This window comes from Bombyx mori, chromosome 28 (genome assembly GCF_030269925.1).
Source record: "Bombyx mori chromosome 28, ASM3026992v2".
NCBI lineage: Eukaryota > Metazoa > Arthropoda > Insecta > Lepidoptera > Bombycidae > Bombyx > Bombyx mori.
In genome coordinates, this window is record NC_085134.1 from 6,971,814 (window position 1) to 7,237,238 (window position 265,425).

The 265,425-nt window shown below is 39.1% G+C and overlaps 2 protein-coding genes and 1 long non-coding RNA gene across 3 annotated transcripts; 2 read left to right on the forward strand and 1 right to left on the reverse strand.

Moving 5' to 3' along the window:
• Positions 1 to 45,814: 45,814 nt before the first annotated feature.
• LOC101740043 (cell adhesion molecule Dscam2) lies at positions 45,815 to 242,924 on the forward strand. Its single transcript, XM_021353633.3, has 37 exons — positions 45,815 to 45,944; positions 74,691 to 74,750; positions 88,762 to 88,825; positions 100,295 to 100,326; positions 128,809 to 128,854; positions 140,707 to 140,732; positions 165,934 to 165,970; positions 203,436 to 203,485; positions 212,116 to 212,201; positions 212,860 to 212,951; positions 214,945 to 215,096; positions 215,637 to 215,727; positions 216,269 to 216,653; positions 217,331 to 217,466; positions 217,739 to 217,858; positions 218,936 to 219,112; positions 220,031 to 220,175; positions 220,741 to 220,889; positions 222,226 to 222,394; positions 223,330 to 223,469; positions 225,174 to 225,323; positions 226,151 to 226,235; positions 227,651 to 227,733; positions 228,285 to 228,419; positions 229,409 to 229,561; positions 230,122 to 230,251; positions 231,359 to 231,519; positions 231,951 to 232,130; positions 232,555 to 232,752; positions 232,825 to 233,025; positions 233,099 to 233,259; positions 233,951 to 234,122; positions 234,956 to 235,073; positions 235,389 to 235,564; positions 236,191 to 236,298; positions 237,806 to 237,883; positions 240,323 to 242,924. Exons 2-37 carry the CDS (start codon positions 74,699 to 74,701, stop codon positions 240,349 to 240,351), a joined length of 4,467 nt encoding a protein of 1,488 aa, XP_021209308.1. The 5' UTR covers positions 45,815 to 45,944; positions 74,691 to 74,698; the 3' UTR covers positions 240,352 to 242,924.
• LOC134201582 (uncharacterized) lies at positions 104,134 to 107,874 on the forward strand. The gene is made up of 2 exons (XR_009976929.1): positions 104,134 to 104,428; positions 107,522 to 107,874. It is a non-coding gene; the product is annotated as an uncharacterized LOC134201582 (long non-coding RNA).
• Positions 242,925 to 258,352: 15,428 nt separating the features above from the next.
• On the reverse strand, positions 258,353 to 262,434 carry LOC101740313 (CLIP domain-containing serine protease HP8-like). The gene is made up of 4 exons (XM_012697732.4): positions 262,246 to 262,434; positions 260,424 to 260,598; positions 259,232 to 259,407; positions 258,353 to 258,922 (listed from the first exon to the last, which is right to left on the reverse strand). The coding sequence occupies exons 1-4, from the start codon at positions 262,310 to 262,312 to the stop codon at positions 258,540 to 258,542; spliced, it is 801 nt and encodes a 266-aa protein (XP_012553186.1). The 5' UTR covers positions 262,313 to 262,434; the 3' UTR covers positions 258,353 to 258,539.
• Positions 262,435 to 265,425: the final 2,991 nt, after the last annotated feature.

A 265,425-nucleotide genomic window follows, 5' to 3' on the forward strand; every position in this document is an offset into this window, starting at 1 on the left:
GACAATTCGGCACAGTTTCTTGAATATCGTTATTTCGCGTTTAGGTCTGCGTGTAATTAGGCAAACAATGGTCTACGCTTCATATTCAATTAATGTATTTTCAATTTAATTTTTAATCAATGTAGATAGACAAACAAATCTGCCTGCTAACGTACAAGGTTTATCTGTAAGTTGTCATCATACCAAGTCCAGTTGACATGATGAAAACAAATAAATCCTCCTCTCAATACAGGACCGTTTCAAAAGCGTCACCAAGGTATTACCATATCCGAGTATTCATTCATCTTGTTCCTTTCATATTGCGCGCTTAATCTGCATGTCGTTACGAGCCGTGTCTCGGCTCATCCATAATTCACATAATGAGAGCCGGTGGCATAGACCAAATAACTTATTCAACTGAGGTTACGCTTCGGCGTCGAGGATCTCCGAACGACAATTGACTTTTAATTAAGTGTTCTTTAAATCTCGGGAATCCGGACTGATTTAGTTGCGAGTTGGAGGGGCTCTTGTGGTTATTTTGTGAAAATTATTTGGTAGTGAGGCTCTTTGCAATGATAAGTACGGGCTGACAGACCTCATCTTCTTTATGTCCTCACTCAAGTAGAAATCGGCTGAATATGTAACGATATCGTAGTTTGGTTTGACCTAAATATTTTTCAATGGTAAGAGATCTAGTGGACGAATTCTCATGCGCTGGACTGATCAGGTGAAAGACCTTACTGAAACCTCACTTAACGAGTGCGTGCGCCAAGCCTCAGTTCGTAAACTATGGAAAACATATGTCAAGGCTTTAATAAACAAGAATTCCACATGACCACGACTGCTCTGCCAAGAGCAACCGACTATGATGATGATAGATTTTTCATCAAGCGTCCGGCTAACTTCAACCATTGCATGAATAGCATTAGATTCACGTTCTATGGGAGAAGCGTGACGATATTTGACTTTGTGTACCCGCCATTCTGCAAACGAACCGCTTAAAACGAACACATATTTCTCTACTAATGTTGCAGAGTCGAGGTGGGTAAATATATGGTACCAGACTCCTGCTGAATTTGAATGATCTGGGCTGAAATATTCATTGTGTGTTATAATATTACGAATATCATGTATTAAAAATGAAATCCACAAAATATCTTATACCTTTAAACGCCTTCGGCTGGTCGTAGGACCGTCGAGGCGATTCGCCCGGTTCTTGTGAACTGGGTGAATCGTGACAGAGGACGCCTCACTTTCCGGCTCACGCAGGTGCTCACTGGGCATGGTTGCTTCGGTGAGTTCCTGCACCGGATCGGAGCCGAGCCGACGGCAGAGTGCCACCATTGTGGTTGCGACTTGGACACGGCGGAGCACACGCTTGTCGCCTGCCCCGCATGGGAGGGGTGGCGCCGTGTCCTCGTCGCAAAAATAGGAAACGACTTGTCGTTGCCGAGTGTTGTGGTATTGATGCTCGGTGACGACGAGTCGTGGAAGGCGATGCTCGACTTCTGCGAGTGCACCATCTCGCAGAAGGAGACGGCGGGGCGCGTGAGAGACGCACAGGCCCGCCGCCGTCGAGCGGGGCCAGGGAGGCGGATATCGCCCAAGCCCTCGGTCCCCTCACATGTCACATGAGTTTTGTCTCATGCGAGGTTTGGACGTTGGTTGTTGAGAGATAGGAGGTTTTAGTCGGTTCGACTCTGACATGCCCCGCCCTCCATCCCCAGTGAAGGGCGGAAGTCCGGCGATTTCCTCCTGACAGAAAAAAAAAAAAATTAAAAAAAAAAACTCGGAAACGGCTCCAACGACAGGGGATTTCGGGGGCGATAAATCGATCTAGCTACGATTTTTTTCCAGAAAATGTTGTTTTATTCATGTTTTCAATAATCAACTCTTCCTGACATCTATTGGCCAATAATAATATTAGTTTTCCTAATTGAGGGCAACTAACCGCTTTAAAGACAACAAGACGGCGTTATCAAAAAAAACGAGCAAAGCTCGGTCATCATCTAGTTTATATTTAACTGATCACCTGATATTGCGCCGGATAAATGGCAGTATTCAATATATCTGTCATCGTCTGGTAATCTAAATGTCCTGAACTCAGTGTATGGAAACCCTTGAACCAGCACACTCGTGCAGCAAAACAATCCTTCCCGTTCTTTCGGCTTCTCCTGTCTTCCGGTTTGAAGCGTAGACCAATAACATTAAAATTCCTAAACAAATAATCGATCTGACAAATAGAATAAGATAAATCAGAGAGTTTGAAAAACGACTCGGATGCATACATTATTAAGAGGAGCTCTGCTAAATCAAAACACATTATTAAGCAAATTTACGATTTCCTGCGCATTCGCTGAATTCGCCTTTATTACGATTTCTTAGAAACCATAATTGTCTACGACTGAAACCAAGGATGGATTCGGTTTGTATTGTAGGGCTGTATTTCATTTACAAGCATTCGAAAACAGCGAATCAAATATTAGTTCTTAAGTCGTTAGGTTAAAGTTCGAAATACATTGCGATCGATGTTCTACGAGTTGAAAATTGCTTTGAAATTGTGGACTCGACCGAAATTTGTCAAGTTTGCTCGAAATGTTTGTATTTCATATTGCTAGTCCTTAATGGGGCGAACGCTTGGATTAGGGGCCCGGCGAAATTACTCAATCCTTTATTTAAATTAACTTGGAATATTTTACTTTCAATAGATTTGTTTGCAGTGTTATATAGGCAATTTTGAAAACTAAATTAATCAGTCTGTTAGTACTACACGCTACTATCATCATTAAAAGTTGTTTATTTTTTATTGTATAACTAGCTGATCCGGCAGACATCGTAGTGCCTCAATCGAGAAATAAAAGGCCTAAACTTTTGTATACAATAAACTTAAAACAAACAAAAGGAATCCGTCCGACGGGGGACACATCAAAGGAAAAACAAAATTGTTATTTTTATTTATTTCCGAGCATTTTCATATTTATTTACCTTTTAAACCTTCTCTGGACTTCCACAAATAATTCAATATCACAATTAGCCAAATCGGTCTAGCCGTTCTCGAGTTTTAGCGAGACTAACGAACAGCAATTAATTTTTATATATTATATAGATATAGATAGATAGATAGATTTAGATTTGCCTTCCTTTATATGTTACTATTATTTTCATATTGAGATCAATGAGTCCAGCATAGGACGACCCCGTCTCATCATTTATGTATTAACTCAATTGAAATCTTAGAAATAGCGTCATAAGGTTCAGAGTGTACTGGTATTTTTTAAATTAAGCATTTACGTTTGAACAGATTCATTCATTCGTTAACTAATCGCAACGATGAGGTGTATTAGCAATTTTTCTTTGTTGGTTTGACAATCCCATTATCTTCTGAATACGTACAAGTAAAACATATGGTACACAAGAGGTAACTAGTGAAAGGAAATTTTAAGAACTAAATTTACTAAAGCCTTGTGAGATACAAGGACAGTGATGAGCACATTTAAAGCCGAAGTACTATAAAATCAAATGTACTAATTAATTTTATTATCATTCTATTAACTTCTTCTATAACTGTTTGAAAATGAAGATCAGATTAGAATATATGAGTTGTTATGGAAACGCACAGACTAAATTTTGAAATGTCCTTTTTAAATGGCTATCTGGTGCAGTCAGACTTTTATTTATTTATTTTATTTTAATCTTATTGACATTTAAATTTAGTAGTTTATACTTATGACATACTAAATTGAAAGATTACTGTATAGGTTAGATATTTCTCATTTACTTGAAAGTCTTAATGAATGAGAGAAAATTATGATGGATAAGGAGCACAATATTTTGTACAATGACGTCAACATTCAAAAAATGTGAAATAATTGTAAATGGAGCAATTGCGGTGTGTGAAAAGGAGAGACCGGCTTTCTGAGTCCCATCAATTCGTTAACTGACTTCAATTATCTTATTAATATATGTGTCGGAGAAGCCACAACTATTAACACCATCGTCAGACATCGTAGGGGCGAATAGGGTGATCGAGCTAAGAGAAATATTGAGTACACCAATCACGTTTGTTGTCTTAAAACAATTTAGAAATCTTCTCTTGACGTTAGCAAACGAAAACGAATGACAGTTCTTAGGACGGAAGCACCGCTCTTCAAGAAGGCTGGTTGGTAAGTGTGATGACGTCTACGCGCCTCAATCGGCTAGGGTCTGTCGTAGCACGAAGTTGCCGAGTTCCTACGATACCGCAATCGTGCTGCCATTTCTCGGGAATCGTGCTGCGTTTCGTTTAGCTACTAAACTAATGACCGTCACCGACATATGTATAAGTATAAATATGTAGTTTAAGTGTGACTAATACTAAATTTTATTGTACTAGCGAAGCTTAGAGAGAGAGAGAGAGAGAAAAAACACTTTATTGCACACCAACACAATTTACATTCAAAAAAACAGTCAAAAAGCACATATGTACAATAGGCGGTCTTATCGCTAAAAGCGATCTCTTCCAGACAATCGTTTAATTTACAGAAATTCTGTAAAATATAAAAATATTTCAGGTATGTTGCGGTGTACCATAGACAATACATTATTATAGAAAATATATACATGATAATATAATAAACAGATATATACCGTTTACATATAATATATAGCAATATACATACTTACATACAATATATACTAATATACTTAAACACACATAATAAATCAACAGTATGGAAATGATAAATTGGAAATGGAAATGATAAAGCTTAATACTTTGTTAATGGTGGTAGGACCTCTTGGGAGTCCGCACGGGTGGGTACCACCACCACGCCTATTTCCGCCGTGAAGCAGTAATGCGTTTCGGTTCGAAGGGTGGGGTAGCCGTTGTAACTATACTGAGATCTTAGAACTTATATCTCGAGGTGGGTGGCGCATTTACGTTGCAGATGTCTATGGGCTCCAGTAACCACTTAACACCAGGTGGGCTGTGAGCTCGTCCACCCATATAAGCAACAAAAAAAAAAGTGAATTCAAAGCATTATATTTCCAAATTCAATTACTTTATTTGAAATTGATCGGAACCCGTGGCGAATCGTGATAAAATAGTTTTTGAACATGGCAATATAGAATTAAATTTAGGGTTCCAAATTATGACCCCGATGGGAATAAATTAATTTGCTAACAAGTTTTACGACAACAACTGGGTAGTGCTGCGATATTTAAACGCGTCCTAAAGTAATTAGCATTGTTTATGAGTTTCAATCAATGCGTATGTATTGTATTATTACTGTATTATTACTCGGGTATTACTGTCCTTGTTGTCTTTCTTTTGTTTTTAATTTATTATCATTATTAATAGTATTGTTAAATCTCTATTGATATATTAATGTAATGCATGCTGTGATTGTCTCTAATTAGAGTTGCAGTTATCAATTGCTCTATACATGTCAATGTTATTTTATGTCTTACTGTAAACCCTGTCGATAATCCTTAAATAAATAAATAAATAAATCCTTTTATCTTTATTGATTTCTTATTTACTTGATATCGAGGACTTTAAAAAGCTGTATATCGTAAATATGATACGTCACGTAGGTTCGTAAGTAACTTAAAGCTTCTCTCTAGTTTTGTTTGCTGTGCTATGGTTGCCAGATATATTTGTATCTCAGGTTTCGAGACGATTATTGGAAACATGAGTGATAATAACATATTGTTTTCTGGTAAATTTGACTGAAATTTTTGCGCACGACTCTTTTTTTTTTATTGCCTAGATATGTAGACGAAGCTCACAGCCCGCCTAGTGTTAAGTGGTTACTGGAACCCATAGACATCTACAACGTAAATGCACCACACGCCTTAAACTTTTAGTGTTAAAGGTTTAGTTTTGCGTAGATTAAAATATTAGATAGTATTTTAAAATAATCAGATATTATTGGGAGGCTTTAATAAAATAAAGAAATCCAAGGAAATGCGAATCGAACTAATATAGGGTTTTTTCTTCTTTTATTTCTATTTTACGTATGCGTGCTTCGGTCGTCTTTCGCACAGTTCAAAGTTTTTTGATGTTTTTTTAAATTACATACGCCTTTATACCACAAATTCATTCAATTATTCTAATTCATATATTTACTAATCACAAATCACTTCAATTGCTCATCATTGCTTTAAGGTTTTGGAATCACCTAAAAAAAACTATACTAATCTCTCACTTATTGTATTTATTTCATTTACTTCACATTTTGCATCCATATCCTTTCCGTTGTGTTCACAAAATGACATTTCCAAAAACTGTGACAGGGCGACAATGAGACCTAGGTCTAAAAACCAGATTTTCTCTAAATCTACATGGAATTCTGTATAATTCCACCTAGATTTATCAAAACGATATATTTCTCTATGTAATTTCTTATACCTGAGAGTTCTATGAGAAATAATATGAGGTACTCAAATTTAACATCTAATTTCCGATAAAAAAAAATTAAAACGCTTGCTTGCTGGCTTGCTTCTATATTTTATATTGTCCTTAAAACGTTTCGATTTGACGGGTGGGGTAGCCGTTGTAACTATACTGAGACCTTAGAACTTATATCTCGAGGTGGGTGGCGCATTTACGTTGTAGATGTCTATGGGCTCCAGTAACCACTTAGCACTAGGTGGGCTGTGAGCTCGTCCACCCATATAAGCAATAAAAAAAAAATTGCTGGATGTATGTAGTATTATAAAGTTTTTATACAAACAAACATACCTAACAAAAACATGATACAAGTGGCACATGTTCCAATACATTTTTTTACATTCATTATTTTTAAAATGTTCGAATCATAAGCACACAGTCTGTAGTGTTTTGTAGGTACCACCACCCGCCTATTCCCGCCGTGAAGCAGTAATGCGTTTCGGTTCGAAGGGTGGGGTAGCCGTTGTAACTATATTGAAACCTTAGAACTTATATCTCGAGGTGGGTGGCGCATTTACGTTGTAGATGTCTATGGGCTCCAGTAAACACTTAACACTAGGTGGTCTGTGAGCTCGTCCATCTATCTAAGCAATAAAAAAAAAATGTGGTAACAAAAAAAATATCTCAATTTAGACAGGAGCTGTACTGTGCAACCTAGCGCCCTTATTATGTCATTTGGATTCCATACCTCCGACGGTGATAACGAAAGCAATAAAATTGGCTTTGAAACGTCAAACGATATGGTAATTCGAGCACCGGGTCTTTTACATTCGATGCACGTCGACGATATTTCACGGCTAGATCTGCCCGAGTTCAGATAAAACGCTAGGTTTGATGTAGAGACGGAATGATTTTATATTTTACTGGTTATATTTTACTATTACTGGTGGTAGGACCTCTTGTGAGTCCGCGCGGGTAGGTACCACCACCCCGCCTATTTCTGCCGTGAAGCAGTAATGCGTTTCGGTTTGAAGGGTGGGGCAGCCGTTGTAACTATAGTGAGACCTTAGAACTCATATCTCATGGTGGGTGGGGTGGAGGAATTTGTGTTGTAGATGTCTATGGACTCCGGTAACCACTTACTACCAGGTAGGCTGTGAGCTCCTCAACCGACGTATGCAATAAATAAAAAAATGTTTTGGCTTGATGCGCGCCCATTGCTTAAGACGCTCTCACTGACTCTCATCTTGGGAACGCCTGTGCAGAATCTAAAGTGAAAATCGGACATAAAATTATGACATTTGAATATTTTGGATGAAAAGTATATACTTTTGGGCCAAAGGATTTAATTAGCAATAGCAGGTGTAATTTTTCGATCGATCTGTCCAAGATCAGAATTTCCTTCAGATCCAATTCACCAGTTAAACAATTTAAGTTATCAACCCATCAATTATGTTTGAGATTATATTTTGATTGCTGCTCGTATTTATACTTCTATTGAGCAATCAAAAGGGGCTAATTTACATAACTAACTAACTTAAATAAGAATAAGGAATGCTTGGAGCATAAAATATCAATAAACTTTACCATCAATGTAGTTGACATTATTTACCCTTTCTCATGATTTTGAAAAAAAATATCGAGGCTTTTCAACAACTTACTTTATAGTCAGATGACTCACAAGATACCTTTTTCTATTTTTATAGATCACTCTAAAAATTATTAGTACTAATAATAAATGTGTTTTAGTTTGCCATAAAGTATACTCTCTGCCTCCTTTTTTTTCTCTCTCTCTCTCTCTCTCTTTCTTTCACCTTCTTTCTTTATCTCTCTCTCTCTCTCTCTCTCTCTCTATATGTTGAGTTAGTCTGTGATTGAATATTGATCAATTAATTATTTTTAACCACATTTTTTCAGTCACTATAGGCGTCTCTATTTCTGACTCTCTCCCTAAATATTTGGCAGTTTCAAAACTGTTCCTATCATAGACATGGCCAGCTACTTACCTATTACTATTCCACTGGAACTCCGCTGGAAATACAACTTTTTACATAATGCTCTCAAACGAACTCACGTAATTCTAAAATTGTATTCAAACTCGCAAATCATCTTAAAGCGCATATTATAGTGTCGTCTTAAGAAAATATTATTATGTAGGTCGGGAATTTATTAAATATTTATTTTTGTTTATCCTGAAATTCTATGTGAAAACTAAAGCCATCTCCATGCAAGCGAACCTTTGAAAGCACCTGAACGTCGGCAGATTGCGCCTCCCACTTACACAGAGCGTTCCTGTTATGAGCCGCACCAATGCTTTTTCAGTTAAGTCTCTACAAACCAAACTCAACCCTATATGCTTCGAATTAAGTGTTAATACGCTGGAAAATGTATTTTTGCGGTCTTACGCATCTCCCGTGATGTGTTCGCTGGACGATATTGAACTTTATTACTTTCACGATAAGGGTTTTCGATGTAGTTTTCTAAGCACGTTTGAGGGCCAGCATTGTAATGTAGATATTATTGAAAATATCATTTTATAGGTTAACAATGGGTTTACTCGGAATAGTTTATTTTCGTTCGTACGGATTATGAAAGCGTACGTTTTGTTGAACGTGATATTGAAAATTGTTATGAAATTCCGGCGGATGAATACCGTTGAGTTTGATTACTGGTAGTAGGACCTCTTGTGAGTCCGCGCGGGTAGGTACCACCACCCTGCCTATTTCTGCCGTGAAGCAGTAATGCGTTTCGGTTTGAAGGGTGGGGAGCTGTTGTAACTATACTTGAGACCTTAGAAACTTATATCTCAAGGTGAGTGGCGCGTTTACGTTGTAGATGTCTATGGGCTCCAGTAACCACTTAAAAACAGGTGGGATATGACCTCGTCCATCTAAGCAATAAAAAACAAATAAAAGTTTTGTTCGTTTTTGAAATAATAATTTCCGAAAGTATTAAGAGAGTCCTTACTGGTAGGTGCATTCTTGTGATTCTTGATTCCTTTTTAAGAGCCTTAAAAAAAAAGAGGAAATTGTTTTGGGTGTTGTTAACCTGAGCATTTTTTTCTAGATTAACCGCAGTGACCGGTAGTTTGAGACTTATTCTTAAAAACGCTTATTTAATCGTGTACCTTGATGATAATTGTATATTATTTTGTTGAATTAAATACAGCTTTTAATTAAAAATTTGCCTTAAGTTCACTAGCGGTTTAATACAATTTGCTTCCGATCCGGTGGTAGATTCTGAGAAGCACGGCTCTTGCTAGGGTTCGTGTTAGCATCGTCGTCAGCTTTGAGCCCCGTGAGCTCACCTACAAACGTTAGGGCGAAGCTGAAATAGCCTCTCAAGGCTATCAGCATAGGTAGGAAAAAAAATACAATTTGTTTTCAATACACCAGTGTATGCATGTCGGACATGAAAATTTAAAATTTAAAAAAACACACAAAACAGAATGCGGATAGTCGGTACCTACATTATTAATAGGCGCTCGGTACAAAGCTAGCTTTGACGTATAGCTCAAACAGAGCTTCATATTCTAGTGCATTTCAAACAGACAAGATCTGCGGAGTGAAATGAATTTTTTATTTAACTTGTAAATAAGCTTAGTGCTGTAAAAGTTTGAGCTTAGTGCACAATGCTTATTTTTTTTCTTTCTGGTAACCAAAAAGAGAAAAAAAAACGTGTGGCGCTCGGGAACTGCCGCGGTAAAGCTATTGCATAGCATTTTTATCAACTTATGCAATTATAATAAGACAATGATAATTTAATATTAAAACAATAATAAAACAAGACCACGCTATATTAAACATTAGTTGTTGTTATATTAAACATCAGTTGTGTTAGTGGGTGGGTAATTGTGTGTTGAAACGAAAATACTGTGTTTTTGTGGAAATTGTGTAAAATAGGAAAAAATTACGGCACCATTATTTATATGATTTATTCTAACAACTGATTGTACCTACCAGCTGGACAAGTGTTATCCTTACAATTAATTACTTCTACACACTTCACTGCTCTGTTACTATGAATCCACTTGAATCTTCACTGGCTGAGATGTCAGAGCTGTTTAGTGCACGTATGGCGAAGTTCGAAGCCCAGCTCAACAAGTCTCCAGAACTATCAACCACATCATCAAGTTTGGCATTGGAATTTTCGTCATTTCGGGCATTCATTACTGAGGCACTTAATAACTTGCAACAGCAGGTGGAGATGCTCGCGCGCATGCAGGATAATACAGAGACTCGCAGCCGTAGAAAAATGTTGATCATTCACGGAGTAGCTGAGACTAAGGGTGAGCAAATTGAACAGGTATTGTCTAATTTCATAGGCAGTCATCTTGCTTTGGCCGAGTTCTCCTCAGCTGATATTAGAAGATGTCACCGTATGAATAAATTGTCAACATCCGAAGGCTCTCGTCCCATACTGATAAAATTCCAAACGTATAAAATGCGCAGTCAAGTTTGGTTTTCTAAAACAAAACTAAAGGGTACCGGCTTTACTATTTCGGAGTTTCTGACGAAAGCGCGGCACGACATTTTCATGGCTGCACGGAGTAGATTCGGCATGAAGAAGGTCTGGACCAAGGATGGCTGTGTCTACATTTTGGGAGCGGATGGCATCAAACATCGCGTCGTTACACATCGAGATCTTAATCATCTTCAAAAGAACACATCGGAGGCAGTCCCTGAGGTTGATGCTCATAAGCGTGCTGTTACAAAACCGGCTGTGGTAAAGGCAAAGCGCGCTGCTGCTAGAAAGTGATAGTGATAATCTTGCTTTTTGTTTGTTTCCTTTCTTGTGTATAACAGGATTAACAGGTGACAAAGTGAAATTAACTTTCCTTATAGACTTTTTAATTATTATTTTTTATGATTTTTTTACATTTTATCGTTAATTTTGTTTATAATTTATAATATTAATAATGTAGTATTAATTTCAAACTACCTGTTTTTTAGCTTATAAGTACCTAGCCTTTTGTCGGTAGGTACATTTAATTTTAAATTTAAATATTTGAGTGACAGTGACAGTGCATGATATTGACAATTTTTTAACTGTCAACTTTCAAGTGGCAAAAGGATCTTCGTCTATACAGCTAAATTACACGTATTAAGTTTAAAGCGAAGCTTAATAAAGAAAACGTCGAGATGAATTTAACTATACTGTAATCTTTTCACTGCTACTCATGCTTCTGATTTGTATTTCTTTAATTTTAGTTTCTTTTATTTATTTATTTTGTTTTCTTTTTTTCTTTTTCTTTTGCTTTGTATTTACTATTTAATGTTTTCATTTTCTAATAAGATTATACTACCTAATTGCTACGTATATTTTATATAGGTATTCTATTTTGCTACTTTGATTTTCTTTTATTTTGTTATTTTGTTTGTCTTTTGGCTTGTTTTGTCTCTATTATAGTTAAATTAATTTTCATAGACACTTTCCCAGTTGGTGGGTATTATTAATTTGTATATATATTCATAACCGTATTGATATTTTGATATTGTGTATAATATATAAATATATATACTTTCTCTACTTATATGCTCAACTCAACAGATACAAGTGAATCTGAAACTTTTTATTCAGCAAACAGCGACAACAGCGATATTAGTGTGCCTTCTTTAGCAGAAACATTGTCTTCACGGTTCTCTGGTGTTCCTAGGAATTTTAATGTCGTTCATATCAATGCCCAGAGTATTCCGGCTCATTTCCCTGACATGCTGGCAAGTTTTGATTCTAAGAATATCCATGCTATACTTGTGTCAGAATCTTGGCTTAAGCCATGTCTTCCGTCTACATCTTATACCATTCCTGGTTTTCAACTTTTTAGGAACGACCGTATTACTGGTGGCGGTGGTGGCGTTGCCATTTATATCCGTTCATATTTTAATTGTACAGTTGTTAATGTATCGGCACAGCCTACACCGCCATGTGCGGGCGAGCACTTATTTCTTGAAATAGAACTTCAACACACGAAGATGCTACTTGGTGTTTATTATTGTCCTTCGTCAAGTATAGATTTTTTTACTTCTTTTGAAACTTTACTAGAAAACATAATGCCTTCATATACTCATACCATTATCATGGGTGACTTTAACACATGCCTCCTTAAAAATAATTCTCGCAGTACTTTATTTCACTCGATGATCGAATCGGTAAATTTAACTATTCTACCGTTGAACTCGACACATCATTTTCCAAACTGTGCTCCTTCACTTCTTGATCTTATTTTCGTTACTTCTCTTGATTACGTGGCTGACCATGGACAATGTTCAGCTGACGCTTTCTCATATCATGATCTCATTTTCGTCTCATACAAAGTACGACCTCCTAAGGCTAAGTCAAAAATTCTTCTGCTGCGCAGTTTTAACGGTATGGATATTGAAAGTCTTCGAGAAGATGCAGGCAGCATTGACTGGACTGCTTTGACGTGTTCTACCTCAATCAATGAGAAAGTTGATCAGTTCAATGCAAAATTAACTGGTCTATATGACAAGCACGCACCATGTCGACCAGTAAGAATAAAACATTTGCCAGCGCCGTGGCTTACTAATGAAATTAAAAGTATCTTAATCAAGAAGGCGGCTGCTAAATTAAAATATAAGAAAAACCTACCCTCGAAAATGGCACAAATTATCACCGCATCCGTAATCACTGCAACAGGGTGTGTAGGGATGCACAACGCCAACATATCCATAGTGCTGTCGAAAATGGAGATCCAGCTAAAGTCTGGAAATTTCTTAGATCACTGGGGATTGGAAAATCACAACATAACACTCATTTATCTCATTCGAGTATTGATTTATTAAATCAACATTTCTGTGCGTCGTCCGATTTTGATGGGACAACTAAATCAAAAACATTAAATCATATTTCATCTCTTCCAGTCCCAAATTGCTCTCCATTTGTTTTTAATCACCTAACGGCTTGTGATGTTAAGCGGAGCATATTATCTATAACTTCCAATGCAGTTGGAAGTGACTGTGTCGCCCGTAATATGTTCCTTCCTATCCTGGACCAAATCCTTCCCGTTATCTGTCATATCCTCAATCACTCATTATCTAGCGGCATCTTTCCAAAGGCTTGGAAAGAAGCACAAATTACACCACTGCCAAAAAAGTCGAATCCTATATCCTTTTCAGAATACCGTCCAATTTCCATTTTACCGTTCCTTTCAAAGGTTTTAGAACGCTTGATTCACAACCAGCTCAATGAGTTTCTTACAAGGAATCAGCTTTTAAACCCTTACCAATCCGGCTTTCGTCCTGGTCATAGCACAGTCACAGCCCTGGTGAATATTACGGATGCCATCAGACTTGGCATGGAGAGTGGGAAACTGACGGTGTTGGCATTGCTGGATTTCAGTAATGCATTTGGCACCGTTGATTTCGACATACTTCTAGCCATCCTTAGCTCCATTAACATATCTCCGACCGTGGTTGATTGGTTTCGAAGTTACCTGTCTGGTCGCCGACAGCGTATTCACTGTGAGAATGCCTATTCTTCATGGTGTGAAACGCACGTAGGTGTACCGCAGGGTGGCGTTTTATCCCCTTTACTTTTTTCAATTTTTATAAATTCTATTTCTATACAACTTACTTCTTCCTACCACCTGTATGCAGATGATCTACAGATCTATACACAAACTTCTTTGTCAGAACTGACCAACGCGATGAAGACGCTGAATAATGACTTATCAATATTATCCCGTTGGAGTAATTCGCATGGATTGAGGGTGAACCCGTCGAAGACACAGGTCATTGTTGTCGGCAGTTCAAGATTGTGCTCGAAAGTGAAATGGTCGCAGCTTCCGGCTATTTTATTTGATGGCGTACCAATTCCTATCAGCGATACTGTGAAAAATTTAGGAATCTTAATTGATAAAAACCTTTCATGGAACGCTCAGATAAAAGAGGTTAGCCGGAAGGTGTTTGCAACAGCTGGATCTTTGAGACGGTTACGAAATTTTCTTCCAACTGCCACTAAAACTGCGCTTGCACAATCTCTCCTTCTTCCAATTCTTGACTACGCCGATGCCAGCTATACTGATTTAACTGAAACACAACTTGATAAACTTGAGCGGCTACAAAATTTCTGCATAAGATTCATATTTGGTTTACGGAAATATGATCATGTATCTGAATTTCGCACTAAACTCAAGTGGTTACCAATTCGCCTTCGCCGCAATACTCATGTCCTTTCATTACTATACTGTACTCTCTTTAATCCCCATGCCCCCATATATCTCAAAGAACGTTTCGAGTTCCTACGTGATACGCATAATTTTTCCCTGAGATCATCGGATAGCCTGAGACTGAAAATGCCGGCGCATTCATCATCATTCTTTGACCATTCATTCACCGTCCAGGCGGTTCGATTGTGGAATGCTCTGCCGGATGCAGTGAGAAGTGCTCAAACTTTAAACTGTTTTAAAAGAATGGTAAAGGAACACTACTTATCTTCTTAGTGCTGTTTGTTTGCATCATCATTTATTATTTCCATACTGTTGATGTATTATGTGTATGTAAGTATATTAGTATGTATTGTATGTAAGTATGTATATTGGTATATAATAATAAGTATATATTTCATATTATATGTAAACGGTATATATTTTGTTTATTGTATGTATATATTTTCTATAATGTATTATCTATAGTACACCGCAACATACCTGCCATATTTTTTTATATTTTCCAGAATTTCTATAAATTATACGGTTGTCTGGAAGAGATCGCTTTTAGCGATAAGACCGCCTATTGTACAAATTTATCTGTTTTTTGATTGTTTTTGAATGTAAATTGTGTTTTGGTGTGCAATAAAGTGTATTCTCTCTCTCTCTCTCTAAACATTAATAAAAGCAAAACCTTAGCTGTCTCCTTCACACTCATAATCTAGACCGCGCGAGAGAGAGATGGGCAGACTTTTCGTGATGGGCATACAGTGTGACGTCACGCCACGCGCTTATTCACAAACACTACACAAGCGCAACGTGTGAATGTGTTGAACGCGAGCTACATGGTAGGCGGAGTGAGGGGCGTTAGGTTTTTTTCGTTACGGAATTTCATGATTCGGTCGCCGCGCTCAAGGCCCGCGATAAAAGCTATGCAATAGCTTAAAATCTCTCGATCCATTGTTGTTCATCATCCATCCATTAGCTCATAAACATTAAGATTTCGTCACTCACTTAGAGACATAAGATCGAAATTTCGATTGTACTGTTTTACAACTCTCCAAACTGGAATGCTTGATAGATTCGTGGTAAAATTAACCAGAAACCATTATCACTAGCACCAGATACTAACCATTATGAGTTTACAGGACGCTTTTCTAGTGGAAGTTACACTATTGTTACAAAATGATTGGGAGAGTCAACAACTCCTCACAGTACTATTGATATTTTCATCTCGAGCTTTCGGTAGCTACTAAAACCGAATGTCTTGTAAGCTTACATGCCCATCTATTGCACTAAGAACACTATGAGAAACAGAATTGTATACATTGACAGAACTGTACACATAACATCAATACATTCAGGGGCTATTTTTAAAGCCAGTATTCAAGAATAGGTTCAGTAAGAACTGAAGATTATGAGAGAAGGTACGAATTTGATGAATATCATGAATTCTGGTCTGGATACAAGCCTTTTTAGTTCATATCCACAGGCCTCGACTCTTGATTATATTTGCAGACGATTTAGGATGCTGAGTTCGCACTTTTTTTTTATTGCTTAGATGGGTGCACGAGCTCACAACCCACCTGGTGTTAAGTGGTTACTGGAGCCCATAGGCATCTACAACGTAAATGCGCCACCACCTTGAGATATAAGTTCTAAATTCTCAGTATAGTTACAACGGCTGCCCCACCCTTCAAACCGAAACGCATTACTGCTTCACGGCAGAAGTAGGCGGGGTGATGGTACCTACCCGCGCGGACTCAAGCGCAGTAAAAGCATATCTCTGCATAGGCCCGCGTCAACAACGAAAAGCTTGGACCACGTAAAAGAGTCAAGTATTCTTTTGTTTTGCATTCTGGTATTGGATTAATGTGAAACATGCCTTACAGAGCTACCCTGGCACATTAATTGGCTGGATCGCATCTAGAATTCATTGAAGCAAGCGTGTTTGTTCCACCGGGATGGACGCACCGGCATGTTGGCGGGGCTCGTGATTACAAAAAGAATAATCTAGTGAACACCACGAGTTCGTTTACATTTTTCAGAATGATTAATTTGACTTGGGGCCAATTGAGTCACTCTAGAAGTAATAAATAGCTTTGACCTTGAACATTAGGGGTGTCAGGTTGAATGTAGATAATTATATCTCTTCGAATTGAAAATTATAAATTTGAATTAGTTACAATGTATTTTAGATAATTATGGCGTCTTAGGAGTCTACACGGGTAGGTACTACCAGCTCGTGGGTGGGCCCTAAAATCCTTGGGCCTGCGGTCTGCTCGCAACTCCATGCAGATCGTTGAGTCTCACATACCCCGCGCGCCCCTTATGCGCGGGGACCTCGTAGGAGGTTCGGCCCGAGAAAAAAAAAGGTACTACCTTCACCTAATTCTGCCGCAAAGTTCAGGCTCAGATTAGAAAGATGTGGCAGCTGGTGTACTATAGAACTAAGACTTAGAGCTCATGTCTCAAGATGTGATGAATGATGTCTCAAGATCTATCAAAAGCCTCACTCTCTCGTTCTCTTCATCAGGGTCGTCTTTTGCAAATAATGATTCAAGTGAGTGTCTGTGTGCGTTTTTTTTACTTTTTTAATTTGTCCTATTGAAGAAATGATTGTGGTGGTATATACCTATAAATTATTGATTAAGTACATAGCCTATTTAATGAAACGTGAATGATGGATATAGAAATCGTGATGCTAATACCACCACCACCCATTTTAAGACCCAAGGTCTTAATTACAAGATACAAATTTCAACTATATTGTAAGACTTGGGTATCGTCCTTCAGACCAGAAAGGATGTCGCCTTCACGGCAGGATGCGGACCATTTTATAATACTTTTCCCAAATTTTATTTTGATTCATCTCTCGAACTTTGAACTATGCATTATACATCTATTGTTATTAATATTTTTTAATGCTTAAATTGGTGGACACGTACACGGCCCACCTAGTGTTAAGTGGTTACCGGCACGTATAGACATTAACAACATAAATGCGGCCATATGCTTTGATATATAAGTTCTAAGGTCTCCGTTTGTACATTACAACGGCTGTCCCACCCTTCGAACCGAAACGCGTTCTTGCTTCATGGCAGAAATTGGCAGGATAGTGATACCTACCCGTCACGACTCACAAGACGCTCTACCGCCAGTAAAAATTTTGTTGTAACCTCATTTTAGCCAACAAAAAAGAAACACTTTATTACTGGTGGTAGGACCTCTTGTGAGTCCGCGCGGGTAGGTACCACCGCCTTGCCTATTTCTGCCGTGAAGCAGTAATGCGTTTCGGTTTGAAGTGAGGAGCAGCCGTTGTAACTATACTTGAGACCTTAGAACTTATATCTCAAGGTGGGTGGCGCATTTACGTTGTAGATGTCTATGGGCTCCAGTAACCACTTAACACCAGGTGGGTTGTGAGCTCGTCCACCCATCTAAGCAATAAAAAAAAACCCTAAAAACTGAATGTTTTGGAAAGCTCATAAAGTATTAACCTTGCCATCAATTTGTTTCATTTTAATTCGTTTTGAGTTAAATTTTAAAGCCAATGCCATTTGGAACGCGGCCAAAGTCCGAAACGCGAGAAACAACGTTTTAATGGAAAAACATGGTGGGCTTGCAGAAATACCGAATGCTCACCTGGATAATTCGTTTAAAATTAATCTGATTTAAGTGCTGGGATGCAAAGAAGATAAAAACTCGACGTTTAAATAAGTATAACTAATAAGCACTAAGGGATCTCGGGTTTGAGGGTCTTTTATTAAAATCAAGTACAATGATAAGTTGAAAACTACGGAAATTCTGAGTCTATATATTAATAGATAAAGACAAAACAGTAAAACACAATTTTCTCCATTTTAAGTTAATTTTCTTTTCTTTTTCGTTTATTTAATTTTCATTTCGTTACGTTAATCGAACAAAGTGCCTTATTTTCATTAAAAAAAAACACTTAACGGTTTATTTTCAAAATTTAAAAGAAAGACTAAAAAGAATTTTCTCTAATAACACGAAACTAAATCTCAAATCAAAATTTCGTCAGACTATTAAACGGAAAAAATAAGAATTGATTATCAGAGGAGATGAATATACTGTAGTATTGCTCATATTTAAATAAAGTTATTCGGTGTAGAAATGAGATTTTAATTCATTGCTTTATAAAACAATGTAGAAAGAGTTCTAAACATTTCTACAAAGGCTTAAAAAAATGCGGCATCGTACCCAGAAGGATTAACAAAAACTTGCTATGTTGGCGAATTGAATCCAGTATTCAGTCTCATATAAAAGAGACTGTTGTGGATCGCAAAACTGGGTCACACTGTATCTGTGCTGCAGTGGCGTTCATTATGAAGTGGATAACAATTTTTCTATCCATTTTTTAATCTGACGTATTGGACCCTTAAAATACATTTCAAAATTTAATTCTCTTTGTTATTTCATTGTAAGCACTAGCTAAAATACCATTAAAAACGGAAGTTACGTGGGAATACAAGTCCACTGTGACTGGCGTTTATTAAAGTACTAAATATCTTTGTCATATCTCAAATCCAGCACTAATCGGACTGCCTTTTCTGGACAGGTAGATAATATCTGTACAAACCTTTTCAATGCAAAGGATGTACTTAACGTGATCTGTGAAGCTTAGCATCTGCATGAACATTTGCAACATACGGAGGTTAGAGTTTTTGTTATGATTCCTAGCTTTTTGCAACACAGGCTATTTTAGTTTCCCGGTAATCTAACCGTATCATTTGAGTAAAACCATTAAGTTCTGTTAATGCCTCTGTGAATGTTGTCAGCTTCATCAGCCAACAATAAGAAGATATGGTACGTACACTATTATTAATATAACTTTAATATTTAAGCGCTAACAGTAGGTATCGACGCATATATAGGTAGTTATTTATTATATTCAGGTTATTTAAAGACACCGACTTTTTGTTTTCCTTCCGTATTATATCTTCGCCGGTGTTTATGAAAGAATGTAAATGCTTTATTGCAAATCCATCTATCTCCTATTTAGATTAGCTATATAAAGTTATTTTGTAATAGATCTTGAGACATAAAACGGCTAGGAGACATTTACTAAAGGCAAAAGGCATTTCATTTGACTCAGTATTCAATTATGAAAAAAATATTGGCTTCTGGCACAAATAACAAACTACCCTGTTATTTTGGAAGATTTATTTTGTCTTTCACTGTACGTCATGTATGTTGACCATCCGTTTGGCGCCCGGCCGTGCAGTTTCCAATTAGTGGGCTCGCTTTGTATCCTGGCTGCATGATTGTCACCTTATTTCAAAATTCATGGTTCGACCTAACTCCAAATTCGTGCTTGTTGCTCTCTAGATTTTCAGAATAACTTCGTCAATATTAGTTTTGTAATCTATACTAATATAGAAATCTACAGTGGTTTTTTTTATTTTTTTTATTGCTTAGATGGGTGGACGAGCTCACAGCCCACCTGGTGTTAAGTGGTTACTGGAGCCCATACGCATCTACAACGTAAACGCGCCACCCAACTTGAGATATAAGTTCTAAGGTCTCAGTATAGTTACAACGGCTACCCCACCCTTCAAACCGAAACGCATTACTGCTTCACGGCAGAAATAGGCAGGGCGGTGGTACCTATCCGTGCGGACTCACAATAGGTCCTACCACCAGTGATTACGCAAATTATAATTTTGCGGGTTTGATTTTTATTACACGATGTTATTCCTTCACCGTGGAAGTCAATTGTGAACATTTGTTAAGTACGTATTTCATTCGAAAAATTGGTACCCGCCTGCGGGATTCGAACACCGGTGCATCGCTACATACGAATGCACCGGACGTCCTATCCTTTAGGCCACGACGACTTCAAAATTTCAATTTCAATTCACGAATTTAACTCGTCTGTGACATATACAATTTAAATTATTTCCTTTCTGATATACTGATTTCTGATATAATACTACAAAATCCGTCCACATAATATTTAAGGCTTCGTCAAACAGAACGCGTACTTAGCGCGCGTCAGAGCGCTAAACTAACGCCGCGCTATGACGCCGAGATGTGTTGTAATACTATGGTAACCTACCGTCAAACAGAGCGCCAGCGCTATAGCGTAGCATAGCGCTCTGACGCGCGCTAATTACGCGTTCTGTTTGACGAAGCCTTTACGCTTAGGAAAGGAAGCTGCGCATCGGTAGTCCGTTATGACTACTGAACCATGCGTCCGATTGACTTGAAACTTGGTATCCATGTAGAAAATACATGTACTTATTGGATAGGCTAATACTAATATGAGTGTTGGACTCCCTGACAATAATGACAATAAATAATAATTTTATTTTTAAACTAGCGACCCGCCCTCGCTTCGCTTCGGAAACATTAAAACACACATGAAACCAAAAAAATTAAAAAACGTAGCCTATGTTCATCAGGGACAATGTCGGCTTCTAATGGAAAAAGAATTTTTCAAATCGGTCCAGTAGTTTCGGAGCCTATTCGAAACAAACAAACAAACAAATCTTTCCTCTTTATAATATTAGTATAGATTAAATGCCTAGTGAAGCGGGCGGGTACGGCTAGTTTTCTTATACTATTTAAATCTTTCGAAAACTTGAGTAATGTTTTTCGGAAGTAGGTAAAGAGTAATCGGTAATTGCATCAATGAATCTGATTTCGTAAAATTATTTATTTTACCTATAGTTTAATACATATAAACAAGATGCCGCATATATAAAGGCTCAGCAATTCATGGAATTAAATACAGAGTTGGATGTTACGTGACAGAAATGATTTTGAAAACCAACTTTGAATCAACGCAGTAATTGTAGGTGGCAAATATGAATTATGACGTAATAGCGTGTGGTTTCCCAAACAGCACACAGTACAAGACACAAACCATAAAAACCTCTCTCTAGATACACAGAAACACACGGGAATTAAAAAAGTGCCAAGATACCAGAACTATTAAGAATCTAGACGGTCCGCTTCTGTATATAGACAAAAAGAAGTCACTTGCATTTGGAAGACATAATATAGAAATGAATTCTCCTTACCCACTTTGAATTCATAAAACATTAATTTAAAAAGGCATTGAATTCATATATCAAGATCTATTCTTTATTTAAAGTTCACTGTACAGAAAACATAATATTTGAACAATGAAAACATAATAATATTAAGATGCAGAAGTGTCTACTACAGTGTCAAGTAGAGCATTGAAATTTTGAGAAGAGTAAAAAACAGTTTTGGAAAGATGAAATGAGATAAGAATCATCTACTTATGTTCGAGCGTATGATCCTAAGACAGATATTCGTCGCTGTGCAGGAAAATTCAGCCAAAAAGAACAAAATAGGTATTCAATTAAAATTTACAGGAATTTAGTGTCGTAAAACACGATCAGATAAACGTCTAGCAAACTATGTTTCTCTAATTTCTGGGAGCTTCGCGGGGATTGGAAGCGTGAACCGGCGGTCAGTGGAAATTCATTCCGCAGTGCACGCTCGACCGCACCAACGAGATAACATGCTGTTACAGACGGATGCCGCATTTGATTTGAGCCAGTGACTAGCAAGGAAACAGTTTTAATTCAGTATTTATTGTTAGTTTTACTAACTGAGCCCTTTCTATTGTCGGAACATGGATATGTTTATGGGCGTGTATTATTTTTTGTACGTTATTACAAAGTTAAGTCGTACACTGTGTGCGTTACTAATAAAAATCTTACGTTACGGACTTTTTTCCCGGTTAGGGTACCCCTCCGCATCGTCTCATAAGGAAATTCGTTCCAAAAAAGGCAAACACCATGGATCAGAGCTCATTTCAGAACTGGATAGTATTGTAAATGGTTTAAAAAAAATTCGAAAATCTTAAAACTCACTGTAAGTAAGCGCAGTTGTTCCAGTTTGTTTGCATGATGATCTCTACTCTCGAAGTCAGTAGTACAATGATAAAACGGACATGACGAATCATCTAAAATTTTTAGTCAGAGAACCTTTTAAAGAAGGAAAACACAAAGAAAACTAAATTATCTTCGCTGGACAAAATGTTGAAAAACATAAAAAAATATTAAGATTAACAATTCGAACGGATCTATTCTTAATGAAGTGAAATGGATATAGCTTCTCTTCCTGTATAAACATTGTGATATGGACAGTCATAAATAAAATATATCTCCCAAGTCTAAACGCAGCACGGACAGATGGGGGTCGTATCGTGGAACATCGGTCGACCCGCACGGCTAACGATATCCAGACGAAATCACGCCAAATCGATGTGTACGATCACTTAAATACTGTAAAACGTATGGTGCTTATACTCTAAATACTATGTGTGATCTATTGGCTGCTGATGCAATTTTTACTGATGGTAGGACCTCTTGTGAGTCCGCACGGGTAGGTGTCCCTGTCTAATTCTACCTTCTGGTCCTTCACGCGTGTGCAAATCTTGAAGTCAATCGGACGTCTTGACATAAAAACCCAAATTACATACCAAGCTAATAAGATCGTGTCAAAAAAATTAATTATATCTGAGACTGTTTATTTTAATTATTGACAACACAGGCTGCTTTACAATTTCAGAGACGAGCTTGAAGCCTCGAGAAGACAAAACGTCTAGTAGTTTCGCGAAATATTCTTTGACTTTTATCATAGATAGAGAATGATAGCAGGTATATTGTAACACAGAGTTCTGTTAAGGCTTTCGCGTTATTGGCTCTAGTGCAAAATTAATACAAGGTGAGGCGTGCCATTATCGGCAGCAAATCTATCTAAATTAATAAAATTCCTGTTTGGCCATTTCATTTTTAAGCCATTAATACGATTTTAATGCTGTTGTTTTTGGCACTACAGGAACAGTTTTGTTACGTGCCATCAAAGTCGGGTTCTCAGTATTAAAAAAAAAACGATGATCTGATTATGCTTCACTTTTTTTTTTATTGCTTAGATGGGACGATCTTATAGCTAACCTGGCGTTAAGTGGTTACTGGAGCCTGGCCGGTTATAATAAGTAATAAGTCACTTTAAATAACTTTAAAACTTAGTTTATAATATTTAATTTTTTTTTGTTCTACAATAAGTACTTTTCGTACCATATCCATTAAAAAAGTAGCTAACATCAAAAGTAAATCTCTAATTGAAACACTTGGAACAAAGCGGTCGCACTTTAGCCGAGACTTAGGCACCGGCAGTTCCAAATATGTCTGAAATAGCATTTCACTATAAGAACACGAGAAATAAGCGTAAGATTTCCTAATTTGTTTTTCTTGTTTTCCAATACTCCACAGAGGTCATATAAAGAAAAATAATTTGACGAAATTCCTTATCGTTCTAAAGGCAAATGGTTTTGAGATCGAAAAGCCACACATTCAAGTCCCAATTTGTAGTACAAATGAAGGCACGGTAATGGCTAGAGGCGACGGTCGAGCGCAGCTGCCGCTAATTTGCATGTATATAGGATTGCACTATTCAGACAGAAGGTCTTGTAATTTCACGGGTGTCTGGCGAAAAATTGAAATGGATGTTCTATTTTAGAGAGCGTGGTAATTGAGTCAGATGTTTATAGAAAAATTGCGGACAAAAGAAATTTGGAGCAGCAAAGCTTATATAATCTATACATATAAATAAAATTGGAGTGTCTGTTTGTAATATTGAAATAACCGCTTTTTATTACATGCATATGAATATATATACGGTATATACACAAAAATAACATTTTTTTACAATTTTTGTCTGTCAGTCTGTTTGTTCCGGCTAATCTCTGGAACGGCTGGACCGATTCTGAAGAGACTTTCCCTGATAGGTAGCTGATGATTTAAGGAATAACTTAGGCTACTTTTTTAGACTAGCTTCGCCTCGCTGCTTCACCCGCGTTACGACAATAACCGCGGGTTACATCGCGGGATTCATCAATAATAAAATTTAATGTTTTTATTGCTTAGATGGGTGGACGAGCTCACAGCCTACCTGGTGCTAAGTGGTTAGTGGAGCCCATAGACATTTACAACGTAAATGCGCCACCCACCTTGAGATATAAGTTCTAAGGTCTCAGTATAGTTACAACGGCTGCCCCACCTTTCGAACCGAAATGCATTACTGCTTCACGGCAGAAATGGGCGGGGTGGTGGTACCTTACCGTGCGGACTCGCATGAGATCCTCCTAACACCAGTAAGGTTAGATTAAATTAGATTTCTTAAAGATTTTTAATCAATAGAGACGGCAACACCTATGTATCTAATATTTGAGAATCTAAATAAATGTCTCAATCGTGATGTGCGTAATATAGTTTGTTCGTGGTGAACGCAATAAGGAACATCGCATATGAATTGCACTCCATATTATATGCATCATTTGCAACACGCCAGCGTCAGTTTGAATAAAAAAAAATATTGCTTAGATAGGTGGCCTAGCTCACGGCCTATCTATTGTTAAATGGTTACCAGGGCACATATATATCTACAAAGTAAATGCCACCACCCACCTTTAGTCTCAGTTTTTACAGTACAAAGGCAAACTTCAAACCGAAACGCATTACTGCTTCACGGCAGAAATAAACAGAGTGCACCCGTGTGGACTCACAAAACGTCTTACCACCAATATACACTTTCTAAAATTCCAATTTATTAAAACTGTTTCAAAATTTTGAAACTATTGTTCTTTTGGCTTCAGGAAAACGATGCGAATAGCTTTTAGTCGGTTTAACACATAATTTTCTTAATTGTAAGGATTGTGTATAAAGATTTATGTATACATTATTTGATTGTAAGGTAATTTAATTGTATCAAAATTTATGTAGATATTACTTATGAGTAAAATTATAAATAATATTATAAAATTATAAAAGTAAGTATATGTGTGTATGTATATATATTGTTTTGTATCTTGTAATATGTATATATTATTATATTTAATGTTTACTGTATGCACTAGGTTTTGAGTTGAGTTGTAAAAACGTTTTTATTTTTTAATAGCCTAAATAAATGTACGAAGGTTAACTCATTGACACCTTGACATATTGGCTCCAAAGCACATTGAGAAAATTTCAATATCGCTCTAAATACGCATTATTTCTTTGAGACAAAAATATACAAGATGGTGGGACTTATCTGAACAGGCTCCCCACATACCTTGCTTTCAATTTATCATCTCGTTTATTTAACCACATTCGGGCAATGAGAATCAAAATATTATGCCGAATTTACTTTTACTGGTGGTAGGACCTCTTGTGAGTCCGCACGGGTAGGGACCACCACCCTGCCCATTTCTGCCGTGAAGCAGTAATGCGTTTCGGTTTTAAGGGTGAGGCAGCCGTTGTAACTATACGTGAGACCTTAGAACTTATATCTCAAGGTGGGTGGTGCATTTACGTTGTGGATGTCTATGGGCTCCAGTAATCACTTAACACCAGGTGGGCTGTGAGCTCGTCCACCCATCTAAGCAATAAAAAAAGGTAATCATGTTTTAGCACCCATTTCCAGATTGCCATCCTTCACACATTGGCACAATTTCGTAGGACTTAATAGCTAAGAAGCATTTAAAGAATCGAATAGATTTGACGAAAGCATAATTTAAATTAAATTAATTTTCCTCAAAAGTGAAGTCTTGAATGCAAGCGAGGCATGAAAAGCACCCATTGCAGCGAATCAAGCCTCCACAGCTGTCAGCTCAGATAACGCATTGATTGTCATATCAAAATGTGCTTAATCAAATCTCTAATATTACACGGTACTATTCTGTGATGATGTTATTCAATTTAGCTAATACTAGCTTTAGCCTGGGACTCTGTCCACGTGGAATAGTTACTTTGGCATAACGCTAAATTTGACCTTCACTTCATTTACGTAAAAAGTGAAAATATTGTTGAATTACAGAATGTTAAGGATCTATTTAAACCCCTATTTTGAAACATTCTTTATTGGTGCTCCACTTGTATTGATCTTAGAGTAATGTTATATAGCCTATAGCCTTCTTCAATAAATGGGCTATCTAACACTGAAAGAATTTTTCAAATCGAACTAATAGTTCTTGAGATTAGCACATTCAAACAAACAAACTCTTCAGCTTTATAATATTAGTATAGATTTTAATTGCTTGCTGTTTAGATGGGCAAAGATAATCTCGTATTAAGTTGCCCTCTAGAAATAAGGTCAAAGACACAATTTTATTTTAGAACGGTTTGCCTTAAGGGCAGCATAAAAAGGATAAGAGGTACCAAGTCCGGATTGTTGAGGGTATAACTATTTTATAGAACTACGTTATGGATGATAACAACTGTGTGTCAATTTGCGCTTTTGAGAAAAACCTAAAATCTATATATCTATATATATAAAAATGAATTGCTGTTCGTTAGTCTCGCTAAAACTCGAGAACGGCTGGACCGATTTGGCTAATTTTGATCTCGATTTATTTATGGAAGTCCAGAGAAGGTTTAAAAGGTAAATATGAATATGAAAATGCTCGGAATTAAATAAAAATAACAATTTTGTTTTTTCCTTTGATGTGTCCCCCGTCGGACGGATTCCTTTTGTTTGTATTAAGTTTATTTTATACAAAAGTTTAGGTCTTTTATTTATTGATTGAGGCACTGTCTGATTGAGGCACTGAGGCGAAGTCTGCGGGGTCAGCTAGTAGTGAATATTTTTATAACGGCACGTAAGAGTAGTCAAAATGCTATGCCATTAGCAAATCCAGTCATTAAACTAATCAATTTGAGGCAGAACAAATAAACAGATTTGCGTAATCGAAAATAAAAGCGTCTCCAATTAAAAGTGTTCCTTCTGAGGCAAATAACAGAAACAATTACACTTTGGTTAAATGCGACAAGTTTATCTTGGCGAAGGTCCAATATGGCGATAGCAGAGCTGGATTAAGACTAATACGGCTGACGGTATAATCATTTGGCGTTGTGGGTTGAGTCTAAAACAGGTACTTTAAGCTCAGTAACAGCTTCTAAGTATGTAGTCGTAACATTTACTTAGCCATAGAAGGAACTAATGGTATCTGGTCTTATTATAATTTAAAACCACTTAATTTATATTGAAGTCGTCGTGGCCTAAAGGATAAGACGTCCGGTGCATTCGTATCTGGCGATGCAACGGTGTTCGGATCCCGCAGGCGGGTACCAATTTTTCTAATGAAACACGTACTTAGCAAATGTTAGCGATTGACTTCCACTGTGAAGGAATAACATCGTGTAATAAAAATCAAACCCACAAAATTATAATTTGCGTAATTACTGGTGGTAGAACGTCTTTCTGAGTTCATAGGGGTAGGTACCATCACCCTGCCTATTTCTGCCGTGAAGCAGTAATGCGTTTCGGTGTGAAGAGTGGGGTAGCCGTTGTACTATAAAAACTGAGATCTTAAAATTCATATTTCAAAGTAGGTGGCGGCATTTACGTTGTAGATGTCTATGGGCTCCGGTAACCACTTAACATTAAGTGGGGCGTGACCTCATCCATCCATCAAAGCAATTAAAAAATACTGATTTTATAAAGATGTAGTAAACTTTTTCTACACTTTTTACCTAGTATTTTTACTGCAGTCCTATATTTTGGTTCCATTTAATATTTATTTTTATTGTTTTCTTGAATGACTATTGATGATGTAAAGTTTTGAATAGATTTTTAACCGATTTTTATCTCAGAGATGTTTTGGTTTAAGCATATCAAATCAGCATTGCAAATGTTTATTGTAAGACAATTCGGCGAAAAAATAAACAAATTCATAGTCATATTATACGCGATTTGTTGATTTTAAATTTAATAATCTTGCAATCCATAGGTCTAGAGTTAGTACTATTTTATTACGATAATAAATTCAAAGTTCGATCCTGTGCAACCGAGATCTCAAGTGTTGTACACACTGGGCGACCAGTATTGAAGTATTTGGCAAATGTTGGTCTGAATCTTCAATCAATGCTCACAAAATTGTAGCCAACATTGAATAAATCGTTAGAGCCTTTTCGAGTCAAAGCATGATTTTTATATTGACATTAAAACCTCTTAACTCCAAATGATAAATAGATCACGTATAAAACAAGTTCAAATCAATCGTACGAACCTGATGTGAACAAATGTACTTCAATAATCGGGGCCTAATGGATAAGACGGCCCGTGGACTCGTATCGTGCGCTCCGAATGTGCCGATGTTCGAATCCACAATAAGAAGTAAAGTCATCTTCTTTTTCTCCACCTTATCCCACTATGTGGGGTCGGCACAGCTAATTTTTCTCTTCCATTCTCTTCTATCAGCCGTCATCTCAACACTCGCTCCTCTCCCTCTCATATCGTCATTCACACACTCCATCCATGTCTTTTTTGGTCGACCTCTTCCCCCTTTATCTTGCACTACCATTTCCATACATCTCCCAGTCACATGCATCTTCTCTCTACGCATCATATTATGTCCATACCACGCTAACCGAAGGCATAACATTGTATAATAAAAATCAAAACCGCGAAACGTTAACTTTCGCAATTACTGGTGGTAGGACGTCTTGTGAGTCCGCGCGGGTAGGTGCCACTACCCTACCTATTTCTGCCGTGAAGCAGTAATGCGTTACGGTTTGCGGGATGGCGCAGCGGTGGTATTGTAAAAAATGAGACCTATGTCCATACCACGCTAGACGTCCACTCTTTAATTTGTTGATTACCGGGGCTACTTTCACACTTCCTCTGATATACTTATTCTTTATCTTGTCCATTCTTGTCTTCATTCTAAGGAGTAATGTCGTGTAATAAAAATCAAATATACAAAAATTATACTAGAATTCGTGTAATGAATGGTAACGTAACCATCGCCCAGCCTGTTTCGTGATTAGTCGTGATATCCATTACCTGTGGTAGATACTTAACACCTAGTAGACCATAGAATCATTAACGTATCTTATACCATATTAAGCCATAAAAGAATAACTCACAATTGTAATAAGAAAGACCTATCTCCTAGGGCATTAACATGAATTATTACGTACCAGTAAGCCGAAAAACTTCTACATTACAACCCTAAAAAGCTCGATTAAAATTCTAATGGAAACGGAATTCTAAAGCTTTCATGTAAAACGTAGTCACATGTTATGTACGGAGCTTTGAAAAAAACTGAACGCAATGAGAATTGCAAATTCTTTAGCCTTTATTCGTCGGCTATCTTTTTCCGAAGCAATCTGCGAAGCTATTCCGCCTGATGTCCTTGTGATAAAAGCTTTGGTTTGTTAAAAAGCTTGATTCTATTTATCGATTTATTTGAATTGGTAACATCAGAAGTAAATGAAATAAATAAATAAATGTTTAAACAACTTTAGAATGAAGAGAGGCTTTTTCGCAGATATAGGCTACCCAATCGGGTGAGTTCACCTAAAATATTCGCCCAACATCTTGCCTATCTCTGTCGCAGAATAGGCATTGGCTTACCACCGCAGAAATTCTGTACCGTTAGGGGGTAATTTTGATCCGACGGTAGCTACCATTATTATGACCGTTTCTGCTTCTTCTTTTCTTCTAATCAAGACTTTAGTGTCATGTGACGTTGTGTGCCTTGGAAGCCACGCATTGCCACCGAGCATTTAATTTTGGCCATATATACATACATTGCTCTCGCTCTGCGAAACACCGTGCCACATGGCGTCGCATCGCGAGAGTATCGGTATCGCAGGATCCGACTGATGCATCACCATGACCACTCTGTCAAGAGTATACGAATAGGAAGACATACATTAAACATAAATTGAAAAATCAACTAATACAGTTAAGACTACGTCCTCAAAGTGACCCTTTACTTTAACTGCCCAAAACTACTAAATGCTAATATCAAACTCTCGCTAAATGAATACGAATATAACTCACGAAAAAATTTCGACGATTGACCATTAAAAAGCAAATCTGAAACGCAAATACATAATCCAAATTAAAGGGTGCGGTTAAATAAAAAAATAAAAAATAAAAAATAAAACATAAACAAAACGCTTCATCAAAAGAACCCTTTTCTCGATAATTTGTTGGCATTTTATCTCCCCCTTTGAAGTTTCAAACGGGCGCTTAAAAAATAACAGTTAAAACAGTATTATTCGCTTATTTGGAATCGAAGCTGATGTTTGTGATCTAAATACGTTATTTCTTTTTTTGTGTTTCACTGTGTCATTCGCCAGATCGTTTGTTATTTATAGCTACACGTCTATGGACCTTTTTCAAGCGGCTTATGCCACCAAACAGCCTTGGCATCCGTCATATCGCCTTTTCGCATTAAAAGTGTAGTACAATTTCCAAAAATATTCGAAATTGAGTTAGTATGCAAAATCATTTGGTATCACCAGTATTTTTCTCATGAATACTGTCAAAAGAGCGTAGTTTACTAGGTACTATTAACAAAATGAATACATAATGATCTTACTTTAAAAAACAGATAATGTAACTGGTAAAAACTAAAAAAATAATGTTGCAAAGATTATTAATATTAAAAGTATCATATATTAAACCTTTAAAACACTCTCCTGTAAAATTTAGTAAGTTCTGAGATTATACAATTTTAATGCGAGAAGACGATATGTGAATAAAAATTCGTCATATATGAATATTAAAAATTCAAAACGTGAATTCCATCACCCTGTATGAAACGCGAAGTGTAAATCTTGACTATTTTGTATAAAGACTTTCTATTTAATTTTTTATTCCCCTACCTAATCGTTAATAGCCTAAGAGGCTATTCCAGCTTCACGCGAACCGGTAAGTGAGCTTACGGGCTCAACCTGAGAGAATTGCTAACACTACTGGTGGTAGCACCTCTTGTGAGACCGCACGGATAGGTACTACCACCCTATTTCTGCCGTGAAGCAATAATGCGTTTCGGTTTGAAGCGTAGGGCAGCCTTCGTAACTATACTGAGACCTTAGAACTTATATCTCAAGGTGGGTGGTACATTTGGGTACCGGTAATCAATGGCGCAAAACGCTAGAGAGAAACCATATTCCCTTACGTTAGCATTCTACAATGCTAACGGACTCGCGCGACAACGCGATCAAATTTACGAATTCCTCCGCGACAATCTTGTAGATATTCTGCTAGTGCAGGAGACCTGCCTGAAGCCCTCGCGTCGTGACCCGAAAGTCGCGAATTACGTCATGGTTAGGAATGACAGACTCACCGCCTCCAAAGGCGGGACTGCCATTTACTATAGGCGGGCCCTGCACGTTGTCCCTCTCGATACCCCCTCGCTCTCACATATCGAGGCGTCAGTGTGCCGTATCTCGCTGACGGGACACCAGCCGATCGTCATCGCATCCGTTTATCTCCCCCCGGACAAGCCCCTTCTGAGCAGTGACATCGAGTCACTGTTCGGCATGGGAGACTCCGTCATCCTGGCAGGCGATTTAAATTGCCACCACACTAGGTGGAACTGCCACAGTTCAAACATAAACGGTAGGCGTCTCGACGCGTTTATAGACGACCTTACCTTTGAAGTAGTCGGTCCCCCAACTCCAACATGTTATCCGTATAACATCGCGCTCCGTCCGAGCACTATAGACCTGGCACTGCTGAGGAACGTAACTCTGCGCTTGCGCTCCATCGAAGCAATGTCAGAGCTCGACTCAGACCACCGACCTGTCGTTATGCAGCTCGGTCGCCCCCACAACCCAGTCACAGCTACGAGGACCATGGTGGACTGGAAGAAGCTGGGCAAATGCTTAGCCGATGCCGCTCCACCAATCCTCCCCTGCGGCCCGGATTCAACTCCATCCCCCGAGGACACAGTCGAATCCATAAACATCATCACGGATCACATTTCTTCCGCGATCATAAGATCCTCAAAAGAAGTCGATGTGGAGGATAGCTTCCACCGCATCAGACTGTCCCCCGAACTTAGGAACCTCCTAAGAGTTAGAAACGCGGCAATCCGGGCCTACGATCAACTTCCCACGCACTCAAACCGGATTCGGATGCGTCGTCTACAGCGGGATGTAAAATCTCGCCTAAGCGACGCCCGAAATGAGAATTGGGATAGTTACTTAGAAGGACTCGCGCCCTCTCATCAAGCATACTGGCGACTAGCAAGGACTCTCAAGTCCGAAACTACCGCTACTATGCCTCCTCTCGTACGCCCTTCAGGCCAACCACCGGCTTTCGATGACGATGACAAGGCAGAGTTGCTGGCCGATGCACTGCAAGAGCAGTGCACCACCAGCACTCAATACGCGGACCCCGAACACACCGAGGCAGTCGACGGGGAGGTCGAGCGCAGAGCTTCCCTGCCACCCTCGGACGCGTTACCCCCCATTACCTCTGACGAAGTTAGAGAAGTAATAGACAACCTTCAACCTAAGAAGGCACCCGGCTCCGACGGCATCCGCAACCGCGCGTTAAAACTCTTACCAGTCCAACTGATAACAATGTTGGCTACCATCTTAAATGCCGCAATGACGCACTGCATCTTTCCGGCGGTATGGAAAGAAGCAGACGTTATCGGTATACACAAGCCGGGCAAACCGAATAATGAAACCGCTAGTTACCGACCGATTAGTCTCCTCCCAGCGATAGGCAAAATTTACGAACGGCTCCTTCGGAAACGCCTCTGGGACTTCGTTACCGCGAATAAAATTCTAATAGACGAGCAGTTTGGATTCCGCGCCAAACACTCGTGCGTACAACAAGTGCACCGCCTCACGGAGCACATCTTAATAGGGCTAAATAGGCGTAAACAAATCCCGACCGGCGCCCTCTTCTTCGATGTAGCGAAGGCGTTCGACAAAGTCTGGCACAACGGTTTGATCTACAAACTGTACAACATGGGAGTGCCAGACAGACTCGTGCTCATCATACGAGACTTCTTGTCGAACCGTTCGTTTCGATATCGAGTAGAGGGAACTCGTTCTCGTCCCCGTCATCTGACTGCCGGAGTCCCGCAAGGCTCCGCACTCTCCCCGTTACTATTTAGTTTGTATATCAACGATATACCCCGGTCTCCGGAGACCCATCTAGCGCTCTTCGCCGATGACACGGCTATCTACTACTCGTGTAGGAAGATGTCGTTGCTTCATCGGCGACTCCAGACCGCAGTAACCACCATGGGACAGTGGTTCCGGAAGTGGCGAATAGACATTAACCCCACGAAAAGCACAGCGGTGCTATTCAAAAGGGGTCGCCCTCCGAATACCACTTCGAGCACCCCACTCCCCAATAGGCGCGTAAACACCTCCGCCGTTAGCCCCATCACTCTCTTTGGCCAGCCCATACCGTGGGTCTCGAAGGTCAAATACCTAGGCGTCACCCTCGACAGAGGGATGACATTCCGTACCCACGTAAAAACGGTACGCGATCGCGCCGCGTTTATACTAGGACGACTCTACCCAATGCTTTGTAGACGAAGCAAACTGTCCCTCCGTAATAAGGTAACCCTCTACAAAATTTGCATACGCCCCGTCATGACGTATGCAAGCGTAGTGTTCGCTCACGCGGCCCGCACCAACTTGAAACCCCTTCAGGTTATACAATCCCGATTCTGCAGGATAGCCGTCGGAGCACCATGGTTCCAGAGGAACGTGGACCTCCACGATGACCTGGAGCTCGACCCCGTCAGTAAGTATCTACAGTCGGCATCGCTGCGCCACTTTGAGAAGGCGGCACGACATGAGAACCCTCTTGTCGTGGCCGCCGGAAACTACATACCCGATCCTGTAGACCGTTTGGTAAACCGTCGACGTCGCCCAAAGCACGTCATCACGGATCCTCCTGATCCATTAACGGTGCTTTTAGGCAATACAAGCACCGGTCACCGTCCTCGCCGAACCCGTCGCTTGCGACGAAGGGCTCGACGAGCGAATTAACCCACAGAGACAGCCCACTGAGTTTCTCGCCGGATCTTCTCAGTGGGTCGCGCTTCCGATCCGGTGGTAGATTCTGCGAAGCACTGCTCTTGCTAGGGCGGTGTTAGCAATTCTCCGGTTTGAGCCCCGCGAGCTCACCTACACAAGCTAGGGTACGCTGAAGTAGCCTCTCAAGGCTATCAGCATAGGTAGGAAAAAAAAAAAAAAACATTTGGGTTGTAGATGTCTATGGGCTCCAGTAATCATTTAACACCTGGTGGGCTGTCAGCTCGTCCATCCATCTAAGCCATTAAAAAAAAACTAGCCCTAACAAGAGCAGTGTTACGCTGAATCTACTATCGGATCGGAATCGCGACCCACTGAGAAAATCCGGCGAGAAACTCAGTGTGTCAACTTAGTATAGTTATATATCACATGCCTGGTTCTCAGTAGAAATGGCCCAGATGGTAGCTAGTACCCTTCCATGTGAGTCAGTACCCTACCAATAGTAATGAAGTAAGGTGTTGCGGTTTCAATCTCAAATATTTAACATTTGGTGGAAATTCTTCGTGAAAAATTACTTGGTGCATGTTTATGAGGAAAATGGAAGACTTAAATCTTAAATCTTAAAGCAGTCGCATCATTCGATACGAGAACCATGTATAGTCACGGACACTTCGATTTCTATCCAAATGGCTTTCCGCTCGTCAGTTAAATACTGAAAGCCATTTGCTTTGAGATCCGCTGAGGTTTCAGATGTATCCTTGTAACAGCGAAGGCCAATGAGCTCCGCATATGTGAAATCGAGAATGGATCTAGACTCTTTAATTCTTCTGCCTTCAAGTCTAATTCCGGTCACGTAAGACGATTGATAATCACGAATGTGAGTTAATCTAAATGTTTTATGTGAGGTGCGAAAACTCGAGAGTACAAAGCCACGTACGGATTTTACGGGGCGGTGGAAGAAACGACGAAAAATAAAAATCTTAAGTGCTTTTCTCGCTAATCCGGGACCGGAGGACGATCGGTAATAAGCCTTTGTTCTGTACAGGCTGAGTTGAACGATGTCTAACATTTTAATCATTGGTTAACTGGTTGGATAGACGCTAGTTAAAATTCTTTAAAAACTTTTAAATTCTTCTTTTTTTTTATTGCTTATATGGGTGGACGAGCTCACAACCTATCTGGTGTTAAGTGGTTACTGAAGCCTATAGACATCTACAACGTAAATGCGCCATTATCCTTCTTCAAACGAGGCTTGTGGAGAGTATTAAGTGGTAGGCAGTGGCTTGGCTCTACCCCTGGTATTGCTGAAGTCCATTGGCGACGGTAACCACTCACCATTTGGTGGGCCATATGCACGTCTGCCTACAAGGGCAATAAAAAAATAAAAAACCCACCTTGAGATATAAGTTCTAAGGTCTCAGTATAGTTACAACTGCCCCACCCTTCAACCTGAAACGCATTATTGGTAGACGGCAGAAATAGGCAGGGCAATGGTACCTACCCACGCGGACTCACAAGAGGTCCTACTACCAGTAATTACGCAAATTATATATATGCATAATATTAATATATTCTGTGTTACTGAGCACTGGTTTAGAAATTATGAATTATTGTTTAATTTTAATGATCACCAGTTGTCAAGTTCCTTCTGCAGAGAGAACGCTATTCGCGGTGGCTCACTGATTCTCGTTAGTAAATGTTTGAAATGTAAGGAACGAAAGGATGTAGTGGCCCTCTCTGTTGAGAGAATTATTGAAATTTCCTGTGTTGAGCTTGAGCACCTCATTGTTGTCTGCGTCTACAGACCTCCTGATGCGTTATATGATTCTTTTGAAAATATTTTGGAAAATGTATTGCTGAAGCTTTCTGTTTCTAATAAACAAATTTTTGTATGTGGTGATTTTAATATTAATCTTTTAGAAAACACAAATACCACTATTAGATTCAGAACACTGTTAAAGTCATATAACCTCCCAAACTTATTTTTAGAGCCTACTAGGACAACGACCACATCGGCAACATGTTTAGATAACATATTTACAAATGTAACACCGATTAACAAAAAAATTATTAATCAGTTAACATCAGATCATAGTGGACAATTTGTGTCTTTTGAATCTAATATCAATTCTATAGATAAAAATACTCTTGTGATTGTTCCTATTAATAAAAAACGAATTGAGAAGTTTAGAAATAATATTAAGCAAGAACATTCAGAAATTATTTATAACCATAACCCAAATTTGTCATACCAAAATATGTTTGAGAGAATTAATTTGGTCTTTGCTGATGTATTTATTCCTAAAACTGTAACATTAAAAAACAAAACAGTGTTCAGCGAGTGGGCCACCACCGGAGTGTACAAAAGTAGAAAAAAGTTATATGATCTGTACTCTGAAAAAGCCTATAATAATGATGAAACATTTCATCAATATGTCAGGAACTATTCAAAAGTATTTAGAAAAGTTTGTTTAGCGGCAAAATCTTTACATTTAAGTGATTTAATAAAAAATGCCCCTGACAAGATAAAGATGACTTGGAACATCATTGGTAGAGAAAGTGGAAAAGTCAGAAATAGCCACCAAGAATTCTCATTAAAAATAGATGATAAATTGGTAACTAGTCATAAAGATGTGGCTAATGCTTTTGAAAAGTTTTTCTCTGACATTCCAGTTTCAACTACCACTTCTCTAAATTCATCCCCCACAGCAGCTGAAATATTATTGCATAAACATGTCAACAAATGTAATGAAATTTTTAAATTTAAGGAAATTAATTCAAGCAATATAATAAAAAGTTTTAATAGCCTTAATGTAAAAAATACAGCTGACTTGTGGGGAATATCAGTAAAGGTTTTGAAGTCTGTAATAGACATTATTGCTCCTCATCTTGCTAGTATTTTTAATGATTGTATTAGGTGTGGTGTATTTCCTGACTTAATGAAACATAGTAAAGTGATTCCTCTTTTTAAATCTGGTAGTACTGATGACCCCTCTAACTATAGACCTATTTCAGTACTCCCTACGTTGAGTAAAATCTTTGAAAAAATAATTTTGACACAACTTTTAGAACATTTTAATTCAAATAACCTGCTTCATAATAAACAATTCGGGTTTACCAGGGGTCGCTCTACAACTGATCAAAAATATTTTTAAATCTTGGGAGGAATCACATGATTGTCTTGGAATTATCTGTGACTTATCCAAAGCATTTGACTGTGTTGAACATGAAACATTGGTGAGGAAACTACATCACTATGGTATTAGGGATGGTGCATTGGAACTTATTACTTCCTACTTATCAGGACGGATACAAACAGTAGATGTGAAAGGTAATAGATCTTCAGGTACCTTGTTGAAAATGGGTGTACCTCAGGGTTCCATTTTGGGTCCTTTTTTATTTCTAATATATATAAACGATTTACCTAGTTTTATTGAGTCCCGACACGAGGTCGTATTATTCGCAGATGATACATCTTTATTATTTAAAATTAAACGACAATTACAAGTCTATGACGAAGTGAATGATGCGATTTCGTGTGTGGTTCATTGGTTCCGTATCAATAACCTATTATTGAATAGTAAGAAAACTAAATGTATTAAAATATTTACTTTAAAATGTATTAAACCATCTTTAAATGTGAGACAAGTGGATAGTGATGTAATTGTTTCTGAGGAATCATTGGAGCTTGTTGAGTCAACCGTATTTCTTGGTATAACAGTGGACTCCAAACTGCAATGGGGACCTCATATTCATAAATTGGCGAGTAAGCTCAGCTCTGCAGCATACGCAGTAAAAAAAATTAGAATGTTAACAAACGCGGACACGGCTCGTTTAGTTTACTTTAGTTACTTCCACAGTGTCATGTCCTATGGCATTTTGCTATGGGGCAATGCGGCCGATGTAGAAACGATATTTATTCTGCAGAAAAGAGCTATACGCGCTATTTATAACATGCACTCAAGGGAATCCCTGAGGGAGAAATTTAAAGAAATTAAAGTTCTCACTATGCCATCCCAGTACATTTTTGAAAATTTGATGTATGTTCGTAATCATATTGAGGAGTTTCCTAAAAAGTCGGACATACATAATAGAAATACTAGGAACAAACACAAGCTTGTTGTGCCGATGAGTAGGTTACATAAGATACGAAATTCATTCGGGTGTTTGTCTGTGCGCCTGTACAACAAAATCCCACAAGATGTTCAGAACCTACATATACATAGGTTTAAGAAAACTGTTAAAGAACATCTGTGCAATAAAGCTTACTATAAAGTCAATGATTATCTAGAAGATTGCACAAAGTGGGAATGAGTTGCTCGCTCCGGGCATTTCAATATTGTAGTAATTGTTACGTTATAATACTCATTGTAAAAAACTCATATTTAAAAAAAAAAAGTAATATTAAAAAATTAATAAATAATAATTTCTTATTAAAAAAAAAAAAAAAAACGTGCCCGCTGACTTTCTTGCCAATTCTTCTCAGGACGGAGGCTAGTTCTTGTGAATTGGCGGTAGTTCTTTTGACGTTCAACAAGTATGTACTTTCATTTATGTTGAATAAATTTTTTTTGATTTGATTTGATTTGATTTGATATAATTTTGTAGGTTTGATTTTATTACACGATGTTATTCCTTCACCGTGTAAGTCAATCGAGAACATTCGTTAAGTACGTATTTCATTACAAAAATTGGTACCCGCCTACGGGTATAGAAAACCGGACCGGACGTCTTATCCTTTAGGCCGCGACGACTTTAACCACGGCTTCTCGGTTAATCGTTCGTTAGGAACACAAGACAACCCGCCCCTTGCGATAAAACTTTATGATCCGTATTGTCCAACCAATGAAAGGAAAAATAATGCGGTATTATGTAGCTGGGGGAGGTTTTTGTGAGCAACTCGAACATCGTTTCCCGCGCGATTTCATCTCGATTATGTTTCGATTCTTGATATTGTACTGCAATTTATATTTACGTGATTGACAATCTATTTGTGTTCTGTCCGCGCGTAATGGGTTTCCTTAGCAGATGCTTTCTTTAAATTCAATTGCTTGTACCACTGCTTTTCGGGTTAAAGATATTCTTTATTCTCAAAAGAATTACATAAATTCACTTAAATGAGAACATTAAAATAGTTATAATTAATTCAGATCGTGCAGTACATGACAATAATTTACAGTAACAACATGCGATGCTATGACAATTATTTAACAAAAACTATAAAGATTATTTTCTTAAAATGTATAAACAGGGTAGATTACCACAGTAGCGAGGTAAGTACAACCATCTTGGGTACTAGTAAACTTTTGGTTCTAGTGAATACGGATTTTTTTTATTGCTTTGATGGGTGGACGAGGTCACAGCCCACCTGGTGTTAAGTGGTTACTGGAGCTCATAGACATCTATGACGTAAATGCGCCACCCACCTTGAGATATAAGTTCTAAGGTCTCAGTATAGTTACAACGACTGTCCCACTCTTCAAACCGAAACGCATTACTGCTTCACGGCAGAAATAGGCAGGTTATTTTGCAGGTATGTTATTTTTGTGAACTTTTTATATTTTATAAAGCTCTAGCGATGGAAGCTTCCTCTATCATACCGTTTGGATATGGTGTAACCACAAGAGCTAGTTTTGTTTTGAAATTAGCTTTTAATTGCCATCAAAGGAAGATTTTGTCACCATCGCACCCATGGTCGTCAACAATATCAGATAAAGGCAAGCTGCCATGATGCTCTGGCTTACATCTTATACGTCTTCAAATAAACTAAAGGATATAGAAAATAAAACATATGTAATTAGAAAATTGGGAGTAGAGCAAAATAAAATTATCAATTTCGGAACGAAAAAAATTCTTAATTTACTAAATTAGAAACTATTATAAATGATCTTATTTTTATGCCACCACATATTCCTTTCAAAAACTTCGACTGTTTTGTGGAACGAAGTTCCTTATGAGACGATGCGGAGGGGTACCCTAACCGGGAAAAAACGTCCGTAACGTAAGATTTTTATTAATAATGCACACAGTGTACGACTTAACTTTGTAATAACGTACAAAAAATAACATATTTTTATTATATATGCTTTTTTATTATATGTTTTTTATTATATATGCTCAGAGGAATTGTTCGAGATGATACCGACATCTCGTTTTTACCATCGCACCGCCCGCCACCTGAGTAGAGTTCATCAATAAAAAAATCATAATAAAAAATGTATACCGGAATAACTATTTTCTTTATACCTCGAATAGAACTTAAAATTAATATTTTTATAATAAGGAGCTTCGTTCCTATACGGTGTCCCATGACACCACAAATCATTTTTTTTTTAATATCAAGTATTTGATTTCACAACGCACTGTGAAGTATGTCGAGTTTTGAAATCGAGTGAACGTGGTTGAATCCGTGGACCGGCTAGATCGAATGTTGGACATATCTGTTCGCAAGCATCCCTCAAGTAGAATAGCTATCTATCTACAATGAAATAACTTGGTTGTGTCTCAGTTGGTGATCTTATGCGTTTAGGAAACATTATTGAAACAAACTTAAACACTCGTGTCGAGAGAGTTCAATCACCCGTATCGAGCGTTGAAACTATTTAAAATCACAACACATTTGATTTTTTAACTCGATGAGTAATAAAAAATAAACACGTAAATTTTATTAATATTAATTTGAAGTCGTCGTGACCTAAAGGATAAGACGTCCGGCGCATTCGCGTTGAGCGATGCACCGGTGTTCGAATCCCGCAGGCGGGTACCGATTTTTCTAATGAAATACGTACTCAACAAATGCTCACGATTGACGTCCACGGTGAAGGAATAGCATCGTGTAATAAAAATCAAACTCGCAAAATTATAATTTGCGTAATTACTAGTGATAGGACCTCTTGTGAGTTCGCGCGGGTAGGTACCACCAACCTGCCTATTTCTGCCGTGAAGCAGTAATGCGTTTCGGTTTGACCCCGCCCGGGTAGCCGTTGTAATTATACTGAGACGTCAGAACTGATATCTCATGGTGGGTGGCGCATTTACGTCGTAGATGTCTATGGGCTCCAGTAACCACTTAACACCAGGTGGGCTGTGAGCTCGTCCACCTATTTAAGCTATAAAAATAATAATATAGTGGGTAGATCGATAAAAGCTGATCTAGTGGTGATAAACGTGAAAGAAAATGATGGGATTGTCTAAGATCATTCTATTTACCTTCCTACGGAATACGCAACACGAAACACAGTAAGCACCAATGTTTCTGCATAGATCCAGAGGTTCCTTTACCAATTGATTTCCGTGCCGCAACGGGACGCGACCGAATTCCGAGCCGCGTCGGGTCGCCGATAGCATTGTTTCGTAGCGGTCTCGGGATTGGTTCTCAAATTACCGGGTACCCCCGTCCGCAAACTTTCCGACCGCACCACGAATCTACAATTGTTTCTATGGTTATTCGTAAAGTATATCCGTAAAGGCCTGCATAATTTAAGATCGATAGGAAAATTGTTTTTCTTAGAAAATGCGAGTATGTAGAAGAGTTGTCGTAAATGACGCCTTTTTTTTTAATATCACAAGCTCACAAGAGCGGACTCACAACAGGTCCTACCACCAGTAATAAAGTCCATGGACTCCGGTGACAACTTAACACCAGGTGGTCAATTGTGGGTTTTTCTATTTATAAATCCCTCGACATACCCATTTATATTATCAGTATAGAGATGAAACGCGTTCAAGAACACCTATTAGGTAAGTAATTATTTGGCAAATGATGGAACCTGCCCAATAAAAGCTGAGCTTTAATCGCTACACGTAATATTAGACCAGGTGTCTTAGCCATTAGGATACGAACGCTTCACGAGATTATTCTGGAAAATTCCAAGCAAGCACCGTCAAGTTAGTCTAAAAAATCGATGGTGTGAACATAAATATAGGATCCTCTATTCGATTCGGACCAATAAAACAGTTTATTGCTTCACACAAACTTGATTTTAATTGCGTCTTTATTAGAAAATGAAGGATACACTTTTTTAAGGGATTTCATGACCTGGTAACTAAGACCTTTAGGTCAAGTCTTATTTTAATTTTAATGAAAACTACACTATCATTCACTTCATTTTAATATTAAATTGTTTTTATACTGTTTTTAATATATTTATATATCGGTTTATAAGTGTTTATGTCTTTTAATAACTCTGCAAGTGGGGGCGAGCTGGATGAAGAATCAGACTTAATTTTAACCTCACTGAGTTCATTATCCAATGATTAGTATTGGAGTCAAGGAAGAAGTTTTGACAGTCAAAAATAAGATGCTCCTTGGTGACTTCTTTGGATCCACAGTGCGTATGGCCAAGTCTAGCAAGGTGCGACGGTGCAGTAGTATGGCCTGAAGTATACTCACGTATTTCGTTTTCCGAGTTATATTACGACTGTCTATCGTTGCGACTGGTAACCTTCATTCGTCCTCTCGCTTAAAATAAAACCATGTGTCAAACATTCATTCGCCGTCTCTCTTACCTTCTAACACGACATCTCCTATCTCTCTCACTCAATCATGCTGCATATCTCGTGGTCATTTTTGGTAGGCAGCGGCTTGTCTCTGGCATTGTTGAAGTCCACGGGCGACGGTAACTACTCACCATCTGGTGGGCCGTATTCTCGTCTGCCTGCAAGGGCATAATAAAATCTATACATTTCGTTCCTAAATAAATGATATACAATTTCTCTGATTCCACAATTACATCCCAGTATTGTGGTCGCATCTAACCAAGGCCAATCGTGGTGAATCATAAATGTATTTTAAAACTAGCTGACCCGGCAGACTTCGTAGTGCCTCAATCGATAAATAAAACACTTAAACTTTTGCATAAAATAAACTTAAAACAAACAAAAGGAATCCGTCCGACTGGGGACACATCAAAGGGAAAACAAAATTGTTATTTTTATTTAATTCCGAGCATTTTCATATTTATCTACCTTTTAAACCTTCTCTGGACTTCCACAAATAATTCAAGACCAAAATTAACCGAATCGATCCAGCCGTTCTCGAGTTTTAGCGAGACTAAAGAACGGCAATTCATTTTTATATATATAGATAGATACCATTACAAAAGTTATCAAAATTGAAGAATCCTCCAAAAAAGCTCTCCCTTAAAACTCATAAACGTTTACCGCATTTCGTAAACGGAAGCTTTCCTACGAGTATTTTAGACGTAAAAGCAGAATCAAGCCATAGCAAAAAAAAACTCATTACGTAGGTACATCCAAACATTTTTCTGCGAAGCCATTTGCATATTCCTGTCTTTGAAATATATGGGAGGGTATTTTTTTTTCTGTTCCATGTTCTCGGAGCATATGACTAAATCATTTGAAGCTGATCAAAGAGTGATGTACATAATTATTTTGGTGGAACACACAAAATTAGTTAGACTATAGAATATAGAGCGTGGTGTTAAAATGAGTTCTTTGACTGCAGGAAAACTGGAACTAGGACTGTGTGGGCATTAGAAGGAATGAAAGGGTTCAAGGCCCACCTGGTGTAACGTTATCGCGTGGCGATATAGGTCAAAGCCTTTTTTTATTGTTTTGGTAGGTGAACGAGCTCATGGCCCACCTGATGTACTGGAGCCCATAGACATCTACAACGTAAATGCGGCCACCTACTGTGATATTATAGAAGTTCTACGGTTTTACAGTACAACGGCTGTCGCATCCTTCGAATCGAAACGTATTACTGCTTCACGGCAGAGATGGGCCGTGTGGACTCACAAGACGTCTGGCCACCAGTCATTACTCAATTTATTTATTTATTATAATATGATGCTATTCCTTCACCGTCGAAGTCAATCGTGAACATTAGTTAAGTACCTATTTCATTAGAAAAATTGGTACCCGCCTGCGGGATTCGAACACCGTTGCATCGCTAGATACGAATGCACCGGACGTTTTATATTTTAAACCGCGACGACTTTAAATCCTCCAATTCCATTGTATAATATATGTTACCTGGCTTCTAAGCCGATATTTCGCGGTCAATATAAGCCGGATTAGACCATTACGTCAAACCCTGTGTTTTGTTTTCTCGTTAATCTGTTCCATCATGAGTTCTTTCTTTTTTTAAATTCTATTTTCGTAACGGACCTGTACTAAAATTTCCCGCTGTGTTTTGGGTGCCACAAACACAAATGACCCCAAATACGTAATCTTTTATAAAAATACTAACTAGAACCTTCCCATTCCATCGAGTTAAGGCTACTGCTACACCAATCGTGCTTATAAGAAGTTCGAAATTAGTAAATCAAGATCTGAACAAAAAAAAAAAAAAACATAATGCAAAAACTTTGATGGGACGATTGTTTAGCTGCGAAGATGCCCCTTGTGCTTTTCTATGACATAACTTTAAGGATATAAGCTGAGCTAATTAAATGCGAAGATAATAGACTAGTTGCGTTTAGTGTATCATTCATATACTTACATAAGTGTAGAATCCGGTGTGTCATTAAATGGTATCTATACTATAATATTATAAAGAGGAAAGATTTGTTTGTTTGTTTGTTTCGAATAGGCTCCGAAACTACTGGACCGATTTGAAAAATTCTTTTTCTATTAGAAGCCGACATTGTCCCTGATGAACATAGGCTACTTTTTTTAATTTTTTTTTTAATTTTTATTTTTTGGTTTCATGTGTGTTTTAATGTTTCCGAAGCGAAGCGAGTAGGGTCGCTAGTAAATGTAATAAAATTTGAAACTACATCACTAGAAAATAATAAAACATAAACCAAAAAGGCATAGCTAAGAATGAATTCAACATGAACCAACAAAGCTGGAATTATTTTGCCTGTTTGTTTGTTCGAGCACATCTCTAGAAGTATTTAACAGAATCTCATCTTTTTTTTTACAAACAGACTGGGATGTTAATTAGATGCAGGCTTTGTTTCATGAAGATCGGACGCTGCAGAACAAGCTTTAGGAATTTAATTTCATACTATTAGACGCTAGGAGTTGGAGAGTAATTCTGTATGTATTTTAGCCCAAACCACTGGACTGATCCTGACGTAATTCCCTATGGAAATAGTTCGAACCTTGGTAATGAAAACACGCTACCCGGTAAAACCACGGCACACAACTTGTCTCTAACAAAATAACAAAACAGAAGTACACATTTACGAGAGAGAGTCTCTCAAAAAATTCACCCCTGAAAAAAAAACATCCTTCGAACCTTATACATTATTTTCGTGTACGCTTTCCTTAAGTTGCGGTGTCAACTACCAACATTAAAATTCTAAACGTTTTCTTAGAGGCGTACCAACATCGTGCGCGAAAATTACAGCGTTCACATATTTGAACGCACATGAGATGCTCTCAAAGAACATGTATAGTTACTAAGAATTTAGTTGAAATTCAACTTTATTGTTTTAGAATTAAGAACGGGTAAGGGTTTTGGGGGCAGCATTTACCGCCAACTTTCAGTATGCCAAGAATGATTTGCTTTCAGTGCGTATCGCGACGCGGTGACGTGTACCCGTGTCGCTGAGCTTCGAAGTTTGGGCGCGCGGAAAAAATATCGTATTGTGAAAAGTTATTCTGTGATTGATAAATATTTTCTTGGAGAACAAAAAAAAACAATGGTGTGAAGGAAATACAAGTATGTATTTATAGTGTTATTCTAATTAGATAAATATTTGATTTAAGATTTTTAAGTTATAAGAAGTCAAAGAGAAGTAGTCCCTTTTTTCTTCGTCACGTCTGTGGTCATCGTTCTAGTAGGAAAGTAGGAACACATTCTGGCCATCAATTTCGGTATACCACACTCCCCACAACATTGTAGAGTCCTTGAGATGGTTCTTCGTCTTTAAGCTGGTCTGGTCCATTGTGGTGATGATCGCCCACGTGCATTTATGCCTTTTGTATTTCCAAAAACGATTAAGCTCTCCAAGCTTTCGTCCCCCTTATCATTACATGGCCAAAGTAACTCAGCGCTGTTCGCAGATTGTGGGGTATCGCAAGTAAATTTTGAGTTCCACTAGTACCGACTGGTTTGCGTTCTTAGCGATCCATGGTCTAGTCCAATTAATGACTGGCAATAGTAAAATGCTTATAGTGAGCTGTATCCTGGCATTGCTGGTGATGGTGGTAGTAAAAACTTACCATCGGGTCGGAAATTTGATTATAACGATTTTACAAATGACGGATAAGTTGAAATCTAAAACCAATTTCGAAATTATAATAATCTTACGAATTCCTCGATCATATCAAAGTTCAAGTACCTACGTTCCATTATATCGTATTAGCTTGGCTTAAAACGAAGTTTTTAATTAAGTTTGAAATTACCCGTCTCCAACTTCGAGTTGCTACTAAAGCCGGCTCGTGAGAACAATATTTGCACAATCTTCTTTAATAAATTGAAAACGAGATGGAAATATCGCTGTCTCGTATTGGGATGTTCTTTTATGAGTTACTAATGAATTAAAAGAATTTCTTTTAAACTCGTGACCCGCCCTCGCTTCGCTTCGGAAACATTAAATTTTATAATTGATAGCCGAGTCCCGCAATGTATCCCACGGTTATTGTCGTACCGCTTGTGACGCCGCGAGGCAAAGCTAGTCTAAAAAAAGCTAGCTTAAGTTACTCCTTATATCATCAGCTACCTATCAGTGAAAGTTTCGTCAAAATCGGTCCAGCCGTTCCAGAGATTAGCTGGAACAAACAGATAGACAGACAGACAAAAATTGTAAAAAATGTTATTTTGGTGTATGTGCCGTATGCATGTAGTAAAAAGCGGCTATTTCAATATTAGAAACAGACACATCAATTTTATTTATACGTACAGATTATATAACAGTGAATCTTTCACGAGATTTTAAGTGCAAGGTCGGTCCAGTAACACGTTTTGCGTGTCTCAACAACCAGACTGCTATTTTTACATTATAGTATTATGAACTAAACCAGGAATTATCTTAGAAATTGTCTCATACACCGTTGTTTAAACAGGCCATAAAAAGCCAGCATGGCAGTACCCACCCGTGCGGGCTTCCAATATGGCCTACCATTGTGTATATTGTAGACCAGTTTCCCCCCACCGTGTCGCCCATGTAGACATCATTTTAATGGCGTAAGAGGACACTCCACAACTGCAGTGGGATGCATTGTATTCTTTCCCAGTACTTAAGCTATATCTTTGTGTTATATTATAACTTTAAATACTGTGGCAATAGCTATCATTGAACACAAGAAATTTGACAGAAGCCTGAATCTCGCTTACGATATTTTCAAGATAAGGTTGCATATATAGAAGAACAACAACATTTGGACCGTCCATGTCGGTATATGGAGCAATATCACCCGCTCTATGGATGATCTTCCCTTTGTCGTTAAGCCCGCCAAAACACTATTACCTCCGTCTTCATTATCTATATATTAATACGTGAAGCAAAAAACTTTGTACCCCTTTTTACGAAAATTTTCCGGACGGAGGAGTATGAAATTTCCTACACTTATAGAGAAGAAGTGCAGAATGCTACTTTTTTTTTTAATTATGCATAAAACACACATTGAATCAATAAAAAATGCATTACACACATTACCAGTTTCGGTAGGCAGCGGCTTGGCTCTGCCCCTGGCATTGCTGAAGTCCATGGGCGACGGTAACCACTCACCATCAGGTGGACCGTATTCTCGTCTGCCTACAAGGGCAATAAAAAAAAAGAATACCATGTATTTGATACAACACATACATAAAAATATACTCTTTGTTTATTGTCAATTATTGCAAACTTAGGATCTTAGTTCGTAAGCTTATAGTATTGAGATATGTTTGAACACCTACGTTTGATTCCTATCAGAACTGACCTTATTCGTAAGCTGGCTTTAAATTCCATAATTTTTGGAATCCTTATGTTCGTCTTCTCTTTTATCTGACATTTTAATACTGTTTTGCATCAAGAGCACAACAAAGGGAATGCTAAAATCGCTTAATGAATTTCAAACGAATTCCTTTGCTTTACCACGTCAGGGATTGCTTGAGCTCTCAAGATATTTCGTTCGCCGATAAAATTATTTGAGCGGAAGTGGTTTTATTTTTTATATGAATTTGGCTTCTGAAAATAATTTAAGGAGAGTTCATAATTAAAAAAAGATGTGTGGTGCCGTGAGACACTGGATAGGAACGAAGTTCCTTATTCTAAAAATATATTAACTTTAAGTTCTATTCGAGGTATAAAAAAAATTAAACTGGAGGTTTCGCAACAACCCACGGTCATTCGGTAACGTGCGAACTTATTGTGATACCCTTCTTCATTCACGGTTGTTTGCGTAAGAGTTAGTGTATTGCGCAAACGAACGCTCTGAGATCGTGGTCAATGAATGATAAAAAAATATGTTATTTTTTGTACGTTATTACAAAGTTAAGTCGCACATCTTATGTTACGGACGTTTTTTCCCGGTTAGAGTATCCCTCCGCATCGTCCCATAAGGAACTTTGTTCCAAAAACGGTTATTAAATTTGATAAAGCCATGATTTTCAAGTTCACGAATTCACTTGAGTAGAGCCATTTCTAGTTACTAAAGTTCGAATATTGCCAAAAAAAATTGAAACACCCTGCCTTATTTAAAGCCGTTATGACTTTATCTGCATTATTTATTGACAGATAAAAAACGCCTTAAGCATTAAGTCTACAAATGAAGAGTTAAAACAAAATTATGTTTTTACCAATGTTTATTACATCGTAATTCCAGGCGCCAATAGATAACACAAGGTAAAATATGTCGCAACTGTATCAGGACAGTAGTACACAGGATTGTATTACTTACGAATTTGGGTTCACAGCACACCCCTCTCCTCCCCTACCCTACCTCATTTCTCTAGATTAGTGATGAAATTAACTTTCCTACGTCTGTAAGCTCTAGTAACCGATATGAGCTTATCAGCCCAACCAATACCTTAAGAATTGGATTTCTAAATCTACGTTGACCCAAAACAACCATAACAATATCATATACCTAAATACACAACAAAAGGAAAACTTAACTACACTTTTCTTAATCATCGGCAGCGTCTCTAAGGATTTCACCAATTAAACATTATTTTTCCCTTAATTTCTGGCCAGAGTATTCCCCGGAAACCTCGACATCTGGGCTATGTCAGATCGTTAATTAGCTAGATAAAGGAGCACGTACATCTACCGCCGGTTTCGGATTAAAGCCTGTAAAATCTCCAATTCAAATGGCTCGACGGAATTCGAATGAATCTGTGTGCCTACCACGAAGCGTGTGCTTTGAAAGCTCAAATAATTTAAATTTCGAAAGTGTCACGTCTGATGTAGTTTATTTAATTATCTATACTAATATTACTTAGTCTGGCCATAAATATTGTTATGTTACAATTAAAAATAAACAAAATATTACATTTGACTTTGAAATCTGTCATTTTTATATGATTGCTCATTGAGTTTTCTCATTTTGGCACCAATACATTGTACAATATTTTGCGATTTTAAAATGGAGTGGGGTGATAAAGAGAACCGAATCGGTGTGATTGCATTACACAAAGTAGGTATGGAGGCAAATGCAATTCTTAAAACTCTCCATACGCTTGGTAGTAGTAAAACGTTTGTGTACCGGGCTATTAATAGGTGCAATGAGATCTCCTCTGTTTGTGACAGAAAAAGATCTGGCCGTCCACGTAGTGTTCATACGAAAAAGATGGTCAAAGCAGTAAGGGAAAGAATTCGAAAAAATCCTGTCCGAAAGCAAAAGATTTTATCTCGGGAGATGAAGATAGTACCTAGAACCATGTCGCGTATTTTAAAAGATGACTTAGGACTTGCAGCCTATAAGAGACGTACTGGTCATTTCTTAACTGATAATTTAAAAGAGAATAGAGTAGTAAAATCAAAACAACTACTGAAGCGGTACGCAAAGGGAGGTCATAGAAAATTTTTGTTTACGAATGAGAACATTTTTACAATTGAGCAACATTTTAACAAACAAAATGACCGTATTTATGCTCAAAGCCCTAAGGAAGCTTCCCAATTAGTCGAGAGAGTTCAACGTGGGCACTATCCGACTTCAGTGATGGTTTGGTGGGGTATTAACTATGAAAGAGCGACTGAGCCATACTTTTGTGAAAAAGGTATCAACACATCGGCACAAGTGTATCAAGATACCATTCTTGAGAAGGTAGTGAAGCCCCTTAACAACACCATGTTCAATAATCAAGAATGGTCCTTTCAACAAGACTCGGCGCCAGGTCATAAAGCTCGGTCTACGCAGTCTTGGTTGGAAACGAACGTTTCGGACTTAATCAGAGCTGAAGACTGACCGTCGTCTAGTCCCGATCTTAATCCGCTGGATTATGATTTATGGTCAGTTTTAGAGAGCACGGCTTGCTCTAAACGCCATGAAAATTTGGAGTCCCTAAAACAATCCGTACGATTGGCAGTGGAAATTTTTCCCATGGAAAGAGTGCGTGCTTCTATTGATAACTGGCCTCAACGTTTAAAGGACTGTATTGCAGCCAATGGAGACTACTTCGAATAAGCTTTTTATACTTTAAATTGTTTTATATTTATGTATTAAACTAACACTTTGTAAATAATAAATGTTATTGAATTGTATATGTAAGTAATAAATGTTATTTGCAATAGAATTTTTTTTCCTTTGTCTCAGTATTTATGCCAAGACTAGGTATATATTATAAATCTAAGGTGGTTTTTACGGATGTTCCGTTATTACCACTGAACCATGCATCCGATTGACTTGAAACTTGGTATCCATGTAGAAAATAAATGTACTTAATGGATAGGTTAATATTTATTATCTATTTAAGGCGATTGCATGCAGCAGAGATGCGAATGTTGCGATGGATGTATGGAGTAACGAGAATGGATAGAATACGGAATGAATATGTTAGAGGAAGTCTGAAAGTGGCACCTGTGACAGAGAAGCTGAGGAGTGCACGTTTGGGATGGTATAGACATGTGATGAGACGGAATGAAAATGAGGTTGTTAAGAGAGTGTTAACTATGAATGTGGAAGGATTTAGAGGAAGAGGTAGACCTAAGAAGAAATGGATGGATTGTGTGAAAGATGTTATGGGTAGGAGGGGAGTGAGCGAAGAAATGGTATATGATAGAAGAGTATGGAAGGAGAAAACGTGTTGCGCCGACCCCAGGTGACTGGGAGAAGGGCAGGATAATGATGATGATGATGATGATGGATAGGTTAATATTTATATTAGTGTTAGACTCACTAATAATAATGACAATAAATAATAATGTTAATTTTAAATGCCCAGCGAAGGGCGAGTACGGCTAGTTAGTAAATAAAATACTCTTAATATATCTAGCGTCTGTTTACATTTTCTTTATGATATGTTTGCAAATCTTCAAAAGGATATGAGCAGTTAAGATGTGAAAGTTTCACCAACAAACAAGCCCAATTTTGCATTTGTAATATAATATTATAGTATCGATAAAATTTGTCAAACAGTCTAGCTGTAAAGTTTTCCCGCAATTTTCAAAATAAAATGCATTATACATAAACTAATTGCTAGTATACATTGCGTAAAATATTAGCCTAACAACTCATACACCCAATAAAAAAATCTGAAATAAAAATAATATACCCAATATGCATGCCAATAAAAGGTAAATAACATTCAATGTGAACTAGTTTTTTATCTGAAAATTCAATTTAAAAATTGGTTTTCTAGTGAAGTAGCTATCACACTTTTCAAGTCGGAACTCATAATTGCTTAGCATTAGAAAAAGGCAGAACGATTATGCGGTCCCGAAATATTAATCTCTAAATATTTGTTTCTCGACTTGTGTTAAACATTATTCGCTTAGCAAATAGTAGGGGGCAGAGATACGTCCCGAATTACGGGTCGGTGTAGAATTTTAAATGAGAACAGCTCACGATTCGGTTCAGGATATTCCTGAAAGATTTATTTCGCTTTTTGGATTCGCTTCTTTCTGTACGTCACTAAGACAATCGTATATTGCTTAGCATTAAAATAAAATCGTAAATAAAAACTTTCAATGTTTCGGAGAATTATATTAAGTTAGGCAGAGCTACATACTTGTGAAAAGACCAGCTGGTGATTGTTCAGTATACTATTTTTATTTATTACTTAGTTGGGTGGACGAGCTCACGGATCATCTGGAGTTAATTGGTTACCGTAGCCCATAGACATCTTCTACAAGGTAATTGCCGCCACCCACCTTGAGACATACAGTCTGAGGTCTCAGTTTTGACAGTACAACGGGTGCCCCACCCTTCAAACCGAAACGCATGACTGCTTCACGGCAAAAATAATCAGAGCGGCGGCACAAGCCTTTTTACCACCAGTAATTACGTAAATTATAATTTTTATTACACGATTCTATTCCTTCACCGCGGAAGTCAATCGTGAACAATTGTCAAGTACGTTTTTCATTAGAAAAATTGGTACTTGCCTACGGAATTCGAATACCGGTGCATCTCAAGATGCGAATGCACCGGATGTCTTATCCTTTAGGCCACGACGACTTTAAATCCTCTAATTCTAAGCTGATATTTCGCGGTCAATATAAGCCGGATTAGACCATTACGTCAAACCCTTTAGGCCACGACAATTTTTTGAAAATTGACTCTAAGTGGCTGAAAACTAGGCCCAATAATTCGTATTAGATGGAGCCATTTGCAAGCAATTGTATGGGTAAAACAATGCACATTTTGCATGCATCAGAATCAACATTCAATCCAATTTGAATGAGTTTAAGTTACACCATTAACAGAACATCGCGTATTCGCTTATCTTTTTGTTCTTTGGAGGAATGGACAAAGAATTTTTTTCCACTGGACGGATCAAATTGCTCGCAAGACCGACAGTCCGAATGTTATTTGTTTAAAACTTTTGCAAATTTATCTTACTTTAAAATGTCGTTATCTCTAAACACAGCTTTAAATAATTATATTATATTCGCTACCATAGTATACAAATAAACAAATCATCAATCTATCAGTTTTAATCACCATCATCAAATACGTGCACTTTTTTGGTCCTTCGAGCCTGATATGAATCGATGACCCAAGGATTAGTCATCTGAAAAAATAAATATTGATATCACGGGCAATACCAGCATATACAGCTTCTTCGTACATTTTATATTAGAAAGTAATCATACATATAGTTTTTCTAAGTTAATCTATACAATTTCCTTTGGTTTTATGGCCAAAAGATAAGTAGTCAAAGAGTTTTAGCTACATTTAAATACCCACATACCATTATTAGCTTGTCTGTACATCAACTAGTGCCTGTATTAGATAATAAAAAATGATTCTGTAATATAACAAAATTCTTAAATTCGCTAAAATTTCATATACACAAAATCGCTCTATCATAGTCTAAACGTTTAGAGGAAAGCGTTGAGATCATTTAAAGAATGAATTGTGAGTTAATTCAATATTATTCGTATTAAGAATATTCAATATTGGAGAGAGATAAATATTTTCAGACACAGCTCTTTCTTTTTGGTTGGCAAGCAGATCTCCTCTCAGGTCTCCTAATGACATTTATGAAACTATAGATTAAGCGAGCCTTAAGTAATATGTAGCTTAGTATTCATTAAATAACCTTACGTCTGAAAAATATTCAACTGTTTCCCGAAGAAAAACAAACTCTTAAAATTATGCATAAAAAGATGAATCAATAAAACAAACTTCAGAAACACATTTATCTTCCTAAAACACTTCACAGATCTACCTTCGGAATATATTTACCAAATTTTCTCGTTACAAAAACTTTCGGACTACGGCATTATAAGCAAGGAGCTTTCCTAGGAAATGAAAAAGATAAACAAACGTTAGCCAGCGTAGAACAGGTGTTTCAGATCTTCCTGAATCGCTCTGACGACATTTTCAAGATAGCTTTGTTTATAAATAAATTCCAAACAATAACATCGCTCGGTAAAAGATCTTTGTTTTTGTCAATCCCTCCCAACTACTATTTAAAGCATAATACAGAACACCGTACTCATTGAAGCTTCAAAGCTTCTCTGCAGGCATTAGCTTGAACTGAATGCCACCCTTCCCCGTAAAGCTGGAAAGGCCTAAAGTCCACCAACTAACTAGCTATCTTTCCGCCCCAAAACAACGTTACACATACTAACCTATTTTTTTATTTTTTTATTTATTGCTTAGATGGGCGGACGAGCTCACAGCCCACCTGGTGTAAAGTGGTTACTGGAGCCCATGGACATCTACAACGTAAATGCGCCACCCACCTTGAGATATAAGTTCTAAGATCTCAGTATAGTTACAATGGCTGCCCCACCCTTCAAACCGAAACGCATTACTGCTTCACGGCAGAAATAGGCGGGGCGGTGGTACCTACCCGCGCGGACTCACAAGAGGTCCTACCACCAGTTAAAACCTACCTATGTCCCGACATGGACACGTCGGAGCATACGCTCGCTGTCTGCCCTGCTTGGGAGGTGTAACTCCGTGTCATTGACGCAAAGATAGGCTCGGACTTGTCGCTGCCTGGCGTCGTGGCGTCGATGCTTGGCGGCGAAGAGTCCTGGAAGGCTATACTCGACGGGATAGTGCACTCGCAGAAGGAGGCGGCAGGGCGACTGAGGCAAAGCTCTCCTCACTACGGAGAAATTCGACGCCGTCGAGCGGGGGGTCGGACCGGGGTCCCGTTCGTGAACCGGCCCCCTAAGAGCTTCGGGCTCCAGCCGCTTTGTGCAGGGAGGAACCTAGGCGCGAGGTGGCGTGACGCTCGCCCGTAAAACGAAACCGGTGGTAGATGTAGCGTGACGCCATCAATGCAGACTCCCGGCCCGTCGAGCGAGGGAACCGGCGGTCGTGTCGTTGGCGGCCGCCGATCCGGCATCTAGGGGACAGCGGGATGGATGTAATATGCTCCGCGTAAACCCTGTCCCGCTGTCTCAATAACTCCGACTGAGCTACAGCCTGGTCCGGGGTAGAGCGCCGGTTGTGAGCGGCAGGAGTTTTTAGTGACGTTCAACTCCCACATACCCCACCCGCCGTGCAGATGATGATCCGGCGATTTTATCCTGTGGAAAAAAAAACTATGTTGTCTGTACTAGTCAGATTCGTCACGAGCGCGCATACCTCCGTTTCATCATCATGCAGCGAAGAAGTCGTGCGTTTTAGTTCTAGTAAAACAGTAGAAATTCTATAGGTATATTAGTAAAGGTCCATCATCAGCCCACGGACGACCACTGCTAGAAACAGGCTATCCCCTATGTGCGTTGCAACGACCGGTCCTGCGTAGCCTGCGTTCAACATTATCCCGTGATCTAAGTCATCAGTCGACCTCATCCGACGCTGCGTTACACGATTCGCTGCCACTACCCAAGAACTTTTGATTGTCGATTCATGATTATATATTTTTATTATGGCAATTGATTATTATCGATTAATTGTGTTGTGCTACTGATATAAATTAATTATTCAATATAAAAAAATTTCAATACTAAAAGGTAAATCAAATCTAATTACAAAAATTACGAGATACCTCAAGTAACTTCACTTAGTTTATTACAACGAACTTTGGCTTCTCTTTGCTTGTACGTAACGCTACACTCACATCATCCTCTATTCTAAACTCGAAAACAGAGTAAAGTACAGTCGTTTCGAAGGAAATCTACTTTGTTATTTCTTTCTTTTTGTTTTAAAAGAGATCTGTCAAGCGATTGAATCGCGATAAGAAGTTATTTGAATATCGATAGAATTCTTTGGACGGTTATTTAAGGATACGATGTTTTATTTAAAACATTAACTCTGTTCTTAGTGCTGTTTGCTTTCTGGGTGTATGCAAGGTTTTTTTTATTGCTTAGATGGGTGGACGAGCTCACAGCCTACTTGGTGTTAAGTGGATACTGGAGCCCATAGACATCTACAACGTAAATTCGCCATCCACCTTGAGATATAAGTTCTAAGGTCTCATTATAGTTACAATAGCTGCCTCACCCTTCAAACCGAAACGCATTTCGGCTCTTGCTAACCCTATAGCTTTTTTTTGTGGCTTAGATGGATGGACGACCTCACAGTCCACTTGGTGTTAAGTGGTTACTTGAGCCTATAGACATCTACAACGTAAATCCGCCACCCACCTTGAGATATAAGTTCTAAGGTCTCAGTATAGTTACAACGGCTGCTCCATCCTTCAAACCGAAACGCATTTCGGCTCTTGCTAACCCTATAGCTTTTTTTTGTGGCTTAGATGGATGGACGACCTCACAGTCCACTTGGTGTTAAGTGGCTACTGGAGCCCATAGACATCTACAACGCAAATGCGCCATCCACCTTGAGATATAAGTTCTAAGGTCTCAGTATAATTACAAAGGCTGCCACGTCCTTCAAACCTTCACGGCAGAAATAGGCAGGGCGGTGGTACCTACCCGCGCGGACTCACAAGAGGTCCTACCACCAGTAATTACACAAATTATAATTTTGCGGGTTTGATTTTTATTACACAATGTTATTCCTTCATCGTGGAAGTCAATCGTGAACATTTGTCAGGTCCGTATTTCATTAGAAAAATTGATACCCGCCTGCGGGATTCGAACACCGTTGCATCGCTAGATACGAATGCACCGGACGTCTTGTCCTTTAGGCCACGACTAATTCAGGTATTTAATTAAATAAAGAAAACGAACACATAAATAATGTGTCTTTGTCATTATCTCAATGAAAAATGTGTCAGTGGCTCCATTTTTACTCAACTCAACTTTTATGTTAAACCACTTTTGTTTCATACAAAACTAGATTTGTTGATGTTGTTGTTGTTGAACTAGATGCTGTGTAACAGAAGACAAAATCCAAAAATAATAATAAGCGGAAATTATGAGATCCAATTAGCCAAAAGACCCTTGTTTGAAATACATTCGGAAAAATATCGGAAATGAATGATTTGTTGACAGTTTTTTTTGTTTGTTGTTGTTAGATTGGCGTAAATGTTTGCCATTTTGGCATTTCGACTTGGTAGAGCTCGAGTTACATCTGTTATTGAAATTAAATATTGTTTTTAGTTATATCATATCATTCACTGGTGGTAGGACCTCTTGTGAGTCCGCACGGGTAGGTGCCACCGCTCCGCCTAATTCTGTCGTGAAGCAGTAATGCATTTCGGTTTAAAGAGTGGGGCAGCCGTTATAACTATAGTGAGACCTTAGAACTTATATCTCAAGGTTGGTGGCGCATTTACGTTGTAGATGTCTATTGGCTCCGGTAACCACATAATACTAGGTGAGCTGTGAGCTCGTCCACACATTTAGGGAATAAAAAAAAATCTACTATGTATTGAGAATTTAATGAACAAAAACATCAAACAAAGAATTAGTCTTACATGTTACAACGCCAATGGAATTTCGTGTTTGAAGTCATTGAAAATGTTATAGAAAGCTTATGATGAATCAACTTTACCAAAGAAACGCGCTTATGAGTGGTAGAAAACATTCCATAGCGGTCAAAATCTGATGGGAGAAATACTTCGGTCAACGTTTAAGGGAATGTTAACTGCAAACCTCTACAAACCTCTACATTCTAACTAGTATGCTTCGGAATGGCGCTTTAGAACTGAATTGATAGCAAAAACAAAAAAAAAAAAAAAAAAAAAAAAAAAAAAAAAAAAAAAAAAAAAAAAAAAAAAAAAAAAAAAAAAAAAAAAAAAAAAAAAAAAAAAACCCAAATCACAGTCGATCAAAACTAATATTGAATGAATTTCTTTGACTATAGTATTGTGCACTCGGCATTCTTGCCGGTAAGCGTTGGGGCGTTTAAAGGAACAAAAGAGCAAATTCGAAAAGACATTTTATATTTCTTATACAAATGTCTTCCCTTGGCGGGATTCGAACCCGCGACCCCTTTGTGTAGTGACGATGTCACCTACCACTACACCATACGGCCGTTAAAAAAATTCTTTGAGTTTGCACCACGACAATGCGCCTTCAAGCAAGACAATTATTGTGAAGGAGTTTTAAGCCAAACTCAACAAATACCACTTTATTTACCAAATATGAGTCCAGCAGAATTCTTTATTTAGCCTAAGCTCAAATTAGACACCGGACTTAATCCGGTAAAAGATATAAATGAGGATTCGCGGCGAGAACTGAACTCAATTGCGGAAAAAACGTTTAAAAAATATTTCCATAATTGTATTCTTCATTGGCGTGAGGTGATAAAATAAATTTGGACGAATAATTAACATTTTGTGTTATATTGATCTTTTCTCGGTACTTCTTTGACAGAGTTTTTACTGGTGGTAGAACCTCTTGTGAGTCCGCACTTGTACGTACCACCACCCTGCCTATTTCTGCCGTGAAGCAGTAATGCGTTTCGGTTTGAAGGGTGGGGCGGCCGTTGTAACTATACTGAAACCTTATAACTTATATCTCAAGGTGTGTGGCGCATTTACGTTGTAGATGTCTATGGGCTCCAGTAACCACTTAACGCCAGGTGGGCTGTGAGCTCGTCCATACATCTAGGCAATAAAAAAAGAAGAGTAGTAAGTGATATTCTTCACCAGCATAATTCTCAATTCCCACGCAATTATCTATCCTAAACAAATACCAATAGGACCGGTTTTAAACCAATAATAATACCCGAGATTTATGTAAACATACCGCTCAAACTTCTCGAAATACAAAAACAAGATAAACATCAATTTTCTCGAAGTTTCTACTCATAAACGGCAGAAAACTTGTGCAATTAATACTTGGCGGTCGCTCAGACCAACTGAACGGGGTCCGTGGAAACGCAACTCAAACTTTCACACAGTCGAGACGGAACGGTACTTTTAATCCGATGCGGCATCGAAATATGATGATACCGGCATCTCGTTTTTACCATCGCACCGCCCGCCACCGGAGTAGAGTTCATCCATACTACCTGGAGCCACTGCGGTCATCCATAGTGCGTTTCCAGAGATCTTTTTTGCCACGTACCATCCGGCTATGGAATGAGCTCCCCTCCACGGTGTTTCCCGAGCGCTATGACATGTCCTTCTTCAAACGAGGCTTGCGGAGAGTATTAAGTGGTAGGCAGCGGCTTGGCTCTACCCCTGGCATTGCTGAAGTCCATGACGACGGTAACCACTCACCATCAGGTGGGCCGTACGCTCGAATGCCTACAAGGGCAATAAAAAAAAATTCAGCACAAAATGTTCAATATATTTTCGTGGTGGATGTACGGCTCGATAAAATCCACAACAAGACGCAGGAGAGCTGGCTGAGATGGTATGGTCACGTGAAAAGGAAGCCGCCTGACTACATCGGAAATTTGGCGCTACTGCTCGACCTCCCCGGTCGGAGACCTAGAGGTAGACCCAAGACAAGGTGGAGGGACGTAGTGCTGAAGGACAAGAGAGAATGCTATGTTGCTGACGAGGATGTCGAAGACAGAGCGAAGTGGAGGAGTAAAGTCAGAAAAGCTGACCTCACCACCATGTGGGATAAATAGCTGGGAAGAGAGAGAGAGAGAGAAAGAGAGAGAGAGAGAGAGAGAGGGAGATTTTCGTGTTCGGGTTAATGCAAGCTTTTGTTTTTGTCATCTTTAGGTATAAAAACAGTATACGCATGGAAGGCATTATATTTCTAAGGCGTAAGACAAATTATTTGCATTTATTAATAATACTCCATAAATATATTGGTTAATAAGACTTCGATAAAAAATTGTTTCAATACAGCTGCAATTTTTTAATTTTTTTATTGCTTAGTTAGGTGCACGAGCTCACAGCCCACCTGACGTTAAGCGGTTACTGGAGCCCATAGACATTTATGACGTAAATGCGCCACCCACCTTGAGATAAAATTTCGAAGTTGTCAGTATAGTTACAACGGCTGCCCCCCCCCGCAAACGCATTACTGCTTCACGGCAGAAATGGACTCCAATCCGCTTTCACAAGCGCGTTAAAAGTTCAGTTATGGGCAATTTGGTTATACACTTAAAATCCAAACTGGTCTGTTTCCAAAGCGTACTAAAAGAAGTACTGTGGCGAGTAGCCATCATACAACGCAAGATATTTGACAGATGCCTGAATCTCGCTTACGACATTTTCAAGATAAGTTCGCATATATAAAAGTTCCGAACAACAACATTCGGACCGTCGGTCTACCGAGCAATGTCACCCGCTCGGTGGAAGATCTTCCAAAATGTCGTAAGCGAGATTCAGGCATCTGTCTGTGATGTATGAAACATTCATTATAATCTATGTTAACCTACCTAATGTAATCGTAAGTGTAATCCTATATAAACTAAGTGTGTATCAAATAAAGGAGAGTATTATTCGGATTCTCGTTGATTTCATTACAAATATAAACCTCCGATGCAACACCTTATATAATATATATATTATTATTTTTTTTTTTCCGAATAATACTCTCCTTTATTTGATACACACTTAGTTTATATAGGATTACACTTACGATTACATTAGGTAGGTTAACATAGATTATAATGAATGTATCATACATCACATGTCAAATATCTTGCGTTGTATGATGGCTACCCGCCACAGTACAAATAACTTCAATAGGAGGCAGTTTCGGTGGTCTGCCAACAGACTGGGTTTAGTTTTACTGTGACATAGCTCAACAAGAAAATGTGCTTTGTAGAGTTTTTAAACGGCGTCGAGTGTAAAGTTTGAAACGTATTTACTCTTAGTTTTAAAAGGTTATCATTGTGAGCTTTACTCTTTCTTTCTTTTTCTTTGAAACATACTCTACCGTGAAGAAATTTTGTTGAAAGAAAGAAAGAAAGAAATCATTTAATTTTATTCGCTAAGCATAATGAAAATGAGTTATTACATAAGTTGAAAGCAACGTGTATGCTTTGTCATTATTTTGACATGTGAATTTTAGTGCAGTGCAAGATTCTATACTCTATACTAATATATAAATCTACAGTGGTTTTTACGGGTGTTCCGTTATAACTACTGAACCATGCATCCGATTGAATTGAAACTTGGTATCCATGTAGAAAATACATGTACTTAATGGATAGGCTAATATTTATATGAGTGTTGGACTCGCTAATAATAATGACAATAAATAATAATGTTAATTTTAAATACCCAACGAAGCGGGCGAATACGGCTAGCGATATTATATAATTTACGATTCATTCATCCATAACTCAACTAACAATTAAAATATCCATTTATTTTCAATGTCGTCCCTAAGAAAATAATTTATGTCTGTATTATCATAATCTCTGGATTCCCTAATATCTTCAAATAGCTTAATCGAGGATACATTTAAAATATACATAATATATAGTTATATATTTTACGCCACACGTCAGAATAAACATTAACCTACGGTGTACATAATACGGAAATCGAAATGGGATGCAAACAATAAACGTTTGCAAACATTTCGTTCCAATATATATTTATTTTATAGCAATGAAAATATGTACATAATCCGTATATCAACATTGAATGGAATCGAAACTAACTAAAGAAAATAATCTCTGGTAGGTAGTTGTAAAAAGTCTTTTGAAGATTTAGATAAATTATCGGAGAATGTTCGGAACAATCCTCGGTCATGTTCTAATGATTTCGCTGAGTTAGATAAGGACCAAAGTCCACGGCAAAGTGATGAAAAAATAAAATGATGTCAGTGATGTTTACTGGTGGTAGGACGTCTTGCGAGTCCGCACGGGTAGGTACAACCACCCTGCCTATTTCTGCCGTGAAGCAGTAGTGCGTTTCGGTTTGAATGGTGGGACAGCCGTTGTAACTATACTGAGACCTTAGAACTTATATCTCGAGTTGGGTGGCGTATTAACATTGTAGATGTCTATGGGCTCCAGTAACCAATTAACACCAGGTGGGCTGTAAGCTCGTCCACCTATCTAAACAATAAAAAAAATAAAAAAAAACCGCTGGTATTTATTTATACCAGCATCCTAACTATCGAAAAAGCAGTCATGCGTTCCGAATTGAAGTGTGAATCAGTCATTATGATGTATCATTGAAGCTTTGATCTCGTGTCTAAAGATGCCATACTCGATGTAATCCCTTAAGGCTCCGGTGACCACTTAACACAGGGATGGCCATGCGCTATTTCACCTGTAATCGCAATTAAGAAAAACAACGCCCGCCAGGCAAAAGCTTGGACAAGATATTATTTAAATTTACTAACCGCTGTTTTTCTTAGTAATATTATGTTACGGTAGAGTTGTTAAGGAACGGGTGTTGGGTTACCGGAATGGTCTCATTACCCCCTTCCCCGGATATCGTGTCAAGTGAACTTCTAATTACGTCACTCGCTTGAAGAGCTTAGAAAATGTTCGTAAAACCTTTCGTTGAAGTTTGGCTACCGCTGGTTGATCAAAAACTTTGACTGCCATGTGAGTACTGAAGTAATTATGTCGATTTCTGTTACTAAGCACTTGGATTGCCATTTTTTTTATTACTTAGATGGGTGGACGAGCTCATAGCCCACCTATTGTTAAGTGGTTACTGGAGCCCATAGACATTTACAACGTAAACGCGCCACCCACCTTGAGATATAAGTTCTAAGGTCTCAGTATAGTTACAACGGCTGCCTCGCCCTTCAAGCCGAAACGCATTACTGTTTCACGGCAGAAATAGGTGGGGTGGTGGTACCTACCCGTGCGGACTCACATGAGGTCCTACCACCAGTTATAACGAACTATTGTTAAGTACGTATTTCATTAGAACTTTGCTTTCTTTTGTTTTTTATGTTTGTTTTGAGATATAGAATAGAAATAGTTAGAATAGTCTTAGAAATAGTTTCATTCACAGTGTCTTCGGATTTTTTTCCTAGAGCTTACTAGATATTCCGATACCAAAATAGCAGAAATTGACATAACTGCTTCAGAGCGCCACATAGGGTACTGGTGACCTAAAAAGCAGTCAAAGACTTAATCCTCTATCGCGAAGCAGGCCCGTGTTGAAGGGTGGCAAAAACCTTGTGTCTTTGTTCTTGATTGTGATTTTTTAGACTGTATTTCCTTTGTGATTTCTTTCTTAGGTGGTTTGTGAAGTTTGCCGTTAAATTACGAAACACGAATAAATTAATTTGGTTTAATATGAAGTAATATTGTACATAATATTGCGCGTCTTGTAGCTGTTGAGTCCCGTTCAGAAGTGAAGGTGGTTTTGTGTTTTTTCACGTCGCGGAGCTCGCCGTTCCGCCGGTTTGCCGCCCCCTCCCTCGCCGCGCTGCCTGCGTCTTTCCCGACTTTGCGAAAGAGGAATTGATCCGTAAACAGTCTTCGTTTAGTGATGTCTATGGGCTTTAATATGCAATTACCAGACGGGCCGGGAGTTATCTACTTTACGTACTTTGAAAGTCAAAATTTAAAATCATTTGTAATTTTACTACCATAAAAAATTTTTTAATGCCCGTGGAGGCACATGAGCATACGGCCCACCTGATGGTGAGTGGTCACCGTCGCCCATGGACTTCAGCAATGCCTGGGGCAGAGCCAAGTCACTGCCTACCGTAGCCAAGCCGCTGCCTACTCGCTATCTATAAAATCTATCTATACTAATATTATGAAGAGGAAAGATTTGTTTGTTTGTTTGTTTCGAATAGGCTCCGAAACTACAGGACCGATTTGAAAAATTATTTTTCCATTAGAAGCCGACATTGTCCCTGATGAACATAGGCTACTTTTTTTAATTTTTTTTATATTTATTTTTTTGGTTTCATGTGTGTATTAATGTTTCCGAAGCGAAGCGAGGGCGGGTCGCTAGTATATATATAAAGATGAATTGCTGTTCGTTAATTTCGCTAAAACTCGAGAACGGCTGGACCGATTTGGCTAATTTTGTTCCTGAATTATTTGTGGAATTCCAAAGAAGGTTTAAAAGGTAGATAAATATGAAAATGCTCGGAATTATATAAAAACAAACAATTTTGTTTTCCCTTTGATGTGATCCCCGTCGGACGGATTCCTTTTGTTTGTTTTAAGTTTATTTTATACAAAAGTTTAGGTCTTTTATTTATCGATTCAGGCACTACAAAGTCTGCCGGGTCAGCTGGTTTTTCAAATAAAATTTACGTAATGTAACAAATAAAAAAAATATATATGTAAAACTAAAAGCCTGCAAACTCTTTGCTCGGCGCTTTGCTCGTGCATTTTTTAAGTGGACGCCCGCTTTCGGATTTCGCGAATTCTGCACTGAATATAAATTGAAACGCCCGAAAATAGATTCAGGACAACGTTTTCGGATTCAATTCCTTTTTTTGAATTGGTCATAACGTATCCCTAAACTGTAGATTAGCGCTAATTTTTTTCTTTTTATTACATAAGCTGATAGCCTTGAGAGGCTATTTATAACCTTAACTAGTAGGTGAGCTCACGGGGCTCAAACCTGACGATGTTGCTAGCACGAACCCTAGCAAGAGCCGTGCTTCGCAGTATCTACCACCAGATCGGAAACGCGACCCACTGAGAAGATCCGGCGAGAAACTCCGTGGGCTGTGTCTGTGGGTTAATTTACTCGTCGAGTCCTTCGTCCCAAGCGACGGGTTCGACTTGAACGATGACTGGTGCTTGAAGTACCTAAAAGCACCTGAATAAAATCACTGATATGGCATTCTTTGCTTAGCCGCTGTATCAATATAGACGTTGTCATGACAGAAAACCATGTCAAAATCACTTTATAATTTCATAATATTGTCATACGAATCGTTTTATAGCAGACCTAGAATAAACCCTTGCAATTCATGTTATTTCAATTATTTAATTCATATTATTTTGAATAAGTGTTAGTAAGTTTGAAGTAAGACGCATTCAATTTATATCATAAGCGACGGCTTTGGCTATGCTCCTGGCGATAGCTTCATCCATAAGCGACGCCAAACGCTTACAACTAGAACGTGAACATGTAAGACTCCAAAATCAATGAAAATCGATAATAATTTGCGTAATTACTGGTGGTAAGACCTCCTGTGAGTCCACGTGGGTAGGTACCACCACCCGGCCTATTTCTGCCGTGAAGTAGTAATGCTTTTCGGTTTGAAAGGGTAGGGCATCCGTTGAAACTATACTTGAGACCTTAGAACTTATATCTCAAGGTGGATGGCGCATTTACGCATTTACACCAGGTGGGCTGTGAGCTCGTCCACCCAACTAAGCAATAAAAAAAAATTTATACCAACGTCAATCTGCGATAAATATTGTATCGAGAATATTTACCAGCGGAAAGGGTCCAAGACGAGACAATTCGCGCGTAATCGAAGGGAATAATCGTATTTCGAGTCATAAACGTGTTAGGGGGTCGTTCGCGATCGTTAGAACTAGCAATGACGTTACGTTATTGATGGGCCGGCAATTAATCTTGATCAGTCAAACTCAAGGGTTCGGTTTTCACTCGGGACGGGTTTGTTTTTACGGTACAATCGTTTTTGAGTGATGTACTTCGCGGGGTTTTAAACGGGATGACGTTAGTATTGTTTGACAATTGATGTTTTAAACGCTACGTTAATCGGTTTTGTATTGGATTACAACGGCTGCCCCACCCTTCAAACCGAAACGCATTACTGCTTCACGGCAGAAATAGGCAGGGTAGTGTTACCTACCCGCGCGGACTCACAAGAGGTCCTACCACCAGTACCTAAACAATGAATATTTGACAGTGCAGAGCTATCATTAGCCAGGAATTTGTGTGCGTTAAACTAATCAAACTTCGTAAACATTCACGTTTCATTTTAATTTAATGTAAAGCTACATTATAAATAATCCTTTAGTCCGAAGCCGCTCAGCATATTTGCCCGAAAGTTTACTAATTACCAAAGTTGCCACATCCTACGTAGTTTAGCGAAATTCACTAGCTCGCCGCGCCTTCTGAGCTAACCTGCATTAAGCGTCAGTGTGCCTCTAATGTATCTTTGAATAAATAATTACTTTATTAATCTGTACACACACTTTTTGACAGAAACCGCGAGTCGTTCATTCGTTTTGGGACCTCTTGTGAGTCAGCGCGGGTAGGTACCACCACTCTGCCTATTTCTGCCGTGAAGCAGTTATGCGTTTCGGTTTGTAGGGTGGGGCAGCCGTTGTAACTATACTGAGACCTTAAAACTTATATCTCAAGGTGGGTAACGCATTTACGTTGTAGATGTCTATGGGCTCCAGTAACCACTTAACACTAGGTGAACTGTGAGCTCATCTACCCATCTAAGCAATAAAAAAAAAAGATTTGTACCTGATGTTCTTTATCCATAAATAATTGAAACAACGGCTTGAGGTCTTAAAATGGGAGGATCTACTTTGTAATACTTATAAGCTCTATCTAATGCTAGAAAAGCCGTTATATTGGCAGACGATTCGACCTTTGGAATCTTTAATATCTAAGGGTGAAAGACTTATTTGTTTGAAGCGATATTTTTATAAATTTAGAGTAAAGCCTTTTAAAGTATAAAATTTGGAAAAAATAAAAACTAACAAATAAACTTCTTCATCTATTCGAATGGAGTAAACTTAATTGAAGTTCAATTAAAAACATCGAATTGTTGATACTAATACCAAATAAAACGCATCCTTAATTACAAAGATAAATGTCATTGGCATTGCTGAAGTCCATGGGCGACGGTAACCACTCACCATCAGGTGGGCCGTATGCTCGTCTGCCTACAAGGGCAATAAAAAAAAAAGTCGCTTAAATCAAATAAATTTTCATCCCTCGATATAATTAATTCCTTTGTCGTCACCAAACATCACCGATCGTAACCAGTCCCTGAAAATCGATGAAAATGACGTTCAAAGATTCAGTTGCATACATACCAAGCTCACAAAAGCGCGTTAAAAATATTCTACATTCATCGTAATCATTCTACACTTGCTCGGCTGTCTCCTCTAACTCATGCCCCGTAGCTTCCAATGCTGTACTCACTATAATTAATAAACGCATCGAAGCGTGAATTACCCAGCCTTCTGGAAACTGCATTCCTTCATTAATCCATAGATTTTGAAGACTCATATGTGAGAGTGGATCGTTGTCATAGGTATATAGAGCAAGGTACAGTTAATGCGCAGAAACTCGAATACAAACTATTAATTTATATGGGAATTTTAGACAAATATTTGAAGATAAAACGCTAGGAATAAAACCTATACTATACTCTTAATAGAAACTTAATTTGCTGTGCTAAGTTAAATGCTTTAGATTGGTATACTAAAAAAAAAATAACTTAAATATCCGCTTTTCTATGGGTCAATCTAGGCATTTCGTGTTTGCTAAGCCGTTGTAACTATACTGAGACCTTAGAACTTATATCTCAAGGTGGTCGGCGCATTTACAGGTGGGCCGTGAGCTCTTCCACCATTCTAAGAAATAAAAAAAAAAAAAAAAATAGATGGCGTTGCACTTCTCGAGCGTTCTCGATTTTACAAGTTCTTTTAATATTCATCTCTGCTATTCGATGATAGATGGCGTTACTCTTACCTGCGTAACAATATGTATGCTTGACTAGATGCAGGCAGCGTAGGACCAGTCTTTGTGACGAAGCTTGCGGAGGCTTTAATTCATTAGTGGATGTCTATGAGCTTTTAGCTGTTGTTCGTAGGATTTTTGTCAGATATTTCATTTGTTCGGATAATTCTATTATTTCCAGTTGGTAATTAGGGTTTATAGTAAAGACTATGAAACTGAAGTGGATGAGCACGCTATTAAAATATTTGAAAAGCATATTTTAATAACACTGAAATATCAGAAGTACCACGAAATACCCCATTTCAGCACTTCTATCCAAAGTCTTAACATACATACATGCCCGAAGCCGTAAAACTGAAATTTCTGATATGAAAATATAAGCGTTTCGTCGTAAAAGCTCCTTCTGACCCTGGCGCAAGCCATCACGTTTTATGTTTTACAAGACGACATAGTTTTATGTGTCATACAAGCGGGGTCAATTGTGGGTCCATGTCATACGAAAATGGCGTTTAAAAAAAATGCAAGTTCACAAAATTCAATTTTTATATCGCATACATATCGACGCTTGAAAGGCAAACGTAACTAAGTGACAATGCGTGAACTTTACAGTAGACTAATACAGTAGAGAGTTGAAATACCTGAAAAGAAAATTATATTTTAACGAATCTAGCTGTAGGATCGAAATTATTTTAATAGACCTAGAAATATAAATTTTTTGCGCATCGAATATGGTTATTGCCTATCATTTCTGTATAAAGCAGTTATTGTCGCTTAGTCACGTTTGCCTTTCAAGCGTTGATATGAACAAAAAATTGAACATAACTTTCATACATATTGAACTTTCTTCGCATTTCAGTATTTCTGTCATTTTTACGTCACTCTCAAAGACCTAATTGTGATCTTTTGAGAAATGAATATTTACAACCGTAAAATTTTATATTTTAAATATATTTCACGGTCTAATAGCACAGACCCTACATGCTTAAGGCCGACGTGTAATGTGCTAAGCAAATTAGTGGATAAACAGAAAAAATATGTCTTTTATCTGTCCTCTTTCTCCTTCTCGTGTCGGTTTCCTCCTTACTGACTAACGAACCACTCCCGCTTAATCATTCTCTCACTTACGATTTCCCAACATCTGCTGCGATCCTTGGCTTCGTAAAGGCATCGTCGAACTTGGTGTTCAGAAAAGATGAAATTCTATACGTCCCGCGAAAATCCTCTAAAATATGATGTAAGTATTAAACTATTGTTTTCCATAAGCATTTATTCGTGATCACGCTTGAACTCATCACTTGCGCCAGCCAATCAAGATATAAGAAAACTAATACAAACGTGTATCATGATATAAAAGCTACATGATAGTATATTTCTGTGCAAATACATCTTCTTATTTTACTGCATGATTCGTAGAGAGCAGCCAATAAAAATATGATATGCATTCGCATTATTATGAGTAGTTTGATAAATGCAAATCAAATATTTTATATTTATTTGTTGATCAGTAAAAAGGTAGAGAATTTATGGTACGGCTCATTAAATCTCTCTGCTACTCCCCTGTCTTAGGTTGTACCCAACGATATTGGCTAGTGTCGACACTTAGGCATTGTAATGTGATTACTGATTGTGAGTGTGACTTCGCACAGACAGGTACTTAGTTAATTACTGGTGGTAGGACGTCTTGTGAGTCCGCAGAGGTCGGTTACCACCTTCTGCCTATATCAGCCGTGAAGCACTAATGCGTTTCGGTTTGAAGGGTGGGGCAGCCGCTGTACCGTAAAAACTGAGACCTTAGAACTTATATATCAAAGTAAGGGGTGGCATTTACGTTTTAGATGTCTATGGGCTCCAGTAACATTAGGTGGGCCGTGAGCTCGTCCACCTACCAAAACAAAAAAAAAAAGGCTTTGACCTATATGTCCTAAAGCGATAACGCTACACCAGGCAGGCCTTGAACCCTTTCACTCCTAATGCCCACACAGTCCTAGTTCCAGTTTTGCTGCAGTCAAAGAACTCACTTAAACACCATACTGTATATTGGGGGGCAGCCATTGTACTGTAAAAACTGAGACTTAAAACTCATGTCTCAAAAAGACTAATAAACACCAGGTAGACAGAGAGCTCATTTATCTATCTTAACAATAAAAATATTGTTGCAAATGCAAATGTTGACATACTAAAGGTTCACCACTAAACGATCCAACTGATTAAAAGGATTACTGGAGTCCAAAGACATGCATTTTCATTTTACGACTTGCCAACTATTTAGAATGAAACGAGTTTTAAAAATAGAACAGAGTAGAAACAGCGTCTTGCACCTTGTAAAGCATTCTTCCACCTCAGAAAATTTACTTAACGCTAAAGAAATTCTTGGATAGCATTTTATAGCAGACGCTCTGAAGAATTCATAAACGCGCGTCCAATTCTCAAGCATTACCAAGAGCAGCTCTACGCTAAGCGGACACTTGAAGCAGCTTGACTTTAAATCCGCGAAGAAATACCTCAGAAGTTTCCTACGAAAGATCTTGTAAATGCTTTGAAAATAGAAAGTTCAAAAAACAAAAAATAACATTTGAGACTTTTATGTTTTTGGAACGAAGTTCCTTACGGTACGATGCGGAGGGGTACCCTAACCGTGAAAAAACGTCCGTAACGTAAGGCTTTTATTAGTAATACACACAGTGTACGACTTAACTTTGTAATAACGTACAAAAAATAACATTTTTTTTATCATTAATTGACCACGATCTCAGAGCGTTCGTTTGCGCAATACACTAACTCTTATGCAAAAAATCGTGAATGAAGTGTGCCACAATAATTTCGCACGTTACCGAATGACCGTGGGTTGTTGCGAAAATTCCAGTTTTATTTTCTTTATACCTCGAATAGAACTTAAAATTAATATTTTTATAATAAGGAACTTCGTTCCTATCCGGTGTCCCACGACACCACACATTTTTTTTATTTCTTTTTATGCACTGGAAGACGCAGCATGGGTAGGTCTCCAAAGACGCGGATGTGCTGAAGGTTGCGTGAATGCGTCATCGGTTATGCTAAAACGGTCATTACGGCAATCTTTGGTGATGCATATGTCTAGCAGTAAACGTTATTGGGTTGATGACGATGAGGACTACATGTTTTATACGGGAAATGACTGATGACTCACTTGGCACCACTCGGTTTCTCGCCTCCATAGACATTGGAGCTTGCATGCTGTCACTAACTTTGAGAAATTACAACGCAGTCCCTATTACAGTGTTAATATTACTGACAGGCCGCTGAAATATCCTTGCTCTGACGTATAGTGAGTTAATGGACGATGTAGATTTTAGATACCGTTGAATTTCCGATATGACCAGAATTTGACGATTATTTAATGTCCTTACTAATGATTATTATAGTAATAAATAGTTACGTCAAATTGGACTAATAATTGTTGATTTTAATTAAGTTTCGTGTAAGATTGATTGCATAGTCTTAGCATCCTTACGTACTCTTAGCCTATAACTATACTCTTTTCTAAACTAGAATTTAATATGATAACGCGGCAGCAATCGCTCCTGGCCTTTTCATTTTTCATTATTATTATTATTTATTTGAATTGTATTTTTTGACTTGTTTTTTCGTATACTGTACATATTTTTTCTTATTTTAAAAAAAAAAGCCCGCTGAGTTTGTTTCGCCCGTTCTTCTCAGGACTGTGGCTTTTTTTGGAACCGGTGCTAGAGTTAACATTTTCATTTATATTTTGACATTCAACAAGTGTGTTTTTGATGACGTCCAAGTTGAAATAAATGATTTTTAATTTGAATTTGAATTTGAATATATGATAACGCGGCAGCAATAGGAAAAATAGTGGTCCTGAACTCCTGAAATCGCTGAGTTTCTCGCCGGATCTTCTCAGTGGGTCGCGATTCCGATCCGGTAGTAGATTCATTCGCGAAGCAGCTACTCTTGAGCTGTTAGGTCTCCTTCGGAGGCGCTCGGGTACCTGTTAGCAAATCGCACCCCTGCTGGCTGAGCCTTTGCTCGCCCACCTGTCCTAGTGAAACTGGAAAGGCCTCCGGGCCACCAGTAATCCTCCAATCATAAAAAAAAAACTCCTGAAAATAGCGCTAAGTACAATTCCGTATAATAGCAAAGTGGTACTTAGCACATAAATCTTGTTTTCAGAGCTAAACAAAACGAGGTTACCCAGATATTAAATTTTCAATTGCTATTCACCGCTGACGCGTTCTATTACGGAATTAATTTTTACGAATAAATTGTACTTTTATCAGGAACGTGCGACCGTATCTCCAGAACATCGGAGAATGGAGTGTCACCTTTAAGGGTATTAGCAAAAAAGTTGATTTTGTTTGAAATAAAAATTACATAATATGACTTGAAAGCTTAAGAAATTATCGTTGAAGAATACGAAAATTTAAATATCGTTTGACAGATTTGCTGAGTTGTTCCCACGTCGTTGGTTATAATTATGGTATTTTGTAATAAAAGTTTTAGATTATTTCCGCAAACTGTTGGTCCGGTGGTGAAGCGGTGCAAGGTGGCTCCTGTGCGCCGCTCACGGTGTGTCGCCCGAGACGAGGTTCTACGGGATTTTCCCGGGGATGAAATCCCGTCTTAACATTGGTACGGGTACCGCCTAAGGCGAGACTTTCGGCGCGCATCGCGGTACCGTAAGTTTCGTGTAGTCGGTGTGGTGGAGCTCGATGGGGTTTAGTCGGTAGTCGTTCTGCGGGGCAAGTGCTTCGCGCGCCTTTTTCAAGGCGTAGTCTCCTGTGAGAAATTGGGGGAGGTGAAGGACCTCGGCCCTTCTCTTCTCCCCTTCTTCCTCTCAGGAGGCGCCGGAGTCCGACATAACCCGGTTCGTTACCCCCCTCGACCGGGTATCCGTAAATGGATTCCCCAGCGTTAAAAAAAAAAAAAAAAAAAAAGGCTGACTTAGAAAAAATAAATTTTGAAAGAAAATGACATCTCGATCTGAATAAGATTTCGCTAGAAAATTTGCGATTCCATTTATTTTTCATAGCAATGATTGCCATGATCTCGTCCAGCTACTTCCAATTCATTCGCCAATTCCATCCTCCAACTTAATCTCACTAATACACCTAAAGATTGCTAAATGCCTATTTTATCTTATACCTTTAAACGAGCAATTCTTGTATATATATAATCTGAATCTCGGAAACGGCACCAACGATTTTCATAAAATTTAGTATACAGGGGATTTCGGGGGCAATAAATCGATCTAGCTACGATTTGTTTTCAGAAAATGTTGTTTTATTCGTGTTTTCAATAATCAACTCTTCCCGACATCTATTGGCGAATAATAATACTATTTTTCTTAATTTTGGGCAACTAACTGCTTTAAAGACACAACAAGAGGGCGTTATCAAAAAAAAAAAAAACAGTCATCATCTAGTTATCCTTAAGGTGGGTAAAAAACATCATGCATATTTCGATTGCGATCACCAGTTCTAATCGAAGGAGCAGCTTTTTTTATTAATGCAAATGAGGATATAACTATTTATCATCAGTCGGGCCGGATTGGATAAGAGGAACCGAAGATCGTGCACAGTGGTGATCAATTGAAGAGGCATATGTCCAGCAGTGGTAGGTATGTAGGTAGGCAGCGGCTTGGCTCTGCCCCTGGCATTGCCCCTGGCATTGCTGACGTCCATGAGCGACGGTGACCACTTACCATCATGTAGGCCGTATGCTCAACTGCCTACAAAGGCAATAAAAAAAAAGAGGACTCCTATGGGCTGATGATGATGATGGGGCTGATGATGATGATGGGCCGGCCACTAATACTATTTATTCAATTCGCTTACTAGTCTACAAACACTGCACTACACTTAAAAGCAATTCTATTTAGTGTTATCACAACTTTTTGATTCGAAAATTATATTCCAGTTAGACAGGCGGTACATAGTCCTTCTGGTGGTGATAACTAGTAGCTTGCACACATAGCTGTAATGTAAATGTCGCCACTAATCCCGAAATATAAAGACGAAGTCTTAATAGGATTGTGTTACGGCCGTCTCAAACTTCAAAATTATTTATTGACGAGCTTACCATAGATAATACACATAAATTAGTTATTGATAAGCAACTCGAGCACTCAAAAATGTTTACGGGCGTCGGCCACTAGATGGTTTCGCTTCGATTAGTTTCTCATTGCTCCTGTAGATGGCGGTAACATATTACCTATATTGTTATTTTTTAATGAAGGATTTTGTAAATTTTCAGAAACCACAAATTGATAAAATTTAGTCAATTTGTCTTTAACAAATAAAGTCTTGTATGATTTTTTAATTTTTTATTTTCTGTGTTTAATAATTATATGCCATAACTTTAACAACATATAAGTTTAGGGGCATCCGCTACAAGATGTCAATAGTTTCCATACAAAAAAATCGGTTGTCTGTAAAGTCGGTTTACTGACGATAGTTGAAGGTGACAACGTCATAAGAAAATGCTGATGGAATGGTTTCATTTTTCAAAATCATCATTTTTCAGTTTTCATTTATTTGTTTTATAGATATTTTGTTTGGACAATTGACACCACATTCATTTTTCACTGAACTTCATACTTGACGAAAACATGTAAATGTATTATTGTATAGCAGCTGTCCACGCGGATGCATCGCTCACTCAAGTAGGAGAGAGACAGATGTCGAACGCTGCCGTACGCGGAGGCTGATTGTGCCTCTTTGTCGCTCGTTGCGCGCTCTCGCTTGCACTTCAAGCCTTAAATGGAACGCCTCAGAGCGAGGTAACGCCGCATGTGTCATGTTTTTTCGTGCGTGCAGCCGGCTCCATCGAATTATAAGACGTTGTCACGTCAAAAAATATTTGTCTTAAAATATCCCAGTTTCAGCGCCCTGACAAAGCCCCCATTAAGTAAGGGTTAAGATTTGTTGTTATAATAAAAAAAACACAATTTATATTTGTTTACAGGTTCGAAGATGGACACAAAAGACGTCTTCGCTCTGACTTTGATTTCAATTTTAAATATTGGTAAGTAAATTTTTCTTATTAATTTTATTAAAACGTTGTATACCCATCGATAGTGCTTGTTAATAAGAAGATAGCACTAAAAATCTTGCTTTAATTTTTTGCACTATCCTCAATTTAAGATAATTGAAAACTGAACGCGTCCTTGGTATGTGACCTCCTAGATTCTAGGCTAACAATATACTTAAAAAGAAGTTAATTTTGTAGCTATTGTTATTGTGTTTTTGTTTGTTGTTATTATTTTATTGTAATTTGTAACTATACTGATACCTTAAAACTTATATCTCAAGATGGGTGGCGCTTTTCAGTTTTAGATGTCTATGGGCTCCAGTAACCACTTAACCAGGTAGGCTGTGAGCTCGTCTATCCATTTAAGCAATAAAAGAAATTGTAGTTTAAAAACAAATTATATTTTAGATTGTATGTGTGTAGTATATATTATTATATAGAACACTAGCGGTCCGCTCCGGCTCCGCTCGGGTCTTTAACAAAAATTTCAACGATATTTGAGGTTGTTTTATTTAAAAAAATAAAAGAGCACTTATTGCGGCATAACTATAATAGTTAGACATATTATTATGCTGTCGCGACACTGTAGTAGATAATAATGTGTTCTACAAAGTCGTAGTACATTATTTTATTTTATCATCAATAGTTTTCGCAGGGCACGTGATGTAAATAATATTTTAGGTAATTTTTTTACACCCTGGGTTACATTCTTGGAGTTTTAGTAAGGATCCTTAATTTTGTTCAAAAAAGATTATAACCTTTGTCACTCGGGAATAGTGTAGCTTCCAAACAGTGAAATAATTTTTCAAATTGGGTCAGTAGCTTCGGAGCCTATTTAATACAAACAAACAAACAAATCTTTCCGCTTTATAATATTATATTAATATAGAAGTATAGATAAATTAAAATGGATATGCTAAGTTTTAAGAGATTTTTTTCATCAATTCAAATTGTTTATCAAAACCGCCAGCTGATGCAGCCACGGCAGAAGTTTCGATACCGCTTTTCTGAACTTTTAATTGAGCTATGAAATGAAATTTGCGCACGGATCGGTTCTTTGTTTGTCCCTCAAATATCATAGCGTTTATATTGCACTGGTGGCCTATTTGATTTTAAACAGCTACCCGAGCCAATAGAGATCGGAATCTGAACGCTACTGTGGAGTCATGAGGTTGTAGTCTCAAACAAAATGTAGAAAAGCTGCCCCGGTAAAAGGAATCGGCCGCAAGGGTAGGTACTACCGCCCCTCCTATTTCTACCACGAAACAGTAATGCGATGCGGTGGTTGAAGATTCGAACAGCCGTTATACTATACAATTTATTTATTTATTTATTTATTACACTTAATGTAAAATTTACATTGGCGGACTTAATGCCTAAGGCTTTCTCTACCGGTCAACCAAAGGTAGTGCTGAGTGAACAGTGGTAGGTGCAAAGAAATTTCTATTAATTTACAAATACATACACACACAAAAAAAGTATATACATACATATATACACAATCACATATACTCCTCCTCCTTGCGTCGGTTTCCTCATTACTGAAGTTCGTGGTCATGGCCTTGAAACAGATTGTTTTTTATAGTGCACCGCCACCTGTTCCTATCTGCAGCTGAGTGCAGAGCATCGTGCACTGTGGTATCCAGGGCTGCACGAATCTGGTCCGTCCAACGGGTCGGGTTCCTGCCTCTTAGTCGCTTGCCCTCGACCTTTCCAGTGACCATCAATTTCTCTAAGTTGTCATTGTCTTTCCATTCTTTCATTCATACATACACAAATACATACATACATATAATAGTTTATACAGTATTAAAAGGAATATATTAATTGAGACATCTCATGTATTAAGTTGGGTGGTATTCACATCCGATCTATAAGGCTAATTAACGGCCAATTCCTTCAACCGCCTTAAGCAATAAACGAATAAAAACTTCTTATTTAGTAATATCATAAATTTCTCCGAATCCTGATCACGCAGGAGCCAGTCACCGTCGTCGCCCTAGACACGTCCTATCGGATCCATCAGATCCAATAACCCTTACATTAGACGCCATCCGCTCTAACAGTGGGGAGTAGAGACCCCCGGTAAGCGTACTCATCGAACTTGGCAAAGAGTTCGACGTGCAGCTTAACCCAACCATGAGCCTGTTAAGTTTCTCACCGGATCTTCTCAGCGGGTCGCGATTGCGATCCGGTAGTAGATTCATTCGCGAAGCAGCTGCTCTTGTGTTGTTAGGTCTCCCTTGTAGGCGCTCGGGTAGCTGTTAGCAAATCTCGCCCCTTCTGGCTGAGCCCTTGCTCGTCCACCTATCCTTATGAAGCTGGAAAGGCCTTTGGGCCACCAGTAAACTATCAATCATAAAAAAAACTATATCATAAATCACGTTACATACGACTGTCGCTATATTCAAATTTTAACTGGAAAATAAATAGCACCTGCTGAGATTTCCGTCTGTAAAAATATTACGAAAAAAAAAAAAAAAAAAAAAAAATAATAATAGAAAAACAAAAAACATTCATTCCTTTGTTAAAACAGCACTCATAAACGCATCGAGGTGTACAAATTTTAATGAGTTGAACATTGTACGTTTCCCGTTTTTTATTGTTGTTTCCGTCGCGACGGCGATATTCCGTTTCGGGAAATACTTTTTCTGTCAGACGCTTGTTAACTTCGTGTTTTGATGTGAAACATCTATAGCCGCACGTAAAACCGATATTTGGCGTGGCGACGCGTTTCCACGCTATATGATGGTATATATATACAGTCTATATGCAGTAGTGTGCACGGTGTGGCGACGCGTCGCCATGCGCAATCGACTGTGCGATTCTCTCCCACTCGATCCGGCGTTAAGCCATCTCTCTCGCTACACTAAGCACGGATACCTATAGTGTATACTCCGTAGTGTATACAGTGTTGTTTACACTGAGTGAACACATAACCTGTGTTTTACTTGAAAACAAATAATTTTTTCGTAATATTTTATTTTATCCTTATGACATATTTAGTTCCTACCACAATCTGTTCGTTTCTGCATATTACTTTTACAAAATAATGTCAATGTTTCACATCTGCCAGGCGTCCCGTGACGGCTCACCTTTTTTTTTTAGAGAGCAGCTTTGTACCCTTTTTTTTTGTCAGGAGGAAATCACCGAACTTCCGCCCTCCACTGGGGATGGAGGGCGGGGCATGTCGGACTTGGAACGATTAAAACCTCCTGTCGCTCAACAACCAGCATCCAAACCTCGCATGAGACAGAACTCATGAAAAGGCAAAGGGGGGAAAGTGAAGTCAATCGGATGCATTGTTCAATAGTTATAACGGAACATCCGTAAAAACTACTGTAGATTTATATATTAGTATAGATATAGATTATACAAGTATTAATGTTGTGAGTCTTCGGGCTACGGTGACCACTTTACACTAGACGAACTGTGAGCACGTTTATATTTACGCAATAAATAAATAAATAATATTTTGGTATACGGATCTGGGCATGCTTGTCTCTTTCGGGTTTTCAGTGCACGTAACACCAGAGAAAATCCGTAACAAGTATCAATAATGTTTATTTGCTAATTTCGACTAAAATTGGGAGAACAAACTGACAGTCTACTTATAATTAAAGTGTCCTATAACGAAATGAACAAAAACCTTCATCTTCACTACATAGTAGCTGTATTTGACTAAAGAAAGAATTTTTGGAACGAAGTTCCTTATGGGACGACGCGGAGGGGTACCCTAACCGGGAAAAAACGTCCGTAACGTAAGATTTTTATTATCTATGTATAGTTTTAGTATGATGGTTATACAGTGTCTAATGTATAGTCTACGTGATGACGGTTATTATTATTATTATTATTCATATAAATAGCTGTTTCTTTGTATATTATTATTATATATTTTTTATAAATCTTTGTGAATAAAATAAAGTTAATAACTTTGTAAAGTAGTTTTTTTTTTTTAACAATAAAATAATCATGATAAGAAATGTATACCCGAATAATTATTTTCTTTATACCTCGAATAGAAATTAAAATTTATATTTTTATAATAAGGAACTTCGTTCCTATCCGGTGTCCCACGAACCACACGTTTTTTTTTTTCACAAACTTTGCATCCATTGAATTCAACTAAAGACTACCGTAACCACTTAACCGCAGATTGGTCGTCAGCTCGTCCAACCGTCTAAGCAACATAAAAATCTTTAAAGACGCTGTCGAACATTTAAACATTCTCACAATATACCGAAGCTAAGATCAAAGGTCGCGTTTCACCTTAAATTATCTCTTTGAACCACCCACTATTAATTATTAAGGTAATTAGTGCTATGTTCGCTTTGATAGCATACACCGCAGATAATCCTTTGAAGATATTCAACTTACATTAAATATGTACCTTAAAATAAATTAACGTGTCACGAACGTGGTATACACCATTTAAAAAATTAAATAGATAATTATAAACAATGCCTAAAAAAATTAGCTATCGCGGGAAAGCTGGCGGATGTGAAACATTAATATTATTTTATACAGGTACCTATAGATACATAAAAGGATAGGAAAGATATGTGGAATTTGAAAAATTTTTTAAGTTTTAGATAGCCTATTTATTGAGGAAGACTATATTATTATATAGGTTATAACATCACGGTAAGGCCAATAAAAGTGGAGCACCAATAAAGAATGTTTCAAAATAGGGGTTTAAATAGCTCCTTAACATTCTATAATTCAAAAATATTTTCACTTTCTGCGTAAATGAAGAGGCGGGTAAAATTTAGCGTTAGGTATGCCAAAGTAACTATTCCACGCGGGCGGAGTCGCGGGCAAAAGCTAGTTAATATATATATAATTCTTCTGTCCGTTTATTTTGTGTGTTAATTCTGTCGATTAATCAGCTTACGATATCTGTAAGCCTAGCTTAGAAAGTCTTAGTTCTGTCACAATCGATCAACATTTACTGCTGCCATCTATTGACAAACAGCAAGAACTATATTTACGATCCTTTTAAGATAGGACAATATTACGACACAGCAATCGAATAAAGGCCAATGTAAAATTGGAAAACTTATACGGCTTCTTTTGACATTGAAATTGGGTTTGGTATTTTCAGTTTGCTCACGCTTTTTTTTTTTTTTTTTATTGCTTAGATGGGTGGACGAGCTCACAGCCCACCTGGTGTTAAGTAGTTACTGGAGCCCATAGACATCTACAACGTAAACGCGCAACCCACCTCGAGATATAAGTTCTAAGGTCTCAAATATAGTTACAACGGCTACCCCACCCTTCGAACCGAAACGCATTACTGCTTCACGGCGGAAATAGGCGGGGTGGTGATACCTACCCGTGCGGACTCCCAAGAGGTCCTACCACCAGTGAATTATGCCGCTGCCTTATTACATACTATACGCTCGTGTGTATAGGTATAACGTTGTATCAAAATCGATTGGGATTCGTTATTCTGAATGGAATACGACCAAAATGACACATTACAGTGGCTCTCAAATATATTTTTACTTGAAATTCAAATGAGGTTCGCATTCGCAGTTGCTAGTCAGATTCTTGAAAACTTTTAGTGGTAGTCTAATAGGAAACAGCTTGTCTATGACTCTGGTATTGGTGACTACCATAAGCGACGGCAGCTACTTTTTTTTATGATTGAAGTATTACTGGTGTCCCGAAGGCCTTTCCAGTTTCACCAGGACAGGTGGGTGAGCACGGGCTCATCCACGAGGGGTGGGATTTGCTAACAACTGCCCGAGCGCCTCCGAAGAAGACCTACCAACTCAAGAGCAACTGCTTCGCAAATGCATCTACTACCGAATCGGAATCGCGGTCCGCTGAGAAGATCCGCCTAGAAACTCAGCGGGCTGATGTATGGGTTAGGTTGCACGTCGAACTTTTTGCTGAGTTCGAAGAGTATGGTTACCGGGATCCCTAAGCCTGCTCCTAGTGTTATAGCTGAAGGTTTCTAATGCAAGAGTTATTGGATCTGATGGATCCGTTAGGACGTGTCTAGGGCGACAACGGTGACTGGCTCCTGCGTGATCAGGATTCGGGGAGTAGTCAGCGGCGGCAACGATAAGGCGATTATCATAACGAGCAGCTACTTACAATCAGCTAAACTGCATGCTCGTCTGCCAACAAAGGCGCCAAAACTGGTGGTAGGACCTCTTTTGAGTCCGCGCGGGTAGGTACCACCACCCTGCCTATTTCTGCCGTGAAGCAGTAATGCATTTCGGTTTGAAGGGTAGGGCAGCCGCTGTAACTATACTTCAGACCTTAGAGCTTATATCTCAAGGTGGATGGCGCATTTACGTCGTAGATGTCTATGGGCTCCAGTAACTACTTAACACCAGGTGGGCTGTGAGCTCATCCACCCATCAAAGAAAAAAGAAAAAAAACAATAAGCGACACTACATGGCAGTCTGTTAAGTATACTAATAATAAAGATAATAATAACTGGAACAAATCACGCACAATCATCGAGCCTGTTAGGATTCCCTGTGCTATGGGTACCAGTAACTGAAAAACAGACTTAACTATATGTTTAAACATATACATACGTGCATAGATAATTAATAAAGGATAAGAAGCAAACAAACCTCTGAAGTCGTCGTGGCCTGTAGGATAAGACGTCCGGTGCATCATTCGTATTTAGCGATGCACCGGTGTTCGAGTCCCGCCGGCGGGTACCAATTTTTGTAATGAAATACGTACTGGACAAAATTAAATGTTCACGATTGACTTCCACGGTGAAGGAATAACATCGTGTAATAACATAAAAAACCGCAAAATTATAATTTGCGCAATTACTGGTGGTAGGACCTCTTGTGAATCCACACGGGTAGGTGCCACCCATATTGAGACCTTAGAACTTATATCTCAATATGGGTGGCGCATTTACGTTGTAGACGTGTATGAGCTTAACACCAGGATGGCTGTGAGCTCGTCCACTCATCTAAGCAAAATATAAAACCACCCAATTGTGTTCATCACCCAAATGTTTGTCCGATGTGGGAATCGAATCCACGACTCTTGGCGCAACGATCAGGGGCGCTAGCCACTACACCGAGTCACTCACTAAATGTTTAACTATACTAGAAAACCAAGTAAACATAAAATCCAATCCGACAATTTATTTATCAGGTGCGCACATAAAATATGTTGGATATTATTCCTAAGATGAATGTACAAGATTTTTCATATTTTAGACCATACTGTAGAGCCACAGAAAGGGCGTTTTGCTTACTGCGCTATTCAGTATGAAATTGGATCGAGGATCGTAGAAATTTGCCGCCTAATATAAATAATAATATAAATTATAATTTACATAATTACTGGTGGTACCAGCGCCCTGCCTATTTCTGCCGTGAAGAAGTAATGCGTTTCGGTTTGAAGGACGGGGCAGCCGTAGTAACTATACTGAGACCTTAGAACTTATATCTCAGGGTGGATGGCGTATTTACGTTGTAGATGTCTATGGGCCCCGGTCACCATTTAACACCAGGTAGGCTGTGAGCTCGTCCAGCCACCTAAGCAATAAAAACAAAAAAATAAAATCTAGGAAAAAAAAATTATCTATGGGTCTATGGGGGTTGGTAGCGTGTTAAGTACCTATATATGTATGTTAAATTATTGGGGCCCAGGCATAGCCATACGACTTGATACGTTTAGGCATTAGGTAGGTCACGAATATTTCATGGATGGTCCATTATAGGAGGTCTAGGACTCTTGGATAAAAAAAATGTATATAATATATAAATATATATCACCCGTTCTCGCTCCATCGCTGTTCTTGAAGCCCAAGATACATCGCAACACCGTTTTGACGTTGACATATTGGGCGATATACATTTAGGTAGCGCATTCCAACCGCTAATCGAATATAAAGCTGCGTTATTGATACAGAATACGGCATAAAAAATTCTGGCGAAAGAAAGAAAAAAAAAGGAGGAAAACACGTTTTTGACAAAATTGAATTTTATGTCGCGGATTTATTACTTAGATTGCTTTTCGGAGAAGTATATTCCTTGCTTGCTTAATAACGAATCAATATTATAAATGATGGAATAGTCCTTATACAATAATATTGTTACGCCGATAAGAGTAACGTCGAGAATGCTCGAGAAGTACAACGCCATCTATTGTCAGATAGCGGAAACTCACATCGAAGCTACTCGACTTGCCCAGAATGTTCTCGATAAATCTAGGGATGTCGTATTGACTTTAAAAGCGTTGCAGAGATGGCACGAAGTCAGTCAGTAATCGTATCTACTCGAAGCGAAACAGCGAACGGATCACCTTAAGCGAAGTGGAAGAAATGAATTGAGAATTTCAAAGTATGTATTCGTTAAGTGTTTTAAGTCTTAATACAGTTTTAATTTTTACTTCGGTTGAATTTTTATTTATCCCGACCCCAGCGCGTAACAATATTGAGACTGTGTCTTCAAACGAGGTTGACGTTAGACAGTGGCTTGGCTCTGCCCCTGGCACTGCTGACGTCCATGGCCAATAATAACCACTCACCATCAGGTAGTGGGTATGCACGTCAATCTACAAGGGCATAAAAAAGGTTACAGAGAATAATCAGTGGTAGGCAGCAGCTAAGCTAGCATTGCTAACTTCCATTGGCGACGGTATCCACTCACCATCAGATGGGCCGTATGATTTTCTGCCACAAGGGCAATGTCTCAAGGTAGGCCTCTTAAAACTGTTTGGGGCCAACAGCGCGTTCATTTACCTGCCAAAAAATTTTAAAAAATAAAAAATCAAACCCGCAAAACTACAATTTGCGTAATTACTGGTGGTAGGACCTCTTGTGAGTCCGCACGGGTAGGTACCACCACCTTGCCTATTTCTGCCGTGAAACAGTAATGCGTTTAGGTTTTTAAGGGTGGGGTAGCCGTTGTAACTATACTGAGACCTTAGAACTTATATCTCAAGGTGGGTGGCGCATTTACGTTGTAGATGTCTTTGGGCTACGGTAACCACTTAAGAGCTTGTCCAACCATCTAAGCAATAAAAAATAAATGAATAGAAACTGGGACAAAAAATTACCTACTACATAGTATAACAGCATTGACACACTAGTCGTGCTTAAAATCTATGGATTATTCAATTACATATAGAGCTTTCATTTATTTTGTTCACAGCCCCAAACAAAACAGAAATCCGTATTTACGCAGAAGCGAACCCTGTAGGGCCTACTTACGCCGTTAGCTTTTATTACACGCTGTAAGGAAAAGTGACAGACTATAGAAAAACCAAAGAATAAGTAAAATAGAATGTTCATTCTTGAAGCCACCAAAAAATACGCGGTTTTCGTCTTTTTATAGCATTGATATGGAATGGAGCTAATGGCTTACCTATTACTTACCGGCATTGAGTGGTATCCTATTGAGGTCACAACTTGAATTCCGCTACCCAGCTTGAGACGTAAGACGTCACGATTATATGCACAACGCCTTTCAAACCGGAACCCATGACCACGCAGCTCACTGCTTAACCGACCTAACTTACAAGACGCCCCACCACCATTAAATACCACAATCTTTGACGTAATTGTAATAAAAAAAAGTTATGTAACACTTTGTAGACACAACTGCAACCGCCGCCATCTTCAAGAAATCCTCAAGAAATTTTAGGTCAGGTTTAAATTTTTAGGACGAAAAAGCTTTATATTTATGTATTGCAACTTCAGAGTTCGTTGTTTATTTTAGGAAAGCTTTTGTAGTGTGCAGCTCGCCTAACCTTATATTTGTAACTGCACACACTAAATTATAACAGTATTACACGAATTGTCGATTTGAACAGTTCTCTTTTATTTCACCTACAACACTCCAATACATGGCGACCCTGCCAGGACTTTTGTTGGTAAAGGATGAAATTTAATAATATTTTGTGTAATTTAGATTAAGTAAAAAAAAAAAAGTGATTATGTAATAATATCATTTTTTTTAAGAAGGGGGGAGGTGTAGTGTGCAGCTCGCCTAACCTTATATTTGTAACTGCACACACTAAATTATAACAGTATTACACGAATTGTCGACTTGAACAGTTCTCTTTTATTTCACCTACAACACTCCAATACACTTTACTACTACTGTCACTATCGAAGACAGAGAAGAGAGAGAGAGAGAGAGAAGAGAAAAAAGAAGAGTTTAGAAAATATTAAAAAAAGGCGTCTTTAAATTCTCAGATGAAATCTTTTAATCTGTGACATCGAATTCGGTGACGTCACTTCATGCATTCCAATGAACGTGGAACATGTTCCATATGCAAACTTTGCGCTGAATGTATTTTTCCAGCATTGCAACGGACGTTTTTCATCTCTTTTTTTTTCTATTTCGCAAGTTATATGACGTCATTGCTATGGTTGCGTTATTTTGATGCAGAACGTGCAGAAAAGCTCCGTAAGACCGTAAGAGCTTTTCTGCACGTTAATTAATGTAGTCTATAAAAGTCTAATATTTAAAACTGCTTAATAGAGTTTAGCAGTAAACATATTATGGATACTAGTGGTCCCGCAGTAGTCGAAATTCGACTATAATTAATTGAAATTATAATTTTGAGCATTATTATGTTTCTATTGTCAAAGAATTTACTTCTATAATCCCAGATTTCGTCAAGACTACACCATAGACAAATAATATTAAAGATAAACAATATTAATCTATTCTCAATTTGACCACAGACAGCAATAACAAAAGTTGGACAATAAACAAAGAGTATATTTATCTGTGAATGTGTGCGTGTGTGTGTGTGTCAAATACACGGTAGTGTGTGTAATGTTTTTTTTATTGATATAATGTATTATTAATGCATAATTTAAATAAAATATTAGCATTCTGCACTCCTTCTCTATATTTTCTATAAGTGTGGGAAATTTCATACTCCTCCGTCCGCGCAATTTTCGTAAAAAGGGGTACAAAGTTTTTGCTTCACGTATTAATATTATAGATATTTACAGTTTGTATGAATCATAGATACCGACATTATAACCTACCTACATTAATTTTATTATTGTGCCCAGTGTAATGTGAACGTAGCTTTGAAGCTCTATATTTAAATTTGTATTTACATTTTCTTTTTATATGGGCTATACACTACCTTCCATTTTGAAGTTTGAGACAGCCGTAACTCAATCCAATTAAGGCTTCGACTTTATATTTCGGGGTTAATGGTGACATTTACATTACAGCTCTAGGTACAAGCAACCACTTATCACTACCACAAGGATTATGTGCTAGAGATGGGTCGTACTAGGTAAATCAGATACTAGGTCCACCTGTTCCTAATCTTAAAAAAATACCTGATCCACGTAATCTTCCTAATCCTATTCACAACCAATACTTTACTTACAAGCAATCTCAATCCGCCTATTCCTAATCTCAAGTTCTGATTTCGTTAATAGGATTTGATTAATGTGACCGTTGGATTATTAATCGAATGATTAGGATTAGACATTTAGGGATTGTGAGATATGTTGCAACGTGTAAGTTAGTGAGATAGCGCAGGAACACGTGGGAGGGTATGCTGAACATTTGATTTTAATTTTTTAAGAATACGAAGATTAGGTGGAACAGATGTATTATACACATTAACAAAATGGGATTAGGCTATTACTGGTGATACTGGTTATTACTGGTGGATTACAGGCGGTAGGACCTCTTGTCATTACTGGTGCTAGGACCTCTTGTGAGTCCGCACAAGTAGGTTCCACCGCCCTGCCTATTTATGCCGTGAAGCAATAATGTGTTTCGGTTTGAAGGGTGAGGCAGCCGTTGTAACTACACTTGAGACCCTAGAACTTATATCTCAAGTTTGGCGGCGCATTTACGTCGTAGATGTCTATAGGCTCCAGAAACCACTTAACACCAGGTGGGATGTGAGCTTGTCCACCCGTCTAAGCAAAAAAAAAGGTGCGGCCTAATCTCGTAAAATACCTAATACTCGGGTCTGTTCTAATAAATCCAACTCATCTCTACTATGTGCCGTCTGTCTAACTGTAATATGAGTTTCGATTCAAAAAGTTGTGATAAAACTAAATAGAATTGCTGGAAAGTGTAGTGCAGCGTTTAAAATTGACAGTACTATTATATTACTACTACGAGTATTATAGCTTCACAACATAGTATAAAACACAGTCGCTTTCTCTGTCCCTATATCCCTATGTATGCTTAAATCTTTAAAACTACGCAACGGATTTTGATGCGGTTTTTTTTAATAGATAGAGTGATTGAAGAGGAAGGTTAAATGTATAATAGCATCCAATAAATATTGGACAAATCTATATATATAAAACTGAATTGCTGTTCGTTAGTCTCGCTAAAACTCTAGAACGGCTGGACCGATTTGGCTAATTTTGGTCTTGAATAATTTGTGGAAGTCCATAGAAGATTTAAAAGGTAGATAAATATGAAAATGCTCGGAATTTTATAAAAAATTAATAATTTTGTTTTTCCTTTGATGTGTCCCCCGTTGGACGGATTCCTTTTGTATTTGTTTTAAGTTTATTTTATACAAAAGTTTAGGCCTTTTATTTATCGATTGAGGCACTACGAAGTCTGCCGGGTCAGCTAGTAATATATATTTTCATTCTCCTATTCTGAAAGTAATGAACGTGAACTAAGTCTAAATTAATATGAATCGTCTATTAAGAACACGCCAAGCTCATAATGCTCCAACTAAACTGCTTCTATTTTGTACCACAGATATTAAGAAACATTACGTGAGCGGAACTCGACATTTAGAAATAACATTCTCGTCTATATGAGTGAACCGGAATGATTGGGTCTTTAGCAATACAAGCTAATTTCACTCTCTGAGTTAAATTTCTTTGATATCTACACATATAAATAAAATTGGTGTGTCTGTTTGTAATATTGAAATAGCCGCTTTTTACTACACGCATATGAATATATATACGGTACATACACCAAAATAATATTTTTTACAATTTTTGTCTGTCTGTTTGTTCCGGGTAATCTCTGAAACGTCTGGACCGATTTTGACGAGACTTTCACTGATAGGTAGCTGATGATATAAGGAGTAACTTAGGCTACTTTTTTAGACTAGTTTCGCTCCGCGGCGTCACCCGTGGTACGACAATAACCGCGGGTATCATCGCGGGACTCAGCTATCATTAATAAAAATTATTGTTTCCGAAGCGAAGCGAGGGCGGGTCACTAGTTGTTGAATATAGTTTCTAGAATGTTTTTTTTTTGTGGTTTATGAAAGCATGTGTCAGCGTCGCTAGCAATGTCATGGATATAATTAAATTTTGGCCAGCCAATATGAACTTTTTTCAAAAATCATTTGGAGAATAATTTATCGTAGCACTCAGAAAATAGCGTAGAGGGCAGTTAAGAGAATCAGATATTAGTAAAAAAGATCTCTGGAAAAGCGTTATTGATGAGCGCAATGGTTCCAGACTGTCACAGTGAACTCTGCTCCGGTGGCCGTAATGATGGATTGGATTCCTCAAAGCATCCCCTCATTTACTCATATTTCTTTATCTTATTTAATAGTCCATCGAAGAGTACGTGAAAAAGAAAATGTTGCAAATTGATTTCCACAAACTCCGTCTGAATCTCGCAAAAGCTTATGAATAACGCCCGTGGCCCTTGGATTATCCTATTGAACAAATAATAAAAAAAAAGTAATAGTATGGTGTTTCCTTGTGATGTTTTTCTTGGGGATTCTTTTGTATTTCATTATTTCGACGGGAAACGCCTGGAGGTACCTTCAGTGACAGTCTCCGTCGTGAGCTGTAACTGTTGTACAGTCTAAATAACTTGGAGCGCTAACGTTAGCGGTCCTTTATACAAATCAACTGTGACTTCAAGATGCTTAAGTCTGTTAATTTCATATTGCCACTGTCTGATTCGCTAACCAAACATTTAGGAATGGCTTCCATTAAAACCGAGAGGGTTGCGTTAAATTTAAAGTACGGTTACTGTTATTTAAATGCGCTACGTATATGTAACAGGATTCTGTTTGTTTACAGATACCCTGCTTGTCTTCGGCACGCTTCCTCCGTTCGACAAACACGGAACACGCTCTTTGAATACGTAAGTTCGAGTCGACTTTATAACTTTTGCGTAAACACCATTTTGGCTTGACTTATTTTTGTGTTTGTTAGTGAATATTTTGCGACTTATATCTTTCATGAAAGGGCCCATTTTCGTTTGCCCCTTTTTTCAATACGATAAATATATTTGAATGTATATTTTTAATTGTTATTATGATAAACTGTAAGTGACGTGTTGTATTTGTGTATGAATTCTTTTTTTTTTTTTATTGCCTTTGTAGGCAGACGAGCATTCGGCCCACCTGGTGGTGAGTGGTTACCGTCGCTCATGGACTTCAGCAATGCCAAGGGCAGAGCCAAGCCGCTGCCTACCGCTTAATACTCTCCACAAGCCTCGTTTGAAGAAGGACATGTCATAGCGCTCGGGAAACACCGTGGAGGGGAGCTCATTCCATAGCCGGATGGTACGTGCCAAAAAAGATCTCTGAAAACGCACTGTGGATGACCGCAGTGGCTCCAGGTAGTATGGGTGAACTCTACTCCGGTGGCAGGCGGTGCGATGGTAAAAACGAGACGTTGGTATCATCTCGAACAATTCCTCAGATCACTTCCCATGGAACATGCGGTACAAAATATAGAGGGAACCGAAGTCCCTCCGCAGACCCAGAGGCTCCAAACGATCCGGGAGAATGGGAATTCTTATAATGACAACACATTCCGACTGTTTCTGTGGCGAAGCAGTTATGAATTTTAGTTTAAAGGGTAGTTAGTACCTTGTACTAAAAGTTCTTAGGATGGAGGCACCGCTCTTCAGGAAGGCTGATTGGTAAGTGTGATGGCGTCTACGCACCTCCATCGGCTAGGCTCTGTCGTAGCACGAAGCTAGCCTCGATCAGAAATCAGCTTCGATTTTAGCTCTTTACGCCTTAAAGCGAATACCTTAAAGGTTAAGGTATTTATGCGCTTGATTAAAAAAAACGGGAAGTGTACTTTGTCTTTCACAAACTAAAATTTAAATTTAATAAATTTTTTTAATCATAATTTTATAAATTGATTGAATACATGTTTATAAGTAGTTCAAAGTATAAAAAACATTTTCTTAAAATTTTTAGTTAAGCAACTTCAATTTTAGAGGTAGGTACGATATGTGTCCGTGCCGTCTGGTGTGGTGGTAAGTGACATAGTCACTACACAAGGGGGTCGCGGGTTCGAATCCCGCCAAGGGAAGATATTTGTATGATAAATATAAATGTATTTTCCAGGGCTATGGATGTATATTAAATATATGTATGTGTATAATAAAAATCTTACATTTATATCCGTTATCTGGTACCTGTAACACAAGTTCTTTACGAACTTATCACGGGACCAGTTAACGTGGCGTGATTGTTAGTAAATATTTATTTATTATTTATTTATATGCGAGATACGGACCGTAAATGAGCCGTGACTTCGATAAAATCAGACCTAAAATAATCAAAAATGTAAAGTTTTCTTCAAAATTATTAAGACATATTTTAAATCAATAGAATTAAATACCCATTAAGAAACAACCGTGACAATTGATCCATACTACCTGGAGCCACTGCGGTCATCCACAGTGCGTTTCCAGAGATCTTTTTTGCCACGTACCATCCGGCTATGGAATGAGCTCCCCTCCACGGTGTTTCCCGAGCGCTATGACATGTCCTTCTTCAAACAAGGCTTGTGGAGAGTATTAAGCGGTAGGCAGCGGCTTGGCTCTGCCCCTGGCATTGCTGAAGTCCATGGGCGACGGTAACCACTCACCATCAGGTGGGCCGTATGCTCGTCTGCCTACAAGGGCAATAAAAAAATAATTGAAACGACCAACGTTTGAAATATCGATTGTTATACAAACTATTTGTTGTTTGACAGAATCGATTCAGACTTACCTGTTATGTAGGTAACTTGTTTTGTAATCTCAAGGACAGAAGATCGAATAATAATATCGATAGGTAATTAATTATTGAGTTAGTTAAAGAAAACGATTGCAGAACTATTCGAAGGTTAATAGGTAAACGTTTGTGACTCCATCACATCTCATCTGGTAGTAGGACCTCTTGGGAGTCCACACGGGTAGGTACCACTATCCTGCCTATTTTTGCTGTGAAGCAGTAATGCGTTTCGGTTCGAACGGTGGGGTAGCCTTTGTAACTATACTGAGACCTTAGAACTTATATCTCAGGATGGGTGGCGCATTTAAATTGTAGATGTCTATGGGCTCCAGTAACCACTTAACACCAGGTGGGCTGTGAGCTGGTCCACCCATCTTAGCAATAAATAAAAAAAAGGCTAATAGGTAATCGTTTGTGACTCCATCAAGATTATGAATATCCTTTTTATCACATTTTATGTTAAGATGTATTTACCGTCTAATGCGTTATATATGTTCGTCTATATATTACTAAGTGAGTCTCTTAAGTAAGTAAGTCTCTTACCTTGATACACAAGGTGCAATTCTCAATATTATTTGTAATACAAATCCTTCATTACACAAATTAATTGCGGAAAAATGACGGTGGGATTCCACAGATAGGTCGAGAAAGAGAAGGCAATTGAGAAGACAGATGCTGTAAATTTCAGGATGTAAAGAAAGGACTGGCATTATTAACTGGAGAGAGAGAGAGAGAGAGAGAGAGAGAGAGAGAGAGAGAGAGAAAATGTACTTTATTGCACACCAAAACACAATAATTAACATCAGAAAACAGTCAAGGTAGCCGAGCTGGTATATAATGTATATATAGTTTGATGACAAATCAGGCTATCAGCGTGAGATCCTCTGGAGTCTGGAGATGACTAACTAAGCATACACAATTCTATGATTAAAGATATTACTCAAAGAATGTGTTTATATTAATTTTTTTTTATCGCCCTTGTAGGCAGACGAGCTTACGGCCCACCTGATGGTGAGTGGTTACCGTCGCCCATGGACTTCAGCAATGCCAGAGGCAGAGCCAAGCCGCTGCCTACCGAACTGTAAACACATTAAGAACTGTAAACACATGTAGAGTAATAAATCAGTACTGAAAGGAATAAATATTTTTTCTTTTTTATTGCCGTATAGATAGACGAGCATACGGCCCACCTGATGTTAAGTGGTTACCGTCGCTCATGGACATCAGCAATGCCAGGGGCACAGCCAAGCCGCTGCCTACCGTTAAACTACGTTGGACTGCTTGTTCGATACCACTCTTGAAGAGGCAATATGTTTTCCTCTACCTGTTGGCGAGGAAGAGGAGGCAAGCAGTGGTGTACAGACGAAATGAATATTTTATTTTTCCTTCCAAATTATATTTGAAATAACGGCCGTGACAATATACAGGTACATAGGTGTTGTGCGTAAGGTTGCTGCGAGAGAAGTGTCGGTGCGGATTCAGTAGTGCTCGTTGACCGATTTCTTTTTTTTTGGTAGTTTTTGTGCGCATAGACATGTGCGCATAGACATGCCCCCGGCCTTGGAAGCTGACAGACTGCAGGGTCGCTTTCAATGTTAATCATACTTCAACTGGAAGCGGACATATCTTAGAAAATGCCCTCTTCATGGTTCCTGTGGCAGTGCGGATTTCGGCAACTCTTGACACGCCGTCTTGGCCAGGTAGGACCGATGTGATTCTGCCAAGAGTCCACTTGAGTGGCGGAGAGTTGGTGTCCTTGATTACCACTAACGTATTCAGTTTCAGGTCTGAGTGGTTGGACTTCCATTTTGTTCTGGTCTGCATCTCGCTGACGTACTCCTTGGACCAGCGGTTCCAAAAATGTTGGCGTATTTGTTCGACTCGCTGGTACCGGGTCAGACTGGACAGTTGTCTCTCTTGCAGGTCAGCGCAAACAGGTGCAGTCAGCGGACGACCAACTAGAAAATGAGCCGGGCAAAGAGGGGAGAGGTCGTGTGGATGTGAGGAAAGAGGGGTGAGAGGTCGGGAGTTCATTATAGCCTCTATTTGAGCCAGTGACGTACTTAACTCTTCAAAGGTTAAATGCGCATTACCTAACACACGCCGGAGGTGATATTTACAGCTCCTTACTCCGGCTTCCCATAATCCACCAAAATGAGGCGCGTAAGGGGGAATAAATTTAAAAGTAATATTTTGACTAGTGGCATAATCAACAATATCTTCTGAACAGTTTGATAAAAATTTTGTAAATTCGTTCATGAGCCCTACAAAGCATTTTCAATTATCAGAATAAATTATTGAAGGTTTTGAACGCCTAGAGATAAATCTTTTAATGCTAGACAGTAAGCATCCGTAGTGAGATCGCTAACCAGCTCCAAGTGCACAGCGCGAGTGGTAAAACATACAAATAAACAAATGTAAGCTTTGACAGTTTTAGCTCCTTTGCCTTTTCTATTCAATATGAGCACTGGACCGGCGTAGTCTACACCACAGTGTATGAACGGATAGCCTGGATGCAACCGTTCGGGAGGTAAATCGCCCATGATAGGTTGTGGCGTTTTGCCTCGCAATCGTGCACACAACACACAGTCGTGGAATACCTTCCGGGCTAAGTTGCGTCCCCCTAGTGGCCACCAATTTTCTCTCAATGTGTAAAGCAATAACTGTGGTGCAGCGTGTAGAAGTTTGTTATGTTCACAACGAAAAAGTATGACGGTAAAATGATGTTTGCATGAAATTAAAATTGGATGTTTTTTATTGTAATTGAATTCTAGTGAATTATTGAGCCGACCCCCAACTCGAATAATTTGATTTTAATCTATAAATAAATTTAAATTTGACAATTTATGTTTACTACGTAACGCTTTGTTATTAGTCAAGAAATCGTAAACATCGCTAAATGATTCTTGTTGAACTAAGTGAATTAAAAAATTGAATGATTGTTCAAATTCATTTGCACTCACGGGCCCTGTCCGTGAGTCATTCGCATGGTGTTTGTTATATGCAACGCGCTTCAAACGGGCAACCGCACGAATCAGTCTAGTTAAATTAGAAAATCTTTCAAAGGGAAACTTATATGGTTTATTGTTATTAGAAATTACGTGAACGAATATTTTTAACTTTTAGCACTCAATAAAGCACCACATAATTCCAATCGGGGAATATTGACTGGTTTGATAGGTGCTACTTTACCCTTTGAACACAAAACTTTAACACTAATCGTAAAGTCTGTATGTATAGTTCGAATGTATGCGCAAGCGCCGTAGCCCAACTGCGAGGCATCGCTAAATATATGTAGTTCTAAGTAACTAGGGTTGGAGCCAATAACGAGTCGCGGCGATCGTAAAGTGTTCAGAATCGAAAGCGATTTTTCGAATTGGTTCCAAGACGTTAATATGTCGCTGGGAACGGGTTCATCCCAGTCTAGTTTGTGTAACCACATTTTTTGTAATAATATTTTCCCCATCATTATAAAAGGACTAAGTAGACCAAGTGGATCAAATATTTGAGAGACACTAGAAAGTATAAAACGCTTAGTAATTTTTTTATTATCACTTTTGAACTGAGTGTGATAATACAGTTCATCGGTGAAATTATTCCAACCTAGGCCTAGTGTACGACAGTTAACGTTTTCACCCAATGATAGATCTATGTTATTTTGATTTATGTTAATATTATTTAAGTTGCAGTCATTCGCATTAAAGTTGAATGTCCACTTGCGCAGTGGAAAACAACCAGATTCTAGGATTTTCTTTGTTTCGTGACACAAACGTAAAATATGTTCTATGAAATCGGACCCTGTGATCATGTCATCAACGTAAAAATCATTATTTATGATCCATTGAACAGTTGAGGTGCTGTGATTACGAAGAACGCCGTGATGCGGCATGATATAATGTGGCGTACCGTCTAAGTCTACACGAGTCATGTGCCCTAGACTGCAGTACTCGTTCATGAATTCTGTGTACATTTTTTTAAATAAAGGGTTGCGCTGTATTCTTTTTTCAAGTGATAAAAATTGTTGTTCAGCTATCGTGTATGTATCACCTAAAATGTCTGGAGAACGTTTGAGAGGTATTTTGACGCAAAATCTACCATCAGCTGTTCGCCTCGTATTTTTGATGAAATGCTCTTCGCATGCAATCTCATCATCGCTTAATAAATTAGCCTTTGGTAGCTCCTCAAGTTCCCAAAACATCCTTAATTGATTGTCGATAGCTTGTGTAAAATTGCAATGAATTAAATTGTCGCATTTTAAATTATTAGAGTGCATAAGTCCCGAAATAATCCACCCTAACTTTGTATTTTGAAGGAAAGGTCCATTTTGCAAGCGCATCCTTCCTTCACTTAACAAGTCCCAAAACATGTCCGCACCGATTAAAATATCTATTTGTTGACTTTCATTAAAGTGCGCATCGGCTAACTGAATGTTGTTAGGTAATTGTAAAAGTTCGCTTTGTATAGAAACGGGTGGCAACGAAGAAGTTATCTCGGGCAGCACGAAGCATTGTAAGCGCGTAATAAAAGTGCCAGCTATCGCGTTTATTTCAACTTCACATGATTGCGCACTGTGAGTTATAGAATTTCCGACACCTTTGATGTGAGTAGTGGACTGTATGGTAGGAATGCTAAGTAAATCGCATAATCGCTTTGTGATGAAACATCGCTCGCTTCCACAATCGAGCAGAGCGCGCGCGATGTGACGTTTACCGTCGTTGGATACAATCTCCACCTGAGCCGTTGACAATAATACAAGATTCACACTAGTTAATTGCTCGCTTCGTATATCTAAGTGTGAAGTATGCGCGTATGTATAACTTGCAACGGCGTTCGCATCGGAGGAGTTGTTTACGCTTAGAGAAACCGGTTTGTTATCGCTAGAAATGGTCGCGGCAGCGGCGACCGATTGATCCGTATGAATCATTGTGTGATGCCGTTTATTACATTTACGACATGAACCGAACCTGCAGTTTGATACTGAATGTCCTGTTCGTAAACAATTAGGACACAAGTTATTGTCCTGAACGAATTTCAGTTTTTTTTGTAAATTAAAGTCAATAAAAGATTGACAAGTGTATAGTGGATGATAATTATTGCATATTAAGCAAGCGCGTGTTTTTTTATATTGTTGTTGTGAACTATTTGTAGTGAGTGATACTGGAGACACATGGCAGTGGACCTTTGACGTAGGCACTTGTTTATTCGCTTTATTGTTAGTGCTATGTGTAACCAATAATGTTTCTAACATGTCTGCCCTATTTTTGAGAAAAGTTATTAAATTATCAACCTTAACTGCCGGTGTAGTTTGTTTGGAAGTGTCGCCACTGCTTACGGCGGGAATGGAACTTCGGTATTGCTCCCATTCTCGTTCGGTGGTGCTATCCAATTTACAAACTACCATATATATGATGAGTGTATCCCACGATTCTACCGGTTCGTTAAGTAGTTTTAAAGCGCGTAAGTTTTTCAAGATAGTGTCTATTAATTTGCGAATATGAGTAGGTGACTCTTTAACTAGATTTTGAATAGAAAATAGGGCTTTAACATGATTGTGAACTAGCAACCTAGTGTTGTTGTACCTGTTGCAAATTAAATCCCATGCTACTGTGTAATTATTAGAGGAGAATTCCAAAGAATCAATAACCAATGCCGCAACGCTTTTTAATGAAGATTTTAGGTAATGAAACTTTTGGATTGGAGTAATATCCGCATTGTTGTGTACTAAAGAGAGAAAGGTGTCCCTGTACTCCAGCCAGTGCTCATATGATCCATCAAAGGTAGGCATAGCTATGGTGGGTAGTTTTACAGCGTGTGAGCCTGGATGTGAGCTTGGAGCAACCTCACTAGATGAAAGTAAGCTTTTAGCTTGAGCTATAATGGTGTAGTAAGCACTTTCAAAACCTTCGCGTAATTCCAGTTGTTGGAAAAGGTCATGATCGTTGACTGATAGTTCAATCTCGCTTTGTATTTCACTGAACTCATCAAACATTTTAGAAGCCGTCGAAAGCCGTAATTCTAATTCTGCGCGTTTATTTGTACATGAAACTAGTGAATTCTGATCCAAGCTATTAATTTGTTTCGTTAAAACTGTTAATCTGCCTCTAATAATACCTCTTTTTTTAATTAAAATGGATAGAGGGTCATTGTTTTTCGAATTTGGACTTTTGGGAGATTTTTCTGGAATCATTAATTTCTCGGTGCTCATTTTGGTGGGTGATAGAAAAACACGGAGTACTTACGGTTTTCGTTCTAGGTAAACTACGTGTAGTAAGTTCTGCACGGTAGGTAGCCACGACAAAATGGCGACCCGTAGACGCAATTAACACTGGAATCTGCAGATAGAACGCTATTAGCACAGGTAAGCAATGAGGATGGGAAGGAAACTAGTGGCCGTCTTACCGAAATACACCGTTTGCGATGCTGATCACTCTGTTCTCTGGCGGTTGGAAGCTGATCCGTCTTCGTATGGTGGATGAAATTATTCGGCTCGATGGACCAATGTTGGCGAGGAAGAGGAGGCAAGCAGTGGTGTACAGACGAAATGAATATTTTATTTTTCCTTCCAAATTATATTTGAAATAACGGCCGTGACAATATACAGGTACATAGGTGTTGTGCGTGAGGTTGCTGCGAGAGAAGTGTCGGTGCGGATTCAGTAGTGCTCGTTGACCGATTTCTTTTTTTTTGGTAGTTTTTGTGCGCATAGACATGTGCGCATAGACACTACCTATTACCTGATAGCTTAAGGGGCTATTTCAGCTAAGTGTAATTGGGTAGTTTAACTTTCCGTGTGTTTACTTACCCATCTACACGTTCAATTCAACCTGAGAGAATTTCCTAACACTAGCCCTAGCAAGAGAATAGGAGAATCTACTACTGGATCGGAATAGCGACACATGGAGAAGATCCGGCGAGAAACTCAGTGCATTGTGTCTATGAGAAACAGGCAAGCCATTAACTGATTATATTTACTAATTAAAAACCACTTAAAAAACACCTACATAAACACCTACACACCACAGACATAAACCTAAATGAAAGAGAGAGTTAGAAATATAATCGCAAACAAAATCCTAAATGAATAAGAGAGTGAGAAATATAATCGCAAACAAAAGCCTAAATGAAAGAGAGAGTTAGAAATATAATCGCAAACAAAATTCTAAATGAAAGAGAGAGTGAGAAATATAATCGCAAACAAAAGCCTAAATGAAAGAGAGAGTTAGAAATATAATCGCAAACAAAATTCTAAATGAAAGAGAGAGTGAGATTATACTATATTACACACCAAAGCACAATTAACATTGTAAAATAGTCAACAGGCGAGTATAATAATACAAGAGGAGATCTTATGATCGGATCATATGATTTCTAATAATTGTAAATAGACATGCTTTAACAAAAAGCGACTTCAATTAGAAAAAAAAAAAGATATTCCAAAACAAATTAATATACACTAAAAATAATAATCATCGAAATCGGTTGGCGTGATATTGAGTTATTCATCCATTTGTCGCGTATGTACTTAATGCAAATTTAAGACTTATATGGTTTTCTCATGGATACCATTATCAGAACTGGACTAAATGGGACCACACGGGAAGCGTTCGATTTATCCAGTCAAAGTTATGAGGTCATAAACATTAAAAAAACACATACAGTCGATTTGAGAGCCTCCACGTTTTTTGAAGTCTGTTTAAAACTATATATTTCATACAACTATTTTTATCTTATTTTATCAACTATTATTAAAGTAATATAGAGTAACGTAATGAATAGAATATCGGTGATCACTTAACACCAGGCACGCCATTAGTTCACTACCCCTGTAGCAAAAAAGAATAATAAAAAATATTATGCGTCCATTAAAAATAAATCCATCACGCGAATATCGTTCTCAAATCGACGAAATATTGTCCAAAAAAACATTATGCGTCAATTACAAAAAAAAAGAACGGTTGTCTGTAAAGTCGGTTTACTTGTATCTATAGCAAATTGTCCACGCGGATTCATCACTCACTCAAGTAGGAGAGAGACAGATGTCGAACGCTGCCGAACGCGGAGGCCGATTGTGCCTCTTTGTCGCTCGTTGCGCGCTCTCGCTTGCACTTCAAGCCTTAAATGGAACGCCTCAGAGCGAGATAACGCCGCATGAGTCATGTTTTTTCGTACGTGCAGCTTGCTCCATCGAATTATAAGACGTTGTCACGTCAAAAACCCTCACTCGAAAACCGTTTTCAAGTTGACAAAATATAGCAAAAAAAATATCTTTAATTTTCTGCTTGAAATAAAATAATACCCCGTACATACTTAGTAAACGTACTTAATACATATGTGGCATTTCAAAGTATTCGGATGAGTTTGAAAATGGAAATTAATTAATTTATTTTATGACCTAAACACTTTTGCATGGGACGGTACAGTGTAAGCCGATTAGGAAAAGTTGAGAATTGAAACCTGTTACCGTCTCACAGATTTTATTCAGAAGTACATTGCCATTATTACTTTGTATAGGCTTTGAAACGTCTTTAAGAACGAGGCAGTGATCAGAGTCCGTGGATACGATAATGCTTCCGCTTTAATACGTTATCTTAGATATATATGCATCTCTTTCCTGTGATAGACCAAATCGAACTTACGGATTCCGCACGATAGAGAAGACTAACTGTTTCTAAGCTCACCGCAAAGTAGACACGGACGAGTTGTATAAGACTGGTGGTAGGACATCTTGTGAGTCAACACGGGTAGGTACCACCGCCCTGCCTATTTCTGCCGTGAAGCAGTAATGCGTTTCGGTCTGAAGGGTGGGGCAGCGTCGTAACTATACTAAAACCTTAGAATTCATATTTCAAGGTGGGTGGCTGCATTTACGCTGTGGATGTCTATGGGCCCCGCTAACCACATAACACCAAGTGTGCTGTGAGCTCGACCACCCGTATATGCAAAAAAAATAAGACTTATTTCGCAATAATGAAGGTGTGGATGCAATCTTCAAACCGCACCGATACTTTGGTTTATAAAGGTGAGGCAGTGGACGAGACATTGGAGGATGAGGTTCAAAAAAATCCAAGGCAAAATAATTGGTCTTGGATCCAGCAATAAACTTTGAAGATAACAGGGAGCTTAGGAATTAAGATTGCAACTTACAACCTCTCCTAAATTTAAGATAAGGACTATCCGAGTTTTGTATATTTGGGCCGCAAAGCAACCATGCGTCTGGTTTGAAGACGGGCCAATGGTCGATGCATTCCGATTTGTGTCTCAAAGGACAAGGCACTTTATGGCCCGTTAGCTCGTCTGAGACAGGTAACAAAGCAAAACGGAATATTACTACTTCGGACAAATGGTAGATGATTGGCAATGATAGTAGGTTGGTAAATTCAGGGTCGCTAACAAATCTTCTAATTCAAACTGGTTGACTATTAATTACCATTATACACAGGATATGTGAATACTATGTAGGTGGACCAACAAAAAATATTGCATAATTATATGGTTTGTGTAATTATCATTTTTTATAAGATATTTTTCAATGTAGAGTTGCTTTGGAATGCCTAGTAACAGACACGTGTAAAAGTATACTTTTTTTGTTTCAGAACCAAAACCGAGGGCAACGGTTATGAAAATGGTAAGTAAATATTAATTAGATCTAACTTAGCTTAACCAAATTAGCTAGTATGCAATAAACGATATTATGTGCTATAGCCCCAGAAATTTATTGTACCACCCTTTTTTTTTTTTTTTTTTTTTTCGGGTAGAGGGCCGAACCTCCTACGAGGTCCCCGCGCAAAAGGGGCGCGCGGGGTATGTGAGACTCAACGATCTGCAGGTGTTGAGAGCAGATCGCGGGCCCAAGGATTTTAGGACCCACCCACTAAACGACTCCCCTGCACTCTTACACCCGACGTCCGATCCTCTCCGAGGTCAGAACCCGGATGAGGTAGGGGGGGTTACCGCGGTCAACACTACAACCAGACGGCGCGGCTCACCCCAAGGACGCCCAGCCGACGGAGCCTTCGAGGCGAATCGAAGGCTCTGAAACGTCGGCCGTCTCGGTACGGCAGCCCGTCAGGCCGCCCAGACAGTGCCGCTGGTGTCCCGGAATACCCCGCTGGACCAGAACCAGCCTGCCGGGTCGGGACGCGATACACCGCCAACCGGTCGCTCTTTCGTAACTCCTTGGCAGCGCGCTAGAGTGCTGGTAGCGCGCCGCGCGGCCTCTCCCCCTCAGGTCGCCCCTTGACCTTCACCGGGGGGAAGCCGCCATCTACAGGGGCCGGAGTCGGGCAAAGGCCCTTCTCCGGCCCCCGGCTCGGCGGCGACGGATAGGTGCGGAGAGGGATGAGCTCTCCCTCTCTCGTTCCGCCGCCTCCTTCTGCGAGATGGTGTACTCGCAGAAGTCGAGCATCGCCTTCCAGGACTCATCGCTGCCGAGCATCGTGGCCACGACGGTCGGCAGCGATAAGTTCGGTCCTATTTGCGAGACAAGGACACGGCGTTGCTCCAGCCATGCGGGGCAATATGCGAGCGTATGCTCGACCGTGTCCTCGTCGCAGTCACAGTGGTGACACTCCATCGTCGGTTCCCTCCGGGCGATGCGATGCAGGTACCGGCCAAAACACCCATGGCCGGTAAGCATCTGTGTCAACCGGAAGGTGAGACGCCCTTGGTCACGGTTCGCCCGTTCCGCGAGGACCGGGCGCACCGCCTCGACGGTCCGGAGACCGGCCGACGGGTTCGCCAAGCGGCGAGACCACGCCTCCAGCACAGACCGCCGAGATTGGAGCCTCCGCGCTCTAATCGCTCCTTCTCCGGGACGTGGTTCCCCCCTGTCGCGAAGGTCACATCGCCACGCATAATCGGCTGCGAGCGCCTCCGCCTCCAGGTCCCAGGGAGGCGTCCCGGCGAGAACGCACGCCGCCTCGAAGGAGACGGTGCGGTATCCACGGTTATTGTACCACCCTGCCAATTTCTGCCGTGAAGCAGTAATGGGTTTCGACTTGAAGGGTGGGGCAGCCGTTGTAACTGTACTTGAGACCGTAGAACTTATATCTCAAGGTGGGTGGCGCATTACGTTGTAGATGTCTATGGGCTCCATTAACCACTTAACACTAGGTGGGCTGTGAGCTCGTCTACCCATCTAAAACATAAAAAAAAATTGAAAACTTCGACTTTATTAATAACTCATGATGGGTGAAGACTTATTTGCTTGATTCCGTAACCACTTTATTGTCAGATGCGGGGGTCAATACATCGGCCTACCTTTGTCTGCCTCATAATCACTCCTTCAGAACTCGTGGCAAGACGCTTTCACACATAAACTGAAAATTACTTGAAGTTAAGCAACTCCCGCTAGCTAGTAAATATTAAAGTCGTCTCCAGACCAAAAACAATATCAGCGATAATATGACAAAGATATATTAAATGAATAACGCTCTCGGGGAGTCATTATGCTCAGGAAAAATAACCCCAATTTCTCGCGTGATCTCTTCACGAGGGTAAATTTGCATTTCAACGTCTCGAGCCCGTCTCCTCAGGGAACTGCATAAATCTGGTTTTATCCGGTTCGCGCCGGATTCAGGCGGATCGTAACCGGCTGCGGCGCGGGTGTAATCAAGGAGTTTGCCGGATAACTTTTTTACTTTGCTGTTTTGTTTGGGAATTTTCTTAAAATGATATTTCGCGCGTTTGGAGATCTTGATCTCTTTTACAATCTGAGAGTATTTGAATTTCAATGTCTCGATGTTGTAATTATTCAGGTTTTAGTATTTTTGTTTTCCTCGGCGATAAAATGTGCGAAAAAAGTCTTCAAATGCTGAATAGATAACAAAGTAATGCCTTAATTATTTAGTTATATACAGTAAGTAATAAGTGTTTGAAGTCGTCGTAGCCTAACGGATAAGACGTCCGGTGCATTCGTGTTGAGCGATGCACCGGTGTTCGAATCTCAGGCGGGTACCAATTTTTCTAATGAAATACGTACTCAACAAATGTTCACGATTGATTTCCACGGTGAAGGAATAACATCGTGTAATAAAAATGAAACCCGCAAAATTACAATTTGCGTAATTACTGGTGGTCTGAACTCTTGTGAGTCCGCGCGGGTGGGTATCACCACCCTGCCTATTTCTGCCGTGAAGCAGTAATGCGTTTCGGTTTGAAGGGTGGGGCAGCCGTTGTAACTATACTTGAGACCTTAGAACTTATATCTCAAGGTGGGTGGCGCATTTATGTTGTGGATGTCTATGGGCTCCAGTAACCACTTAACACCAGGTGGGCTGAGAGCTCGTCCATCCATCTAAGAAACAATAAAAAAAAAGGGCGAATTATTTATTGTATTGTAACACTATGCCATATACGTTATAGGCAATCCCCACTTTCAAACTGAAATACGATTAAAATAGATTAGAATGGTAATCGCCCATGCGGACTCACCATATTATGGCGATCTCAAAATACTAGTGCATTGATTCCTTTATAGCCTATTCTTCGGTTTTCATAGACCCGCATATCGCATTGACCCAGACGGTCACAGCTTTTACAATCGGCATTGATTTAAACAAAATTGTTGTGAATATAATTACTATTTTAATTCATGAAAACATTTATTGCTAACGAATTTAAGAAACTAAATTAAACATTTCTTTCATACCAATCGTAGTAATTTTTTATAATTATTTGAAAATGTCATCGCTTTTCAAGGTGTTGACATCATCAGTGGTATAAAGAGAGTGAAGCCGTTGCCTCATATTTTTTTAACCCGTGATACTGTCATTAATGTCACCAGAGGATTTAATAAACAATTTATTATTTCTTTTTACGAACTAAGTACAACGTCTTTGTAAGCACATTTGGGCCGTTTTCCAATTACAGCACAAGAGCGCATTATGCGGCATAATACTCAACTAAGCTTAAGCATAATTCGGCATTGTGCGTCACTGAGTCGCATTATGCTCTGTAATTAACCATTACTTAATGGTAGTTTTCTAATTAATTGGTAAATTGTAATTGGAAAACGGCCTTGGATTGTTTTACACCGAGTTGATAGAAGACTAGGTCTTAACAGCGCTAAGGTCATGAGTGCATGTTTTACAATGTTTTAATTAGAAATTAGAAAAGGTTAATACAATTGTCAATACAAAAGTCGAAACAAAAGTGACATTTGAATCGTATGCAGATAAAATAAATAGGCTAAAGTATCTGTTTCGATAAATCCAACCAATTGAGGACAAACAAATACAAACAAATTTGATTAAAGATATTGGTCATTAAAGATTCGTTTTCATCAAAAATTGTTTTCCTGTAATCAACTAGCCTGTTACACGAAATAGCTTTTCAATCAAAGAAATTAAATGAAAAAACATGATTAATTTTCATTACATTGAGAGTAGGTAGAGTATAAATTGAAATTAATTTTTAGTGCTGTCATACTATAAAGAGTAATATTATTAAACAAGATTAAAATAAAACTTAATATTAACATCATTATCTGTCTTAAGTATATTAATATACAATTCCAGTACTCCTATAAATAACAAAATAGTAAATATAATTAAAACTATTACGATTCAATCGTCCTTTACCGCAAAAACGGTAAAGCATTCTAAAATTCTAAATGTCATTAATGTCAAAACTGTCATGTCTTTTTGATATGACATGACATTTATTAGACATTCATATTATTAATTCAACAATTATTACTGTATTCCTTGTTAAATTTGAATTTCACGGTATGTTTTCATGAGGTATTCTTTTTTATTTTTCCATCTTGTATTCCAAGATTGTATTCCATCTTCGAGCCGATGAATTGTCGATGCTGTACGCCATTATTGTCACAGGCATCAGGCCATAAATTAGATAGTTTAAGTTATTTTCAATGTTTTTGATGTGGCAGTACTTTTTTAAATAAATAATTAAAAGGATTGTGTGGTTTTATGAAACCACGGTAAAAGTGAAACTTTTTTTCACATTATAGACATTTAACTCTGACAAACAACATTTACATTAAACACTGACAAAAACAAACAAAATAGCGTGGAGCACTGTCATAAATGAGTAATAGTCTATACATTACACGGTCAGCTGCTGCGAACTATATAGGCGCCGCCATATTGGTCTTAACTGCTCTGACGAGCGCCTTCCACTTTATCCCTACTCAGCGGCCGACCGTCACGCGACATGCAACACACAGACGAAAAAGTTTGAGACGATGTATATGTTGAGATAAAAGGTTCACTTTAAATAAATGATATAATGACATTAGAAACGCGAGATTGCATCGTAAAAGTATCTTTAAATGTTTCCATTCATCGGCTTATGCGATACTAACCAGTAAAGACAGGCTGGTGCTACATAATAGCTGACAGTACATGGCTAAAATTATTAGAACGATTAGAGATACTCCTGCAGCTGAACTGGTCTTCCAACGTTATCCAAATGCATCTCTACTTAAGCCTGGCAATAAGTTCTGAAGCATTCCCATTACCAAACCCGAACATCGGCTTACAGCGAAATTTATCTACAATTGCACTGTACCGGTTTTATCCGGTTCAGAGCCGGATTTTGGCGGCGCAAACCGGCACTGCGCCAATCAACGTAGGATAATCCGTTGTTAGTTAGGATAAGCTTTTTAATTTACCCGTTTTTATATACGAATTTCGTGTGTAATGGGCTCGTTATGTGGCTGTTTATATATTGTTGAGGTTTTGTGATAAAAATGAAGGGTTTTAATTGAAAAAAAAATCCCTGGAAAATAAGGGTCAAATTTAAATGCGTAATAACCAATTTCAGTCCTTTCCTATTGGAAATTTTTATTTATTGCTTAGATGGGTGGACGGGCCCACAGCCCACCTGGTGTTAAGTGGTTACCGGAGCCCATAGACATCAACAACGTAAATGCCGCCACCTACCTCGAGATATGAGCTCTAAGGTCTCAGTTTTTACAATACAACGGCTGCCCCACTCTTCAAACCGAAACGCATTACTGATTCCCAGAAAAAATAGGCAGGGTGGTCAAATAGACCGGTTTCAAGGAGTGACACGATCCTTAGAAAAATCGATAAAATAAATTTTCAGGGATTCTCTTTTTTTTTTATTTGTTTGAAAATTTCGCTTATTTGTTCGTCGCAAAATCATTAACTACAACTATTGACATGTTATTTTTTAATGATTGAAGTAGGTATTTAAATACGATATTCACTTCACTAATAGCACCCACATGATAAAAAAATGCATAATAAAAATCAAAACCTTTTTTGCGTAAATACTGTAAATTTGAGACATAGACCTCACGTCTCAAGGCAGGTGGCGGCACTCAGGTCTATGAGCTCCAGTGACTGCTAAACGTCAAGTGAGCTTTTAACTTTCTGATGTAATAAATAAACTAGATGATGACCGTTTTTTTTTATAACGCCATCTTGTTGTGTCTTTAAAGCGGTTAGTTGCCCTCAATTAAGAAAAACAGTCTTATTATTCGCCAATAGATGTCGGGAAGAGTTGATTATTGAAAACACGAATGAAACAACATTTTCTGAAAATAAATCGTAGCTAGATCGATTTATCGCCCCCGAAATCCCCTGTATACTAAATTTTATGAAAATTGTTGGAGCCGTTTCCGAGATTCAGATTATACCTATATATAATTATATGTACAAGAATTGCTCGTTTAAAGGTATAAGATAAAACATTCGTCGCTACAATATTTTTCAAACTCGCGATACTTCAATATTAAAGTTTTTAAACAGACTTTATAATATTAATTTTAGCGATAATGTTCCGATACAGTCGCTTTTAATTTAGTTTTAAGTGTCAAATTTCAAAGTAAAAAAATTATTGCCTTTGTAGGCAGATCGTATGGTGTTACCGTCTCTCATGGACGCCAGCAATGTAGGGTGCACAGCCAAATCGTTGTCTACCATTATAAAAATACTATCATCTATATACGTGAAGCAAAAACTTTGTATCCCTTTTTACGAAAATTGCGCGGACGGAGGAGTATGAAATTATGCACGCTTATAGAGAATATAGAGAAGAAGTGCACAATGCTAAAAATTTTTTAAAATAATGCATAACAGATACATTAAATCAATAAAGAAAACATTACACACACTATATACCATGTATTTGACGCACACACGCATGCATACTATTTATTGTCAATCTTTTGTTCTTGACGTCTGTTGTCAAATTGAGATTAAATATTGTTTGTCTTTGTTAATATTTTTTATAGTGTAGTCTTGGCAAAATTTGTGGTTATAGAAGTATAAAATACAATCATAATAGTGTACAAACTTACAATTCCAATTAATTATAGTCGAATTTCGACTACTGCGGGACCTCTAGTAAGTATTAACGTATCTATACTTATTACTTATAACATTATATAGCTGAAGAGTTTGTTTGTTTGAACGCGATAATCTCAGAAACTACTGGTCCGAATTGAAAAATTTTTTCAGTGTTAGATAACCCATTTATCGAGAAAGGCTATATATAGGCTATATAACATTACGCTAAGACCATTGCAAGCGGAGCACCAATAAAGAATGTTTCAAAATCGTTGTTTTTTTTTCTTCTGAGAGCTTCCGCTGCGTGCACTGCGGAAACGGTTAAAGTTTCGCTAAAATAATGTAGGAGAGCATTGTTCCCCTATAAAAGATCTAAAAAAGTCCACGACAGCATATGTCTATATGTTAAGGTTGGCTCTCTATAACGTTTTTTATGCTAACCATATGTGTTCTAAAATAAAGCATTACTTGTGAACTATTCCACGCGGACGAAGTCGCGGGCAAAAGCTAGTAATTTATAAAAACTTACATTCTTTTCAGAAATCAGATCCAGAGCACCCTATACATAGCCACAAATTCTAGATTCCTTGCGTCCCTTCAGGCAGCCACACATAAATCCCTTTGTCTCAACGTCCTATTTCACGGCAGCGGTTTGCTTATCTGTCAGTTATGTCAGATGTAAATCACGGTCCCATTCGTCTATGTGTATTATCTATGTAGCACACATTCTTGTCCGTCTCACTATATAGTATATAGTAACATAATTTATTCAATTCATAAGATTTACTTCATGTTTTTTTATCGGTCACAAAATCCTGATTAAATTGTTGTTATGATTATTATTATTATTTTTAAATTCATATATTTCAGATAAAATATAAATTCTTATTTAATTATCTAATTTAATTTGTTTGTAAGGACACAGTAACAAAACAAAAGAACAACATACACACATATAGTTACACGCCATAAAAACACGTCATTACGTATCCTCCCGATCCATTAACGGTGCTTTTAGGTACCACAAGCACCGTCACTGTCCTCGCCGAGCCCGTCGGTTGCGACGAAGGGCTCGACAGCAGCGATTCCAGATATAAAGTCTGATAACTGTTCGCCTTGAATATTGTTAAATATATTTTGTGTGATGAGTGGTTACCAACCCTCGTAACGCAGAAGGCTAAATCGCATATTCTGCTCGCAGAGATTTTCAAACTTCAGTTGAACTCTTTTCGTGTATATCAATAAACTTTTTACTGGTGGTAGGACCTCTTGTGTGTCTGCACGGGTAGGTACAACCGCCCGGCCCATTTCTGCCGTGAAGCAGTAATGCGTTTCGGTTTGAAGGGTGGGGCAGCCGCTGTAACTATACTGAAACCTTAGAACTTATATCTCAAGGTGGGTGTCGCATTAACGTTGTAGATGTCTATGGGCTCGAGTAATCACTTAACATCAGGTGAGCTGTGAGCTCGTCCACCCATCTAAGCAATAAAAAAATAAAAAAAATTGTGTTATAAATATCTGTAATCAAATCACCCACAATAATCTAATCCCAAACTAGGAATCTTTGTACTGCGGGAACTGAAGACTGAGATACTTAGTTATACCTATATACGTTTAAATATATACCGACATAGGTATAAAGACCCAAACAATGAGCAAACCTGACTCCAAATAAGAAGGTTGCGTCTTCAGATCACTTGGGGGTCATCAGCCTGGAATTCAACGACAAATGGAAGATACACCAACAAATGGGTCAAATTGCTCGACAGACCGACGGCCCAAATGTTCGGAACTTATATATACCTTTACTAGCTGGCCCGTCAAACGTTGTTTTGCCATATAAATTATTTCTAGGAAAGATAAATAATCTAGATACCGACTGCAGCGCCATCTGCCAGGCTTATTTGTAAATCTAAACCATTCTCGAATTCACTTGGAGGTACACAGAAAATTTCATTAATATCTGTCCAGCCGTTTAGGAGGAATTCAGTGACAAACACACGCACAGAAGAAATATATATAAAGACTAGCTGACCCGGCAGACTTCGTAGTGCCTCAATCGATAATTAAAAGCCCTAAATTTTTGTATAGAAAAACTTCAAACAAACAAAAAGAATCCGTCTGACGGGGGACACATCAAAGGAAAAACAAAATTGTAATTTTTTATTTAATTCCGAGCATTTTCGTATTTTTATCTACCTTTTAAACCTTCTCTGGACTTCCACAAATAATTCAAGACCAAAATTCGCCAAATCGGTCCAGCCGTTCTCGAGTTTTAGCGAGACTAACGAATAGCAATTCATTTTTATATATACAGATATGTAAATATGTGCAATATTATCATTTGAAAATGTCGTTAGCGAAATTCAGGCACCTGTCAAATGTGTTCTATGATGATTACGGCCACAGATTTAATCAGAACAAACTTATTCATGACACGAATGTTTAATAATAGTAAAATATAAGTTAAGGGCGCTATATACTGCGTCATTGAGTCATTCAGACAGAGAAACACTTCGCTTGATTTTAAAAGTCGCCAAAATGATAGATAATGTATACAATCTCATGTTTCAAACGTGAAATTTTGTTGCCTACTATGAGCTATATCTCAATGAGCTTATAAAGCAGCAAAAACCCCGACTGACGAACAAAACTAAAACAGTGAATCTAATCTGACAATTGAGTGAACTTTATTGCTTTAGATCTGTGTGTAAGTATTTAAGGTTCTGAAGGAATAATAAGCAAGCGTTTATAAATACGCTTTTATTAGCTTCAGACGTATGTGTGTTAGTATGTAACGGAATCTTTGAAGTCGTCGTGGCCTAAAGGATAAGACGTCCGGTGCATTCGTGTTGAAGCGATGCATCGGTGTTCGAATCCCGCAGGCGGGTACCAATTTTTCTAATGAAATACGTACTCAACAAATGTTCACGATTGACTTCCACGGTGAAGGAATAACATCGTGTAATAAAAACCAAACCCGCAAAATTATAATTTGCGTAATCACTGGTGGTAGGACCTCTTGTGAGTCCGCACGGGTAGGTACCACCACCCCGCCTATTTCCGCCGTGAAGCAGTAATGCGTTTCGGTTCGAAGGGTGGGGTAGCCGTTGTAACTATACTGAGACCTTAGAACTTATATCTCGAGGTGGGTGGCGCATTTACGTTGTAGATGTCTATGGGCTCCAGTAACCACTTAACACCAGGTGGGCTGTGAGCTCGTCCGTCCATCTAAGCAATAAAAAAAAAAAAAAAAAAAAAAAAAAACATGATTTTGACCCCCTTCAAAACTTCGGATTAACTCGAAATTTGGTATAATTATTAAGGACCGATGACAATTCAATATTTAAAAAAAATATTGAAAAAATAAAAATGGGTGAAAAATTTAAATTCATCTCAAAAATGTGAATGTGAAAAATAAATAATAGTTTAAAAGAACTAACAACATACGCTTTTATAGCAAATCCAACTAAAAAATAGAAATCATGGTATAATGCATGGTATCAGTAGCTATAAATATTTTATGCACAGATATGAGTAAAAGGGTTATTTCGATATTATCAATAAATAAATGTAAATGTATCAATAAATGTAAATGTCGCTACCCATAATAAAATATTTTTTTCTTACACTATTTTTAATTAAGTTGGGTGGCGGCATTTACGTTATAGATGTCTATGGGCTCCGGTAACCACTTAAGATCAAGCGGGCCGTGAGCTCGTCCACATATCCAAGCTATAAATAATTCAAATTTATTAAAATTACTTTCTATTTTTTAGTTGGATTTTCTATAAAACCCTAATTTGTTAGTTTTTTTTAAACTATTATTTATTTTAAACTATGATTATTGGTTAACAATACCTAAATAGGAAGTCCGTTTAAATAAAATTACTATCTGAAACGGTAGAACATAATTAAGTAGTTTATATGTTAAGCTTAATAATGTTAACATAAATATGCCGTCATTCCCTAACTGCAATTTATTACACAGCACTTGGTCCAAACTTTGGTCCGAGTATTTGGCCAAATTGCCAAATATCAGGAATTGTTACCTTTGCCCGGTAAGAATAATAAATTCTAGGCTTACTGTACACGAACAGATGGCGAGGGTCTAACTAATCTCGTTTTAGTCAATGCGTACAAAATGCAGTCAACTGGTTGCGATATAACATCTTGAAATCAGAGGCATAAGGTTGAATCTTCTTTCCGCAGAATCGTTTTAAACGGACTCATGTGTATCTTGCGTCTTCTTGGGATCTCAACTTCAAGGATATTTATTATTGACAATGCTGAAGGAGAGATACAACCACAAGACTTATTTTTGTCGCGGAAGCAACATGCAGCGCGCTTTGAAGGGTGTTTGGACTAGTGCACAGCCTACCTAATGTTAAGAGGTTACCCGAGCCCATAGACATCTACAACGTAAATGTCGCCACCCACCTTGAGATATGAGTTCTAAAATCTCTGTTTTTATAGTACAACAACTGTCCCCACCCTTCAAACCGAAATGCATTACTGCTTCACGGCAGAAAAAGGCAGGAACGTGATACCTACTCATGCGGACCCACAAGAGATCCCACACCAGTAATTGATTTAAATAATATAACCACCACCACCACCACCAGTAAAAATAACTTTACTACTTGAACTCTTAAATATTCAATGAGGTTTTAAAATAAAATAAAACATGCCTCAAATTTAATGATGCATTTCGAACACATCGTTCTTCACACCTTAAAATAAAGTTGAATTTCGGGGAGCAAATCGTTAATCTTTGAACGCTAATGGTGTACACATTATGCGTTGTTGTGAAGATAAATTGTGCTTTACGACGAAAGCTCATTACTAATAGGCTTAAAGTTTAAGTGGCAGCATTACTAGAGGAGCTTTGCTGCGTTGGAACTTTGAAATGAGTTCGTAGCCTATGAGTTCACTACGCCATATTATTATGTGCCTACATATTTCTGTCACATGAGAGTTTGTATTGTATTGTTCTGAAAGTCATATGAACTGATTGTTTTCAAAGCTCGAGCTGCGACAATATTGATAAATTTTAACTTCTAATTGTAAGGAGCAGGAGGAGTTGTAGTAGGCAGCGGCTTGGCTTTGCCCCTGGCATTGCTGAAGTCCATGGGCGACGGTAACCACCCACCATCAGGTGGGCCGTATACTCGTCTGCCTTGGTCATCGCTTCCTAGGATACTTCGGCAAGATCAGGAGTATACTCATGCCGTTGCTCCATAAATTAGGAATATTTGTACCTACAGACAGACCAGTTTGGTTTTTAAGTGTATAACAAAATTGCCCATAACTGAACTTGTAACGCGCTTGTGAAAACGCATTGGAGTCAATTTCTGCCGTGAAGCAGTAATGCATTTCGGTTTGAAGGGTGGGGCAGCCGTTGTAACTGTGCAGAGACCTTAGAACTTATATCTCAAGGTGGGTAGCGCATTTACGTTGTAGATGTCTATGGGCTCCAGTAACCACTTAGCACCAGGTGGGCTGTGATCTCGTCACATATCTAAGTAATAAAAAAAAAGATTCGTCACAAACACGAAAATGGTTTCAGTCAAGTTAAGCTTTTATAAGAAATAATTTAGATCACTTCCTTACTCCACTTTCTACTACTCCCATAGTTTTTTTTTAGTTAGATTATTTAAAAGGACCCCCAACAAACATTCTAAATCCTTACCTATAATCAAATTTATACACATATACGTGTATGTGTGTGTGTGTCTGAACCCAGCTGCAACGGGAGATTCGGGCGTCTAAATCGGATTGCATTTCCCTAATTCCTGGCTGCAACGTGTAATATCAGCGACGGATTATCATAAATTACACAAGTAATTAATTACTGTTATAACACAACTAGCGACCCGCCCTCGTTTCGCTTCGGAAGCTGTAATTTATTATTGATTTCTCCACTATTTAATGGATGTTATTATACATATAAACCAACCTCTTCAACTACTCTATCTATTAAAAAAAAACGCATCAAAATCCGTAGCGTAGTTTTAAAGATTTAAGCATACATAGGAACAGAGAGATATAGGGACAGAGAAAATGACTTTGTTTTATACTATGTAGTGATACAGCATTCACATTTGACTGACTTTTTGGTGCGGTGGTTAGCGCCCCTGACTATTGCGCTGAGGGTCGTGGGTTCGATTCCCACATCCGACAAACATTGTGTGATGAGCAGATTTGTTTGCTCTTTGTCTGTGCGTTTATTATTTACTCGCGGCCCGCTCCGGCTCCGCTCGGGTCTTTAACAAAAATGACAACGATATTTGACGTTGTTTTTTTTTTATATAAAAGAACACTTATTGCGGCATAACTATAATAGTTAGACATGTCATGCTGTCGCGACACTTTTTGTAAATAATAATGTGTTCTACAAAGTCGTAGTATATAATTTTATTCTATCATCAATAGTTTTCGCAGGGCACGCGATGTAAAGAAAAAATTAGGTAATTTTTTACACCTTGGGCTACATTATTGGAGTTTATCCCTAACTTTTCATGTTTTATCCCAAATTTTTAAAAAAATATATTATATCCTATGTCACTCGGGAATAATGTAGCTTCCAAACAGTGAAATAATTTTTCAAATCGGTTCAGTAGTTTCGAGAATCGAAATCTCATACGTATTGTAATTGCTATTGGTTTACATAAATACCAATAAATGATTTTGCGACCGAAATAGATAGATGATCGTACGCACGCATGCTCACAATATGAAATACGTCGTAAAACTTCACATGCCAAAACGATTTACACTTGGTTCAGCTGTAAGTCAAAGTTCAAGACGAGTTCCACATGTGTTCCACTTCGAGAGAGAGAGAGGGAGAGAGAGAGAGAGAGAGAGAGAGAGAGAGAGAGGGAGAACACACTTTGTTGCAAAAAAAAAAAACAGTCAAAAAGCAGACGCTTTGAGGTCTTACCTTTAAATGCGTTTCTTGGCTTAGTTATACGCTACACCTTTAATATAAAGGAAATCGAAGTCAGACACTCTGGCTTCATGAGAACACATCGCAACACGATCACGAACAGTAACTTTGAAGTTTGATTTGTCATCATTTAAATTGAGTATACTAATGTTTTGAAAAAAACCGAATTATTACATTTCCTTAGTTAAAAGAGGCAGATGAATTCCAGGCCTACTAAATGTTGAAGTTTTTTTTATTTTTTTATTGCTTAGATGGGTGGACGAGCTCACAGTCCACCTGGCGTTAAGTGGGTACTGGAGCCCATAGACATCTACAACGTAAATGCGCCACCCACCCTGAGATACAAGTTCTAAGGTCTCGGTATAGTTACAACGGCTGCCCCGCCCGTCCAACCGCAACGCATTACTGCTACACGGCAGAAATAGACAGGGTGGTGGTACCTACCCGTGCGGACTCACAAGAGGTCCTACCACCAGTAAAGAAAATATTGTAGAAGCTATATTAAACGTATGTTTATGCTTTTAGTTCTCCATAGCGCGTTATGCATATGCAACACCGGGACAGTGTATAAAGGCATACGTAATGAGATCTTTTCACTTCTCGCTGTAAGGCAAGATGTTTATTCATATTCATACGGTGACTTTGATTAATACGAAGACTTATTTTTTATACTTGCAGTCTTGTAGTAAGCACGTTTTTTTATTGCTTATGTGTGTGGACGAGCTCACGGCCCGCTTGGTGTTAAGTGGTTACCGGAAAATATTGTATATAGTAAATAATATTTATCTTTACTATGGCGCCGCCCGCCACTGGAGTAGAGTTCATCCATATTATCTAGAACCAGCGTTCATCCACAGTGCCTTTCCAGAGATATTTTTTCTTCATTTATTTATAACTTCTTATACTAGAAAGTATAAAGGCGGACTTAATGCCACAGGCATTCTCTAACAGTCTACCTTAGTGGAGTGCAGAGATGAAGCTTGGTAGGTGTAGTGTGAAGGTGATATTACTTAAACATATGTGTATATATAACATACATAATATTTGTAGATACAAATACTCGTACTTAAATAAATACATATACATAAATATATACATATACATATCAAAAATATATACATATAAAAACATATATAAACAAATATTATCAATTAGATGACTCCGCTAACTCTCTGAGAAACAGTTCTCGAACCTTCGTCTTAAGCGCCACGCTTATTTTTTGCCACGTACCATCCGGCTTTGGAATGAACTCCCCTCTACGGTGTTTCCCGAGCGCTACGACATGTCCTTCTTCAAACGAGGCTTGCGGAGAGTACATTACGGCAGGCACTGGCTTGACTCTACCACTGGTATTGCTGATGTCCATGAGCGACGGTACCCACTTAACATCAGTTGGGTCGTATGCTTGTTTTCCACAAGGGCATTAAAAATAATAATAATAATAATAAGCTCAATTTATTTATAAAAAAACACCATATTAAAAAAATAAAACAGGTTTTTCTTAAAAAATTACAAATATAAAACTTATGATATTGGAGCCCCGCTTCGGGTAAAGGCCTATAAAAAAAACAAGTGAATATGCATTATTAAAGATAAACTACTGATGATATCAATGAAAACGTAAGCTTTTAGATTTAAAAAAAAGAATAGTCAAAATTGGTATACCAAAAAAAAGTTTTGAGGTAAGAACACACAGTAAAAACGAGTAATTGAGAAACACCTCCTTTTCTAAGTAGGGTATAAATGAAAAGTTACTCCTGACAAATTCTAATACGGCTATGTATTACATGGGCATTGCGATGTTGGAATGTTAATTACTTCAGAAATTTTCCTGTGTGAGCTTTTCGAGGATAAGGAGGGCTTTCAATTTTATAAGCTCAACACGCCAGCTTATGTACGTTGTACTTAATTTGTTTATGGAACAATAAACTAAAATTGATTCCTCTGATCGTTACTTTCAATGAGTCTGTGGGTATTTAAATTTAGGTATTATTAGATTATTATTTTTTATATAGATTAGTTTATATTATTTTAGTTTTAGTAGTTTAGTTTATTATTTTATAGATTAGACTAGCTGACCCGGCAAACATTGTTTTGCCTTAAATAAGATTTCTAGGGAATTTCTAGTGTAGAAAAAAAAACTTACTTATTGTAAGTGGGTAAGGATGTGGTAAATGAGTGAAAGAGGTATGTAGTGCTGTGAACGATGAGGGAATATATAATAAAAATAAGAAAACCTCATTCAACCACATAATACCACATTATAACAAAAAAAAAGTCCTAATAAAAAAAATATGTTAGGGGTGGACAACCCTATAAACTTAGGGGTATGAAAAATAGATAGTAGCCGATTCTCAGGCTTACTGAATATGCATAAAAAATTTCATGAGAATCGGTCAAGCGGTTTCGGAGGAGTATGGGAACGAACATTGTGACACGAGAATTTTATATATTAGATTAGCTTATAGATTAATATTACAGGCAGCGGCAGAATAGCAGCGATAGTTTTGGCTATCACAAAGCTGAGCCGCGGCCTTTTTATCTCCACTGTCAGTATAATTAATATATTGTAATATGGTTTAGATAGAATTAGATATTTATGTCATATTAATTGAAAAGTTATTTTTACTGTGGAGTAAATAAATGCAATTATTATTCTTATTAGATTTTTTAACCCAAGAACCTGTCGTTCTACCATCCAAAGCTCCCTTCAATTCTCACCGAGAAATGACTTGGAAGGGACTGAAAAAGCTTATTGTTATTGTCACAATATAAAAACATTGGTATTACGACTACAGTGGCTCAGCTGTGTTCCTGCGATAAATAAATAAATTATTTATTCAAAAGCATCCTATTTATACAACACGTAAGCTCTAAGGCATGTATAAGTTCAGTTTCTCTGCGAACAAACTGTCACAAGACACTCGCAGCTTTCCGCAAATCCTCAACTCGACAAAGTATCTTGGAACACGGAAAATTACAACTCTCTCACCTAACAGTAAACTTTTGTGTACACGAGCGAAGTTAGCTAGAGCGTTTGACAAAAGATGTCTTATCAAAAACTCTTGTTTACAAGGAGTGTTGCCATTACGCGAGTCGAAAGCATCGCAAAGAAAATTCGGTTAAACTTTGTAATCTCCTACGCAGCGTGAATTAGGTGAAAGTTAAATCATCACGAATTTCGACAATCAAAAGTATTTTTCTTTGTTTAATTTGACTTGTTTTAGTGGCTCGAAATTTTTCGTAATTACTGACTGAAAGGCGTATTAGCTCGTATGAAGAGGTTAAAACCGATCTAGATTCTTTGGCAAGTCTGAATCTATGAAGGGACTTCAGTTGTCTGTGTACTGTGTACCGTATTAAGAGCACTGTGAGGAATTCGTGTAATAAAAATTAAACCCGCAAAATTATAATTTGCGTAATCACTGTTGGTACGACCTCTTGGGAGTCCGCACGGGTAGGTACCAACGCCCTGCCTATTTTTGTCGTGAAGCAGTAATTCGGTTTGAAGGGTGGGGCAGCCGTTATAACTATACTGGGACCTTAGAACTTATATCTCAAGGTGGATGGCGCATTTGCGTTGTTGATGTCTATGGGCTCCAGTGACCAGTTAACACCAAGTGGGCTGTGAGATCGTCCACCCATCTAAGCAATAAAAAAGTAAATTCTCTCCCGTATCTTTTTTTAAAGTCCATCCTAGTGTTTTTAGGATTTATAGAATCATGGACATTTCTATAAATTAGAATAGTTTACGTATGAAAATACATGTTATTTTGTCATTGTACATAATATCTTCGTATAAGCAAGCAGGTAGCGACATAATCTACCCCTGAGATAAGTTTGTACATGGTTTACTAAATATTAACACAATATATATTGAGAAATGCATCTGTAGGAATCTGTTTTGGAACTTATTACTTCCTATTTATCAGGAAGGATACAAACAGTAGATGTGAAAGGTAATAGATCTTCAGGCACCTTGTTGAAAATGGGTGTACCTCAGGGTTCCATTTTGGGTCCTTTTTTATTTCTAATATATATAAACGATTTACCTAGTTTTATTGAGTCCCGACACGAGGTCGTATTATTCGCAGATGATACATCTTTATTATTTAAAATTAAACGACAATTACAAGTCTATGACGAAGTGAATGATGCGATTTCGTGTGTGGTTCATTGGTTCCGTATCAATAACCTATTATTGAATAGTAAGAAAACTAAATGTATTAAATTTACTTTAAAATGTATTAAACCATCTTTAAATGTGAGACAAGTGGAGAGTGATGTAATTGTTTCTGAGGAATCATTGGAGCTTGTTGAGTCAACCGTATTTCTTGGTATAACAGTGGACTCTAAACTGCAATGGGGACCTCATATTCATAAATTGGCGAGTAAGCTCAGCTCTGCAGCATACGCAGTAAAAAAAATTCGAATGTTAACAAACGCGGACACGGCTCGTTTAGTTTACTTTAGTTACTTCCACAGTGTCATGTCCTATGGCATTTTGCTATGGGGCAATGCGGCCGATGTAGAAATGATATTTATTCTGCAGAAAAGAGCTATACGTGCTATTTATAACATGCACTCAAGGGAATCCCTGAGGGAAAAATTTAAAGAAATTAAAGTTCTCACTATGCCATCCCAGTACATTTTTGAAAATTTGATGTATGTTCGTAAACATATTGAGGAGTTTCCTAAACAGTCGGACATACATAATAGAAATACTAGGAACAAACACAAGCTTGTTGTGCCGATGAGTAGGTTACATAAGATACGAAATTCATTCGGGTGTTTGTCTGTGCGCCTGTACAACAAAATCCCACAAGATGTTCAGAACCTACATATACATAGGTTTAAGAAAACTATTAAAGAACATCTGTGCAATAAAGCTTATTATAAAGTCAATGATTATCTAGAAGATTGCACAAAGTGGGAATGAGCTGCACGCTCCAGGCATTTCAATATTGTAGTAATTGTTACGTTATATTACTCATTGTAAAAAATTCATATTTAAAAAAAAATCTAATATTAAAAAATAAATAAATAATAATTTCATATGTAAAAAAAAAAAGACATTCCCGCTGAGTTTCTTGCCAATTCTTCTCAGGACGGAGGCTAGTTCTTGTGAATTGGCGGTAGTTTTTTTGACGTTCAACAAGTATGTACTTTCATTTATGTTGAATAAAAATTTTTGATTTGATTTGATTTGATTTGTATAATATAAGATTAACAATTTTTCCAACATAAAATAAAACAGTTACGGCGCGGGTAGTCAGAATAGTATACAAGATATTTGATAGAATCCTGAATCTCGCTTACGATATTTTCAAGATAAACTTGCATATATACAAGCTCCGGAGAACATTCGGACCGTCGTTCTACCGAGCTTGGTGGAAGAACTTACCTCCGTCCTTAAAACTCCACACAGTCATACAGATTAATGAAATAAAGTTTAAGTCCTTGCTTTTTTCCTTTTAATAGCTTTTCTTTCGTCTTCTAATTTCATCAACTTCTTCCTTATTAGGCCATGGATGTTTCGAGAAAGATCTCTTTCAGTAATGTAAGCACGAAGGACACATCTGGGAATCACAGACATGGCATTGAGCCGCGGCACGACACGAGAACCCTCTCATCGTGGCCGCCGGTAACTACATTCCCGATCCTGCGGACAGAATGGAAAGCCGTCGACGTCGCCCAAAACACGTCATCTCGGATCCTCCCGATCCACTAACGGTGCTTTTAGGTACTTCAAGCACCGGTCACGGTTCTCGTCGAACCCGTCGCTTGCGACGAAGGGCTCGACGAGTAAATTAACTCCCAGACACAGCCCACTGAGTTTCTAGCCGGATCTTCTCAGTGGGTCGCGTTTCCGATCCGGTGGTAGATTCTGCGAAGCACGGCTCTTGCTAGGGTTCGTGTTAGCAACGTCATCAGGTTTGAGCCCCGTGAGCTCACCTACAAACGTTAGGGTTACGCTGAAATAGCCTCTCAAGGCTCTCAGCTTAGGTAGGAAAAAAAAAAAAAAATGAGCCGCAAAGGCTAAGCATATGTAAATCCTCCCTACGCCGAATCGCGTTAATATTTGCCCTAATTTAAAATTTAACGTTTTCCATTCGTGAAAATCTAAACAAAACAATACTTATGAATTATTCATTTGCTTTCAATCACATTTGTTTATTTACTGCCGAATAAACTTATATGTTATTCATTGTATGTAAAAGTACTTTTCGCGTGTGGTACAAGGAGAGAATACAAAAACTTAAATAAATATTATTGCGGATTAAAAGTGAAATATTTGTTAAAATGATAACAATCGTGTTAAGAAAGCAAACTTTTTCAAGATTTATTTCCACTAGGATCTTATACCTTACTAGCTAACCGCGCTCGCTTCGCTTTTTTTTTATTGCCTAGATGTGTGGACGAGCTCACAGCCCACCTGGTGTTAAGTGGTTACTGGAAACCATAGACATCTACAACGTAAATGCGCCACACACCTTGAGATAGAAGTTCTAAGGTCTCAGTATAGTTACAACGGATGCCCCACCCTTCAAACCGAAATGCATTACTGCTTCACGGCAGAAATAAGCGGGGCGGTGGTACCTACCCGTGCGGACTCACAAGAGGTCCTACCACCAGTAATTACGCAAATTATAATTTTGCGGGTTTTGATTTTTATTACACGATGTTATTCCTTCACCGTGGAAGTCAATCGTGAACATTTGTTGAGTACCCGCCTGCGGGATTCGAACACCGTTGCATCGCTACGAATGCACCGGACGTATTATCCTTTAGGCCACGACGACTTCAAAAACTTCGACTTCGCTTCGGAAACTGTAGTTTATTATTGATTTCTCTACTATTTAATGGATGTTATTATACATATAAACCTTCCTTTTCAATCACTCTATCTATAAAAAAAACCGCATCAAAATCCGTTGCGTAGTTTTAAAGATTTAAGCATACATACGGATATAGGGGCAGAGAAAGCGACCTTGTTTTATACTATGTAGTCAAATACGATTTTCAAACAATTAAAATCAAACTTAAGGAACAAATCAAACAGTACAAACTAGAAAGGACTTACAAATGGCACGGAGATAAAAAAAAAAAAAATGTCCATAAAGTTTAATGTGCACTAAAATCACAATCTTCCATCGTGCCGTAAAAATAATGGCGCATAAATTCATGATCATAAATTGCACTTCTATTATACTTCCTTGTTGTTTGACAGTAGTGGTAGAATCCGTATAGTTCTCGTCTAAAATATTGTTACGACAGTAAGAGTAACGCCATCTATCGCCGAATAGTCGAACGAATATGGAAGGATCCAGAATGCTCGTGGCTTACAACGCCATCTATTGTCAGATAGCGGGAATTACGACTAGAGAAGTGTGGAATATTCTCGATGATTCTAGGGATGAGGTATCGGCTATAAAAGCGTTGCAGAGATGGCACGCAGTCAGTCAGTAATCGGAACTACTCGAAGCGAAACAGCGAACGGATCACCTGAAACGAAGCGGAACAAGCGAATTGAGTGTTTTAAAGTGTTAGTGAAGTGTTTTAAGTGTTCTAAGTGTTGAATACAGTTTTTTAGTTGTACTTTGGTGAAATTTTATTTATCCCGAACCCCAGCGCGTAACAATATTACAGACATATAGTAATTATAGAGTAAAACTTATACATATTTTTAATGAAAAATATATAATAATATAACTAGAACACGTATGAATATATTATGCCGCTTACTTTTCTTAAAGGAAGATTAAAATTATATTAATTAGAAAAGGCGCATTAATAAACACATATTTATTTTGTTTCCAGTAGTAAAAACTTTATAGAATGTATTATATTATAGACAAAAAATAACTGTACTAATTGTTGTATTAAGAAAAAATATGCAAAGATTTTGAGCGTCAAAGAACAAATGTAGCAAATACTATAAGCTATAATAAATAACAATGAAAGGACGCTAGATATCGTGGCCTAAAGGATAAGACGCCGGGAGCACTCGCTTCCTGCTTTGTGGGTGTACCGGGATTCAAATACCCCAGACCACTATTAATACAAACAACAACTAATTTTTATATTAATAAAATACGTAATTATCGCCTGTTTACGAATAAATTTCGCGATGAAGAGATAAAACATTGCAATTAAACCCGCACTGAATTTCCTTAATTGCCTTGCCGTGTCTGTTAAGGCGTAATCTGAGCCTTGTTAGGTGGGTACCTTATGCAGTAATAACGCCTTCTGGTTTGAAGGATGGGTCAGCCGTTATAAAATGCAGTTGAGATTTCGATCTGATTTCCCAAGGTGACTGGCAGAACACAATCAATAATAAGTGGACCGTTCACCTAATTATGCATTAAAATAAATCTTCTGCCATATTTTCCTACCTAATTTCCCTATTTCGACTTTAGTAATAAGATTTTGTTGAGCGATAAGTAATATTTTGTGAGACAGATTCTGATACGACTGGGACTTTGAGTGGATTCGATTGTGACGTGCTCCGTCTACCGCCTCAAATAAGTAGGTGAAAGCACCTAACTATACTTGAGACCTTAGAACTTATATCTCAAGGTGGGTGGCGCATTTGCGTTGTAGATGTCTATGGGCTCTACTAATAACTTAACACCAGCTGGGCTGTGAGCTCGTCCACCCATCAAAGCAATAAAAATAAATAAAAGAAAACACACAAATTTCATTCATGACTCAAAAGAAATAGCCACTAGAGACAATAAGTTTAAGAGTCAATGTTTCTTATTTCTCAGTTTTTTCGTCTATATCTATACTAATATTATAAAGAGGAAAGATTTGTTTGTTTGTTTCGAATAGGCTCCGAAACTACTGGCAGGATTTGAAAAAATCTTTTTCCATTAGAAGCCGACATTGTCCCTGATGAACATAGGCTACTTTTTAAAAAAAAAAATTATTTTATTTTTTTGGTTTCATGTGTGTTTTAATGTTTCCGAAGCGAAGCGAGGGCGGGTCGCTAGTTTAGTTATAATCCAAATGATACAAACAGTGACTTCTAATCGAAAACCAATTCCAGATGTGGACAGCTTCCTCTCACGTCTTGTTCCGAAAGCTCTTACATAATTCAGGAGAACGTATGCCTTCTAATGTATTAGAGAGGTGCTTGCTTAATATTTATGCTTTATCTACCAATCTACTAATGAATTTTAGTGCTTGAATAATTGTGTGTGTGTGTATGTGTATGTGTGGTGGAACGCATGATTTATTCATTAGTCTTTCTAGAGTATTGCGTTCATACAATCTCTGTCTGTTGTGTTTTTGTTTTATTATTGCAAGTGTGTTGCTTTTATTTCGTACGTTCATCACACATTTCCTCATTTTTAATCATACGAAAGTTTTAGTTGCGGATTCTGAAGCCGTCATTTAAGGCTTTTTACTGGTGGCAGGACCTCTTGTGAGTCCGCGCGGGTGGGCACCACCACCCTGCCTATTTCTGCCGTGAAGCAGTAATGCTTTTCGGTCTGAAGGGCAGGGCAGCCGTTTTAGCTATACTGAGATCTTAGAACTTATATCTCAAGGTGGGTGACGCATTAACGTTGTAGATGTCTATGGGCTCCAGTAACCACTTAAAACCAGGTGGGCTGTGAGCTCGTTTACCCTTCTAAGCAATAAAAAAAAAGGCTTTAAGATTTTCGAATGTATGTCTAGGACTTTTGAATTTGAATGAAATTAGTTTTTAGTCTGTTTTATTTAAGTTTAAGTTCACACTTTTGTATGCTGTATAGTAAGTTACGAGTTTGCTTGTCATATTATATTATATATTAAAGTCCACGTATAGATGAGTAGTATACAGGTGTTAGATAAATTCCTTTTTTAATTTTTAAATGAAGTTTTTGTGTTGCATAAGTTCAATCCCTAGTATCTCATCTGGCCATGGGTTGTTGTTTTTCTAATTCTTTTGAGAGAGAGAGAGAGAGAGAGAGAGAGTATTCTTTATTGTACACCAAAAACCAAATAAACTTGCGATACATGAAACACAAAAAAGTACAATTGGCGGTCTTATCGCTAAGAGCGATCTCTTCCAGACAACCATCAGGTGGACAAGAGTTCATTTGGAAACGAACTACGCGCGGTGTATGTGTATACATATACACATATATACACACATATATATCTCCGGAAATATACATACAATTAATACACAAAGTATTATAATATAATAATTATTATTAAAAATTAAAAAAATAATTAAATTTTGCTTCATTACATTTAAATAAGAATAAGCAATTTACATATAAAGCTTTTGCTTACAGGTTCATTTTCGATTATGTTTTTTTTAAGTCCGTTGTGTAATTTTTTACAATTATTATTGCTCTTGTCTTTTCCGGAATCTTTTTTGGATTTTCGGACTTACCTTCTTGCTTTCTTTTACCGGTTCATTCTTAAGCCTTCTGATGTTTTAGAAACTAATATTATGTCATCAGTGAAGACAAGCGAAACACTGTCTATATTAATCCCAAGATACTTTCAATTGAGGCTATTAGAATATCTATATATTAATACGTCAAGCAAAAACTTTGTATCCCTTTTTACGAAAATTGCGCGGACGGAGGAGTATGAAATTTTCCACACTTATAGAGAATATAGAGAAGTAGTGCACAATGCTAAATTTTTCTTAAATAATGCATAAAAGATACATTAAATCAATAAAGAAAACATTACACACACTACATACCATGTATTTGACGCATACACGCATGCATACTATTTATTGTCAAACTTTTGTTCCTGACGTCTGTTAAATATTGTTCGTCTTTGTTAATATTTTTTATAATGTAGTCTTGGCGAAATTTGTGATTATAGAAGTATAAAATACAATCATAATAGTGTACAAACTTACAATTCCAATTAATTATAGTCGAATTTCGACTACTGCGGGACCTCTAGTTTTTTTTAAAACCGCACCAAATAGTCTTGGAAATAGCAGTCATCTTATCTAAAGACCCTTCCTACTCAGAATAGATCGTCTTTTCTTGAGTACACAAGAAAAGCGAATCACTAAACGAAGCGAAACATTACGTAACATTATATTATTATCTAAGACGTTAATAGTTTAGTTTTGTTTGTTAGTACGGATTTACGGACCATCTGCTCCAAACTTATAGCCCGTAAATAAATACCACAATTCCACTAAGTCATGTTGAGTCATGAGCTTGTAGTTGAATTATTTTCATTGACGTAATCTATATATTAATACGTGAAGGAAAAACTTTGTATCCCTTTTTACGAAAATTGCGCGGACGGAGGAGTACGAAATTTCCCACACTTATAGATAATATAGAGAAGAAGTGCACAAAGCTAATATTTTTTTTAAATAATGCATAAAAGATACATTAAATCAATAAAGAAAACATTACACACACTACATACCGTGTATTTGACGCACACACGCATGCATACTATTTGTTGTCAAACTTTTGCTCTTGACGTCTGTGGTCAAATTGAGAATAGATAAAATATTTTTTGTCTGTATTAATATTTTTTTTTTAGAGTAGCCTTGGTGAAATTTGTGATTATAGAAGTATAAAATACAATTATAATGGTGTACAAACTTACAATTTCAATTAATTATAGTCGAATTTCGACTACTGCGGGACCTCCAGTTCACTTAGTTTGCTTACTAGCTTTAATATACATCAGAATGTATTACTGAGATGACGTAACACGGCTACCCTTGTCATATTTTTTTTTGTTTCATGACATTCAATTTTGCTGCGTAGCTTATACGACGTCTACGGAGCTGCTACGTCGGTGCTACGAAAGGTCTACGGTGGTTTTGTTATGCATTATTTTGAAATGAATTAATAAAATATTATTATTTTAATGTAGTTGATGAGCAGATGAAATGACTACTCAATTGGCATCAAACTATTTAGGGAAACCATTGTTCTAAGTTTTGACCATTCCGGAATTAAGATTAGTAGCCTATCCAAGCAATAAAAAAAACGTGTGCAATTCACACCAGGCAGAAGTGAAACCTTCAAAAATTTTGGCTTCAAGATAATGAGACGAATGTGAAATTTCGGTAAGAGGATAATTGTAGGTTTTAGTAATGATCATAATGATACAAAGTTTGATAATTATTTTACATGTTATTCGTATATATTACATAGATTTATTTAGAAGAGCACATAGAGAACCACGAATATAAGAAACACGGTATGATGCTTCCTATCTCATTTTCTCCCACGTTAACTCTTATGAATTTATGTTTCTCTCTCTTTTTACTGTCGCTTTTTCGTTTCATCGACTTTCGAATCACAACGATGCCAAAGAAGTTATCACTTTAAAAAAGAAAAGAGTCTCAGGCGGTTACACCTGGTTTCTGCAGATACCTTTACAGTTCCAACTAGGTTAACAGTTTATTCCAATTTTCGATCTTTTTTCAATTTTTTTTTATTGCTTAGATGGGTGGATGAGCTCACAGCCCACCGGGTGTTAAGTGGTTACTGGAGCCCATAGACATCTACAACGTAAATGCGCCACCCACCTTGAGATATAAGTTTTAAGGTCTCAATATAGTTACAACGGCTACCCCACCCTTCAAATCCAAACGCATTACTGCTTCACGGCAGAAATAGGCGGGGTCTCTATAAGCCGCGTAAGAGGAAAAATGAGGTTGTTTTCGCAATCAGTGGAACTGTGATCAATCGCGTCGACCCACATCGCGCTCGAGAAAGCCGGACTTATCTTGTCGATATTACGTTGATATCATGTTACATTACCGCTTCCCGTATAAATATAGTGCCATGTAATTCCGTTGCTGACACTTACGGCTGGCTTGCTCCGATTTACGGGTTATCAAAGCTTGTTTTATCCTTGTTTATATTCCAACCTAATTGCTCTCAGATTAATTTCTGTCTTATCGGTCGGCGTTTTTTTACCGGTTAAAGGAGCCCATAGACATCTAGAACGTAAATGCCGCCACTCACCTTGAGATATGAGTTCTAAGGTCTACTGCCTTCCATAGGCTATGATAATGATGAAGAGAATGGCATCAGTAGCGGTGACGTCATCATTTTAAAAACATCATGGAACCAACCTCTCCGTTATGGGATAGTAAAATAAATAAATCTCAATAGACCGTAACGTTATTAGACAACTTACAATAATAGTACTAATTTTAACTGATTACATTTTATAGCTTGACTTCCTAAGTCCCGCTCGGTTTGCCTGACTTTGATCCAATCGCTACCAAACCAGAATTGTGCAATCTGAACATATCCTGAAAATGTCATTGACATCGATCCAACCCCATTGGAGTCTATGAGCATTACACTTACATACGAAATATCGTTTTTATTTATATATTTTTTTATTTAAAGCATAGAAACAGCTTGTTAACAAACCAAATAAAAGGCTGACGATTTCATATTAACATCGGATAATAAATCAAAGTTTTTTGTAAAACAAAGAAAAGTAAAAAACTTCACATTAGGACGAAGAAAGGCAATTTTTCGTCCATAACAAATACAGCACTTGAAAGGCATCTAAACGAAAATCTATATTACACTTATTTCTTCGAAGCAGTCTACTAAAAACATTCGTGAATAAACAACCAATTTTCCTCCCAAACAAAATAATTCGTCCGTATCGGCACAACAAGAGAAGAATCCCCGACAACAATCCTTGATTTCGCAAATCCACTGCGCGCGTGGATCGAATACACAAAAACGTGTATTTTTCTTATAATTACGGCTAAAAACGTCGGGATATGATCGTACCCTTGTCAGGGCCGACTGTGCTAGACACAGCCTCCCTTATCCCGTGTCGGAGACTGGCCAATTATGCCCAGATCTTGAGATACGAGATTGAAAATTTTCAACAATGATAAATGTTATAATTTAATTTAAAGCTCATTTTGTATCGACATGTGTATAAGCTTGCTGTGTGTACGGCCCCTTTGGTATTTCTTGGTCATTGGAGCACATAACACCTAGATTCTTGATACTATTTCTAGCCCGATTCAGGTTCTACCGTTGATGGTGCTGTGAGCAAATATGTATGTAAAACAATAAAGATTTATTGATTGATTTATTTATTTTTAATTTATTTATTTTTAATTTATTTCTTTATTTATTTTTAATTTATTTCTTTATTTATTTTTAATTTATTTATTTATTTATTTCTAATTTATTTATTTATTTTTAATTTATTTATTTATTTTTAATTAATTTATTTATTTTTAATTAATTTATTTATTTATTTGTTTATTTATTTAATTACTTGTTTTTTTTTTTTTTTTGAGAATCGAACAGTATAAAAAGAAAACGCATAATAATATATTAAAACATTGTTGAAACAAAAACCAAACAAGTATCCACCCTCAAAATCCCTATACTTAAGTAGAAAGTGAATAGAAAAAAAAAGAAGGGAAAATTACAAATTTAGGTCCACCACAGGTAGGATAGTAAATATATGTAGGCGCGCGCGGCAGGGATGGCTAAGCGGTAGTTTCCGTCATCACTCGTATTGAAACTCAACACACACAACTTTCACAATGACAGGGTAAACCGACAGTTTCGTTCCACATACCGACAGACCGACTGACTGACTGACTGACTGACTGTCAGAGACTCACTGACTGAGACGGACGGACCGTCTGATACGGACTGAATGACTGTCTGACACGGAATGCCACGACTCTGTCCACGTACCGCCATTTTATACTGTGGCGTTACGGAGTCTACCCTACATTTTGTGATATTTATCAAAACAACATTTCATCATTTAAAATAATAGTCAAAACAACGTCTTAATATTACTAAAAGTCGTTAACCACGACATATATATCTTTTCAATAATCTAAAAACGTAATTTAATTAATAAATTCTGTTCACAGGTACCCACATGGAAATCCTAAATGAAAATTCGTGGAAAATCAATTTGTAAGTATAAAATTGATTACGTTTGAACAAGAGTCAATCATATAAATAGGATTTCGTCCAAATTAATTTACTGCCAAAACCTTTAAACGTTTTTGTTACTAGATGTTGCTTTTTTTTATTGCTTAGATGGGTGGACGAGCTCACAGCCCACCTGGTGTTAAGCGGTTACTGGAGTCCATAGACATTTACTACGCAAATGCGCCACCCACCTTGAGATATAAGTTCTAAGGTCTCAGTATAGTTACAACGGCTGCCCCACCCTTCAAGCCGAAACACATTACTGCTTCACGGCAGAAATAGGCGGGGTGCTGGTACCTACCCGTGCGGACTCACAAGAGGTCCTACCACCACTAAACAAAATCCACTTGGTACCGTCATAGCCATCTGTGTTAGTCTTAAACAATTGTCACTATTTGATTTTGTAAGGAATAAACTAATCTGGCCACCCTACCAAGTTGCTAAAGCAAAAAATACTCCAATACGAGCAGAGTATTTAGATAAGGGACATGCAAATTTTTAATGAGCTCTTTTTTCTATTTCTCTAGATGAAGACTCTAGAAGGCTCACGGCCACCTAGTGTTAAGTGGTTATCGGAGGCTATGGAATTCGCAACGGGAATACTTCTATTTTATTTTATTTTTATTGCTTAGATGTGTGGACGAGCACACAGCCCACCTGGTGTTAAGTGATTACTGGAGCCCATAGACATCTACAACGGAAATGCCACAACCCCCCTTGAGATATAAGTTCTAAGGTCTCAGTATAGTTACAACGGCTGCCCCACCCATCAAACCGAAACGCATTACTACTTCACGGCAGAAATAAGCAGGGCGGTGGTACCTACCCGTGCGGACTCACAAGAGGTCCTACCACCAGTAATTACACAAATTATAATTTTAATACTGCTATCCATTGCCGTAAATCTATATCCTATGAAATGGAGGGGTGCTATGGCTGGAAAATTATTGTTTTTATTCTACCTAATCGGACCTACAATACACCATATCAGTGAAACTGGCCATTGTGAATGATTATTCTTGATACATTTCAACTAACAGAAAATTATTTCCAAGTATTAAATTTATTTTATATACACTTGATTATCCGTGTGTGTATAACTTAGAGCGATTTCCGCACGCAATGCTTTTTTCATGTAATTTTTCATCCTTATCAACGGTTGCCGACATCCCGGGAAGAATTCCGCAATTGGCCGTTGGATGACAGTTTGTATCTGATCATAAGCTATCTCTACCATGTGAATTTATATAACTATATGCGTGTGTGTGTGTGTGTGTGTGAGTATTTTTTTTTTTTTTAAATTCTTTTGGATTCGTATTTTGACAGCTTAGGTACTCTTTAAGAATAGTTTTCACTAAGAGCCGCCGATACGATAAAAAAAATCGACTTCATATTTATATTTGAATATTATTTTTATTGCTAAGATGAGTGAATAAACTCACAGCCCACCTATTGTTTAGTGCTTACCGGAGTCCGTAGACATCTGCAACGTAAATACCGTCAACCATCTTGAGTCGTGAGTTCTAAGGTCTAATTACAACGACTGCCCCGCCCCTCAAACCGAAACGCATTACTGTTTCACGGCAGAAATAGGCAGGGCGGTGGAACCTACCCGTGCGGATTCACTAGAGGTCCTACCACCAATAATTACGCAAATTATAATTTTGCGGGGTTGATTTTTATTACACGATGTTATTACACGATATAAAATTGGTACCCGCCTGCGTGATTCAAACACCGTTGCATCGCTAGATAAGATTGCACCGGACGTTTTTTAGTTTAGGCCAGGTCGACTGCACAGATAATAACCAATACCAATGCTCTCTTTGATTGAATCTTAATGTTCGGAGCTATCATTGTTTACAATCAAATCAAATCAAATCAAATCAAATCAAAAAATTTTTATTCAACATAAATGAAAGTACATACTTGTTGAACGTCAAAAGAACTACCGCCAATTCACAAGAACTAGCCTCCGTCCTGAGAAGAATTGGCAAGAAACTCAGCGGGCATGTTTTTTTTTTTTTTTTTATAAATTGTAATTTTTTTTTTTTTTAATATTACATTATTTTTTTTAAATATGAGTTTTTTACAATGAGTATTATAACGTAACAATTACTACAATATTGAAATGCCCGGAGCGAGCAACTCATTCCCACTTTGTGCAATCTTCTAGATAATCATTGACTTTATAGTAAGCTTTATTGCACAAATGTTCTTTAACAGTTTTCTTAAACCTATGTATATGTAGGTTCTGAACATCTTGTGGGATTTTGTTGTACAGGCGCACAGACAAACACCCGAATGAATTTCGTATCTTATGTAACCTACTCATCGGCACAACAAGCTTGTGTTTGTTCCTAGTATTTCTATTATGTATGTCCGACTGTTTAGGAAACTCCTCAATATGTTTACGAACATACATCAAATTTTCAAAAATGTACTGGGACGGCATAGTGAGAACTTTAATTTCTTTAAATTTCTCCCTCAGGGATTCCCTTGAGTGCATGTTATAAATAGCGCGTATAGCTCTTTTCTGCAGAATAAATATCGTTTCTACATCGGCCGCATTGCCCCATAGCAAAATGCCATAGGACATGACACTGTGGAAGTAACTAAAGTAAACTAAACGAGCCGTGTCCGCGTTTGTTAACATTCTAATTTTTTTTACTGCGTATGCTGCAGAGCTGAGCTTACTCGCCAATTTATGAATATGAGGTCCCCATTGCAGTTTGGAGTCCACTGTTATACCAAGAAATACGGTTGACTCAACAAGCTCCAATGATTCCTCAGAAACAATTACATCACTATCCACTTGTCTCACATTTAAAGATGGTTTAATACATTTTAAAGTAAATTTAATACATTTAGTTTTCTTACTATTCAATAATAGGTTATTGATACGGAACCAATGAACCACACACGAAATCGCATCATTCACTTCGTCATAGACTTGTAATTGTCGTTTAATTTTAAATAATAAAGATGTATCATCTGCGAATAATACGACCTCGTGTCGGGATTCAATAAAACTAGGTAAATCGTTTATATATATTAGAAATAAAAAAGGACCCAAAATGGAACCCTGAGGTACACCCATTTTCAACAAGGTACCTGAAGATCTATTACCTTTCACATCTACTGTTTGTATCCGTCCTGATAAATAGGAAGTAATAAGTTCCAATGCACCATCCCTAATACCATAGGGATGTAGTTTCCTCACCAATGTTTCATGTTCAACACAGTCAAATGCTTTGGATAAGTCACAGAAAATTCCAAGACAATCATGTGATTCCTCCCAAGATTTAAAAATATTTTTGACTAGATAAGCACCTGCATCAGTTGTAGAGCGACCCCTGGTAAACCCGAATTGTTTATTATGAAGCAGGTTATTTGAATTAAAATGTTCTAAAAGTTGTGTCAAAATTATTTTTTCAAAGATTTTACTCAACGTAGGGAGTACTGAAATAGGTCTATAGTTAGAGGGGTCATCAGTACTACCAGATTTAAAAAGAGGAATCACTTTACTATGTTTCATTAAGTCAGGAAATACACCACACCTAATACAATCATTAAAAATACTAGCAAGATGAGGAGCAATAATGTCTATTACAGACTTCAAAACCTTTACTGATATTCCCCACAAGTCAGCTGTATTTTTTACATTAAGGCTATTAAAAGTTTTTATTATATTGCTTGAATTAATTTCCTTAAATTTAAAAATTTCATTACATTTGTTGACATATTTATGCAATAATATTTCAGCTGCTGTGGGGGATGAATTTAGAGAAGTGGTAGTTGAAACTGGAATGTCAGAGAAAAACTTTTCAAAAGCATTAGCCACATCTTTATGACTAGTTACCAATTTATCATCTATTTTTAATGAGAATTCTTGGTGGCTATTTCTGACTTTTCCACTTTCTCTACCAATGATGTTCCAAGTCATCTTTATCTTGTCAGGGGCATTTTTTATTAAATCACTTAAATGTAAAGATTTTGCCGCTAAACAAACTTTTCTAAATACTTTTGAATAGTTCCTGACATATTGATGAAATGTTTCATCATTATTATAGGCTTTTTCAGAGTACAGATCATATAACTTTTTTCTACTTTTGTACACTCCGGTGGTGGCCCACTCGCTGAACACTGTTTTGTTTTTTAATGTTACAGTTTTAGGAATAAATACATCAGCAAAGACCAAATTAATTCTCTCAAACATATTCTGGTATGACAAATTTGGGTTATGGTTATAAATAATTTCTGAATGTTCTTGCTTAATATTATTTCTAAACTTCTCAATTCGTTTTTTATTAATAGGAACAATCACAAGAGTATTTTTATCTATAGAATTGATATTAGATTCAAAAGACACAAATTGTCCACTATGATCTGATGTTAACTGATTAATAATTTTTTTGTTAATCGGTGTTACATTTGTAAATATGTTATCTAAACATGTTGCCGATGTGGTCGTTGTCCTAGTAGGCTCTAAAAATAAGTTTGGGAGGTTATATGACTTTAACAGTGTTCTGAATCTAATAGTGGTATTTGTGTTTTCTAAAAGATTAATATTAAAATCACCACATACAAAAATTTGTTTATTAGAAACAGAAAGCTTCAGCAATACATTTTCCAAAATATTTTCAAAAGAATCATATAACGCATCAGGAGGTCTGTAGACGCAGACAACAATGAGGTGCTCAAGCTCAACACAGGAAATTTCAATAATTCTCTCAACAGAGAGGGCCACTACATCCTTTCGTTCCTTACATTTCAAACATTTACTAACGAGAATCAGTGAGCCACCGCGAATAGCGTTCTCTCTGCAGAAGGAACTTGACAACTGGTGATCATTAAAATTAAACAATAATTCATAATTTCTAAACCAGTGCTCAGTAACACAGAATATATTAATATTATGCATATTTAAAAACATTTCAATTTCTAGCTCTTTACCCATCATCCCTTGTAAATTTTGATGCACCAAATTGAATATGTTAATAATTGAAACGTTAACGTCTTTTGTTGGGTATAATCTAGTTGTGTTAATTGGTTTGTAATTGCAAGAGTGTGACTCTTTTGTCTTATTAATTAATTTAAATTGGAAGCAGATTCCAAAGTCTTAAAACATCTCATATTTTTTTTTTCCTGCTCAATAGAAGCAGGTATTTTTTTAGCTAAATTTATAGCTAGGATATTGTGTATAAAATACTGTAGCGATGTTGCTACTTGTCTAAAATTTTTATTACTTAATTTAAATAAGTAATTTTTTGATGTCCTTAAATTTCTAAAATTTATTATATTATTTATGTCTATTAATTTATGTCTATTATATTATTTATGTCTATTATATAATGCCTTCAGTCAATCAGATGGCATACATCTCCCCGAATATCGTCAATTACTTTCTGTTAACGATTCAACAAATTAAAGAGCGGACGGTTAGCGTGGTATGGACATGTGATGCGTAGAGAGAAGATGCATGTGACTAGGAGATGTATAGAAATGGTAGTGCAAGGTAGAGGGTGAAGAGGTCGACCGAAGAAGACTTGGATGGAGTGTGTGACGAAATGAGAGAGAGAGGAGTGAAAAATTGACTGTGCCGACTCCACCTAGTGTGATAAGGTGGAGAAAGAAGAAGAAGAACGATTACTCTAGCCAAGGTGGGCTCTAATATTAAATGTCACTTAAATATATGAATACAAAAACACTTATATTAATAATCAAACTAAAAATAATTTTAAATTCAAAACAATAGCGTTGCTGTCTTATTTTTAGGTAAAGCAAAAATGTATCTTAAGTAGAATTACTCGTCGTATATCGTATACATAATGTATGTGCGGTTGCCACTATAAACACAGTTCGTGTGATACTCTCGCGAAGGGACCCCTACCATTGGTCTGATTGAAAGAAACCGCGATTCAGAAAACCCACTATGTTTTCCGATCTCAGTCAATGACTGTGGTGTTTTTATGCAGCTTATATATACTTTTTTACTATTTTTGTTATTAGGGCTCATGCACTAATTACTCGGTCTACAAAGGTCAGGTCTTCAAAATAACTTTTGCAGATTTCGCTGCGGCTTGCTTTTTTTTTTTTTTTTTTCCTACCTAAGCTGAGAGCCTTGAGAGGCTATATCAGCGTAACCCTAACTTTAGTAGGTGAGCTCACGGGGCTCAAACCTGATTACGTTGCTAACACAAACCCTAGCAAGAGCCGTGCTTCGCAGAATCTACCACCGGATCGGAAACGCGACCCACTGAGAAGATCCGGTGAGAAACTCAGTGGGCTGTGTCTGAGAGTTAATTTACTCGTCCAGCCCTTCGTCGCAAGCGACGGGTTCGACGAGAACGGTGACCGGTGCTTGAAGTACCTAAAAGCACCGTTAGTGGATCGGGAGGATCCGAGATGACGTGTGCGGCTTGCACTAATTATCCAAACTATCGAAACATATTGATTCGTTGGAAGATGCCCCACAAACCATTTTACATTGGTAGTACACACAGATCCATAATTTGGCAATAACTAACGTAATTTGTTATAATTTGAATAGAGTACGGCTCGGTCACCGTCCTCAACTGACAAGAAAACTAATAAACTCATAGACACAGGCCACTGACTTTTGTCGCCGGATCTTCTCAGTGGGTCGCGATCTCGATCCGCTGGTAGATTCACCGAAGCACTGCTCTTGCTAGAGCTACTATTAGCAAATTCTCTCATGTTATATAGTCTATAGCCTTTCTCGATAAATTAACTTATAACCTTCCGCAATAAATGGGCTATCTAACACTGAAACATTTTTTCAAATCGGACCAGTAGTCCCTTAGATTAGCGCGTTCAAACAAACCAAACTCTTCAACTTTATAATATTAGTATAGATTGGTGTATCATCAATGAACGACTCACTAGAAACGCGAACTGATAGTAAGGGACAAGCACTCAGCATTATTGCGTACATGTATGCAGATGTGTCAAGATGTTGATGCTTACTTTGTACATTCTCGCTTACACTCGAAGCCGGGACTAGACGTTACAAATGAGACAATACTTAAACATCCCCTTTACTTGTTTATTTAATATAAAGACACGGTCGATGTGTGAGGTGCGATGAATTATTCACAAAATACTGGTTTCGTGACTCCGCACAATCACCCTGCCTATTTCTGCCGTGAAGCAATAATGCGTTTCGGTTTGAAGGGTGGGGCAGTCGTTGCAACTATACTGAGACCTTAAAACTCTTATCTCAAGATGGGTGGCGACATCAGGTGGGCTGTGAGCTCGTCCATCCATCTAAATAATAAAAAAAAAATAAAAAAAACGCACGGGCCAAGTTAGGAAATCTTGACTTTTGTTAAGGTAATCATTTGTGGCTGAGCCGTAAGCGGACATGATGATTTGCATGCGGACTCAGCTTACGCCTTAACACAAGCAACTACGATATGACGATAGATAAATACCGGGCATAATACTTTCTGTTCGATAAATATTAAACGCTTTCAAAAAAAAAAAAATAACAATTCACTCCTAGATTGATACAATAATAAAAAAATGTAGCATACAATGTTGAACCAGCTTTCATAGTGTGAAATACAGAAAGCTCAATACTTAGTGCATGCATTAAAAGCTCTACGCTAACAAAGACTAATGACTAAGTTTAGTACACCGCTGCGTTTGGTTGAAAATAATTTAATACCAAAATTTGCTTGTGTTTTGAATATGCTAGAGCCAATTACTTTGGTAAATTTCGAATTTACCGTTGAGATAACTTATGACTAGGCGTTGGTCCTAATCATCATATAATCCGTTGGGTCGCGTTATCTTAAGGGGGCGCGGGACGGGCCTTTTTTTTTATTGCTTATATGGGTAGACGAGCTCATAGCCCACCTGGTGTTAAGTGGTTACTGGAGCCTATAGACATCTACAACGAAAATGCGCCACTCACCTTGAGATATCAGTTCTAAGGTCTCAGTATAGTTACAACGGCTGCCCCACCCTTCAAACCGAAGCGCATTACCGCTTCACGGCAGAAATAGGCAGGATGGTGGTACCTACCAGCGCGGACACGCAAGAGGTCCTACCACCAGTAATTACGCAAATTACAGGGTTGCCCATAAGTCCTTTGAAAAGTAAAATTTGAATAAAACGAACAGGGCGCGCGTGAGCGGTGCAGGGGAAGCGGGGGGAGTAACTTCGGTTTCTGGGAATTTAGTCGCGATGGAGCGTTTTACCGGAGCGGACCGTGCGTTTTGTGTGCGCGAGTTTTATAAAAACGACAATTCGGCAACCGTTGCGCGGCGTAAATTTCGAGAACACAAAGGTTTACACAACTTTGACGACACTCCAACTCTTCAAACGATTAAGAACTGGGTTGCTAAGTTCGAGGAGACCGGTTCGACGTTAGATAAACCGCGGTTGGGTCGCCCAAGGACGTCACGTACGGAACAAAACATAGACACAGTAACACAGTCTATTCGCGAAAATCCGACACAGTCAACTCGTAAGCGCGCCAGAGCATTAAACGTATCCAGGACATCGTTACAACGGATTTTGAAGAAAGATTTACATATGCACCCTTACAAAATTCAGTTGGTTCAAGAATTAAAGGAAACTGACGGTATTCAAAGACAAAATTATGCGAGTGAAATGTTGAATCGGTTTACTTCCTTCAATAACATAATGTTCTCTGACGAGGCTCATTTCCATCTTAACGGGCATGTTAGTAAACAAAATTGCCGCTATTGGAGCCCCATCAATCCAAAACTTAAGCATCAGAAGCCCTTACATAGTCCGAAAGTGACTGTTTGGGCCGCTATGTCAGCCCATGGTATCCTAGGGCCTTACTTCTTTGAGGATGGCAGAGGGCGCGCAGTTACTGTTACGTCGGAGCGATATGTGGCTATGATCGAAGAGTTTTTCATACCAGAATTGCAAAACTTTTCAGGCTTTAATGCCAGGACGTGGTTTCAACAGGATGGGGCCACTTCTCACACCTCTAACACTGCTATGCCCGTTATCCGTCAACTTTTTCCTGGCAAAGTTATCTCTAAGAGAGGAGACATTTCCTGGCCTCCACGTAGTCCAGATCTGACCCCGATGGATTTTTTTTTGTGGGGCTACCTTAAGGCTAAAGTATACGACACAAACCCGCGGTCAATTGAGGCCCTAAAAGAAAACATCCGCAGAGAAATGACAAGCATTTCAGCAGTGACGTGCCGCGCAGTCATCGACAATTTTAGACGTCGTTTGCAAGAGTGCCGTGATCGCAACGGACTACATTTAGGAGATGTTATTTTCAAAAAATAATTCCCGTTTTTTAAGCTTTTTATGTAAATAAAAATTTCATTCATAATGTAATTAGTTTTATTTTAATAATTTTTTTTTCATATCAAAGGACTTATGGACGTATTGCTTTTTATTACACGATGTTATTGCTTTACCGTGGAAGTCAATCATGAACATTTGTCGAGTACGTATTTCATTAGACAAATTGGTACCCGCCTGAGATTCGAACATCGGTGGATCGCTCAACACGAATGCACCGGACGTCTTATACTTTAAGCCACGACGACTTCAGTAACCGTAAAGTAACTGAATAACCGCCACCATAAGTCGTTCAGAAGTCGTCGTGGCCTAAAGGATAAGACGTCCGGTGCATTCGTATATAGCGATGCACTGGTGTTCGAATCTCGCTGGCGGGTACCAATTTTTCTAATGAAATACGTACTCAACAAATGTTCACGATTGACTTCCACGGTGAAGGAATAACATCGTGCAATAAAAATCAAACCCGCAAAATTATAATTTGCGTAATTACTGGTGGTAGGACCTCTTGTGAGTCCGCACGGGTAGGTACCACCGCCCCGCCTATTTCTGCCGTGAAGCAGTAATGCGTTTCGGTTTGAAGGGTGGGGCAGCCGTTGTGACTATACTGAGACCTTAGAACTATATCTCAAGGTGTGTGGCGCATTTACGTTGTAGATGTCTATGGGCTCCAGTAACCACTTAACACCAGGTGGGCTGTGAGCTCGTCCACACATGTAAGCAATAAAAAAAAAAAAAAAAAAAAATACCCGTCACTGTGTTAGATTAATGAGAGATAGATGCTTATTATAACGGTGTCTTAGATAGAGGCACTAAATGCTGCTTGCAATCATAACCAGGACCGCGTTGAAGCTGGCCCATACTCTGCGTACCAAGGATGCGCACCGCTTGCATATGGTCGCATGAAAGCAATCCGTACGAGCCACTGCTAACATACCGTTTATGGGTGGGACGTTGGTGCTTCTTCTTTTCTTCATCTTTCTCACTTTTCTTCTTAATCTTCCTTTACGGTCTTCGGGGCGGCCGCTTATCATCATATAACATTGACAAGAGTTGACGTAATATAGAAGTCAACGAAGCCTAAGGGATGTGGCCGGTGTTCGAATCCCGCAGGCTGGTACCAATTTTTCAAATGCAATACGTACCTACTTGTGGCAGGACCTTTTGTGAGTCCGCACAGGTAGGTACCACCACCCTGCCTATTTCTGCCGTGAAGCAGTAATGCCTTTCGGTTTGAAGGGTTGCCGTTGTAACTATCCTTGAGACCTTAGAACTTATATCTCAAGGTGGGTGGCGCATTTACGTTGTAGATGTCTATGGGCTCCAGTGAACACCTAACAACAGGTGGGCTGTGAGCTTATCCACACATCTAAGCAATAAAAAAAAATACGTAGCTTGGTCACAAATGACAATCCCCTCCACAGTGTTTTCCGAGCGCTATGACATGTCCTTCTTCAAACGAGGCTTGCGGAGATTATTAAGTGGTAGGCAGCGGCTTGGCTCTACCCCTGGCATTGCTGACGTCCATTAGTGACGCTGATCACTTACCATCAGGTGGGCCGTATGCTCGTCTGCCTACGAAGGCAACAAACAAATAATAATGACATCGACGATGAAGGAATAATATCGTGCAATGAAAATCAAACCAGCATAAACTATAATTTTCGTAATTACTAATGGAAGTTGAAATAAATTTCAAGTATTGTTACATTTCATGGAAGGATCCATGGTTTTTAATTTTGGTGAGTTTCCGCATGAAATGTGGGAATTTTCAACGTAGTTACAAACTGTCAGCTGTGTAGTATATAATCTCAAGTGTAAATTGTCGGGGAAACTCACCGAGTCCCCATAGTAACACTAAAGAACTGATTAGAAAATCGAATAGAATAGATTTGAAGTCGTCGTGGCCTAAAGGATAAGACGTCCGGTGCATTCGTGTGTAGCGATGCACCGGTGTTCGAATCTCAGGCGGGTACCAATTTTTCTAATGAAATACGTACTCAACAAATGTTCACGATTGACTTCCACGGTGAAGGAATAACATCGTGTAATAAAAATGAAACCCGCAAAATTATAATTTGCGTAATCACTGGTGGTAGGACCTCTTGTGAGTCCGCGCGGGTGGGTACCACCGCCCTGCCTATTTCTGCCGTGAAGCAGTAATGCGTTTCGGCTTGAAGGGTGGGGTAGCCGTCGTAACTATACTGAGACCTTAGAACTTATATCTCAAGGTGGGTGGCGCATTTACGTTGTGGATGTCTATGAGCTCCAGTAAGAACTTAACACCAGGTGGGCTGTGAGCTCGTCCACCTATCTAAGCAATAAAAAAATAAAAAAATAAAATAGAAAAAAAGTAGATCGATTTATCTGCTCCTAACAATCAATACAAAATTAAAAGCTTAAAGTTTAAATCGCGTTTTAAGTTAAACTACGAAAGTCTAAATCTATTTTTTTTCAAGACTCACAATGTATTTATTTTATAATATGATAAATTTTTTTTTTTTATATTTCAGATCTGGAGACCACGACTTCAGTTTTGGTAAGTATTTCATAAAGTATCGAAATAGTTTTGGAAATTAATAATAAAAAAACTTTTGCCATCAAACATCATGAACATAAGCCCGGTTGCTATTATCATAATCATGAACCTTTGTTAATGAATTGTATTGGCAACTAATCTTATACCTTTAAACGAGCAATTCTTGTTTATTAATATATATATATAATCTGAATCTCGGAAACGGCTCCAACGATTTTCATAAATTTTAGTGTACAGGGGATTACGGGGCCGATAAATCGATCTAGTTACGATTTATTTTCAGAAAATGTAGTTTTATTCGTGTTTTCAATAATCAACTCTTCCCGACATCTATTGGCGATTAATAATACTATTTTTCTTAATTGAGGGCAACTAACCGCTTTAAAGACACAACAAGATGGCGTTATCAAAAAAAAAAAAAAACGAGCATTATGTATTACGTCTCAAGGTGAGTGGCGCATTTACGTTGTATATGTTCATGGGCTCCAGTAACCACTTAACACCAGGTGGGCTGTGTGCTCGTCCACCCACCTAAGCAATAAAAATAAAAAATAAATACAAAAAATGTGCATCCACATTGTTAAAATACACCACAGCCAGCACATATTATTATGTACATAAGTACACAAGTTATCTAGAATATTACATAGCAGTGATGCGAACTCAAAAACACGTTCGATGCTGTTACCAAATTACAGCATCGATTTGCGTGCAATTTATTTATGTGCACTCAAATAATTCACATCCGAATTGGCCGTATCAAAGCATTCATTTGCTATTGCATCAGCCGGCCGAGTCCAACGGACGTGACAAGAATGAAGCTATAATCCTTACAATGTATTTGCATGTGTCTTGTTGTAAGATATTTTTTTTATTGCTCCTGTAGGCAGACGAGCGTCCCATCCGGTATTAAGTGGTTACCGGAGCCCATAAACATCTACAACGTAAATGCCGACACCTACCTCGAGATATAAACTCTAATGTCTCAGTATAGTTACAAAGGCTGCCCCGCCCTTCAAGCCGAAACGCATTACCGCTTCACGGCAGAAATAGGCGGGGTGGTAGTACCTACCCGTGCGGACTTACAAGAGGTCCTACCACCAGTAATATAGGCACTTTATCCAGCCGTGAACATCTGTTCGCAGATGACGATGTACCACTGATATCACCTTCAATTACTAAGATGAACCGAAATAAATCTGAAACCAAAACAAAATTTCAACTCTCATTTGAACTTTAATGAAAATGATTAAGTTAAATACCGTTTGATTCGTTGTCTCTCGATCCAGGGGGTCGTCACACAACGATCTCACGTACCGCTAAGCCAGAGGTATTAAACTTTGGCTATTATTAGCGCCAGAGGTGTCCGAACTTCGCTCTTTAATAACGTCAAGATTTATTGGCCTTAGCGATTAGAACGTATTATTTATATTCTAAAAATCTTAATAAGTAAAAACTCTAGGGATGAGTCGGCTCCTAAACTTTTTTTTTATTGCCCTTGTAGGCAGACGAGCATACGGCCCACCTGATGGTGAGTGGTTACCGTCGCCCATGGACTTCAGCAATGCCAGGGGCAGAGCCAAGCCGCTGCCTACCGCTTAATACTCTCCACAAGCCTCGTTTGAAGAAGGACATGTCATAGCGCTCGGGAAACACCGTGGAGGGGAGCTCATTCCATAGTTTAAACTTCATCAAAATTTTCTTTCAGGTGATTTAGGCACGTAACTTTTATTCTTTTTTTTTATTAGCAGTGAGTTATGTTCTTGGATGAATGGAATAGCTGATACAATAACAATGCAATTGAGTTTTCGTTCCGACTTGCGTAAGAGTATTCATTTTGTGATAAGTTTTTTTTTCTACGCATCTATTTAGTGTTAATTAACACTTTGGGAATGTCCGAAGGAATATTCCAACTCTATAATTCTAATTATAATTTTCCATATAAGTTTTTGATCAAAACATTCCCAACTTTGTTAATTACATAAACAATGCAAATATGAATCAAAAAGACAGAAGCTTTCAATTTTATAAATGTATTTACGAAAAATCCGTCGCGGACGAGCCAGCAAAAAGCTCCACCGCGTATTCATATACGAACTTTTTACACTAAAAACAGTCAGCGAAACTTTTCTAGAGCTTTTTCAAACTGCGTGTGAATATAACGTGTGTGCACTGTCTGTATGTTTTAGTATATGTTATGAATTCAGCAAACGTAAAGTTAAAGTTTCGAAAACAAACGATAAAGCCTTTGTCGGAGCACAGGTAGCGCCCACTCTATGTAGAGCTGATTGCTACATAGGCGCTATAAGATAACGCTCTTTTGTTTATATTTGCTAGAGAACAAAATCCTTTTTTTTTATTGCTTATATGGGTGGATGAGCTCACAGCCCACCTCGTGTTATGTGGTTACTGGAGCCCATAAACATCCACAGCGTAAATGCGCCACCCACCTTGAGATACAAATTCTAAGGTCTCAAGTATAGTTACAACGGCTGTCCCACCCTTCAAACCGAAACGCATTACTGCTTCACGGCAGAAATAGGCAGGGTGGTGGTACCCACCCACACGGACTCACAGGAGGTCCTACCACCAGTAATTACGCAAATTATAATTTTGCGGGTTTCATTTTTATTACACGATGTTATTCCTTCACCGTGGAAGTCAATCGTGAACATTTGTTGAGTGCGTATTTCATTAGAAAAATTGGTACCCGCCTGAGATTTGAACACCGGTGCATCGCTCAACACGAATGCATTGGACGTCTTATCCGTTAGGCCACGATGACTTCAAATACAAGTACTAACACTGAAAAAACATGATTTTTGAAGGTAGATAATTTAGTATCATATGCTTAGAAGGTTGGTAGAGTCGTTGTTATACAACAAAATAAAAATCTCTACCCTGTCTTAGGGTGGCTGACGTCATTTATACTTCGATGTAAGCTTCGTTAAGTCCTTAATATAATTCCTTACAAACCCTAGTGTATTGTCTAAAGGAATATTTAAAAAAAAGTTGGTTTTTAAAAAGGACAGTAATATTTCATCATACATTCGTTAGAATAAAAAATTAACAAAACCTTAATCGCGCTTGTAATAATTTCAAGATAACTTACTAGCAAAGCCTTTTAATTAAAAACGCCATCCAATTAGACTCAATCTATGCGATTATGTCCTGTTTTACATAGAATAAGATCCACTAACGTAAACTTTCAGAGCTTAAAGCTCCGCTGGAAAACTTCTGAGTTACTTTCTAAACTCAATCTTGAACACTGCTTTACAGACAATGTCACGGGTCAATTTGAAACAAACTTTAATAGAGTTACAGTATTTATGTAAGTCGCAAGGACCCAATTTCATTAGATTCTAGTTAATGTCTAAAATTTAGATATAGTAATTATATTAGTCGGTGATCGATAATTACACGCACTTAAAAACAAAGCTGCTTTCTCTTATATTATATTATCTGACCACTATAGTCTAAAATATTAATTTTATGTAATAAATAAATCTTCTTCTTTGTCTCCACCTTATCTCACAAGATGGGGTCGACACAGCGAATTTTTCTATTCCATTCTCCTCTATCAGTCGTCATCTCAACACTCACTTCTCTTTCTCTCATATCGTCATTCACACACTCCCTCCATGTTTTCTTCGGTCGACCTCTTCCCCTTTTACTTTGCACTATCATTTCCATACATCTCCTAGTCACATGCATCATAATAAATAAATGTTACGAAAAAAGACAATAAAAAATAAAAATCGGGAATATCTATTAAAGGCAAAAAGGCGTTACTAGTTGTAGGACGCCTTGTGAGCCCACACGGGTAGGTACCACCATCCTTTTTTTTTTTTTTTTTTTTTTTTTTTTTTTTTTTTTTTTTTTTTTTTTTTATTTTTTTTAACGCTGGGGAATCCATTTACGGATACCCGGTCCGGGGGGTAACGAACCGGGTTATGTCGGACTCCGGCGCCTCCTGAGAGGAAGAGGGGGACGAGAAGGTCCTCCACCTCCCCGAATCCCTCGCAAGAGACTACGCCTTGAAAAAGGCGCGCGAAGCACTTGCCCCGCAGAACGACTACCGACTAAACCCCATCGAGCTCCACCACACCGGCTACACCAGACCTACGGTACCGCAGTGCGCGCCGAAAGTCCGCCTTCGCCGGTACCCGTCCTGATGATAAGACGGGATTTCATCTCCGGGAAAATCCCGAAGGACGTCATTTCGGGAGATACACCGTGAGCGGCGCGCAGGAGCCACCTTGCACCGCCCCACCACCGGACCGACAGTCGAGTACCGGGCGCCCCCGCACCCGCCACCTGACAGTCCCTACGGGGGCTGAGCGGGAGCTTCACGCCCGCGCCGGCCATCCCGCCTTCTGCGCTGAGGTGCTGAAGAGGGATCCCACTCCCTTTCACGCTCCTCAGCCTCACGGGACGCCATTACCAGGTCACAAAACCTGGCCATGGCCTCCCACGAGCCCTGATCCTCTAACATGCGGGCGACGACAGCCCGCAGGGAGAGGTTTCTCCCCAGCACCGCGACGAGATCTCGCCGCGAGTGCTCCCAACGCGGGCACGTTTCGAGCGCGTGCTGCGCGTCATCGTCCGGGTGCCCGCACTGGTGGCAGCCCGGATGTGGCTCTCTCCTGCAGACCTTCCACAGGTACCTCCCGAAACAGCCATGTCCCGAGAGGACCTGCGCAAGGTGAAAGGAGAGTACGCCGTGACGCCGATCCGACCATGCCTCCAGCACGGGCACCAGGGCCTCGAGGGTGCGACGGCGGGTGGCTGAAGTTTGGCCAAGTTCCTTCAGCAATCGCTCTCTCCACTTAGCGTATGCTACATGACGCGCAGCACGCTTCCACCGACCGACAGCCGACGGGCCGGGCGACCGTCCCCGACTCAAGGCCTGCGCCTTACGCCGATATACCGCAGCCAAGATTTCGGCCTCGAGGTCCCAGGGTAGGGATCCGGCGAGAGCGCAGGCCACATCTTGAGAGATGGTGCGGTACCCCCTGATGACCCTCACCGCGAGCGCCCGCTGAGCTCTGAGCAGCAGAGACGCGTTTCTCGCGGAGAGTGCGGGCGACCACACGGGAGCACCGTACAGGGCCATACTGCGCACCACCCCAAGGTACAGTCGCCGAGTACCGGCGCTGCATCCTCCGACGTTGGGAAGAAGACGGGTCAGCGCACCTGCCGCCCCCATGAGCCTCGGAACCAGCGCTTTAAAATGGTGGTCGAATCTCCATTTGCTGTCCAGCACGAGGCCCAAATACTTGAGCTTCGGCTGGACAGCAATGGTGACACCCCCGACTACGAGATTCGCGCCTTGAGGTGGCCCTTTCCGAGCTGAGTGGAAGCACACTGCTTCGGATTTTTGGAGGGCCACCTCGAGGCCGAGTCTCTTTATTCGTCTTACCACAGTTGCCACTGCAGCCACAACCAGGACGGCTGCTGACCGGTAGTCGTCTCCGCAAGCCGTCACCAGCGTGTCGTCAGCGTAGCAAACCACTTCGACGCCAGGCAGGTTAGCCCCGCGGAGGACCCAGTCAAAGCCTATATTCCAAAGGAGTGGACCCAGTACCGACCCTTGTGGAACCCCACGCGACACCGTTTTTCGTCCCCACCCACTCCGCTCGGGGAAGATCACCGCCCGCCCTGAGAGATAATCCTCAATCAGATTACGGAGACCGGTGGGGACGCGGTGAAACCGTAATGACTCCACAATCGCGCTCCAGGGGATCGTGTTGAAGGCGTTGGCAATATCAATCGACACAGCCAACAGTACACCTCCCCCAGAGCACGCCTGGTCGGAAAGATCGCGGACCCGTAAGACCGCGTCCACGGTCGACCGACCTCTCCGGAAGCCATATTGGTTGGACGCGAGATCCGGCCCAATGTTCTCGAGGTGCTGAACAAGACGCCCGGCAACCACACGCTCAAGGAGCTTACCGGCCTCGTCCAACACTACTATCGGGCGATATCCGGAGGGCTCGTCTCTAGGGCGACCGTCCTTCGGGATAAGCACCAGCCGGCCCGTGCGCCACGGCTCCGGGAACCTGCCCTCGCGGAGGCACCTGCTAAACAGCCTTCGAAGTGCAGGTCCCAAACCATCCTCAGTTAAAGCGAGAGCCCATGCTCGACTCGACAGGCCGTCGGGGCCTGGTGCTGTACGCTTCACGCGCATCCTCGCCACTGCCGCCTCAAATTCCGCCTGGGACACACCTTCCAGCTCTCCGCCGTCAGCGACCTGCGCCGTTGCCATTACAGGGGGGATGAAGGCCGTTCGGGATGAGTCCGGAAATAGACCCCCGACCACCCGGTGCAATGTCTCGGGTGGCAGTGTGCTGGTCGTAGCGGGAGCCCATGGGCGAAGCGCATTGCGCGCTAGCCTGTAGGGCCGCCCCCACGGATCACGATCGAGCGAGGCGAGCAGATCATTCCAAGCGGCTTCCTTCGCCTCTCTGATGGCTATGCAAAGGGCCCTCACCTCCGTCCTGTACACCTCATAAAGGTGGTCCTCCTCCTCAGGGTCCCGATGCGTCCTTCGACGTCGGCTTCGTTGGTACGCACGTCGACTGACGTTGCAGGACTGGCGCAGGCTGGCGATCTCATCAGTCCACCAGTATACGCGGCGCTTAGGAGCAAGAGTTCTGACGCGAGGCATAGCGGCATCGCATACCCGCGACATTGCCTCGCGCATACGCTCCGCCCCCACGCTTACATTCATCGGCTCGCCGAGGGAATCGAGGCGCCAGGCCTGGACGACAGCCGCCTCATTCAGCCGTTCGACATCGAGGCGCTTCTGGGCCCAACGTGGACCCTCCACGCCGCCGCCGCAGAATAAAGGAGTTGATGTCACTTCTGGGGCTACAGCAATGCTGAAACGGATGTAGCGATGGTCGGAAAGCGTCTCCTCACCAACCATCACCGTCCAACCACGGATGCGACTCGCGACATCGGGAGATGCGAACGTGACGTCCACCACGGACCCGCCTAATCGTCTCACGCACGTAAGTAACGTGCCACGGTTGAGAATAACGAGGCCGCCTCCGACCAGCCACTCCTCCACCGCCGTTCCTCTGGGGCACGTCCTCGAGGAACCCCAAGCCAATGACTTGGCATTGAGGTCCCCAAGGACGAGAATCCGACGGGAATGTGACCTCCCAATGACGCGACCGAGCTCAAGGAGGAGGCCCTCAAACTCGGCGAGCGTCCTGTTGGGGGAGAAGTATACTCCCACCACGATCATCTCGGCCCAGAGGACGGCGACGAAGCCGCGACCCCTTTCAACGAGGTCGAATCCGGGCGGAGCACCCACACAGCCACGCCTGACAATGGCAACCCGGCCGTCAAGGTCACCTGCCCAATCGGGACCCAAAAGGACCCGGTACGGCTCTGCGACCACCGCAAGGTGAGTCAACCCCTCCGCCATGCTCTGAAACAAAAGATCTTGAGCTCTGGCGGAGTGATTGAGGTTCCCCTGGAGGAAACGAAGGACGTCTGTCATATCTGAGCATCCATCGGTGTCACCGAGGCCATACCGGGCCGATTACGCACGCCCTCAAGCGACGCGGGATCCTGCCGACGTTGTCTCTGTCTCGGGGGCTTGGCACAGGCCTTGCCCCCGGAAACGTGGTCCGCTGGTCTGCCGGCGGAGACACAAACAGTGCAGCGCGGCGCCAGCGAGCAGCCAGAAGCCACGTGACCGGCCTGGCCGCATCGGTAGCATTCCCGGCTGCGATCGACCGACGACGGGCAACGAGCGCTCACGTGGCCCAACTCGTGGCACCGGAAACACTGCAGCCTCCTGGCCTCCAGCAAATGAGCGCGGAGCACGCTCCAGCCAATCCTTAGCTTGGGAACTGCTGCGATTTTCGCCGCTGTTGAGATCGGACAACGAACTAAGACTTGTCCCATCCCGCCTGGATCGGTTTTTATTTCCCCGATCTTGATAATCTCGGGTGGACACCCCCCAATTTTGGCGAGCTCATCAGCGATTTCTTCACGCGATATCGAGTCGTCGAGGCCACTGATGCGCATCGCTGCAGTCACCAATGGCCTGGAGACCTCGACGCCCTCAGCGGGCAGAATCTCTTTCAGTTTGCTCGCCAGGAGGTTGGCTTTCTCTACTTGATCGTCTCCGTCCACCACCAGGACCTTGGCACCCGTCAGAGAGGATCGGATCCTCTGGAGCGGGATACCCAGGGAGTCTAGGTCGAGCTTCGCCCTCGCGTCCGCGAGGATGAACCGATATGTGAGACCGCTATTTATCGCTTCAGGCTGTAGTTTTAATACCACAGCCTGAGAACGCGGAGCTCGGAGCCGCTTCTTTGTCCTCTTCTTTGAAGACGGGACTTTCTCCGACACCCTAGTGGGTGGAACGGCTGTGGCCGTTCTCACGGTCTCCCCTCTCGGCTTAGCGCGCCTACGGGTGACCGTAGACCAGCTTTCGGTCACGACAGCTGGAGCCGGAGGGAAGGCACGCGGTTCGGGTGGAGGCGCTAACACTGTGGCCTTTTGTCTAGGGCCTCGTGTCTTCTTGTTCACCGTGGACGGTAGTGCTGCTTGTGCCGTTGTCGACTCCAGCGTAGCGTCAACGAGGAGAGGAGAATTCGGCGATTTCTCACAGCTCTTCCGCTTATCCGCCGCTAAGGGTGGCCTGATGCGAGGCTCCGGGGGTAGCCGCATCTCCAGACTCGCAATGCGAGCGTCAAGCATGGTGCCGACGGCACGCATAATGCGTTGGACACGCAACTCCTCCTGGTCCTCTGTGGTTGAAGCTGGGGCTGGGGTTTCGACTGGATTGGACAACGTCAATGCCTGTGATATGCGCGCCAGCTCCTTGTGCACCTTCTGCAGCTCCTGCCGGAGCTGTAAAATCTCTTCCTGCTGACAGGCGTTTACCGCACGCAGCTTTTCCATCTCTTCGGTCGCGGGGCGGTTCGCCAGTTCTTCTGTGACTTCCGTTATTGTCACCGCCAATTCCTTTAGGACACGTTGATACGTGCCCTTCAGGTTTCCGGGCTTACTACATACCTTCAGAGCCATCGCGGCACTCTCCTTTAGACGACACTCGGGATCTTTCTTAGAGCTCCCTTCCATGATTTTTGCGCTTCTTAATTCGCGCATACTACGCACGCTACCGGCATCCTTTATCTCAGAGCGCTGAGCTTTAAGATACGCCTGTTCGTCCGCAGTCAGACCGTACTGACCAGTGGTCGTCGGACGACCGCGACCTCTCTTCGATTGCGGCTTGACACCACATTTACCAGTAGTAGCTGTTTCATCCGAGCCGGAGCTGCTTCCAAACTCATCACTGCTGATCGTCAGGACTCTTTTTCGCTGTCTGCGTGTCGGCGAAGAGCGGGCTGACGAGTGGGCCGACCCAGCTGTGGTCATGCTATCATCCGACACCAGAGTGGTTCTGGACGATCTCCCCTCACTGTCCTTAACGGACCCTTCTGCTACTACGTCCTTCGCGGACCCGTTCTTCCTACTTACGTCCTTCCCGGACCCTGCTCCTTTTTTAACTCCGTCCTTCCCGGACCTTATCTCAGTGCAGTTTGTGCCCCCCCCAGAATACGAGGGGCTGCGCACTACCGACGAGTCGGTAGTACGGAGGGATTCTCCCGCTTGGCGGGTACCCTCCTGGGGTATTACTCTTTGCAAACTGGACATCTTCATTGGTTTCCCTTTATTTTTAACCCGAGGTGTGGTCCCCTGGGACACCCTAGTGACCGGTCACCCACCGGCCATGCATCCTCTCACCAGGTGTCAAAGCTTAGGATTAGGATTGAAATAAAGAGAAGAAGAAAATAAAACAAAAGAAACCAAAAATAAAACGAAAGGCAAAGAAAGACAGGATAAAGAATAACACAAAACGATAAACCAAAAAGTGAAACGAAGAAAGAGACAGATTACAACTCAAAATATAAATTAAACAAATTAAGATAACAAAAAGACAGTTAATAAAATAACGAAATAATCAAAGGGAAAGGGATAAAAGGTAGAGGCCCACGCTTCTCCAGGAGAACCACCCTTCAACAAGTGAAGGGGGAGGAGAGCTTGGAACCCCCAGAGCTGGTTTTGGTCCACGTCGTTCGGTCTCTCTCGTTGTAACAAAACGAGAGAGACGGAACGATGCCTCTGGGAATGGTGCCCAGAGGCCCGTTATCCGCCACCTACGGACGCGCCCGGTAGGAGTCCAGCAACTCCCGCGGGAGGTACCACCATCCTGCATCTTCTCTCTACACATCACATGTCCATACCACGCTAACCGTCCGTTCTTTCATTTGTTGATTACCGGGGCTACTTTCACACTTTCTCTACCTTTATAAATTAGTTTACTTTCATAAATTAAATTCAAATGCTCATAGATTTATGGAACTTGAACTATTTATGTAATTATGAAGCTGACTGAATATAACTATCACCACCAATATAAGTAAGTGATTAAACGGTTAATTCTGAAGCTTGTTAAGCCATCCAAGAAACTTAACAGAGTACAAATTCGCTTTTTTTATTTTTTTTTATTTCTTAAGTGGATGGACGAGCTTACAGCCCAGCCGGTATTCAGTGGTTATTGAAGCCCATAGATATCTACAACGTAAATGCGCCACCCACCTTGAGATATAAGTTATAAGGTCTCAGTATAGTTACAACGGCTGCCCCACCCTTCAAACCGAAACGCATTACTGCTTCACGGCAGAAATAGGCGGGGTGGTGGTAACTACCCGCGCGGACTCACAAGTGGTCCTACCACCAGTAAAGCACGCTTCACCCTACTAATACAAAAAAAAAACATATTAAAAAAACAATAATAAATAAATATTCCTTTGACATTTGTATACGACCCCTTAAAAACTTTACATACTTACCAACTAATGAACGAGTCCAGTTTGAGCACCACGAAAACTCCAGACACCGCATCACGTTATTCCAAATACGACCCCAATGTTTCGCTTCCCTCCCTCCGTCTTAACATATACGGAGCGCTTATACCGTGTTAATTCCCACTTAAAATGTCTGTACGGTTCGTATGTTCTCTTGACCCTTTAGATTAGGACGACCGCGGCTCGAAACTTTACTAATTAAGACAGCCCAGCCACTCAGTGTCTGATAATTAATGTTACAGAGAGCCGTGTTTGGAGAGGCTGTATTAGATACAAATTCGCCTGTAACATACTTGCTCGAATGTTCGCGGTCGTAGCGGGCTTAGTTGGATCTCGGGCATGATTAGTTGTTGCGGTTAGATTTATTAAAGACTAATTCAAATCGATTTTTGCGTTTTTAATACCGTTAATTTGGTTTTTAAACTATTAAGGTTTTGAGCGCGGCGATGGAATCAAGAAATTCCGTAACGAAAATAAAACCTAACACCCTCACTCCGCCTACCATGTGGTTCGCGTTCAACACATTCACACATTGCACTTGTGTAGTGTTTGTGAATAAGTGCGCGGCGTGACGTCGCACTGCATGCGCATCATGAAAAGTCTGGCCATCTCTCTCTCGCGCGGTCTAGCTTATGATTGTGAAGGGGACAGTTAATGTTTTGCTTTTGTTAATGATTATAAATATAGCATGGTCTTATTTTATTATTGTTTTAATATTAAATTATTATTATCTAATTATAATTGCAAGTTGATAAAAAATACTATGCAATAGCTTTACCGCGACAGTCCCCTTTTTTTTTTTTTTTTTTTTTTTCGGGTAGAGGGCCGAACCTCCTACGAGGTCCCCGCGCAAAAGGGGCGCGCGGGGTATGTGAGACTCAACGATCTGCATGGTGTTGTGAGCAGACCGCGGGCCCAAGGATTTTAGAGCCCACCCACTAAACGACTCCTCTGCACTCTTACACCCGACGTCCGATCCCCTCCGAGGTCAGAACCCGGATGAGGTAGGGGGGCTACCGCGGTCAACACTACAACCAGACGGCGCGGCTCACCCCAAGGACGCCCAGCCGACGGAGCCTTCGAGGCGAATCGAAGGCTCTAAAACGTCGGCCGTCTCGGTACGGCAGCCCGTCGGGCCGCCCAGACGGTGCCGCTGGTGTCCCGGAATACCCCGCTGGACCAGAACCAGCCTGCCGGGTCGGGACCGCGACAGTCCCCTAGGCCACACGTGTTTTTTTTTTTAATTGTTTTTCTAGGCATAAAGCCCACCTGATGGTGAGTGGTTACCGTCGTCCACGGACGTCAATAATTCCAGAAGCAAAATAAAGTAAATTTATTTTATTTGTCAAACTGGGCTTTGAAACTTTCGTTGAAATTGGTTCAGCTGTTCCGAAGTCTATTTTTTTTGTCCTGCCTATTGTAGTATCTAGCCTCGAGGGGTTATTCTAGATTAACCGACCTAGTAGGTGAGCTCACGGGCCTCAAACCGGGAGTGTTTCTAACACTAGCCCTAGGAAGAGCAGTGCTTCGCAGAATCTATCACCGGATCGGAAACGCGACCCACTGAAAAGATCCGGAGAGAAATTCAGTGAGTTGGGTCTATGGGTTAATTTACTCGTCGAGCCCTTCGTAGCAAGAGACGGGCCGAAGTCTATAGAAAGAATACAGACCTTACCTTTTGTGTGTATATATAGGATTATCAATGAAACAAATGCTATTTAATGAGCATTACAAATTGAAATTAAAGAAAAAAACCAATTCCAACTTTAAATTGCATAATATCGATAAAAAAAAACCGATATTTAATTTTCACATAAGTCCACAATTTCTTAGACTTACAACTCTCGATTATTTTTATCGGAGTCAATTGAAAATTTCAACTAAATTCTAACGAATGTCTCCTTAAATCGGCATTCTATGAACTGCCCGTAGATTTCCTATGGGAAATAAACTTAACTCTCCAAAGTCGAGCGAAGTATTCCGAAAATAATACGAAACAGTCTTTTGTACACATTTCATGTTGTAGGAAATTAATGTCTATATCTATATGGCGTTAGGGCGTGTTCTGTAGAACAACCATCCTGCCTATATCTGTAGCGAAGGATTTGTGCGCTCCTCTTTGAAGGATGGGACAGTCGTTATGCCTCGTAAAATTGATACCTCGATCTTATATCTCAAAATGAATGGGGATATTCACGCGGTAATGTCTATAGGTTTAGATAGGCACTTAACAGCTTGTGTAATAATTACTATATTACAGTAATGTTGACTTATGTATAATAATATTTTGGTATTAAAGTATATTTTAGTATTATAACTATAGCCGTTACAGTTGCTGGGAGTCCTCAACAGAGCCAAGCGGTACTTCACGCCTGGACAAAGACTTTTGCTCTATAAAGCACAAGTCCGGCCTCGCGTGGAGTACTGCTCCCATCTCTGGGCCGGGGCTCCCAAATACCAGCTTCTTCCATTTGACTCCATACAGAAGAGAGCCGTTCGGATTGTCGATAATCCCATTCTCACGGATCGTTTGGAGCCTCTGGGTCTGCGGAGGGACTTCGGTTCCCTCTGTATTTTGTACCGCATGTTCCATGGGGAGTGCTCTGAGGAATTGTTCGAGATGATACCAACGTCTCGTTTTTACCATAGCACCTCCCGCCACCGGAGAAGAGTTCATCCATACTACCTGGAGCCACTGCGGTCATCCACAGTGCGTTTCCAGAGATATTTTTTGCCACGTACCATCCGGCTATGGAATGAGCTCCCCTCCACGGTGTTTCCCGAGCGCTATGACATGTCCTTCTTCAAACGAGGCTTGTGGAGAGTATTAAGCGGTAGGCAGCGGCTTGGCTCTGCCCTTGGCATTGCTGAAGTCCATGGGCGACGGTAACCACTCACCATCAGGTGGGCCGTATGCTCGTCTGCCTACAAAGGCAATAAAAAAAAAAAGTTTTGGTTATCAGTTCGTTATTTTCTATAATAGTGATATCATTATTTTTTTTATATTAATATTATGAAGTCTATTTTATATTTATTTTTATTTAGTTCACAAAATGGACAGTTATTGGAGTGTACAAAATTAAATTATATTAAATTATGGACAATGAAAAACGTGGACATTGAATAAGTGAGGCTAGATAAACGTGACTAATAATTGCATCAACCCTACAAATATAAAATATAACAAATGTAACTATAGAACTCACCTTAGAACTCATATCTCAATGTGGGCGGCGGCATTTACGTTGTAGATGTCTATGGGCTCCAGTAACCACTTGACACCAGGTGGGCTGTGAGCTCATCCACCCGCCTAAGCAATAATAATAATAAAAATTACTGAAAACAAAAACTCATTTCTACATATATACCTATATATACCCTTTGCGTATTACGACGGTATTATTCTCTTTTAACCATCATTATCAGACAATGCAAGGCAAGCCTTTTTACTCGTTAATGATACCGGAACATCAGACTGTTCGTACGTACTAATGACGTATGTGGATGGGATTCTATTATTAATACCTGGAGTATTACTGGATCGCCTTTTGTGTAATTTTACATGACTTTTTGGATTGAGCGATTGTATATACGCGTCAAATAGAATTGCAGCAGCTGCTTTCTGTGCCATTAGCAATTCAATCTTTAACTGTATAATCTATAACTGTAATAATCAACTGTAAGCACTCGTGAGTACAGCTCGCGTACGATACAGCTAAGTTAAAATATTCGGGCTATCTAGTAGGAGTGGGTGATATAAATCGTATATAGATTCAATATCTATATATCGCACCAATATCGTTGAATCCGATATCGCCCCGCACGAAATCTATATATCGATATCAGCCGATACACGATATTGCTCGATGTGATGCGCATCGCCATATCGTACCGATTCGTGAATCGAAATCTATATTGCGATATCAGCCGATACACGATATTGCTCGATGTGATGCGCATCGGCATATCGTACCGATTCGTGAATATCAGCGATATTCGTTTGGTTCGTATCGAATCGGCCAGAGTGAGTGAGCGCACGATAGGGATATCATGTGATGAATGAAACAGAAACAGGCATTATCCATACAATTGTAAACCTTATATTTAAGTCCATATGTCTGTAGATTATTCTTAGCGTATCAGCAGGATACAATTAAGGAAAGAAGTTTCAACTTTCGACCCTAACTTGAATGCAGTATAGCCTATTTGCATCGTTGAATTTAATTTCACGCGCTTTGACCTTGAACTAGAATTTTTGGACAAGTGTTTATAAATACTTAAAAGTTTTTTGTGTTTGATTTTTAAAGTACACATTTTTCTATTTTTAGTTGAATCCAAATAATTGAGTTTATTTCTTGTGTTTGTATTAAACTTTTGAAATCTACACTCTTTTGGTATATTTTGTAATTTTAAATTAAGACACAAAATACTAAAAACTGAAAATAATGTAGCCAGTCCTAAGCCTGGTAAAAGCATGAAGGAAAGTTTTTTTGATATTTTTATTTTCATGTTCTTTTTATTACTTTAAGATCATATTATAAATTGATATCAGAAAACCAACCGTATAACGTTGACTTAAATCTATATCTACTATGATATTATATCAGCGTATCGTTTCAAATCTCAAATATCATGAATCGAGAAAATCTACTAGCATCCATCAATATATAGATTCAGAAAATATATAGATTCAATATCCGATATTGATCCTCGATATATAGATACGATTCGATACGCGGCAAAACCGATATTACCCACTCCTACTATCTAGTACAATTCAAGAAAGTTCGCGAATTTAGGTGAAGTAATATTTTGGGTTTCAAGAATTCATAATGAGAATACAGAACAAATAAATTGATTAATGGATAAATGATCACCTAATAAAAAAATTACAATTATAAATTAAACATGTCGTGGATAACAACTTCAGTAATATTGAGACATTGTTTTGATTATTATTTTATATGATAAAATGTTGTTTTGATAAATATCACAAAAATGTAGGGTAGACGCCGTAACGCCAGAGTATAAAATGGCGGTATGTGAACAGAGTCATCTCAGTCAGTCGTCTCAGTCTCAGTCTCAGTCTCAGTCTCAGTCTCAGTCTCAGTATCAGTCTCAGTCTCAGTCTCAGTCTCAGTCTCAATCTCAGTCTCAGTCTCAGTGGCATTATCAGTCTCATTCTCAGTCTCAGTCTCAGTCAGTCAGTCAGTCAGTCGGTCAGTTGAAACGAAACTGTCGGCTTAGCCTGTCATTGTGAAAATTATTTGTTGAGAGTTTCAATAATTATAATTATTATTCAAAAGGTTTTATTGACTTTTATTGCAATTATTGCAATAAAATCAGTTCCACCGGAATACGAATGATGAGGGACATGGGATGCCGCTCGGCCATCCCTGGTGCCGTCATATACATATGTCGGAGAATCCGCATTATTAACACCATCATCAGACATCATAAGGGCGAATGGGGTGATGAAGCTAAGAGAAATATTGCGTACACAAAACAGGTTTGTTGTCGTCGAACAATTTAGAAATCTTCTCTTGACGTTAGCTAACGAATGACAGTTCTTAGGATGGAGGCACCGCTCTTCAAGAAGGCTGGTTGGTAACTGGATGGCGTCTACGCCCCTCCATCGGCTAGGCTCTGTCGTAGCACGAAGTTAGCCGAATTGGGACGACATCGCGATCGTGTTGTCACCTCTCGAGAATCTTGTCGCGTTTCGTTTTGCTACCAAACTAATGACCGTCTCCGACACATAGATAGATATAAATTAATCTATATAGGTATATATAAAAATGAATTGCTGTTCGTTAGTCTCGCTAAAACTTGAGAAGGGCTGAACCGATTTGGCTAATTTTAATCTTGAATTATTTGTGGAAACCCAGAGAAGGTTTAAGAGGTAGATAAATATGAAAATGCTCGGAATCAAATAAAAATAACAATTTTGTTTTTCCTTTGATATCGGACGGATTCCTTTTGTTTGTTTTAAGTTTATTTTATTTGTATAACTTTTGTAAGTTTAGGTCTTTTATTTATAGATTGAGGCACTACGAAGTCTGCCGGGTCAGCTAGTATATAATAAAAATAAATAATATATATCGTCGTGTTACGGATAAAATTAAAATACATTTACACTCAACTTTTAGATGAACTTCCACTAAGGCGTAGTGGAGGAGCAATCTCTTAAACAAAGGACCTTAACCCTACTTGGACGAAACAAAGGAGACTCAAATTGGACTCGATGAAGAAAAACAGGGGACACTGCGTTTGCTAGGGCCTTCCGTTGTAACGAGATGGTTACACTTCAAGACAGTGAAACTTGTTCAATAGTAAATTAATATCCCAAATGATCAAGATCATTTTTTTTATTGCCCTTGTAGGCAGACGAGCATACGGCCCACCTGATGGTGAGTGGTTACCGTCGCCCATGGACTTCAGCAATGCCAGGGGCAGAGCCAAGCCGCTACCCACCGCTTTCGTTTGAAGAAGGACATGTCAGCCTTCGGGAACACCGTGGAGGGGAGCTCACTCCATAGCCGGATGGTACGTGGCAAAAAAGTCCTCTGGAAACGCACTATGGATGACCGCAGTGGCTCCAGGTAGTAGGGATGAACTCTACTCCGGGGACGGGCGGTGCGATGGTAAAAACGAGATGATGGTATCATCTCGAATAATTCCTCAGAGCACTCCCCAACTAAATATAACCTAATCATAATTAAACAAATGTAATGAAATTTTAGTTTCTAATAAGTGTACATATTAAATATTGTGTTTCTTAATGACAAAGTATTATTCTGAATTTCATATTTCTTGAAATTATTCTTTGCATTTTTAGATTTCTAATTTCATGATGTTGTCAACTATTGCACTGTCGATTGCACCTATAATCGAGGTGAAATCTGCTATGATTAACAGATCATATAGGTATCGACTATATCGAGCCCGCTTGGTACCACGGCCATGCTTAATACCGTTTTCTAATGTGAAGCCGTACTGCATTTCGGTTTGAAAGGTAAGGCAGCCGTTGTACTATTAAGCTGAGACTTAGAACTCATGTCGCTAGGTGTGTGGCGGCATTTAACAAGAACATTCCTAACATCACGTAAACTGTGATCACTTCTACCTAGGGAATTAGGAGTTACAGTGAAATAAAAATACCCCTCCCTGAATCAAACACCGAGTTTAATGTAACATAAAGTATGGAGACATATTTTAAAAAAAAACACAAAAGTACATTTTCAAATGTGTAATATTTTTCATACGTTTTTTATCTGGGACAAAATCATTACAGAATCTTATTCAATTAAAATATTAATTCCACTAATTTTGCACGCAAGTGTACTTCCAGCTTGTTAAGGTATACACGGTGTAAGTGACAATTTGCGAGAAGTGGCGAATGTGAGTGCCATTACACCGGCGGGAAACGGAAATGGGATAACAGCGAAGCTTTAAACGAGATTCTTAGGTCTTGCCGCGTAAATCGGTTTTAGAGAGCCGGTGTTGCCAGAAAAAAATGCGATAAAAATTATATGTTTTCTTTTCACTAAGTACCTTTGTAGAGCCTGATTGTAGACAACCCAATATCTAATGAAATACTTTTTTATAATTTAAATATTCAGTCTACACTAATTCAACGCGAAACAATACTATAGATACTTCGATTTCTGGTAGCGACGTTCACGTGGCGATGTCTATGGGTTCGATGACCACTGAACACCAGTTAGATCGTCCTCATATCCATAGCAATATAAAAATTGATAGCGAAAATCTTAGCGATGAGACTTATTAAGCTTTTATATCGAAACTCTACATTGGGTTTATAATAAAGCGTATTAAATCAGCCAAGATGTCACAACGAAGTACTGGTTTTCATCAAAAGCTTCCGTATGGTCTAGTTAAATAAGTCTACTTGAACATACATTTTTTTATTTTTTTTTCGCGTTTCGGATCCGGTGGTAGATTCTGCGAAGCACGGCTCTTGCTAGGGTTCTCGTGTTAGCAACGTCGTCAGGTTTGAGCCCCGTGAGCTCACCTACTAGTTAAGGTTACGCTGAAATAGCCTCTCAAAGCTATCAGTTTAGGTAGGAGAAAAAAAGGTGATATCTACCAGACGACTTGAAGATATCTCTGCGGCAGGCAGCGGCTGCGCCTCTCTTTCTGATTTCCTTCAATAATAAAGAGCGCTTCATTTTATTAGAATTTAAATACAAAATACATCCAAAGGGCCACAGAACATGAAATACAGACACGGAGCTGTCGCGACCACACTATAAAGCGACTTCCAATTTCCTCCTCATTTCCTGTCGTTTTGTTTTCCCGCGTCAATAATAGAAGAGTTTGACAAGACCAAGAGTATAATCGATAGCCTATTATAATCGTTTCCGGGAGTCTCAAAGAGGCTGTCAACGAATTAATTTCGATCGTTTTAAGCGCTCGTGAATGAGGGAGAGATGTTACAATAGAAGAGTCAAATATTTGCTATGGAGGCTCTGTGTATTGTTTGAGCTGCGAATTTCACCATTAAATTTCGAGCTTTTCATTTTGAGCGGTAGTATGGACATCCTTATTTCAATATCATCGATATTTCCATCTCGTATCTCAAACCGAACTGTGGCTTTCACGTAGGCAAACCTTTAATATCAGTGGTCGGTCAGTTGGCTTATCATTCTAAGCCGATGGGAAAGTTAAGGCTGCGATACTGGTTTGCTTCGGGAAGACAGTCGATTATTGTAGTAGATGAAGCTCTTTACGCCCTGATGATGAAGTGTAAAGGCTGCAATTGTTCCGTTGCAAGTCATCAGTTTGAAGGTACCGACAAGGTCTTCCGCTGAGTGGGTGTGATTGTTCAGTAGACCTGCACTCTCGATAGGTTTTTTCCCTACATATTCGCTGGTCCCCTAAGAGCTATTTCACGCAGTGCCCGATGCTATTCGGAATTTGCATATATGGAAACTTATTTTTACGCCGGTAAGAGTAACGCCATCTATCGCGGAGTAGTCGAACGAATATTGAAGGATCTAGAAGCACCTAGAACGCTCGAGAGGTACAACGCCATCTATTGTCAGATAGCGGAAATTACTACCAGAGAGTTGTGGAATATTCTCGATAATTCTAGGGATAATGTATCGGCTATAAAAGCGTTGTAAGGATGGCACGCAGTCAGTCAGTAATCGGTACTGCTCGAAGCGAAACAACAAACGGATCACCTGAAGCGAAGCGGAACAAGCTAATTGAGAGTTTTAAAGTGTTTGTTGAGTGTTTTAAGTTTTTTTTTTTGTTCCAAGTATAGAATACAGTTTTTAGTTGTACTTTGGTGGAATTTTATTTATCCCTAACCCCAGCGCGTTACATTACTTTGGCATTGTTGTTATCGGGATTCGGGAACCTGTCGTAAATCTTGTGTTCGAAAACGATTATCGCCACAAACAAATCAGTTTTAAAATAACTCCTAAAAAAAACCCGTTAATAAATCGATTCGTAATTTTTTACCTGTCAACTTACAACGCTTATCTGAGGAGGGTTCTTGAATTTTATCCGTCCTCTTTAAGTCTAAATAATCTGGATCGTTTTGTCGGAAAACCGTGCTGTTAAAGCTTCATTTCTCAATGGAATATCGATAGGAACGTGGACAGAATTAGAATAGTTCGCTTAAGTTATGTTTTGGCAATGCAAAGACCCGTCCGCGCGTAGCTAGAATAGCCCCTTAGACTACCAGAGAATGTTTTGCGTAAATACCATTTATAATTATTGTACGAGAATGATAGTAAGCAATCAATTTCAAATTTATCATAATATTATGTGAATCAAAAACTTTGTACTCCTTTTTACGAAAATTGCGCGGACGGAGGAGTATGAAGTTTCCCACACTTAAAGTGAATATAGAGGAGTGCAGAATGCTAATATTTTTTTAATTATGCATAACAAATACATTAAATCAATAAAAAAAAAACATTACACACACTACCATGTATTTGACCCACACACACGCATGCATAGTATTTCTTTATTGTCAAACTTTTCTTATTACTAAAAATAAATAAATTTTACTTATTAAATTGAGAATAGATTAAATATTGTTTGTTTATATGTATTAATATTTGTCTAAAGTGTAGTCTTGGCGAAATCTGTGATTACAGAAGTATATAACAGTCTTTGACAATAAAATCATAATAGTGTACAAACTTATAATTTCAATTAATTATAGTCGAATTTCGACTACCGGAGGACCACTGGTATAATTAAATATGTGATTCGACAATAATGTTTTGCTAATGTGTGTTATCACTCCAATTAAAAGCCGTCGTGGCCTAAAGGATAAGATGCTCAGGGCACTCGTATCGAGCGATCCAAGTGTACCGGTGTTCAAATCCCGCACCCAAATACAATTTTTTATGATGAAATACGTTTTTATTTATTTATTGCTTAGATGGGTGGACGAGCTCACAGCCCATCTGGTGTTAAGTGATTACTGGAGCCCATAGACATTTACCACGTGAATGCGCCACTCACCCTGAGATGTAAGTTCTAAGGTCTCAGCATAATCGCAGTAGTAGGCAGCGGCTTGGCTCTGCCCCTGCCATTGCTGAAGTCCATGGGCGACAGTAACCACTCACCATCAGGTGGGCCGTATGCTCGACTACCTACAAGGGAAATAAAGAAAAGAAAAAAAGTTACAACGGCTGCTTCACAGCAGAAATAGGCGAGGTGGCCTACCCAAGCGGACTCACAAGAGGTCCTACCACCAGTAAGAAAGAACTTGTTCACGACTGACTTCACGATGTAGGAATAATATGAATAAAAATTAAATACGTAGTAATTGTTATATTCGTAATTACTGTACAATTGAGAGAACATACCTCAAGTCTTGAGGTGGGTAGGGTATACACATTGTGATGGTTATAGGCCCTGGTAACTGCCTATTTCTATATCGAAGCAATCGTCCGTTACGCGTGAGATATTACTGAGAAGACATTAACAACTTAATACCAGGTGGGCTATAAGCTAGTCTGTCCATATATACCTCTAACTAAAATGAGGTTTCAACTTAAATTTAAGTTTTGTAATGTTTTGGAATATCTATCTATACCTATATATATAAAAATGAATTGCTGTTCGTTAGTCTCGCTAAAACTCGAGAATGCCTGGACCGATTTGGCTAATTTTGGTCTTGAATTATTCGTATTAGTCCAGAGAAGGTTTAAAAGGTAGATAAATATGAAAATACTCGGAATTAAATAAAAATAACCATTTTTGTTTTTTCGGAGTCCTTTTGTTTGTTTTAAGTTTATTTTATACAAAAGTATAGGTCTTTTATTTATCGATTGAGGCACTACGAAGTCTGCCGGGTCAGCTAGTTTATTATTGTTTTTATTTAAAGCTATGCAAACAGCGTAATCTTCATACAAATCCACACAAATAACACACTATTTTTATACATCCTAACTCAAGCTACAACGTTCAATATAATCCTTAGCTATCTAATATATATTTGCTATAAAATTTATTAATAATTTAGTTAACGAATTACTAGAAAATCAGTTTGATTAATAACTTGATGTAATGATTGCATTAAAAAAACGTTATTAATCATTGCCTATTTCTCATTAAACAAGCTACGGGACGCCATTAATGATTTTCGAATCGTTTCAAAACTTCTACGGAATTGCGACCAAAAATCGGTTTTAATTACAGAATGGCTGTCAGACGTCAGACGCGGTACTGCCGGAAGTTGCCGGGAAATTTCAATATCCACGCCGATAGAAACGCGGATATAAGATGACTAGATATGAAGCGATCGAATTTTACTTTTTTGGAGCTGTCTTTGGTATATTGGGCATTACTAGAGCATGAGCCATTTAAATGGCTAGCAGAACTTATGGACATTATTCTCCTGCCCTTCTCCCAGTCACCTGGGGTCGCCGCAACATGTTTTCTCCTTCCATACTCTTATATCATATACCATTTCTTCTATTCCCCTCTTACCCATATCGTCTTTCACGCAATCCATCCATTTCTTCTTAGGTCTACCTCTTCCTCTATATCCTTCCACATTCATAGTTAACACTCTCTTACCAACCTCATTTACATTTCGTCTCATCACATATCCATACCATCCCAAACCCGCACTTCTCAGCTTCTCTGTCACAGGTGCCACTTTCAGACTTCCTCTAACAAATTAATTCCGTATTCTATCCATTCTCGTTACTCCACACATTCATCGCAACATTCGCATCACTGCTGCATGCAGTCGCCGGACTTGTGGACACCAAACTAAGAATTCCAGTGCCGAATTTGATAATAAATGTAGTCGAACTCATATAAATGTCGTCTGAAACATCTCTCCGGAATTTCTCAGTGGGTCGCGATTCAGATTCGGTGGTAGCTTCTGGGAAGTACGGCTCTTGTCAGGGTTAGTATTAACTAATTCTCTCAGGTTGAACCCGTGAGCTCACTTACCCGTAGAGCGTATCTGAGAGCCCCTTAGGATCAGTGAATAGGTAGGGATAAAACAACACTTTTGCATATTTGCTTTTTCATATTCACGTTTTTATTTCATTTAAATCATTCAAATTACCACATACTTTATCCATTGTTATGAGAAAAGCAATTATATTGGGCCAATATCGTATTTTGTTTTTGATTTGTTGATTGAGCAAAGTTTGGAAAGATCGTAATATTTCGAATAGGACCAAAATACATCTTGTGCACTCACTGGTCTTTCCAATCGCTCTCTATGGAGCAGAAACATGGACCATAAAAGCAGCTGACCGAAGCAGAGTTGATGCTTTTGAAATGTGGTGTTGGCGCCGCCTATTAAGGATTTCATGGACAGCCCACCGCATGAACATCTCGATCCTACATCAGCCTAAAATGGAGAATGCTCAACGCCTATCTGCCACCTGTCTGCACGCATAATGCGCTACTTTGGCCACGTTGCCCGCAGAGGTGTAGACAACTTGGAACGTCTTATGGTCACTGGAAAAGTAAAGGAAAAGAAGGAAAACGTCCTAGAGGCCGGAGCCCCAAACGTTGCTCCGACCAGATCTCCGAGCAAACCAGCGGACCACTTGGCGCTGCACTACACCAGGCAACTGACCGTAACCGATGGAGGCTGGCAGTCGACAATCTGAAACGGAGTCACAATCCTCAGCAATGAGGGAGCGATGAAGAAGAAGAAGAAGAAAGATTGTCATTGTCATTAATATTAAAGTTAAAATTATTTAAGTGTGTGAAAAGTGCATTAGATGGATACAAGTCTGGCAATAAAAGCATGTTGAGAAGAACATCGTCTCAATTCACTTATGAAAATGACAAGCTTAATGAAGTCATTACATTTACAATCCGCACAAAATACGAATATTATTTTCTTCTTTTCTATTCTTTCTACAAATAAAGCCATTAATTAAATCGATAGAAAGAAAGAAAAAAATGATCACTTCTAGTTCGATGAAAATAAATTGATTCAGAGTCAAAATTCGGAACAGACCTGAACTGAAACGGCTTTTAAATCTTATGACAGTAATTTTATGAATAAAACATGATTTTTTTTTCATCTAAATATCTTCCGCTAAATAGGAAATTCAAGTCGGCATAAAAAGAGGTTCATTTGAAATTCTAAACGCCAGCCAGTGACCTAAGCTTTCGGATTTTAGTTTTTTTTTGGCGCAGAAAGGGCTATTTTATTGCTTGGATGGGTTAACGGGCTAACTGATGTGAAGTGGTTACCAGAGCCCATAGATATCAATAACGGCAATGCGGCCACTCACCTTGAAACATGAGTTCTAAAGCTTTAGTTTTTATGGTACAATACAGCGGCTGCTCCACCCCTACCCTTAAAACTGAAACGCATTACTGCTTCACGGCAGAAATAGGCAGAGCGGTGGTACCTACCCGTGCGGGCTTACAAGATGTTCTAACGCGGGCTTGCCTTTTATCGCACGATGTTATTTTTTCAACGTGGAAAGCATTAGTATACACGTGTTAAAAACCGTCTTTCATTAAAATCGGTACCTGCCTGCGGGATTTGAACACTGACACTGTCGCATCGCTCAATACAAATGCACCAGGACTCCTATCCTTTAGGCCATCGTGACATTCCGTCCCTGAACACTAGGTTACTACAGAAGTGACATTATTCCTGGTCTTAAGTAATAGCTTAGTTGCTTTCAGAGCCTTAACTGGCATTCCTACATACGCCCCCCCAGCTATCCATAAAGATTCAGAAATGCTTGTATCCAACCACAGCCCACTTAGAATAAACGGTATAAAAAAAATCAATAACTCTTTTACATGTTTTTCAGGTATACCAGCCGTACCTAGCAGGGAAGATGGAAAACTGTGAGTACTCTCCAAATTCTTATACGAGATTTCTAAAAAGAATCATACGCATTAATAATATGAGCGGTTCAAATTGATGTTCTCCTTGTTGTTGATGAAACATTATAGAATACAACAATAATTACTGGGAATCAGTCACACGCGGTCATCCAGCCTCAAACTAGAATTATTTGTACTATAGGAATGGAAGACAGAGGCGTATATTTGGGTTTGTTTAAATACATATACATATATTCAGATGTTAAACATGCAGAGAAAGAGCCAACAAATATGTCCATCACACGAAAGTTCAAGGAAAATTAGCTAATCCCTCTGGTAGTCTGGGAGTTAGGTTGCTGTTTGATTCTGGCTATGCAGAAGCTCCAACGATGTCATTTAGTATCGGACCAATTTAGATTGCGGTTGATTCTGGATTTACAGGAGCCCCAATGGAATGGATGGCATTTAGTATCGGGCCAATACCCAAAAATTCGTAAACCCAATCAATTGTTTATTTAATTCCTTGAAAACCAATAGTTGAACCTTCCAATACAGCTAAATGGATCTCCAATTCCCGAGAAATCGGCCATGAAAGAGAAATTTAATTAAACCCTGGCGCGATGACTCGTATCGTTTAATAAGTTTTAATAATTTAGAGATTTTGTTACATTTCCGTGTCATTATTTACCTGATAAAGTACCAAAAGAATAGCTCCGCTTCTGTTCTAGGATATGCCTTTTCAAGTTACCACTGAATGTCGCTTTGCCACGAACAAAGCATAGAACTAGACTTATCTTGTAATTAAGTGATGGAAAATCGTGTTCCAGAAACCATACTGGTACTGATTCAGTGACATATCCCATGGAATGTACTTGGGACCATTTAATTTTAAGAGAGTTTTTTCATAAGTCATCGAACGAGGAGGCCGAAAATCAGGGCTCCGTCGACCGCCGCATGCGTTGATTGACATGTATCTTGACCGTGACTCGAAAAGGAGGTTATTAATTTTTCTGAGCGACCGACATGTCCTTCTTCAAATGAGATTCGACTTCAAATGAGTCCACTCACGATCAGGTATAATGATAATCATGGCTTTGGAAAGCAAAAAAGTGTCTGTCTGTTTGACTTTTTATTTTTATTGCTTAGATGGGTGGACGAGCTCACAGCGCACCTGGTGTTAAGTGGTTACTAGAGCCCAAGACATCTACAACGTAAATGCGCCACCCACCTTGAGATATAAGTTCTAAGGTCTCATTACAGTACAACGGCTGCCCCATCCTTCAAACCGAAACGCATTACTGGTTCACGGCAGAAATAAGCAGGGTATTGGTACCGCCTACCCGTGTAAATTCACAAGAAGTCCTACCACCAGTAGTTACGCAAATTATAATTTTGCGGGTTTGATTTTTATTACATGATGTTATTCCTTCACCGTGGAAGTCAATCGTGGAGGTTTGTTAAGTACGTATTTCATTTAAAAAATTGGCACCCGCCTGCGGGATTAGAACACCGTTGCATCGCTAGATACGAATGTACCGGACGTCTTATCCTTTAGGCCATGACGACTTCGAACTTAAAGCTATTGTCCAAATTCGAAGCTAAAATTGCGCGTATAGTACCGCTTACCTTGTCGGTCGAAGACACAATAATTTACATTCCAATAACGATGGTCGTACCCTTTTAAGAAATCAGAATTCCTTAAAATGAATTCAAATAAATTTAATATTTGTTACTATATATAGTAATATTGTCTCAGAACTAAATGTAAGCATTCGTTAAATCAAAAACATAGCTTAGTTTATGGAAAAATAAATTCACATTTTTTTTATCTGATTTTCCCTTCGGCTCTTCATAATGCAACACACAAGCAACCAGCGCTAACTTTCAAGGGTCTTAGAGTCTGTTATATATATATAAATTAGTGTTATGTTATATTTTTGTAGATGGCAACACATTGAGCCCAGAGACAATTATTGTGATTTAGTAGCCTGTGAATAAAAGTGTGTATAAATAAATTACTAATCTTACTATTTAACTAAGATATTTGACGACGAGGATGGGATACAAACCACACCTACAATAATATAACTTAACACTAATTTATATATACTAGTGGTCCCGCAGTAGTCGAAATTCAACTATAATTAATTAGAATTGCAAGTTTGTACACTATTATGATTGTATTTTATACTTCTATTATCACAAATTTCGCCAAGAATACACTATAAAAAATATTAACAAAGACAAACAATATTTAATCTCAATTTGACAACAGACGTCAAGAACAAAAGTTTGACAATAAATAGTATGTATGCGTGTGTGCGTCAAATACATGGTATGTAGTGTGTGTAATGTTTTCTTTATTGATTTAATGTATCTTTTATGCATTATTTAAAAAAAATATTAGCATTGTGCACTTCTTCTCTATATTCTCTATAAGTGTGGAAAATTTCATACTCCTCCGCCCGCGCAATTTTCGTAAAAAGGGATACAAAGTTTTTGCTTCACGTATTAATATATAGATAACACTAGACTTTTACCCCTTGGCCACAGCCGAGAGCGGTGCGAATTGCGGTGCGTCGTGAGGCGCGGCAAGCGGGAGCGGCGAAAACAAATGGTAGACAACCTATGAAGTATGCCACAGCTACTGGCGGTGCGTTTTGCGGTGCGTTGCGAGGCGCGGTGAGAGGCGCGTGACATCTGGCGGCGACGAGCTGCGCCATGTGCGAGTGAAACAAATGTACTAGACAATATGGAGGCGGCCACAGTTCAGAGCGGCGCGCGCGGCGGTGTCGGTGGACGCATTGAGGCATCGCGCGACCGAAACAAATCATTTTGTTTTTACCGCGCGTTGAGCTAATAAAATATAATGGATGTGGAACAATTCATTAGTGAAATACTGAGTAGACCAAAAATATGGATGTTAAAACATCCACATCATAAATATAGGCATGTTATAAAAAAAAATGTGGGACGAAATAAAACAACAATTTTCTGGTACTAATGGTTTCCTAGATACTCTTGGATAGGATTATTGAAATAAAATTTGAAATTTGAATTGATTTCGTATTCTAGATGCTTGAACCGTTGCTCGATTATTCCGTCTTGATCTGCGTACGCTATTGTGAATATTGGAGTCTCCAAACTGGGAAACAAACTGCTGAAAATCTGCATCTCTGTCTCCATCACTTTCTTTTAAGGCACGAAACCTTTATAATCAATATCGCGTGCTTTTTGTTTGCCTTTACACTTTTCGTAAAAATACGAAATTTATTAGTTAGAATACCAAACGCGTACTGAATTGTGACACTTGCCCGGGATAATATTCTGTCGAAAATTATTTGTTCCGCATTTAAACTACCCGGTGGATATATATGGGCGCATCAAATAATTTTTAAGAGGATAGGCTTTATCAACAATTAACACGTATGGTAAATTGAGATTTGAAGGTTGAATCTATTAATAATCTATTTATCGGGATAGTTCTTATATTCCTAATAGAATACCTAATAAATAGGGTGAAATTCGCCAAGTCCTCTCTTTTTCTAACTGGGTGTCTATTCTTAATTGAATAATATCTTCAGCTAAGAACGCACTTATTTCAAGGTAATATCGTGCCACTTTTGAAAGGGAAATTTGATAGGGCTTTCTAAATACGTGCACCTCTGACGCCGCCGCCGTCGCAACTAGTCTAGCTGTGGCATACCCCCGCAAGTCACACCGCCCGTCGCACCTCGCAACGCACCGCAAAACGCACCGCCAGTAGCTGTGGCCAGGCCCTTAAGCGGTAGGCAGCGGCTTGGCTCTGCCCCTGGCATTGCTGAAGTCCATGGGCGACGGTAACCACTCACCACCAGGTGGGCCGTATGCTCGTCTGCCTACAAGGGCAATAAAAATAAAATAAAAAAAAACCTTATAGTAGTGAATTCAATGTAAACTGTACAACTACAGACCATAGATTTAACAGTTAGTCTCCTCCTTGCGTCGTGTTCCTCATTGCTGAGGGTCGTGACCACCCTTTTGTATCACCTTCGCACGCACGAGCTTTCTCCATCCATCCTTGAGTCGAGTCGCCCAACAAATTCACTGTCGTTGTTACTGTTTCCATAAGGGGGTTTTCTTGGGAAGGTAATCGCGGTGGGTTCCCACGTCCTTCCGCGTCAGACTTTTAGAGGGTATTTAGGTCCTCACGGGTACTGATTACCGCCCCGGGACGCTAGGGCCGCTCAGGGATGTCGGGTTAGTTTCCGCCGCCCGATATTCGGCGTTGACTGTTTTGCGGCATGGGTAGGTTTCGTCCACACCAACCCTCCTCCTTTCTCATTCGGGCTTGGGACCTTTAACAGTTAGTCTACAACATAACAAGTCAGGTAGACTGACTAAACTAATTTATTCTATTCGTGATTCCCATTCTCTTCCTTTATTTTTACATAAACGATATTAAATTAAATTTCTCATTAAACGGGAATAAGGAAATAAAAAAAGACAACGTTAAATATATTTTTAAACTATGTAGATGTGTGAAATTACGCTAAGTAATTCTATTTTCAATTTACCCATCGGGCCAACGTTATTACTGTACTCTGTGGGGCGGCCGTTGTAACTATACTTGAGACCTTAGAACTTATATCTCAAGATGGGTGGCGTATTTACGTTGTAGATGTCTTGGGCTCCAGTAACCACTTAACATCATGTGGGCTGTGAGCTCGTCCACCCATCTAAGCAATAAATAAATAAACCATAAAACTGGGACTGAAGAACTCATGTTTCAAGTATAGTGGCCGCATTGACGTAATTGATATTTATGGACTCTGGTAACCACTTCACATCAATTGGGCCGTGAGCCTGTTCACCCGTCCAAGCAATAAAACAGCTCTTTCTGAGCCAAAAAAAACGTCAAATCTGAAAGCTTAGGTCACTGGCGTTTAGAATTGGCGTATTTACGTTGTAAATGTCTATGGGCTCCAGTAACCACTTAACATCAGGTGGGCTGTGAGCTCGTCCACCCATCTAAGCAATAAAAAAAAAATTTGACCGATGTGGGAATCGAACCCACGACCCTCGGCCCAACAGTCAAGAGTTCTAAATACTGCACAACCGAGTCATTCATTCTAATTTGCACATCAATACGAATATGCTACAAGCAAAACGTGTCATAAACAAAGAAAAACGAAACCAGCTTTATATGCTTCGAAGGCAGGTAAACGGATTGTAATGAATACGGATGCCTCAAGAAATGTCACGCATTTATCACTCGCTGCGAAGCGAGACACTACGTTGACCATAATGCATGAGGACTAGATTTCATTTATTTATTTTATTAGGCTCACAATACACATCACAAGCTAAAGATACATAAAAAACACAAATAAAAAGAAACAAAATCTGGCTTGCAACATAAGCTATGTGCGCACGACAAAACAAGACATATAGTGCTGAATTTGTATAACAATGTTCCTTACAATTATGACAAAACAACAAAATAACAAAAACTAATCTAACGAATAATGTAAGGAAAAAAAAAATTCACAATATAATACATTAAACAATTACATTAACCTACCTATTAGTAAAGATATACCAATATCTAGAAAATATATACCAGGATACTGTGATCGCAGTTACTGGTGATATGGCGTAATACTAGCCCGCACGGGTATGCGTTTACTGATGGTAGGACCTCTTGTGAGTTCGCACGTGTAGGTATCACCACCCTGCCTATTTCCGCCGTAATGCATTTGGGTTTGAAGGATGGGGCAGCCGCTGTAACTATACTGAGACATCAGAACTCATATCTCAAGGTGGGTGACGTAATTTACGTTGTAGATGTCTATAAGCTCCGGTAACCACTTAACACCAGGTGGGCCGTGAGCTCGTCCACCCAACTAAGCAATAAAAAAAAACTAGCCCACCAAAATTCTCACACTGGTCGCTTTAGAAAATGTCCCATTCGCAATTATAATCGTAGTCACCCTACAGATCCTACTACGGGAAGGCACTCAGTGTGATTGCAATCCTGACCGTGTCTTTCATTCATGTATTTCCCTGAATTGCTTCTCAATCTATTCCCTTATCCGAGGTAAGAGTACTATAAATCTGAGTTTTATTTTATTCTTTATTTTCGCTAAATTTTTGGAGCCAAGTGCCAGGTAATGTTGAGTGGAAATCAAGCTAAACTCGACCTTAATGACCAGAGAACCTTATGGGCTATCTGAAGCTAAGCATGAAGGTGTAAAGTTTGTCACTATTAATATTAGTTATTCTGTTGCTTTGCAAAATTAGATGAGCCACAAACATTAGTAATGTAATAAGCACAGCCAATTCATTGTCTGTTGCTGATTCAATCATCTTTTTAATAAGAATGCCATCATTCACAGCCTTATTCTTTTTACCTCTCATAGGCAAATCGTTAGCAAAATCAGTATTTTTATACTAATATTATAAAGAGGAAAGAGTTCATTGTTTGTTTGTATTGAATAGGCTCCGAAACTGCTGAACCGATTTGAGAAATTCTTTCACTGTTTGGAAGCTACACTATTCCCGAGTGACATAAAAATTGGGGACCCTTACTAAAACTCCAATAATGAAACTCAAGGTGTAAAAAAAATACCTAAAATATTCTTTACATCGCATGCCCTGCGAAAACTATTGATGATAGAATAAAATAATGTACTACGACTTTGTAGAACACATTATTATTTACAAAAAATGTCGCGACAGCATATGTCTAACTATTATAGTTATGCCGCAATAATTGTTCTTTTATTAAAAAAAAAAAAAACTCGTTGATTTTTTTGTTAAAGACCAGAGCGGAGCCGAAGCGGGCCACTTGTGACTAATGTTTTTGACATGGCAAAGCAGCTTTAATGTACCTAGCAGTAAAGCCAAAAAGCTCCATTTGTCAGGTAGCTTGTCTCCCGCCTCCACAGTCGTCTTTTAGTACTTACGGCAGGTGCGACTGGTTTACGTGAGTACTCCTTGAAAAATTCAAAGCCTTAAGTGCCTCTACGAATTTAAAATTCAAGTCGAGATCGAGACAATAGCGCGATTGGTTTGCTCGTAAAGTTTTATTTACTGATACGTTTTTTTTAAGCTATTACACAGCTTTTATTGCGGGCTTTGAGCGCGGCGACCGAATCAAGAAATTCCGTAACGAACATAAAACCTAACACCCCCCACTCCGCCTACCATGTAGCTCGCGTTCAACACATTCACACGTTGCGCTTGTGTAGTATTTGTGAATAAGCGCGCGGCGTGACGTCACACTGCATGCGCATCATAAAAAGTCTGCCCCTCTCTCTCTCGCGCGATCTAGCTTATGAGCTTGAAGGGGATAGTTAATGTTTTGCTTTTGTTAATGTTTATAAATATAGCGTGCTCTTTATTATTGTTTTAATATTGAATTATTATTGTCTAATTATAATTGCTTAAGCTGATAAAAAATGTTATGCAATAGCTTTACCGCGGCAGTCCTCGAGTGCCACACGTGTTTTTTTTTTTAGTCAAAGTTGCAAACTCTTCATACAACGTTGTTATGAAAAAATGATTTACGACATAATTATTTTTTCTAACGGGTATCTTTTAAGTAGTCGCAAAATCTGGGATTTTGAGGACACTTATATTTTCAACTTCTTCTCTTTATTCGAAAGAGCACACAGAAACCTTTACAGAGTTAGGGTTCAATTTTGATAAATAACATAATTAGACGATCATATTAAATTCCTAATTCAAGTGCCGTCTCTGTGATTCAATAGTTGTAAAGTAGCAATGCAATACGTATAGAACTCGTGGATCATTGACCGTATTTCTGGCTGCATGGATTCGCGATAGATCTTATAGATTAAATCGTTTGGAACTTGAAAAGTTTATGTATATATTAATTTACAATACCTTTAATGTATTTAAAATCGAAAAAGTATTGAAGTCGTCGTGGCCTAACGGATAAGACGTCCGATGCATTCGTGTTGAGCGATGCACCGGTGTTCGAATCTCAGGCGGGTACCAATTTTTCTAATGAAATACGTACTCAACAAATGTTCACGATTGATTTTCACGGTGAAGGAATAACATCGTGTAATAAAAATGAAACCCGCAAAATTATAATTTGCGTAATCACTGGTGGCAGGACCTCTTGTGAGTCCGCGCAGGTGAGTACCACCACTCTACCTATTTCTGCCGTGAAGCAGTAATGCGTTTCGGTTTGAAGGGTGGGGCAGCCGTTGTAACTACGTGAGACCTTAGAACTTATATCTCAAGGTGGGTGGCGCATTTATGTTGTGGATGTCTATGGGCTCCAGTAACCAATTAACACCAGGTGGGATGCGAGCTCGTCCACCCTTCTAAGCAAAAAAAAAAGAATACAAGTAAGTGGCTATAGTAATTCGTGGACTGATTTTATTTGCTTTTCATTGCGTACGTCTGAAATAGTCTATTGATAAAATAATTATTATAGTTTGATCAATACGTTAACATTTTAAATGACTTATACAACCATACTCATTGTTAAAACTACCACAAAAAAAACCCGCAACTAAATTTTTTTGAAAAAAAAAAAAAATTATTATATCTTGACGATTTAAAACCGGGAAACACTCTAGCGAAAATCAAGTTTACTTAGCGAACCAGTAAATTACCCATTAAGCTCTGTCGTTTATGAGTTCCGTTTCAATTTGAACACCCGGAAGCTTCGGTAGCAGTTAAGGTTTTTTTTTTTTTTTAATTTGTCATACCGTTCCTCGCGGAGGACAGCGCGGACTCATTACAATTTTGACGTCAATCTGCTTGATTATTTTTTTAATGAGAACTCCGCTGTGTATCAGCGCGAGAGATAATGTTTTTATACGCGCCTCCTGGACTCTATGTATGACTGGTGAACTTGTGTGTGTGTGTTTGTGTTTTTTAAATAAACAATTCTACATAGATACCGTACACACATAAAAAACTCAGATCTAATAAATGTACCTAAATAAAAGTTGCATTACATTTTTTTTTAGATGTGTGGACGAGCTCACAGCGCACCTGGTGTTGAGTGGTTACTGGAGCCCATGGACATCTACAACGTAAGTGCGCCACCCACCTTGAGATATAAGTTCTAAAGTCTCAGTATAGTTACAACGGCTGCGCCGCCCTTCAAATCGAAACGCATTACTGCTTCACGGCAGAAATAGGCAAAGCGGTGGTACCTACCCGTGCGGACTCACAAGAGGTCCTACCACCAGTAATTACGCAAATTATAATTTTGCGAGCTTTATTTTCATTAGAAATTCTAAATTTCATTGTCAATTAATAATTCTCGTAATCATTGATATAATTGCTATCGTATAGTAATTATAATAATAATAATAATAATATATCATATATTAAATTTCTATAATGTATCGTAAATAAAAACTGAGACTTAGAACTCGGTGGTGACATTTACATTGTCAATGTCTATGGACTCTGTTGACCACTTAACACCAAATCGTGAGCTCATCCACTCATCTAAGCTATAACCAAAATCACTACATAATATAAAACAAAATCGCTTTGTCTGTCCCTCATCATCTCAGCCTGTCATTGTCCACTGCTGAACATAGGCCTCTCCAAGTGATCTCCAGTGCGGCCGGTCCGTTGCCACCTGCATCCAACGTGACCCAGCGGTTCTTACCAGGTCGTCGGTCCATCTCGTAGGTGGCCGTCCCACACTGCGCTTGCCAGTACGTGGTCTCCACTCGAGGATCTTTCCGCCCCATCGGCCGTCCGATCTTCGCGCTATGTGGCCTGCCCACTGCCACTTCAGCGTGCTAATCCTACGGGCTATGTCAGTAACTTTGGTTCTTCTACGGATCTCCTCATTTCTGATTCGGTCCCGTAGAGAAATACCAAGCATAGCCCTCTCCATAGCTCGCTGCGCGACACTGAGCTTCCTAAAAAGATCCCTTGTGAAGCACCACGTCTCGGAACCGTAAGTCATCACTGGTAGCACACATTGGTTGTATACCTTTGTCTTAAGGCACTGAGGGATTTTGGACGAGAACACATTTTTTAATTTACCGAACGCTGCCCAGCCGAGTTGGATCCGCCTACTGACCTCTCTCTCGAAGTTGGACTTACCTAATCGGACTGCCTGTCCCAGGTATATATATTCGTCTACAACTTCAAGAGTAGAGTTCCCAACAGTTACTGGGGTGGGCTTAACATGGACATTGAACATGATTTTTGTTTTATTCATATTCATTTTAAGGCCCACTTGTTGGGAAACTCTATTGAGGTCACCGAGCATCTGCCCCAAATCTTCCAGCGACTCAGCCATGACTACTATATCGTCAGCAAATCGAAGGTGTGTGATGTATTCGCCGTTTATATTGATGCCAAGTCCTTGCCATTCCAGGAGCTTGAAGGAATCCTCTAAGGCAGCGGTAAACAGTTTCGGAGATATAACATCTCCCTGTCTTACTCCTCTCTTTAACGTGATTTCCTTCGTGCAATGCTCCTGTACTCGGACTGACATGGTGGCGTTGTTAAACAAGTACTTCAACACCTCGACATATCGATAGTCAATACGGCACCGCTGGAGAGATCTAAGGACCGCCCAAGTTTCGATGGAATCAAAGGCCTTTTCATAGTCCACAAACGCCAGGCATAGTGGCCGATTATACTCTTCGGTCTTTTGTATAATCTGCCGCAGCGTATGTATGTGGTCTATGGTGCTAAAGCCTTTTCGGAAACCGGCTTGTTCGGTAGGCTGAAAGTCATCAAGCCTGCGTTCGAGACGGTTCGTGATGACTCTCGAGAACAGCTTATAGACATGGCTCAGCAGTGTTATGGGCCTGTAGTTCTTCAATAAGGTTTTGTCGCCTTTTTTGAAAAACAAAACCACAACACCTCTGTTCCATGCCTCTGGCGTTTTTCCTTTGAGCAAGGAGGAATTAAATAGCTTCTGAAGGACTTTCAGTACCGGCGTCCCGCCCGCTTTCAGAAGCTCTGTGGTAATTCCATCCTCGCCCGGTGCCTTGTTGTTCTTGAGCTGTTTGAGGGCCATCCTAATCTCGTACAGGCTGATGTCGGGGATATCTTCGGTAGAATGTCTTGTCTGTCCCTATGTACGCTTAACTCTTTAAAATTACGCAACGGATTTTAATGCGGTTTTTTTGAATAGATAGAGCGATAGAAGAGGAAGGTTTATATGTATAATAACATCAATTAAACAGTGGAGAAGTCAATAATAAATTGCAGTTTCGGAAGCGAAGCGAGCGCGGGTCGTTAGTAAAAAATAAAAAAAAAACTTCCACCGATAAAACATTATCCGTGAGATCATTAAACGCATTTTTCCTCTCCAAGTATTTTCCCGACACCGTTTTGCCGTTGTAGCGATGCCAACTAAAGCGCGTAAATCATAGTTGCCTTTACGGAACATGTCATGTGTGAAGTCGAGGAGAAGGACACGAGAGCGAAACCTTCATCCCCGTTCGCGATATTATTTTTTGAGAATTTATTGTAAATTCCCATTTTGCCGGATCAGGGTTGTCTGATTTGATAATCCCAACTTTCATCATATTTGAATAATAATAGCCCAAACAGTTTTTTACTGGTGGTAAGACCTCTTGTGAGTCCGCGCGGGTAGGTACCACCGCCCTGCCTATTTCTGCCGTGAAGCAGCAATGCGTTTCGGTCTGAAGGGTAGGACAGCCGTTGTAACTATACTGATATCTTAGAACTTATATCTCAAGCTGGGTGGCGCATTTACGTTGTAGATGTCTATGGGCTCCAGTAACTACTTAACACCAGGTGGACTATAAGCTCGTTTCCCATCTAAGCAATAAAAAAAAAACACGTAATTACGGATCCTTCCGATCCAATAAGGTTGCTTTTAGGTACCACAAGCACCGGCCACCGTCCTCGTCGAACCCGTCGCTTGCGCCGAAGGGCTCGACGAGCGAATTAACCCACAGACACAGCCCACTGAGTTTCTCGAAGGATCTTCTCAGTGAGTCGCGTTTCCGATCCGGTGGTAGATTCTGCGAAGCACTGCTCTTGCTAGGGCCAGTGTTAGCAACACTCCGATTTGAGCCTCGTGAGCTCACCTGTACGTTACGGTGAAGCTGAAATAGCCTCTCAAGGTTATCAGCATAGGTAAGAAAAGAGGAATAATAATAACAAAATAATAAAAAGCCTTTTATTTCATACAAGTGACATAAAAACAAAAAATATTAAAATAACGTATTCTATGCGATTAATTAACTAATAAATGCATATTTGATGAATAATATTAGGTAATACTTTCCACTTGCAAGGACCCCTCCTCGGGTAAAGGCCTCCTCCAAGGATGATCCAATCTTCTCTAGATTGGGCAATTTTAATCCTTGTTTGAAGTTTGTAGTTGCTACTTTCTTCATATCTTCTTCCCATCTAGTACATGTTCCATGGGGAGTGCTCTGAGGAATTGTTCGAGATGATACCGGCATCTCGTTTTTACCATCGCACCGCCCGCCACCGGAGTAGAGTTCATCCATACTACCTGGAGCCACTGCGGTCATCCACAGTGCGTTTCCAGAGGTCTTTTTTGCCACGTACCATCCGGCTATGGAATGAGCTCCCCTCCACGGTGTTTCCCGAGCGCTATGACATGTCCTTCTTCAAACGAGGCTTGTGGAGAGTATTAAGCGGTAGGCAGCGGCTTGGCTCTGCCCCTGGCATTGCTGAAGTCCATGGGCGACGGTAACCACTCACCATCAGGTGGGCCGTATGCTCGTTTGCCTACAAGGGCAATAAAAAAAAAAAAAAAAAAAAAAAAAACATGCTCTTTCCCTCTTTCTTTTTCCTAGTGGACCGTTCCATACTGTTATATTATCCAATTTAAAAAAAATTTGCAACCTGTACTCATTTTCTATATTGTCTACAAATGTTTCATACTCCTCCACCGCAATTTTCGCAAGTACCGCTTTATAGGAGGACATTAGGGAAATTTCCTTTTCCGTGTTGTAGTGGAACCGTGTTGTATAATAGCGTGTACTATAAAAAAACAACATGAATTTCTATACATACGGAAAATTCTTGAACATTCAGAACAAAATCCGCCATCCCTACACAGTATTTGGCAAACAAGAAACAACGCTGTCGGATCGTATTTAGTCCGCAATTTTTCACACAACCTATGTTCCTCTCTGAAATCATGGCAAGAGACTCGGTGTGCTATGCGAAACTCATCCGTAAGCCCACCCGAAATAAAATTGCTATTAGCTTCAACGTTACACTTGGGAATCTTAAGAAAGCTTTCCGAGCACGAGACGGGTCGTGTGCTTGTCGATAATTTAGAAGGGAATTGAACGTAAATATTAATTTAGGATAATGTAAGTCTTATTTATTTACTGTCTTAACAGTCTCCGGTGTTGGAATGGCGAAAAAAAAATTACGCCGAAATAACAATACTACCTTCCTTGATACTTTGTACCTTAGCTGTGATGTTGGCCTCCTCCTTGAGTTGATAATCCTCAATGCTGAGAGACGTGGCCTCTCTGAATTACTTTCTCGGGGACTTGCACTAGCTCAGTCTATTCTCGGCTACTTGCATCATGGATTGAGATATTGAGGGTAGAGCGTCTCTGATCCGACAGCGTATTGGACTTCTGCTTCTGGGCCTTCCTCCGCGTAACTTTCCTAAATTCGTCACTACAATCATCAGCCCACAATCCTCCACTGCTGAACATCCAATCCACACCTGAGCACTGACTTCAGCTCTCCTTGTCCATTTCAAGCTATTCACCCTACGAAGGTCATAGCACCACGTAACCGGCCACAGCGGTGTGGCGGTAGCAATCACAAAACACAAGATATTTGACAGATAAATAATAAATAAATATTTAGTAACAATCACGCCACGTTAACTGGTCCCGTGATAAGTTCGTAAAGAACTTGTGTTACAGGTACCAGATAACGGAAATAAATGTAAGATTTTTATTATACACATACATATATTTAATATACATCCATAGCCCTGGAAAAGACATTTATATTTATCATACAAATATCTCCCCTTGGCGGGATTCGAACCCGCGACCCCCTAGTGTAGTGACCATGTCACTTACCACTACACCAGACGGCCGTTATATGCCTGAATCTCGCTTACGACATTTTCAAGAGTACAAGTTTGTCTTTTTTTTATAGCATCAGGTAGCTTATTATATATTTTCGGTGTCATACACAATATACTTTTTTGGATAAGAGTAGTCTTAGCACAGTGCAAACACGATTTATTTTGGTCGCGCCGGTTACATTGCGAAACTTGACCTGTGGTTTTAAACAATTTACAGTTATTTTTTACAAAGAAAATAATTTCAAAAATATAGAGGCACGGAAGTGTTAGTATATTGTGTTTATTAAAGTACTCTTTACAACTGTCAATACTTTGCAGTTTGAACATAGATCTAATAGAACGTTTTTGACCCTCAAATGCGATATCAACGTCCGTAAAATTTACCCAAAATATAATACCATAGCGTAAAATGGGTTCTACTAATCCGTGATAAGAGGTTATAGCACCATCTAGATTCAGTGTTGGTGATATGTTGTAAAGAGCGTAAGCTGCACTGCCCAATTGTTTACTTAGCTCAGCTATATGCGATTTCCATTTCAACTGTTTATCTATAACAACACCTAAAAATTTTGCTGAATCAGCGGTACCTATTACAGTACTTTGGTAAGTAACCTTAACGTCAGAGCGATTGTGTCTTTGACTAAAATGCATAACCAAAGTCTTTTTTTAAATTTATTTTTAAGTTGTTATTGTCAACCCAGATCAATCCCGATTCTGCAGGATAGCCGTCGGAGCACCATGGTTCCAGAGGAACGTGGACCTCCACGATGACCTGGAGCTCGACCCCGTCAGTAAGTATCTACAGTCGGCATCGCTGCGCCACTTTGAGAAGACGGCACGACATGAGATCCCTCTTGTCGTGGCCGCTGGAAACTACATACCCGATCCTGTAGACCGAATGGTAAACCGTCGACGTCGCCCAAAGCACGTCATCACGGATCCTCCTGATCCATTAACGGTGCTTTTAGGCACTACAAGCACCGGTCACCGTCCTCGTCGAACCCGTCGCTTGCGACGAAGGGCTCGACGAGCGAATTAACCCACAGACACAGCCCACTGAGTTTCTCGCCGGATCTTCTCAGTGGGTCGCGTTTCCGACCCGGTGGTAGATTCTGCGAAGCACTGCTCTTGCTAGGGTCAGTGTTAGCAATTCTCCGGTTTGAGCCCCGTGAGCTCACCTACACAAGCTAGGGTAAGCTGAAACAGCCTCTCAAGGCTATCAGCATAGGCAGGAAAAAAAAAAAAAAGTCAACCCAAGTTATGATAGAAGAAAGTGTCTTATTATAGTAAGTATGTCGTTGTACTATAGACAGTATATAGAAAATATGTACATACAGTAAATAGATATGTACCGTTTACATATAATATGAAATAACTATTTGATGTATATACCAATATACATACTTACATACTAATATACATACATATTAGTATGTAATATATTGTATTATAATAATAATATAATATATATGTAATATATTATTGTAATCTTTACTCTTTGTTGCACTCCCCAAATCCACCTGCTTATTTAACTACTTCCTTTCAACACTTAGGGTCTGATCACAGCCGAAATCTTCATTCATCTCACAATCTTCTTCCTCGCTGTCCTCCACATAGTTCTGACTTTTTACATTCTTCATTCACTATTCAGTCTATTCTTCTATGGAATGCGCTCCCACTCAAATGTCTCAAACTCAAACTTATGTATATGTATTTATTTAAGTACGAGTACGATTTGTATCTATAAATATTATGTATGTTATATATACACATATGTTTAAGTAATACCACCTTCACACTACACCTACAAAGCTTCATCTCTGCACTCCCCTTAGGTAGACTGTTAGAGAATGCCTATGGCATTAAGTACGCCTTTATACTTTCTAGTATAAGAAGTTATAAATAAATAAATATAATAAATCTACAGTATGAAAATCATAATGATACAAACAAACAACACTAAGCGGATATTAGTGTTCCTTCACCATTCTTTTAAAACAGTTTAAAGTTGGAGCACTTCTCACTGCATCCGGCAGAGCATTACACAATCTAACCGCCTGGATTATGAATGACTTATCAACGAATGATGATGAATGAGCCGACATTTTCAGTCTCAGGCTATCCGATGATCTCAAGGAAAAATTATGCGTATCACCTAGGAACTCAAAACGTTTAAAGGTCATTCATTCATTACCATACAAAAAAATGAATTTTCGCTTTCATTTGTTAAAATAATGGGCATTAACATTGTTATATGTCTACGTTTTAGTTCCAACTTTACACATGATGGTCTCATTCTATATGCTATAGTATAGCTAGTATAGTATAGGAAGTCGTCGTGGCCTAACGGGTAAGACGTCCGGTGCATTCGTATTGAGCGATGCACCGGTGTTCGAATCCCGCAGGCGGGTACCAATTTTTCTAATGAAATACGTACTCAACAAATGTTCACGATTGATTTCCACGGTGAAGGAATAATATCGTGTAATAAAAATGAAACCCGCAAAATTATAATTTGCGTAATTACTGGTGGTAGGACCTCTTGTGAGTCCGCACGGGTAGGTACCACCACCCTGCCTATTTCTGCCGTGAAGCAGTAATGCGTTTCGGCTTGAAGGGTGGGGCAGCCGTTGTAATTATAATTGAGACCCTTAGAACTTATATCTCAAGATGGGTGGCGCATTTACGATGTAGATGTCTATGGGCTCCAGTAACCACTTAACACCAGGTGGGCTGTGAGCTCGTCCACTCATCTAAGCAACAAAAAAAAAAAAAAATACTCAATAGATAGCACAGCGTGCTGCCAAATTGTATAACATAAACCGCTCGTCGTGCTAATGTAAAGTGCACCTTACTACCTGTAAACAAAGTAGCGATTGCGATTACGATTACACTCAAATCTCAAGGTATAATTTTAATAATTTAATCCCTATTATATAAAACACGAAGTTGATATTAATATATTTTTTTTTCAATATACAGTGATAATGTCGCTCGAAGAGGAAATTAATACCTTTTACATGTTAAGCACGGTTTTTCGTAGGACGAAAAGATTATTTGCAAGCGATACGAAGTGAGACATAGTGCATCAGTAACACAGTAAGACAGTTTGTTTTCACATCGAAATATCGAAGCAATCGTTTGTTTTTTTTTTTTCGATGAATTGTGGGTGTTTTGAAAGAGAAGCCAGGCGACATAACAGCCCACTTGGCGTTAAGTAGTTCAGGATTAATAGACAACAGAATGTGAAAAGCTCTGTACATTTTAAGATATAGGTCGAACTATAATGTTCAAAAACTGTCTTCTAATTTTTTTTTATTGCTTGTATGGTTATACGAGCTCACAGCCCACCTGATGTTAAGTGGTTACTAGAGCTCATAGACGTCTACAACGTAAATGCTCCACCCACCTTGAGATATAAGTTCTAAGGTCTCAGTATAGTTAAAACTACATACCCGACCCAGTAGAGCGAATGGTAAACCGTCGACGTCGCCCAAAGCACGTCATTACGGATCCTCCTGATCCCTTAACGGTGCTTTTAGGCACCACAAGCACCGGCCACCGTCCTCGTCGAACCCGTCGCTCGCGACGAAGGGTTCGACGAGCGAACTAACCAATAGACACAGCCCACTGAGTTTCTCGCCGGATCTTCTCAGTGGGTCGCGTTTCCGATCCGGTGGTAGATTCCGCGAAGCACTGCTCTTGCTAGGGTCAGTGTTAGCAACTCTCCGGTTGAGCCCCGCGAGCTCACCTACAAACGTTAGGGTGAAGCTGAAATAGCCTCTCAAGGCTATCAGCATAGGTAGGAGAAAAAAAAATGTATTGTTACAACGGCTGCCCCACCCTTCAGACCGAAACGCATTACTGATTCACGGCAAAAATAGGCAGGGCGGTGGTACCTACCACGGTGGTAAGAGCAGTAATCGATTAGAAAATATAAGGTGTTTTTTAACATATTTAGAATATGATATTGTATGAAAAAATCGATTGGAACTGAAAAATCGTCAGAGAAATTCATGACACGTACATATTATATACATACATACGTACATATATATTATGATAATAAGTAAATAAATCTATGTCATCTTAATAATGGTTTAAAATTAAAACTATTCGAAATTTCCTTACTGTTAACACATCAACTGTGGGATCGTGTACACACAGCAATTTTCAGCTCCAACGATCCGCGTAATGTTATTTATCTACTCAAATGACAGTACATGTTATAAATTTGTTGAATATTTCCTCTGATATTATTCTAAATATATTCTCTGACATTTTGACAGTTTAAATAATACGAGAATCGAGTTACGAAATGTTCGGGTTTTTTTTTTTATGTAACGTACAGTAGTCTGAATTTTGGCGTTCGTAAATAATCAGGTCCTACCGAACCTTCAAGCTCCTACCGTAAAATAAACTTCGGACGACGACGATTCAATATACCCAGTGCCCAAAAATACTGCATAGGACAGTTGATTTCGCGAAGGATATTTGAGAACACACTTGAAGTAAGCGGCTACCGTTCAACTCTACACCATTAAAAGACCATTATGCAAAAATTGAAACGATTTATAAAAATAGATGTGTAAGCTTTACGATTGTAAGAATGTACGCAAAAATTAAGTAAAAACTTAGCCCTTACATTAGGTAAAAATAAAAATAAATAAATAAATTAAAACGTAACATTAAGAGCCATGTCAACGACATGAGAAAAAATTGTGAAGGCAAAATTGGAGGTTTTAGCTGGTTGGAGTCCAGCGCTGCCCGAGCCCGGGTAGTGCGGGTGTCCATGATGGATTTCCCCTCCTGTTTTGCCTGTATATTAAAAAAAAAAACTCTACACCATTGCTAAATTATATGGACATCTCCATTAAAGTCCGGCCGGTGAAACACTGCCAGAACAAACCGAGTTTTCTTTTCGTAAATCGACCGACGCTTCAAAGTTACATCGTCCGCTTAACCGGAACCTAGTCTTTCATTGGCCGGACTATGGTCTTTGAAAGTTCGTTGTCCACACACTTGACCTATAGACACAGCCCACTGAGTTTCTCGCCGTATCTTCTCAGTGCATTGTGATTCCGAATCGGTGGTAGATTCAGCAAAGCACTGCTCTTGCTAGGGCTAGTGTAAGCAAATTCTCTCAGGTTGAGCCCGTGAGCTCACTTACCCGTCCAGGCGTAACTGGAATAGCACCTTAGGCTACCAGCCAATAGGAAGGGAATAAATATACATGGAAACACCATTTATACAGTCACGAAGGGACAATTGCCAATTTTTAGAATGGCTATGGATAGGACATTGTAAGAGACGATTGTCATTTTTTTATTTTTTTATTTCTAACATCACGTTAATTCCGCCAACCATCTGAGACATGAGTACTAAGTCTTAGTTGTTACAGCACAACTGTTGACATTACTACTTCACGGCATAAATAGACCCCCGGTGAAGAGATATGATGATGAGGCGTTAACCTATATGGCTATCTTTTATCAATAACTAGCTGACCCGGCAGACTTCGTAGTGCCTTAATCGATAAATAAAAGATAGAAACAAAAGGAATCCGTCTGACGGGGGAACATCAAAGGGAAAACCAAAATTGTTATTTTTATTTAATTCCGAGCATTTTCACATTTATCTACCTTTTAAACCTTCTCTGGACTTCCACAAATAATTCAAGACGAAAATTAGCCAAATCGGTTCAGCCGTTCTCGAGTTTTAGCGAGACTAACGAACAGCAATTCATTTTTATATATAGAGATAATAATAAGGTACCCCAAACCGGAGGAGCATTTAAAAGTTGTGATAAATATGCCCTCGAACTTCAACAAAATCGAATCTGAAAATTCGGGAAGCTCCCCAGTCGCGGCCCACACAGGGCTCGTCAAAAGGTACTCGGCATCGTAATGAAGGCCCGTCGGGCGCGAATTTCGGCTGTCTATTAAAACTTTTCTTGTTATAGTGCATTGTAAACAAAACTCGGTTATAACTTCGGGGTAGGGTAGGCGTGACGAGGCGATGTCACGCATCCGTTGGCAGCTTTAATTTTAACGACATGTGACTTCGTTTGAGCTTCCTAATTAGTTTAAGGGTAATGGAGTTCAGTATTGTCATTGAAAATCGCGGATCGAAGAGATAATTGAAAATATATATTTATTTTTGTGTTTTTTTAACCTTTAGCTTTTTTTTTCTACCTATGCTGATAGCCTGGAAAGACTATATCAGCGTTACCTTAGCGTGTAGGTGAGCTCTCGGCGCTCAAGCCGGAGGTGTTTGCTAACACTGGCCCTAGAAAGAGTAGTGCTTCGCAGAATCTACCACCGGATTGGAAACGCGACCCACTGAGAAGATCTGGCGAGAAACTCAAAGGGCTGTGGGTTAATTTACTCGTCGAGCCCTTCGTCGCAAGCGACGGGTTCGACGAGGACGGTGACCGGTGCTTAAGGTACCTCAAACCACCGTTAATGGATCAGGAGCATCCGTAATGACGTGTGTCTTTCGCCACTATCCACTTAATAACCACTGTTATTTCAAAGTCTGTTAGAGAGATTGTAAAAGAAATGAAATAAATACGTATCGTAATTTTTGTGTAGTTTATTTGTTTGAGAAAAATATAAATAAGAATTCTGGTCTTCACCATCTTGCTTACTTCTGCCGCGAAAAAGCCTTTCAAATCAAAGGATGGGATGTTGGTATGAAATCGACACTTCCACCTTTCAAAATGCCTAGAGCTTTCATAATGACCTTTACGAGTTTCGGTAACCCCTTAGCATTAGCTCGGCCAAAAGCTCATTCGCTTATCTAGTAGAAATAAAGAATAAACCACAATTTGTTTCTTCAAGAAACATTTTAGCACCATATAAAAAAAAAGATGTGCGGTGTCGTGGGACACCGGATAGGAACGAAGTGCCTTATTATACAAATATTAATTTTAAGTTCTATTCGAGGTATAAAGAAAATAAAACTGCATTCGGTAGCGTGCGAACTTATTGTGGTACACTTCATTCACGGTTGTTTGCATAAGAGTTAATGTATTGCACAAACGAACGCTCTGAGATCGTGGTCAATGAATGATAAAAAAATATGTTATTTTTTGTACGTTATTACAAAGTTAAGTCGTACACTGTGTGCATTACTAATAAAAATCTTACGTTACGGACGTTTTTTCCAGTTAGGGTACCCCTCCGCATCGTCCCATAAGGAACTTCGTTCCAAAAAGAAAAAAGACGTAAGAAAAAGAAAAGTTTTCAATTACTAAGAAAGAAAAAAAAGTTCTCTGCGTAATATTCTAAAAATATACATAGTAAAATAACATTTTAGGTAATTTAAATTAATAATAAGGCGTAGGGGAAAGTGGGGGAAACGCGAACGCAGGGTAATGCCGAATTCAATGGTTCTAATATATTAGAAAGATATATCCTAATTTTATTTGCCGCCATTTCGGAGATCACGCCACCACTGATACCAGTCAATAACACGGGAGACGCGGACGTATGTACTTAAAAAGGTATGCATTTTTCAATATTTTGTATGTTTTAGATGTAATTTTTTGGTAAATTCAAGTTGATGTAACTTTATTTCTATCTACAATAATAATTCAGCTTTTACATAGTGGAATAATCACATATTACTCAGCTAAATGGTAATGATGTAGTAGGCAAAATAAATTTAGCCAAAATTGTTTTTTGACCTTTAATTATTTTCGATTCCGCGGGGTAAAGACGAACACTCCATGTCGGGCAATCTCGAACATTCGCCGTTACCCCATTCCCGTTTGTTGGTACCCCGTTTAACTTTTTTTAAAATATTATTACAGATGCCTTGTACTTACAAAAGAAAGACCGAACTGAAGTATAGTTTAGAAGATCTCAAAAAGGCTATAGACGATGTTAAAACCAAAAAACTCTCCCTGCGTAAACATATAATGTTTCAAAAACCACTAATTTTGACCATCAAATGAAAGAAGTGTTAATACAGCCATGGTCTGGATGAAAACCTTTATTTACAGACAATCAGGAAACGTAAGAAATCAAGAAGAAAACGGAAAGATGGCAAAAAAGGAACCCAAATAAAAAGATTGAAATGTAATGAGAGAACACCTTCAAGTAAGAAGTATGAAAGATTATTAAAGAATTTGAACAATACAAAAAAAGACTTTAGTGACTCTAGTCAAAATACGAAAAAAAAAGAAAAAGGCGAAAAAGAAAATAAAGACTACTTTTGTATTTTTTGTAGAGATAAATATATTGATCCTCCCGTTGAAGACTAGATTGTGTGCTATGTGTGCAAAAGATGGGCGCACGAGAGTTGTACTGACGGACAGTCAACATCGTTGGGTTTTAAATGTGGTGTGGTCTATGTCGTTAATAATGTTAGTTCGTAATCACCCCACTTGGTGTTCGTATTTACCCGACTGATGTCGGGCAAAGCCGAACACTAAGGGTTTTGTTTTTAATTCATATTGTTGCAATTTATTAAAAAAATATAAATGATGATTAGTGAATAAGTTAGACGGATAAGTAAACTTTATAATAAAAAAAATAAAAAAAATCTGTGATTAAATTCCATTGTTTTATTTAAGTTTTCCCTTAGGTGTTCGTATATCCCCCACCATACGCTACCAAAAATCTAAAATAAGTCATTAATTAATCTATCCAAGTAGATTTTCCGTTACAGTTTGGTGTGAAATTGTCGACAAATATTGATAGTTGCCGTGTATTTTGAACCCGAAAAGCAAATATCATTCGCAGTTTACCTCAATATACGTTGCTATTCAAAAATACATGCAAACACACGTTTTTGCAATCATTATTCTATTTGCCACGGGACCAACCTACCGTGTAAGTCTCCTGCATGTTACATTTACAATTCTGTTTGTTAGGGCGCTCGAGTGTTACACATATATTTGTGTTGCTTTATACTGTAGGAAGCGGCTTGACTCTGCCCCTGGCATTGCTGAAGTCCATGGGCGACGGTAACCACTTACCATCAGGTGGGCCGTATGCTCGTCTGCCTGCAAGGCCAATAAAAAACAAGCTAGATACGATAACTTTTATTTCTCTCGTTAACAAAACTAGCTTCCGACCTCAGATGGTGGTTATCCTCAAATGGCAATCGCATTTTATAGCCTGTAACGTAAATATTGTTACGCCAGTAAGAGTAACACCATCTATCGCCGAATAGTCGAACGAATATCGAAGGATCTAGAAGCACATAGAACGCTCGAGAATTACAACACTATCTATTGTCAGATAGCGGAAACTACTACTAGAGATGTGTGGAATATTCTTTATAATTCTAGGGATGAGGTCTCGGCTATAAAAGCGTTGTAGAGATGGCACGCAATTAGTCAGTAATCGGAACTACTCGAAGCGAAACAACGAACGGATCACCTGAAGCGAAGCGGAAGAAGCGAATTGAGAGTTTTAAAGTGTTTGTTGAGTGTTTTTAGTGTTCTTAGTGTTGAATACAGCTGTTTTAGTTATAAGTATAATATAGTTGTACTTTGGTGGAATTTTATTTATCCCGAACCCCAGCGTGTAACTATATCATCATCCACCTCGAGTTAAGAGCTGGAATTTTAAATTTCCTTAGGATGTAAGAATTACTGGTGGATTTTGCCACTACAGACCACTACGGATTAAGTCAAGAGGAGGGTTATATTCTGAAAATTTTCTATGTTACTATGTATATATTAATAATGTATTTGAAAAGGGAGGGATTGTTCTTAGTGGCGAAATAGTAAAGTATAAAGTAGTAAAGATTCCAAATCGCCTGTGAAAGACAGTTTGAATAAAAAAAAAAATATTTATGCTACCGCCAATTCCACTATTGAAACCGGAACGCATAATGCAGCCAAAATAGGCAGAATGGTGCTACCCAATCGTACTCACAATACGCGAATAACACAATATACTCTCTAGGAACTTTTGTGAGTCCGCACGGGTAGGTACCACCGCCTTGCGTATATCTCCCGTGAAGCAGTAATGCGCTTCGGTTTGAAGGATAGGGCAGCCGTTTTAACTATACTGAGACCTTAGAACTTATATCTCAAGGTGGCTGGCGCATTTACGTTGTAGATGTCCATGGGCTCCAGTAACCACTTAACACCAGGTGGGCTGTGAGCTCGTCCACACGTCTAATCAATAAAAAAAAGTGTGTGTGTCCGCTCCGACGCACGACTGGAGTTTACTGGATATAAATATAAATTTGTGTCAGTTGAATACAGTAAAATATGCATTTATTAAAAAAGCTTTATTAATAAATGATTTGTAGCGGGTTATATTCGGGTATCAACCCACTAACAGTTGATACGTTCAGGAATCGAACCCGAACGGCGTCCGGCCACAAGCAAAACGATGTCGGTAAATTAAACGAAACAATACGAGAAATAGTTCTATATTACGACAACACGATACACTACAGATTATTAACAAATTAACGAGACACAAAACAAACGACTAACAAATATATGAAAATACAATAATGAGAGAAACGCGCGATCAGTACGAGGCTTTGTGGCGGACTGCCGGCGCAGCAGCCCGGCGTCACCTGCGATAACGCGGCCGCGCGTTGGCTCCTGATTGGCGCGCGCACGCATCACCATGGCCAATCAGGCGCATAACGCATTTCGTGTGACATGCTATACTCTCTAGTACGATTTTGGTCCCCATAATTTTCATACCCCGGGCCTATATATGTAAATCGATTCTTAAGGAGTAAACTCCAAAAATATACACTAGATAAATCCATGTCTTCACCCGCGATAAAATGCAATTTTATACTAAAACATAAAAGCCACAAGACAATTCAGCTAACGTAAGATAATTTCACGGGAACATACATACAAACATATTTGATCATCAATGCGACTTATGGTTTAAATAATAAAAACCATTGCCAACAGTTCCACTTATCCGGCATTACCGTAAGTATGTTTATGTGTGTGCAAAATTTCATATCAATTTGGCTAACGATTGTCAAGTTTTAAGTTAACATACATACATACACAACTTCTCTTTTATATACATAATATATAGATTACATCTGGTTCCCCTATCCAGTCGCGCCATCGACATTTTCAATGATTGTATCCTGTCATATCTAAGGACATTCGGATCACTGCACACCATCGCGTTATATTATCCACTTCGTTGAACCAAAAACATTGATCATGTCTCGTATTAATAACCTTATAAATATATACATACATATCCCGACGAATTGCCAATGTTATGTACACCATTATTGTCACATGCATCAGGCCATAAATTAAATAGTTTAGGGTTATTTTCAATGTTAAATGTTTGTGATGTGGCAGTACCTTTTTAAATAAATAAATATACAAACAGTTATATCTAGTGGCTTTGTTATCTGTCTATATTCTGTACGGAAAACTTTTATAATGATTTTATTATTACGACCTGGCGCTCGGGATAAATAATTAATTTCACCAAAATATTTATATTTTTTATTTAGTGCTTGGATGGGTGGACGACCTCACAGTCCACCTGGTGTTAAGTGGTTACTGGAGCCCATAGACATCTAGAACGTAAATGCGCCACCCACCTTGAGATTTAAGTTCTAAGGTCTCAAGTATAGTTACAACGGCTGCCCCACCCTTCAAACCGAAACACATTACTGCTTCACGGCAGAAATAGGCATCATAATTAAAAGTTAATTTAATTATTATGGTTCTATTGTCAAACACTATACCTAATACTTCTTTAATATAAACACAGATTTCGCCAAAACTACAATATAGATAAATAATATTAAAGATAAACAATATTAATCTATTCTCATTTTGACCACAGACTTTAAACAATAACAAAAGTTTGACAATTGACAATAAACAAAGACTATATGTATACGAGTATGTGTGTGTCAAACACACGGTAGTGTGTATAATGTTTTATTTATTGATTTAATTATTAGAACACCTAAAGTACATTTGACGATTCGCAATTCACTTTCGGCTTTGCTTCAGGTTATCGTTTGGCTGTGCCCCTTCGTGTAAAACTCTTTTACTAACTGCCTTCGTGTCGTTTCTGCAATGATTTTGTAGTCGTCACGACATGTCTACAATTTTCGAGAACATTAATTCTGATAGTAATAGTCGTTTTGATGACCGTTCTTGCTCTTTGACAATAGATGGCGTTCTCGAACGTTCCTGATAGTATTTTTTTAAATCCGTTTCTGCTATTTGGTTACAGATGACATTATTCGTACCAGCATAACATTTTTATCGATGTTTTATTTATTGCTTAGGTGGGTGGAAAAGCTCACGACCCACTTGCTGTTAAGTGGTTACCGGAGCCCACAGACATCTACAACGTAAATGCCGCCATCTACCTTGAAATTTGAGTTCTAGGGTCCCACTATAATTACAACGGCTGCCCCATTCTTCAAACCGAAACACATTACTACTTCACGACAGAAATAGGCAGGGTTGGTACCTACTCGTGCGCACATACAGGACGCCCTACCACCAGTAAAGTGTGCGATCAGAATCGTTAAATTGTAATATTTCGAGCATTCAAGTTTACTTCCATCTCTATCCTTTATTCTTTGCCCTTAAAGGTCAATGTTAAGTGGTTATCGACACTCCAAAGATATATAAATACCGTCCACTTTGAAATATGATCTCCAAAAAATCTTATTGTATGGCAACTGTCATCTGAACCGGAACGTATAACTGTTTTGCGACAAAAATATGAGGAATTTTGAACCTACACGTGCTGACAATACGACTGGAAAATACAGTTTATAAAATATATTTAACATCCCCATCCAACCCATCTCAGAACCGGGACCCCCAACGGTCAGCTACTTTCATTTTATTCGAAGCCCGAATATCGTTCTCAAGGAACCTCTATAGAGTCTATGGAGGGTCTTCGGTTCATTCTGTGTTTTGTGCCGTATGTTCCGAACTTTGGAATTGTTTGAGCTGATCTGCCCTCTTCTTTTTTCTACCACACCTGCCGCCCCGAAAGTAGAGTTCTGTCTAGAACCGCTGCGTTCATCGATACTGCGTTTCCAGAGATCTTTTCTGCCATCCGACTCGGCAATTAACCTCCTTCCACAATGTTTTCTTCTTCAAACGAGACAAACGGAGACCACCGGAGAGTTTTCCCCTGCGTTTGCTGACCTTAAGGTGGACCGTTTCTTCGTCTACGTATAAAGGCCATAAAATCAAAACACTAATAAAAAATGCTTCAAAATAAAACCGTTTCGTACCCAATTTCAATATTCGGAGGATAAACACAGAAATAACGCTACGCCGGTATCGAATAACCCAAAAATTGCCGAAAAACTACATAACGTATCCAATGTGCTCTCGCTCCGACGAACTGATAACAACGCTCATCGCAAAATATTTGCGACACGAACGCATCGGTCCCGGTTTAATTAAAATTCCGATAGATTTTTTTTTCATTTCGCTCAACACTGACATATCTAGTTATTTCGTCGAATACGACATTCCAGAGTGGATTAATTACTTAAAAGTCTGCAGAAGGATTAATAGTGGTCAGAACGTTACTTTGAAAAAGCGGCGCGACACGATAACCCTCTTATTGTGGCCACCACTAATTACATATCGGACCTGGACGACGGGGCAACGCAAAACTGCCCTCGCCCGAAACATATTTTGTCGGATCCCCTAAACCCCTCTCCGTGCTTTTAAGCTCTTCAGGCACTGGTCACCGTCCTCATCTAACTTATTGGTCACGATGAAGAGTTCAACAAGCGAACTAACCCATAGACACGCCCCAGCGATTTTCTCGGCGAAGGTTCTATGGTAGTGGGTTGTGATTCTGATCCGGTGGTAAATTCTGCGAAACACTCCTCTTGCTAGGTCCAGTACTAGTAAACTGTCTCAGGTTAAACCTGTGAGCTCACCTACTAGTCATAACCTCACTGGAATAGCCCCTCAGAGTACCAGCGAATACCTAGGAAAAAAAATATAAACGATAGCTTAACTAAAGCAAAATAGATTTCTGAAAAAAAATTTTTTGAAGATCTGATCCAAAACGCGGAAACCCTAAAATGGTCCAAAAAAAACAATCTTCCATCAATAAGTCCAACTGAAAGTTTGTATTGGAAAAGTTACGGCTCCGTAAAATAAACTTCGAATATTCTTGATAACAAAAAAGCTGACTATATCCAAAAAAAAACCTTGATCAATTTCTTTTGATTCGCGCGGAGTATAAATTAACCGAGCATAACATTTCAAATGAAGAAAGCGAGGCCATTATTTCGCAGTTAACGGTCGACGCGATCCGCCGTGTCTCTCGGAATAAGTAGGTAAAAGGCGTCTCACCTCAAGGCTGATGCAGATCCTGAGTATTATTGCTTTGGCAGGTAGGGGCTGTCGGACAACGAGGAGGCGGTCGGACCACAGTTTCGAATAGTATCCCTAACGAGCCCGATCTTTGTCATATACGTAAGACCCGAGTTGGGATTTTTGACACATGTAGGATTCTGAACAGCGACCACTGCTACAGGTACTATTTATCTTCTGCGTGCGTTCTTGCAAGATGGAATGCGAGAGAGAAGGCTCTGTCTAGAGGCAGACCTGAAAAGAAATAACTATATCAATCCATCTACGTCGCTCTTAATTCGTCTGAGCGATACCCTCTTGCAATAGCTCCTTAGTTAAATTTCTTCAGCACAAAAGCAACAAACGATGACTGTAGGCCACAACTTGCTTCCTGTTGTTTCAGTTGGGCGAATGAGATATTGTTAAGTACCCTAAAGTCGAAGTTTGAAGTCGTCGTGGCCTACCGGATAAGACGTCCGGTGCATTCGTGTTGAGCGATACACCGGTGTTCGAATCTCAGGCGGGTACCAATTTTTCTAATGAAATACGTATTCAACAAATTTTTTTTTTTTTTTTTTTTATTGCTTAGATGTGTGGACGAGCTCACAGCCCACCTGGTGTTAAGTGGTTACTGGAGCCCATAGACATCTACAACGTAAATGCGCCACACACCTTGAGATATATAGTTCTAAGGTCTCAGTATAGTCACAACGGCTGCCCCACCCTTCAAACCGAAACGCATTACTGCTTCACGGCAGAAATAGGCGGGGCGGTGGTACCTACCCGTGCGGACTCACAAGAGGTCCTACCACCAGTAATTACGCAAATTATAATTTTTGCGGGTTTGATTTTTACTGCACGATGTTATTCCTTCACCGTGGAAGTCAATCGTGAACATTTGTTGAGTACATATTTCATTAGAAAAATTGGTACCCGCCAGCGAGATTCGAACACCGGTGCATCGCTCGATACGAATGCACCGGACGTCTTATCCTTTAGGCCACGACGACTATATGTTCACGATTGACTTCCACAGTGAAGGAATAACATCGTGTAATAAAAATGAAACCCGCAAAATTATAATTTGCGTAATTACTGGTGGTAGAACCTCTTGTGAGTCCGCGCGAGTGGGTACCACCACCCTGCCCATTTCTGCCGTGAAGCAGTGATGCGTTTCGGTTTGAAGGGTGGGGCAGCCGTTGTAACTATACTTGAGAACTTATATCTCAAGATGGGTGGCTCATTTACCTTGTGGATGTCTATGGGCTCCAGTAACCACTTAACACCAGGTGGGCTGTGAGCTCTTCCACCCACCTCAGCAATTAAAAAAAAAGTGCCTCCTAATTTTTTCATTGCCAGACTGACAACTCACGGCCTAGTATTAAGTTGCTGCGTGAAACATTGAGACAAGTGACCGAAGTCTGATCTGTATTGTTATGTAAAGGTTCATTGGCTGTTCTACTCTTGAAACGTGAGTATTATGACCCACTTTGAGAAATGAAGATGAAGTCTTTATTGTGTTGTACAACTTCACTTCCACCCTTTCGGGTACTGCTGATTCACTTAGCTTCTTGATCGTTCGATTCTTCTCAGTCACTTGCACTCTTGGCAGAGTAGTCGTGGTCATCATTTCGGGTGGTGGTGCGCATCAAAAGACGTCGCCATTCCTCGCGTACTGTGGTCTTTCTTGTGCACTCGTTGACGGGACCGCTTAGAGCTACCTTTATTTAGTCTGTCCATCGTAACGGTCATCTAGATGCCCCGCGGTCTTATTCCCTCTATCATGGCCTGCACCAAATCTTTAGATAATTTATTGCCAAAAACATATTTTGATTAGTTGAATATCAACCATCACGTATTCGATTTACATTTTACTGGTGGTAGGACCTCTTGTGAGTCCGCGCGGGTATATACCACCCTTCCTATTTCTACCGTGAAGCAGTAATGCGTTTCGGTTTGAAGGGTGGGGCAGCTGTTGTAACCATACTTGAGACTTTAGAACTTATATCTCAAGGTGGGTGGCGCATTAACGTTGTATATGTCTATGGGCTCCAGTACCCATTTAACACCAGGGGGGCTGTGAGCTCATCCTCCAATCTAAGCAATAAATAAATAAATAAAACATTGACACAGTTTTCACTTCGGCACGCTACATTTCCTTCGACTTACTAGTATACAGTTGAAACTTCCGTAATACATATTTTGGCTTGTTTTATCGACCAACTTTTCGGTGGAATTACCCTTGGGAGAGAATTTTCCGGAATTAAATTACAAGAGATATTTTAATGGTTTTCTTAACGTGCTCTTGATATTTGCAATCACGGCATAGAATCACTAAGAGGATAACCTCAAACAAGATCGAGAACATAGACATACTAGATGTGACTCGCAGTTTTAACTACATTAAATTTTTATAGACATACTAGATGTGACTCGCAGTTTTAACTACATTAAATTTTTATAGACATACTAGATGTGACTCGCAGTTTTAACTACATTAAATTTTTATAGACATACTAGATGTGACTCGCAGTTTTAACTACATTAAATTTTTATAGACATACTAGATGTGACTCGCAGTTTTAACTACATTAAATTTTTATAGACATACTAGATGTGACTCGCAGTTTTAACTACATTAAATTTTTATAGACATACTAGATGTGACTCGCAGTTTTAACTACATTAAATTTTTATAGACATACTAGATGTGACTCGCAGTTTTAACTACATTAAATTTTTATAGACATACTAGATGTGACTCGCAGTTTTAACTACATTAAATTTTTATAGACATACTAGATGTGACTCGCAGTTTTAACTACATTAAATTTTTATAGACATACTAGATGTGACTCGCAGTTTTAACTACATTAAATTTTTATAGACATACTAGATGTGACTCGCAGTTTTAACTACATTAAATTTTTATAGACATACTAGATGTGACTCGCAGTTTTAACTACATTAAATTTTTATAGACATACTAGATGTGACTCGCAGTTTTAACTACATTAAATTTTTATAGACATACTAGATGTGACTCGCAGTTTTAACTACATTAAATTTTTATAGACATACTAGATGTGACTCGCAGTTTTAACTACATTAAATTTTTATAGACATACTAGATGTGACTCGCAGTTTTAACTACATTAAATTTTTATAGACATACTAGATGTGACTCGCAGTTTTAACTACATTAAATTTTTATAGACATACTAGATGTGACTCGCAGTTTTAACTACATTAAATTTTTATAGACATACTAGATGTGACTCGCAGTTTTAACTACATTAAATTTTTATAGACATACTAGATGTGACTCGCAGTTTTAACTACATTAAATTTTTATAGACATACTAGATGTGACTCGCAGTTTTAACTACATTAAATTTTTATAGACATACTAGATGTGACTCGCAGTTTTAACTACATTAAATTTTTATAGACATACTAGATGTGACTCGCAGTTTTAACTACATTAAATTTTTATAGACATACTAGATGTGACTCGCAGTTTTAACTACATTAAATTTTTATAGACATACTAGATGTGACTCGCAGTTTTAACTACATTAAATTTTTATAGACATACTAGATGTGACTCGCAGTTTTAACTACATTAAATTTTTATAGACATACTAGATGTGACTCGCAGTTTTAACTACATTAAAATTTTAATTAAGAAAGAATGAAAAAACATTGCACTTTTCTCGGACTAAAGAGTCAATGTTACTTTTTGGGCCATAGTCTATTTTTAAGTCTGACGAGATGTCAATGACGTTGGTAAGAGAGTGCTAACTATGAATGTGGAAGGATATAGAGGAAGAGGTAGACCTAAGAAGAAATGGATGGATTGTGTGAAAGACGATATGGGTAAGAGGGGAGTGAGCGAAGAAATGCTATATGATAGAAGAGTATGGAAGGAGAAAACATGTTGCGCCGACCCTAGGTGACTGGGAGAAGGGCAGGATAATGATGAGTCTATTTTTAAGTCTCTTTATACGTATAATGACGAAACTAATAAGCACTTCTGGTATTTATTTTCATGTTTTTGTATTCGTGTTTTCTATTTAACTATAGCAGATAAATCCGACATTGCCGGGATCATTTCATTTTCCTTGATTTAATTACTTGCATATTAGATTTTCAAATATGTATATTTAAACACATAATAAGCTATCTTTGTACAGTATTTGTGGCTGAACATAACTTCTCGGGTTTTGCCAAAAACTCCTTTGAATTCTGCGAATTTATTTACTTTATCTGGAATTTACTGAGTAATGATGTCTCAGTAAATTCTAAATGATCTCAATAAATAAATAATATCCCAGCTATTTTACTGGTATATTATTGTAGATCCTCTCGTCTCATTTACTATGAGACTATTTGTCAGGAGTCTCTCTTTTATCTTATACCTTTTTACCTTATCCCACTAGGTGGGGTCGGCACAGCTAATTTTTCTCTTCCATTCTCTTCTATCAGCCGTTATCTCAGCACTCACTCGTCTCACATCGTCATTCACACACTCCATCCATGTCTTTTTCAGTTGATCTCTTCCCCCTCTACCTTGCACTACAATTTCCATACATCTTCTAGTCTTATGCATCTTCTCTCTACGCATCACATGTCCATACCACGCTAATGTCCGCTTTTTAATTTGTTAATTACCGGGGCTACTTTCACACTTCCATTGACTTGTTTCACTTCTTATTTATCAGGAGTATAAGTCAATTTTCAGTTAGAAAAAAAAAATTCCCACAAAATAGATTTATACTACAACTAGCGGCCCGGTCCGGTTTCGCTCGGGTCTTTAACAAAATTTTCAACGATATTTGACGTTGTTTTTTTTTTTATAAAAGGACACTTATTGCGGCATAACTATAATAGTTAGACATATGTATGCTGTCACGACACATTTTGTAAATAATAATGTGTTTTATCAAAAAATATTGTAGCCTATGTCACTCGGGAATAGTGTAGCTTTCAAACAGTGAAATAATTTTTCAAATCGGTTCAGTAGTTTCGTATTCTATTCAATACAAACAAACAAACAAATCTTTCCTCTTTATAATCTTAGTATAGAAATATATATAACACGAGTGAGACAGCTGTAAAAACCTAGCTATAAATATAAAGAATAGTTCGAAAATTCCGGTCGTACGTCAACATACGGAGAAACCATTTCATTTGACGGAAACAGCTCGCCGCTTCACGACTCAATGACCTCACGTACATTCATAAATATTTTCAATACATATCACAGATCCGAAGCCCGTGAGCGCAGGGTTGACTGGAACTAAACGTGGTCGCTATAAAAATTATTGGCAAAAAATCAATACGCGTTTCCATTGGCGGTCCCAAGCTAAAGTTTTCAGATCGATAAATAATAGTTTAAAAAAAACTAACAAAATACGCTTTTATAAAAAATTCTAAATATTTTATGAACACATATGAGTAGAAGGGTTATTTTGATAATATCCTGAAAAGCTTCCCACGCATTTTTTTACAATAAAATAATTTTTTTCTTACACTATTTTTAATTCAAATTTACTAAAATCTATTTTCGATTTTTAGTTGAATTTTCTATAAAAACGTATTTTCTTAGTTTTTTAAACTATTATTTATGTTTCATTTTTTAGTGGAATTCCAATTTTTTAAAAATATTTTATTTAAATATTGAATTGTCATCGATCCTTAATAATCATACTAAATTTTGAGTTAATCCGACATTTTGAAGGGGGTCAAAATCATGTTCAAAGATTCCGTTACATACTAACATACATACGTCTAAAGCTAATAAAGACGTATTAAAAAGAACGCCAAATATGTATGCGCTCACCGTTAACATCAAATATCGAAGGCGTTGCAATTATTGCAACAGTCAGAGTCACCATGGTAAAACACTAGCGAATAAGATGATAGAAAAGACCATTTACCCTGATGATGTGATTATCTATTGAGCAAAGAATGCAAACCTGGTCTCTGCAGTGCCATCGATCAATAATAGCAGCATAACTTCATTAGTATGCAAACCACCTAATATATACGAGTCACTATCGCTTAAGGATACCTTTGAAATGATATGCGATTCTTGAAAAGCACTGTAGACTAGCCATACGGCCTGTTTTGCATTTGGTAAATCGATCGAGTATCGGTCAAAGATTTTAGTATATTACTACCGTACGTATTCGAGGCTCGTATAACAATGACACTGTTAATACAACGTTGTCATAATTATTTTGGTGAAAACAAATTAAAAACTATCTTAGAGAGACATTGCTCATTCAATGGTCATGTCAGTTCATTTATTTCAGTTTAAAAGTTAAGCCGTAATCGTTGAAGATGGAAATTGGCGGCATGATGGGTCAATAAAAGTATCAAAACCTAACCAAAAAGTATCATATTGGCTGTATGCAGTGGCCAAAATAGTACCACCACCGACTTCTCGTAAGCGTCGTCTAAAACTACTAAATAATTTATTGGAGGATAAGCACCAGTATTTTCTGAGTATTATGCTACCACAGGTAGGGCTAATTTTAAGCTCGCAGTGGTAGGCTTCCTACCTAATTCTGCCGCGCTGCAATTATATTGAAGTTATGCAGTTTATAACGTGGTACAGCCATTGCGCAATACAACGAAGCCTTCCACTCCATATCTCACAACTGACTGATATTATTCGTGATCAGATATTTGTGGAGATCTGGGAACTGCTTCAGATAGTCCGTAAACGTGTATGCCCATTAATCGAAAGTTGTGTATTTTGAAGCTATTGCATAGCTTTTAAAGCGGGCTTTGAGCGCGGCGACCGAATCAAGAAATTCCGTTACGAAAATAAAACCTAACACCGCTCACTCCGCCTACCATGTAGCTCGCGTTCGACAACACATTCACAGGTCGCGCTACTCGCTAATTTAGTGTTTGTGAATAAACGCGCGGCGTGACTTCGCACTGCATGCGCATCATGAAAAGTCTGCCCATCTCTCTCTCGCGCGGTCTAGCTTACGAGTGTGAAGGGGACAGCTAATGTTTTGCTTTTGTGAATGTTTATAAATATAACATGATCTTATTTTATTATTGTTCTAATAGTAAATTATTATTGTCTAATTATAATTGCATAAGTTGATAATAAATGCTTTGCAATAGCTTTACCGCGGCAGTCCCCGAGTGCCACGCGTTTTTTTTTTTTTACTCATGTTCTGTATTTATTTCACGTCAATCTTTTACGAGACATCCATAGCGCCGATTTGCCCGGGTCACCGAATCGACGCAGAGGAAAAATACGTTACTGTTTTCTAAGAATTTTACGTAGAGATTTTTATAAGTGCGGATGTAACGTGAACTGGCAGCTGTGACCTTTACAGATATCACTTTAATCTGCAAATATCTAACAGAGCGTTATTCGTCCTTTAAGGAAAAGGATTCGTGAGCTCTCGAGTTTTTTCTAGCTTTCCTCAAACTTAACGATTGAAGTTGTTTGAAAGTTTTTCTTCCTCGTTCTTATGTAGTATAAGGAAATGGTTAATACAAACCGGATCCAGTATTTTTCTACTGATATCAATAGACAAACTATTTGCTGGCATTTTCAAATCATAAGTGACGGTTTTAGACTTTCTTATTTTTGTGTAGACTTTGATAAGTGGCCACTACCTTCGGATTCTGAATATACATTACATACGTCTCTGAAAACAACAATTTGTTATTATCAGTGAGAAATTTTCTACATTCATTTCTTTAAACTTTATTGGTCACTTAAATTTGTCACTGTAGAATCTTCTCGGCATTTTAAAAGCATAATTTGTATTATTATTATATACTAACTGACCCGGCAGACTTCGTAGTGCCTCAATTGATAAATAAAAGACCTAAATTTTTGTATAAAATAAACACATCAAAGGAAAAACAAAATTATTATTTTTATTTGATTCCGAGCATTTTAATATTTATCTACCTTTTAAGCCTTCTCTGGACTTCCACAAATAATTCAAGACCAAAATTTGTCAAATCGGTTCAGCCGTTCTCGAGTTTTAGCGAGACTAACCAACAACAATTCATTTTTATATATAGAGATTATTTCATTTAAATGTTGTCGTATTCCCGCGCGTTCCCATATTATTATGTCCACGGCTCGAACGAAATATGCTTCTAACTCTTTTGTCCGTAGATCTTGTAGGTTGTATGATACTAAGTTCTCTAATGCTGACTCATCTTTTGCTTGTCACTTGTAGCATATAGAAAAGCTATTTTGGAATATTTATAAAGTGATTAAGTCCGATTAGTATTATAGATTTATAGTGTGAGTTGATATACATCATAATATGTGCGTATTGTGTTGCTTTTGTTTTTTTGTAACTTAAATTTCTAAATTTCTCTTCTCTGTTCACTTGTATGTAGGTATGTGATTTGGATAGTGGAAACATGTTTGGTTATTGATTTAGCTATTTTTTTTAGAATATTATATGTTTGTATTGTACTGTTGGTTTACCAAATAAATAAATAAATTCCTTTGATTCTAGACGGCACCCTAAAACGCTTCATGTGCAGAAACATCTATATATTAATACGTGAAGCAAAAACTTTGTATCCCTTTTTACGGAAATTGCACGGACGGAGGAGTATGAAATTTTCCACGCTTATAGAGAAGATAGAGAAGAAGTGCAAAATGCTAATTTTTTTTTTAAATAATGCATAAAAGATACCTTAAATCAATAAAGAAAAAATTACACACACTACATACCATGTATTTGACGCACACACGCATGCATACTATTTATTTATTGTCAAACTTTAGTTCTTGACGTCTGTGGTCAAATTGAGAATAGATTAAATATTGTTTGTCCTTATTAATAATTTTTATAGTGTAGCCTTGGCGAAATTTGTGATTATCGAAATATAAAATACAATCATAATAGTGTACAAACTTATTATACAATTCCAATTAATTATAGTCGATTTTCGACTACTGCGGGACCTCTAGTAATACTAAATTATCCAAGGGTAAACGAATAGACCATTGACCTGCCAAATCCTTAATCATAAAACAAGCATTTATATCAATGAACCAATGCGCTTATTTCTCTTTTCAGGTACAAAGTGGACAGCTTGCGGGGACATCACTCGACAGATAAAAAAACAGGTAAGGACTATCCGTGATAAATCTCTGTAGAACTTACGTCATAATTGCGAATTACAAATCGTTTATATTTCGATACTAGCGGCCCGCTCCGGCTTCGGTCGGGCCTTTAACAAAAATTTCAAAATAAAAAGACTATAATACACATACGTTAACACTTATATTTGCATCAGGTTTCTAAAATCTTATAACGGTAGTTTGAATAGTTATCATTATTTTAATGAACTTTTATTTTCATTTAAATAATATTTGTTTTTATCTAAAAAAAATTTATATTATTATTTGTCTAATTTTCGTAACATTATTGGAGTTTTAGTAAGGATCCCTAAAAAAAAATATAGCCTAAGTCACTCGGGGATAGTGTAGCTTCTAAACAGTGAAATAATTTTTCAAATCGATTCAGTAGTTTCGGAGCCTATTCAATACAAACAGACAAACAAATTTTTCCTCTTTATAATATTAGTATAGAGTATAGATTATCGATATTATTGGTATGTAAATCTTCCTTGATCAGCACGATATTGATAGCATATGGATTTGAACACGGTACGTAGAGCAACGAAAATGCCACTACCCAATCGAGGATTAGGTTGAAATCTCTATTGCATTGGCCCAACATCTGTTTCCTCTCCAAAATTTTAAGGCCTTGATAACTATACAACCTCGCGGTCCACCTTGTGTTGATCGGTTACTGGATTTCATAGATATCGCAATGTGAATGCTGCCACCCACCTTGAGACACTTTGAGACATTTGACTTTCACGGTGAAGGAATAGCATCGTGTAATAAAAATCGAACCCGCAAAATTATAATTTGCGTAATTAATGCGTTTCGGTTTGAAGGGTGGGGCAGCCGTTGTAACTATACTGAGACCTTAGAACTTATGTCTCAAGGTGGGTGGCGCATTTATGTTGTAGATGTCTATGGGCTCCAGTAACCACTTAACAACCGGTGGGCTGTGAGATTGCTTATCCATCTAAGCAAAAAAATATACCTTCTAAACCAACAAACACGTTCAAGGAATAAGCGCCTTATTTTAATAGTGACTCTGTGTTAATTGTCATTCTTTAGAACAAGTAACTATACTGAGACCTTAGAACTTATGTCTCAAGGTGGGTGGCGCATTTGCGTTGTAGATGTCTATGGGCTCCAGTAACCACTAAACATTAAGTGGGCTGTGAGCTCGTCCACCTATTTAAGCAATAAAAAAAATCAATAAAAAAAGGTGTTAAAGAGGAAAAAAAAACATGACGCTATCTATTCCTTCACCGTGGAAGTGCGATCATGAACACTGGATAAGTATTTTTTAAAAAAATAGTCACGTGCCTGCGGGATTCGAACACCGACACCATCGCATCGCACGACACGGTTGCCCCGGCCGCCTTATCTATTAGACCACGACGTCCTCTAATCAATTTAATACTATTTGATATTCGAATTAGTTTCCTAACATAACCAATTTATGTAATTGCATCCTACAGCCGGTCGTTTGAGTCAGTCGTCCGCAAATCGCAATTAAGGCGCCTGATTGGCATTCGCTTTGATTGCTTCGGGCACACGCAGACACACATTGGCCGTGAGGTAGCATTGAACTCGAGATCTTTGGTCGTGCCCACACAGACTCAGTTCACGTGGTGATAGTTAGGAACCTAGTACAAGTGATCTCCCTGTAACACGGTAGATACGATCCGTGTTATATGTGATATTTTAATGAAACATCTCAACTATGCCTACCCCACTTTGAGAAGGCGGTACGACATGAGAACCCTCTTGTCGTGGCCGCTTACATACCTGATCCTGTAGACCGATTGGTAAATAGTCGACGTCCCCCAAAACATGTCATTACGGATCCTCCCGATCCATTAACGGCGCTTTTAGGTACCACAAGCACCGCTCACCGTCCTCGTCGAACCCATCGCTTGCGAAGAAGGGTTCGATGAGCGAATTAACCCATAGACACAGCCCAGTGAGTTTCTCGCCGGATCTTCTCAGTGGGTCGCGTTTCCGATCCGGCGGGAGATTCTGCGAAGCACTACTCTTGCTAGGGCCAGTGTTAGCAACATTCCAGTTTGAGCCCCGTGAGCTCACCTACATGTTAAGGCGAAGCTCAAATATAGCCTCTCAAGGCTATCAGCATACATAGGGAAAAAAAGCCTACTATGGTAACTTTTATTAGTTCACTTACTTTTATTTGTTACTTACAATTGTTTATCATAACAAAACTGTTACCCCTACTTCTGCATTCTTAAAACTGCGTATTATTATTGATCTAAAGCACAACACCAAAACCAATTTGCATTGCCTTTACATGTAGAATCATTTGGAGCAATGATTTTACACACAAAGGAACACTAAGGCCGTTTAACAACGCATTCAGCCGTTTCAGATAAATAACGACCATAAATAATCTGGTGCTGACACCGGTCGTGTGGAGTGGGCTTTACTTTACGTCAATGACTGCGCTCATCATTCTAGCACACCGTGGCGAGCAGAAAATATTTAAATATTTAAAAAAAAAACATAAAAAGTCAATATAAATCTATACTAATATATAAATCTACAGTGGTTTTTACGGATGTTCCGTTATAACTACTGAACCATGCATCCGATTGACTTGAAACTTTGGTATCCATGTAGAAAAGGCATGTACTTAATGGATAGGCTACTATTTATATGAGTGTTGGACTCTCTACACCAGTTGCGGGGGCATCAATGAGAATCTTTGTGGGGGTGAGAAATAATAATGTTAATTTTAAATGCCCAGCGAAGCGGACGGGTAGAGCTAGTTCATTCTAAATGTTTTTTCATTAATTTTATCGTGTTATGGGCATGCAATGCGTAGAGAGGAGACGCACGTGACTAGGAGATGTATGGTAATGGTAGTGCAAGGTAGAGGGGGAAGAGATCAACCGAAGAAGACATAGATGGTGTGTGAATGACGATATGGGAGAGAGAGGAGTGAGTGTTGAGATGACGGCTGATAGAAGAGAATGGAAAAGAAAAATTAGCTGTGCCGACCCCACCTAGTGGGATAAGGTGGAGAAAAAAAGAGAGAGAGTTCAGTCAATCTATACAAGAAAAATGTTTTTTTTAAAACTAAAAGATATCAAAGGTTTTATGTAAAAATTACATAAAAAAAGGTTTTTCTTTACATGTATACGTATATAAATTATGTAATCTATAATATAATATATATAAAAATGAATTGCTGTTCGTTAGTCTCGCTAAAACTCGAGAATGGCTGGACCGATTTGGCTAATTTTGGTCTTGAATTATTTGTGAAAGTCCAGAGAAGGTTTAAAAGGTAAATAAATATGAAAATACTCGGAATTAAATAAAAATAACAATTAAAATATTAACAATCAAAATGCTAACTCGCCACGGTGTGATGAAATGCCGTAATTTTTATTAAAAAACCATTTGTTTTGATTGTTTGCCATTTTAAATATATTATTGTATGGATGGTAGGACCTCTTGGGAGTCCACGTGGGTACCACCGCCCTGCGTATTTCTGCCGTTTCGGTTTGAAGGGTGGGGCAGCCGTTGTACTGTAAAAACTGAGACGTTAGAACCCATATCTCGTGGTATGTGGTGGCACTGACGCTGTAGATGTATATGGGCTCCCGTAACCACTTAACAACAGGTGGGCCGTCAGCTCGTGCACCCATTTAAGCTATAAACAAACAGAAAATAATTGTCGGAGACATTTCCTTAAATGTAAAGATAAGGATAAAGAAAGGATAAATTAATTAAATGTAAAGAAAATTATAACATACATTGATAAAGATATATAAATAGATAATAGTTATACACGTTCTCAGTACCGCTGCCGTATGCGTGAGAGAAAGGGACGCCAGACAGACGAGCGCCGTCACGCGTTACGTAACGAAGCAATTTACCCTCTCATATGAAGTCATCACTACAAAAATGTATGACCACGTTTACTGTTAAATTGCGAGGTGATTACATTATTACTGATTCCCCTAAAAGTACCCTAAATCATAGACGACTGTCTCGCGATATTATATGCGAAACGAAAAGGAAAATCAAACGATATATTATGGTAACTACCGTCAATTTTAGAAAATGTATTACGCTATTGCATAGCTTTTTAAGCTTTTGCATAGCTTTTATCGCGGGATTTGAGCGCGGCGACCGAATCAAGAAATTCCGTAACGGAAATAAAACCTCAAACCCCTCACTCCACCTACCATGCAGCTCGCGTTCAACACATTCACACGTTGCGCTTGTGTAGCGTTTGTGAATAAGAGCGCGGCGTGACGTCGTACTGCATGCGCGTCATGAAAAATCTGTCCATCTCTCTCTCGCGCGGTCTAGCTTACGAGTGTGAAGGGGACAGTTAATGTTTTGCTTTTGTTAATATTTATAATTATAGCGCGGTCTTATTTTATTATTGTTTTAATATGAAATTATTATTGCCTAATTTTAATTGCATAAGTTGATAAAAAATGCTATGCAATAGCTTTAGCATGGCAGTCCCCGAGCGCCACACGTGTTTATTTTTGTTATTTTTCTAAACCCCACTGTTAATTGATGACATTATCATATTACCTATGTCTTATATCTAATCTTATAATTAATTTGTAGAAAATTAAAATTATCTGTCATTTGTTTATAAAAGTTATTTTTTATGTTAAGTTTATACTATCCGTCAAGTCGATTTTCACTTCTTTTTATTTGTATACCTATTCAGCATCTTTTTTTGCACACTTTCCTGACCAAAGAGTACTTACTCATGAATAGTATAAATTGGCTTTCAAAATGTCATCAGGATCATCATAAATCTGTTTTCTGTATAGTTGTGAACAATAATGTGTAAATAAATTAATTAAACGTGCTATCTTAATAAAGCGACCATCTTTATTTCAAGTCGGTTCAAATATGCTTTTTTTTTCTTTTTTTTTTCCTACCTAAGCTGGTAGCCTAGAGAGGCTATTCCAGCGGAACCTTAACTAGTAGGTGAGCTCACGGGGCTCAAACCTGACGACGATGCTAACACGAACCCTAGCAAGAGTCGTGCTTCGCAGAATCTACCACCGGATCGGAAACGCGACCTACTGAGAAGATCCGGCGAGAAACTCAGTGGGCTGTGTCTGAGAGTTAAATAAGCTATTAACTCTCCATCAAACTATCGTTAAGTTAAATCGATAGCTAATCGTAAACTCCTCATTAAGAACCAATCTATACGCCTGACCAATTACATAAAGCAATATTAATATCTAATGAAAACGATTGCTATTCAGTGATAGCTCACCTAGCGCAACCGTCTTCTATAATTCGTTATTCACGATAACAATTATAATAATATGAAGATAGTCCAACCGTGAGCACTGGAAAACTTTAATTTAGAAACAAAAGACATACCTCAATCTGAATTCTAAAAATGAGAGGTTTTGTTTCAGAATTCGATACGTCAAAAAATTAATAAAATAAAAACTTAAACTTAAACAATAACTGGACGATGACCGAGATTCACTCGGTTTTTTTTTATAACATGTGTTTTTTAGAAATTATATTTAAATACGAATTACATATTGATAAAATGATGAAATATTCCAAGATCCTTCAGGCATTTTTAAGTGAACACGTGAGTTAAAAGGACACAAATAATATAAATAAACAATTAATTTTCTTGGTCTAACCTTAAACCAAACACTCATTCGCTTCGGGTGACTTAACAACGCCATCTGCTGCAATAGCTTTAGTGTTATTGTGTCTTGCTCTCAATTATGAAAAATAGTATGATTATGCGCCAATAGATGTCGGGAAGAGTCATAAAGTTGATTATCGATAAAGTTGATTATTGAAAACAAGGATAAAACAACATTTTCTGAAAATAAATCGTAGCTAGAACGATTTATCGCCCCCGAAATCCCTAGTATACTAAATTTTATAAAAATCGTTGGAGCCGTTTCCGAGATTCAGATTATATATACAAGAATCGCTCGTTTAAAGGTATAAGATATAAGATAGCTGTATAACTATACTACTGTACTGTATAATCTATATACAGTCAAACCTGGGTAAGCGAGAACTGGATAAGTGAGAAAACTCTATAAGTGAGAATAATAGCCAGGACCCGTCATTTTAAGCTCCCAAAACCTCTATTAGAGAGAAACAGAAACCTCTGTAAGAGAGAGTCGTTTTTCCCTCATGGACCTCCGTAAGTGAGACTGCTACTTATCTATATCTCTATAAGCGACAGTCGAGCTTTATTTATTTATATTATTTAGGAGGAACAAATGAAAAAACAAATAACAAATTTAACATCTGCTATTTTATGACTCATTCTTAACTTTTGTGGAACTTCCTTCTATTGTTTTTGGATTGTTTTCTCGTCAATATTGAACCTATTCTATTTCGTGGAACTAAATAACGTTGTTAATTTATCGCATTCTTTTCGAATAGACACGTGTGCCTCTGTACCGTCCTGTTTGTCGGACTTACTCAGTTTATCGTCAATCAATTGCGAAGGAACGTTCAGTTCTGCATGTCAAAACGGAAAATTAAAGTAGGTACGGTCATTAAGTGAATAGTGAATGCGTTTGAATCCGGAAAATCGCGAAATTAAATTCAGACGGTTCATTAACGAGAAATTCGGGTTAGTGAGAAACCTCTATAAGCGAGAATAAGATTGTGCTACCTTGAACTCTCGCTTATCCAGGTTTGACTGTATATAAAAGAAAGTCGTGTTAGTTTCACTATTTATAACTCAAGAACGGCTGAACTGATTTGGCTGAAAATCGGTGAGGAGGTAGCTTAGAACCAGGAGAAGGACATAGGATACTTTTTATCACGTTCCCATTGGGACGTGACATAAAACGTGATATAACAAAACGCAACTGATATGGAATAACAAAACGCAACTGATATGTAATAACAAAACGCAACTGACAGGTACACGTAATATGTTCTATGGTTAATTATAGTAGAATTTTTAAGTTGACCAGTTGTGTGTGTTTGAAACAAACCGTGTGGCGGAACAAAGCTCGCCGGGTCGACTAGTTAACTATAAATAACTGTATAACTGTAACGCGAAATTAAACCTTAAAATAAATTTTTCAATTAGACCAGAAACGACATTGCGTAGTCTAATTAACCACCACTTTCCGAACGATCTCTCCTATAAAGCGATACGTTATTGATCATACCCAAAGACATTTGCTACCAATCAATTTTCGTACCATATTGTACAGTGGCGGACAAAAAAATCGACCGCTTCCCGAATTTAGCTCGTAGTCGACTTAAAATACATTAATCCAGTGAGCCCGATTTTCATTTTCCAATTTTTATTTACATTTTAAACGTGTGAATGTCCTCAAGTGTAATCATATCAAAGGCGTGATCTACGTTAGAGTGCTCTAATTAAGATTTTATGGCCTCTCGCACCCTCAGTGGCGGTTGCTAGGCAACGGGTTGTTAGTGCCTGCAATATATGAATTAACATATTAACACCCTTGTAGGTAATGGGTTTTAAATAAATCACTTTTATACATATACTTTGGTTTGCACTTGTTCATTACCTCCCAAATTTTTTAACAAAAAATTATGAACTTTTTTATTTTTATATATAAAATTATATTGGGTAAATATTTACAATTTCCGAATTCACTCGAGAAACATTAGCCCGATTGATATGAAAGTTTGTACTCATATGAAGGGCATGGGTAAAAGGCAACATGACCACTCCGATAACGTTACAACTAGATAAGTGGCACTGCTGGCAGCAGTTTTTATCTTTCCAATCGTAGGTTGAATTGATATAAAAACTATATATACCTACCCATCTTCATAGAAGGTAATGGATATTATGTTATGTTCACCGAAAATTATTTTACGTAGCTCTAGCTTTCTTTATCGTCTTGTGGCTTTTGTGTTTTAAAATAAAATTTAATTTTGTTGCGAACGAAGCCGCGGACCTAGTTTGTGATCTATATATATATGAATTGCTGTTCTTTTTTCTCGCTAAAACTCGAGAACGGCTGGACAGATTTGACTAATTTTGATCTTGAATCATTTGTGGAACTCCACAGAAGGTTTAAAAGGTAGATAAATATGAAAATGCTCGGAATGAAATAAAAATAACAATTTTGCTTTCCCTTGGATGTGTACCCTGTCGGACGGATTCCTTTTGTTTGTTTTAAGTTTATTTTATACAAAAGCTTAGGTCTTTTATTTATCGATTGAGGCACTACGAAGTTTGCCGGGTCAGCTAGTATAATATAAAACGATGTGTCTACGAATTTCAGTTATCTTAGGAAAAACTTAATATGACTTGACTTAAGTTAAGTGCTTAAGCATTCTTCGAAGCTTAGATCTGTATTCTTTTACATCTGAAATAAACGTATAAATTTTAAATTTAAGCTAAACTATAGGTTTGGTTACGTGACCAAATCCTCTATCGACACGTGCAGGTTTGAATTACCCATTAGTGACGTCACCAGCTGGTTTAACTGATCGCTTACGGCGCCCGTATTCAAAATTGAACATTACGTCACACGCTTAAGGTACAAATCGCTTAAGTGGACCCTCTCTAGTGCAAATAGGATTTAGTGGAAAATGACTAGAGTTTGCCTTTTCTGATCATCGAATACAAATGCAAACTTTTACAGGTTTGGACAGAAGAAAAAGAATGTCAGCGAACCGGGTCATCATCACACAGCATTTCACGGAGCGAACCATCACACCCGGCGGTGATGTAAGTATGGTGATGAAGATTTTGAAGATTGAAGTCGTCGTGGCCTAAAGGATAAGACATCCGGTGCATTCGTGTTGAGCGATGCACCGGTGTTCGAATCTCAGGCGGGTACCAATTTTTCTAATGAAATACGTACTTAACAAATGTTCACGATTGACTTCTACGGTGAAGGAATAACATCGTGTAATAAAAATCAAACCCGCAAAATTATAATTTGCATAATTACTAGTGGTAGGACCTCTTGTGAGTCCACACGGGTAGGTACCACCACCCTGCCTATTTCTGCCGTGAAGTAGTAATGCGTTTCGGTTTGAAGGGTGGGGCAGCCGCTGTAACTATACTTGAGACCTTAGAACTTATATCTCAAGGTGGGTGGTGCATTTCCATCAACTAAGCAAAAAAAAATCTGTTTTTTATTGCGCTTGTAGGACGACGAGTGTTCGACCCATCTGATGGTGAGCGGTTACCATCGCGCGTGGACGTCAGCAATGCCAGGGATAGAGCCAACCTGCTGCCTGTCGTATTCTCATATACCTATACTCTATATTTTTATTTTAAAACAAGAAGACGGTTGCTTCCTACTAAGAAGTCGAAAACACTAATTACAACTTCTCCTTAACTTAATAAAACTGAATAAATAGTTGAGCATTTATTTCAGATCAGCATGCAGTGCGCAGCCACTGGCGATAAGCCTCCACAGTTTGTTTGGGAAAGAGACGGCATTGTGGTGTCAAGCAATACAGATCCTAGGTCAGACCTTAATAATTATCTAAATAAGTTTAAACTCAAACACTTGCATAGCGTTTAAATACATAGATACAAGAATTACAGATATTGCCATCGTCGAAATAAATAAGTCAATAAATTATTATTGTTATTAAGCTTATTATTAAGCACAGTCGTCCGGCCCCAAATTAGAATTCCCTGTGTTATGAGAACTAGAGACTGTCATAGATTATAATTATATGCGTTTAAATATATAAATGTGGGATTTGCTCAAAGTAAATAGCAGTTTTTTTTGGAAAAGTAACAAAATTTATTAGATAACACGTCGTAATCATTCACAGTCGTTCACCCTCTTACTATGCCCGATCGCCATCTTGACCATTTCCCTTCCGTCCCTTTCTTCCTCATACATTCATCTCTTTTACTCGAAAACGTTCCGTTTCCCACATAAATACATAAATAGATAATAAACACACAGAGAATGAACAAACAAACCTGTTGATTACACGAATGTTATCCCGATGTGGGAATCGAACCTGCAACCCTCGGTGCAACAGTCAGTGGCTCTGACTGCACCATCCAGTCAATCGAACGGGATTAAGGGCATAAGGTCATCCATGACACTAAACACACTGTTATGTATAACAATCAGGTCATTTTTACTGGTGGTAGGACCTCTTGTGGGTCCGCGCGGGTAGGTACAACCACCCTGCCTATTTCTGCCGTGAAGCAGTAATGCGTTTTGGTTTGATAGGTGGGACAGCCGCTGTAACTACACTTGAGACCTTAGAACTCATATTTCAAGGTGGGTGGCGCATTTACGTCGTAGACGTCTATGGGCTCCAAAAAAATTCGGAAACTAATTAAATGTGAAAATCATTATACAAGCCCTTTGAATAATTGCGTGTTCAAAGCATATAATCGCAAAATTTTAGACAAAACTTTGACTTCTCAAACAGAACCTTTTAAATTTAAAGCTTTAAATGGAACTATAATAATCCCAGTGAAGAAAACAATGTTTGATGTGATTCAACCGTATTTAGGATAAGTTAAACTTCATTAAATATGCGATACATAGATTAGTGTTGAGTAAGAATTAGAGCCCATATAAAAACATGGTTTTAAGACGAATTATGGGCCAAGCTTGCATTTCTATAAGACTAATATAAAAAAACTGTGCCTTAACCAATTTGTTGTAAATTATATTTAACTTAAGGAAGACAATTTTAAAAAAAAGCTTATTCATTTTGGAAATAACCAGATTGATACTTTTGATGTATGCTAAGATTCTCTTTCAAGTATAGTACGTACATTTAAACTAAAGAATCTTCTATGAATCTATCTTTTGGGAAAGGTATGACTAATCAGTTCGCACTACCAGTATTATTACGGCCGTCTGGTGTAGTGGTAAGTGACATGGTCACTACACAAGGGGGTCGCGGGTTCGAATCCCGCCAAGGGAAGGTATTTGTATGATAAATATAAATGTCTTTTCCAGGGTTATGGTTGTATCTTAAATATATGTATGTGTATAATAAAAATCTTACATTTATTTCCGTTATCTGGTACCTGTAACACAAGTTCTTTACGAACTTATCACGGGACAATAGTCCGTGGTGTGATTGTTAGTAAATATTTATTTATTTATTTATTATTTTTCTTAACTAAGTCTTCTGTTTCTATTCCTAATGGTGTCCAAATGGTTTGAAAACACAATTTTACTCCTAGCAACTAAAGCCTAAATATATTACTCAAGGTTTAGTTTCTATGGGATTTGCGACTGTTCAACATTCTTCTTTCTATTCGTACACTCTTGACAGAGTGGTCGTGATCATGCATCAGTCGGATCCTGCGATACCGATGCTCTCGCGATGCGACGCCATTTGGCACGATGTTTCGCAGAGTCCATTAGGTACACTGTATTTTTAGCCACATTAGCTAATAAAGAAACCATTTAATATAGATTACAGACAGTTTATTTTTACAAATATCAAATCTGTAGCTTCTCCTATTCCAGATATGCTTTAGGACAAGTCATGACATCAGACAATTCGGTGATCGCCCAACTAAATATAACAAGAGTCAGAGTCGAAGATGGAGGGCTTTACACGTGCACCGCTAAGGAAGGAGAATATAGTGCTAGTCACGAAAACAGACTGGATATTTATGGTAACTAAGTAGTTTTATGTAAATTTGCACTGTTCTGTACATTACTTCGTTTCATGACTTTCAATATTATATTATATATTATCTATATATATAAAAATGAATTGCTGTTCGTTAGTCTCGCTAAAACTCGAGAACGGCTGGACCGATTTGGCTAATTTTTGGTCTTGCATTATTTGTGGAAGTCCAGAGAAGGCTTAAAGGGTAGATAAATATAAAAATGCTCTGAATTAAATAAAAATAACAATTTTGTTTTTCCTTTGATGTATCCCCCGTCGGACGGATTCGTTTTGTTTGTTTCAAGTTTATTTTATACAAAAGTTTATATCTTTTATTTATTGTTTGAGGCACTACGAAGTCTGCCGGCTCAGCTAGTTATATTTATAAATGATTCAAGCTCTGTTTATTTTACTTTTTAAATTACAATTACTAAATATGGTACTTGTTATCAATTAGTCAAATTATTTTATTCGATTGTGGTGTTCTTCTCTACTTCACCTCTAAACTTGAAATCGTAACTACTTTTATTTGTGTGCTATCCAGGCCCACCATATATCAGATCCCTGCCACCAATCAAAGTGCAGAGCGGAGAATCGGTAAATTTAAGATGTCCATACTACGGATATCCAATAAGGTAAGCTGGAATACTTTACTCTGCATTTAATGTAATTTTACTTAACTCAAGGAAGCAAATATGAAACAAAAAGGCCAAAAAACCTTCTTCTACCGACTTATGTAAAGCTCTCCCTCTTTAAGAACCGGTTACTTGGTAGATAATTGTTGAGTTAAACTCGCCATTTTATAACTTTTCGCAATTATTATATTGTATTAACTGTGTATACAATAAAGAATAAAGATTCAGATTCAAAAGAACAAACTCACATTAGACTGATGAATCGAAATAAATCTAAATATGCTTCTCAATTCAAGTCTCCATTAGATAAGTGACAGAATTCGATACAGGAATATAATCAACATATTGCAGGTTTAAGAATTGAATAAATAAATTGTAATTTAAATTTAATCTCCACCAGACCGTTTAAGAATATGTCTAAATTCCACCTGTCTAAATTAATGAAAGTGTCTAGCCTAGGTTGAAAATACACAGGATATATCTCTGGTAATATAACTGTGTATGTATTAATGTTGTAATAAAACAAAGGATTTTGTTACAGTAAAATCGATTGGGAACATCAAGGCCAAATCGTCAGCAGCAACGGCCTCTTCCAGAGCAGATACAAAAGGTCAATAACCCAACGCCGCAAAATCAGAAGAAACGCACCTACCGTCAACATTCACGGAGTGCTGACCATCTCGGAAGTCGACAAAGAACAAAGCGGTGCTGTATACACTTGCATCGTGACAAGTCCGTCAGGGGAAATGGCCAGAAGGGCTTTCGAGATCCAAGTAATCGAAGCGCCAGTCTTAGATGAACTGCTTTTGGGAAGCAACCTGCAGGAGGGGCAAATAGCAAACATTTACTGCAACGTCAGGACTGGAGATTTGCCGATACATTTCGAATGGTTGAAAGACGGGAAAAGAATACCTAGCAGTTTGAAGGTTAGAAATAGATGCTATGAACGATATACAGCCATTAACTGCGTGCTAAAATCTTTCCGTTCTATTGTTTGTCATTTATTTTTCATAGCGTACTAATTATGAGTATTAGCGTTAAATTTTAAGACATTTTCTAATATACACTTTTTTATTCAAATAAATCATATCCATTTTCATTAAATTAATGTTTTCAAATATTTTATGTCCCTTGAATCTTTTTGGAACGAAGTTCTTTATGGGATAATACGGAGGGGTACCCTAACCGGGAAAAAACGTCCGTAACGTAAGATTTTTATTAGTAATGCACACAGTGTACGACTTAACTTTGTAATAACGTACACAAAATAACATATTTTTTACCATTCATTGACTCATTGACCACGATCTCAGAGCGTTCGTTTGCGCAATACACTAACTCTTATGCAAACAACCGTGAATGAAGTGTACCACTATAAGTTCGCACGTTACCGAATGACCGTGGGTTGTTTCGAAACCTCCAGTTTTATTTTCTTTGTACCTCGAATAGAACTTAAAATGAATATTTTTATAATAAGGAATTTCGTTCCTATCCGGTATCCCACGACACCACACATCTCTTTTTTCTTTGCAAATCTTTGATAGTGCAAATGTTCAAAAGAGAGAGGACCTTAATTAAAATTAATAGCACTAACTATTTGTAGGTGGCAGAAAGAAACTCGGAGCTTTTCAGCGCCCTGGTAATCAAGAAAGTTTCTTTAGAGCATTGCGGTACTTACACTTGCGTCGCTTCGAACCACGTAGCAAAAGTTAATCGATCCACTGAGCTTTATATCAAAGGTAATAAAAATCATTATGTAATGAAACATTTTTCAATCTCTGACAAAGTATTCTATCTACATCAACAGAGTGTTAGGACGAAATTACTTTTCAATTGAAGGTTATTGTCTCAATTGAGTACAAGAGTAGAATAGATTCTAATTCGGCTGTTCATAGGCATAGCTAACGGACGTAGCCTTGGCACTTGTGACCAATATTTAGCTAAATAATGTTTGGAGCTTGAATTAACGAATCTAACTTCACCAATAAATAATTATTTTACAACCTTTCAGTTGCTCCGAAATGGTTGGAAGAGCCATCAAATACATCATTACTTCTCGGCAGGAAGGGAGCAGTCTCGTGTAGTGCTAGCGGATATCCTCAACCACAAGTGCATTGGATGAAAAAGGACGGTAGGAGTTTAAAAACAATTTTTGAAATGAAACTTCTTTAGAGTCGTTGTGATGTGATTTCAAACGCGATGAAACGAAAAAATGAAACGTGAAGTTAAAATATCTAATCACAGAGGGCGCTACCTCATACAATAAAAGATGATTTACAATTATTTATATTTAGTTTGTTATCAACAGATGTCGCTGTACGTAAATTCAACAATTTCTGAATTGCGCTGACCAGATGTTACACAGTTGATAGAGTTCTCGTATTTCCCTTGCTAAATCAGACTTACCTGGCGTAGGGATACCGTGCATCATGCAGGCGGTTCCGTAAGGGTGAAGCTGCTCCATTGCACTGCGGAGTGGTTGGTCGTTGACCCTTGCGATTATTCTTATTGATTTATAAGTTTAACTTCTACCGGGCGTGACTTGCACACACACACACTTTTTTCACAGCTAACCGATATCGGGGCTATCACATAATCCATTTAATTTCTCTTATACATAACTAGTGGACCCGGCGAACTTTGTTTCGCCAACGGTTTGTTTCAAACACATCAACCGGTCAACTTCAAAATTCTACTATAATTAACCATAGAATATATTACGTTTAGCTGTCAGTTGCGTTTTGTTATTCGATATCAGTTGCGTTTTGTTATACCACGTTTTATGTCGCGTCCCACGGGAACGTGATAAAAAGTATCCTATGTCCTTCTCCTGGTTTTAAGCTACCTCCTCACCAATTTTCAGCCAAATCAGTTCAGCCGTTCCTGAGTTATAAATAGTGTAACTAACACGACTTTCTTTTATATATATAGATTATAATAACCAAACTTATTATAAAACTGTTTTAGCCATAGTTAATTCTGAAACTGTAAACACTTACATAATGTCGATAAGTGACTGCCGTTTTTTTTATTGCCTTTGTAGGCAGACGAGCATACGGCCCACCTGATGGGCTGAGTGGGTACCGTCGCCCATGGACTTCAGCAATGCAAGGGGCAGAGCCAAGCCGCTGCCTAACTTTTTTTTCTGACGCTCTTTAACAATGTTTGTCAGTAGTTTTTGGGTAGCCAATTCTTCTTTCTATTCCAGCGCTGTTAGGAACGTGGCAACCAGTTCTGGAGCTAGCTGGCGGTGGAATACTCAGCCTTCCGAATGGTACGCTCGTTATTGAGGACGTGTCAGTCACGGACGAGGGTTTGTACTCGTGCAATGTTGAAAATGGCGTCGGCCAGCCTCTAAGCAAAACCATCTGGATGAGTGTGAACAGTAAGTACCTTTTTTTATTGCTCAGATCGGTGGACGAACTCACAGCCCACCTGGTGTTAAGTGGTTACTTGAGATTTGAGTTGGTCTCAGTATAGTTACAACGGCTGCTCCACCCTTCAAACCGAAACGCATTCCTGCTTCACCGCAGAAATAGGCAAGGTGGTGGTACCCACCCGCGCGGACTCACAAGAGGTCCTACGATCAGTAATAACAAAAAATTATAATTTTGCCGGTTTGTTTTTTATCCCCGTCAAAAGTTCAAAGTTTCGCACTAGGCCATAACATGTTCTGAAATATGGTGGTAAAAGATCTCGTGGACGAAGTCCTATGCGCTGGACTGATCCAGTGAAAGACCTTACCAAAACCGCGTGCGCCAAGCCTCAGTTCACGAACTATGGAGAACAGCTGTCAAGGCTATGTTGAAATAATACTCCGGAATAAAATATGTAACAGCTTAATGCAAAGAGGAAAAAAACTTAGATAAAGCAAAGACGATGGCGTCACATGTGAGCAAATTGTGAACCATTCTTGACATCACTACATAGTATAAAGCAAAGTCGCTTTCTCTGTCCCTATATCTGTCTGTCCCTATGTATGCTTAAATCTTTAAAACTACGCAACGGATTTTGATGCGGTTATTTTTAATAGATAGAGTGATTGAAGAGGAAGGTTTATATGTATAGTAACATCCATTAAATAGTGGATAAATCAATAATAAATTACAGTTTTCGAAGCGAAGCGAGGGCGGGTCGCTAGTAAGGTATAAGATGAAATTATGTTTACAATTATCCAACAATAAACAAAGATTCCACATGACCATGACTGCTTTGCCAAAAGTAACCGACTATGATGATGAATAGTATAGCGTTCATTCACATGTTCTAACTGTGTGATGAGAAAGGCTATTGTGTTTCCCAGAGCCGGTCCATTTCGACTCGTCTTCCTCAAACGTGACGTCACAACTCGGACATGCAGTGTCGCTGCAGTGCAGAGCTCTCGGCGACGACCCTATCCGCATCTCGTGGACTAAAGATGGGAAGATCATTAATCTTCAGAATCAGAGGTATGTATGTACTTAAGTCAAATTATTCACCGATGTGAGAATCTTAAAAATCTTTTAGGAATCAATAAGTAAGTAAGGAAGCAGTCAAAATACAAAAAATGATGCTATTGAAATATAAAGTTGCAAGAGAGAGACTATAAGATTTCCTCACTATGATTACGTCTTAAAGTTTCTGTTATTTAAAATATCTCTTATTTGAATGTTATATATATATTTTTACTTCGATGGCTGGCTGTACGAGCTCACACCCCACCTGATGTTGAGTGGTTACTGGAGCCCATAAACATCAACAACGTAAATGCGCCACCCACCTTGAGATATAAGTTTTATGGTCTCAGTACAGATACAACGGCTGCCCCACCCTTCAAACCGAAACACATTATTGCTTCACGGCAGAAATACGCAGGGTGGTGGTAACTACCCTAAAAAAAAATCGGTTACCAATCCGAGGGTTTAACGATACTTAACTATTTTGTCTTACCATATTATATGTGCATCTATTTTTGGGTATTAAGTACAAAGTGGATCTTATGAAATGCGTAATACCTTTTCCCTTTTGTTTCAGACTACAGCATTTGGACTCGAAGGCAAACCAAGGATTGGAAAGCACCATCAATATTCAATACTCAGAGACGACTGACGCAGGGCTTTACCAATGTCGAGCGAATAATCCATACGGTTCTGCGATTTTTAATATACACCTCACCATATTGGGTGAGTTTGTTTGTCCAAATTATATGCTGAACTCTTTAATATCTATGGGTCTTAATGAGTCTATCCGGGCATTAATGAAAGAACTTCATTCTTCTCTGTTAACTGCAGTAATATCATCATCAACGACCTCGTGTTTTACTTGTCAAAACTTAATCATATTCCTCCTCTTAAACTTAGAGCACTATTAGAACGAGACTTTGTAGTTTTATAATACTACCACTTAACTTCAGGCGCATCTAAGTTTAGTTAATAACTAGCTGACCCGGCAGACTTCGCAGTGCCTCAATCGATAAATAAAAGACCTAAGCTTTTGTATAAAATAAACTTAAAACAATCAAAAGGAATCCGTCCGACGGGGGACACATCAAAGGGAAAACAAAATTGTTATTTTTATTTAATTCCGAGCATTTTCATATTTATCTACCTTTCAAACTTACTCTGGACTTCCACAAATAATTTAAGAACAAAATTAGCCAAATCGGTCCAGCCGTTTTCGAGTTTTAGCGAGACTAACGAACAGTAATTCATTTTTATATATATAGATAGTTTAAAAAGTAGTGCCCAGAGCATGGATCATTATATTTTTTACTTTTATAGGCAGATGAGAATACGACTCATCTGATAGTGAGTTATTACTGTCGCCGATGGACTTTAGTAGAGGCAGAGCCAAGCCGCTGCCTGCCGTAAAATTATATGATACTAGGTGACCTGGCAAACTTTGTTCCGCCTTAGAGGCAATAAATGAGCAGACTTTAGAATTTATCAAGGTCAATTTTTTATTTGGACAATTGATGTAAATTACAAAAGCAAGTATTTTAATGATTAATGATTTAATTTATTGGCCATGCATTTTAGTTGTTATATTATTATATTTTTATTTCATGTTCTTCTTCAGTAATTCCACTAGCAATGTTTCGAATTCTAGTTGCATTACGGCTTCGTCGGGAAAGATTTGATCGTGTTGGTCGCGGCATGGCTTTCTTAATGATTACCTATCTCAGCACAATAAGCTAATGGAAACTCGAAACACACATCAAACGGTCAACTTCAAAACTGTACTTTAATTAACCACAGACTACATTACGTTTAGCTGTCAGTTGCATTTTGCTATACCACGTTTTATGTCACGTCCCACGGGAATGTGATAAAAAGTATCCTATGTCCTTCTTCTGGTTCTAAGCTACCTACCCACAAATTTTCAGCTAAATCAGTTCAGCCGTTCTTGAGTTATAAATAGTGTAACTAACGCGACTTTCCTTTTATATATATATATATATATATATAAAAACATCAGATGCTCTTTCAACTGATTCGCTGTCATGACCTTTCTTTCAAGAGCCACCGAGTCCACCTGCCGAAGTTCGCGTAGAAGCAGTACGCCCTCGAGCCGCACTCTTGTCGTGGCGGGACTCTGCAAGGTCCTCGGTCGCGAACTACCTCGTCCAATATTGCGCTCTGAACTACGACCACGACTGGGATCGAGCAATCACCATTAATCACACTCGGTATGCTTTGATATTTTTTTTCTTCTTTTCTTCTTCTTCTATTTCTATTTCTATTATAATATATAATATGACCTTTACCATAAATGAAACAAGTAACTTGCAATAAAAATATTATGTTTGTAAATTGAAAAAAAAAACACTCCTATCTCTCAAGTTACAGGAACAAAATACGTATTTTGAAAAAAATAACATTGAAATCGAATAGATAGTTTCAGAGTATATCGCGGACAAACGTCGTGACACGTGACTTATATATAATAACTAGCAGACCCGGCCACACGTTGCTGTGGCTAAGGTTTTTGTTTCTAAATAACACGTGGCCGGCTATGCTAATACCAAAAATTAACAAAGTAGAACAATTGCGGTAGGCAGCGGCTTGGCCCTGCCCCTGGCATTGCTGAAGTCCATGGGCGACGGTAATCACTCACCATCAGGTGGGCCGTATGCTTCTCTGCTAACAAGGGCAAAAAAAAATGGATTTCACTGTATTGCGTTTACTACGAAATAAATTTAACTTACTTTAGCTTCAACAACACGTGTGGTTATGCTATTAAATTGTAGCTCATATGACACATTTGTAGGTTTAACATAGCAGCGCCATCTATTGGTTACTTACTCAGTCCAGTCAACAAATACCGCCATCTGTTAAAATCGTTTGGAGTTAACGGATAATTGTAAATGTCAAATAATAGACAAATAATTTGCAATAAAATAATATTGCGGCCATAAATTAAGATGTAAGCTATCCTATCTTTCAAGCTGGATCAAACTGCACACGGTGTGCAAATTTAATTTAAAATCGGTTAAGTAGTTCAGGAGTCCATCGCGGACAAACAACGTGACACGTGACTAATATATATTAGTTGCAACAGGCGTCTCCTTGTAAGCCAAGCACTATGCTGGCTATTATTGAGCGCATTGTGTGTAACTTGCAGCAAAGACCTTGACATCCGACAGTCTCTAGAACTACAGAATCTTCGCCCGGCAACCTCATATGCAGTGAGGGTTGCTTCAACGAACCAAGTCGGCATCAGCCAATATACTGCGCCACTGCACTTCACCACCCACGAAGAAGGTACATGTTTAAAAAGATCACTATGGGGTATATAACGGGTGTCTCAGAATGTTTTTCGTTTTTAACTGTTAAATAAAAAACAATATTTATTAAAACTCGTTTTATTTATTGTTATATTAAAGAGCAGTTCTTGAAGTTTATTTATAAAAAAACAACCGTTGGCAAATGCGCACCATCCACTTGTTCACACTCATTTAACCTGGAGCTAAAATTTTCAGGCACTCGCTGGAGCATCGTTCTTAAAATAAGAGTTGATTTCTTCTGTGATTCTTTGCTTCAAAACATTCAGGTTGAGTGACAATGGATTGTAAGCTTTACTTTTTAGGTAGCCACATAAGAAAAGTCAGCAGGCGTTAAATCAGGGCTCCTCGGTGGTTACCGCGGAGACCGACGTCGTTGGTCGTCGACTATCGCCTCGACGACCCGTCGGTCGGGCGTCCTCGGGGTGGCGCCGCGTGTCTGATTGTAGTGTTGACCGCGGGAACCCCCCTACTCTGAACGGGTTCTGACCCCGGACGGAGATCGGACGTCGGGTGTAAGAGTGCAGGGGAGTCGTTTAGTGGGTGGGCCCTAAAATCCTTGGGCCCGCGATCTGCTCTCAACACCTGCAGATCGTTGAGTCTCACATACCCCGCGCGCCCCCTAGGAGCGGGGACCTCGTAGGAGGCTCGGCCCCCGAACCGAAAATAATACTTGAAGAGCAGCTAATGAGTCATTTGTAACATGAGAAGTGGCTCCATCTTGCTGGAAAAAGGTGTTGCGATTATAGCCATACTGGTTTTGCATTTCGGTAGCCAAAAAAGTCCGGATCATATGGCAGTATCGAGTAGTCAATTCAAAAATGAAAAACATTATGAAGCACCCTTTACCTAGAGAGGATTACTAGACGATGGTCTTTAATCGTTTGCCTCCTCATCAAAACTAAAAGGCTTAATGTGGAACAAGACAAAGACCACATAGTTTAACATATTTTTATCGTCTCTATTATATTGAAGAGCTTTATAGGACTATTTTTTTTTAAAAACCACGAAAAATGGAATGTTAGTAAGTCTACTTAAAAAAAGGGTGTCTTAGGTTTAATGACTGTCCCCCCGGTGAAGGTCAAGGGGTGACCTGACCTGAGGGGATCGAGGCCGCGCGGCGCGCTCCCACAACCCTAGCGCGCTGCCGAGGAGAAATAGCTTCTAGATAAAAAGAGCAACCGGTTGGCGGTGTATCGCGTCCGGACCCGGCAGGTTGGTTCTGGTCCAGCGGGGTATTCCGGGATACCAATGGCACCGTCTGGGTGCTTTGACGGGCTGCTGTACCGGACATCCTTGCGGTGAGCTGCGCCCTCTGGTTGTAGTGTTGACCGCAGTAACCTCATCCGGGTTTTGACCTCGGAAGGGATCGGACGCTTAGGTGATGAGTGCAGGGTAGTCGTTTAGTGGATAGGGTCAACATAAACATCCAACAACAACCAACATAGGTCAAACATCCTTGGACCCGCGGTCTAGCAGGCACGGGAACCTCCTAGAAGGTTCGACGCCCAGCCCGAAAAAAAAAGGTTTCATGACTGTAATATCAATTTCAAAATGTGCACTTTCAGTTAAAATTTTGAGAGTCTAAGAGGTTTCTTACCGCCAAAATGGGCTATTGAAATCAGCAAAAAACTAGCTTCACTACCCGGATTTGGTATGCACTAAAACCCTTTTGTGTTTCCAGCTCCGACGTCACCACCGGTAAACGTTCAAGTGGAACAAACCGAGAATCCCGGAGAACTGTATATCTCGTGGCTACCTCCTCTTAAAGAGACCCATAACGGTATTCTTCTCGGCTACCATCTGAAGGCGGTTGCGCAGATTAGTGGCGCTGGTAATGACATTTATTCTATTCTAGCTTCATACTAACTATTACTAATAAGTCATTTTAACCGACTTCAAAAAAGGAGGCTCTCAATTCGACTGTATGTTTTTTTTATGTTTGTTACCTCATAACTTTTGACTGGGTGAATCGATTTTAATGATTCTTTTTTTATTAGAAAGCTGAAGCTTCCCGTGTAGTCCCATTTCAATTTAGTCCAGTTCTGATAATGGTATCCATGAGATAGCCATTAAATTTGCATTAAGTACGTGCGCGACAAATAGATGAATAACTCAATAATTCAATATCACGCCAACCGATTTCGATGATTATTATTTTAGTGTATTGGAATATATGTTTTGAAGTTATACTTCTTTAGGCACGTTATGAAAAATTGATGAGAGTGAAATTTTGCGATGCGCGCGCACCGTGACACAAAATGAACAGAATGAAGTTGCCCACTAAATCGCTCATTACAATACGACCGACGTAACTTGGCGAGTCTGAATATAGCCGCAGGTGAACTTTCGTGCATGTTCACTCGCACTCGCGCAAAAAAAAATGTTATTAGCATTCATTTTTTAGTAATATAAATGACAAAATTATTATTTAATATAATTCATACTAAATATTATTAAATTATTAACGTTAAATATTTATTATTAATTATTTAATATAAAAAAAAAAAAAATTAATAAAAATAAAGTATAACTTCTTACGCGCGTAATAAGTACACGCACCCTTTTTTTTCTATTTGAAGTCGGTTTTTGTTAAAGCATATCTATTTACAATTATGTTGATGACCTAACGAAATTGCATATTATATCTTTGGTTTTCAGAGGAAGCTGATTCGAGGACGTTGAAGGTCTCACAGCTTTCCGGCAAACAAGAAACCGTCGTCAGTGGACTCCTCAAAAATACTAGGTGTGGCATAACTACAATATAACAAACAAAGCTTATGAGACTAGTTTCCAAGCCGTCTAAATGCTTTTTTATTTTAAGCAAGCACTTGCTGACGTCCATGGGCGACAGTAACCACTCACCATCAGGTGGGCCGTATGCTCGTCTGCCTATAAACAGCACTAGTAAAATATAATTTGCGTTTGCTATCCATTACTAATTTTAAATATACTATGTACTGCGTCCGTCCAGTGGTAGCTGACTCTTATTATCGACTCATGGGTGACATCAGCATCGCTATTAAGGTTTGTTATAAAACTCAAGGTCTCAAATATACTCGTTCTTATCAAGTACGGCGGTAGGACCTCTTGTGAGTCCGCGCGGGTAGGTACCACTACCCCGCCTATTTCTGCCGTGAAGCAGTAATGCGTTTCGGTTTGAAGGGTGGAGCAGCCGTTGTAACTATACTGAGAATTTATATCTCAAGGCGGGTGGCGCATTTACGTTGTAGATGTCCATGGGCTCCAGTAACCACTTTACACCAGGTGGGCTGTGAGCTCGTCCACCCATCTGAGCAATAAAAAAAAAAAACCATTTTGTCCATTCTTCTTAGCATGGAATCGCCTACATGTGGCGGGATAAATATATTCAAATTCAAATTCAAAATTCTATTTTTATATATGGACTAAAATATGGTTTGAAATAAATGATTATTATTATTATAAGCACAAATATTCCGTGGGAGTCTACTTAAATCTACAAACGTGTAGTATTTGAACATTTTCTGGGATCTTATTAAAAATGTCAACACATAGCCCTCTAAAACCAAATTACCTTTTTATTAATCTTCAGGTATTAATAATTTAAATCGCATTACGATCAAGCAACGAACGCTAATTTATTTAATAGCCATTAAACTGGTGGTAGGACCTCTTGTACTGGTGGTAGGACCTCTTGTACTGGTGGTAGGACCTCTTGTACTGGTGGTAGGACCTCTTGTGCTGGTGGTAGGACCTCTTGTACTGGTGGTAGGACCTCTTGTACTGGTGGTAGGACCTCTTGTACTGGTGGTAGGACCTCTTGCACTGGTGGTAGGACCTCTTGTGAGTCTGCACGGATAGGTACCACCGCCCCGCCTATTTCTGCCGTGAAGCAGTAATGCGTTTCGGTTTGAAGGGTGAGGCAGCCGTTGTAACTATACTGAGACCTTAGAACTTATATCTCAAGGTGTGTGGCGCATTTACATTGTAGATGTCTATGGGTTCCAGTAACCACTTAACACCAGATGGGCTGTGAGCTCGTCCACAAAACTAGGCAATAAAAAAAATAAAAAAAACTAGTCGTTCAATTGTAGATTTTACGCTTTGACCAATCTTTGTATCTAGTAAGCCTACTAGAACGTGTAGTACAACAAAAATAACAGTCTCTCTTATTTACAGATATGCTGTATCGATATCAGCTTTCACTAGTGCGGGTTCCGGACCGTTCTCGTTACCAGTCTTCCGAGACACGAGAGAAGGAGGTATTTAATCATCATAATTCTTCTGCCCTTCTCCCAGTCACCTGGGGTCGGTGCAACAGGTTTTGCTTTCCATACTCCTCTATCACATACTACCTCTCCGCTCACTCCCCTCTTACACATATCGTCTTTCACGCATTTTTTCTTAGGCCTAACTTTTTCTCTAAGACTTCCACATTCATAGTGATAACTCTCTTAATAACCTTCTTATTTCGTCTCATAACATCCCAAACGCGCACTTCTCAACTTCACCGTTAAAAGTTTTTTTTTATTTATTGCTTAAATGGGTGAACGAGCTCACAGCCCACCTGGCGTTAAGTGGTTACTGAAGCCCATAGACATTTACAACGCAAATACACCACCCACCTTGAGATATAAGTTCTAAGGTCTCAGTATAGTTACAACGGCTGCTTCCACCCTTCAAGCCGAAACGCATTACTGCTTCACGGCAGAAATAGGCGGGATGGTGGTACCTACCCGTGCGGACTCACATGAGGTCCTACCACCGGTAAAAAAACTTACAGTTTGTTTAGCTATTGTCTGTTTTATTCTAGCACCGGAGCAGGCTCCATCTTCGGTGGAGTGCACGGCTGTCTCTCCCACCTCGCTACGTATCGGCTGGCAGCCTCTGACGTCACCGGGACACGGCAGCTCTCTCGTGGGGTACACTTTGCTATATGCAACTGAAGGTTAGTAAGCAATTACCAATGACCGAACCGCAGCAAACTGTGAGTGATTTAATATAATTGAGTATTTTCTTCGAACTACACGAGTAGCAGACATAATGAAAACCACAAACTTGTGCAAGTGTGGCCATAGATATAGCATTAGCTGGAGGTTCACAGTCATCACAACATAAATATCTCCTCTTGAAACATGAGGGACTAAGTGGGATGAACTCCCCTCCACGGTGTATCCCAACCGCTATGCCATGTCCTTTTTCAAATGAGGCTTGTGGAGAGTACTCAATGGTAGGTACCGATTTGGCTATAGCCCTATACTTGCTAACGTCTATAAGCGACGATAATTACTTATCATGAGATGGGCCGTATGCTGGTCTGGCCTACGATGGCAATAAAAAAGGTTCAACATTTGAATTGCGATGGTGATACTGGTAATTCCTATCCACGCGAACCTGCACGCTTTATCACCAGGAAAATCCAATGAATTGCAATAATGTTTAAGAAAATTTTACAATACTGTTACTATTTTAAGTTTTGTTGGAACGCTTACATTTGCATACTCCACATAACTCATATTAGCTTTTTTTTTTTAATATTGTTACGCGCTAGGGTTCGGGATAAATAAAATTTCACTAAAGTACAACTAAAAACTGTACTCAACACTTAAACACTTCACAAACACTTCAAAACAGACAATTCGCTTGTTCCGCTTCGCTTCAGGTGATCCGTTCGCTGCTTCGCTTCGAGTAGTTCCGATTACTGACTCACTGCGTGCCATCTCTACAACGCTTTTATAGCCGATACACATATCTAATAGTAGTTTCCATAATCTGTCAATAGATGGCGTTGTATTTTTCGAGCGTTCTAGCCGCTTCTAGGTCCTTCGATATTCGTTCGACTATTCGGCGATAGATGGCGTTACTCTTACCGGCGTAACAATATATTTCATCTACTGCCAATCCTTACAGAAATAAACATTAAGAAATATTTTTTAGAAGGACCGTGGAACAATGTAACTTCACTCCACACCGAGATCTATCTTCAATCGCTGCTGAAGTACACGAATTACACCATCAAAGTGGCCGGCTTTTCCAACTATGGTGCCGGTCCGTATTCGTACCCGATTGTATGTGCCACACTTGAGGATGGTGAGTTAGGAGGCATTTTAGTATATTGTAAAAGTCTCTCGACGACAGAAATACAGAAATTTTAATAAATTTGAATTAAAAATAGTGTAAGAAAAAATGATTTTATTGTAAAAAAACGTGGGGTGCTTTTCAAGATATTATCAAAATAATCCTTCTACTCATATCTGTTCATAAAGTATTTATAACTACTGATACCATGCACTCCACGGTTTTTTTTACAATAAAATCATTTTTTCTTACACTATTTTTAATTCAAATTTATTAAGATTTATTTTGTATTTTTTAGTTCGATTTTCTATAAAAGCATATTTTTAATTTTTTTTTAAACTATTATTTTTTTTATTTTTTTTTTTTTCATCTATCTTTATTAAGTATGCCAAATTTCGAGGTAATCCGACGTTTTGAAGGGGGTCAAAATTATGTTCAAAGATTCCGTTACATACTAACATACATACATACGTCTGAAGCTAATAAAAGCGTATTAAAAAAAAAACTTGCCCTTTCCAATACTTCAAAATTTCACAAAACTACCATTTACGTCATCACCACTCATCTTCCAGTTCCGGGTCCTCCGCCTGACATCAAAGTGCTGGTGACATCAGCCACGTCACTCCTTATCAGCTGGAAAAGACCAGACCAGCCCAACGGTGAAATTCTCCACTTCACAGCATACATCAAACCAACAACAAGGTAGTTAACAGAGTTATTGTGTAGTCATTACTTTTATAGTTATTACTTAGTGGTAGGGTAGTCTATTGACTCTATAGGGATAGAGCCCACCATCACAGTTACTTCACCCAAGCTTATTTTACGTCTTCTGAAGAGAAGAGTAAGATACCATTGAGATCAATTAAACAACATTGGTGGTAGGACCTCTTGTCAGTCCGCACGGCTAGGTACCACCGCCCTGCCTTTTTTATACCGTGAAGCAGCAATGCGTTTCGGTTTGAGGGGTGGGGTACCCGTTGTAGCTATACTGAGATCTTAGAACTTATTTCAAGGTAGGTGGCGCATTTACATTACAGATGTTTATGGGCTCCAGTAACTACTTAACACCAGGTGGGCTGTGAGCTCATCCACACAGCGAAGCAATAAAAAAATAAAAAAAGTACAGTAACATATTATTTTGGTGGCTTTTTTTATTTGGCCGAACCTCCTATGAGGTCGTCGCGCATAATGGGCGCGTGGAGTTTGTGGAATTGGCGGTCCGCAGACGTTAAGACGCAGACGACCGCGGATCCCTGAACGACTCCCCTGAAGTCAAAATCCAGGCGGGGGTGTTCCCAGTTTTTTTTTTTATATATATAAGTTTACATAAGCACTGGGTTCGTGAATACCGGCGCGTACTTGTCACGATATTTTAGAACGATGTTTAGTATTTGTGTTTTTCCATTGACTTCACCTCGCAAAATTAGTGATAGCTTTTAAACTGAGTTGCTTAAATCGGTTCTCTGTACAAGCAGAGACGTTGCAAACTATTCGGAGGCTGTAATCCTTTTTGAAGCTAAATCATAAAACGATGTAAGCGTGCCATAATAAGACCGTATGAGCTTCTATTACTGATTAATTACATAAAAAGCCAAATCATAAATCAGACATAAATTACCAACACAAGAAAAGCCACAAAATTAATTTCAAAATGAATATGGTAATTTTCATAAAGTATACGTATGCTCAATACTCAGATCTAGATTTTAGGCAGTTTGGCAATAGTTCCGGATACCTAAGTACAGAACTATATTCCATTCGACTTTAAAGCACCATACCCAACTAACAAATTGACAATCCGCATCTCAGCAATGGTCCACCTCAGACGCACGTCGTTGAAAGCTCCAAGACCACAAAAGAGGTGCGAGAACTCAGGACAGGATCCTCATATGAGTGCTGGGTCACAGCTTCCACCCGCGCCGGGGAAGGACCTCCTAGTAGAAGAGTTTCACACACTCCAACACATCGAGGTGAGGGATTATAATTTCGTTACCCAGTATTTCTTCTCAAAGTTCTCTCTCTCTCTATAAACAAACAGAATAAAAACTCTCTAGGCTAGAGATAGTTGAACTTTTTTTTATTTTTTTTTATGTATAGGATAAAGCTAACTGGTTTTTTCAAATTACAAAATTTAAATAGAAGAATCAACTTATCAAGAATATGTAATTTAATCTAATTCTTTTATTTTTTAAATAAGATAATAAAAAAAAAAAACGAGAAAAAATTTATACCCTAACTTATTGTTTAGTACTCAGTTCTCGATTGGTATGCTAAATTTCCTAGTCCACCAGATCCTAGATCCCTCCTAGATCGATAGATAGAGATAGAAATAGTAGATAGATAAGACGGTAGTACAACCTTTTCTACATATCTACATTTATGGGTGTGATATGAATTCCAGTGGTAGCGGGTGTGTCGTCCCTAGGCGGGGTGGTGTCGGCTGGCGCTGGCAGCTCGGTGCTGCTGGGATGCGCGTGCGTGGGGACGCCGGCGCCGCGCACCGTGTGGTACCGACACCACCACATCATCACGCACCACCCCAGATACACCAGGAACCATGATGATAGTCTGCTCATTAACAGTAAGATCATTATCAAAACACCACCCTGCGTAATTTTGCCGTGAAGCAGTAATGCGTTTCGGTTAGAAAGCTGGGTCAGATGTTGTAATGTAAAGACTAAGACCTTAGAACGTATGTCTCGAGGTATTTACGTCGTAAGTGTCTAAGGACTCCCGTAACCACTTAACACCACGTGGGTCGTGAGCTCATTCACCCAACAAAGCAATAAAAAAAGAAGAAAAAAAGAACTTCAACGGCCAATGCGCTGAAACTTCCCCCTGAGCAAGAATCATTAGATCTTCTCTAGATTATGACAGCAATCTTTTTCCCTTCTGGTGAAACATCATCTTATATTTGTACCGGTCTACCTCGAGGTCAAATGACCTTAAAAAAGAGGGAGAAGAATCTCGGTTCACATTTTAACCCAATCATTTAATTCTCACAGACATAGATCAGTCTTTAAGTGGGAACTACACCTGCCTGGCCAAGAATCTCTATGGGTCTGATTCCGTTGAGTACAACGTAGTGGTGCTACCCTTGCCCGAAGCGCCAATTCTGAGGGCTACACCATACAAAGACTCAATTTTAGTAGAATGGGAACAACCTTACTACATCACCAACAGAAGTTCCATTCAAAAGATTAGTAAGTACCGAAAAGCTATCGCATGTGGTACGCTAAGCTTCGTAATCTCTAAAGTTTGAAATTAAATTTCAGGTTACAGTCTCACGTGGAAGGAAGCAAACGGTCAGTGGCAAGAAGCGTGGCAGGCTAACAAGATGCCCGACTTATCCACAGTCCATAAGTACTCCTTAAAAGGGCTCAAGTGTGGTACAAAATATTCTCTAAGGATCACAGCTACAAACAAAGTTGGTACATCACAACCGGCGTATTTAGAAGTCAGCACGTTGGGAGGAGGTTGGCTATCAACTTGTAATAAGATATTGTCAGAATTGAATTACCTTTGAGCTTAATAATTTTGTTGTTTCAGCACCTGTAGCCCCATCTACGAATGAATGGCTTTGGAGCAATAGCTCCCATATTGTGGTGCAAATGGCTGGGTGGGAGTCAGCCGGCTGTGAGCTTCGAACTTGGGAAGTTGATTACAAAGCTCTTGGAGCAAGAACTTGGATACGCACTAGAAGTAACACGGTATGCAGATACTGCTTATTGGTATACCATTAAAAGACTACATGTAATCCTTGCGGCCATTTAAATGTTAACACCACAAGTCTCTTACGTTTACTTCAGTGCTGTCAGAGTCGGTATCTATCGGATTTATTTATTATGACTTCAAGATTTTTGTTTTGCCCTTGCAGGCAGACGAGCATACGGCGCACCTGATGGTGAGGTGGTTACCGTCGCCCATGGACTTCAGCAATGCCAGGGGCAGAGCCAAGCCACTGCCTACCGAAAGCCGAAGAACATTTAGCTTAGATATCTTGTATTTTTTTTATTGCTTAGATGGGTAGGATCCATTTGGGGGCTGTGTTAGGGAACGCTTTGAAGGATTGTTTGAGAAGATTTTGTCATGATGTTATTACCGTTGCACCACCCGTCATCAGAACTGGGTTCTTTTTTTAATCTTTTTTATTGCTTAGATGGGCGGACGAGCTCACAGCACACCTGGTGTTAAGTGGTTACTGGAGCCGATAAACATCTACGACGTAAAGGTGCCACCCACCTTGAGATATCAGTCTAAGGTCTCAGTATAGTTACAACGACTGCCCGGCCCTTCAAACCGAAACACATTACTGCTTCACGGCAGAAATAGACAGGGCGGTGGTACTTACCCGTGCGGACTCACAAGAGGTCCTACCACCAGTAAATAAATACGTTTCAGGCTGTAACCGACAGTTGGAATATGCTGTACCAAGATCCAACATTTCGCTCCGGCTCTCTGGCCATCGCCGGCCTGGCTCCTGGTACTTGGTACCAGGTCAGAGTGACGGCCACCAACGAAGCCGGAAGCGTAACCTCGCTTTATAATTATGCAACAAAGAATGAGGACGGAAGTATGTATTTAAAATTTTATGAACGAAAAAGTATAAAGCTGATACAGAGCTTAAAGCATTCACTATATATGAGTCGACTATTATCAAAACCGGCAATGTGACTTTTGGACAATTATTGGTAAATCAGAAAAACGAATTATTGACTTTGTATTCCTATGGCAGTCACAAAACTCTTCTGAACGACATCTTAGATAAATAACAGGTTAATAAACCTTTATTTAATGCAGGTTTTGAACCGTATTCTTTGAAGGAGACGATTATATTCAAATCAATCTGTATTGACATATCAATAACATTTTTTTGTCCAAATGCACAGATTGCCACCTTTGATAATAGACGACTCATATAGCTAGCTAGTATGTACCTTTTGACAAGAAAGCAGTTTTGGGTACTGATTTCCCAGAATTTCAGTGTTTTCTGCGTTCTTTAACATTAGATTGTATTATTAATTTTCACCGACGTCAAGGCGATGGATTTACTTGAAAATTTGCACACGCATCAAGGACTAACATCCTGACAGTATCAACGGGATACAACGATATAAAATGATTGTTTAGTATGTATGTGTGTGTATGTATGTATGTATATATTTCACTGGATTGGTACACCGCACGTAATTCGTTTCCAAATGATTCTTGTCCAGCTGATGGTTGTCTGGATGAGATCGCTATTAGCAATAAGACCGCCAATTGTACTTTTTTGTATTCAATGTTTCGCATAGTTTATTATTTGTTGGGTTTTTTTGGTGAGAAAGAAAAAATACTCTCTCTTTAGTTCGGTTTGCTATTTAAGGATGCTCTTATAGTTTATTATTAAACTATTATAAATTTCAGGTGAAATCGGCCCGCCCTCAGATCTTTTTGATCTGAACATGCTTGTGATAATCTGCAGCTCTATACTACTGACAGTGTGTCTTCTCGCTTGTCTCTACATTTTAATTAAAAGACGAAGGTAATTTTTTCTAGATAAAAATCTGGCTACATTTGTTTATGATTCGCTAATCAGCTGCTATTTAGAAATTTAAACGGACTTATAGAATTTCAGTCAGTTTTTGGTGGGGATTGACAGAATTACCTGTCTTTTTCCCGCACAGGGAGTTTTGGTGTAGAATTAATTGGTTCTAGAATACTCTCTATCATGAATCAAATTCTACGGGTAAACTCAACCAATTATGTTTGATTAGTTGTTGTTCGTTTGTTTTATTAGCGTACAAAAATGTCAGCATTATCAACATTGATATAATGAATTTTGTGTTCCATCTTCCAGAAGCGGCAACCTAACAGAATACAGGGATTCAATAACGAATGACAATAAATCTGACAACGGCAACCTGACGGCCAACACTTCCCACTCGAATCTGGCCAACGTGAAAGAGAATCCTGGGAATCCACAAAACAGGATATACAGTGCACCGATACATATGAGAAACAACAGTAAGCACGGTGAGTTGAATAACATGCACTTAGAATTAGTCTTTTTGGAATTGCACACTATCTCGGTTCGTCTTTTAATAGATTCTATTGGCATAACTAACGCCTTAAGATAACTAGTGGTCCCCCGGTTCACGTCATTTCGGATCCTCCCGATCTACTAACGGTGCTTTTAGGTACCCCAAGCACCGGTCATCGTTCTCGTCGAACCCGTCGCTTGCGACGAAGGGCTCATCGAGTAAACTAACCCACAGACACAGCCCACTGAGTTTCTCGCCAGATCTTCTCAGTGGGTCGCGTTTCCGATCCAGTGGTAGTTTCTGCGAAGCGCGGCTCTTGCTAGGGCCAATGTTAGCAACGTCGTCAGGTTTGAGCCCGTGAGCTCACCTACTTGATAGGGTTACACTGATGATAGGTAGGGAAAAAAGTCCCCAAGTAGTCGAATTGAAATTATAAGCAAGCATATCCTGAAAATGTCGTAAGCAAGGTTCAGGCATCTGTCAAATATCTTGTGTTCTGTGATGGCTATCGCCACAGTCCGCCTTTGTGGGTGGTCCTGTTCATAACACACAATTAAACCTTGGTCCGTCAGATGTGGATTTTTTAAATCAACTTAAAATCTTTAGTGTTATTTTCAGAACTATACGAGATAAGTCCGTACGCGCAATTCGCTGTTGGCTTCCGGACATTTGGACATGTTGAAAATCAAGATCTACCAAGTCGGGTCAAGCACAGATACGACACGGGTGAGCTCAATAGTGTTAACAACGTTGTTCACGCATCTGCAATGCTGAGGATGCCGATTCGTGAAATTATTGTATCTGTATTTTGTTATTAGTATTATTATATTGGTATTATTGTGTAAATTTTCGCGATCACTTAAGCCTTCGTCAAACAGAACGCGTACTTAGCGTCGCGTACTCAACGTCGCGCTCTTCAAATTAACTAGATGAGTCTAACGCTCCTTGACGCAACGCATTCGCCAAATCATAGTGCCTTTCGATAGCAGTGTGAAAATTTAAATGTATTAAAAAATCGAGTGATTCAGATGTGGCATTGTATAAGCATGGGTATTTTCTAACTATCACTCGGACGCTAAAATAAAATTTGTAAAAAATTACAACGCCTGACGTCAAAGCGTCCTAACGCCGCGACAGAGCGCTGCGTACTTATAGCGCTGGGGCTCTGTTTGACGGTATGTTACCATAGTAGTACAACACCTCTCGGCGTCATAGCGCGGCGTCAGTTTAGCGCTCGGAAGCGCGCTAATTACGCGTTCTGTTTGACGAAGGCCTTAGAATCGAGCTGTGTGTGACGCTAGAAACGCGTGCAGTTGCTATTGGATAAAAATATTGGTCCCTGACCCCACTATCCTATTATAAAACTGTAAGATTGCTAATTCAGAATGCACAAGCCAACTGGTATCTCAAAAAATAAACATATTTTAATTTATCCGAAAACAGTCCTCAAGTCCAAAAGAAAATAATATCATTCAAGTACGCCATATCTATTGCCGCTACAAATGTGTTTTCAGAGATCATTGAACCCAAGCATCATTTGGCTCAGACAATGAGCGTTTTTCCTAAACTCTTTGACTCGCCTTGTCTCGACCCAGTCTTGATGTTTTTAGGCACTCCAAGCACCGGTCACCGTTCTCGTCTAATACGACGAAGAGCTTGGCCCACTTGACATACGGCATACGGCCCACCTGATGATGAGTGGTTACCGTCGCCCATGGACTTCAGCAATGCCAGAGGCAGAGCCAAGCCGCTGCCTACCGCTTAATACTGTCCACAAGCCTCGTTTGAACTTAATGCACCGACAAAACCCACTGAGTTTCTCGCCGGATCTTCCCTGTAGTCACGATTAGGATCCGATGGTAGATTCAGAGAAGCACTAACCTCGCTTGGTTAGCAAAACCTCCCAGATTGAATCCCGTAAGCTTTCCATTAAGCTGTGCGTAGCTGAAATAGCCAGTGATTAGGTAGGGGAAAAATACTTGCGTTTCAACTTATATGCTGGGAGAGTTCTCAACGGTAGGTAGCGGGTCGACTGTGTCTCCGGCATTTCTGACAGAGACTATAGTTTCAGAAGTTTCGTAGGCGTATTCTTATAGCCAAAGGGAAATAAAAAAAATTGATATCAAAAGATCATGTATCTAATCAAAGCTATCGACGATAACAGAATTTCCAACTAAATTGAAAAGTATAGATTCTAGAATAATTCTTGCCTATAATAATGTGTTTCTTCCAGAGACGAGTTTCCAAGTCTGTTCAGAATCCGAAGACAGTGACAGCATATCAAAGTCCACGTTAAAAAGCGTTCCAAGGAGTAAGTATGTTAATGTAGAGCAGGATAGAGTCGCTAACGAACTTAGCGGTTTTTCACTTAACATTTTGCAAATGAAGATAGACGAGTATACGACCATCGTAGCTAATAGACATCACTTATGTTCAACTATAGATTCTCATTTAGAATTCCCCTCAAAACACGTTTGAAAACCATATCATAGCACTCTTATGCTAGAGGAAGTCTGAAAGTGGCACCTGTGACAGAGAAGTTGAGAAGTGCGCGTTTGGGATGGTATGAGACGAAATGACAATGAGATTGGTAAGAGAGTTTTAACTATGAATATCGAAGGCTTTAGAGGAAGAGTTAGACCTAAGAAGAAATGGTATACGATATAGGATATAGGAGGATAATGGATGATATAGGAGTATGGGAAGAGAAAACATGCTTCGCCGACCCCAGGTGACTGGGTAGCAGTTTTTTTTTATTGCTTCGATGGGTGGACGAGCTCACAGCCCACCTGGTGTTAAGTGGTTACTGGAGCCCATAGATAACTACAACGTAAATGCGCCACCCACCTTGAGGTATAAGTTCTAAGATCTCAGTATAGTTACAACGGCTGACCAACCCTTCGAACCGAAACGCATTACTGTTTCACGGCAGAAATAGGCAGGGCGGTAGGTAGTACCTACCCGCGCGGACTCACAAGAGGTCCCTGATAAACACCATAGCAAAGAATTCATTCCAGAATCACGAATTTAACTAAACGGGTGATGAGTTCACCGCCCTCACACTGATCTTTGAAGCCAATGTACGTGACAATGGCGATACGTCGAACACCATAAAAATAGTTATTCGTAGTAATTAGAATTCTTATAAGCGGAATGTCATAATGTAATTAAATAAATGTGCAATTGCAAAATTTAATAATGTTATAAAATTCATTTAACTGAATTAACGGGTCCGCTGATATTCATTAAGTTATGATTCATGTTACCAACGAATTAATTAAGAAAGATGAATTGGAAATTCCTCTTATAGTTCCATTGGTATTGTACTGTTACTTAGCCATTTAGTGTCAATTTCTTTTTACTAGAGGTCCCGCAGTAGTCGAAATTCGACTATAATTAATTGGAATTGTAAGTTTGTACACTATTATGATTGTATTTTTATACTTCCATAATCACAAATTTCGTCAAGACTACACTATAAAAAATATTAACAAAGACAAACAATATTTAATCTATTCTCAATTTGACAACAGACGCCAAGAACAAAAGTTTGACAATAAATATTGTGCATGCGTGTGTGCGTCAAATACAGGGTATGTGGTGTTTGTAATGTTTTCTTTATTGATTTAATGTATCTTTTTTTGTATTATTTAAAAAAAAAATTAGCATTGTGCACTTCTTCTCTGTATTCTCTATAAGTGTAGAAAATTTCATACTCCTCCGTCCGCGCAATTTTCGTAAAAAGGGATACAAAGTTTTTGCTTCACGTACTAATTTCTTTTTATATACAATAACTACTAAGACGTGAAAATCTATTTGAGGCTATATAATTACCAAAATACCCTTAAATAGTTTGGAAAAATATTTGTATTTAAGACTTAGGCCACCTATGCTGCTATGAAAAGGAGATTTCAAAATCATGTCTCAAGATGGGAGGTGGCATTTACTTTGTTGATCTCTATGGGCTGTGGTAGCCATTTGACACCAAACTTATTGCTTTATTGTCATCATCATCATCATCATCATCATTAGCTCACAATCGTGCACTGTTGGACAAAAAAGCCTCTCCCAATCCATATATATGTACCTAATAGGCTTATTGCTTAAGTAGCAATAAAAAAGATAGTTGAAGTCTTTCTACATTTTTATATAAAACCAATACCATATATAAGAGAATACAACCTGCAACCACAACTACAACATAAAATCAAACCTGCAAAATTATAATAGGACCTCTTGTGAGTCCGCGCGGATAGGTACCACTACCCTGCCTATTTCTGCCGTAAAGCAGTAATGCGTTTCGGTTTGAAGGGTGGGGCAGCCGTTCTAACTATACTAAGACCTAAGAACTTATATCTCAAGGTGGATGGCGGCATTTACATTGTAGATGTCTATGGGCTCCAGTGACTACTTAACACCAGGTGGGTTGTGAGCTCGTCCACCCGTCTCAGCAATAAAAAAAAAAAGACTAGGTATACCATTAAAGACCAATATTGGCATAGACATGGTCTCTCGCTATGAACGAATGCCGCGTGAAACCTATCCATATATTTTCATTAAGCAACCGGGGTTTTTTTTTTTTTTTATTGCTTAGGTGGATGGACGAGCTCACAGCCCACCTGGTGTTAAGTGGTTACTGGAGCCCATAGACATCTACAACGTAAATGCGCCACCCACCTGGAGATATAAGTTCTAAGGTCTCAGTATAGTTACATATTGCGGTATTACTTCACATATTGATCTGTTACAGAAATATGCAGAACTCCGCATCGCAGATAACTAATTACTGGAAAATAAAAACGAATGGACCACACTAGAAGGATAACTGCATACGAGTAACGATTAAAATTTAACGTGTTATTCAATCATACGGCTCTTTTATAAATGCACTTTCCTATTGGACTAAGAGCCGGTCAATTGGCTGTGTCAATTGGCTGTGCCGCTCAATTGGCTGTGCCGTTAGATACAAATCGGTGGCACCAACCCGCCTGGCCTGATCACCTGTGACATAAATATCGACGCTTGAAAGGCAAACGTGACTAAGCGACAATGCGTGAACTTTACAGTAGACTAATTTAAAGTTGAAATACCTGAAAAAAAATCTATTTTAATGAATCTAGCTGTAGGGATGAAATGATTTTAATGGACCTAGAAATATATATTTTTTTGCGCATCGAATATGGTTATTGCCTATCATTTGTGTACAAAGCAGTTATTGTCGCTTAGTCACGTTTGCCTTTCAAGCGTCGATATATTGAAGATAACAGTTAAAGGAAAAATACCACTAATAAGGACACTGACTTAAAATTTATAAGGCTATTGTAAGATGAAAGGATCTCAAAGTCTTATAAAACTTTTTTTTTTTTTTGCTTAGGTAGGTGGGCTATCTCACAGCCCACCTGGATGCTAAGTGGTTACTGCAGCCCATAGACATCTACAACGTAAATGCGCCACCCACCTTGAGATATAAGTTCTAAGATCTTGTATAGTTACAACGGCTGCCTCGCCCTTCAAATCGAAACGCATTACTGCTTCACGGCAGAAATAGGCAGGGTGGTGGTGCCTACCCGCGCGGACTCACAAGAGGTCCTACCACCAGTAAAATGCATCGATGCACTCAAATGCATCGAGCTGTTGACTCCGAAGGAAGGGTTAAAATTTTTGCGATTTGTTTCCAAAACATGATCTTAATAAGATATGAAAAAATCGAAAGTTTTTTTCTGTCAATGCATATATACAGGGTGTACTAAATGTGTACAATATCTAAGATTTTCCTCATTGATAGAATAATATGTAAATTCTTTGCATCAATAAAAAGTAATTATATCTTCTCACGTTATTCATTAATATAATCAAATGCGTGTTCATATATTGTACAGGAAAATTCAACATAATATTTGGACTTTTCTTTCGTAGTCTCACGGTTCACTGATCAATAATTTTAATTAGTTGAATGAAATTATTGAACGAATAACGATTGAAAGGTAAAATGTCAATGAATAAGGAAAACGAAATCACAATACCCGTAAATGCAGCCGAGAGAACCTCTGAATGATTCCCTTAAAAGCTGAGGTCGTTGATCTCGTAAACGTCAAACACACGTGGACCATTTGAGCACGTGCCGCGTGTTTGATAAAACCGACTTAGTAACTGATTAACAGCTATACCATTGTATGGTTTATTATATAAGCCGGTTTTTTGTAAGGTCTTATAGATCGATGAATAGCTGTACGCACGAAAAAGTGTCACGTTCCGCCTGAGCTTGAGCGCGCAAGCGAGGGCGCGGAACAAGCGAAAGAGAGGCACGATCGGCCCAAGCGATAATTTATCGAAAAAAATATAATTTTCAATCAAATCCCTCCTTGTATTACATACAAAATAATGATAATTCAGTGATAATAATTTAATTCAATTCAATAAAAATAATAAAAGTATGCAATTTTTCATCAATATTTCTTTATGACGTTATTACGTAAAACTATCGTCCGTAAACCTGATTTCCAAACTGTATTATCACATTTAATGATTTACGAATTTTAGAAGGAATCCCCTTTACTTTCAAACACTTGAGTACATATGTATGTACATATGCGTATTACATGTGAACATGATTTGGCACACCCTGTATATAGATAAGTGAACGCATTACGCCAGCAAGAAATCTAGTCGTGTAAATAATTTTTTTAGATATAAATCTGTTGATAGTTGAATTTGAAATGCGAAATTCGAATTTGCTAGAGGGAGTTTTCTAGCAGATAATATGCTAGCCTAAATTATTATGAGCGAGATAGCTATAATATATTAGACAAAGAGGGCAATAACGAAATACTGGTTCTTAACGACGATTGAATTTGTTCGAGAAGCTTTCAAACAAATAAATAAATATTAAAATATACATCACTATTTTACTATTGTGCCAATATTAGATTGGATTGGACCTTCTTGATTCGATTGGAGATTGAGATTGGATTCTCGGTTGGACCTTTGCTAAATATACGTAAACATTTATGGATTCATGCCACATGCCAGTAGCAGTAGTCGATTTTCTAGGCACATTTAAAAAATTACAATAAATTTTATTTTTGTGAGCACGCAATGTACAACAAAAATCACTTGCGGGGTCAATGTACTCCTGTGTCGCAATGGAGCTACAATTAATATTATTTCGAATTTCACATTTTGATAACATAGTATAATAATAATAATAATTATAGTTGTATTAAATAAATCGTTTAAGCTCTTTAGAACTAATGTTAAATTTTAATATCTACATAAAAAGACTGATTTACCATCTAATTGTTTCGTTCTATACATTTTTGTTCCAGATATAAATAAATGTTAGATTTAATCTAGATTTTGTTTGATTTATGACTTTTTTACCTTTAGCCTTTTACGAAGTCACAGATCCCCTGGTGTTTAATAATTCCATTAAACTGTAATGCATGACCGCTTCGTGGCTGAAATAGATCGCTCAGATCGCACTCATTCAGAAAACACCTTTGCAAAATTAATATGGCATAATCAAAAATGATGCCCTAAATCACAAACTGTTAGGTGCCTTGAGGTGTTTGAGTAGGGCCCTTGGACCTTGAACCCGCGGTATGTTCCCGACATCAGCAGACCATCAAGTCCCAACACTTTTGAGGATCGCCTCCTTGATAAACAAAAGGTAACTCGAAGTGTAGTCACGAGTAATCAGGATAATGCTGGTAACAAAAAAACTTCAGAGGTGTCAAGGGACACCCGGATGGAACGAAGTTCCTTTCGATTAATTAGTGAAGGAATTGTGATTTTTTTTTTAAGTTATAATAATAAATTACGGCATTATGAAGAAGAAAAAAACAATACTATGAACTAAATTACTATTGTTGAAACGCTATCTCGAGAAACTGTACTCATTACGCGGAACAATCGGATACGAGCAATGTCACGCGATAAGCGCCTACACGTTGATTGGTCAGAATGACGGATCTAAAAAGTGTCGTGACAACTTTTCGTAAGAATTATTTCCGTCTAGCCCCCTTTCACAACGCGCGATAAGGAACTTCGTTCCAATAAATTTAAGTTAAGGTGGGCAAACAAACGTTCAATAACACTTCATCATTATCATCAGCCCATAGACGTCTACTGCTCGCTGTAGACCTAAAAGACTCGCCACTATGATATGTCCTGCGCAGTCCGCATCCAGCAGATTTCCGCTATCTTTAGCAAGTCAAGTTTTGATGTCGTCGTGGCCTAACGGATAAGACGTCCGATATATTCGTGTTGCGCACGATGCACCGATGTCATCTCAGGCGGGTACCAATTTTTCTAATGAAATACGTACTCATCAAATGTTCACGATTGACTTCCACAGTGAAGGAATAACATCGTATAATAAAAATGAAACCCGCAAAATTATAATTTGCGTAATTATTGGTGGTAGGACCTCCTGTGAGTCCGCGCGGGTGGGTACCACCGCCCTGCCTATTTCTGCCGTGAAGCAGTAATGGGTTTCGGTTTGAAGGGTGGGGCAGCCGTTGTAACTATACTGAAACCTTAGAACTCATATCTCAAGGTGGGTGGCGCATTTACGTTGTAGATGTCTATGGGCTCTAGTAACCACTTAACACCAGGTGGGTCGTGAGCTCGTCCACACATCTTAGCAATAAATAAAAAAAACATCAGCCTACCTTGTGGCAGGTCTTAAGATGTCTTGACATCACTCACGACATCAGAACCATTTGCCCTAATCAGTTAACCACGTAACCCATTGAGCTAATTTGGCTATCATGGTTCTACTGCGATCCTCCTGATTCGAATCAGGTCAGTTTCAGGAAACTTCAGGATACTTCAAGCCCTCTCCGCTACTCTTTGAGTGTTCTGTAAAAACTGAGACATTAGAACCCATATCTCAAGGTAGGTGGTGGTATTTATGTCATAGATGTCGATGGGCTCCGGTTACCACTTAACACCAGATGCGCCGTGAGCTCATACTCCTATCTAAGCAATAAAAAAAGAGTGACCTAAGAAGAACACATCATTGGCTAAGATATAAATAAATTTGGAATAATTTAATTATAGCACAGTCGGTAAAGAGGTGTGGTTAAATTTATGTATTTTTCGGATAAATGCATTCCTGATCTCATTAACTTGTGGTTTAGTGTTCTTGGAATGCAGCATGTCATGCGCGATGGTCGTTCCAACGAAATTCTGGTCGTCTAGAGATTAAGGTCATTGCATTACTTGCCATTCATCTATATGAGTCAGATAAATTTAAAATAGCATGTGAATTTCTGCACATTTCAACTATTATCGTCTAAGAACGGTATTAGTATCATTGTGATGGTGTGATCAATTCTCCATCCCATTCCGAATTCTTACACCTTTCCAGACAAATTTTTGTCTATCATCCAGCCTTGGGGTGAACTTCTCCCCACAGTGTTTTTTTTATTTATTGCTTAGATAGGTGGATGAGCTCACAGCCCACCTGGTGTTAAGTGGTTACTGGAGCCCATAGGCATCTACGACGTAAATGCGCCACCCACCTTGAGATATCAGTTCTAAGGTCTCAGTATAGTTACAACGGCTGCCCCACCTTTCAAACCGAAACGCATTACAGCTTCACGGCAGAAATAGGCAGGGTGGTGGTACCTGCCCGTGCGGACTCATAAGAGGTCCTACCACCAGTAAGCGTTTAGTAAGTGTTTTCTGAAGCCTACAAGATTTTTGAAGTGAAACTTCTAATGCGACTTCTAACAAGATTGCGTTAAATGTTTAACGCTACCATGAAATAGAAAGAGACAGAGCGATAGTGAATGCGTGGCACTCGAACGCATGCGCGTAGTATACCTGATACAGGCCAACGCGAGTGTTAGCAATTTAAAATATAGCTATATAATATAAATGTTGAAGATGTCGCATCTGTTATACACAGCATTCCCTATTAAAAGAGCAATCTGATTTAAGGATGAAAAATGAAAAAAAAACAAAATACTACAGATCGAAAACGAAGTTTCACTTCATTCACGTGCACTAAGATGCACGCGCGCCGTTTTTTTGTCTGTTATCTTCTTCAAATAAAGTTTGAGAAGAGGTTTGAGAATTAAAACTAACCTCAACAATACAATTCAGAGACACCGCCTGTCGGACATAAGCTCATATTATTCCAAAAAGACGACTTTGGAATTTAGAAAAAAGATATCCAGAAACTATCTGCTTTATATCTAGTGATCTAGTTAATTAGCTTTTCTTTATTTATTGCTTATATCGGTGGAGGAGCACACAGCCCAACTGGTGTAAAGTGATAACTGGAGCCCATAGACATCTACAGCGAAAATGCCGCCATCTTCTTTGAGATATGAGTTCTAAGGTCTCAGTATAGTTACAACGGCTAGCCTACCCTTCGAATCGAAACTGCTTCACGGCAGAAGTAGGCAGAATGATGGCACCCACACGTGCGGGCTTACAAGATACCACCACCACCACAAGGTACCACCAGTAAAAATGCCTTTCGCCACTCCAATACCTTTCGTCGTTTCACTTCAACTATAAATCTGTGGCGGCTGCAAAATCAACCACCACCATCAAGTGGCACGATTCAAATCTATTTGGAGGAACCTGGAAAAGAGTCGACGATAAATAACATCTAAAAATGACAACAGAAAAAATGTGAATAGAAATTTATTTATAACTAGTGGTCCCCTAGTAGTCGAAATTCGACTATAACTAATGGAAATTATAAGTTTGTACACTATTATGATTCTATTGTCAGGGACTATTATACTTCTTAAATCACAGATTTCGTCAAGACTACACTATAGACAAATAATTTAAAGATAAACAATATTAACCTACTTTCAATTTGACCACAGACTAAGCATTAACTAAAGTTTGACAATAAACAAAGAGTATATATACATAATATGTGTGTGTGTCAAATACATGGCAGTATGTGTAATGTTTTCTATATTAATTTACTGTATCTTCTATGCATTATTTTAAAAAAATATTAGCATTGTGCACTCCTTCTCTATACTCCTTCTCTTTGCAATCTTCGTAAAAAGGGGTACAAAGTTTTTGTTTCACGTATTAATATAGATTAGAGGTCCCGCAGTAGTCGAAATTCGACTATAATTAGTTGGAATTGTAAGTTTGTACACTATTATGATTGTATTTTATACTTCTATAATCACGAATTTCGCCAAGACACTATAAAAAATATTAACAAAGACAAACAATGTTTAATCTATTCTCAATTTGACAATAGACGCCAAAAAACAAAAGTTTGACAATAAATAGTATGCATGCGTGTGTGCGTCAAATACATGGTATGTAGTGTGTGTAATGTTTTCTTTATTGATTTACTGTAACTTTTATGCATTATTTAAAAAAAAAATTAGCACTGTGCACTTCTTCTCTATATTCTCTATAAGTGTGGAAAATTTCATACACCTCCGTCCGCGCAATTTTCGTAAAAAGGGATACAAAGTTTTTGCTTCACGTATTAATATATAGATTACCTACATATAACTTTAGAAAGAAATATTATAAAAAGAGAATTACTTATAGCTTTAATTTTATATGAATTAATTAAACGGTGCTTGCGATGATAAAACAAAATATCGAATGCATAATATTCGTTTGATTACAGAAGCCCGAGATAAAGGATATTTAAATGGCAACGTGTTACCACATAGCCGAGTTCAAAGCAATTAAACAATTAATGGAGTGCGATGATAATTATAATTTAATAATAATTTCAATATAATTGAAGCGTCCCTGACGCAATCGCGCCGATTCCATGGTAACAATGAGTGGGAAATAATTTATCCTGTGCCATTTATTTAAACATCTTTTATATACCTATTATAAGTACAGGTAGCCCACATATAACACGGTATTTCAGAACACGGTTCAACACTAACATGAAAAGAAAAAAATCCCCAAAAATCCCCTTATAACACGATGCTTCTATAACAAAATAAGGAGTTTTTTTTTTTAATAAAAAAATTGCATACAAACATAGTTGAGATGTTTGAAGGTGGCACCTGTGACGGATTAGTTGAAAAGTGCGCGTGTCGGATGGTATAGATATGAGACGATGCTATAGATATGAGAGAGATATGTGATGAGACGAAATGATAATGAGGTTGGTAACAGAGTTTTAACTATGTATGTGGAAAGCTATAGAGGAAGAGGTAAACCTAAGAAGAAATGGATGGATTGCGTGAAAGACGATATGTGTAAGAGGAAAGTGAGGGAAGAAATGGCATGTGGGATGCTTAACGACGGAGGAAAGATCTTCAACCGAGCGGGTGATATTGCTCGGTAGACCGACGGTCCGAATGCTGTTATTCGGAACTTGTATATATGCGACTTATCTTGAAAATGTCGTAAGCGAGATTCAGGCATCTGTGAATTATCTTGCGTTGTATGATGGCTATCCGCCACAGGCATATGATAGAGAAGTATGGAAGAAGAAAACAAGTTACGCCAACCCCAGATGACTGGGAGAAGCACAGGATAATGATGATGATCATCATCATCAGCCTGCGGCAGGACATAGGCCTCCCCCAAAGCTCGCCACTGAACCCGATCTTCGGTTCTACGCATCCAGTTACTGCCAGCTGCCTTATGCAGGTCGTTGCTCCATCTAGCAGAAGGGCGTCCTACACTACGCTTGCCGGTTCGCGATCTCCACTCCAGAACACGTCTACCCCAACGGTTATCGGTTCTGCGACATTTGTAACCAGCCCTATGCCACTTCAGCTTACTAACTCTGCGAGCTATATCGAGAATGATGATAGTTGAGATGTTTCATTCAGAAAAATTACTCTCCTTTTTGTACTGGCTTCTAGTCTCATATACTTTTATAAGGTGATTTAGCCCGATAAGTAGTATAGTTGATGTATAAAATAATATGTGCGTATTGTGTTGCTTATGTTTTTTTTGTAATTTAAATTTCTAAATTTCTCTTCTTGTTCACTGTCTACTTATATGTGATTTTGATTGTGGAAACATTTTTGGTTATTGTTTTAGCTATATTTTTTTAAATATTATATGTTTGTATTGTACTGTTTGTTTCCCAAATAAATAAATACCATGGCTTTGTTGGAACGTATCTACCGTGTTATAGGAAGGCTACCTATACTTTACATACTAATATGGGTTATATTACCACAAAAATTTATATGGATCAGGTTTGCTAGAAGATGGTACTAAGTGCACTCATAAGCATTAAATTCGTTCATAGTAAAACTCTGTTTGTACAATAATAATATGTCTGTCTATTATAGAAAGATTAGCCCAGTAAAAAAAAAAAAACTTTTCCCCTACCCATTTAATTTGCTGGTAGCCTAAGAGGCTATTCTAACTACGTCTGGACTGGTACTGGAGTCGCGACCCACTGAGAAGATCCGGCGAGAAACTCAGTGGGCTGTTAATTTACTCTACTGGATGATAAACTCATTTGTAGTATGCTTTTGTTAGCTTGCTTGTATAACAGATTTTTCAACATATTTTTTGGAGTTTACTCCTTTAGAATCGATTTACATATATAGGCCCGGGGTATGAAAATTATGGGGACCAAAATCGTACTAGCATGTCACACGAAATGCGTTATGCGCCTGATTGGCTCCTGATTGCGTGATGCGTGCGCGCGCCAATCAAAATCGTACTAGCATGTCACACGAAATGCGTTATGCGCCTGATTGGCTCCTGATTGCGTGATGCGTGCGCGCGCCAATCAGGAGCCAACGCGCGGCCGCGTTATCGCAGGTGACGCCGGGCTGCTGCGCCGGCAGTCCGCCACAAAGCCTCGTACTGATCGCGCGTTTCTCTCATTATTGTATTTTCATATATTTGTTAGTCGTTTGTTTTGTGTCTCGTTAATTTGTTAATAATCTGTAGTGTATCGTGTTGTCGTAATATAGAACTATTTCTCGTATTGTTTCGTTTAATTTTTTATATCCAGTAAACTCCAGTCGTGCGTCGGAGCGGACACACACACTTTTTTTATCATTTGGTTGTGTGATCGAGCTCACAGCCCGTCTGGTGTAAAATGATTACCGAAGTCCATGGGCATCAACAAACGTAAACGTCACCACGCACCTTAAGACATGAGTTCTAAATTCGAATTTTACAGTACAACGGCTGTAAAGTCATTACTGCTTCACGGCAGAAATAGGCAGGGTGGTGGTACCTACCCGCGCGGACTCAACAGACGTCCTAGTACCAATAATCACGCAAATTAATGTTGCGTGTTTGCACATAATGCTATTCCTGATATTTCAAAGTAACTCATGATCGTGTGTTGGGTTCTGATTTCATTTGAAAATATTAGTACTTGAGCACAGTCCCACCGAATTTTAGTTTGTACCAGTGGTCCCGCAGTAATCGAAATTCGACTATAATTAATTGACTATAATTAATTTAAATTATAAGTTGTCAAAAACTATAATCACAAATTTCGCCAAAACTACACTATAGACAAATAATATTAAAGACAAACAATATTAACCTATTCTCAATTTGACCACAGACTTTAAGCAATAACAAAAGTTTGACAATAAACAAAAAGTACATGTGTGTTGTGTCAAATACATGGTAGTGTGTGTAACGTTTTTTTATTGGTTTAATGTATAATTAAGGCATAATTAAAAAAAAAAAAATTAGCACTCTGCACTCCTTCTCTATATTCTCTATAAGTGTGGGAAATTTCATACTCCTCCGTCCGCGCAATTTTCGTAAAAAGGCGTACAAAGTTTTTGCTTCACGTATTAATGTAAAGATAGCAAATAAAACATTTGGCCATAAAAGTTCGACTCCTAAGACCGGTGCTAATTGAAGAAAAAATATACATAAAATCATACCAAGCAAAACGAATATGTGGTGGGTCATTTACTTTTCTGAGAACATGCTTCTTCGATGAGTCAGTACTTTGACTAATTTCTCCGCGATCATGCACTATGACGTCATTGTTTGAATCACTAAAATCCCGTCTACTCAGAAGTTTAATAATTTTTTTCTCAATGTGGGTCAGTTAGGTCAGGTCATGGTCGGCTTGGGGTTAGTGGTAATGAGACACAACGGATTTAAATCGCCACAAAGTAAATAGGTTCTCTCTGTCTATTATATGATCATAAGAAAGAGATGACCTATGATTTAGAAACCGTGGCCTAAAGGATAAGACGTCCGGTGCATTCGTATCTAGCGATGCACCGGTGTTCCAATCCTGCAGGCAGTTACAAATTTTTCTAATGCAATACGTACTTAACAAACGTTCACGATTGACTTCCACGGTGAATGAATAATATCGTGTAATAAAAATTAAAACCCGCAAAATTATAATTTGCGTAATCACTGGTTGTAGGACGTCTTGTGAATCCGCACGGGTAGGTATCACCGTCCTGCCTATTTCTGCCGTAAAGCGTCAATGCGTTTCGGTTTGACGAGGGGGGCAGCCGTGTACTATACTGAGACCTTAGAACTCATAACTCAAGGTGGGTGACAGCATTTCCGCTGTAGATGTTTATATGCTCCGGTAACCACTTATCACCAGGTGGGACGTGAATTTATACACAAAGCTAAGCAATAAAAAATCAGTCACTAGGAAGATTCGTGCCTTATGCGCTCTGTATTCATTTTTTTTATTTTATTTTTTTATTCATAATTCATAGAGACATCTAAAACGTAAATTTCTCACCCACCTCGAGTCATGAGTTCTTAGGTCTCAGTTTTTACATACAACGGCTGGATGGCTGCTACACGGCAAAAATAGGCAGGAAATAGAAAATAGGCTCGTTATTATTGCTGAAGTGGAACTTCTAATGCGACTTCCAATAAGATTGCGTTAAACGTTTAACGCTACCATGGAATAGAAAGAGACAGCGCAATAGTGAATGCGAGGCACTCGAACGCACGCGCGTAGTATACCTGTTACAGCGCGAGCGCTAGTATTAGCAATGAGTAGCGTCCAATATTTTAATGAAGTATTTAAAAATATATATTTACTTATTTTTCTGTATATAAAACAAATGTTGGAGATGTCGCATCTCTTATACACAACATTCTATACTACAAGAGCAATCTAAGGATGAAAAATGAAGAAAACCACAATACTATACATCGAAAAAGAAGTTTCACTTCATTCGCGTGGATCAAGTTGCGCGCGCGCCGTTTTTTATACACATTAGTTTCGTCGCGACTTAATGTTTTTCTAAATCTTACTTTTCAATATTAACGTTCGCTTTCTTATCTTAAACCTGCTATCGAAGGCAAGACTACTGAGTTGGCTATCTTTAAAACGTAGATTGATACATATTCGATTGAGATACCTAGCAATGCTTGCGATAATTTCCTCTTATTATTTTTTATGTAGTGTTATAATCTTTCCAGCCTATCATGCAGATCTTTGTAAATATTGTTTTTGATTTCATGATTTGCATTTTATATTGTTACTAGAGGTCCCACAGTGGTCGAAATTCGACTATAATTAATTGGAATTGTAAGTTTGTACACATACTATAATCACAAATTTCGCCAAGGTTCCTACACTATAAAAAAATATTAATAAAGAAACAATATTTAATCTATAATCAATTGGACCACAGACGTCAAGAACAAAAGTTTGACAATAAATAGTATGCATGCGTGTGTGCGTCAAATATATGGTATGTAGTGTGTGTAATGTTTTCTTTCATTCCGATAGAGGCACCCGTCACGTGCGGACGTGCTCATCGTCCACTCGATCGCCCGGTCTTTGTTCGCCCGGCTTTTGTTAGCCCGGCCATTGTTCGCGCGGCCTGTGTTTGTGGTACATCTGCCGACTAAGTGCTCTTTCTGGAAGTTTTTATTTGTTTTGTTTCCTTTTGTTGTTTCTGTGTTCGTGGTACATCTGCCGACAAAGTGGTTTCCTGCAAGTATTTATTTGTTTTGTTTCTTTTCGTAATTTCTGTTTTGTTGTGCTTTTTCTTTGTCCTGTAGTAATCGCGCCGCATTGCCACCTGTGTTCAATAGAACCGCTCAGGTCCGAGAAGTTGGGGCCTCGCCGCAAGGCGAGTGTTTTCAAGACCCGGGGCCGCCCCACCTGGGTACTCAGCGATCATGGACGCTGTATTCGCGGAATTCCTCCGACTTCGCCACCCACAGCTCGCCTCGGAGTTTTTGGCCTTCAAGGCCAATCACACTGCGAGCCCTCTCGAGGACTCCGCCGCGCTCGCTGCTCCTGCGTCGCCTGTACCTGCGTGCAGAGCTTCTGCATTGAGCACCGCAGCCTCTGTCGTGCCTGCCGCTCCCGTGTCGCCTATACTGGCGAGAAAAGCTGCTGCGTCGTCCGCCGTGACCATCGTTTCAGCTGAGCGATCATCCGCGGCCTCCGTCGCGCCCTCTAAAACACCTACACTTGCTCGTAGGTCGCCTGCACCCGCCTCCTCGTGCTCCGACTCTGACTCGGACATGGAGGTCGACCTCGCCCCCGCCTCATCGACGGATGGATTCACCCTGGTACAGAAGGGTAAGAAGCGTGCCGCGGAGTCTCGAGCTCCCGCGGCCGCTAAAATTAGCAAAGCCGTGAACGCGTCGCGCCCCCGCCCTCAGACTCCCGTTGCGCCCCCAGCCCGTGCCACTCCGTCGCCGCGTCCGGTGGCACAAAATAAAACCCAGACCCCTCCCCCGGTTATCCTTCAGGAGAAAGCAGCTTGGGATCGAGTTTGCCTGGCCCTTAAGGCCAAAAATATAAATTTCACGAATGCCCGCAACCTCGCGAACGGCATTCAAATTAAGGTTCAAACACCCGACGACCATAGGGCCCTCTCTTCTTACCTCCGTAAGGAGCGTATAAGTTTCCATACGTATACGCTCCAGGAGGAGCGCGAACTCCGCGTTGTAATACGCGGAATCCCTAAAGAGTTAGATGTAGAGCTCGTAAAAGCCGACCTGTTAGAACAAGGCCTACCAGTGAATTCTGTGCACCGTATGCACACCGGTCGCGGTAGGGAGCCATATAATATGGTTCTAGTCGCTCTCCAGCCTACCCCCGAGGGTAAGAAAATCTTTAACACACAGACCGTCTGTAGGCTCTCTGGTATCGCTGTCGAAGCCCCCCATAAAAAAGGCACTCCTAGCCAGTGCCATAACTGTCAATTGTACGGGCACTCTTCCCGTAACTGTCACGCGCGCCCCCGATGTGTTAAGTGTTTGGGCGATCACGCCACGGCCCTCTGCGCTCGCGACCAAAAAACCGCGACGGAACCGCCTAGCTGCGTCCTGTGTCGAACACAGGGTCACCCCGCGAATTACCGTGGTTGCCCCCGAGCCCCTAAAATAAATCGCCGCGTCGCCCGCCAAAACCGCCTCCGAGCTTCCGGCCCAGACATCAAAGCCTCGGCACCCTCTGCGTCGCAGGCTAAGCCAGCGTTCGTTCCGGCGGCGGTGCCCAGTGTCTCGGCCTGGGCAAAACCGCTGCCGTACACGAACACGGCTACAACTCCCTCCTCCGCGATTCGTCCCGCCCCCGCGACTCGTCCCTCTCCCGCGACTTGCCCTCCGACCGCGTCCGACAATCTCGCTTTAGCGATCGACTTCTTTCAGTCGATCAACTTTGAGCGCGTTAACGCTTTGGGCGACGCCATTCGCGCTGCCTCCACTGCACAACACTTTATCGCCGTTGTGCAGGAATACGCCGACGTATACGCGTCATTAAATACGTACGTCCTCCCCTCACTCCGCCGGTAATCAATGGCGTATATAAGTAGAATAAAGCCCCTATCCGTAACGATAGGATTTTTTAACGCTTACGGTCTCGCAAATCAACGTGATCAGGTTTCTGACTTTTTGCGTGACCACCAAATTGATATCTTTTTAGTGCAGGAGACCCTACTTAAGCCCGCGCGCCGTGACCCTAAAATCGCGAACTATAACATGGTCAGGAACGACAGGCTCTCTGCCCGTGGTGGTGGTACCGTCATTTACTATAGAAGAGCCCTGCATTGCGTCCCGCTCGATCCTCCCGCGCTCGCTAATATCGAAGCATCAGTGTGCCGAATCTCACTGACGGGACACGCGCCGATCGTTATCGCGTCCGTTTATCTTCCACCGGATAAGATCGTTCTAAGCAGTGATATCGAGGCGCTGCTCGGTATGGGGAGCTCTGTCATTCTGGCGGGCGACCTAAATTGTAAACACATCAGGTGGAACTCACACACCACAACCCCGAATGGCAGGCGGCTTGACGCGTTAGTCGATGATCTCGCCTTCGATATCGTCGCTCCGCTAACCCCGACTCACTACCCGCTAAATATCGCGCATCGCCCGGATATACTCGACATAGCGTTATTAAAAAACGTAACTCTGCGCTTACACTCGATCGAAGTAGTTTCAGAGTTAGATTCAGACCACCGTCCCGTCGTTATGAAGCTCGGTCGCGCTCCCGATTCCGTTCCCGTCACGAGGACTGTGGTGGATTGGCACACGCTGGGCATCAGCCTGGCTGAATCTGATCCACCATCGCTCCCGTTTAACCCGGACTCTATCCCGTCTCCTCAGGATACCGCTGAAGCCATAGACATCTTAACGTCACACATCACCTCGACATTAGATAGGTCATCGAAACAAGTTGTAGCGGAGGACTTCCTTCACCGCTTCAAATTGTCCGACGATATTAGGGAACTCCTTAGAGCTAAGAACGCCTCGATACGCGCCTACGACAGGTATCCTACCGCGGAAAATCGTATTCGAATGCGTGCCCTACAACGCGACGTAAAGTCTCGCATCGCCGAAGTCCGAGATGCCAGATGGTCTGATTTCTTAGAAGGACTCGCGCCCTCCCAAAGGTCTTACTACCGCTTAGCTCGTACTCTCAAATCGGATACGGTAGTAACTATGCCCCCCCTCGTAGGCCCCTCAGGCCGACTCGCGGCGTTCGATGATGACGAAAAAGCAGAGCTGCTGGCCGATACATTGCAAACCCAGTGCACGCCCAGCACTCAATCCGTGGACCCTGTTCATGTAGAATTAGTAGACAGTGAGGTAGAACGCAGAGCCTCCTTGCCACCCTCTGATGCGTTACCACCCGTCACCCCGATGGAAGTTAAAGACTTGATCAAAGACCTACGTCCTCGCAAGGCTCCCGGTTCCGACGGTATATCCAACCGCGTTATTAAACTTCTACCCGTCCAACTCATCGTGATGTTGGCATCTATTTTCAATGCCGCTATGGCGAACTGTATCTTTCCCGCGGTGTGGAAAGAAGCGGACGTTATCGGCATACATAAACCCGGTAAACCAAAAAATCATCCGACGAGCTACCGCCCGATTAGCCTCCTCATGTCTCTAGGCAAACTGTATGAGCGTCTGCTCTACAAACGCCTCAGAGACTTCGTCTCATCCAAGGGCATTCTTATCGATGAACAATTCGGATTCCGTACAAATCACTCATGCGTTCAACAGGTGCACCGCCTCACGGAGCACATTCTTGTGGGGCTTAATCGACCAAAACCGTTATACACGGGAGCTCTCTTCTTCGACGTCGCAAAAGCGTTCGACAAAGTCTGGCACAATGGTTTGATTTTCAAACTATTCAACATGGGCGTGCCGGATAGTCTCGTGCTCATCATACGGGACTTCTTGTCGAACCGCTCTTTTCGATATCGAGTCGAGGGAACCCGCTCCTCCCCACGACCTCTCACAGCTGGAGTCCCGCAAGGCTCTGTCCTCTCACCCCTCCTATTTAGCTTATTCGTCAACGATATTCCCCGGTCGCCGCCGACCCATTTAGCTTTATTCGCCGACGACACGACTGTTTACTATTCTAGTAGAAATAAGTCCCTAATCGCGAAGAAGCTTCAGAGCGCAGCCCTAGCCCTAGGACAGTGGTTCCGAAAATGGCGCATAGACATCAACCCAGCGAAAAGTACTGCGGTGCTATTTCAGAGGGGAAGCTCCACACGGATTTCCTCCCGGATTAGGAGGAGGAATCTCACACCCCCGATTACTCTCTTTAGACAACCCATACCCTGGGCCAGGAAGGTCAAGTACCTGGGCGTTACCCTGGATGCATCGATGACATTCCGCCCGCATATAAAATCAGTCCGTGACCGTGCCGCGTTTATTCTCGGTAGACTCTACCCCATGATCTGTAAGCGGAGTAAAATGTCCCTTCGGAACAAGGTGACACTTTACAAAACTTGCATAAGGCCCGTCATGACTTACGCGAGTGTAGTGTTCGCTCACGCGGCCCGCACACACATAGACACCCTCCAATCCCTACAATCCCGCTTTTGCAGGTTAGCTGTCGGGGCTCCGTGGTTCGTGAGGAACGTTGACCTACACGACGACCTGGGCCTCGAATCAATTCGGAAATACATGAAGTCAGCGTCGGAACGATACTTCGATAAGGCTATGCGTCATGATAATCGCCTTATCGTTGCCGCCGCTGACTACTCCCCGAATCCTGATCATGCAGGAGCCAGTCACCGTCGACGCCCTAGACACGTCCTTACGGATCCATCAGATCCAATAACCTTTGCATTAGATGCCTTCAGCTCTAATACTAGGGGCAGGCTTAGGGACCCCGGTAACCGTACTCGTCGAACTCGACAAAGAGGTCGACGTGCAACCTAACCCATGCATCAGCCCGCTGAGTTTCTCGCCGGATCTTCTCAGCGGGTCGCGATTCCGATCCGGTAGTAGATTCATTCGCGAAACAATTGCTCTTGAGTTGTTAGGTCTCCTTCGGAGGCGCTCGGGCAGTTGTTAGCAAATCCCACCCCTCTTGGCTGAGCCTTTGCTCGCCCACCTGTCCTGGTGAAACTGGAAAGGCCTTCGGGCCACCAGTAAACTTTCAATCATAAAAAAAAAAAAAAAAAAAAATGTTTTCTTTATTGATTTAATGCATCTTTTATGCATTATTTAAAAAAAATATTAGCATTGTGCACTTCTTCTCTATATTCTCTATAAGTGTAGATAATTACATACTCATCCGTCCGCGCAATTTTCGTAAAAAGGGATACAAAGTTTTTGCTTCACGTATTAATATATAGATAAAGATTTACACTAACATTTCGATTTTCAAATATTCAAATGGAATAAATTTGCACTCCAGTGCTTAATTAAATATAACAATTGTCGCTAAGTTTTGAATGTCGGTACCTAAAAATCTGATTTGAACTTAATAGCATTCCAGTAATGCCAGAGCAAAATTTATTTTAGAAGGCCTTAAGACAGGCACTTAAGTTTTTATGACTTTGCAACTGAATCATCTCTTATTGTCGAATTAACAGCGATTACTTTGTTGCAAGAGCATTCAAAAAAGTATACAGACCTATTTTCTTAGTAATTCAAATCATTTTATTTTATGTTTAAAACGCCTAAATTTCACAATTGAACCTAAATCCTGATTACATATTTGAAAAACATGATAATAGAGTATAATTATAGTATAATAAGAAAAGCTAATTGAATGGAAAGCTTTAGAGGAAGCGGTAGACCTAAGAAGAAATGGATGGATTGCGTGAAATATGATATGTGTAAGAGGGGAGTGAGCGAAGAAATGGTATATGACAGAGGAGTATGGAAGGAGAAAACATGTTGCGCAGACCCCAGGTGACTGGGAGAAGGGCAGGATAATGATGAATAAGAAAAACAAATTACGTTCACTTCAAAATACCAAACTACTGAAGCAATTTTCATGGAATTTCGTGATGGAATTTGAAATTTCGAAAAAAAAGTGCTATAAATATGTGGGAGTAAATATTTGGGTAGCAAAAGTTTTTGAAGTCAATTAAAAATAAAACAAATTTGATAATTTCAATACATTTATTACATCATCTTACATTATGAGTAATGTATTAAATATCATGGATTGCGACTCTTTCTTCTCGTATCCTTGATTAAGTTCTATAGTTATATCTTCAACGAAATCACATTCCGTCTTCGGCGTCCCCCGGGACAACTAGCAACTTGAAACCGACTACCGCATCTTCGAGTGCTCAAATCTTCATTACATCTCCGATCCAGTCCAAGAACATGGTAACATTCGTATAAATCCCGGGATATCCTTGTGAACCGCAATGGACGTGGCCGGCGCTGGTGATGCCCCACAACTCAGATCTCCTCTTCATGACCACCAATGGCCCACCGGAATCCCCGCGGCACGTGTCCATTCCTCTTTCGCCACCAGCACAAATGATTTTATCGGGCAACTTTGTTTGCTTGTACATTGCTTGGCAATCTTCAATCGACCAGTTCGGTAATGGTATCAGCTTTTTGATGTGACTATATAAGCCGTTTGCTTGCTGTCCCCATCCTGAGGCCAAGAACAATGTCCTAGGACTTAACGTTCCAGTAGGAAGACAAACAGGACGGATGAAATCTGTAAAAATAGAATCGTTTAATTCTCTAACCGTTTTTTGTGTCAATGTCGAAGGATTCCAAAAAAGATCGGCAATGTCCTACATTCAAAGTGGTGCAAATTAACAAACTAACAATCTAACATTCTGTTTAATATTTACGGGTACTGGAACCGATAGATATCATAATGCTTAATGCGAAGACCCACCCTGAACAAGTCATATTGTATCACGCCCGACCCAATTTTCGCACCGAAATATAATGCTTCGCAAATATACGTGGAATTGCGGTCCATTTCCTACAACCAGTAACAGGTGTAAGCGATTCTTACCAGTATAAGGAGCATCCTTCTCTAGCTTCAACACAGCGATGTCATTTTGTTTATCAACGTAGTCTGGATGCGCGAAGATCTCGGTGACATTGATACGAACAACTTTGTCAGAACAAACACCTTCAGAGCAGTCAATTTTAGAGGCCGTATCGTATTCCCCCAAGCGTACGGTTAACCTGTAAAAGATCGTGGTCATTATTTTTGGTTTCTTGCTTATACTTAGTATAGATCGGAATCGATATTATTATATATTTTGTAGATCCGTAAGTGGGCTCGTCCACCTTTTGTTAAGCGGATAACGGTCCTCACATGAATGACAGTTTTATTGGTATATTGGACAACACATGCCCGATTTGAGGCAGAAATATACAAGGTAATTATACCTGCACTTTTTGGCTTACAATATGCCCTTGATTGATGATTCCCTTAAGCGAGAAAATATGAGGTAATGCCATTCTAAGCCAATATTTATATCTATCTTAACCATTACATTAAGGACTACAAAAAGGAGAAAGCGTCTGCTTTAGATTGTGTTTCATTGCACCTCGTGCAGAATGACAATTAGAGTTTGTTCAATTAGCCGCCGGTTACAGCAATTTATTTCCTTACGTAACAAAATTAATTATGGAAATATAATTATAGGCATGAATCTGAATTGAATTTTGCCTTACCTGCGAATTTGTGGACATTGTTGTTAGCAACAGAGTAATAGGGATAATTAATTATTGTCCTATTTAATTTTCTAATTGAATTACAATTGAACTAATTATCACGTTGATTTAGAGTCGGGTATTACGAATTCACATGCGTGTTTATCAACTATCCTAATTTGATAGATGAGAAACTTTGAGATAAATCAGTTTCAAATGGTGTGACGGTGAAATCATTTTTTCTTACACTATTTTTAATTCAAATTTATTCAAATTTATTTTCTATTTTTTAGTTAGATTTTCAATAAAAGCGTACGTTATTAGTTTTTTAAACTATTATTTATTTTTCATTTTTTAGTTGAATTTCAAATTTTTCTTTTCATTTCATTTTTAAATATTGAATTGTCATCGGTCCTTAATAAGTATATCAAAATTTCCAGTTAATCCGACATTTTGAAGGGGATCAAAATCCTGTTCAAAGATTCCGTTACAAACATACATACGTCTGAAGCTAATAAAAAGCGTAATAATAAAGAACTAACCGATCCAAGAAGGCGTTCCTGACGCAGTGAGCAGCAGTGATGACGTGACGGGGTCCGACCAGCGTACCTCCACACCTGGCACCTGTGCGTCTTCCTTCACGGTGGTACTCGAGCAGAACCAGCCAGGGGTCTTGGTGTATTAGTCTCCAAGAGGCTGTGACACCGCATGGTTTCTCTGTGCACAAAAAGCAACGTAATGCAATTAAATATAGAGTTTATTTTTGGCAACTACAAAATCGATTCTATGCTTACGGAAATACAAAGAGTCATTCAATATTTTTGTTCATCTATAAATGTTATAAACAATGTATGCATATTCACAATTCTTACTAATGAAATGACTTATAAGTCCACATTAGTGGGTAATGTTTACATATCATTAACTTAACAATTAACAGGCAGACATATCTCATGTTAATGAAGAGAATAAGACCACAGAACTTGTAAATTCAACACGAAGTACTCGTCGCCAGATTCCGTCACTGTCAACGACATGGCAACAAAGAGAAGCAATTTATAATTGACAAAAAAAATTGCAACGTCAGAGGATAAACCACGCGTTGAAAGCGTTTTTCCTCTTAGTCATGGGGATATCCGTTTTATTAGTGACAATTTGGCCGATTGGACTATTTAATAACAATTGTACTTCAATTAATATTAAACAAACTTTTCTCGATTATTTTAACAAAAATTTAGCTTTATTCAATGATTTTTTATACAACAGACATGTTATCTTCATAGTAACTGACTCTTCAAATCTGATCGCGCCATTACATACCTACCGATATAATGCACACACATTTTGACAAGTAGCATTAATGAAAAGTACAAAAGATGGGATAAGCGCGTGAGTAAAAAAGATAGCTATAATTGGAACGATTGCACCTGTTATATTATTATTGCATTTGTTTAGACGCGACTAAAGACGAAACGTCCCAATTGGCCTGTTTTCGAGTCTTCACTTGACGTGCGCTTGAAACATATCTGCTTCTTTTTACATATAAAATATCATTGGCTTTATTAATAAATAGCGACCCGCCCTCGCTTCGCTTCGGAAACATTAAAACACACATGAAACCAAAAAAAAAAAATTAAAAAAAAATTAAAAAAAGTAGCCTATGTTCATCAGGGACAATGTCGGCTTCTAATGGAAAAAAAAAATTTTCAAATCGGTCCAGTAGTTTCGGAGCCTATTCGAAACAAACAAACAAACAAATCTTTCCTCTTTATAATATTAGTATAGATATAGATTCCGTCTTACATAGGAAGTTTTGGACCGCGTGGACTGTTGACATTGACAGTGACTTGTCTGACAAAACTACTATGCACTTATAACTTTTTTTATTGCTGGTTGCTATAACTTATTATTACTATAACTTTTTTTTTTTATGGCTGGATGGGTGGAGGAGTTCACAGCCCACCTGGTGCTAAGTGGTTACCGGAACCCATAGACATCTACAACGTAAGTGCCGCCACCCACCTTGAAATATGAGCACGATGTCCATGGGCTGCCATAAACATTAACAACAAGTTTTCTTTACCTCGTATACCAATTAACAAAAAGACAAAAAACGTTAAAAGTAAATTGTTTTGTGAACTAAAACTTATAGAGCGTCTTGTAACGCATGGCCAGGGTTCCACCACTCTAACTAATTCTGCCGCGAAATGGTAATGTTTTCAGAACTGAGACCTAGAACTGATGTCTCAAGGTAGGTTGCGGCATTTACGATAGTTGTCGTCCCCGGTAACCACTTATCGCCAGGCGGGCCATTAACTCATTCACCCATCGAAGCTTAAAATAAAAAAAATAAAAAAAGCTCACCATCAGGCAGATTCAAGAACAAAACGAATAAACCAAAGGCAAAAAATGCTAATATGTAACACTTCATCTAGCCGAAGTCGCGTAAGTGTATCAATCGAAAATAAAAGCAGTTCAAGATTTTTTTGTTTAGAAAATAATACATTTTTCTAAATTGTCCAACCGTCTCGTAACGCGTCTTTGTATAAACTGAATTCGAATTGGGTTTTCGCGGCGTATATATGGCGACGCGATCGACGCGCCTACAGCTGATTCCGATGCAACCGGTTACGTGTTTGGCCATTGACGCAGCGACGGGTCTTTTCTCACCAAAGCTGGTTTTTACTGGTACCTCTTGTGAGTCCGCACGGGTATGACCACCACCCTGCCTATTTCTGCCTTGAAGCAGTAATGCGTTTCGGTTTGAAGGGTGGTGCAACCGTTGTAACTATACTGAGACCTTAGAACTCATATCTCAAGGTGGGGGGCGGCATTTACGCTGTAGATGTCTATGGGCTGTGAGCTCGCCCACCCATCTTCTAAGCAATAAAGAAAAAACCTAGAGGGCTATGTCAGCGTAACCGAGCGAGTAGATGATCTCACGGGGCTCTAACCAGAGGACGTTGTTAATATTGGCCCTAGCAAGAGCAGTGCTTCGCAGAATCTACCACCGGATCGGAAACTTGACCCACTGAGAAGGTGAGGCGAGAAACCGGTTCGACGGGCCTTAAAAACCCAAACATCTAACATTCCCAAACTTCTCATCAATCCGGTTTGAGGAGTCAGCTTTTTGTTAGCATTCATTTCGTTTCACTTTTCAAGGTCCTTATTTTACATTTCTTTTATGATGCAACCGTAATCCTTATTCGTAGACCAGTGGTATTGTCCTGCATATTTTTGCGGTGAAGCAGTAATGCGTTACAGTTAGAAAGGTGGCACGAACGCTATTTAAAACAACGTAAAGTTCAACCTTGTTCTTTCTGCTTTGGTAACACCTCCTCGATTGGGTCTGATCTCGGTTTGATGCTGAGATATATACCAAATCCTTACTTGATTTTAATTTAGATATGTTTACTTGGTATTACTGGTGATCGAGCCACGCGGGATAGGAATTAAAAGTGGAAATACAATCCATTTTATAGCTGTGTTAGGGAACGCTCTGAAGGATTGTTTGAGAAGATTTTGTCATGATGTTATTACCGTTGTACCACCCGCCATTGGAACTGAGTTAATCTTTTTATTTAATTTTTTATTTCTTAGATGGGTGGACGAGCTCACAGCCCACCTGGTGTTAAGTGGTTACTGGAGCCCATAGACATCTACAACGTAAATACGCCATCCACCTTGAGATATAAGTTCTGAGGTCTCAGTATAGTTACAACGGCTGCCCCACCGAAACGCATTACTGCTTCACGGCAGAAATAGGCAGGATGGTGGTGCCTAACCGTGCGGACTCACGAGAGGTCCTACCACCAGTAATTACGCAAATTGTAATTTTGATTTTTATTACATGATGTTATATTCCACGCGGACGAAGTAGCGGGCAAAAGCTAGTTAGAGAATAAAATAATCATTACGTAAATTTCAAGACGATTCAATTTCGTCATAAGGCGACTCAGACTACCAGAATTACATCGGAATGTTTTATTTAACATTGACCGGACCAGTCTAACTGGTATTATGCCTCTACTTTGTCTTTTGGCGTATGATTATCAACAAAACCCGGTCGAGATTATAAAGAGAGTAATTTATAATATAATAATATGATCCGAGATTGTAGTTATTATTTTTATCTAATTCTAGTATAAATGAAATGTTAATGCAGTGTAATGAAGTGTAATATAGATATGCAAAATCTGAAGTAAATAAATAAATAAAATGACACAACCGGGTCTTTCGTTTTAACTATTATAACTAGTCAGGTCATAAGTATTGTCACACAGTAAAAACTTTTCTTTTAGAATGCTGGCCACAAAAAAGTTTATTGAATTCGAATTTGGAATTGTTCATCAAAATAAAAATGTATACTTTTAGAAATTTACTCATTTTTAAATATGGAGTGGACGCTTAAAGAAGACCGTGTTGCAGTTATTGCGTTGCATCGTTGCGGTTACGCGCCAATTCAAATTTTTAACATACTGAAAAATTTGAATATAACCAAAAGATTCGTTTATCGTACCATCAAACGATACAATGAAGACTCTAGTGTAGATGACAGGTCAAGAAGTGGTCGCCCTCGGTCTGTTAGGACTCCAGCAGTGATAAAAGCTGTGAAGGCGCGAATTCAAAGAAATCCCAAACGTAAGCAGAAACTGTTGGCCCTTCAGATGGGGTTAAGCAGAACCACGGTGAAAAGGGTGTTAAATGAAGACTTAGGGCTTCGGGCATATCGAAGAAAAACAGGACATCGTTTGAATGCTCGTCTAATGAACCTGAGACTGAAGAGATGCCGCGCTTTGTTGAAGCGGTACGCGGGAAAAAAATATCGGGAAATTCTTTTTTCGGATGAAAAAATTTTTACCGTAGAAGAGAGCTACAACAAACAAAATGATAAGGTGTACGCACACAGTAGTGAAGAAGCGAGCAACCGTATTCCGCGTGTCCAACGAGGTCATTTTCCATCCTCGCTCATGGTATGGCTGGGAGTTTCTTATTGGGGCTTAACAGAGGTACATTTTTGTGAGAAAGGTGTAAAAACGAATGCAGTTGTGGAACAAAATACAGTCCTGATGAACCTTGTGGAACCTGTTTCTCATACCATGTTCAATAACAGGCACTGGGTATTCCAACAAGATTCGGCGCCAGCTCATAGAGCGAAGAGCACACAAGACTGGCTGGCGGCGCGTGAAATCGACTTCATCCGGCACGAAGACTGGCCCTCCTCCAGTCCAGATTTGAATCCGTTAGATTACATGATATGGCAACACTTGGAGGAAAAGGCGTGCTCAAATCCTCATCCTAATTTGGAGTCACTCAAGACATCCTTGATTAAGGCAGCCGCCGATGTTGACATGGACCTCGTTCGTGCTGCGATAGACGACTGGCCGCGCAGATTGAAGGCCTGTATTCAAAATCACGGAGGTCATTTTGAATAAACTTTAATGTCATAAGAATCTATGTGTTGTTAAGTTCATTTTGGTATATGAATGGTTACATAATGAATAAACTTGTTTCAATTATTTTACATTAAACATGTGACAGAAT

Coding starts and splice junctions, on each gene's coding strand:
- LOC101740043 (XM_021353633.3), top strand. CDS start 74,699: ATGGACACAAAAGACGTCTTCGCTCTGACTTTGATTTCAATTTTAAAT. Junction 88,826..100,294: donor GGAACACGCTCTTTGAATAC/GTAAGTTCGAGT, acceptor TTTTTGTTTCAG/AACCAAAACCGAGGGCAACG. Junction 165,971..203,435: donor AGCAGGGAAGATGGAAAACT/GTGAGTACTCTC, acceptor TTCTCTTTTCAG/GTACAAAGTGGACAGCTTGC.
- LOC101740313 (XM_012697732.4), bottom strand. CDS start 262,312: ATGAAGTGTTACATATTAGCATTTTTTGCCTTTGGTTTATTCGTTTTG. Junction 259,408..260,423: donor AGGAACGCCTTCTTGGATCG/GTTAGTTCTTTA, acceptor GATCTTTTACAG/GTTAACCGTACGCTTGGGGG. Junction 258,923..259,231: donor GAAGGATGCTCCTTATACTG/GTAAGAATCGCT, acceptor CTATTTTTACAG/ATTTCATCCGTCCTGTTTGT.